We start from the raw sequence: 239,494 nt of genomic DNA, 5'->3' as shown, positions 1-239,494 counted from the left end.
TTTGTTTTAACTTTGTGATTATTTTAAACAAAAACACATCAATTTATAATTCAAAATGTTGTTATTTTTTTACATTATTAATTTAAACAAAAAAGTGCTGTTTACAGCTGTTCATAAAAATAGCAGTGAGTAATGGAAACAGTGGAATTAGTTGAAAAAAACATTGTTGAACTCCAAGAAACTATTTTAATTTGTTGGCTTGGGTTAGTACTTAGACGTGTACCCATTATTTTTTATTATGGCCTGGCAACTGCGAGGCATAGAATCCACCAAGTCCTTGCAGCGCTTGACAGGGATCCGCTCCCATGATTTTTGAACAACCTCCCAATGCTGTGATCGAGATGTTGGATTTGCATTTGCAACATATCGTTTAACATCTCCCCATAGGTTTTCAATTGGATTTAAATCCGGAGACTGCGCAGGCCATGACATAAGATCGATCCGCTTTTATGAAATCCAGCTTTTGACCAGTTTGCTTGTATGTTTGGGGTCGTTATCTTGTTAAAACGTCCATTTTAGTGGCATTTCCCAATTGGCATAAGGAAACATAACATTTTCTAATATGTTAACATATACAGATCGATCCATGATCCCATCAATCATGAATATAGGGCCCACTCCACTGTAAGAAAAACATGCCCATACCATAATACTCAATCCGCCGTGTTTAACTGTCTTCAAAGTGTACCTAGGATCGTACTCTGTGTTAGGTGGACGTCTGACATATTGTCTGGAGCCCTTTCCACCAAATAACACAATTTTACTTTCGTCACTCCATAAAATATTTCACCACTTTGTAATGGGCCAATTAAGGTGACTTATTGCGAACTCCAAACGTGCTTTGACATGTCTGGTATCTAACAGTGGAACTTTTCGTAGATGGCACGCTTTGAGATTTTGTTCTTTAAGACGTCGCCGAAAAGTAACGCCACTAACATTCAAGCTTAAGTCAATTTTTATCTTGCTGGACGATGCAAAAGGCTGCGCCCTGCTATATCGCACAATAGATCGGTCCTCATGAGGCGTGTTTTTACGTTGGATACCACGATTTCGGGCATTTCTTTAAAGTTTAAAGCATTATGAATCATTTTAGCAGAACATCCACATATTTCTTGGATGTCTTTATATATTTTTCCCAGGTTTCTTAGTTGCACTATAATATTTCTTTTTTCAGGAGTACAATGTTTGCCCCTGCCCACTAACTTAAAAAAATATAAATTTATTTTAGTGTTTTCTAATGTTAATAATAGTCACTAACACAAAAAAACTTACTTTTTATCAATTAAACGTCTTAACAAAATTTTTTTGGCTTATCATAATACGCACTGCTATTTTAATGAACAGCCAAAGACTGGTGCTTCTAGCAAAAAGAGTTGTTCATTTGCTTAAATCTTGCAAATCTAACGGGATTTTTTCGTTTCTTCCATATACACATTTCATTCTACAACAACAATGCGTAGACGTTGGAATAATCGTAACGGAACTTGAAAAAAAAATAACATTACTGGATTGCATTTCTTGCACTGCTATTTTTGTGAACACAGCTGTATATGCAATATGCAAACTGAGAAGTGGGTGCAGTCTTAAAGTACATCATATTTTTGGCAAAATTTTAATACAATACATTTATGCTATTTAATTGGTTGCGCCTAAAAGATTGCTATGTGTCATTGCACGACGAGACGGTAAATCAGAGTTTAAATTAAGTTTAACTCGCGGCATTCAATCGCCTAAAAGTAGGCAACCTTATACAATGATGAACTTATTGACATTTCATATGAATTAATATACATTTTTAAGTTATAAATAATTAAGAAAATACGACCGAAAACAAAACATATTATTATTATATTTTTTTTGAATTAAAGATACTTGCACATGCTAAAAATATTAAAGAAAACTCACTAAACTTAGAATTTGTATATACATATATTTGAAAATATTATTAAAATGTGCCCATTCATAAAATTTTAGAAACCATTAGTTTTCTATAATAATAAAAGATATACTTAGATAAGCGGGCTGTAAAATAAGTTTAGCAAGTAATTAGCAACTTGTAATGCGCATACTTGGGCGTGCCGAATTGTCCGACTAAAAGCATGCAGCAATTCAATTTGTACAACCAATTAAATACTGAAATTTTTTCATTAAAAGTTTCTTTAAAGTATGTATATAAAATCTGAAATTTTCTAGAGTAGTTATATAATTGGTGGAAAGCATTAAAATCTAAATAAATATCGGTGCAAGTGAACAACAAATAACGGTATTTACCAAACAAAAATTAAAAACATGTACATTTGAAAACTTTTCCAGTGCTAATTGGCTTTATGGAAATTGAATAAGCAGCGTGAAAAGTTTCGTTTATGCATTGAACGCATCAAAAGCTCTTAGCGCCAATCAGTTATCGTTTTCAATGACCGTTTTTATTACTAAAGTTCGTTGCTTAAGTCTTTATTGCAGTTGCATTGCTGCGCAGCAATTACCACCCAAATATGGGTTTGGGTAAAAAGTGCTATTACATAAAAGTGATAAAAATGCATAAGTGCATAATACAACTGGGGCGCAAATGCCTCGAATCGCTGCGCAGGTGCATAAGCATATTACGCCGAGTTGCAGACACTTCACGCTTTAGCACATACTTATTGAATTGCGGACAATTAACACAATTATCTTTATGGAAATTGGGAACTAGTGAAAAGGAAAGTTAAGCACGACGGTGAGCGTGACAAACCAATTTAATGTCCAAAGTCTGTGATGTGAAGACAAGTATGTACTTACATATTGATGTCAATAACTAACATACTTTTGTGTATGAAGAATTAGCATTTGTTATAAACAAACTTGCTATTGCCAAATTACGCAATTCAATGTTTGCCTTAAACAGCTAAGCTATCAAAAAAGCGGAAGGTGGAAATGTTATTGAAAGCGAATGTGTCAAGTTTTCTCCAAAGAGCTGCCATCAACGCTAATTTCTAAAGTAAAGTAAAGATGTATACTATTTTAGAGTTGCTTTAAAGCCTTACATATGTATTTACATATGTAATAGTCACCGAAAATAGGATCTGAAAATTTTAATTTTGGGAAGACGAAAACATGAAAAATTTTAAGGTAGAGGAAGCAAAATTAGCCAAGTGAGGAAAAGAAAGAATTTTAACTTAGTGGTTTGGAAATGCTGAAATCAGCAATATGTTAAATTACGAGATAAAAAATTATCAACATTTTGTACAACATTACATTTTTGAAGTTTCATCACTATCATAATATAAAAAAAAAATTTATTATGAAATATTAGCGGTCAAATACAAATGTATATGTGTGCTTGCATGTACTTAAATAGAAAAGGTGAAGCGCGCTTTGTCGCACGTTTCCCAATTAATTGGCACTAACAAGTGCGTTTATAGCACTCAAAAAAATCGAATTAACTGATCAGCTGAAAGGTGAATTTGCTTAAGCTCAGAGGTTTGCTATAATATTCGTCTTTAATTTTTACTTCATAATTTTAATGACACTTGCGGCACACATACAACTTCATATGTACTTCATGTAAACCAAATACTTTCATTGTAAGTAAGAGTTATGTTGCGAAAGCAAGCAAAAATAATTTCTATCGTAATATATGGCGGAGTACATAAGCTTTCCTTATAAGAGAGTGTTGCCTAAAAATTTTAGTGTGAGTGAAATATTTCTTCAAAAATAAAAATTTGGTTTATGAAACCAAAAAAAAAACAATCGCCAGCACGCGCGCAGACGTTTGCCTTTGTGACGTGTCGATTGTCATAGTAATACTGTTATAGATAGTGAATTGCAACCTTGTGAATTAAAGTGGAAAATTTGACTGTTTAAAAGGATTCTGTGAAAAAAAAGTAAAAAAAAATTTTATATTTAAAATAAGTAGCCATAGTTACTCTCTATTACATCAACCATCTTCCAAGCAGCTTCAATGATTACCCGGGGCAAAGAGACAGGCAGATGGACAAAAATAAAAAAAAGTTATTTTAGTATAAGTTATGTAGCGTGTACGCATCATTATTCTATATGTATATTAAGGTGGGTCAAAAGAAAATAGAGCTATTTTTTGCTTGTTATTATAACTTATTGCAAAAAAATCATTTCAAATTGCAAAGCTCATAGTCTTAAAAGAAATTTACTGCTCTACAAAGATTATATTTTTTTTGATCATTGACTATAAATTTCGTAACCGCTTATCTTAGTCGAAAAATTATATATTTTTCAGAGTACGAAACAAAAAAAAAAAAAAATCTGGCCCACCCACATTGTAGCACTAGGTGCTGAGATTCACTATTTCTACTAAGTTGGATTAAGATAACTGCTAGAGATTATGACATACACCTACTACTAGATGAAATTGGAATAACATAGTTCCACCTATGAGCTAAAATCAAATTACCAATCTTTAAAATTTTACTTGTAATGCACCTCTACTTAAACCTAAGCTACACTTTGATCTGATATACATTCTTATAAGAATTCTAGAAAATTATTATTCTAATAAAATATTCTGACAACGATGGTATATAAACTGAAAAACAAATTCAAGCGAGATTTATCGTGGATTATCAGTTAAAGGACAGGTTCCTCTGAATATACTAAAATACCGCCAAATTTTTTAAGTTTCAAGAAAATAACTACTACAACCTTAGTGTTAACAATTACATTTTAAATAATATGGTATCTAATCCTTGTTTATAACTAGAAATTACAAGCTTAAAATATTAATATAAAAAATTTGTCAAAAAATAAGAAGAAGAAATTATCCTATTACAAAAAATCTTAATGCTACAATTTATTAGTAAATTATTTCAATAAAGTTATAATTAAATAATAATAATATATAAAATATTAATAACTAAAAAAAAATATAAACAATAATTGAAATAATTATTATATAAAATAATAAAAATAATAAAATTAATTAACAGAATTGGTTTGGAACCCCAGGAAGAAAACATGGATACTCTGTAATGTATTGTATATATAGCTATAATTAAATATTGGATGAGATGAGTCAACTTAACCATGTCTGTCTGTTTCCATATACGCTTTTGTCAAAACCGACGATATCAGATCACTATAAGATCAAAATCCACGTCATACTAAATGTCCAATCCAAATCAAGTCGTTGTATGAAAAACAAGCTATAGAAATCATCAAGGCGACGTTATAATTTCCGAAAAAATATCGGAACGAACTACTATAGAATATAGCTTTAATCAATCAAGATCAAAATCAAGATAAAGATTTTTAATACAAAACTATTTTCTCTTTATCAGACACCTTACTTCAACTTGAAGGTTGTTCATATAAAACAACGTGACTAAAAGAAACCGGCAAAAAGTTTTCCATTTAATGCATTGAATTGGCCGATTACGTTTTCAGATTTAACTATAAATAGAGTTGCATTAAGAAATTCTCTAGTGCAGGATATTATAGTTTCGGTATAGCCGAAGATACAAGTTTTTCATATTTTATGGTATTCAAGTTATTGCTTGTATGAGCAACGGATTGATCGATGCGTGGAAAAATGGACATAGTAATATGGATATGTTTCATCCATATTGGACGTATAGACAAATAATAGCAATATTAAGTCGATCTTCGAGCCTATTAATAAGGCCGGAAGCCAAAATATGTCTACTTTAGGGTTGAATCTTGGAACTCCAAACTTCTCAGATTTTCATAACGATTTTAATGTTAAATTCCCATTAATCACTGGAAATCTTTTTTTTACAAAACTGAATCTGCTACTAGCTCCAATTTTTTTTTATAGTGGCACAGCTGTCGTGAGAACACGTGCTTAGTTACAAGTCATGCTCTCAATTAATTCTTTGTTGACAAGTTATTTAAAGTTGACGTGTCAGAGTATTTTTTTAATACCGTTGAATTTAGGGCTGGTGAATAAAAACGCTTAGACGACCCATGCTAAGGAGGACCAAAACTGCGTTTTTCGTCGAATGAAGAAGCTACTACAGCCGTAGATGGGTATTTTGCAGAGCTTCCGAAAAGTCATTATGGAAAAGAATGGCATACAATTATTGGAGGATCATTGGAATAAGTGTATTGAAGTTATGGGAGATTATATTGAATAAAAAAATATATTTCATACCAAAAAAAGTATATTTTCATTACGAGCACGAAGAAGTTTGACTGGACATTTTTAGCATGGGAAATAAATTTAACAATGAGTCTGCCTGGATTATTTTGTTTCCAATGGAATCACGGTTATTATACAAAATGTGCAGCAGTCTCTTTAGGAGTCTCCGTTATCACTAACATAAGTATTTGAGTGGCACAAGACATTCAGTAAAGGTCATGAAGTCATTGAAAACTTGCCACATGCGAGTCGTCGACCCACATATGTTAATGAAGAGAACTACGGAAAGTTAAAGAAGCAGTGCTTGAAGTTCATTATGTTGGCACCAGATCAACATCTCTTATGCACCGAATCCATCATTATGGTTAATGTTTTGGGTATGAACCATGTCAATGCTAGACTCGTACCATAAAAATTGAATAGTTTCGTCGAAACTGTCCAAAAGTATTACAAAGTGTATACAAAATTTAATATAGAGTGGAGAATGTTATATTGGCTTGAAGGGAGTATTGTGAAGGTAATAATACAGATTTGTATTAGAATACGTGAAAATGTAGTTTTCTTTGTCAGTTCGAGTTAGTATTTGGTATATAAGTATTAAGTAACGGTAGCCGCCTTTGATCCTTGCAAGTTGCACGAGTATAAAATGTTCGTTTACACCCAAACTTAGCCATTCCTTACTTGTTTTCTTATAGGTTTAAATAATTCGATTTATGAAAAAACCCACACCCACTTTTGTCTTCAATTCAGTATACGATATACCTATGCCACCCCGAAGCAACACTTTTGCAAAGATAAAAATACAAATAGCAACAGCGCCATATTGCTCTAAAGGCTTTCGTATGCCAATTTGCGCATGCAACAGATAATCGAAGCAAATAATTTCACCTTCTATAAACGAGCAAAACAGTTATGCGTGAGTACTTACACTAAATCGGTTTATATGTTTATTAATGAGGTGTGGCGCTTATCAGTTATTTATATAAACGCGGCGAAGAAACATGAAGTGTGCAATTAAAATTAATGGATGTACCCATAACGCTAAGAAATTACCAAATTAAACGTGGCGAATTACTTTAATGGATAATTTGCACACGATTCTATTACAACAACAATCAACATGCTGATGATTTTTGATGGAAAGTTGATCCATAGCTCAATGGCAAAGTGAAGATGATTACAAATGCCATGCAACTTTGTATGTGGCATTGTCGCGCATTTGCGATAAACAAAAACAACAAAAAGCACTTTGAGGCCAGCGATAGCGAGTGTGATGCAAAAGGTTTTGCGCTGCACACTGGTTATTGCGCACTTGCGTTGTTTGGCAAGTGCCATCGCTAAATATGCAACTCAATTAATGCGCCGATAACAGGTGTTTGACAACTGGTGTGATGCCACCGTGTATTTATAAATGTACTTTTGCGCCAGGTACTGCTATTGGTGTTGCTTGGTGGATGTGGCAAGTGAAATGCACAATACGTATTTCACTTTAAAAACGCAAGTGCCCAACAACAAAGTACACCGATGGCACAGTTGGCTTATAAGCCTTGTTTACAAATGATTTCTTAAGTGATTGGAAAAAAAGTGTGAACAAATAATAACAATAATACAAATTGTATGTCTGTGTGTATGTGAACTGGAAGTGTTCACAAAATTTCACTACTCCTTTGGTTGTTGAAACATATAAAATGCCTCATACAAATTTAGATAACTATGTTCAACCACATAATCACATTAGCCCACCACCGCTGGTGGCTGCTGACACAGCTCACTTCTCTCTCGCCACCGGCGCTTACACACACATATATGTACGTCCGGAAAATGCTGAGAATTGGCTGGCCTTTCGACAGCCGAGATATCATGCCTCTGCGACGACAGACAGCCAATGGCAACTGTTTTTCAAGCGTTGGGATAACCTGCCACCGAAAACACACTTTGTGGTCCATGGAGACGCTGTAATTGGGCGGCAGCTCGACAGCAAGATCGCAACATATCATTTTTATTACCATGACAACAACAACAATTGCTCGCTGCAACTGAAAGCGAGTGTCAGCAGCAACAATGAAATGAAAATCTATGAAAATTATTGTTTTTATGTGATTTTCACAATTTTGGTTTCATTTCCTTCTCTTTTTTGAGTTACCATCATGTTTTTATACCCCGATCAGGTTATACTTGTATTAAGTTTGCCGCGAAGTTTGTAACACCCAGAAAAAAACATTACCGAAAACCGTATAAAATATATACATAAATGGTCAGCAAGATGAGCTGAATCGATTTCGCCTTGTCGGTCTATCTGTCTGTCCGTCCGTCTGTCCGTATATCAGCGAACTAGCTCTTAGTTTTTAAGATCCCGATCTGAAATTTAGCACACTTCGTTTTCTCCTCAAGGAGCTGCTCATTTGTCGGAACGGCCGATATCGGACTACTGCAGCATATATTTGTCATTTGACGAGATATCTTTATTAAACTTGGCATGGGTTAATGTTCAAGGCAACGGTGCAATATCCGAAGAAATTGTTCAGATCGAATCACTATAGCGTCTATGTACATATGTAGCTGCCATATAAACGGACCAATCAAAGTTTAAGTAAAAATCTTTTATATATGTGAACGGTATTATAGCTTCGGTGCCACCAAAGTTAACGTTTATTTTTTTTTTGTTTTTTTTTTTTGTTTTGTTTCAGCAAAATTTTTGGGTTGCAACTGCGGTAGCGTTCCCCAATTAAACGAAGATGCGCAGCTAGTCAATCAAATTTATGGTTCCTCGCAGCGGATTACACACAAGTCAGCGGATGCGAGGCATAGAAATCCCATTTTTGTGTGTTTGTGTGCAACAAAGTGTGCTTCGGTGTGTTTGTTTTGTGGTGTTGAGTGAAAATTTTCTACACAATTATTTCGCATTTTCCCTAAAAGGTTGAAGATCAAACAAATTAATAGCAAATGCCATAAATTCCATGCGTGCTATTTTGCTTTAAATATTTGTATATGAAATAGGTGTACTGACATTGTTGTGGTAAGAAAAAACAGAAACAAAAATTTGGTTTGTTAATGAACAAAAGTCTAAATATTTATATTCGAAATATCTAGAAAGATGTTCAGCAGCAGAGAAAGTAAGGACAATCGAAAGTTGAAACTCAGAATCAGTTTAATCGCAGTCTTATTTGATATCCAACTTTAACTAGTGGCCATATAACCACGTCGTCCGACGCATTTACTAATATTATATTAGCGCTTGGGTCTTAGAACTATTTCATTCATATTCAGTTAGTTCTTAAGACAAAACCTAAATTTCATGAAGATATCACAAGTTGACCAAAATAAACTGCATAATATTTACTGGAAGATCGAAAATAGCTATATTAGGTATATTAGGCTAAGAGAAATACAGGTTGGTTGAAAAATTGGGTGGTCTCACTAAGAAATAGCACTACTAGCTCCAAACTTTTTTTTCTTAAGTTGGTACATCTATCGTGAGAACACATGCAAAGTAACAAGTCATTCTGTCAATTAATTTTTTGTTGACATGCCATTTGAAGTTGACGTGTCAGAGTATTTTTTTAATATGGAAAAGTTTAAATATCGCGCAGTAATTAGATTCTTTGTTTTGAAAGGTTTAAAAGCAAAGGAAATTTATGAAAAATTGTTGGAAGCATATAAGGAGTTCTCACCTTCAAAACTCACCGTTGAAATTTGGCTGGTGAATTTAAACGCGGTCGTACTAGGCTTAAAGGCGATCCAAACGAATGACGACCCAAAGCCGTAACCACACCAGAAATCATTGAGCAAGTTCATAATGTTGCTAGTGAAGATCCAAGTTTGACTAAGCGTGAAATTGCTAATGCCATAGCCATCTCAGACGAACGAGTACTTCATATTTTGCAAGGAGAATTACATATGATAAAGCTGTTTGGAGGTTAATGGTCGCACACGTTATCAATTCAACAAAAAACTGGATCGAAAACAAATTTCTCAGCATAGTTTGGAGAGCTTTAAGCAGAATAAAAGCGATTTCTTGAGATTCTTCAGATTTGGCTTCCAGTGACTACTACTTCTTCAAAAACCTGAAGCAATTCTTTCCTGAAAAGCGTTTATCGTCGAATATAGCTATTTCAGTCGTAGATGGGTATTTTGATCATTGGATTAAGTGTGCTGAAGTTAATAGAGATTATATTGAATAGAGAATATATTTCGCACCAAAAGAAGTTTTTTTTCAGAAGCTTTTCAACCAACCTGTATAAACCCCCTTTATAACAATTTTCAGACCAAGAACTGATAATTCTCATAGAAAGACGCTCACTGAATTTTGTTAAGATAAATCTTGTATTAACCGATTTATATAGTATACAGTCAACCAGAAGTTCGAAAATTTATATATTAGGTATTTGGGGGCCATGAGAACTACCCTATTTTACTCATTTCTGAATCAAAGGCAAATTATTTTTAGGAAAATATGCTGCCTGAATTTCATTAATATAGATTGACCAATAGTTTCGGTATAGTCAGACATAGGCACTGAGGCCCGTATCTGGGACCGGAATTCAACCCATCTCGCCATGGTGATTACTTATACATACAATATTTGTATAACCCTATACCTATATCGGTTAATTTTATGGGATACAAACAACCGTTAGGTGCGCAAAACTAGTATACTCTGTGCAATATGTTGCGAGAGTATGATAAACTATAAGGTTAGTTTAGAGTAAGTAGTACTTATAATAACCTGAGGTCAATGAGGAAAAAATCTGCCGAGAAGAAGCCTAGTCTTCCATTAAACAATATATACTCGTATTTCTAAGTGTTAACAGGTCTGTGTGGGTTATAGGCTTTTTAACGCTTGACATTGATCAGATGATCCTGTGAGAATATTTAAAGAAGTGACATCAAATTGTTTTATGTTTACTGGGCCGACTAAGTAAGTTATATACAGTCATGCTTGAGATTAGTTTCATATTCTCATTAGTGAAAGCGTTAAATGTCTGGAAGACAAGACGGCATAACATATTTTTTAAATCCAAAATTCTATATATTAACTTGTATAGCAGGTTTGACGGATATTTCTCATGCTATGTTATACATCTAAGAAAAACTAAGTCTATATACTTGTATACACATTGTATAAACTTCCAAGTACCAACTTGGCAAGATTTACGACTTGAAGCATAAACAGCAACAATACATTTTTAAATATTGCTCTTCATACTTCATTATCTTAAGGACTTTTTATTTTACTTTTAAAATGGAAAACTGTGAAAAGTAAAGCACATATTCGAGCTCGTTTAGCTTAAATGATTTATGGTAATTGCAGGTTTAAAGTTCTTGTTGAAAAAAAAGCAATAAACTAGCATTAACAGTCGTATAAATGTTAAAACTTAAAAACCTTAGCTATAATTAGAACTGTCTGTCAATAGAAGTTACTAATTTTGGTGAAAAAGGCGTATAAAGTAACCTTCCTGTCTGGACAAGCAATCCTTCCACTCGCCAACAATAACTACTGCTGCTTATAGGTATATGTACTTACAGTAACAGCACCATGTTACCAGCGATTAACGCTATCATCAACTACCGCATTCACAGTAATCATTAGAGCCAGCCAGATTATGGCATAAGAAAGTGCGAGACTCGAAATATGCTCACCACTAACATTGGTCGGTGCTTAGAGCAGTTTAATCGGCGCCGGTACCTTCTGTCTCTCCTTCTTTCTCTGTTTCTCTCTTTCTCTCACCTCTAGTAGTGCTCCGTCAGTCTCAACTCGGTTGCATGCAGAATTTCGCATACTCCATTATAAAGTTTTAACGCTCCCGCTCTACTCTCTTTTGCTGCTTGGCGCTTTTGAAACCACGCTGCATTTTTGTTTACTGGCCACAGAGGCTTTGGTATAAAGCTTCTTACGTATGCCAGTCATGGCTTAATCTTACCTTGAACTTGGGCGCGCTTGCAACGAATCTTTCTTTCCACCAGCTAACAAGCGCAGACACCAGCATTGCAGATGAGTTGCTGTTATTGTTTTTCGAAATAAAAAATTAATTGTTGAAAAGTAAAAAACGAGAAAAATCAAGTTAGTCATATGTGCCGGTGAAATTCAAATTGTTGTTTGATCGGTTTTACCGTTTTTTAATTTTTTATTCGAGCGCTACAGTTTTGTGCATAATTTATCAGTGGACATGTGTGCGCGAAAGCGCCTTGCACAACGCTTTGATGGCATAGTAGTTGTAAAGTGTCTTATATAAAAGAGTGTGTGTGTGTTTCGTGCGCGCCTGCGCATTAAGAATACCGACGAGTGTCAAACGAGTGTCACATGGAAGGCGGTCAAGACATTAAAACGCGTAGAACCGCCAAATTGACCTAAAACTTACATCAATAAAGTTGTTGTTTTTTTTTTCAATTTGCATAAAAGCCTACAAGTTCTAGCTCGTACAACATGCCGCATTTATCGGCATCTCTTTGTGTACTACCATAAATACAAACAAAACATTTGCTAGACAAAAAGAATAATTAAAAAATAATTTTATTTCCATGCTTATAATAAATAACGGTATCGTTGCGCATAATTTGTAAACGTTGAGAGCAACAAAGTGCGGCCCACCAATTACTGTAATCAAACGCCCAGGCGGAGACCTAATATTTCACAATAAATTGATTGCTGTGTCAATTGTCAACAAGCATTGACATTACAGCAGCAACAACAACCAGCCAGTGTCTGAAACCGTAGAAAATTATTAGCTTGGCAGCATAAATCCCCAATGGATTGGTCAGGGCCGAATTATGTGTTAGTGTTGCTTGCACTTATACACACACTAACACCGTTACCGTTCGCGCACAGCTGGAGTGCAACAACAACGAGCGGCACGCCAGTTGGCGTTGGTTCAGCAACTGATGGTGTTGGTGTCGGTGTAGGCGCAGCCAAAGCACGGAACATAAATGGTAAGTGTAAAACAGTTATAAATGGAGCTGTTAATAAGCGCGAAGAATAATGATAACCATTGGAAAGTGAAAATTATAGCGTGTGTACAGTTTGTTTGTGTTGTGCAAATAATCTAAATAACGGTATTTTGAGGCAATTTTTTATGTAGTGAATATTAAAACTTATGGCGACTTAGGACTTGTGGGACTTAAGGTTGTAGTAAGATATTTATTACTAAGGAAAAGTTAGAAATATATATGTATTGAGAGATGTACTCGTACATATAGTTGATGAAATCGTTCTACATAGGGGTAAGCCACAACGCTAATCACTTCTCTAGGGAGGTCGCCATTATTAAAGTGACTGAAATATTTGTCGGTTTATAATTAAATAGTAGTAGATATTTTTCAAGACAACATAATTTTCCGCTGTCTCGATTTATTATTTCAGACTAGAAAATGCTGAAGCCGATATTTACGCTCTCGAGCCTCTAAAACTATTCTCGAGTCAGCTGTATGTAACCCCTAAAATTTCGGGGCTATTTTTGACAATTGATTTAAAAAAACTATTGTACATACTTAACTACTTGAGTTGGATCTGACCGTTTTTATTGTAGCTATATGTTATAGAGTTCCGATTTGAACAACTTCTTCGGAGATTGAAGTTGTGCTTCAGATTATAATTTGTGCCGAATTTCGTGAAGATCTCTTACAATGACTTATTTCCGAACGTTCAATTGAGCAATTTTTTCTTAAATATTTCTCTAATATTTTTTGTTATATTTTTAAGGTTTTTAGAAAGCAGAAAAATTTGTGCAAATATCTACTTTTTTTAATATATTAATATGGATAACAAAAACAAAAAAAAAATTAATTGAGTTTTTCATTAATTGCCAAAAATAGGACGAAATTTGGGCTTCTAGAACAGTCTTTGAAATAAACTATAGCGTGGCTCACGAATCGTGCTATAAAAAACAAACCGTAATAACTTTTTTTTTGTCAGCAATATATTATTTTTTTTTTATAATATTGTATAGCAAATTTTATTTTATATAATTAATTATTTTAAAAAATTATGGACCGTAAATGATCTCCATGCTCAGCCACGCATATGCGACACCTAATTAGAAAATCATTAATTGCGCCCTGAAGGGTTGAAGTCGGGACTGCCTCCATTATCGATTTAATGGACTACTTCAGTTCAATCAGATTTCTGGGTTTTGTTTTGTACACCTCTTGCTTGACATGACCCCATAAAAATAGTCAGGTCAAGTGACCTTAAGAGCCAACGGAAACTGCAGTTTAGTTGGTTTCAAATTTTAGTCGGAGCTCCGCAATAACCGGTCTGGCTATGTATGCAGTGGTTCCATCTTGCTGGAACCAAACATTATTGAAAGGAAAACGTCTTCGGCGCAGATAAAGGTAAACAAATTCATTTAACATCTTTAAATAACGGTGTCCATTGACCGTTACTGTTACACCGTTTTCTCCAAAGAAGCCCGACAATACATCTTGATGAAACTGCGCACCACACAGTGACTCGTTCAGGGTAAAGTTCCATCTCGTGGACTACTTCGAAATTTGATTCACTTCATATACGTCAAATTGGCTTGCTTACATTTTCACTTAGATCGAAATAGGCCTCATCACTAACTTTATTTTCTTCGATAATTTTATTAATTCTTTGGCAAAAGAATTCCAGGCGAATAGGCAAATCTAGAGGGTTTTACCGGCTCGTTATTTGAACTTTGTACCAAAACAGGTTTAAGTCATCATGAATTATTCGTTGCAATGACTTCTTGAACACAAACATACGGATATCGAAGGTAGGGTCTTCTTGAGATACTTTCAGATTCGGCAGACATGTTTATAATGGTGCATCTACTCGGGTTAGTGACGCCAAAATCCCGTCTGAATTCCCTTTGGACGGAGATGACGGACTACAAAGCATGGTACCACTGCACTATACAAAGCCTGTCTTACGTATCCCAAGAATTCATTCTTAAAAAATGTATATAATAACCGGCCAAATATAGAAATAAAAATAAGTCGATTACTCACACAAAAAAAATTTATTACGATTTGTTTTGTAGCACGATTCGTGAGTCACCATGTACTTGTTATTTGTGAAGAGCTATTTCCTAAGGTAGCAATATATTCTCCTCAGAAATTGTTCAAATCATACAAATTGCACGATCAGATTCAAGTTATTGTAAGGAACCTTTGTATTAATGAAGGTTTTTATAACTTCGCTGCTGGAACCAATCGCAGTGTTGGTATAAAATAATAAATATAGAAAAGATAGAAAAACCTTTAACTCGCATGTATCGATTTTAAGAAAAAAATCAGACAAAATTCATACTTTGCAATCGAATTCTCCAATGGGGTTGCTGGCCAATTAGCAACGCCCTGCCAGAATGCAGCAATTTCAAAAACTTCACACGCAAACAAACTCCACTGCAGCATAAGATAATACATGTTGCACGTGCATAAAATGCAGGAAAACCTAAGTGTAACCACTGAAGCCGGCGTGTAGTTTATGTGCCATGAAAATTCTCACTGTCAAGTGCTTGCAACAAGCGCAATTGCCTCACTGCAGTAACCATTTAGTTTACAACAGCAATTGCGCTTCACGGCAGCTGATTAATGTGCCACAAAACTAAAATCGACGAAGCACAAACGAGCGGATTTCACGTTAATAAGAAAATTGCATGCGCATGTGCATACTTTGTAGAGGTGTAAATGCACATGAGTCGGTGTACAAGTGTGAACGTACGTTGTTAAATGCTTTGCGGTGGGTAACGGTATTTTACAGGTTAGACTACGGTTTCAAGTTTTTATTTTACCTTTGATTGGTTGTAAAAACAAATAATGTCACCACTATCACATTTCGCTAACTCATGACTACATTTGTACAATGTACATACTACGTACATATGTATGTGTGAATGTGTGTATACATGTTTGCAAGAGTGTTCTACTAGAGTCTGCCACTTTACGCATGCGAATAATGAGTGCACAACCACATTTAGTTCTGGCATCACACGTATGTCTAAGTCTGTGTGTATGTATGTTAATGTAGTATTAGCATATGTTTGTAATTATATGGGACGCATTATTGAAATAAACCTGTCGCTAAGTAGGTGCACCAAAGTTGTTCATATTTTATAATACAGACCGTAGACACTGTACAGAGTGCGGTGCGCTTGTTGAATGAAAGTAAGTGAAGAAGTGGCTAGTATTTTAGTTAATGCAGTAAAGCTTGAATTAAGTTCGACTACTGACATCTGTTAAGTCTACCTGCAAATTTTCTATAAACAATGGAAAAATTTTGGGTGAAATACAGGAAATTTAAATATTAAGACGAAAATTGGAACAAAACAAAAAAAAATTTTCCTAATGAACATTACAATCTCAGATGTACATTTAAATTTATTGTTAAATCAAATCTGTACAAAAAAAAAAAAAAAAACAAGAGCGTGTGGTTTTAAAAACTACGATGAAAGATAAACTATTTACGAATTGTACGAATTGAATTGAAAATTTTTGGAAAATATTTGACTGGGGTAGTTAAAATCGCGCCTTCATTTATTTCACTCTGCGTAAAATTTTACAAAATTTGTACCCAAGCTAAGAAATTGGAGAAAGTTCATCAAATACATTATATAATTTGCATTTTGATTTACATATTTTAGTATAAATTAAGCTCCTTATAAGAACTTGATTCCGATCGTTCAATTTGTATGGCAGCTATATGATATAGTAAACTGATCTGAACAATTTCTGCGGAGAATACATTGTTGCCTTAAACAATGAAATGCAAAAAAAAAATCTTTAACCAGGACTCGAATCTGAAAATCTTTTGTACTATAAGTATGTGTTTATAACTATGTTATATCGTATTAGGTAATTGCATATAGGAGTATACATGTGTAAATATAGAGAACTGTAATGCGGCATGCGACAAATGGACGAGAAAAGTTGTGACAATGAATAAAAAGTTTTACTTTACTTTTATCAATAAAATATTGAATTATAATTGAAAAAATTGTGCTTTCATTGCTCATTAAGCAACTCGGGCGGTCAAGTTTTACAAACAATACTATTTAACGAAGTTGGGGGCACTTAATTGTAGAGTTGTTGGTAGCCAGTCAATGAAAATATTTGCAAGTTCGGTTAGTTATAACTTTTGTGTAGTATAATATAACTTATATAAAAAAAATTCAGTTTAAAACTGAGCTTGAAAGCTTCACTCTATATTTATCTATCGTCAAAATGTTAAACGCAGCAGCCATATGAATTTTTTTGGTTCCAACAACACTCTCTCTGAGAGTTTCGATCAGTTCATTGGACCATATTGACTGTTGACGAAGTGTCTGTTGAAGATCTAACACTCTAATTTGTTTGCATCATTGATGGATTTCCTTGAGAAATTATTTAAATGCGAAGGTTTGAATGGCGATTTTCTATAACATTGTATAATTCACCTCAGCTGGGATGCGAAAGAATTTTGACGGCACATTCCACAGTTCTTTCATTTGTCACATGGGTGTTTAGTGTACTCTCACATATGTTCTCTAGTGAGTTTGGTTAAGGCGGTCACTGAAACTAGTTTTAAACTTCAACTAAAACACATTTGGGTTATTAATTTGACCGCAAAAATAGCAAAAAGACCATAGCGTATGCAATAACAAAGAAACACAGCAAATTACATTAGTGCAAGTACTAAGCGAGTGAGTAAGTCAGTAGGGGAATGTAATGAAATTAAACAAACAAGTGTGTAAACAAACTGAAAAAGCTCAGTTCAGTGGGTAAAAAGAAAAATCTCAACGCCCGGGAAAACTAGCAACGCAACATAATTAAACAACACACAATTGAGTGTGACGAAATCTTAGACGCCTATATGCAAACAGACGCCTATATTGTATATACCTACATGCGTAGATAGGAGGTAAGAAATATACAACCATATTCAAGTAGTGAAATTTTTCGGCGGAAATAAACCGGCTAAAAGCGAAAAAATGCGATGAAACGGCAAACAGCAGAGAAATGCATTTTATTATGCCAAGACATGTGTGTATATATGAGTGTGTAGGTATCGCTTTATTGAGGAATGGCTATGTAAAGAAGCACCAAAAACTTGTTTACACACTTTTTAAAGCGGTGATAGAGAGGAAAAAAAGTATTTGAATGAAATTATTACCAAACGGTCAGATTTGAGGTGGTTCATCGAGTTCTGCAGCTTTTAATTTTTGTTTTTGTCAATAATATTTTTTTGTAAAGATAAGCGTTGTATTTTTGACATTTATGTCTGTCTGCTGCATTCTACTACCACTACGATTCACCGGCATTCTCATTAATATTAAATGCTTTGTTTTAGCGCCTTTGTCACATACTTATTTTTCAACTAATTGATTTGGAAAATCGCGTCTATGTTAAGGCCAATTAATAGATCTTTCACATGGGGTCACACTCTTTGGCGCATTTGATTTCTTTTCTTTATATATTCCAATCATTACTTGCTTTGCGCCATACATTTTTAGTATTTACATTTCTTTTCGAAACTGCATACAGTAGTGCTGTTGAAGCGCATGCGCACGAAGCACCCGCTGATTCAATTGGCCAAGAAACGCGCAAGTGAAAGTTAATGTGTGCGCTCATCGTACGTGTTTGCGATTCGTATCAAAAGTCATGCGATCTAAATCGCAGCGATCGTTGATTGTTCGAGTGTAGTCGATTCGATTGACTTGGAGTGTGCTTTGTTTGTGTACGCGCAACCGTTTGAGTTGCGAGCTAATGGTAAAACTATATTAGGTTTGCTTTTTGCTTCTTCTTCTCTTAAGGTGAGGTAGTGTGTCTTCTGCTTGACATTTTCTCATGATTATTCAGCAGCTGAAGTGCTTCAAAGTCGAGACTTTTTGCTAATCTACAATTCCTTAAGTGGAATAAATACACCGCAAGGGAAAAGAAATTTGTAAGTACTTACATGTGTTCGCATATAAACACTACGTATATATCCTTATATATTTATTACGATTTCTTATTATATTAAGGGCACAATAGACCATAGGTCGCGGTGCATATATCAAAACTAATCTAATCTTATTATATTATAGCTAAAAAACAAATTAAAGGAACTGACTGTATGAATTGAAATTTTCTTCATGATTTTTATTACTTCTTACATAAATTATTCTACCTTTGAGAAAAATTCATTCAATAGCCCGGTAGATCGTTTGATATGAATCTTTATCTTCGAATTCAAGTTTCTTTAAAAATGTTAATTTTCTCCCATATACTTGAAATATACGTCGTCGAGGCACGCCTTCTATTGTAGTAAGAATTAATTTAGCGTCAATAATTTAAAAAAGCAGCTCGAGCTATAAAGAGTGTAGTCATAAACTATATTCGTGACAGTTCCACCTTTAAGAATAAAATATTCGCTTTCAAACTCGAGGGTTTTTCTCGAAAAAATAAATTTTTTTCAATTAAATTCTCACTTTCAGCGGACCCTGTATTCATATAATTAATATTTACATGCGTAAGGAGATTTTATTTTTATTTTTATAATTTTACATTTCAGATATTAGTGGCAACAACTGCCTCTTGTCTTCGGCAAAATTAGAAATGGTTTTAACTTAGCGACTTCGACAACTGCAAGCCTGCTGCCGTAAAATCCTGCTGTTGTCTAAAAAATAGATATCCCACTAATTACTAATTTTAATATATGCCATTGCCATATGTGTCAATTTGGGGTGATTGAATATGAATTTAGTGTTTGTTAATTGTGAGAGCGCCTCAAAGGTTGCATTTTTTATAACATTTTCCATTGTAGCCAGATCGGACAAAACAATAATTTTTGGGTTTTAAAATAAAAATACCAAACATTTACTAAGATTAAGTATTATTATACATGCATCTGTTAAACATATGGAAAAACTATTTAAATCCATTTGTGTGATTTTGTGATAAATTAAAACAGCTGATTTTTGAACTTTCAATACCTAAAAAGTGAAAAAAATGTATGCAATTAGTAAATGTTTTTTATATTTTTCAATTGAAAATGAATACTACGAGCCATGACATTACAAAAGATTTCATCACATACATTTCATTTTCGCATTTTCTTTCGTTTTCATTGTTTTCCAATTTTTGTAAGCGATCTTCAACAGCAGCAACAAATCACTCTCTTCATATATTTATCTGTAGGAATTTAATATGGCCGTCCCTCTTTTTCCAATTGTTAAACGATAGGCCTCCTGAACTTTGACAGTTGCCTAAGTTCAGGAGATTTCGACGTTGGGTATCTCTTTATCTCTGGTGACCTCTATGCTTTGATCAGCACACAAGCCGCGTCCAATACTACAAGTTGCTTAAAGTAGCTGAGAATTACACAGTAACAAGATATTAATAGAATAGCGGAACGAAAATTTTAGCGGTGATTCGAAACTTCTTGCTCTGTTGCGCTAAAAGCCATTGAAGGAAAGCGCTTGATCTAGGGTGATCCATATGATTCATAGACTGGCGCATTTTTGGCTCTTTTATACGTACGCCTTCCCCTTAAAGACCGACTGATTAAATAATCCCTCGCATAGTTAAAAAAAGAGAACTCTGTTCGGCACGGAAAAGTTGATTGTTTAATGGCATGTATGGGACCGCACAGCATATTGATTTCAACAAAGGTGATTTCCAACCTCGACCGATAAAAGTATGTTCCAACTTTTTCTTCTAGAAAAATTCCTATTACTGTAAAACAACATTTGATTAATGTAAAACTTTTTCTGTACCACCTTTTATATGTACTTATACTTGTTATATTTCTGAAAAAAAAATACATATGCAGGACACTAAAGTTTTCTTCAAACCTTGCAACATTGTTGACACCTGAGGCTGGGCTGTAGTGTAAGGAAAGTCATGACTTCAAATGTTGCAGCAAGATATATTTTTTGCCAAATTTATTGACATCATTTTTAAGTAGCTGCTGGCGTGGGTGGGTCCACAATTATTACTGGTACAAATTTTTATTGACATGCAGTCAATCATCGAACGTCAAAATTTGCCCTAAGTTACTATAATGCAGCACCCGTTTAATTAAACTTTCACAGCAACAACAACGAAAGTCCAAAAGTGCAAGTTGAGAGCATGAAAGAGGCACTCAAACACACACACCTCCCCCGCCGATTATCGCTGGACTATCGCCGCCCATCGCCCATTGTCCCTTACTCACGGGCAACTCCCACTTGTTGCTCCATTTCCGTCAATTGCGCACACAAACATATCGGCGTTATTGCTGCCGTTCGCTGCTTGACTTCATTTACATGCCACACGCGCACCGCACTTTGATTGGGCGGCATTTAATTCTGCAGATTATTTATTGTATTGACCATAATGGCTGTCAAGATAATGCTTCGCCAAGTAGCAATAATGCTGAAGTAGGCAATATTTGTTGTTGCTATTATTATAAAAAGAATTGTCTGCGCTATTATTGTCCGCCTCACTTGATTGCTGGTACACGCCGCAAGATTGTTTTCACTGTAAGACGTAACGGTAGTCCGGGTAAAAGCACTTCCAGTCAAAGGCGCAGGTGCATTGTGGCTCCAAGTGACGTCCAGTAGCCAAGTTTATGTATGTATATAATATATGTATGTGTTCTTGTATGTATGTATGGATGTGTAACTGTATATGCAAAACGCCTTGCAGTTGGGTGGGTGGTTGCGCTCTGTCCGCAACTGGGGTATCAAATGACACGTAAACAATTTTATGTCATTATTTGAGGCAACAACAACAAATGAAAGCACATTCACTTTATTCACTGACAGAACAGTATAATTTTCTATAGTAAATTTTTAAACATATATAATTTGAATTGGAAAGTAAATATATTATTTTATGGGTGGCCTTAACCGAAAGATATGAAAGTAGGAGCTCGTATTGTCTCATTAAGTCTATAATGATTGATATATAATGAGGGAGCCGTTTATTCTTGGATAAATTTTGAGTACAACCGATTCCATATTGTGACTGAAATTTATGCTTTTAAGTAGAATAAATTTCTGATTGAATATCATGGCCTTTAGTTAAGTCGCTATGTTTCTACAATTATATAAAGATCTAAAGAAAAATTAGCAGAACAAATTTTTACAATAGCTCAAAATGTATTCCAATTCATTCTCTAAGTTCAATATTGCAAATGGTACTTTCAATGTGTATTAAATATGGCGATAAAATAAGTAAGCCCAAGGCTTGGATCATTATCGTATATCATTATACTTTGTGTAAGCCTTTCAGCTCGTTGTGGTATATACCCCTCATGAAAGTATTATTAGCTCAATATATGAAATTTGTATCAGACTTAATGGTGAATCCTTACAGGAAATTTAGCTTTTCGTACTTTGTTTTGCTCTACGTTGGAATAGTTCATTTGCATATTGCCCTTAGATGTCTTATTGTAGATTACCAGTAAATAAAATATCGGTGTACGCTAGGAACATTGGTTTGGAAAACTGCCTGGAATATATTTTCACTTTCGTAAGTGTTTTTATCTTGATCCTGATTTTTTCGTACCGTTAAGTTGAACAAAAATAAGTTTTCTTGCTTGTACAAAAATTCCTGCTTTGAGAAGATTGCTTTATTTAGCAATCACGTTGGAAGCGACGATGTCTATTCTTTTCTTATTCTCCCTTAAATTCTTCCGCATTCTTCCTCAAAAAGCCTTAATTCTGGTTTCGTGTGAACTATAGAAAAAATAGTGATTCATGATTTAATGTATGTTATGTATATATAAATGATCAGGATGACGAGATGCTGTAACTTTAGTAAAAATTAAGGTATCTTGATGAAAATTTGACCTAACCCCTTTATAACTAATATTGGAATATTCGAACATCCGTCTGACTTTAATGCTGAATCAGAATGGAATTGGTCTAGACCTTCGTCTAAATTTCATATCCCAAATATAATGAATTCTGATCTTCTGGTCGACGCTTTCCCCATCAACACAATATATTAAATTTTGTTGATATAACATATGTAGTTAAAATATTTTGAATCAAATTTTAGCTGAAAAGAACTATAGGAATAAAACTAGGTCGAAGTTAATGACCTTCAATATAAGTCATGAAGATACCAAATTTGATTGTAATTTATTCACAATTTCTTAGAATAATGAATGTTTATTCCATTTTAATATTTTCTAATATAAAGTTTTACCAACACCTGAAGGAATTACCCGCGCTTTGCTTCGTGCAAGTTACAAGTATATAAAATACACCCGAACTTAGTCCTTCGTTACTTGTTGTTAATTGGGCTCAACTTTAATCCAATACGCTTTTAGCTCTAACTTTGTAAAAATAGTCACACAGAGAGAGCAAAAATAGCTGAAAAGCGTTTGAAAGTGTTTTGCGCCCGTTTATGTACCTTCCTTACTTGCAAAGCTTTTGTCACTTATTTTATAAAATTGGGTTTTGTTAAATAATACAATATTGAATACTCTATCTCCGTCAGGCATTTACAATAATAAAGATGCGCTACCTAACGTCAAGTAATGAGGTGAGCTCTTAATGGTTTTGTAAGTGAAAGTCTTTTAAGCCATTTCATATGAGATAGAAAATCAACTGCATTAATTTCATTTTTTTTTATGTAGCAAAATTTATAGACAATTTTGATAAATTTATTTCTATTTTTCTCATCATTAGCCATTACACCTATAAATGTGTAGCTTGTGAAATGTTGCTGCTCCCACGTAAAAATAGCAAAAGATCTGTTTTGTAGATTAACTTTAAACTGTGTAACTGATGTCGCCAAATTTCTGACTACCACATAGTTGCTTACATATTTGACGTGTCACCAAAACTGCTCGCTCACACTGCCGATCATCCTTTGTTTGTTGCTAATGCTGCAACGCCAATTTGAGGTCATCAGTTTCACGATGCGACTTTCCATTCAGCTGGGGTTGGAGAGGTGGCAGCATTTTCGTTAACTTTTTTATGCCTTGAGCAGTTGAAACCTTAAAGTTTGTATTTATGTATAGCCGTATACTTAAAAGCACCATATACATATATACGTTGATATATTAAAGTATCACACACAGCCCATTCAGGCGATAACTTATGTGGCACATTTAATAAATTTGTTAACATTGAGGCAGGCAATATCTTTTGCATTTGACAAATTTGGCAAGCTATCACCGGGCTTTAAAATAATGGTTTTGCCAATATATTTTGATTGAAGTTATAAATATAGCATTGTGAAAAGCAAAGATAATAGTAAGGTAGCGACACTTTGTGTATCAACCAGTATTGTCGAGCTTCTGCTTTTATTACTTAAGACATATTTATTACACCTTCTGAATGAAGTGGCGTATGCCCTCAACGCTTAACATATTCTATTAGAAATAATTTCATATCGAAAATATATTGAAAGACTGACGTTGACCACCAAAAAGCACCCTGTATAACAAAAAATTTATATGTTGTTCTTCACAAACCAGAACAGAACCATTATCTGTAAAATTTATTTTTCGGTTTTTTTCCAAAAGGAATCTAGCAAAAAAATATTCCCCAGGAAGTTAGGAGAGTGCTGCAGTTTCATACCAATTACTCAGATAGTTTAGGGAAACTGTTTTATCATGCCCATTTCTCACCTCTGTAATTTAAAACACTTTTTTGTTTTAAGAATATTAAACCGTTATTTAAATATAATATATATGGTATGTGTCTACAGAGGCAGATTTTGAATGTAACAGATCAATTTATTTTGACAAATGTCATCTCACAAAACGATAACTGAATCTCACCTCGTAAATTTAATAAGCATTGATTTGCTTTGCTGATGGCAAGAATATTAAATCATTATAAATCTACAGAGACAGCTTCTTAATATGACGAATCAATATGTTTTGACAAATTTATAGTACTACTCAAACTCACTAAAGCGATATCTTATTTTCAAAGCAAACATATTATTGTAAATATACTCATAAGTATATATGTATATAGATATAGTACGTATGTAAATGTGAATTGATTTATGCTGTTGCTTCCTAACAATCGTTTCCATACGCAAGCTTCTTTGTTTGAGCTATACAATTGCAAATAAAAATACAATGTGCAAACAAATCTTGCAATAGCAACAACAAACAGCATAAAAGTTGTTGCTCTCTTGTTTGCTTGATCAAAGTCAATATGTACATACACAAGCGGCTTTCACTCTCTGCATCTTCTATTTTTTGTTTATAGCAACAACTGCTTTTTTCCATGAACTCAGTGAAGTTTTCTATTATTTTGTGAAATTAGCACCTATTCATTTGTTTTTGGTTTTGTATTAGTTTATGTCTGGTTTACTCTTCACGCAGCTTTCAATGGTCAATGGCTTGGTGAGCACTTTGAGACCGATTAGGTTATAAGAATGGCAAATGCAACTTTGCATCGCACCTACGCACTTAAGTGATAAAACGCACCATGTAGGAAATTTTTGAAAGCGCTAAAAATATACATATGGTCCCAGTATGTTACATTCATCACTAATATTATTCACTTTACGTTTGACAGAACTGTGAACGTTTGCTGTGGTATTTTCCATTGAAAATATTATCGGTATAAATTCAACCCCACAACTCCGATTGATTTCCTAGTGGGTCACCTTAAATATATGTTGCTACATTTACAAAATTTTTATATAAGGCAAACAGTACATTATATGCAACAATTTGTGGCAACATACCACTCATAGTTGGCTACGCTTCCAGTCGCAATTGGTCAAACAAGTATCACAATTTTACGGTATGTGGCGAGTACCATAATAAGTATTGCGAATGCGTGTTGCTTATAGTGACATTTGCTTAATTCTTGTTTTAGTTGAGATGCTATGCATCACGGTTTTAGATAACAATTTCACTTGCTACTTTGTATTGTGTTTGCTGCAGGTGTAGCAACTCAATAATGAATTTATCAAGGCATTAATATCTATGTTATGAAATAAATTATGTAATTTCATATTCAACTAATTAGACGTACTTACTCAATATTTATGTTTTCCTTTTATATTTGCAGAAGTTTCGCCATATATAGATTTAGTGCTATGTCCGATGAGAGAACAGCCATGGAGTTGTGCGCGGCAACAATCTGGACGCATATTGGATTTGTGGGATGGTGAATTGCACATGCAGTGGCAGAAATTGAAAGGTATTTTTAGAAATTACAAACTCGTATATAGTTAGTTTTTTAATAGAAGAATATTTATGACAAATAATGAAAAAATTAAAGTTCTGTAACTTTTGACATTTTATTGTCATTTATCTGACTCGGAAATCTTAATACAGTCAAAACATGAAAGTCAGTCCGAAGTTTCACATGTTCCATAGTATATGATGTTCTTTCAAGAATAGACAAATATGATCTGCATACGCTGCTATGACGTCATAATACCCATATATAATGCTTAGAGATTGAAAATGTTGCTAAAGGATTTTGGACAGGTCTAATCCAACAAGCTCCTTAGGCATTTGGGGATGTTCGTGAATTGGTAGAATGTTTGATTCATTCGCTTTATCGATAATTTTCATTAACGATGATAACATAAAAGCAAAGAGTAACGAAACTTTACTCGGAAGCTGATGTGCAAAGGCAAGTTGCCCGTCTCGTGAACTTACCGGCAGTTGTCGCAAGATCCTTTTGACACGAAGGAAACCGATAAAAATCTAAGGAAGCCTTAGCCTTCAGCTAGATACGTCTTTTCCTAGTTGTTTCAATTTTAACTGCTTAACATTCGCTAATAGGTGAAAGAAAAAATTGTATTTTATAGACTAGGCAGCTTGTTTCGAAGACGCCACTAATGATTCATATTATGACTATTTAGGTCAAATTAGAAGTGATGGTACAACCGTGCATCGTCTTATGAATATTTTGTCCACAGTACAGACTGAAACTTATATATTTGAATTAAAAATTTGAAAAGCACACGAAAATGAACATATACTGGAGGCCGATAAGGTCTGAGTACATGAGGTCTCTGAAGTTGTCATTGAGGAATGTTATGCCAATACTAGGGAAATATATAAAAGTGATAATTTTCTTATTCATGGACTTCTGAATTAAAGGAAAATAATTAACAAAACACTACTGAATTACGAGTTTTCTATGCCAATAAAATGGGTCAATGAAAATTATTGATATAAGGCAACATTTTTTTTGTGCACATTACCAACTTTAGTCATATTTAAACCTTAAGTGGAGGTACCTGCATGTCTTTAATTGAAATTCAGCGGCACTTTTACCGCATAATCAGCCCAGAATGAAAGACGCACAAGTGTGTGTTTGAATATTGCAGATAAGCATGTGCATAAAAGCGTGCTCAAAGCAAGATACAGAATTCATGAACACAACATTGAAAGAAAAGCGCTAAATTGTTGTGAAGCAGCCCGAGTCTGCTCCGCACCTGTTGTCGGTTTCGGTTAGTTGGTGAATTTTTCATGCCTCTGTGGCCACAAACCGTAACTAATTCATAAGAAAATTAATAAAATAAACATAAAAATTTATTTAATTGGTTGCAATGTTTGATTTCGCGTGTAGACTTCGGTTTGAATCCATTTCAGTTATATTTAGCAATACAACCGGATGTAAAGAAAATGGAATAATATAAAATTAAATTAAATTAAATAAAATCAAATTAAATTAAATTGAATATTATAAAATTAAATAAAACAAAATAGAATAAAATTATATTATAAAATTTCATTAAATTAACTAAATTGAATGAAATAAAATGAAATTGAATTAAATTAAATAATCTTAAATTAAATTAAATTACATAAAATTAAATAAAAAAATAGAAAAAATTAAATTAAATTAAAATAAATTAAATTAAAAGAAATTAAATTAAATAAATTAAAAGAAATTTTAAAAAAAAACTAAACTAAATTAAATAAAATGAAATAAAATTGAATTAAATTAAATAAGATTAAAATAAATTTTATTAAGTTTTATTAAATAAATTTTTCTAAATTAAATGAAAAGAAATGAAATTTAATTAAATTAAATTAAATTATATTACATTACATTAGATTAAATTAAATTAAATATAATAAAATAAGATGAAATGAAAGTAAGTTAATATGAATTAAATTAAATAAAAAGCAAATAAAATATGTAATAAAATTAAAAACTAAAATAAAGTTGCTGTTCCTACCTTTTACTTTATTAAAAAATTAAAAAGACTTGAATTAATTAAATTAAGTTCAATTAAATTAAACGAATTAAAATAAAATGAAGGGAAATGAAAGGAAATTAAATTGAATTAAATTAAATTAAAAGCAAATAAAATAAGTAATTAAATTAAAAATTTAAATAAAACTGCTGTTCCTACCTTTTAATATTATATAATTAAACAAAATGAAATGAAATGAAATTGAACTAAATTAAATTAAATTAATACAATTCAAATGGAATAAAGTGAAATGAAAGGAAATTAAAAAAGCAAATAAAATAAAATAAGTAATTAAATTAAAATATTAAATAAAACTTTTGTTCCAAACTTTTAACTTTTACTCTCTTATGCAAATAGTTTTATAACTGTGTGAACATGCACTTGAGGTTATGCACATATTTTTAATTGCATCCTTAATTGGTTAAAACTAGTCGTTTGAAGTTTCTGTTTTTTCGTATGCTTAATTGGTCGACAAAACAAACCGGTGTACTTGTAGCAAGTTAGCTCGACCGGTGGCATACGAGTATGGACATAACCAAGTGCATGTGAGTCATTGCGTTACGACCGTGACAGTAAATCTTTAAGAGTGAAAAGTGTGAACTATTTAATTTACGCTTTGCTTTTATGACAAGCATGAGATATCGCCGCCTACATGTTGGTACTAGATTCGTGGAATGTCTGCTTAAATAGGTCTACAAGCAAATAAAACTGAAAGCGCCAGTAGCGTGGCATATACTTTTCGTGCATTTTAGTCAAATATTCAATTGAAATGACAGCCATTGCGCTTTGATTGCAACATTTAAAATATTTGACAATTTATCTTTATTATTAAAACTTTTATTTTCTGCCACATTTTATAGTGGAAGCAGACCGGCAATTAAATGCGACACTTGAAAAGCGTGGCTATAGTGCCAGTGAAGGCCCCACCAAAGAGAAGCCTTCCACGATATTAAAGAAGATCGAAATTGGTACTGGTTATATGAAGAAATATTTGGCCGAAACTATGGATGGGTGAGTGCATGAGAAATAACTGTAAAAATTTAATAAACAATTCGAGGGTCTTATCTAGCTTTCTGGGCCGCGAGTACGACTATGTGCAGCCGGATACCAAGCAGAACTTCGTCAATAATGATAACGAAACAGAAGATGACGAGGAAGAAGAAGATAGCGAGAATGGCGATGAAGATGAAGAAGAAGGAGAGGAGGACGATGATGGCGAAGCAGAGCCGTCGCAGAATGACGAAGATTACGTAGATCGCGATGGCAATGCTAACCAGCAACATACAGTCAACTTCTTCCAAGGTCGGCCAGTGGGCGTGCACAGCCAACTGGATCATATTGATGTAGCGCCACTAACTGACACAGCGCCCGGCGTGGCTAATCATGACTCCTCAGACGGCGTCGAATTTATAGAAATCGAAGATAGTGAAGACGCGCCACCGGGTCAACTAAAGGGCGGCGGCGGCGGTGGTAAAAAGAAACGCAAAAATAAGAGAAAAAAGAAACCAGAAACTCTCTTAGTCGTACAACCAGCCGAATTGCAATTGCATGGGCATGGTGGTCATCACGATGATGCCGTTGAATGGGTGCCAGTGTCACAAGGTCATAGCAAACCATCGAAGAAGCAAAAACGAAAGAAGAAGAAGAAGCATCAACATGCTGATGACAGCGTGTCGGTTGTGGTTGAGCAAGAGCCCTCGGATCATTTGGGCTTGGGTCTGCTGGAGGAATTGGTGGATGCCGTCGATGTTACAGATGTGGATGGTGGACACAAGCGCAAACACAAGAAACCGATAAAATATGGTAGAAGCGTTGGAGGTGTGTGTTTGCGTGTGATTTATTAACTTGATCGCACCCTTTTCGTACACAAAATTTTTACTCTCATCTTTGCTCCCTAATACTTAGTCACTATCCTGTAGTTAATATAATTGTATATAATATATTTTGTAAATATGTAGTTGGTGTTGGTTTTAGTAGTGCTGTATATATGAATTTAATAGTCTCCTAAAAATCTTTCATTGAATTTCCTTTCCTTTATAACTTCCGCATGGTGTTGGTTTGTCGAAGTACCCTACATCCAATCGCTTGACTAATGAAATAACCTGCATATCACCAAACAATTTATTCACTGCAATCAAAAAATTCGCGTGCAGGTGACATATCGATCCAACATTATTAACACAAAACCTGAGATTATTTCCCTGGAACCTCCCGTAATATAAAATTTATAAACTCTTTTTCAAGTCTTTATGGTCAGTAAAATATTCCTTTGTGAATGGTTTAATTATTTTCTTACCTTTGAACTAGTTTTAGAGGCAGTGTTTTCCTCATGTTTTTTCTGTATGTGGTTATTTTTTGTAACGCTTAAATACTCCGAAACCAAAAAAAAATCTGGAAATTTTCTAGCTTTTGCAAAAAACTCTCTGAAGCTGCCAAACTAAAAAGGAACCAATTCTTTATCAAATATCTCCCTTTTGCTTTTTTGCTCTTCATTCAATGCTTTATAAAAAGTGTTACAGTGATCGGTTTTAGTTAAAATATGCGCCGTTTTGTTCGATGATCTGTTTCCATCTAGACGGAAACTTCATAATACCCTCTTCGTAGAAGCCCCCCTCCTTATTTGCGAAGAATTCGGACAGCCACTTTTCACAAGCCTCTTTTGAGTTCAACTTCACACCACCAAGGGCATTCGCCATGGACAGGAACAGGTGGTAGTCACTTGGCGCTACGTCCGGGCTATATGGTGGATGCGATAAAACCTCCCATCCGAGCTCCCGTAGCTTCTGACGAGTCATCAACGAAGTGTGTGGTCTGGCGTTGTCCTGGTGGAACACTACACCCTTCCTGTTGGCCAATTCTGGACGCTTCTGGTCGATCGCCTGCTTCAAGCGGTCCAGTTGTTCGCAGTAGATGGTAGAATTAAGCGTCTGGCCATATGGGAGCAGCTCATAGTGGATGATTCCCTTCCAATCCCACCAAACACACGGCAAAACCTTCCTGGCCGTCAATCCCGGCTTGGCCACTGTTTGGGACGATTCACCGGTCTTCGACCACGACCGTTTTCGCTTGATATTGTCGTTCGTGATCCATTTTTCGTCGCCAGTCACCATTCGCTTCAAGAATGGGACGAGTTCGTTCCGTTTCAGCAGCATATCGCAGGCGTTGATTCGGTCCAGAAGGTTTTTTGCGTCAAATTATGCGGCACCCAAACATCAAACTTTTTTTTGTATCCAGCCTTCTGCAGATGGTTCAAAATGGTTTGGTGACTAACTCCCATCTCCTGGGCGATGTCACGAGATGCCATATGCCGGTCTAACTCGATGTATTCCATGATTTGATCGGTATTTGTCGTCACAGGTCTTCCGCAGGCTGGCTTATCCATGGTGTCGTTTTCACCGGCTCTGAATCGTCGAAACCATTCCTCCGCGGTTCGAAGTGATAGAGTACCATCCCCCAAATCACCATTAATCTCACGGAACGTTTCTCTAGCGGATTTGCTTTAACGAAGGAAAACTTTAAAATAGCGCGAATTTCGGCGTCAGTGAACTCCATGTTTACACGTCTATAACTGTTGAACGCAATATCCAAACTAATCATGCATAGCGTTGTTTTGTAGGGTATGTCAAGACCTTTCAAATTATGTATAGTGTCGCCAGATAGCGCTTTGTACATAGCCGCGAAATTCAAAAGACAAAAAAGCGGAAGGGAGATATTTGACAACCTTATACTATTTTATACTATTCTATCAAGACTTTAGATAATTTTTAAAAATGTAAAAGCTTTGAAATCTTAAAGGTTTTCAAACTCCAGTCCAAAAGTAATATTTTTAAGCTCATGAATAATTTTCGAATTAATATATAGAAAGCTCAATTTTGATGTCATTACTAAGAAAACTCTTCTATTATTTGTATTTTATATTCACGAGTCTGCAAATTGTACTCTGGGATCATCCCAACCTCACTCATAAAAAAAAAACATCCTAGTAGTTAACATATTTGACAGACATCCCATTTCACGATTTATATAAATTTTTTTTAATAAATCTCTCATAACTTAAACCTCCTACTCACTAATCTCGATATTTCTGAAATTACCTCACTGTGTAAAATAGTGTTTAGAAGAAACTCTTCAAATGTAATTTTTTATTGCCCAGTATAATTTGGAGTTATAAATACTCGCGGAGATGAATAATTCACTTCTAGGAATAAAAAGTAATGCAAAACTGGAAATAACCACAAAGTTGCAAATATAAAACAAATTTATATAAAATTGTAATTAAATCATATTAACACATTGCAGTAATTCCATGGAAGAGATACAAATATTAATATTGACAAAAAGTTTCTTAGAAAAAATATTATATCAGAAATAATTTGGTTGTAGGGTATTTCCACTACAAAGTAACTACTTCGCAATCGCTGAAGCGAGCGTTGCCACGTAAGTAAGTCATTAGTAAGTACACAAACCTAAAAGTGCAATCACACACCATCGTGTGAACTTTCTGGTTATTGAAACTGTGAAGCACGTCGGCAATGCAGTGCTTTCGGTTGTGGAGTTGGGCTAATGGTTTATGAGAATTTATTATATTATTTATTTATTATTACTAGTTTGTAAGCAAAAGCTGGTGTAAAATGCACGCAACAATTAAATTTCTTTAATTTTGAGAATTTTATAATTATCTAAATATTTAAAATTAAAATTTATTTATATTAAAAATTGATTTCCGAATTTGGAGTGATATATTTAAGAAAAAAATTTAGGTATAAAAAAAGTGGCTTGCGTGTACTTACATTGCCTGCATGATGTAAATATTCTGTGATTTAGTAAAAAAAATTATATTAACTAAGCAAGTAAGATTAAGTCGCTGTGAAATTGCAAAAGAGTCGGGTTCTTTAAAAATAAATATTGACTTTAGATTTATACGATAATAAAAATAAATTTATAGATGCAAAATCAAATTTTTTTTTGCGAAAATTTGGATTATACCCAAATTGCATTCAATATAAAAATATATGTCAGAAATTTCTAAATCGTGAAGAAAACGAGATTATCAAAACATGAAAATTCATTTTAAAATATATTTAATTGAATATAAGGTGTAATTTACCTCAATTGCCAAATATTTAACGCAAAACAAACTGCTTACTTATGTTCAGCAAAAATAACATTGTAGAATTCGAATACTTTCACTTCAAGCAAAAGACTTAAGCAACGAACTCGACTCCTTTGCATTCGCACATTAGCATTAAATCGGTTAATATTTATTTAATGTAAACATATATGTGCATGTTTCCGTTATATAGAACGCTTATGCTTCTCTCCAACTATCTAATGCACATCGAAACGCACTTCATACTAACAAACACCCACCCTCCCAACCGATTTTTTGATTGTACGTAATTGTTAACTAGTTTTAGGTCCAGCTCGTATAGATCGACCGAATCATACTAATGTACAGCATTGTGCCACAATGTTTTTTTCTCTCCTTTCCTCTCCACTATATAACAGTGACACGTGGCAAGAAGAAGAAGAAGAAGAAGGCGATCGCTAAACTAGTGTTGTTGGGCTCTTTTCTTAAGGCGAAGATTGAGTTGCTTTTGAAGATTTTGGGTGCTCATTTGCAAATTAAATTCTTTGCCATCGCTTTGATTGGTCTGCTGATAAATATTGCACGATTCTGGATCGACGTTAAACGTGGTGGGGCGCCACAAAAGGTTGGTATTTCTAGTCCTTTCTTGAGAGAAGGAAAAGGCTGAGGGAGTTTTATTGCGTGTTTGGTTTTGTTTGCTGCTCTATATGTTTGTCTTGATGTATTTGAGATGCACTGAAAATATATGAAAATAATTTTTTTTCTTTAATGAGCACATATTTTTACAATAGTTTATAATATTTTTTTTGTTTACGTTACATATTATTTAATGTAATATTAATATATTATTTTAGATGTAAATTAATTCACTTTAAAGCTGCATGTGCATGAGCATGAACCCAAAATACGCCTACACATATATATAGATATTAGATATACTTAATATTTTTAACATTTTCAATCGATTATTCTTAATAGCATCGAAAAGTGCTCTCTACATAGCATAAGGCATGTTACTTTTTCAGCTTTTTACATACTTTCTATTTCCATTCCCAGTCGCAGGAGCTTGCACTATTTTAGGAACTTTTATCGCTAAAATTTTATATGTTATGAAATTAATTAATGCCCAGATCTTTAGTGTAGGAAGATTATTAAGTACTTTACGGGACTAGGACAGTCTAAAGTGCTAATTTTTTCAATTTATTGTTTAAATAAGGAATTTAATTTTGGTTTAAGGCTAATTTAATATATATTGAATATGTATAAATTTTAAAATATATGCAAAAAATTTATACTGACGTTGTGATATACAATTCTGGTTATTAGCTTTACTTCGGAGACACCTTTTTCAAGAGAGATTATACTTGTACAAACGACAGTGATTCAGGAAGTTGCGATATCTGAAATAAAAAAATAAAAAATATGAGATCTATATAAGTTATGCTAGTAAAATCGTTAACTACACTAAAAAGTATTACTGTGAAACTACAGAACAATTTCAAGTGCATACATATATGTAATAGTCTCCGAGCACCATCGTCGGCCAATTTGAAAAATCAAGTTTCAGAAAAAACTCGTTTAAAGTTTAACTTGCTGACGCTGACTGACCCGAATTGTTTGACAGTACTGTAGATTGGATAAAGAAGATTTTTTCCACTATTCGAAATATTGATTAAGGGTTTGAGGACCCCAAAAGTGTATTTTAAGAGTACTAGACTGACCTAGCCCCTTATACCTTTTTCGTTCTAATCTTCAATGTTTACATATGTGTATGGTAAATATACTATATATATTTATAATATATATCAAGATCAAAGATAAAATTTCTATGAAAATGGATCTATACATTGCTTTCATAATATGGAGGTATGTGTATACTAGGGTGGAGCGAAAAGAAAAAATATTTTTTTTTGCTTAGCCTGGGGGTAAAATTTGTAGATTTTTTTTAATATCTTAGGGCCGGCTTTAAATATCGAGTTAAACTTTTTTTTGGACAAAAAATTTTTTTTTTGCTTTAAACTCTTCACATTTATATAAAAATTACCGAATTTGACGGGTTTTGACTCAAAATTTACTTTAACGCTTAAGGAAAGCATGTTGTTGTTAATGATTTAGTTTTTAAAACTCCAATAATGACCACAAACATTTTTTTTTTAAGTTGATAGCTTTTAATTGGCCAGAAAGAGGATTTTAACTCGAAACTTTACTTTAAAAGTGATTAGCGACCTCTAGATGTTAAAACAAATTTGCTCTACAAATTTAATCCTCAGGATAAGCAAAAAAAAACTTTTTTTTTCGCTGAACCCTAATGTATTCGAAAAGTGAGATGGATTTAAATTTGCTCAAAGAGCGAAAGCGTTAAGTTGCGTATGCTGAGAACATGGCTGGCAATATCATAACTGACACTAATTTTAATATACATAAATGATAACGAAATATCTTGAATTGCTTTAAACGAGATATTTTACTAAGTATATATTATAGTAAATGGCGCCTTTTAGAGTAAAGACGATCAAATGTCCTATAAACAATAACGCCTCCATGTTATGCTAAACATATAAATCTCACGTTTTTTTCCCTTAAGTCGCCTTAACATCAATTACTTTCTACTTGGACTATTAAATCTTATTAAATTTGAATATATACATCTTGATCTCTCATTAATTGATTTGAATGCAACAATAAAAGTTCAACAAATTAGAAAAAGAGTGCATAGAAGTTAGAGCTAACACTTACAATCTCTCTCGATTTTGATTAAGATCAATATAATATTAATTAATATATGAGGTGTGTTCAAAGAAAAAGGTAAATTTTGATTTTTTTTTTAAATATTTACTTGTATTTATTCATCAATATCTATTTTGTCATCATCAAAGTAATCCCCATCGTTTATAATACACTCGTGCAAACGCTTTTTCCAATCCTCGAAGCACTTCTGAAATGTCGGAATGGCCATCAGCTGTTTCATTGATTCTGACTTGATCTCATCAATTGTGGCAAAACGATTTCATTTCATTGGTTTCTGCAGTTTCGGAAATAGGAAAAAGTTGCAGGGAGCCAAATCTGGTGAATACGGTGATGGAGGCATGATTGCGGTTTTGTTTTTGGTCAAAAAATCACAAATAATGCGATATTGCTTCTGCTAAAAATCTAGCAATTTCGGAACAAACTTCGCTGCCACACGTTTCATGCCGAAAACGTTCGAGAAAATTGAATGGCATGAGCCGATTGATATGCTAACATCCTCTGCAATTCCCCTAATATGATTCGACGATTCTCAAGAGCAAGTTTTTTCACTGTTTAGATGTTTTCTTCGCTTGTTGACGATGTCGCACCTCCAGGATGCTCATCGTCATCAACATCTTATCGGTCTTCTGTAAAGAGCTCACCGAACGCACCATCAACATATCGAGTGCCTTGGAGTACTTTATTTCATTTTTAACGCAAACTTTAATACATCTTCTTTGATCTATTATATTTCTTTCAAAAGTAAAAAATCGAAGATCACACAAAAACGGGACTAACCTTTTCTGTGGTCAAAAACGAACTGTTAATCGAAATTGGCTCCTACTACAAGCACATTATAAACATATATGTCCGATTATAACAAAAACTAAATATCGATAATTGAATGTACACAGCCTGCGAAGAATCAAAATTCACCTTTTTCTTTGAACACACTTCGTATATGTGGTGCAAACGTGAGATGAATTTGTGGTTACATAAAATTTACTCTTTTTATAAAAAATATATGGTATATTAACAAGATTATTCAGTGTAAGTCTTTTAACATATTTAAATAATATTTTAATTAGCAATATATAAATATAATAATAATTTTTTTGTTAAAATAACCGCTCAACGTAGAAATAATTAAGAGTTATTCTTTTGGTGACTCACATTATTTATAATATCACTTTAATTAAGATATTAGTTTAAAAATCGCAGAAATACTAAAAGTAACGTCCTTTTATTAGTCATGAATTACTAAGAGTTTTTTAAATGATAAATCATCAAGGTACTTGATGACGCACACTGATATGAAAAATTTGGAAGAAGTTAGGAAAATTCTAATCAAATAGCAACCAGCAATATCAAGACATAAAAAAATCATTAAAAAAATTATTTGAAACTATTTTTGCCTCAAAACGAAGCTCCTGCATACACCAACATTACAAAAATCAAGCAAACAAAAACAAACAAAAGCCTCAAAAATGAACACATACACTTTCACGCATACACACTCATACATATACACACACACACAAGCGCACAGATACACGACAATCCTTTGGGTATCTTTGGTATTTCCTCGGTGTTTCTCACTTCAACGAACAAAATATCTTTCTAATACCAGGTTGTCTATGTTGAACATGCACACCATCAGCACCACTACGACGAGCATGGCGATGACTGGGGCGGCGAATCGGGCGGCAGCTACTGGAAGCGTTCTCTACAAACCGATCCCACACTGGAAGAAGCAGCGACCGACAGCTACCAGCCGGTGGGACAACACCAGGATCCGCACTATAAGGCATACCATGGGCAATGGCAGTGAGCGGTTCTTCGGTAGAGTAGCGAGAAGATTTAAGTCGTTGAGATTGTAAACGCAAATTCGATATTTTGTGTTCAAATATGCACTAGCATAATTTAATTTAATGTAATTTATTGTTGAGTAATGTTTTGTTGTACAAAATTTCACACAATTTGCAAGCACCTTTCGTTTAAGAATCGCTGTGGATGCGTGCAAATTGTTTTACCGGATGTTGTATTCACAGTTGTGTTTAAATAAAAAATAGAAATAGAAACGGAAATACATGAATGTTGCCAGAAACCGTAGATTTACGTTAAAATTAGTGGTTTAGATAAAATTTTAGAAAATAAATATTTGATCGGTTCAAAATTGTTAAGTTTGGCTTGTTTGAAGCGTAAAATTAATTTTAATTGTATTTATTTATTTTTTGTATTTTTACAGCTATGCAAATCGATATTTGAATACAGCAACTATGACTTAAAACATTTTTATTTTATTTATTATTTATTTTGTTGCAATTTTTGAAATGAATTTGCTTATATACCAATCTAAAAGTATAGTTTAAATCTTTTATGGTACAAGAGGCATTGCAGAAGCGTGTATAAGACACTTTATGTTCGTAGGCTACAATTATTTATTTCTTTTGTATTTATTTATTTGTACAATAAAATGTGTCGAATTTAAGTTTGTATAAAAATAAAATGTTCTACTCCAGTATTACTGCTTACTTTAATGAAAGCAGAGCAAACTAGTTCCAAGATATGTTTTTGTAGGTATGACACCTTTGTATCTTCATAAATCACAGGTCATCAGTGTAAGCGTGGTCGAAGTCAAGAGAATCTTTTTGAACATTGAGCTTAATAGTTTCTTTATCTGCTGATATAAAAGCATTTCTTCAACAAATAAATATGGGTTTTTAACTGCAAGTATATTCGTTCGGTTTGCCAGGAAACGGCTTAACTTGATTATTATTCCATCCTTCCAATATTCTGGATACAGTCAAAGGCAGGAAAACTGATTAATTACGACAATCGCAAATGTAAAAAATTCGTATGTAAAACCCCAAAGCTGAATATCCATAACGCGTGAAAACATTATTCCAGAATGGTACCGACAACAACTGAACAAATTGAAGGGATTGTTAAAAAAACGCGCGGAATATGTGACAGACACGAGGCAATAAATGGTTAAAAATGGCTATTTGGAAAACAACGACTGGGAAGTTTTGCCGCACCCGCCCTATAGCCTAGACCTTGGTCTTTCTGAATACCATTGTTCCGATCAATGCTGAACGCTTTCACGGTTCACATCTCAACAGGGTTCTTTCGGTATAAAATTCAAAAATTGCCAGAAAGATGAGCAAATGGTATAGCTTCAGATGGGCAATGCTGAGTAAAAACAAAAAAAAAAAACGTTAACTTCGGTTGCACTGAAGCTATAATACCCCTCACAAATACAAAAAGTTCCTTGGAAGAACTTGATTCTGACCATTCCGACAAATGAGCAGTTTCTTGGTGAGAAAAGGTTATATGCTAAATTTAAGATCGAAATCTTAAAAACTGACAGACTAGTTCGCACATATACACACGGACGGGCCAACAGACGGACGGACAGACAAACGGGCATGCCTAAAGCAACTCAGCTCATCATGCTGATCATTTATGTATATATTTTTTAGGGTTTGGGACGTTTTCTTATGGGTGTTACAAACTTCGCGGCAAACTTAATATATTTTGTTTGTTTATTTCCCCGTTCAGGGTATAAAAATAATAATATTTAGTATATAAACTGTTTGTGGTGTATGTATGAGTATGAAACCGTTTTTTATGTCAATATTTCATAATCGATTTACTAAACTTAAACGAAAAACAATTAAATATTGAAATGGTTCTGAAGCAGATCAACCCTTCAGTATACATACAAATGTATGTAGTACATAACCCATATGACAAAAAAAGCTGTTATTATATTTCAAAGCTTTATCGAAGCTTTAAGTCTTGTATTTAAAAATTATCGTTTCAAAAAGTATTTTAGTTTGTGTTTTGTTGGATTTATTGTATTGTAGTAGGAGTTATTCCTTTTCTGACCACCCCTTTTTTTCAACATTTGTGAACCTTAGCAAAAATTATTATAATACGTGATTCCAGATTCAGTCTTATATCGTCAAAAAAAATTAAAAGTATAGCCTAATGCTAGGATGTATTTCACTGAGCTCCTCATGAGATATGTTATTGACCGATTTCGATGATATTCGATATTGAAGAGGGCAAGAAAATAATTCCACAAAAATGTATCCGTTAGAATGCACTGAAGTGGACCCAACTTTCTCCATACTCAGAATATACTTAATATAAATCATAGTGGGAAAACGCGAAAAGTTTTTCTGACAGAGGGATGTCAGTGAAAACAATATTTTTGATCTAATCTCACCCATATTGGATCATAATTTGATAATACATATATAAGTGTTTTTTGAAAAGTTTGAGAAATTCACATAAAGTTACCAATTTTAGTCGTATTTTTCGAGTGGAAATAATGTTTGGATACGATTATATAATACCTTCAGTTGTTGACTATTCAAAAGTCATGATGCTTGTATTTAATAATATTGAGAGTGGAAAAAATATAGAAGTATTTACAAATACTTTGTTTTTTTCTTAAGAAATTATATCTATCTTACTGCTGCCTCATAGAAATTAAACAGTTTTATCCTTTAATATTATTTGTGGATTGCTGCGATCCCAAATGTTAAACATACATTTAAACTCGATTACTTTTCACTTCTTATTCGTATCGCCTATGAAATTTTATGATAGCCGCACACTTTACGATTAAATTTCTTTACATATTTACATTTATTCTAAGTCTGTAGGCAAATAATACAATTTTTGATGCATTTTTTTAATTCTAATTTTTGTTCCCGTTTTGCCATGTTTTATGTCTTTTATTTTTGTTCTGCTATTCCATATTCTATTAGCCCAATTTTAAGCATAGCACAATCATAAAATACCAAATAAGTGTGTACATCGGTCGGTGCACAACATTGGTTCCTGAAGTTCCGTTAGCACTCCAGCTAACACACTTCTCATCGTAAAAAGAAATTGACAAATTCTTTAATTTACGTACGCAAGCGGAAGCTCACAACTACAAATACACCAAATCATATGTATGTAGGTATCAGCATGTGTAAATGATATGAGTATGTGCGTATGTGTGCAAAATATGCGAGGTGAATACACTTTGTGTGCACAAAATTCACCTGCATGCAGCACCATCTCGGCCGCTCACCTCTCCAACAACTCCAGCTCCACGCCTATAAATCGCTGCTTGCTCCATGAATCGCCGTTGATTTTGATATTCTTGCGGTGTTTCGAAATTTGAACGTTATTCACTTGTATTCGCAATCAATTTTGTAGTAAACAGTATCCAAAAATATTTGACATCATTGTTGTTTATTGGTTGTTTCAGTACAATTTGTCATTAGCTCGTGTTGCTCGAGTAATTGTTGGGGCTTTTTTGGGGGAAAGCTACCAAAAAATGTGGCAGCGAAAAAAGCGACAATTGTAGAAAATAAGTCAATTTGTCAAAAGGTGTGTCGTAATTACACATAAACGCTATTAGTTGTTTATTTATAGATTAATCGTTTGTATACCCTGAACAGGGTATATTAAGTTTGCCACGATGTTTGTAACACACAAGAGGCAACGTCAGAGACCCGATAAAGTATATGTATAAATGAATAACGTGACGAGCTAAATTGATTTAGCCATGTCCGTCAGTCCGTCCATCTGTACATGTACGAACTAGTCTCTCAGTTTTTGTGCTATCGATAATATTTTGCACCCGTCCTATTCTTACCAAGACCGTTTGTCGGAACTGCCGATGTCGGAACACTATGGCATATAGCTGTCATACAAACTGAATGAGGAATCTTTCGTATTTGTGAAGGGTATTATAACTTTGGTGCAATGAAAGTTTACTTTTTTTCTTGTCTTAATTTTAGTTCAAATGTCGTTCAGGTGTGTCTACACGTATAGATAAGAGACAGATTTAAATTAATATTCGCTACAGTAAGAATTCAAAACGAATTGATAAATTTTTTTTTCCAGATTGGTGCAACTTTTTCTTTTATGTTGAAAAGTAAAGTTTGATCCAATGTCAATTAGTGTAAGCGTTGGCAGCTGTTTGCTTACGACACGGAATGTTTGCCTTTAAAATTTTACCATAATCTAACTGGACAAAGAGTTTGCTTGAAATTTTGTGTGTTCTACTTTGTCTGTCGCGCAATTAAGTTCTTGCTATTTTTTTAATGAAAATTCAATTTAATAGTAACACGCTAGTCTCAGCTTTTCGCCATCTTTCTATAAAAACTCTTCATTTTGTGATGCTATCCAACAATCAAGCCTTTTTCGACGTCACCTTGTGAGTGAAACTGCTTCTGAGCCAGGCCATGTGCCATCGAACGGAACAAATAATAATTGGACGGTGCAATATCTGGAGAATATGGCGGGTGGGGTAGAACCCATTTAAGCATTTCCAAGTAGGCTTCAACGGGCTTAGCAACGTGAGGCCAAGCGTTGTTATGCAGCAAATGTTTTCCCCAGCGCATGTAGTCGCTTTGAAATGTCTTGGTAGGAGTCTCCCAATGCTGAAGCAAGCTCTTCTTGCATTTGACACAGATTTTTATCGAGAAACGTCTCCAATTTACCGTCTTCAAAGGTCAAATCGTTAATATCGGAATCGCCGTCTTTGAAGCGATGAAAACAATCACGGCACGTTATTTCACTTGGGGCAGCGCCTCCGTAAACTTTTTGGAGTTCCCGATGTGCTTCAGCCGCCGATTTCTTTGACTGAAAGAAGAAAATCAACACTTCCGCAAATGACGACTATTTGGCAAAAAATCGGACATATTCGCACAACTAAACGTATGTCGTATACATAATCAATTCTTTTACAAATGTCTAGGTACTCAGTACGTGAAAATCGTCGTGTTGGCATCAGAGAAATAGCAGGGAATCTTAACGTTTCTTATTGATCGACTTAATAATTTTGGTTAATGTTTTGCTTATGAAGCGTGTCATTGCTATACGCATACCAACAGATCTGAAGATCGCAAAAGATATGCTTGATAACGTAGCTGAGCACCCTACATTCATCAAGTGAGTTTTTGAATATTACATCGAAACTGTCTCACAATATAGCGAATGGCGTTGCATAAATGACACGAAACCGAGAAACCCAAATGTATGGAAAATTAGATTAAGCCTTGGCATGCTTGTGTTAGCTTATAAACCTATTTCGAAGGCAATAATAAAGGCGATTTGTATTAAAATAGGTAAAAATTAAGTTTTTAAGTTATTGCATAGCTTCTATCGCGGGCTTTGAGCGATCAAAAAATTGCGTGACGGAAATAAACCTAACACTATCACAAAGTATGCGCAAAATGTTTGTATACTTTTAGGTGTATTTTCGCATATCTTAACCGGAACAAATCAATTGAAGAGCTGGGTGATTCAAAAATAATATACAATTACAATTTTTTGAATGGCAAATAAAAATATGGAATTTAATACAAAATTTATTAATAACAAATAATATTAGTAACATTATTATTATTTTGGTAAATAGCTACCCCACCTTTTGAAAATGAATAATGGTCCACAAGAATCCACAACAAAATATGGGACCACCCTTGACGCGGTATTTTCCAGATATTTAGAGGATATTAAATCTCAAGTTTATGATTCTACTTTCAGTTATCATAAACTTATAGTTTCAATCAGAGATAAAGAGATGCCCAACTCATCTCTCACTAAAAATGAGAGCGCAATTGCTAAACGTCAAAACCTTCTGAACTCAGCAATTGGAAAAAGAGGAATGGCCAGATTGAAGCACTACAGAAAAATATGTAAACATAGAGAGTTGTTGTTGCTGTTAAAGATCACTTACAAAATTTGGACCAGTGAGGAGAAAACGCAAAATTTAAATGTATGTGATGCCATACTTATTAGTGTTAATTTTCAATTGAAGATTATAAAATATATTACAAAATCAAAAAAATGGATTTAAATAATTTCTGCATGTGTTTAACGGATACGTGTGTAATAATATTTATTCTTAATAAATGTTGGGTACTTTAATTTAAATTCCCAAAAATTATTTTTGTTTTGTTTGCGGCTTCTTCTTCTCTTTAAAACCAGACGTTCTTTTCGGGTTGATTTCCTCCTTTGTTTGGCTACGTAACACTTTTTCTCTTGAAATTTGGTTGGACCGGAGTCCTTTATTTAGCTAGGTATTAAAATTAGACCTTTCCCATTAATAGAGAACAAAAAAAAATTCCATGCAACAATGTCGTTGATTATGACTTTGGTAAAAATCGTATATTCTTGGAAGTTCCCCGCGTAGGCAAATTGAAACATGCAAAAAACTGAAGAATAAATTGTTTCTGTTAACAGCATAGGCATTTACAAGCTCCCGGAATTACTTCAATTAAAATATATTATATGAAAATTGTGGTGTGTAAGAAAAGTATTCATTGGACAATTCATTCATTCGTACTTGTCAAAGACAAACCGAGTAAAAGCGAATTGTAGAAAAGTATTTAAAAAATTGCAGGAAGCTTTGTCGCATATTCGCAAAATACACGCGACATACATACATATATACAAATTAAGCAGCTCATTTGTACCGTACTTGTGAGAGTGCGCATCTGTGTGCGCGTACTGCCTTACTGTCTGGTTGGCATTCCTTATCTGCACGCCACTTGACAACAGTCACCACCTGCTGTACAGGGCCACAATGCACTTCGACCGACAGAAGATGGCCATGCAGCACAGACGGCAGATAGATAAGCGGTCCGACGTCAACGTGTTGAAGAATTTCTTCTGTTTCATTATGTATTTATGTTGGTACGTGTCGATGGGCCTGTAGGTTCGCTTGGTTGGTTGGCACCTGACTTGAATGCGTGAATTACGCTGGTTGCCGGTGAATGCGGTGTAAGTGAGTTAGGCGAAAATATTTATACTTTGTAAGCGTGTGTTTTTTTGTGTTTTATTAGGGGATAATTCTCTACTGGGGCTGTAATGCATAAACTGTGTTGAACAGACTCTATATTTATTTAAGTATTTTTATTCACTGGTGTCTCCAAATTTCGGCGGAGAGGATTTGCCACTTCGGGCAATTTTTTTGCGAAAGAACAAGTCAAAATGTGAGCCTTAAGCGGTACCATGGACACAGCTTGAGATATTTTCTCGAATTGCCCTAATACAGCTAGCTAGAGAGATAGCTTAATGATTGAATATCTCTAATGGATCGACTCAACACAGTTTTGTTAATGTTGGGGGCATGAAATGTGCTAGACCCCTATCAATTTTTGACAGAAACGACGGGTAGGGGTCGCAAGTGAGATGCTTGACAACGTAGCTGAAGATCCTACATTCATCAACCGCATCGTTACAGTTGTACAGAAACTATCCAAAAATCTAGCGAATCGCGCTCCAAAAATGAGCCGAAACTGAAAAAGCTAAAATTCCCTGATGGCACAGAAGGCCATCCCAGCTGAGGCTTATAACTATAATAAGTATTATACAACCCCCACAAGAGACACCACTGTTTTCTGAATAATTAAAAATGTGTAAGAATGCAATTTCTCGCAAATTTTTTTAAATATTTTCATCTTTGTGTATATTTAAATTAGTAGAAATGAAGAAAAAGAACAATAGGTATTGGTTTTCCAGATGGGCGTGGCTGTTTGGATGAACAAATTTTAAAATTGCAACGCAGGTACGGTAGCTTGAGGCTTTTTGCTATATATTATTTATACAATTATATAAAGGGTTCTTAAAAGGAAGCACACTGATAGGTTGTATTAGTGACGTCTATTTATTATTTTGTCAATAAATTTGTCAGCACAGCAAAGGAAATGTATTGCTTTCTGCGTTAAGCCGTGAAAATATATATCGAGCCGCAGACTAAAGCTACAATTTTTGCCAACTTCGAGATAATCGATGGAAATTATTCTATGATCTTCTTTATATATGGTCTTCTTGACTGTTGTGGCCTTCCACGAACTATATTCGGCCCTTCGCATGCAGTCTACTCACATAACTGTTGATTAGCGGTAGTATTCCTTCACTCTTGGTCACAAACCGTAGTTAAAATTTGGGTTCATTGCGATTGAGTGTCTCCAAATACTACTTTGAACCATAACTGCATGAACCAATGTAGGCGAATTTATACACATTTCTTTTACAAGTTAGATCTTAATACAAAATATATGTATTAAATTTCAGTCTGCTCACTAATCGATTTGCATGATAGTCGGATTATCGTAACCGCAACCCGGATTTATACACAATCATTAACTATCACTCTGCAGCAATATTCAAAACTTATAAGACATGTCAATAGTTTCAGAAGTTTATCGTGAGTGACAGAGTTCGGAACTTCTGGAACATAGCTCATATGAGTTCTCTGCTGGATATTGTCATATTGGCACTCAGGAGGTGTGGCTAAAGATTTTGAAAGGCACAACTAGCCAAAGGTGCATGGAGAAAGCTGAGTTGGAAACATCTAGACTAAGGTTGAAGCATCTCGGTTGCCATAACTTTTACGAACCAGGCGATACGGGTGGAATTGATATTAGCCGCCTAAATAAATTTTTGGCAAGCTGAAGACGCTTTCTCGATGTGCGACGGCCTTTTCGATCCATACCCAGGAGTTCTGGGCATCACAACGGAAAGGCGCAAGCAACAATTGCTTTTCAGTAGTAATTGTGTATCGTCTTGTCTTGTCGACTCACCAAATTACATTACAAATCTGATTTATTTATGTACTAAAAGCTAGATCGCTTTGCTCGATTGCTTCACATACGTCCTTATTGCGGCACCCTTTACACATAATATTAACATAAATCCTTATACTATTAAAAAACCAAACATTTCGGCATTTAGTACATTTTAAATGTTAGCATGTTTGTTGTGAAATTTCGAAGAATAAAATAAGAAATAAAAAACAAAAAGATTTAAAACTTTAAAAATTTTTTCGTAAAAAGCTATATATATTTTGCGCGTGAGAAACTCCAAAATAACTTACTTTTAATTGCATTTAACACCCACTAACAACACCTGCTTTTATTACCATATAAATCGGTTTAAATTAAAATGCAATTAATCGCCGCTAAGTAGTAGCTGCAAAAAACTTTCTACAAAAAAATGACACTCAAAAATATCGAGCAGGAAAAACACGCGCTACGCATATACGAATGCGCACACCACTATAGCAACACCGGCCAACACGACTACTCGACGTTCACTTTTCTTTATTACTGCAAATACATACATACAATTGTACACACAAACACACTTACTTATGTGGCTTGGCATAATATTGGAGCATTTAATAAACGACATCGCCTGCCTTTCGCTTTGGCTAATTAATTTCGTTTATTTTCGGGATTCGTGAAACTCCAATCGATACGTTGGGCCAAGAAGTACCCTTCTATTGAACGTATTACGTGCTTGGAATACATTTAACCCACTTTCTAATCTAACACCATGCTCTGATCACTATGGGCGATCCGTTGACGCGTTGACGGATTGCGGCTAGAGATAAAAACACCAAGAAAGAAATGGAAAAAACAAAAGTGGCTAGAATAGAAATTAGTGCAATTCCATTGTTGTTTATTCAAAGTCACACACTTTGCGAATATTTCGCAAAAATTATTTCCGATCTGCTTTCTTGCTAAGTTTTGCAATAGAAAGTTGGTGGTTGTCCAGGAAGGTATATATATTTTATAGTGATATAGAAGATGGTTGTGATAAAAGTTGTTTATATAATATATTGGAGAATATATGTACTTTTATATTGCTGAAATTATTGGACCTTATATTACATATGCGACGTGTTTTATATATCTCAGAGAACATTAAAAAAACTGACAAAATCATCTAAAAATGAGTAAATCGGCAATTTTGGTAGAACATTTTGAAAACCAAAATTAAATACGCAGGCTTGAGTGAATTCACGTTGGACTGATAATCGTTGAAGGACATATTGAAAATGTTTAGAATCTTCACTGCACAGGAACACAGGGATAAGTATCTATATGATAATCGAGTGGGAGGTGGTGTCTTTTCAGCAAAAATTAGATACCAGAATCGCCTTTCGACTACCAGCCCAATGCAGTGTCTTCCAAGCGAAAATCACAGCAATTAAAGAAAGCCTTCATGTTTTGATAAAGAGTGTGCTCACAAAAAGAAATATATTTAATATATATATAAATAGGTAGTTAAGCGACTTTGAAATCATTAAAGTCTCTTAGGGTTTCGTCCAATACAGTGAAAGGATTATTTGATATCTTAGTGGATCTAAAATCTTATTTCACAAATAATCTGCATTGGGTTAAAGGACACAGTGATATTCCTGTGAAGCCGATGAACTAGTCAGAGCAGGCACCACCTTATAATTAGACACCGATAAAGAGAGAATATATATGCCACCGGATACTTGTACATATAAAGTGTATGCATTAATTCATGCGGTTTTTTTTCAAAAATTAAGACTTTATTGTGAAAAAATTGTTATACATTTAATGTTCAAAGTATTGCCCATCGGAAGCTACGATGTTTGCCCATCTTTCTGGCAGTTTGTGGATCCCATCCCAAAAGAACTTCTCCGGCTTGGAGGTCAGGAAAGAATCGAGCCAATTTCTGATACCCTGTTCTGAAGAGAAGCGTACTCCGGTGAGGGCATTCTGCATTGATCTGAACAAGTGGTAATCGGAAGGTGTCTGGGCTATAAGGCGGGTGAGGTAGAACTTCCCACCCACTGTTTTGGCACCATGATATTCGGCTTTACCGTGGATGTCGATGGTTGGCCGGGCTTCAAATATGATCTCTTGCGCTTTGGGTTATCATAATGAATCCATTTTTCATAGCCAGTGACAATCCGATGCAAAAATGACTTCTTTTGGTGGCGTTGAAGCCGATTTCCGACATGCAGAATCGACGTTCGACGTCTCTTGGCTTTAATTTATAAGGCACCCAATTTCCAAGCTTCTGGATGAATCCTAATGATTTTAATCGTCTGGAAACGGTTGCTTGATCAACTCCTAATACTTTTGCAAGTTCTTCTTGCGTCTGGTATGCATCTGCGTCGAGCAATGTCTCCAATTCTTCGTCTTAAAATTTTTTTTACTGTCCGGGTCGTTCTCCGCCGTCTAAGTCGAAATTGCCACTTTTAAACCGTGCAATCCACTTTTGGCACGTTCGTTCGGCTAAAGCATGGTCACCACAAACGTCCAGTAAAATACGATGGCTTTCAGTAGCACTTTTCTTCATGTTTAAGTAATGAAGAAGAACTCCCCGAAAAAACATTTTATCTGGTACAAGTTTCGACATTTTCAAATGAATGAAACACATTGTTGTTAACGCTAAAATTAATGACATCTACTGAAAACGACGCGAAATGACAGTACCTTTGAAATGAATATAGCCAGAGATAACCACGACGCAAAATAATACTAGTAGTAGAACCCTCTCTTAGAAAACCTGACGAATTAATGCATACACCCTATATTTAATCAACAGCTAGAGTATTGGGGGAGACAATCTCTAACATGTTCAACAAGCAGACAACGTGGCATGTGAATACAAGGCTTTGTATAAAAAAAGTATCGGAACTATCGGTCGAGGGTTCCTTGGCGATGTCTCGGAAGTTGCACATATAAAAATTTTTGTATTGTTGCACTTCACCGCGAGCACAAGGTGATTCGGAGAGATCATAATGGAGTGGAGGGTTTTAGTTTCGGTGCCTTCACACTCGTCGTTAGTCATCCACCCTACCTACCTACCTAACTTTACACTTAATTCTGGCTTTAGAAATATTTACGAAGTTTTCGCTCCTATTTCACCTGGCAGGAAAGATATAATAAATTGGGGGTTGCACTGATTTCCGATAAAAAAATCCAAAAACCTTGTTCCTGTGTCTGCAGACTTCTGGGCAGTCTAGAATCAGGTGCTCGGGAGTTTCCAGCTCATTGCACTATCTAAAATAGATGTTTCTTAAGCCGGCAATGATTTAGCTGGACGGGTAGTACAAGTTGCCTGCACAAAAAATTCGCAAACTAATTAGATATTTAGTTAATGCTTACAAAACAGCTTTTGTTTTGGTATTGTGGCAAATTCTAAGAAAATTAAGTTAATATTGCATTATATTTTCTTTCCCTTAATTTGAAATCTAATCATATGAAGCTCGTGATCGGGAAAGATCTGGAAAATATTTTTCAATGTAATTAACAAAACGAAAAAGTCATCTCCCATATGAATAAGAAATGTAGTTTGACAAAAAAAAAAAAGAAATTAATCGTCGTAGATCAAAAGTGTCCTCCACTAAACTCTAATGCTTGGCATTGACTGTAGACGAATGTCCCAGCGCTCTACCTAATCACAACTTCATCAATATATATGATTTTTCAGATGAACCTGGTGCAATTATGAATAAATTTTATTTTTCTTTAATTTTTGCTGAATTAATAGTGGCCTGCGCCTATCCAACTGCGAACAGCTGTTGCGTATTTGCAATGAAGACATCACTTTCCTTTCAAACCACTGGCATTGCAATGGTGTAACAATGGCACTTGGCGGTGACAAGTTTGACACGCGGTGGTCAGTGCCATTGCATTCGTAGATGTAGACGCTTGGCGCGGAGTGGCGTGGCGTGTTGACACGTGTCACTCACTAATAGAAAAGTGACATTTTCGCCCATACTTACGTCCGACACGCCCAAAGCCTTCAAGTCTACCAAGCAATTGGCGATGGCAAAAGAGAAGACACCATTTGGTAAATGCGTTGACAGGTGGCGAATTGCTAACCCGAAAGACTTTCTTTCGCACGCACGTGTGTATGTATGTAAATAATGATTTTGACCAAAAATAAAATGGTAATTGTATGTATTTGTTGTTGTTTAACAAAAACAAGCTCAAATTTTTACACGTTCGGCGCATTGATATTGACCTTGTTTAAATGAGAAGTCATAAAATAAATCGAGAAAATTAAATATCCATTGCGCACGCCCAGCGCTTTCTGCTCCTCATGGCAACAACAAAGCTGTGCAATTGGAATCGACAGTGTACCGTTAAAACAAAAGAAATGAAAAGCGAATTTAATTAAATCGCAATTGTTACATGTGTGTGTGCGTGCATATGTGTAGATACCGATCCGGGGTTCAGTACTTAAGTGCCAGACAACAAGCAGCAGTCGTTGGCCACCGAACGCAGACGGAATTTCTGTGCATCATTATAGTGCGCCATGTGCGCTCACAGCGTTAAGCCTAATTAATTTTTCAATTCACGCCTCTGTGTATTAGTTTATCAATTAGGGCCCATCGTCTAACCGCCGACCGGCGACAAGGGCGGAAGGAAGGGTGCTCCTCATACACTTAACGCAGTGGAGCAGTAAATGTGAAGTGGTGACCTAAGGAAAGTTGGGAGTGATTCGAAAGTGGAAAATCCCCAATGTTTATGTAAATTTTAGAGGGACCAGAAATTACTTTATAATATTCAGTCACAACCCTTCAAATTTGATTAAAGAAAATTGATACTTATATCCAAACCAAAATAGCAGATCACTCTAATTGGATATTTTTTGTCTCCTCATTCTACTCAAACTGATTTGTTGGGTAAAGAATTGATAAAAAATGAAAACTTTGGGGTTAGATAGTAGTAAAAGCCCTTCATGGATCGCCAAAGCACTTTGAGGTTATCTCAAATCGGTTTAGGTAGCTTTAATCGATTCCAGGTGATTCTGCTACATCTAAAGTATGACATTTCAGATATAACTCAGTCTAACATAAGCTTTCCTCCTCACCATTCCCCAGACAACTTTTTTTTAATAGGCTTTCGTTAAGATTTTGGCATATAGCACAGTAGTATATACATACTGAAGTGATGGTATGCCCCGACCAAATCCAAAAACTAGGTTCCCATTACTGTTCGTATCAAGCGTTATCCAGATTGTATGGTGCTGAGGCGATTAGCTTTATATCCCTCAAACCCAGCATCTTAAGCCTTATAAGAGTCTATCCAAATATGTTGCGCCTGAGTACATAGCATAGGTTAGGTAAATAGGCTGATTTTTCGTGTATCCACAAATTGTCGCACTTAGACTGCTATAGACGCTTGTCCGTTGCAAGGCCCAGAACTTCCAGGTATGGATCAAAAAGACCGTTGTATATCGACAAAATGCCTGTACCTTTTACGATCTATTCTGAGTCAAAAAGCTTTCGCAACTCCATCGGTGCTGGTTGCTGACCAAGGCTTGCTAAGTTCGCGCGTAGCCCGTAGATCCAGCGCATGAGTGTACGAGACAGGAATCCCGCGCGTTCCCATCCTGATGGAATTGTGGTATGGGTGCTTTTCTTACAAGCTCATCGACTTTACCGTTTTCGACGATTCCGCAGTGGTCAGGCACCAAGACAAGTTTTATACGGAAGTAGCTTGATGCTACTACTAGTGAAGCCATGCACTTCTTGACTAGATTGGAGCTCACTGTCAGCGAGCTCAAGGACTGTATAGCAGTTCTGCCATCGGAGTGAATGAATGCCTCTCTAAAAGAAGCTGAGGTTTGTTTGCCCATGCTCTTTCAATATAAAATGACAAATATCATTAAATGTTTCCATACTTCCACGCCTTCGAATTAATCTAAGACCCATTCATCGTCTTCACTGTCGAAGAAGCTTTCATTTTAGTTTACTATTTATTTATGCTTATCATTTATTCTAACTTTCTTTTATTCTGAAAATAGATGTTTCTGCTCCACAAATTGACAACTCACGTACGCGCAAATAAATAAATCTTCGCACTGGGCTTCGGCTGGCCATGGTGCGTTTACAAGCTCTTTGATATGTGGCCGTTGTCCACCTCATTGTCAGCCACTGTGAATTCGCAAAATAAATATGTATGTGCAGTATGCAACAAACGGCTCTTGACATTGATTTTAAGTGATAAACTACCTGGCAATGGATGTTGGCGCCACCGATTTGCAGAAAAAAAATATTTGCGAATTATGTAAATAAATCTAAAGCCTACTATAGTCGTATGTGGGTGAATGAATACACCTACCGTTGTGTGAGTGGACTTTGACACGGTTGGTTAGGAAGTTACTGTTATGGCACTAGAAATAATTGGTTCAATTTTAGAAAAAATATGTTAGTGCTGTCGTGCCAGCTGCTGAGATGATACACTTTTTCATACACGCTTTGCGGTGAGCATAATAACCAGGCGATCGCTCATCTGCAATCAAATAAAACAACAGTGAATTTTTTAGTTATATCATAACACCTTACTTTTACGAAGCCTTTGGCGAAATACACATTTTTACAAAAATAGTGATGCTTTTACTGAATAGTTCGATTTCTGAAAGTCTCCAATTTCAGTTTTTTCATCCCAAAAAAAAACTTATATTTCAAATAGAGAATCCTTCGAGCAAGAACGAGATATTGCAGTTTTTAAGTAATCTGTAAAAAATTATATCATATTGATAGGTCCCGCAACGGGACTGTTTGAAAGGAACATGTGAGGAAGTTTAGAAAAATAAATTTCAAACGGATATCTTTGAGAAAATGCAATAAATTCGATTTTTTCGATCAACACAATTGTATATAACCCGTTAAGTATACTAATCTATAAACAAATGAGGAATAAATGTGTAGTGTTGTTTCATAAGAACAATTTCGAAGCTAATAAAACCGGCTTGTATTAAACCAGATGAACAACACTTTTATTAAAAATCAAGGAATGTTAAAAGAACATTCAAAACCCATCCATGCTGTCTTTAAAGGAGTTTAATGTTCTTTGTATTGCTAAAAGCTCTACAGAGTGTGTCTTTTTATTAATGTGTTACTACTCAAATGTTCACTTATTTTCTATACGAACTCGCTTACCATCTATTTTTTTCATTGATGGACTTCAGTGGCTATTTTCCTATATCTTTACTACTGCTAAGCAGGGTTGCAAATAATGCATTAAAAAACTAATTGAATTAACATTTGAGTTAATATTTTTTGTTTTTATTTTGTATTACCAAAAACGGAATTAAAATTTTTTTTTTTATTATAAATTAAAAATAAATTTTTATTTCGGATACCACATACCGGATTAAAAAATAAAAGAAATTATATAATAATATAATAAATAAAAATAATATAAATAATAAAAAAAATAAAACGAAAACATTTTTAATCTCAAAAACCGGAATAAAAATTTATTTTTAATTTATAATCCCAACTTCCGGTTTGAAAAATTAAAAAGAAACATTTTAATCTCAAGCATATTATTAAGAATTCACAAAATAGCAATGAGAGGAGCGCTGATAGTTCTGATCATGCCAGGCCTCTTTCGGAATTACGAAGGTTGGCTTGTCAGAAAATAGATTTGTAATTTTGTACCTGTGTTTGCGTTTCGATAATCCAGACGATCGCGCTGAAAGGCAAAACGATGATAAGTTGGCAGCTATATCCTTTATTTTTAACAAGTTTGTCAACAATTCTCAACAGCTATACGAATTGAGTGAATGTTTCACCATAGATGAGATGGAGGAGGTTTCGAGGAAAAGGTCACATGATTTCTTATATGCCGAAAAAACAGGTAAATATGAACTGGTCATTTGAGACTTATGTGAAGCAAAAAATGCTTATTTTTATAATGAATAGCGGCAAAGGCTCTGATGATATTGGTTTGACCAGAAAAGATCAAAAATTTCTCGTGCCTATTTAGTGTGTTCTACGGTTGATACAACCAATTGAAGGAAGCAATCGAAATGTGACTGCTGATAACTGGTTTTCTTCTATAGAACTGATTGATGAGCTGGCAAAATGTAAGCTTAAAAAAATAAATGCGAAATACCAAGCGAATTTCAGAGGCAAATAAATAGGGATGTTCAGTCAACTTTGTTTGGATTTACAAATCGAAAAACTATTTGCTCATATGTGCCTAAGAACAATAAAGCTGTGAGACTTGTGTCCTCAATGCATCATGGATAATTAGTTGATGAGGATACTAAAAGGCCGGAAATTATTCTGTATTATAACACCACCAAAGGAGGCGTTGATGAAGCAGATGAAAAATGCTCAATTTTTTCCAGCAGTCGCCGAACGAGAAGGTGGCCAATGGTGATATTCCAACGCATTATGGACTTGAGCGGCATAAATGCCTATATATAATATTAAAAAATATGTATCAGCCTAAGATTATATACAGAGGAGATTTTTAAAGTCGTTAGCCCGTTCGCTACTGCTACTGCAAAAACGTGTTGTGTGCAGTCAATTAACAAAGGAGCTCCGGCTTGTAAAGCGAGTGCTGGGTGAAGATATGGTTCAAGAAGTCCTTAAACTAGTCAGGGAAAGCGAAGGGCATATAGTATTTGTCCGCCCAAACTGCACAGAATGACAGTGTACATATGTGTCGGGTGTTGCAATGCCATATGTCTGCAATGTTCTCGCCCCTTGTGCAAAAATTGCCAATGATTTATACCAAATTGATTAGGTTTCAGAATTTTTATGTTTTGATTTTAGAAGAAGCTTTTGTTATTTTTTCATTCTTTCTTGACTAGATTTTAAGTATAAAATATTAGATTTGTCATATTATTTATATAAGGTCTATTGAAATACTAAATAAGGATATCATGTCAACCAAGGCTGAAAAATACCACAAACTGTTAATTAACATATTTAAAAAAAAAATTATTTAAATTTGTTTTTTTACAATCCAATAGTTAAATATTAACAAAATTTTAAAGCATTTAGATGCAATTTTATGACAAAATTTAACTTTGAAAATAGTAGCCTGTGAGACGTCATGTCCATTAAAGTGTTATAAATTTGTCATGTCACTTAAAGCTTAAAATATATTTAGTCAAAATTGCAATTTCTAAACTTTCTTTCATTTACCATATATAGTAATAATATACGTATATATATAAATAAAGTATAGAAATGCGTATGCGAAATGCTATGAGCAAACACATATGACAGGTCTCTGCTTTATTATTAATATTCAAAAGCGATTATGTTAAAAGTAAGCATCTGCGATTTTGTGTAAAAGATAGGCGGGCCTGTGAATTGTGCTTTGATTTGCCGCTGCACAATGCTATAAAATAAAAACTAAAATAAAACAGTTAAAACAAAAGTCAAATGCGAAGAGAATTATGAAGGATCCAGCAGGCACGTGCAGCGTCACTGCGGATTCTACAGTGCAGAGAGAAAAGATCACTTGGCCTATAGAGGCACCACTGCAGCACTTAAATAATATTTTCTTTTTGAAAATATATTTTGTGCTTGCATACAATATACATAAATATATATATATATATGTATATATGTGTGTATGTGTTAAACAATTATTATATAAAGATTTTTGGATTGCGAGAAACAATGGCAGCCACGAAAACAGTAAATTACTCATAAAAACAAAAACAAATACACAAGCAACAGGTGAAGCATGGTGAAGGGAGCTCGCTATTTAGCGCCATAATCACAATTAAACGCAGTTTTATTAAGTTATTTCGACTTGCATACAAAAGAAATGGTTATGTGGTAATATTTAAACCATATTTCTATACTAATTTCCGATGCCAATGACATTTAAGCTTTCGCTTTTGTCAACTACGTGATTTTTATAAAAACAAAATTAAAATGTAGGAAAATTTTCAATTAGTTTACAGCAAAAAATTTCAATAATCGAGCTGTGCACAAACGCTTTTACGTACATAAATGAATTAATAGTCGAAAAATTGGCGCAATTAACGATTTGCTTACTCAATTTAATCGCATTCGTAAAAAACGTCGCTGCACGAAAGAAATGAGGAAAGGTGATAAAAAGTTCGAAATTATGAATAGTCATACGCCTAGACGCCCGCAAACACTATTACTCGTAGTTGTGTATGTACGTACGTATGTACGTGCGTTACACTCGTTTATATTGGAACTTTACTGCGGTTGGCAATTCACCAACGAATTGCTGAAGTATATTATAAATAAATAATAACAAGCAAGTTAGGTTGCAACAACAATTGAATTTAAAACTTTTCAGCAGTTGTTAAAGAACTATAATGTACTCATATTTTTATTAGTTGAGCCCAGTGAGCAAAAAGATCAACATGTATTAAACTTTCCTATAAAAATTTGTCGATTTTTGAATGAAACATAAATATTTATAACAGAAATAATTGAATAGATACTTAAAACGGTGGTAACCTCAGTGCCTTGTTTGCTCCCTACAACAATCTACGCATGTTCCTCTTTTTATTACGATATGAATGCCTCAGGCACTTTTATGAAAAGTGTTTCTCAGTCGGTGATATTTTGGATGTGTGGTCTGTCTGACGTTAGAAGAAATCGTGTGATTTTAATTTTGATTTATTTGTCACATCCGAGATTCAAAACCCAACACTCAACTAGTCGTAGTCATGATCCCAACCTACATGTCTAAAGCCGCCCTCGGATAAATAGTTATGTTAGTTAGAACTCTTGCTGACGATATCAACATAGTCGGCGGCAGCAACAGGACCGTGTGTATATGCTAAAGCAAGAAAAAGAAGCGAAGCAGATGAGTCTGCTGGCGATTAAAAAATGATCTGTCATTGTTGATTGTTAAAACTTCGAGGTAGTAAAAGACTTCTATCTAGTCTATTTAGGATCCAGATTACTCAGATGGAAGAATCAAGTTGGTATAGACTCGCTAAAACTTGAAATCACTAACTGGTGCTGACGTGCGTAATAAAGACTACTGGCGAAGGCTTATCGACGCGGCCGAGACCGACACCCAGCTATAGTGCGTTCAGAAGAGATATCTATAAATCTTCTTTGAGAACCTGCTGAGTGAAAGCATGCGACGATTTCAAAATATTTTACCTTAAAAAATGTTTATAGTTGCCATTAATTATTAGAAAAAAAGAAATAAACTTACAATTAGTAAGAACATTACAAGAAACACTCCTCGCGTCATCCAAAATGTTTACTGGGTAGGCGCAATAAATGCAATTGAATTGACGAAACATATGTCTAACAACACCAGTCTGAGTCGTAACATTATAGTTAAGAATTACAAGCAAATTGACGCGCATGCGCAACCATTTTAGAAACCTCCTCACACACGCGAGCATACACACCACATTAAACTAGCCTAGAAGCTAGACTATGTATTTTGACAAATGGCTTGTTGAAAGCCTAAAAGAGTTTTAATTTATGAATTTAGGCTTTCCAATTCGGATAGACGCGTTCGAAATATAATCGCTGTGCGTGTGCACATTTACATACACACGCGAACGCACAAATTTGTCGAGTATGATTTTTCATTTGTCATCATATAATACTTCAGCATTGCATAATCCTTTTATGCTTGTGGCAATGAACTTTGGCTAACAATTAGAAAAATTGAAATGTTTTGATTCTCGTCCACTTAAACTTCCTCACTTGCCACACATTTATTTACTTAACTTTCTTTGATTGCCACTGAAGAGTTAACCGACATTAATAAGTATTGAGTGATGTTAGTGCGTGTGCATTTTAGTAGACATGTTTGAGTGTGTGTGATATTGCCAATTCATTTTTGCAGCTCACCTATTATGTAATTGTTCTTACTGTTATGATTTGATTGTTGATGTCTCACCGTTGATAATTGCAAAATCACGTTTTTACTTCTTTTTGCCTCTTCTTCTTCAGGGCATGCAGCCCAATAAGTTGATGGGTATCAGCGCGCGTACGACCTGCGAAATCTTTTAGTTGAGTCATCTTGAATTCACATACCTATATGTATGTAAGTATATATGTATAGATATTGTTGTGTGTGATATTTTTATATTTCCAACAACAAAAATATAATCTAATGCTTGTTACCAATATTTATGTTGTCATTTAAAATGCTTTGTAGTTGTTTTTATGTGTACTCGTTCACTTACTACTTTGTCGTCAAAAATCCCGTGAAAATCTACACTTGAAAAAGCACACTCGACTTGGTTTCTTCTTGATGAATAATAAGACAAATAAGACAAGTAGTTGCTTAAATGTTTTCGTAGTTCCAATGAACTTTGCAAATGCTCCCAACTACACGTAGAAGATTAATAAATAATAAATATATTGCTCATAATGTGAAGACACACATCTAATTTGTCAATACCTATGTTAGTAAGTAAGGTTTGGATGATGAGATTAAAGTAAGGTTCTTCATTCTTTCCCAGGTTCTATTACAATTAAGACTTGCCTATTCTTCTTCGAACGACAGGACAGGTTAGAGGTAATCGTTAAATTTCTTTCGTGATATAAAAGTCATAAAGCTCATTCAGGCCATGGTTATATCGCCCAAAATTTATATATACAAGTATGTAATAGAGGGATAACAACCGTCTATTAATCATTACGTTGTCATTGACTTTCGTACAACATAACTGCTCGTTCTGTTGTCTTTTTAACTAATATGGGAAAAGCAAAATTTAGAATGTGGCTTTTGAGATCTTCAATCTGTGTTTTACCCTAGAAACCGATAGATGTGTTGGAACATTATTGCCTAAAAGAGCCGATTTTTGGGAGTTGAAAAAAAAACTTAAAAAAATACACAGCAAAACTTTTGAAAAACTAAAACACTTTTCGAGTTACTTGCCATCTCCGACGGCGCTAAAAGCAAACGTCTTCTTGTGCATGAAACCTTAAACTAAATTCTCCATTAGAAGATATCGTCCGTGTATTGACTTAGCCTGAACAATAGCAGCACGCACAGTTTCTATTGGTATTAACGACGCGCGAACCAAAAACTTTTTTAAGCACTCTAAACTTCTGTAGGCTACTCGACAGGTCATGTTCTCCAACTCTAACCACAAACTGTAATACGATGTATTCAAATCTGGACTTCCAGACGGCCAATCATCTTCAACTATGAAACCAGGAATATTGTTTTTATTTGAGTCATTGCTGGGTGGTTTTTGTCTTGTGTGCTGGAGCAGAGTCTTCCTGAAAGATACAATGCTCTTCAATGAAGAGAGTATTGCTTAACTGCTTTATCACGCCCTTTAAAACATCCTGCTACATCCTACACATTTGCGCCAACTTTTTATTTGTGAAAGTTATTCTAGCTTCAGTGCAACCGAAGTTAACTTTTTTTCTTCTTCTGTAATCAACTGTATGTATTTAGGCAGCATTTGTGATGTAATGATCAAAATTATGCAGGACATGGGTACAATCTTGGTTTTTGATCAACTAAAAATTTTTTTTCTAGTCCGCCACAACTTCACCTTTGTTCCCTCTCTCTTTCTCTCTGTGTGTAAATGCCATGATAAGGTTTCCCAGTTGAACTTAAATAACTTTATAGCCATAAATGATACTTGTATTTATGGTTTTCAAGTATGCGACTTTTTTACATTTATAACACTTGTTGATCGATTCGCCATTGCTTCAGAGCAGGAATATGGATCTCTATCGTCTCTCTTAGTCAGGATATATGAAGTATTTTTATAATTTGGGATTTTTCTTACACATAGAACAACTGAATATCACTCTCTTTTTATGCTGAGCGCCGCAACTCTCACTCTCTTAACTGTATGTCACCCAGCTACGCATAAGCTCATTTACATACTTTCATAACCGAGCGCTCCACGCCACTGCTATCTGTAGTGCTACGCATGCAAAATCCATTCTTCGAGCGGCCGCACACTGGCTAATTGAAAAGCGCAGGCGCAATGCACAACAACAACAACAGCGAAACAATGAATGCAAAGCGAATATGCGCGCGCCAACCTAAACACCCGCAATGTAGCAAAATACTTCGTAGAAATTAATGAATTCATAATGCGCCGGTGTAGTGGTAGTAGCTGCTGTTGTTGTTGGTATTAGCTATGTTGACAATTGTAGTAGTTAGTGTACACAGCGCCTCACTGTCAATGCCATTGCCGCAGAGTTGGCAAGTCGGTGGCTTAACCGGTGTTGTGCTGCGGCTCAGCATAATGTCCAAACTCTAGCACACACACACACAATAACGTGCGCGCTTGCATACATATATGTGGGTGTTGTAGCTGCATGTGCTCGCGCCTATGTGTTTGCGCACTTCTTGGTGGTGTTGGTGTGGTCTCTTCATTGAATTCTTAATAAATCAAAGTGAAGAATATAAATGGCGAGTAACGCACCCGAAACAGTCGCAGTTAGTAACATTCAGCCAACGGAGCCTCACAGTGGAAGCGAGTGCGAGCTTTGGTCTGAAGCAACATTTTTTTTTAGAAAATTACAAACCACCAAGCCAACCAACAGACAGACATACGAAATAAATAGCCCAGCCAACAACAACAAAAAACAGAGTCGCAATAATACAGCGGATTAGCGGCAACTGTGCAAAAAACCAACAACAAAATTACCAAAAAGGATTAATGTGTATTTTCGGAAATTTTTTACGCGAATCTCAAACGAACTAGCTTTTGAAAGTAACAAAAATTAGCAAACGAAAACTGAAAGTGTGAAAAAGTGAACGTTTGATTTTCAGGAAATTTTTGTTTTTTAACAAATTCGTGGCATTTTTTTAGTGAAAAAAAAATTACAGCTGTCGCGAGCGTGAAGGAAATATGTGGAAGCACACTTTACTCTTAGTGTGCCTTAGTGGCTGCTGCCTGGCCGGACCGCTGCATGGAGTTAAGGTGCGTTGGAAAGAATTAAAAAAAAAAATTATTATTAAATTTGCAGGCTAAATGTCGTATGTGGATAGGAGTGCTTTAATTACACACACATACACATAGAAATATACTAATATGTGTGGTTCTTATCAAATTGGAAGTTGGAATTGTATTGAAGAGGAAACCGAACACATAAAAACTAGCAAACCACATACATGTATAATTATAAATATATATACAATATTAGTGTGTCTTACTGGCTCTCTACATACATGTAAGCACTTCCGTTAATCGTCGTGTGCCATTTGCGCGATGACAAACGGAAGTAATACGACCGTAGACCACAAAATGCGCAGGCGGTTGGTTGTTGCTCAAGGAGAAAGGTAGCGCCCAACATTTATAACCAGCAGCGCGGTTAAGACTCCGACTTACTTCATTCATTGAAATTCCAGACATTTAGTTATGCCGTCAAGAACTTAACAGACAAACATTTGAACACCGGTTTGATTCTGTATTATATACATGCAAACATTCTCTGCTTTCACGATGGCTCACTTCTTTTACCTCTTTCACTCTGACTCATTGGGTTGCCAGCTTTAGTCAATACCACGCCAAACCATATAAGCTAAGAATTTATAAAGCAAAGCAACAAAAACGTTTAAAAAATCGAACATAAATGCTGTAGAATAATTCTGAATTTTCAGCGCTTCCTATTCGGTCGTGTTGCAAAATGGTTATGCAGTCGCTGAAATGGTTTGCCGCTCCACTTTTGGGCTTCCTTTATGTAGTCTACGAATGGTCGGTATAGAACTTACATTTTAGGTACTTGAATATACACCCATTCTGCATAATGTCAAGAATTATGGATTAAAAAATAGGTGGAAATTAAAAAAAAGTTGTTTACGGCTACGTGGGTACCTAAGGAGCGATAGTGCAGTAAGAGACAATTTGTGAGCAAAAATTTCAACAATTTACTTATCAGCGATTCTGTTTCCATACGTCTTTCCATCATTTGTTATTTGCAAACCTTTTTAATTGATTTTTATATATTTATTTTATGTTTGGAAAAAGTCCATCAATCCTTTAAAATTATTAAAAAAGGCGGTGGTTTAGTTTTCTGTTTACGTCCTGCTCAACTCTCTGTGACAACTGGTTGTTTCTATATCCCGACTGCCGGATACACGCTTTTTAGTAGTATTCGTGGCAGTAGTCTTGAAAAATATTAAATAAGACCTCGTATGTATATATGGTTATTTCATTTTCATTCTATGCTATGACGTTTGTATCACCCAGAATAAATATCAGAGACCCTATTAAAATATATATTGTATATAAATGATCAACGTGACGAGGTAAGTCGATTTAGCCATGTCCTCTGTATCTGCCTGTCTGTCCGTCTGTACAGACAGTTTTTGAGATATCGATCTGAAATGTTGCACCCGTCCATTTTTCACCAAGAGACTGCTCATTTATCGGCACTGTCGATACCGGATCACTATAACAAATTGCTGCCATACAAACTGATCGCAATCAAATCCTTGTATGGCGAACTTATAAACTTGACAATGTATATCTTCACGATATTTGACAGCTATATAAACTGACCACTCAAAAATGATTTTATGAAATTCAATATTTTTTTAAGGATATTATAACTTCCGAGTAATCGAAATTAACATTTGTTCTTGTTTTCATATCACTTAATACTCTCCTATTATTGCCAGATTGGCTGGAATTCGATTAGCAACTTTTTTAGAAATATTACTTTAAGGCAATTTATTCTCAAAACTAGTTATAAATGTGAGAACCTTTTAAGAGTAGTTTGATTTCCGCATACAAATTCAAAAGAATTTAGACCATGAAGGGTTAGAATAAAATAATCAAATCAAAACTACAGGACAGATACTAACTTACAGATACAAACTTATTAAAAAAAAAAACTGGACACAGAGCGGTTTTATTAGCCTTTTGTTCATAATAACTCAAAATTCTCACGTAATATTCACTTTCTTAGTGCCTATATCATTTGTTGTCTCCTTCATCGATATCCATTATATTAAATAACGTCAATATAGATCTGAACTAACTTTCAGATTAACAATTATCGGCTATTTATATCGCCAAGAATATCAAAGTTTACCACAAAAGTGGAGAAACACCGAAAAAAAAACAATAAAGCAAGCGTAGTTCAAAAGATATTAGCAGCATACTCTAACTAATACAAAACAGATTGCAAAAAGATTTCGTTGCTTATATTTTTTATTATTTCGAGTTATGACGGGATCTTCTAGTAAACCTTCTGCGAGTAACTAAAAATTGAGCCAACCATTCTTGAAGAATTTCTTCAACTCAACATTATTGAACTGACGAACAAAGACTATAAACTGACGGCCACAGGTCATAAATCATTATAAATCACTGCGTCCACTGAATCATTGACGGCCTAAGTAATCAACTATTAAAGAGTCTCATTAAAATGCAACTAATCATGGTGACTTTTACGCAAATCGGAAAGTACGCAATAAAAAGAAATTAATATCAATAAAAAAACGATATTAAAATAAGCAACAAAGAAGCGAAGAGTCATTCGAAGCTACTAAGAAAAAATAAAGAAATATTAAAACTTCAAAAACAACTAAATAATTCGGCGATGTCGCAAGAAAATGCATCCGCTTAGCGTTCAGCAGGCGAACGAAAGTTTATTTACATACGCGCGCAGGTGCAACCGACTGCGGTTGAAGCGAAAAGTGTTAAAACAACGCAGTTCCGCGCAGACGCAATACTTACCAAAAATGTGCACTCTAATGGGAGACATTTCAACACACACACATAGATTATATATACTTGAATATATTTGTGCGTTTGTGGTTTCACTTCGCACCTAGCGTAGCCAAACTAGAACAGCAGGTGAAATTTTGTTTTGCAATTGCTTTTTGCCGCCCATAAGGCCAAGCGACCCATCGACGGTGCGGCCGCGCAACTGTTTGTTTCGATTACAGTTGCGCCATTTTGCAACCAAAATTGACGATTTGCTCGAACCGTTGATTGATTTCCAAATTCCACTACATTTCACCCAACAACAACACATCAGGCAGCGGTAAACGCCGCAGCACGCACGCCAAGCGACTGGCGCCCGCGGTCACGTGCGTATATGTGACAGTGGCGTAGCGTTTTTGGTAGCTACGATGCCTACTTGAAATGCAGCGCAGGGATTACATAAATTTCGTGCATGCATAATAGCAAAGTAATGAGGAGAAACTGATGGATAGATCTGGTCTAATGTGGGCGCTCTTTACACTGCCACAACCGTAGCTCTTTCTTCGCAAAAAATAAAAAATAAAAGGTTTGCAATTTGTCTACTTTCAGCGAAATGTACCCATTGTGCTGCGTGAAGAGGATGCCGAGCTTGAGCGTCCCGCACCAGAGCCACTGGCGCCTGAGTACCCCGAAATGCCGTCAACACTGACCTTGCCTAGCAATGCGACATCGATACGCGCCGACATCACCGATAGCTTCTCGTGCGATGATAAGGTTTATGGTTATTATGCGGACGTGGAGAATGACTGCCAGATATTCCACGTCTGTTTACCGGTAACGTATGCTGATGGCAAAGAGAATACATTCCGTTGGAGTTTCATCTGTCCTGAAGAGACTGTGTTCAGTCAGGTAAGTTGTTTCTTCGTAAATATACCAATGCATTATTCATTAACATCACTATTTTCTTTTCGTAGGAATCATTTACCTGTATGCGACGCGAAGATATTGCTTTCTCATGTGAAGACTCTGTTAACTACTATGAACTGAACCGCAATTTTGGTAATACAGAAGAACAGAACGTTAACTCCATTAATGTGCAAGCTAACGAAGAGCAAGCGGAAGCCCAACCAGCGGAGCCAGCTGAGCCCGTCGAACAAGAAGTGGAACAAGCTGTTGCCCAACAAGCAGCTGTTCCAGCACCAAAACCAGCCAAGCCAGTTAAGCCTGTGAAGGTGCAGAAACACAATCGTAGGAAGCCACAACCGAAACCACAACGAGACCAAGCAGTTTACCCCACCAATAAACTGCCATCAATTATGCCGTTACGCAAGATGCCCAATGTCGGTGCCATCGCACCTCTTTCTGTACCTGCTGAAGTAGTACCTGTACAATCAGCTAATGAAGATGAGGTAAAGGTAGTGCCATCCCGCTACAAGAAACGTCCCACTGTCTCATTCAATAGCGAGAAAGAAGTCGTTGAAGTGCCTGCCCAACCCTTCAAAATTGAGCTAGTGCACACTGTCAGTAACCCAGAATCATACAAACGTAGACGTCCCACATTGGCACACAAAAATAATATTGTGACTAAAGTGTCTGATGATGTGCCCGTTGCCGTCGAGACCGCCCCCGAAGCTGTAGAGGTTGTAGAACCTATTGTGTCAGCAGTTAAATTCGAATCCAACTTGGGTGCTAGTCCAGTACAAGCACAGAAGGAAATTGTAGCGGTTGAAGAACCTGTAGCGCAAGTTGGTGTAGAATTGCCAGTTGCTGACGCCGAAACTCCAATCATCGCAGATGCCGAACCACAAGCTTCTGAAACCGGTGAAGTTGCCGTGGACTCAGAGCAGACTTTGAAAACAATCGCCGTACAACCACTTGTTCCTCAAGCCGAAACTGAACAAGCGGATAATGCTTTTGTAGCGTCGAATGAGTTGGCGCAGCCAGTTGTAAGAGCTAAACCTGAAGATGTGTCGCAAATTGCAGAAGAAACAATTAAAATTGAAGAACCTATTGCTGAGGAAGTTTCAAAATCCGAAGAAGCCCCAACGGAAAAGGTGAAAAAAGTTGAGGAACCAATTGTGGCCGAGTTACTAGTACCATCTGAAGCAGAACCTGAAAAGGAAGCACAAGCCGTTGAAGCCATAGAATCTATCGAAGGTAAGCCAGCTGTGATTGTTGATGCTCTTTCAAAAGCGCCAACAGAAGAAAAACTAGAGGAAGTAGCCGCAGACCAACAAATCAATGTAGAAACTCCAACACAGTCTGAAGAACAAGCACAGCCTGAACAGTTTACTGAACATACCGAGGATCAATTAGCTGGCGCTTCTGAGCCACTTGCTCTTGAAGTCGAGCCCGAAGTGATTGCACCTATTGAAAATACAGAGGAATCTTTATCTGCTCTGCCCTCACTTGAAGAGTTAGAAGAACAGAAGCCAGCCAATGCTGTTGAAATTATGCCTGCTTCACCTGAAATGGAGCAACAAGATCCTATTGTACAACAAGCTTTTGAGGGCAATGAAGCTCACTTCCAGACTGTTGGCGGTTTCAAAGCAGTAGATCCCGAAGTGGCTGCGGAAGCGGAAGCACTTATCTCAGACTTCATCAATACTCTAAAGAGTGCTCATACTAATGAAAAACCCACTCTACCAGAACCAGCGGAAGAAGAAGCTTCTGTTGAAAGTGAAGATGCTAAAATTGAGATTGAAACACCACAGAGTGAAGAAAAAATTGTGGAAGCCGAACCCCAGCCCGAAGAAGTACCCATTGCAGCTGAATCCGAAATGAACTTACTGAAAACCGTAGCTCCTGAAGAAGCATTAGCAAGTGAAACAGAAAATGTCCCTGTTGTAGCAGACAACGAGCCGGTCACAGAAGAGAGTGTGAAAGTTTCACCTCTTCTTAAATTCCCAATCTCCAACAGTTTCCCTGCCAACATGTACCAAATTCCTGTAACAATCATTCAAACACCTTACGAAGAGGAAAAAAATGCCGAAACCGAAGTGCAAGAACCACAAGTGGAAATTAATGCGGAGGAAGTAAAATTTGAAGCACCAGAGAATGTAAAAGAATCAGCGCCAGCTGTAGCAGAAACTGAAGAACAATTGAAATTCCTGCCCGAAAAGACCGAAGCAGAAATTATCCCAGTTGCAGAAACCGAGCCAGAAGCTCAACCCGCTAATGTCGAGTTTGTTGAAACTGAACCCGAAACTGTGCAATCTGCTACCGCTGAAGGTGTGAAAACCGCACTAGAAGCTGTACAACCAGCTCTGACCGAAACTGTGGAGACTGTGCCAGAGGCTGAAAGAGAAGTAGCACAACTCGCCGCTCCTGTAGCTTTCAGACCCATCAGCATCGACGATATCGTTGAATTGGTTAAAGAGCGCTTAGATCAAGCACCCGCCGATGAGAAAGGTGCACCCATGGAACTTATTGTCGACTCAAGCAACGTCGACAGGCCTGTTGAGTTGAAATTTAGTTCGGAAAAAGGGTCAACGCCGCAAGAAGTATCAGCTGAACAAACACCTACCGAGGATATCATTTTTCCCATTTATCATCGAGTGTCCGAGCCTGAGGTCAGCGCTGTCCAAGTACCCGAATCTTTCATTGCAGAAGAGCCCAGCGCATTCGTGACGGAACTCAAAAAGTTACCAGTTGAAGCTGAGACCGTACAAAATGTAGTCGAACCGATAGTACAAACTGTAGAACAGGCTGTACAAACGAATGCCGATGACCGTGAAGCTAATGTAGCCGTCAAGTCGGCCATCAGCACTGAGACTGAGCGGGAAGCTGAAGTTGTGGCAGCGCCAGTCGCGAATATGCAAGAAACTGAGAGCGAAGCTGCTGTTGCGTCGGCTGATGCGCCCATTGAAACTGAAACCATCGAAGCTGAAAGTGCGAAGGCAAATCGTGCTTTAAGATCGCGCAGTTTGAGCAAAGCTAAAATTGATCCGCGTAAACGTCGTTTCCTCTTCAGATCGGATGCCAGTTAGATGCTGAAAACACCTAATTTATGCCCATTGTGAGCACACCCTGTATGCCACAGGGTGAGCGTGCGCGTAGAATGTACGCAACCCGCCCATAAAATTCCTACAGCTTAGGTTTCTAATTTTTCACTACATAATATACTCTGCTTTGCTCCACTACTACAACAACCACAAACATCGTTTGGGACTGAACGCGTCAGCGTCGAATTTTTATTGTGTGTTGGGTGTCACAGACAGGTGGACTTCAGCAGAACAGCAGAAAAAAAAATACTACTCAAACTTTATTTTCTTATTTAAGTTAAACTAATTTATGAATTTAGATCTACATACTACTTTTTTATATAAAAAATTATAAAAAATGAAAAAATGCAAAATTTAGAAAAGTGCGTGAAATTCACACAGTTTCGTTTGCCGAAGCCATATAAAAGAAGAAAATAATTTATTTTGTTGTTGGAAGCATTTTTGTTCAATGCTAAGAAATAGAAGCGATCTTAAGCACATTAAGGAGTGTAATTTTATATTTGCTGAATATATAGACACACATACCACATAAATATAGATAGATATCTTAAGAAAATGTTTTGGATGCTCCAATTTACTTAAGTTGAACAAAAGTGACAATTAAATAAAATTAAAAATGATAAAAAATATTTTAAAATCTTTAATTTATTTACGATAAATTAATATTTTCAAATGAAGAAACCAACAGTTTATAAAAAAAAAATTTCAGATTTCCGGCAACTACCACATATGTTAGCATGTAAGTAAACACTCCTACAAGAAATTAACAACAATTTGTATTTTCGATTTATCAGATGGAATTTAAGCTAAAAAATTAAAAAAAAAATTATGTTTTAAACAAATTTGGAACCACAAACCTCGTCACCTTGTTTGTTGGCAGCAGTCGTGCATAGGAATGGGTGCTTTAATTTTACTTATTGGCATTCATCCTTTGGACGATTGCTGTTGATGATTATTACCTGCTGAAACCCGCTGTGGGTTTTTCTTTTTTTGAGAAAAAAGAAACTAAAATGTTTATAATAAATTAAAACTTTCACTTTTCGGTGTCACAAAGTATATTGGCGTATATTGACGAAAGAACGAAATATTATAAACAAATTATTATAAACGAAACACTTTAAATTTAGTATTGAAATTAAACTATCTTTAATTTAGATAGCATTTTAATATTTCGCATCTTAAAAATTCCTTAAGTGAAAGCATTTTTATATACAGTACTAAAATTTTCTTTAAGCGGAAGACTAGAAATTTATTTTTATTTTTTAAAATAATTTAATTGAAAAAAAAGGTATAAATTTTAAAGTAAAATCGCACACATTAGGTTTGATCGCTTTGAACGCCCTAAAGGCTGTATTACTTTAGGATTTTATGAGAAACTTATTATAAGTTGTACTTAACATAAATAAAAACACTACTTTACAAAAAAAAATTATTTTATTGTTTTTAGTTTCGCAAGATATTTAATCGCATTAAGTTATTCCGGGCGCTGGGAATCTGTATTAACTTTTAACAATAAAAAAACTAATATTGCAACGGGTGTTTTTTTTCAACGTGGGGTTTTTAATTAGGCAATATTTTTTCGGTTTTTGGTTTGCGGGCTAACAAGATCCAACCTGTTCAAGTATTGAAGCCGGGCGACTATCAAGCGCATCGCATATTCGGTGAATGGGAACAAAATGAAATGGCCACCGATGCCGATTTTCACAAGAAATCTTTGTTCAGCGATGAAGCTCACTTTTGGTTGATTGGGTATGTAAGTAAACAAAATTGTCGCATTTGGAGTGATGATAGTTATCATAGCTATTGTTGAGACGCCATTACATCCTCAAAATGTCACTGTTTGATGTGCTCTATAGGCAGAGGGAATCATTGGATCATTGGATACACAGAAAAAATCGAGAGGATTGACGCCTTAGAAGAGAATATTCGACGCGTTATTGCTGACATAAAATTAATTCGAGCGAGCCGTGGCAATCTTTTGGCCGAAATAATTTTGAAAACATAACTCTTACCTCTGTAATAAAGTTAAATTCCTGGTTATAGCATTAAATTATATGCGTTTTATTTCTTACTGAAAATCACATGTCTAAAAAACACCCTTTATAAATACAATAACTTCATTTGATTAATGGAAAGGTTGGGAGATGAAAACCGTGTTTATATTATATAACCGTGTTTACATAAAACCACCACTTTGCATCAAAAGATGTCTGTAACATCTACACCTCAAATATATACTTACTCGAAGTATTTGGCTCTTCTTAGGGAGGACAGATTGAATTTCGCTATAAGTAGCTTGAATGGTATTAGCCATATCTAATAGGTCATTCGTCCGTATATATATACGTAAACTATTTGGCTCCCCAAAAACAGCCAATTGTAGCGTCATCAACTATACTGTCGCGTATGACTTATTTTTGTTACTTCGTATGGAGGATTTCAACATCAAAACAAGTGGCTTCTGCATTTAAAAGTTATGGAATTTCCTCAATCGAATTGGATTCTTCAAAACTTGGTTGAAAAGATGCAAAAATGTAGAAAAAAATGTTTAAAAACGAAAAATGGTTTACAACAGCCCAGCAAGTCACAGCTACCGAAAAGAGATGAGCAATCACATGTACACAAGAGTTTCGGTTAGAATTGTCAATTTGGGACTTAAAAACTCATAAAAACTTTAACAGAAATCTCTGGTAGCGCGGTGAGTAATTAACCATCGTTTTAATCGTTAATTGACTTGCAGAGGTTTATTAAAAACTATATGGAATATTGTACATTTGTAGAGTCTAGACATTTATTACATAGGTAAAGTATATTTATATATACACACATTTCATGAAATTAAGTACATCAATACTTTAATCTATATTTTGAAAGCCGTTTTAGGAGCTAGCACCAAATTATTCAACTACACTTCAAAAACCGTTCGCTGATATAATCAAGTACAAATACAATAAAAAATGTTACGATATTTAAAATAAAAAAGTAATTACTGTTGGCTTTCTTAAAATTTTTAAATGTTTTTTGTTAGTTTCAAGTTTTTGTTGTAATCGTTCAACTAAAGCGAACTTTGCTATGAGAATATAATGTTATGATTTGCTTTTCTCACCGGAAAATTTTGCATATCAATATAACTATACACTGATTTCACAATATTTTATCATAATTAATAAATTAACACTTATTCTTTTAATTTACAATTTTTCCATATAATTTATTTTATTATATATTTATAATTATACTTTTACATATACTAAGTTGTCTTATACTTTGGGTAACTAGCTGTATCAGGGAAAAATACAAGTAAATTCTGTACGAGTGGTTATGTATGTACAAATAAAGTTTCTTTGTAAAACAAGTCAAAATTTCTAAAACTAATTTAAATATAATATTTTTTTTTACAAACTATTTAATCTGACCGTTTGTAAATTTCTGCCGTTACAACATACATCTAACAACCCAAAAATAACCTTTAAATCACATTAAAAATACTTTGGTCTTTATAAAGCAGCTTCTATTTTATTACTCAATACTTATTCAACGAAAGCATTTTCAGTTTTTAAAATTTCAACGCGGATCCTTAATTTATGTAAACTGTTCCAAATATTTTAGGAGTTTACTTTTTGCAAATATTTTCAAAAATTAAGGTCCACAGGAAAAAATTGAGGTGAACAACTAGAATACTAACTCTCTAAAGATTTATTGTTGGTAACCAAATGACATGCACCATTAACCGGCAACTCAATGCTGAGGATCTTCAGCGACATCATTAGAAGTATTCTTTAATTAAAATTCATTCATTCAGAAAAATCTACTGTTTTATTTATAAGCATTTTTAAATTTTACTTAATTTATATTTCATAAGCAATTTTTTAAAATGTTCAAAAAAAAAGGTAAATAGAAATAGCCGCTGCCTGCAAACTAGGAAATTGTGCTCAGGAAAACTATTGCTGGTGACAAGCCATGCATTTTTATGGGCACATTAATTTAGACAACAGCACGACTTTACGGCAGTAGGCTTGCAGTTGTCGTTGTCGCTAAATTAAAACCATTTCTAATTCTTCCGACGACAATTGGTAGCTGTAGTGATGCCACTAATATGTTAAATACAAACCTAACGCTGTCTTACCAACAGAAGCATAAAATAGCTCTAATATGTCTTTAATTTTAATATCAACTGATGATTTAAGACATATAAATCGACCTATTTACTTATTTTTTGCACAAAATATTTCACTTTTAACAAAATATTTAAATTTTATGGAAGTGAAGGTTTTGGTACGGCAACAACGAAATTATATTCATGAAGCTGGCTTCAAGACGTTGTTTCGCTGTCGCTTCCTGTGTTGCTTAAAAGTTCAAACATATAATTTTTCACTAGGAACAAAGTTAGGTTACTAGCCTACTATTCATAGACTGCAGATTACTTTCGCTAATGCGACATTAAATTCTGCAACTCTTGTTTTTTGATTGTGTAGCACTCACTAGAAGAAAGAAAATATTCTCTCTATTTATGGTATATTAGACCATATACTTTTTTATTATAAAGTGCGACAAGTAGGTTATAAGAATATAGAGTGATTCATCATTTCTTTTAGTATTTATCAGTTATTACTATGATAGTGTTCTTACTCAAAAAATAATATGGAATGGGAATATTAGTTGAAGTCATTAAAATTATTGGTTTAAGCAGAAGCAACATTGCATTAAAAGCCAGGAATGGCTCGAAAAAAAATTTCTCGATCTCGGAGCGACCTCGGTTCTTTGGAGGGCTTTGGAAAAGTCCAAGCTTTTAGGTGGGATCACGTTAAAAATTGTCGCACGGATTTTTAAGAATAAATAAATATTAACGAATTAAGTCCCGTGAAAGCTGAAGAACTTAAGCGCACTCCTATAGAGTATGTGAAAGAGTAACTATAACTTAAATATAATTATTTTGGCTTAAAATATTATTATCTAACGAGTAAATTAATACTACATAGAAATAAAACCATAGTAAAAAGCTGTATCGCATAATTAATCGTGTGATGTATTTTTTAGACAAATGGATCAGCTATTGAGCGCGTAGGTATTCCTTCCAGAACTGTAAGAGAAAAGTTCAATAAAATTACTTTAATATATATTTTCACTTCGAAAAGCTACACTACCAGCAGGAACCATCTAAGCCTCCGTCTCTTCATTGGCACCCTCCTGCAGCTCTTCGGGTGTACGCAAATCGATGGCGAACTTCTGTCGATGTGGCGTAATGTTATCGGTAGCCGATGGTTCACCCGACTCTTTAACGCGTCGCGAGTAGTCTTGAAAAGCAGCCGCTAGAGCAAATGTTAGTTTCCGTGCCATAGCGCGACTATCGCACACGAAAGCGTGTACCTCGAACGGATGTGGATGTTGTTCATCTTTTACCACAATCATAGCGAATACTCGAGTGTAGACCAAATCTTGCACACCATACGAAATCGTATCTATCGGATATTTCCAATTATTCACATTCGCTTTTGGTGTTATGATTTCAATTCTAACACCATCGGTTGATACTGTGAGATCACATTGCGGTAAGACTTTCTTAGCGGGTAAATTCTTGGCAACACCCACCATGATATCGACCGGTCGGCGGGTGAATTTAATACCCCATAAGCCACGTGCCACCTCGGAGCCAATGTATTTGACCTGAATAATGAAAAACAGATATGTCATGAATGTTTAAAAAAATATGTTGGAAAATTATGTGAGGGAAAATGGGCGTGGTAGCGTACTGAACTGTAAATATTTCGAACCAGAGTTAATCTTCGAAAGCCTGCCAATACATAAATATTTTGACAATAAAAGTGGCGAGTAGGCTTCTTATTGCTACTATTTTGGAATCCCGGAATTTCGGGGTTTACCAAGTGATCTCTAATAGAATTCGAACGTCCAGGGACCATAAATATTTACATATCCATGTTTGTTTATGTTTGCAGTACTGTATAAGTATACATATGTATGAACATTTGCATACAGACCGTAACTGTTCAGAACATTGCGCATGCGCAGCTACCGGATGTAACGGAGCGCACTTCCACGAACGACTGCCAGACTAACACGAATATTTTTTTTTTTTCTTGTTTAAAGAACTAACAAAATAAAATATAATGAACGGAGTGTGAAAACGTAGCATATGGGTATGTACAATATATAAAGCGGCCGATATACTTACACTAGCTTTACATATGGCCCTTTCGAATTTCAGTAGTGCTCAACAGCCTAGAATAGTATTACAAGCTTGTGTAAATAATAAAATATAATAAATTGTAATCAATTGTATGCACAAGGTTTTGGTAGTGAGCATGGGCTCGTAATAGCTATCGACGAATGTGCAGCGATGTGTGTCGCTTGGCTCGCTTGCTAGATGAAAAAAAGTGTGCAACACGAGTCATTGAGTGGTTCGTTGCATGGGTACATACATACATACTTATGTACATAGTAAATTATATATAATTATATATTTAAATTTATTTACATTTAAAGTACAGCTTATAATTTCACAAGCTTTTCGCTTATATAAGTATTTGCATACATATGTATTTATGTGAGTAAATAAAAGTTTGTGTTTATATATGTACATATATATCATATATATGAGCTACATTGAGCTAGAATGGTAAATTTTCATCGATAAATACTTGTTGATATTTAAAAACCCAAGTATATTCAAAAACTGCTAAATATACACGTAATTTTGTGGCCATCAACGAACTTCCGGTCTGATTTTTTAGCTCGATTTACCAACACGCTTTGGCGATTTGGTTAATTTAAATGATTGCTTTATGTTATTTTATGATTTATGATGGTACATTAATATATAAAAAATATTTATGTACTTAATAATTTGAGTATCAAAATTGTTCCAACATCGAAAACAGTAATTATTGAAAGCTCTAAGCACTGACTAAATCCTTAAAAGCAACCTGAGAAGAGATCGGTGCTCAGGAAGAGAAACACTCCTTTATGCAGTTAAATGTTTTCCTAGTATATCTTCAGGAATGCAAGCTTTACTTATAATATAAAAGTTATTTCTAATCTCAAGTTTGTTTTTATCACGACTGTGGCACTTAAAACACACGTTAACAATTTTTTTTTGCTAGTAAATTCTGTTTAAAATAGTTTTAAATGTCAGCTTTCTTACCTAGTATTATGTTCATAATCCCAACCAGATAAAAATGATTTTATAATCATTATAAAAAAACAACACCTTCTGTACTATATCGATCGGAATTTGCCTAGCTTTCCCAAAAATACGTTCTGAAGTCCACATTATCCAACTGGGCAGCTTTACAATTTTTTAAACCCAGTTAACTTAGGCTTGTTTTACAACAAGTACATGAGAGTTCTAAAGATCTACAAAAATTAAACATAGTAGAATGAATAGAAGAGACCTTATAACGTAGAATCATTGATGCTAAAATGAGCTGCTTAGGAGCTGAGTCCGAGATTTTGACATCATTAAACCGCAAGTGATATGGGATAATACCATAGGTTTTTATTATGTAAGCGATAAAACTGTTTGGAATATCAGCAATCTTACGAAGTCATAACACAACTAGAAACATTTTATTTTAGGTCATCAAATTCGATAGCTTGAGAATCGTGCGGAATTAGCCGACAAAAATTTCAACAGCTAAGATTTATAGTTACGATATAATAAATTGTTACATTTTAATTTATTAAGAGAAAACAATAAAGTGAGTCAGATAAGTCAAATGTGCTGGAATGAGAATTAAAATCATGACATATACGGCGAAATGGTTCGTTTAGAATCCCATCGGAAATGCGCTAAGGCGAAATGTAAAAATTGTTTTTGAACAGACTCTAACTTGGCAGAATGGATTTGGTAGCTAAGGTTCCATACAACAGAGCCATATTCCAATATAGGTCTAACCAAAATATACGGATCTCTAAATTCTTTAGATCAACGTTTAACCAAACTGAGGACAGCTTTTGCTTTCAAGACCATGATATCAATATGAAGACTAAAATTAAGCTTAGGGTCCATATGAACTTCCAAATCAACATAGTTAAAAACTTGCTCCAGAATATGGTGTTTTATTATATAAGAAGAGGGGTGCACAGATCTACGAGAAAAGCACATCATCTTACAATTATTGAGATTCAATGGCAAATCATTTCTATCACACCATGCAACCAAATTATTTAAATCTGTTTGCAACAGACACCTTTCCTCAGTTTAAGTGTATGATTTAAAAAGCTTTACGTCGTCAGCGTATAATAAAATTTTCGAGAATTCTATTACTCTAGAGATATCGTTAATAAGAAACAAGAACAGAATCGGGCCAAGATGACTACCTTGCGGAACACCAGAAGAAACATTAATTGTATCTGAAGGTGTATCCTCAAATATTAAATTACTCGTTGTGTTATATTATAAAGATAGGAAGCTACCCATTAAAGAAATCTTGGCTGAAAGCCCAACAGACCAATTTTATGTATGAGAATCGAGAGATTTGCTTTATCGAAAGCTTTGCCAAAGTCTGTGTATATAACATCCGTATGCTTATGTTCCCTAAAACCCAATGATACGTGGTTTACAAATTTAAGTAAGTTTGATATAGTCGAGTTCCCTTTACGAAATCCGTGCTGAGATGAGGAAATTAACGGATAAATCGAAAAGGTTATATGGTCCGTGATGATAGCTTCAACAAATTGAGGTATAACTGATAGTTTTGCGATACCTCTATAGTTTTCAATGTTGGAACTAAATCCACTTTTATCCAAAGGAATTATAAATGACTGTTTCCATATTGAAGGAAATCGACCGTGTTTAAGAGAGGAATTAAATATCCTTGTCAAAAGCAAGTAGATATATTTGGCACTCTTTTTTATGAAGAATGAGGGTATCATGTCTGGGCCGTAACTAAAAGATAGTATTAACTTATTTAAATTAAGTAGGACGTCTTCTTCAGAAATAATTGGAGCGTTAATTAAAGTATTCGAACACAGCACGTGCTGCTAAGATAACGTTTTGGAAGAAGTTTCTTTATACCTTAAGTTGAAATAAAAAATGTGTACAAGATTACTTGAATTACCTTGAATGTTAATGGCAGATCCTCCACGTTGACTTGCGCTTCCAAATCAGTCGCAGGTGTAGACGTCATGTTGGTTATGTTTTATTATATAGTCAGTTAAATTATTGAATCACGAATTCTGATGTTGGTGTACAGTCTATTTGGAAGGTGATGCGTTATGCCAAGGATTTAACTGTAAATCAAAATTAAAGAAATTAATGAGTTTTAATGTAATAATTAAGCATACGTATAAATCAAGACAAAAGTCAAAAAGTTCTAAGGTTATTTTTTATATACATTTTTTATTTTTTGTTGTAATCAATCATTAAATTGTATGAGTTCACCTAAAATATAGTTTACCTAAAATATAAAATACTATTGCTATATTACTTAATTTGCCTAAAGTCTACACGATTTTTAAAAAACAAACGACCTCTACATTAAAACTTTGAATTACCATAAACACAACATATATTATATTATTTTATATAATATTAAATATGTAAATATAGAGTACAAACGTACTATAGATACCTATATATCAACTCCTTACAGTTTTCCACCGCAAAGAAGCATGAGATGAGGTTAGCAAAATTAATAAGAATTAATTCTTATCTTAACAGATAAAATGATTTAGAAATAATTTTAACATTACGGTACACGCAGTAAAAGTTGTTGTTATATAATACCATACTAAAAATAACTGTAAACACATGCTATAAACGCGATTAGACATATTAATGTAGCTGCATTTGAGAGAAATAAGATTATTTAAGAGTAAGTTCGAAGACATTAAAAATACTTTTCAATTCGCTTTCTTTATTATATACGATTCCGAATAATTTTGTGAGGTTATTGCAAATTCACGATAGTTAAAAAATCAAACATTCATGCATATTTATTGAGCATTAAGGATCTTTGTGTGAGATGATTATAATTATGATAAAGCTAAGTGGATACATAAAATATAAGTAAATTAATAAAATGCCTTATCGTCTTATTATTTTTTTCAGAAAAGTGGCCTGTCGACTACAAATATACATAGGTCTCCCCGAAAATTAGCTCTAGGTCATAAAAATTATATAATGGCGCCGAAAAGTATACAAAGCTTTTAAATCGGCTTATTATCAATTAATTGATTGGTAATCAAGCTATTTTATGGAACTTTTGAGCAAAACAGAAATAAAAATAATATGATTTACGTAACGTATGTTAAATTTGAATAATAATCAATTCTTAGTATAGGTAAATATTTGGTTATTCTTTTTAGCATTTCATAAAATAAATGCTTAATAAACGAAAATGCTATCGGTGAAATGAATGGATTTTCGAATTTCACTCGTAAAACATTTATTTATATTTCACATAATTGACATTAGGGTGGTCACATTCACTATGTGAAAAAGTTATTTATAGAGTCCTGGAATATATAGAATTTATGATTATTGCTAAAGGTTTAGTATCCAAGCATAAAGTTCTATGTTAAAATAAAGTTAACAGGTGTACCGGTATGAAGTGAGCGTTAAAATACAATACATAACCTTACAGTCATTGAACAAACCACAGCACATGTTTGAAAATGTCAAAGTTTGTACCGGAAAGTGATGATTTGCGGAAAACATTAATATTTTGTTTCCATTTGAAGTAAATTGCTGCAGAGTCACATCGAATGCTTATCGAGGCATATGGAGATCATGCTCTATCTGAGCAACATGCAAAAGATGATTTTAACGGTTCAGAGATAACGATTTTGATGAGAAATGAAGAACGTGAAAGACCACCAAATAAGCTTGAAGACGCTGAACTGCAAGCAATACAATAAATAATTTCAGACCGTTTAAAAGCTATGAAAAATATCCCAAAGTGTGGAAAATGGGTGTCAAATGAATTACATGAAAGACAAATAGAAAGCCGATAAAACACTTGTGATATTTTGTTTCAAAGACACAAAAGAAAATCAGTTTTGCGATGAAAAATGGATTTATTTTAAGAATCCTAAACGAAGAAAATCATGGGTTAGTCCGGGACAACCATCAACAGCGACTGCAAAATCAGATCGATTCGGTAAGAAGGCAATGCTGTTTGATGGGATCAGTAGGGTGTGGTATATCATGAGCTACTAAAAACATGCGAAACTGGTTATTCTAATCGCTACAAACACCAAATGATAAATTTAAACAATACATTCATCGCAAAACGACCAGAAATGGGCCAGAAGACACGGCAAATTAATTTTGTTACACGATAATGCATCTGCACACAAATCAAAATAGGTTCAGGATACAATCAAAGCAATTGGCTGATAGCTGCTACCCCACCCACCGTATTCACCGTACTTGGCACCTTCCGATTACTATTTGTTTTCATCAATGGTACACGCATTGGATAAGCAGCACTTCGATTCCAATGCAGAAATCGAAAATTGGGTGTCTGATTGATTTGCTTCAAAAGACGAACATTTCTGTTGCCATGGTATCCACAAAAAAAAACAAACTCATTTTGTACCGGTACACTGGTAAATTAAAATTTAATTATAAAAAACTAGACATGTTACGGTTACAATATTTCATGCATAAGTTGATGCTTTGTTTGGTATATAAGTAATTTGTATCAATAGTGTACAACAAAAGGCCAACTAGTTTGGTTGGGTTAGTCGGGTCAGGTTAAAAATAATTTTCTAAATTTTCTAAATTATTAAAAAAAATTCCTGGAAATCAAATACACAATCTTCATGCCTTGTAATAAATATTGCATCTTTTACTTTAACTTTAAATATTAAATATAACATTATATCTTGACATATATTCCGAGTCGATTATATGTGCTCAATTTAGTTTCATGTACGTGTCGTTTACACGTTATCACAAATGTTGTTGAATTTAATAATAACTTTGATTTGAGCAATGAATAACTTTAATGAATATTACTATTATTAATATAATTAATCCGAAGCTTTGCCATCTTAAAATATACTACTCCAACAAAAATAATATGTTTGTATTTGATTAATATTTGAACAACTTTATTTTATTATTTTTGTTTTTATGACAAACATTTTCTGTCTCTCCTGTTTGTCACTTACATATCAATATGGCAATATTAAACTTAGGTTAAATTTAAATTAGACTTCAAAAGTCATTATATGTTACCATTTACCTCCACTTATTTTATAAGTAATATTTTTTTTCAATATGAACTGTAAGATCGTCACGCAAACGGCAGCCAAATCGCAGTCTAATTAAACATATGTAGTATTCGCAATTATTTTAGTATTTTTTCACACAATTGTATCAGCAAGTATTTGCTTTATGTATTTTTAAACAACAATCCAATTGTTCCCATAGTTTCGTCTTTTTTTTTTAATTTGCGATCTTCAACTGTCTGAGAAATTCATAGTCACACTGAGCATTGAAATAAACACGACACGGCGAAACAGAGACACGGCTTAACAACTGTAGCGTACAACACGCCCGTTTGAATTGGTGTTCCGTCTTTGCTTCCGACTTTTTCGTTGCTTTTTGCCTAACATTAGACTGTAGGCACGCTCGGTCAGGTCACAGCGAAGCGCTGTAGCGAACTGCCAGCGCCTATGGTCGATCGCCCAGGTGAGCAAAGCGATCAGCGCCGGTAGCGACTGCCGGGACTGCCGCGAGTGCCGCGCACTCTTTGCTGCATCGACAGTGACGCTGACTGCGCATATTTCCCATGGCTGGCTTCGTTATTTTGAGAGTTATAACTAAATATTTACTACAAGTACAGTTAGTGGCATACTTGTTGCTTTGGTGGCGATCGCTTTTGCTGCGGTTACTGTTTCTCTGTCGACGCTGCTGTCTACAGCGCTGCTTACGCGCATTGTTGCCTGTACTCGGAACCGCGACACATCGGAAATAAGCAACTGTGGCGGCAACAACCATAAAATAACTAATGTTACATATACATGGTATTGTGTTGTTATTGTTGTACAGTGGCATCAGCGATCATGTAAAATGTATGAATGTAGCAGATAAGCAGATAAAATATGCGTGAAGCGGCTGGCATTTATTTATATGCAAATATGAATGTAGGCATGTGCGAGCGTGTTGCTTGTAAAACAATGAAAATAAAACTAAAATAACAAACTATATATTTCAACAACAAAAGCAATGTCAAATGTATATATATTTAAGTCTGCATTACGAGTTACGCGCATTCGGTGAGCTCGACTTGAGTCACCGATGTTAATGACCACTGGGAGGCGACAATAAAACGGTGAAATCAGCAAGTAAAAACGGGCTAACGTCTAAATGGAGCACAGAGATCTAAAACATTAACAGGCACACTCTGACGTCATTAGCACTTTAAGAACCCAATGAGAATTGTTTGTGTATTTTCGAAAAATGAATATTGAAAAACTCTAAGTATTTTACTGATCGAAAATTAACTTTAATTAATTTGTAAAATATTGTAACAATTTATTATAAAATCTATTATAAATTAAATTATTAAAATTTATTTAAAATTTTTATTACCGAAAGTAAATGAAAGCTTGAACCTTCCATAACAATATGCCAAAATCATTCTTTATACAATAGAGTTTTTTACATACATTTAAAGTTGGTGACCCAGTATACAGAAAAAATGTTGTAAAATTCGATCAGTAATGAAATATTTCCCTAAAGTTCCGATATGCTATTTATTTTGGTTCGGGGGATTTCACTAAAGTTGACGATAGGTGGCACTGATATACAAATTTTTACTTTATTCGGTTTTCGGTGAAAAACAAAAAATTCTTTACCACTTCTTAGCTGAATAATCCAGTTTTTATTGTAAATTTACAAAAGCCTGGATAAATATCGCCAGTATAGAAATTACTCATAGTTTTTCCTGATATTTGACTTTCGTGTAAGCGGTATGATTTGCAAAACTTTTGTGGTTACTTGCCCTCAGTAAACTCCATACATCTTTCTGTATATTGTAACGATAGTTATTATGATTATTTTAGAACTATGACTAAACTATACTGTATGTGTATATCAAGTAGTAGTAATAGTCATAACTTCATTGTAGTAAAATATTTGTAGAAAATCATTTAATATTGATCCTTTTAAGCCAAAAGAACACTGAGTTCAATTTCACAGTTGAATTTTATAAATAAATTTAAGATTTAATTTAATAATAGATAAATATAAGACCACTGCAAAAATTTGGTTTGCACTCATTACTACTAAGAAGATATTCAGATTATGACGAGAGAAATTAATTACATATAACAAACACTCAATTGTCAGTATCTGCTTCAACAACAATATTTATAAACGAGATAATATAGATCTGTTAATAAGTCTTCAAAAGCTATTACAAGACGGCCATTCATTATTATTTAGAAGATTTGTTTATGAATAATGTTTAAAGCTCGTAATAATAGATATGTAAGTGGGTTACGAGGTTAGGCAGGTTACATATCTATATATTGCGGAATTTGCTTAACCACTGGCATGTGAGAAATCTATAAAACTGAAGTGTAACAATGCCAAACGTAAATACTTTTCATTATTTTATCTCAAACTTTTGGAATAAAATAAAGTTGTGTAGACGCTTGGAAGGATAGGAATATCTTCTTGGGGAGAAAAGAACGTGTGAAAGAATATAGACCGATATGTCAAAAACTGAGGGTCTTAAAAAAAGTGTGGCAACCCTACTGGTAAGCAATTTTCAGACATTTGGCCACCCACCACGACTTTAAGATATATACTCATATAACATACATATGTATATATGTATGTATATAAACTGAAATATAAATTTAAAAAATTAAATTTTAAAGTTTTTAGTTAATCATAACTTAATGCAACAAATATTAAAACAACAAGGACTAATAAAGTTATTGTTTATTTGTTAAAATATATAGTTCAAAAACAATTATTTCAGAACTAGTTCAAATACGAGTATGCCAAATTAGTTCTGAAATTAAATTTCAAAAAAAAAAAAAAATTATAATAATTTAGTCCATATGCTCAACTCTTGCACAAGCATATGTTAATTACGTTGATATATAATATGTATGTTAAAATAAGTATATATGTACAAACATTCGTACAACTATTAAACATATTCAAGTAATAGCTTGTTTAACAACCAGGAAGTGCATATAATTTTGCCAATGCTCCAGTTAAATTATATTTCTTCCATTTAATCACATCCACATGCAAACATATGTACAGATATGTACATGAATATTATTGAACAAGCATACGTTTGTGCATGAAACACGCAATAAAATTGTTAAAGTCATTCAATTGTAAAGTTAAGTAACTTTTCGCCAAGCAAACGCCCAATTGGCAACAACAACCCATAATAAGTAATATTTAAGCGCATGTGTGTATGTATATATGTACATATAAAAGTATGTATGTGTATGCATAAGAAATATGATTTGCAACTCTAATGCATACAACTTTTATAATCATTCGAAAAGGTAGGTAAGGTACATGTATCAATTTTATTGAATCGCTGATTAGTAACACTATACAACATAATAATAAAATAATATTAATAAAAAGTTTACAAAAATTAATGCAAATATATTGATTTTCGAATATTGTGGATCAGTTTGTATGAGGCCACTAAAAGTTTCCTAGATACTGTTTTGCTAATTTTTTATAATTCTCACTTTCTGCCTACAAATTTTCTTTAATTTTCAAGCGCAAGTGTAAAAAATAAATGAAAATAAATATGTAAAGGTTGACATTTATTCATAAATGACAATATGTAAATATATAATGATGTGCTTTTCTGTTATTGTTGTTTTTTGCTACCGAATAACGAACTCAGCTAATCATTCGACATGCTTTGGAATTCACCTTACTTTCATTTTGGCAATAAAACCAATAGTTTAACGTATTTTCTTGACATTTTGCCAATTACCATTAAGTCAGTTCACTAATTACAGTTGTTTGAAAACGTATTTGTAGTTATGGTGGTTTGTTGCTCAGAAATTTTAAAGGCCTAAAGCGATTATGAAATGGATATAGAAGGGTTAAAGAAAAAGGTTAAGTAAATAATAGTATATAATATATAGACATATGTATATGTTTACACACAAATATAATGTATAACATGTGATCAAATTTGACACAGACTGAGAAAATAAAAAGATTTTTACGTATTTTTAATGAGGTCTTTATTATCGTCTTCAAAAAATGGCTCTGAGCCAATACAAGCTTGAAAACGCTTAATCCAATTTTTCATACAGATTTTATAAGCCTCGAATGTGATGGCCTTAGTGCCTTAAACGATAAACTCACGTCACCAGTAATGATGCGTTTGATGAATGGAAAGTCCTCAGCTACATTGTCAAGCATCTCTTTTGCGACCTCGTAGTTTTTGTAAAAGTTTCAGATATTTTGGTACTAGTCTATAATTGACGCGATTCATACTCACAACATTAACAAAAATGCGTTGAGTTGATCTATAAGAGATCTTATTATTCTCAGCTATCTATCTCTGTAGACATCACGCACATTTCCAAGTACTGTTATCATCATTAACAGAGGTAAATGGAAGAGTTGCATGAGCTAATTTTTCGATGACTTCACGATCTTCACTGAATGCTTTGTGCCACTCAAATAGTTGTGTTTGCAAGAAACTTGACTTCTCAAAACACTTCTGCAACATTTTCAACGATTTCTATAAGAATCTGTGGTTGAAATTGCCAGACAAACTTTTTGCGTCGAAAATAAACAGCTGTCAAAACACACTAATTGACATTTTGAGATCAAACTTCACCCGAATATAAAAAGGGTTGTACAGTTTTTATCGATTCGCTTTCGAACGTAGTTTAAATGGTTCAGTCCGAGTCAAATTTGATCAAATGATATTCTTACATAAAGATATGTAAATCCATAAATATATTTATAGAATGACTTTATATATAGAATTTTATATAAACCAAAGAAAAATGAAAGAAATAACCACTATTTTGGGTTTATTGCTTCGAAAATATTTTGGTATTTTGTGTTTAGCCAAAATTTTGAATTTGATATGTGGCCATCCCCTTTTACTTAAACAAAAATATACGTATGCACATAAACTGAAAACTTTATTTGAAGATTTATTGAGTATATGCTCAGGTTTCCACGAAAAAGCTGGCGATTTAGTGCACTTGAACAAACGGTGGTGTTTCATATAATTACCTATTACTTATCATAGCACATAATAACACTTGTGTGAATATAATAAAAAAGTATATACTATAGAGGTAAATGTGGCGCTGCAAATGACAACTCTCTCGAAATTGTGCGCTTTTTTGAAGCATCTGTTTTAACTGAGAGCTTTGCGTTGTTTGTTCTGAGTCAATGTGTAGGCCGATGTGGTTCATATGCAATAACGTATGCACGTTAGGGTGAGACAATTTTTGTGGAACACAATTTACAAAGCTGGCAAATGAAATATTGAGAATAAAACTTTATTTAATTAAGAAGTTTTTATGGAAATGCAAAGAATTCATAAATAAAAAAGCTAATTTCAATCAAGCTCGTTATGAATTTATACTAAACAATTTTTTCTTAAGAATTTTCATAACATAATTTTTGTTGTTCGCTTTGCTGAGGCACTTTTGCTTAGAAATCAAACAAGAATACTAATATATTTTCATAAAAATAAAATATTTTCCTAAAAAAAAAAAAATGTTGCACCCTAAAGTGTGTATATCAGCAAAGCGTAAGCGTAATTAGTTATTGCCGTATGGGCGCGCTCTCCATTGCTTAGCTGCTGAAATGCAAATTCCTATAATATTTTAGAATATCCACGTTGAACCCCGTCTCAGCGGTCATTATCTGTGAAATCCGCAATAGAAGTGCTACTGCAACAACAACTGACGAGATCAGCGTGTGATCCGTGCGCTTATAGGTATGTTTGTAGGTACGTTTATCAACAGCTTAATGGGCGTTTGTTGTTGTTGGTGGCTTGTAGCAATTAGTTGCACATGTTATTGCAGTTTTTCTTTATTATTTGCCTTTTCTCACGTTCTTCATTGTTATTGTTGTTGCTTTTTCACATTTGCATTAGCTGAACTTAACAGAAGCTCACCGCTTTACACCACAGTGTCAACTATTCCCTTAGGTGTGTGTGTGTATGAGTGTATGTGCTCCAGAAGTTATCTCTGCGCTTTAACGTGTTTTTCGCTTTTTGTTTTTACCCAGTTTTACCCAGTTTTAATGTGTTTTATTGCTTTTTTGAAGTTTTTATTTTATGTAATTTTTTTTTTTTGTTTAAAACGCGCTTCTAAGCTAAGGTTAACTTTGTTCTTGGCTAATTTTCTTTGTTGCGCGCTGCCATGTTATTAGTTATGCGACAGTTATGGGTGTTACATATATACATGGAATCGGTTTTTAATTTTTTCTTAAGTGAACAAGCTTTTTATATACAGATTTGTATTTTATAAGATTTTTGACATTTTAGTAGTGACTTACTAAATGTATATATTTATTATTTTGAAGAAATAATAATAATTAAAATTTTTATAAAGTATTTCTTCTTGGGAATTACTAGTTCTGATTTCACATTAAACACCAACTAACCCACCTATGTATGTATATCTGTATGTATGTTTATATATAAAAAGTTAAAGTACTCACTCGCCTTAGGTGTTTCGGTGGTTCTCTTCTTTACTAAAAAATTTCAGTAACAGTGGGTTATTTTTGTGCCCGTTATCTCCTTTTGTATGTGTAAATATGCACAGGTAGTATATATATGTATATGCAGATATAGATATGTTGAAAGTTTTATAAGCACTGCTCAATGTCTCCAATTACTTCATGCTTTAATTTTTGTTTTGTTTTTATTGTTTTCAACATTTATTTCTCGTTTTATGACCGTGTTATTTTATTCTCACAAATTTTTTTACCATTTTCTTTTATCTTATCTCTTATCACAGCCTCGCACGTTGATAACGTACTTGTCGTTTTGGCTTCGGCGCCAACTTTTTTATTTAAAAAACTTTTCACGCTCTTTAAAGCATCTTTCGTCAATTTACTCGTATGTTTATTATTCACTGCAACAAACTATATATTTATTAATTTTATTGTTGTGTTACTTAAATTTCGCTTAAATTACTTATATATTGTTTTATCTATTAAGTATATTTTTTGATTAGCCTCCACTAGTTTATACAGGTGCTCTTTCTTTTACCTACATATGGTTACTAAACGCCAACGAAAATGCCACTGCAGCACTTCAACCCTCGCGAGTCAACTGATCGTCGTCGAGCAGCGAAATTATGTATTGTATTCGCTCATTGGCGCTTGGTTTCATTATTGTTGGCAATAAAGTTGGTCAGTGATTCACAAACTTTGCTCGTGCGGTTGCTCAAAAAAATATATTGAGTGAGAGAGAGCGAAGGGAGAGAAAGGTAGAAAAATAGTTCAAGCATTCAAACTTCCTGCTTATTTATTGTTGGTTGAATATTTGCAAGTACGAAGAGAAAAAAAAGACCGGTTGTATAGTTTGATTCATATCGAGGTTCCTTATTTTTTTAATGAAAAAAAAATACAGCAAATTCAGATGTAATGGGGAAAGCTTATTATCGTTCAAAAGAACATTCTTTGGCATTTTTTCTTTAAGATTATCTGTTTTAAATGTTGGCCGTGGCTACGTCTCAGATGGTGCATCTGTTAGGTCCAATTTTCGATGACTCGTTCGATCATTTCGACTAGTAACGGGCGAATGATACGCGGGATGTTTTGCTCCAAAGTCTGAATCGAAGCAGGTTTGTCTGCATAGACTTAAGACTTTACATATCCCCACACTAAAAAGTTTAATGGTGTGATATCACATGAACTTGGTGGTCAATCGATTCTCTTATTAAATCCACAAATAAACATTGATGCGATGTGTGGGAAGAGCACCACGTCTTGTTGAAACTAAATGTCGCCGAGAATACGAGCTGCAATTTCAGGCACCAAGTAGTCGGTTATCATGTCGCGATAACGGTCGCCATTGACGGTTACGTTCCCAGCGGCATCATTTTTGAAGACATATGGACCGATGATTCCACCGGCCGACAAACCACACCAAACCGTTGTTTTTTATGGAGAAAATGGCAGCTATTGAATCTCTGCTCTTCGTCCTAAATGCGGCAATTTTGCTTGTTTACTTATACATTGAGCCAGAAATGGGCCTCATCGCTGAACAGAGCGAGGCGATGTCACTTAGGTAGATCGAGCGGCTTCAGTTTTTGCTCAAGCTGTATTTTGTACGCATTCACTTTAAGATCTCGATTCGCCAAGTCGTTCCATACGTCAGTCCGAGATGCTGCTACGGTCGAATATTATTCAATAATGAATGCTGGGCTCAAAGATGGGTGATGGTGTAGTACGCTCAGTAGGCCGATATGTTGACAATAAGTTGAGCGAAGTTTCGTAATAAAGTTGAAAGATTTGAAAACGTTGTTCAAGCTTAAGTATTTCCTTGATGAAATGCCAAGTAATATAGAAAAAAAAAATAATATGACAGTTTGACACGACTCACGCGTGATTTGTCAAAAAATAGCTATTGAAAAAGGTACCTCTACTTGGATCACTTTTTATATCATAACTGAAATATCAAGAGGATTGCCTCTCTGGCCAAACGGACAAGCTCGTCAGTTTTGGAGATATTTATTGTTTGAATATTTTATAAACAATTTATTAATCTTTTTACCAGGTAGGTTCGCTCAATTCATACAAAGGCAGTCAAAGTTGTGTACTTCTACTACAAACTTAGAAATTGAGAGATCTGTTTTTGGTTGTATAAATTTTGGAATTGCCTTAGAGACGAGAGCTTCTAAGACACCATATGCCCTGTAATTCACATTTGAATCGACTTCTTCATTAAGATATAGCTGGCCCACTTGATAATGTATGGTGTGAACTTTAGAGAATCAGATCTACCGATGTATAATTCGCACAAAATATTGGAGTTTCACTTTTTATAGATATGACAGATGGAAAGTGGAAATTGCATCTAACAGAGCTATTATGTAGTGGACAACGCCTTTAAACTCCAGTCCATTTTAAAGTAATACAAAACCGCTTATATTTTACAAATCCTTACCTATTTTTCTTATAAGAAATTTCTAAATTTTTTCAACTTCAGAATAGCACCTCAACTTGTGGGTAAAGCCCTGCAAATTTGTCGAATACATACATATGTTACTTAGATATCTGGTAATAGGTGATGGATAAAAGCACCTATATTATTGCTTTGAAGGTCACTCCTGGAATATTCTATTTCGGTTTGCTCAAATTATGTTTTGCGGATATAAACCGATTGAAATGTTTGCTTTGATTTTTAAAATAACTGAGGAAAATCGAAAGGTTCTACTTGTATATGTAATACATTCATACATATGAATGTCTGTATATAATGGGTACAGCTAATATTTCGTTTCAGCTGCAAAATATTGTGTCGCTATATTTGGTTATTTATAATGTCTCTTTCTGCAACTACGAAAGTGCACTTCGAAATCGATGACTAGATAACTTAACAGAATCGTATTTCCGCGTATTCTTTTTCGAAGGACTACTGTTAGAAATTTAAGTAATTAGTGAGGAGCGCGGCATCATTTCCAAAGCTGTTATCATTTTAGCGAAGTAACACACGGTAGCAATAAGTGCGCGCTCTATCAGTGAACCTTATGCGCTCTTTACCCTCTAATTTACTATTGACCGTTAGATGTCGCGAGACATGAAAAATTGGAGCAGCAGTCTGTTTCCGCCATTTATATGATATTTCCTTTTAGTTCTCGAATTTTGAGCGTCACGAAAGTTAGTTGTGATTATTTTGGGAAAGTTGCGTTTTTAAATAGTTTACTATGTTTAATTTTGGGTGTTATCAGTGTTAATAATTCGTGTTTAAATATTGATAAAGTGAAATGTAGTGGAAATAAGTGAAAATTTGCCAGAAAAGCCTCTGGTGCTAAACGAACGTTTGCTGAAGTTGCTTTGTCGTTGTAAGGGCACACATTTTTGTATATAAAATTATATATTTTTTTTAGTTTTATATAAATTTGAGTTGTATTTTGACGCTTGTATTAAAATATGTTATTGATTACTTTGTCAGAGTTATTAGCGGCTTAGCGAATTTCTGTCACCTGGCTCTCGGTTCGACTACAAAAAGTCAAGCGTAGACAGTACTTTTACAGCAATTTTTATTCACATATAGCGCTGGTAAAATTTTTTATTTAAAAATAAGTTTGTGGAAAAGCCTCTATCAGTTCAGTCACTTGGTTAGTTACCATAATTTTTGGTAAACGCTCAATGCCCTCTTCTGGTAGACTGAAACGTTTTATCGTTTCATACCATGTTTTGACCAAAAATTAGGTAACACATAATTTATCCACTAAACTGTCCTCACTGCCGTTAGAGATTTATAAAATCGCTGGTTTTTACATTAAAAAATTTGCATCGTTTAATATTTATTAAAAGGAAGCATTGTAATGTCGTATTTTGTTATAAAATTCGTCTTGTTTTAAATATTTTCCATTTAATGGACAATAACGCATTTTTTGATTTAGGAAGTCGATTGCCAAGTGAATTCAGATGAATTACTTTTAATTTATTTATTTGCTTACATTTTTTTTCTATTTGTATTGTCTAAATCAGCTGTGATAATGTGATAAATTTCTTTATTGACAAATATATGGCGCTAAATCAGAGTCGCACAGGGAGATTACAAGTAGATTAGCTTCAAATCGGTGATGAGATTAATAAGTATCATTTTTGTAAAAGAAAATCTTGCTAAATCTAATAGATTAGGGAGCTAATCTAATGCTCCTTAATCTCGTGATCAAGTTTCGGTCGGAACACATTAAATTGTATTTTATTTACTCAATATAGATTTCACCGAGGACTATTTACTGATAATAGCGATTTTCCTACTTTTCAATACCATTTTTGTAGCGCGATTGGCCTTCGAAACAATTGGTTGATGCATAAGACATTGCCGATCCAGTTTATGTAATGGTCGTCGTTTCCATTGATTTGATACAACGGGAATAGGTTGATTTTGAACTCACGATGCATCCATTTTGTGTTATTGTAACTTTTTCGATGTAATCGGCATTAATAGCGATTCGCATGACCTCACGACCTTCGCTGAATGCTTTGTTCGTGATATAGTATACTCTCCAAAACACTTCGGCAACATTTTCAACGTTGTCGTCATTTCATTGGAAACAAAAAAATTCGTGTAAACTCGTTGTTAAATTTTTTCCCAATAGTAAAAATCGCCAGCTGCCAAACACAACTAATTGACATATAGAGATTAATTTTAACATGAACACTCCCCGACGAGGTTCTTGTGAACCAAGGCTAATTGAAAAAACTATTGATATTGTCTTGACCTTCAACTGATGTTTGATATATTTTTGACATGGCTAAAATAAGCTTTATTTCTTTGAGACTAGTACAATTGGAGCGACTAGTGAAAGACATATCGTTTGAGCAAAAGACAAAGGTCCGCAAGCACAATTACCTCTACATTCTATATGCACTCCTTCAAATAGCTAAATAATTAACCATAAATTTGTTCTCGAATAAATTAAATACTGCCTATCTATCTATGTGGCACATACATAAATCTACAATTAGAAGGTTAAAATCAATTTGCCACAAGAATGCCCAAAAGTACCTCATTGTTGCCAACTACTGAACGCTGCTGAATGCTCATAAGCACGTACACACATTGACTTCGCCTCCGAGCACATCCATTCTTGAACCCCAACTGCTTTGCTGTTGTGGCGCTGCAATATGTTCGTCAAATCGATGTGTGTTTGTGTGCGTATAAATGTTTCACCAAGCATTGAATTCAATTGCAGCAAAAGTACACTTAAGAAAATTTATGCACGAGTGCTTCGGCAGCGACAAACTGCAGCAACACCGAGTAGACATGCCAATATTCTTGTTAAGTTGCTTGTAATTAGCCAAAAGAAAGAAATAAAACCCTAAACTACTGGAGAGGGGTGTGCACTTAAGTAGGGTTGGCTGGTTGCTTGCGCGCTCGGTGAGCCGGTTGCTGCTTCAATTTCTCCTAAATTTAAGTTCATGTATGAAAATGTTATTGTATTATTACCGCAAGCATCTGTGTGTGTGGGTGAGTGCATACAAGCAATTGCAGAAACCCCCGCACACATTTGTGGATTGAATTGCCATCAAGGGATTCATAATTTCTGTAAAACTCAAAGAAGAAGAAGTTGAAAGAGAAGCAACAGGCAAAGTCATTAGAGCACAGTTACCACAGACGGCAGTTGTGTATGTACATATGGTACATAGATTTGTTCTATATAAATTTCAGGCTTCGAGGTGCCGGTGTGTGTATTCAGCTTTCCTCCTACGTGTTGTGGATTGTAGGAGTTCAAGAAGAGAAATGGTTTGCAGCAGAATTGTGTTTAAATTACCGTTACTGTCCAGTGCATTGGCGCTATTACATATATACAAGTACTACATATGTGTGTGTACATGCTTAACATAATTATTTCAACATCAACTTGTGGCTGATTAATTGATGATGCGTTTATCTGAAGGGACGAAGCTTTTATAAAGCTGATTAATTTCCACTGCAAGAAAATTATAATTAATCACGAGTTTGAAGATCGTCAATACGAAGTCGAGCGATTAAACGCCAGCGAATTTGCGACAAATTTATTTACTTTGGCAAATTGTTTCTTTGCATATATACTGAACCCAAATATATTAATAATATATATAGTAATTAATAAGGCATAAATATGTATAATATATATGTTGATTCGGGTGTGTCAAAAAAACAAAAAAACTAATATTGCACCTGTAGATTGAAATGAACGAAATATTGCTACAAGGCAGGATTTTGGGCTTAATTTTAAAAAATATCAGTGAACATTCAAAATTGCCCGTTTAAATAACACGAAAAATGTTTTCATTCAAAATTCTATGACTTAATTTAAAATTCGCAGCTTCTCGTACAGCATAAAATTTCCTAAAAATCTTCCTAAGGGTTTTTTTCAATTACATTTTATTTTACTCAACCTAATGTTTATACCAGTTGTTTGCATACGTATATGTGTATATACTTTTTCTTACGTGGTTACTGTTTGCTTAACTTCCGATTTCGAATATTAGAGGTGCAATATTGTTCAATATGCTAGATCGACGTACAAGACTAAAGCAAAGTTCGAAGAATTAGATTTTTTTATGCGAAGAGTTTTAGAACCGAAATACGCTAGAAAGTTACTAATCGAGGTGCCATTGTTACTAGAAAATCAAATATTTGTTGCTGGTAAAAACTGGAAACAAGTCCTGCGTAGGGGAATGTACACCTTCAGACACTACAACAAAAATAATTTTTTTTGAACATCTTATAAGAAATTTGTGTTCTTTTATGCACTAATAAATTCGCCCAATTTATTTGAAAATAGTTTTTTGTGTGATGTGGGAAAATATTGCTGTCAGACGGAGCTTGAACACCATAGACGTTTATTATGAATGCCACACTCTCCGTATTTTCAGGAATCCTCGAGTGACAATAATCCAGGCCGAATTTCGTGAAGATATCTCGTCAATTACAAATGTTTTCCCTGCAAGGACTTGATTTGATCGTTCAGTTTGTATGGCAAAAACATGCTATATTGGTCCGATATCGGCAGTTCCGTTAAATGAGCAGTCTCTTGGTGAGAAAAGAACGTTTACACAATTTTCGATCGATATCTGAACTGAGGGACTAGTTCACGTATATGTATATAGACGGACGGACATGACTAAATCGATTCAGCTCATAATGCTGATCATTTATATAATATATGGGATCACCGACGTTTCCTTCCGGGTGTTACAAACAGTAAACAGAGTTTATTGAAGATGCTAAGAAGGTGCCTACTAGCCTCAGCGGGAAAGATCATATATTATAAGGGGTAACCAAGTAGATGTTTCTAGGCCTTGTGTTCACAGCTTTTACAAAATATGTACGTCCAGTATATTATCATGTTGCACATATGCATGCAATTTATTTTTGAAAAAATAATCTTTTAAATTTTTTAAATTCTAAACAATAAAGTCTTTAAAAGTTTGTGTCAAAAATCAGCTGGACTATCTTATATTTATTACATTCTCTACTTTTTCAGCCATTTCACCATTTTGTTTTCCCGGTTGCCCGCCTTCTAGTCTTCCCGCCGTCTTTTGACCAGCTGCAGCATCAGTAATGCCTCGGCGAAAGCCACTAAAGTGTTTGGAAATCCCGCACGTACTAAATGGAATTTAACTAATTGCACTCCATTCCTTCGCCGCCACGCAATGCCGCCGCTCCCGCTCCCGCTCCCACACCAAGCCAAAGCTCGGTGTGAAAACAAACGCCGCTAGCTGCTGCGCTCCTTTGCTATTTTTCTGCATACTTTCCCTTCTTAGCTGGCAAAGTCGGGCATTTTTTTGACGCCACTCACAGCGCTCAGTTACGCGCGGCATTTGTTTGCGAACACATCATTCCATTTGCACAACGCGCAACTATGCTGCTGCAGTACCGGCAGCAACAACAATTGTGTGGCAATATAGTGCCGCAAGAGTAGCGAGCATAAGCAGCGTCAACTTTGTTGCTAATACGGGCCACAAAATTTTGTGCATCGTTCACATCATACGCGCTGATTAGAGTTGTGGTCGACAGCAGGCATGTCAGCGGCAGCGCACATCGCTGCATTGCTGCTGTCAGCTGCTGGCGTTATGCTGAAAACAGCGCATTCATAAAACCATTCGTTAAACACTTTAAAATTTTGCATAATAATAAATTACTTGCAACCTTACACTCTTCGCGACACACACACACATATATACATATATATACCAGCGTGCATATCATTCCGCGATAAATTCTTCAATTCTGCTTTCATCAACCATGATTGGCATCAGCGCGCGCGCGCACTCCCCTCGTCACCAGCTGATTGAAAATTCCATTTGTAATTTTGAAAATCTCATTTATCAGCCATACTTGCCACATATTTTCTTAGTTTGCAGCTCTAACGCTCATATGCAAATTTTTGTTGCACCGAATGGCCACGTTGCAGCAACTATGGCTCTTCACTGTGTCTCCAACACTATGCCGCCCCTCCGGTTTGGTATCCCCGCTAAATTGTTTTTCTGTGATTTGTGAAAATACTTTCCCACGGATCGCTTAAATATGTGTTGCACGAAGTGAATTATGCTGTGATGGTCGGTCAATAGCACAAATACAACAATGACTCACCTTCCAGTAACATGGTGAAAGTCAAAAAATGTTGTATGAAACTAAAAATATTTTCAGGAAGAATCTTCAAGTTTTACGAATTTTCTCTAAGAATTTTACTATTACTATTTTTAATGGTTGATACAGTTTTTAAATAAAATCAATTACCAAATCTATAAATGCAAGGCCATGATAAGAAACTGGAGAGTTCAAAAGATGAAAATCATATGTTTAAATTTGGGGAGATGTAACCTATATTCAGAGTAATAGTTCTGAAGATACTTGAACATGAGAAGGTATGAAATTTCTGCGGCTTTCTCCCTAAAATATTTCAAAAACTAGTGGAGTCTTTCTTGCTTCCCGAACCTCCTGAAAACATCTTGTTCAGATGTTGTCTGTTTGATTTATTAGAAGGGGTATGTTAATAGTACTGGTTTTGTTCAACAAGAGAAGATTTTGCTCATCAATTATCAACTATATATATAAGAGTGTTTCTTTGTTAGATTTCAAGGTTGGTATTGATTTCACAATATGTGCTGTTTTAAGTTAGATTAATGGACGTCAACAAACCGAAACGCTGTGAGGTGTGTTTGTGTACGGTTTATTTCGAATATACCTCCTTACTTCTTAATCCAATTTACTGATAGCAGAGAATATGGTGTGTTGGTTTCGGCTAATAGTTCGTCTTTTCTAAAGCCTCGCAATCAAACGTTTTGGAGTGCTTTTTCTTCTTCGGTTTCTGAGAAATATATTCCGTTCCGCCTAGTAGTTTTTCTAAAACAATAGCCACCGTGGCTTGGCCAAACGCTAAGAGCGGTCTAACTATGATTTAAGTTCATTAACACAGACTCATATACTCTTGTCTAAATTGCTAATATGATTGTTTATCATATGTTTTCATGTTTTAGGTTTCTGAGTTGAACCACAAGATCAGATGTTAAAAAAGTTTTATAATGATATTTATCTACTTAATATAGGTTAAAAGAATATCTTCGATCTAACATTTCTTTAAAACACTTTGAAATGCTTTCTAAATTTCTATAAAGTTAGGTGGAAAGGAAAGACCTATTTGTGGGTAGTCATTAGTACAAAGATTGGTTAACTTTTCTAGTCATATTCATCAGATTTACTGTGCGTGAAATATTTATGTTACTAAGGACTAATTTTTTGGAGGGTTCTAACGTAAATATGGTCGATTTATGGCAGCAATTTAGTAGATCTCCATTGTAGATCGACCCAAATTTTTTATAAAAAGAAATCAAACCTTCCCGACCATTTTTGCTTTAAAAATTAATAAGAAACCAATTGTTGTTTTATTACTTTATTTATTAAATCTGCTATTGTTATAGCCTAACAATAAGTAATAAATCTTAAGTTCATTTAAAACTAAACAAGCTTAAGGTTGTGGTTGAGCCTTTTTACTAATCGTGACGCATAAAACTCTTTACCTGAACCATCAAGTCAAACTCACTGTTGCAATTTATTTGTAGTAATCTGTTCGTATGAACTTCGAGGGAGAAAGAACTTTGCCTTTTTATTTCCCACCTTTATGCACAATAAAACGTGTTTAATCTGAATGTCTGTAATTAAAAACATGTAAATTTATCTGCAACACTTCAAACCAAATAGTTACCCATACAAATACAACAATACACAAACAGTATTCAAGTGCAAACAAACACACGGTTGTGGCGTTAGAATTACAAACCAGGCTTGCACAGAAGAACACACACACATACTTACAAACACTCAAACCAAATCAATGCGTGTCCAACTGTGTTAGGTAATCGAATTAACATTGCACTTTTTGCGGGCCTTCCTCTGCGAGCTCAAATGTAAACATGTAATTGCAAATACGGGGCGCTACTTTGTGATCTTCGATTTTGTATAAATATTTGAAAGTTTGCTTTAATTTCACTTTACTTTTTGTGTAAATGTGGTTTGGACTCGGATAGATTGGTGTAATGGCCACCGTAAGTGACCCGATATCCAAACTTAAATCTGAAATTTTGATCTAGAGGCGGAGTGAAGTGAGAGGAAAGGGCATCGACGGTCTCTTTTCGTTAGGTGACTCTTCATTGATTATGGCGTGAGTTTACAAAGACGCTGCACCGCAAGCAAACATCTTTAATTTACGGTAATTTACTTTAAAAAAGTTTGGATTCTCTTGTGTGTAGTCGTTATTCAAGAGAACCTTCGAAAAAAGTGAGCTGATGATGAGAAAGATTTTACTGCTTAAAATTATTATACATCCTAAATTAAAAAAAAAACATTATTACACTAGATGAATACAGGTAAGAATCAGAGAACTAGTAAAAATTTAGATTTTTGTCAAATGGCGGCTTCTTAAAGAGACAGTCGTTTTTTGTGATAAAATTTTACACTTCAGAAAAATACACAGCTAAAAAATCGAAGAAGCTATCAAACATCGTACTCCTTCGTGTGAAAATATCAAGTCGATCGAACCAGTCCTTTCAGAGAAATTTTCCTCAATTACTCTGAATATCGCGTTCCGAGAAAAACGCGTTTAATGTTTTAGGTGTCGAAACTTCCCACAAATACGTTCACATGTCCGAAACTTTTTGCCGAATCAACTTCAAATTTTTGCTATTAAATTCTGTTATTTTACAAAAGTAGTAATATGTCATTATTATACAATGTTTTGACTTGAAGTCACGAAAATTTCAAAAAAAAAACAGTTTAATTTCCAAAGTTTAAGCTGTCTGTGTTGACCCAGTTCCAAAAAGGGTTCTTGCGGTAACAATCATAAGTTCTTGGAGATTCATCTAAAATCAATCGGATAGAAAAAATTGGTTTTATAAATAAATGATCCTGGGCCTGATCGAAGCCTTTTATTTTTTGTCAAAAAATAACAAAATGGCATCTCCAGGAAATTTTTGAAAAAAAAGTTCTTCGATCAGGCTCGAGCTTATTATGCATTCTAAAAGCTGTACAAATTTCATTAAAATCTACTGAGCGGTTTTCGAGTTACAGTTGTCACCAGTTCGAAAAACATATTTAGTTTTGAGAAAAATGCATTTAAAGTTTGTTGCAGCTGCCGCTAGCTACCTGCTCCGGAGCGCTTTGAACTGCCCGAGCGCTCTTTGTTATTTGTCGAATAACTCAAAAAGTAATTATCGCATCAACTTGAAATTTACAGAGAATATTTTCAAGATATTACACTTAACGAAAATGCAAAAAAAGCAAATGGAGTTTTTGAAAATTCTGACTACCCCTAACCCCTTAAGCTAGCTTAGCACTTTTGATGTTGAAGACATTTCGGGAGAAGCCTGCTGGGCCTTTCAATCGGTTGAAAAAAACTATAGGCATTATTGTGTAGTTGTATCCTCTTCATGTTTATCCGTTAGAGCTAATAGATTGTCTCATCAGTGATCACATCAGTATTGTTGCCTGTATTAAAATGCTAATTATTTTAATGAGACCGTTTTGCGAGGTGCCCTGCTGTCACCTACAACGACCATTATTATGTAAGTCAGTAAATTTTAATACATTGTATGTACAAAGAATAAATATTTGCATAAACAAACACACAAGTGCACAATCACACACACATATGTACATGTGCTGTATGTATGTGTGCTGTTTGTTTGCTTGCTCGTTTTGCGCATTTACATTGTCCCGGTGTGCAATGTTGCAAATTTTTCAAATATTTGTATATACACAGACATGGTTCATGCACACATATCCAACAACTACAAGTAAGTTCAATTGGATTCGATGATATACGAGTGTACGATTTAGATATCGGGTGATGTGCGCCGCGAAATCTAAGCCAAATAGCCAATTCGCTGAACAAACCGATGAAAATTGCTTGCAATACCAAAATCTATGGCAATAGTCATTGCTCTTGCTGGTATTGTTGTTGTTGCTGTTGTTGCTGTGGCTGCTACCATTGGTGTTGCCGGTGGTATTGGCCGCTTGTGTGGCGCTTTTGTGGTGGAAATTGGGGATTTGAGACTTGTCTTTTTTATTGAAAATGGGTGAGCTTACAATGAACGTGTGCTAAAACGCCATAAATACTTGTATGCGCAAATATCCACATACACTCACATACAGAAAGTTATTTGTGGCTGTGTGGGTGTGAGTGTGTGCTTCTGCTGTCGCTTTGTAGGTATTTGACAAGTATCAGCTCTATTCAGCTCAGCTGAGCTCATGTTGCAGCATAAGCACATGAGCAACTTTTATACACCAAACACATACACATACACACATACTTACACACATGTACACAGTAATATGCATGCAATTGCACTTGTATCCCAAACGGCGCGTTGTGTGTTCTGCTGCTGGATTTGGGTCAATTTGTGTGATTGAATTGAATGCACATTCGCACATGCACTTAAACACACATTTATAACGGCATATATGTTGGGTGTATGCATCACTAAATGACGCGACAAATGCAAACGAAATGAAAACGCCAACAACATCAAATAGATTTCCGTGCAACAAAATGCAAAAAGGCAACAAACGGTAAATAGAAGTGCAACGACGGCAAGCAATAAGTGAAAGCAACGTAAGCAAATGAAAATGTTTGACAAAGCGCTGCGCGAAAATAAATGAAAATTAAATTTTCTTTGACTGCGTAGGAGAGCTCGCTGTTGCATCACTCTGTTGGTGTATACCTATATATGTGTGTGTGTGTTTTTTGGTGTATTTGTTTTAAAACAACGCAATGACAAATAGTATTTGGAAAAGAAAGCAGAAAAGATTTTATAAAAAATGTGTAAACTGCTCTTTTCTTTTTATCTGTGGGTTCAACGTCTCTTTAACGGTTTCAGCAAAAAAACTGATATTTCAAAGAGCGATTATTAAAATAATAAATTATTTTTATATAAACATTTGTGTTACATACGCACATATTTATTTGAACAATTTTATCTCTTTAGGCAAGTACTGATTACTTTTCTCATAAAAGAAATTTCCTCAGTATTTGTTCGTTAAGAAAAGTAAGGGCTGTAGGCCCAACTTGCCCTGTATATGTTGATGAGCGTACATATATTCAAGGATATTCGGTGAGGAAAATTTCTCTGACACGACTTTCATATACAAAAATATTTGTGAGGTAATGAACGAAAGAATATTATTTTTGAAAGCAAAATCAATTTTTTTAGCCTCTCTGAAGTGTAATTATTTTCGCAAAAACTTACTTTTTTTTTAAAGTCGCCATTTTGTTCAAAAACAAAATTATTGACTAGTGCTTCTACCATTACCTCTTCTCATTATTAGTAATAATATTTTCTAAGATTTTTGGATGTGAGATAATTTTAAGTAGCAAAATTTTTCTCACCGCTAGCCCCGTTTTCAAGAAGGTCGTCCTGAAGATTGGCTACGGGATCAAAGGAGTTAAATAAGTCGCTAAATATTAATATACATCAAATTCTGTAAATTAATATTTTTTCGATTTCTAAAGGATGCATTTCCGAGTCGTATTATGCGCCAATTTATTCGAAGTGAGAGTCATGTATTTGTACGTGTTTTTGTTATAAATGGTCGATTCTTCAGCAGATTTTACAGTTCTTTTTACTTCTGACAATTTCATATATCACTTAAAGGGGTATTCTAGCTTAGAAACTATAAAAAAGTCCAATTTTTTTGTTTTGTACTTTCAAAGTTTAATTATTCAAGAATATATCTACAAGAGGATTTTTTAAAATTCGAATTATTTTCGGAGTTACAGGCCAAACTGGTTCGGCCAGAACTGAAACTTTAAATGCGTTTTTCCCGAAACTGTCTTGTTCAAAACGATACCCACGATTTCTCAGGTTCTACCGGATCGATTTACCTGAACATTTTAAAGAGTCTTTTTTAAAGACTTGTCTATGTTTGGAACTAGCCACATTCCCGAATTTAAATTTTTACTATTTTTAAAATATACGAAGCAGATAAAAAAGTGGTGTAAAATTTGTTGTATTTTCAAGCAGTCGCCATTTTGTGAAAAAAAATAATTTTCAAACTTTTTTGTAGTTCCGCAGGTATAGTCACGTGCGAAAAATTACCTAAAATTCATGTATCTGGACTAGAATACCTCCTTAAAGAAAAATAATTAAACGATTTTTAATTCAACCGCGCCAAAAAGTAGGCAACGCATTATTATTTTTTATTTTGTCAGTTGGTTTTCGTATGAAATATAAAATTCACAATGTTTCTAGAGAACGTATGATCAGAGAACGTTTATTACGTTCTCTGCTTAAAATACATATATTTCATTCAATTTTTGGGTTAGGGTTGTAAATATATCAGATTTTGTGGTAATTTAGGTAATAAAGTCGCCTACATTTCGGCGCATTGACATGAAATCGTCTCAAAATAAAGCAAAATGAATAAAAATTGTACTCACTTAAAAAATTTCACATTTTTTAAATTCCACTAAAAGTTAATCTCGTGAAACTTCCCTCCGTAAGAATAAAACCTAAGCTTCATTAATATTAACGCGATGCATGCAATTAATGGAGATGCAGTTAAGCGCCCACTGCGCTATTAAATGCACAGTGAAAATATACATAAATTAGCGCAATGCAACGGTACTTTATTGCTCTGCATCACATCTGGCATTGCAAGGCAGCGAGCAAGGCACACGCACTTTAGCCGAGTTCAAATCGCAAATTTTACGCATTCACGCATAATTAAACATTTCTGAGCTGATTATGCCGAAGATTAATGGAGGATAAAGCAGCTGCCGGAGTGTATTAATGCCGAAAACAAAAACAAAAACCCAAAAATAAAACGTTACAATCGAAAAAGGAAACAGAAAGAGAGAGCGAGTTCGAGCGGCAGAAAGAGGGGAAAAGAAACGAAAACAGCATAAGACCTGCCACATTAGCAATCCACGTAAACAAGATGTGCCTGTTGCACATGGAGCCTGTTGCACTGCGCCACAGTTGCACTATACGCTCGACCATTGCCAGTGCAAATGCGATGCAAATGTATTGTAATCGAATACAAGTGCAGCGTAGAGCATATGACAGGCATGCGGCCATACGAAGTAGGCATTTGGGAGGCAGTTTATTTTTTTGTGGCAAGCAGTGATTTCCTGCGGCTATCAGTGCTACTTAAAGCTGCACAAACAAGCAAGCAACTCGTTGGTAATAGAGAAGCTGCCGGCAAATAACGGCACAACTGTATATACATATATGTTCATATGCGTCGCCGCTATGCGTTGGTTGAGTGTACATATACGTTGCTGGCAGTTGCTGCATATGGCAACAGTAAGTCACTCAGTTATGCAGTCAGTCGGTTGGCAGTGCACTTACATGCGGTTGATTTGCCATAGTTTAGTGTGCAACTCCAGCCAGCACGCAGCCACTGCTTGCATCACAAATGTCAGCCAGTAGGCGCCCAGTGGCATGTTTATGTACACATGCACCCAAACATGTGCAAATATAAAATATACAAGTTCATATGGTTGCATGGCGCATATAGAGGCATCGGGTGCTGCACTTGGCTCGCTCGCTCATCAACGGTCGCTTTTCGCGCATCATCCGGCTGTCTGTACACTGTGTTAAGTGTGCTGGCGCTGTCTCCGCAGTTGTTAATGCTGCTACCCGGCACAGTTTCAGTCGACAAAATGGCAGCAGTAAAATAAATGACACATTGCCCCGTTAAATGAGTGTGTGTGCGCGAGTGGCGAGTGCATTACATTTGCATTCTCAGCGTGCAGCACGTAATTATTTGAAATTTGTGCGAACAATTGGCAGCAACGGACATACGCGAGCATAGAGCGTGAGATGGGCGCGGCTTTTTCATTTGAAATTTTTTTTTTTATTATTGTGTGGTATATGCCGGAAGTTGTTTCCATGCTTGATTTCAATGAGGAAGTGTTTTTTTTCTTCCAAAGTCTTTAAAGATATTTTGAGGATTTTTTGAAAGAAGAGGAGAGCTAAAACAAATTTGGCGAGATTTATATTCTAATGAAAAGATCAAATTTGATCTCAACTGACCAAAAAAAACAGCATTTACATCTATTTGAATAAAAATATTTATTATCGTCAATTGGAAAGTTTTCGATGGCTTCACGACTTTCACTGGTAAAAATCGTTAGACGAACTTTTCGACTCGTGCGCAAACAGCTGCCAGACACACACTAATAGACATATGTTTATCAAACTTCTCATGAACATAGGAAAAGTTGTACCAATCTTTAAAAACTATGTTTGTCGGTTCGGCTTGCATGCGCAGAGTTAATGGACTGGTCTGGGTCAAATTTGGATAGATAAGATATGTATATATGTACATTGTGAATACGAGTAAACACAATTTGTATATTAGTTCCATTTATTAAATTTTTTTCTTAAAAAAAAAATGTTTGTGCCCTTTGTTAACTATCAGTAAGTTGCTCATTATTTCCTACGTTAATTATAAAAGTTGGTTGAAAAGTTGATTGGTCTCACCAAGAAATACCACTATTAGCTCCAAATTTTTTTTCCTCCTCAATTTAGTACATCTGTCGTGAGAACACATGCAAAGTTACAAGTCATTCTGTCAATTAATTCTTTTTTTACCAGGCATTTGAAGTTGACGTGTCATAGCGATTTTTTATTATGGAAAAAATTTAATATCGCGTACTAATTAGACCCTTTGTTTTAAAAGGCTTCAAAGTATGATTTATGAACATTTGTTAGAATTGTGTAAGTAGTCCGTGGGCTGTGGAATTTTGACGTGGTCGTGCTAGGCTTAAATATGATCCACGCGAAGGACGACTAAAATCGCAACCACACCAGAAATCAGTGAGCAAGTTCATTATATTGTTAGTGAAGATCCAAGTTTGACTAAGCGTAAAATTTCTAATGCCATAGGCATCTCAGACGAAAGAGTACTTCATATTTTACATGGAGAATTATATAAGCAAAAGCTGTTTGGAAAGTTAGTGCTGCACACGTTAACAATTCAACAAAAACTGGATCGAAAACAAATTTCTCATCAAAATTTGGATCGTTTTAAGCAGAATAAACCCGCTTTCTTGCGTTGTTTTATAACCATGGAAGCGACTTGGATCTACCACCATGATCCTAAATTGAAACAAGAACGTTTACAGTCGACAGAAGCTGATTGCTCAGCTCGAAAACAAGTGAAGTCACAACGATCAGCAAAGAAGGTTATGGCAACAGTTTTTTGTGAAGCAAAAAGGAATTTTGTTGATTAATTATCTGCAGTAAGGTAAAGCAATCAACACTAAATATTATTGCAGCGTTTTGGATTAGCTGGATGTAAGAAATCGTTAAAAAAAACCTGGTTTTCAGCACAAGAAAATCATTTTTCATCGAGACAATGTACCTGCTCACAAAGGTTTTTTAACAATGGCGAAACTCAATGAGTTAAAGTACGAATTTCTTGAGCATCCACCGTATACACCAGGCTGGCTCCCAGCAACTACTATCTCTTCAGAAACCTGAAAGAATTCCTTCGTGGAAAGCGTTTTTCGTCGAATGAAGAAGAATTATATAGGCGTGGCATAAAATTATTGGATGATCATTTGAATAAGTGTATTGAAGTTAAGGGAGATTATATTGAATAAAAAATATATTTCGTAACAAAAATAGTATTTTTTTATTTTGAGTGCAGAAACTTTTTTCCTCTTATAGGATACATCTTGGAACAGCAAAACCTTGATAATTTCCTCATTCTTCATCAACAAATTTTATTAATTATTGTCTAATAATATGTAGGTAGATAATGAAGTCAAAGTAACAATTATTATATGTTTAAATTAAGAAACCATTGAGAAACACAAAAAGATTATTTTTAAATTGTTTATTTTTTTGTAAGGTGTTATTTTGAACACTTCACTGTTTCTATAGAAGTAAATGGTAATGCACGCTTTCTTTTCATTAAAAAATTCTTAAACAGAGAAAGGTGCTAAGAATGCAGATATATATATGAAAAAGCAATCCTATCTTATGATTAATCACCAAAATTGCAGAAATACAATATGCATCAAAGCTAATTTCCACTTGCGTCGTATAAATGCAGCCTGACCCTACTAGGGACGCACCTAGGTTATACCTTTAAAATTGCATACTTAAATTTTAAATAGATAGCTTATATAGTTTTGGAGTTACAGCCTTCTGAAGTGTAGTCTTTCAGTTCTATCAGCTCCATCAGTTTATCTCTAAACGCGTTTTTCTCTAAACAACATTTTTCGAATTTGATTGAGTGATTACTCGGAGACAAATTATTCGATCACTGACAAATTTTCTGCATGTTCTGTATACACTGACCTGTAAATTTTTTGCTCTGATCAAAAATCGAACTTTGGCAAACTAAAAACGACTAAAATTTTGGGTAAAACTCAACTTTTTGTAAATATACTTTTTCGACGGACGGTATTTTATTGTTCAGTCGTTTGTTTAAAAGCCGAATAAACCACTCGGTGTGGTTTTCAGCTCTGGTCTTTTCTGGATGATTATTTTTTTCAACTTTGACTTTACTTTTCTTGTACAACTATTAAAGCGGCGCTGATAGGTTCATTGCCTTTATAGGTTCCAACTTTTGCCTCGACCATAATCACTTTTTGCAGAATTCTTAGATGTGCGATAAAGCTAAATTTGTTTTCGAATTAAAATACTCTTGAATTATTTAGCATCATAAATGTACGCGCACCGAAATTTGTTAAACATTTGAAAGGGTTGGCAAAGATTACCACTATCTTCATTTTCATCATAAGGCTTCATAAGAATCCTATTTAAAATGTATATATTGGAAGCACCAGAGGGGACAATGTACCCATCAGCCAAATAATATATAGTCAAAGCTTGAATTGGCTTAGTTACGAACAAACTATCTTAATTTATATGTTTTCTTCCAACAGAAACTTTGCATAAGTCCTCCCTATTGCCTTATAACGCCTTTGTACATACATACAGGCATTTGCACAAAAATGTTTTATGAAAGCGCAGCGCTTATATACAGCGCAATACTAAACATTTTATTTACATTTCCCGCTCGTATTTTAAGTTCTTTCTTTCATTACTGTCTCAAAGCCTGCTACATGCGCTCCTTTTATTGCCTTCACTTTACTTGAGTTTATACGCTTTTCCCATAGCAAGCGAGTGCGCACACACCGCACACCGCCGCATACAAAACAAATACAACGGCAATCGGCTGTTGGCCTCAGTCAGCCTCCTTTGGCTGCTTGCTTGCTCGTTGCTTTCACGTTGTGGTGACTGGCGGTTTGTGTTGTTGGTGTTGCTGTTGCATGCTGTGCGCTAGATTTGGAGTTTAATGTGGCGCGCAAATAGGCATATAGGGGCCTGAATGCAAGACGAGCTACGTGCCGCTGCCCAAGCTCCGGCGGAGAATTCATTCCACAGTCTATTTGTATGCGCATTCGACAGGGCGCACCCTTTACACCCAAGCGTCAAGCGCAATTTGCTTTGCATTCCTAAAATCGCATTGAGCGCGCGTTCTGTGTCTAAAGCGCGGTGTGCAGTGGGCGTGAGTCGGCTATGAAGTGTAACGAGTGCAGAGCGTGCGCTCGACAGCGCTGGTTATTGAAAGGTGGGGGGGGGTGAGTGTGTGTATTGTGGGTGCGCGTATGGCGGCGGCTGTACAGCAACGGCCATTGGAGTGCGTTGTACTCGCGCGCATTTGTTTGCACGTTTTTATTTCATTTCTGAATTGTAACGGCAACGCGGCGCTTTGTGAGCGTTGTGTGTGTTTGCATAGACTGCATATATTTGTGATTTGCATGCACACACATATATACGCGCGTGCATATGTGTGCGGCTTGTTGCAATGCTCTTTTGTTTGCCTATCTGTCGGTGTAGTTTCCTGCTCGGCGGCGGTGTCTGTGTGTGTGTGTATGTGCGTGTGTTGAAAATAGGCCGCGTTCGTGCGCGAGCTTTTCGCTAACTGTTGCTTTACTTGGAGGAATTAGATTGCATTCAACTGCACTTTGCTCGCCATCTAACTGTACAATCCGTTTGTTTGTCAGCATGTCTGTCCGGAGCGATTGTAAACGATTGCTTAAAAGAGAATTTTCTCAATGTACACAACTGCACACACACACACACACACACATACATACCTATATATACATATATACGAATACAATCAGATTTGTGTAAATAATTCACTTTAGCTGGTTGATTGGATACGTGCAGTAAAGGATGAAATTTTTATGGATGCATTTTTGATAAGGGATTTTGTTGAGTTTTATTGATTGTGCAAACATCAATAGAAGCAGTTATAATCTGATTAATTTGAGCTTGTATTGTAAGTGGAGTGAAATGTACATAGGTATGTATTAGGGTGAGTCCAAATTGTCAGTTACTGTTTTTTCGTAAACCTAATGATTTAAAAGATATAAACAGTTGCGGTTTATTTATTATAAGGCAAATTTGTATTTTCTTGTGAGTTTTATAACTCAATGAAAAAACATAATTTTAAATTTTAAAGCTAATAGTCTTGTAGAAAAGTTGCTGCACTTCAGAAATGCTCTGTATAATTTTTCGATTAAGTTAAGTGTTCAGGAGATATTCATCGTCTAACATCAATGCCTATCAAAGGAAAACGCAAATAACAAAAAGAAAAAAAAAACAAGAAAAAAATTGGAAAAAATTAAGAAAAAAAGAGTCCATTTAAGAGTAGGAAATTGAATGCTATACAATTTAATTTCCTACGAAACGAGATATGAATCTGTTTAGATTAAATTAGATGACGGTAAAGCAGAGGACTGTCCGTTACAATTAGGAGCTGATACTTGGAGCGCGTTTCTTAAACGTGTCTACCAACTATTTTTCGCAGTGTCAAGCGAAAAAAAACATTACTTTTTTTGACACACCCTAGTATGTATGTATGAATTTCCCTAAAAACTCTCACAAATATTAAATGAAAAGATTTCGTCAAATGTAGTACAAACTTTGGGGCTCTGCCTAGCTGAAACCTGCCTTCCTAACATGGGAGAGTTTTATTCGTTGAGAAAGTGATACTCCATAAATTTTTGGTTGAATTTTTCAATAAATTTTCTTTTCTGGTGTATATCTGCTTGTTTTTTGGTACATTTGACAATCAAGGCTTAAAGTATTTAACATCGCCAAGACATTTAAATGACATTTTATTGGATTAAACAGTTCATAAAAATTTGTAACATTTCTATAATTCATTTATATTTGTTAATATACAAGTATCCCAGGTTTAAAAATGTTGATTGAAATATTGATTAATAGTCTAAATATTTTCAAAATTTATATATTGTACTTACAGACGTAAAAAGTTCTGTGAAGTATTTAAAAGTGAACGTAAACATGCCAAAAAACAAGTATTACCTTTTAATTAAATTTAGAAATTATTTTAATTTATAATATAAATGGCTTTGTGATTCAGCAGCTTGGGAGATATGGTATTATACTATATATGGTATATAACTCTTTATTTTAAAAAATTTGATCTCGTAACCGATCTTCATGAGTAAATCCGAAAACAGATGTGTGGCGTTAAGAAAGATTTATTTGCTTGAACGTATCATAAATCCACAAAATAAAATAAGAAATTATTAGTATTATAGATGAATACAGGTAATGGTCAAAGGATTATTCAAATTTTAGATTTTTCGCAAAACGGCGGCTTCCAAAAAAATTTTTTTTTTGTGAAATTAATTACACTGCAGATTAACTTAAAAATTTAAATTATTAACAGAAATCGTTTGAAGGTTTTGAAGCTGATTACACTAAATTAAATAAAAAAGTTCCAAGTTAAAAATAATTTTTTTTATAATATATATATATATTTTCCTTTTTAAACAACTTTTTTTTTTGTTAGCTTAAACCGCTGACAACTGAAGCCAAAACAAGATTCACGTCGTCATTCTACAAATAATTGACAATAAATACAAAGTACTCCTGTCAATCATCGTTGTATAGGGACAAGGGATTCAAACCAAAGTTATTAAGAAGTTTTTTGGGCGTCGTCTCTACCATGTCTGCAACCAGTGCACACAAAAAAAAAATGGGTATGTTCAAATTCAAAAATGGATATAACGCCTAATCCATGAAAAGGTAATAAGTAAAGGACTCAAAATTATATTTTTAATCTGTTCTTCTAATATAAATTTGCATGCGTTCTTTATTAAGACCGCATAACAATGTGGTAAAATGTGGTTGTTCAGGAGTTGCTTGGGATAAGCTTAGACTTTAGATTAGTTCTCCAATTAATTCTTTAAATGAAAAAAGTAATATTTGAACGGCGGTAGTGATATTGTAGAACAGTTATTTCATGCATGACCATCGTTGCCAAATTAAAAAATTTAACATTTCAGAAGGTAGTAACGGTTTTTTTTGGAAATATCCCACATTTTTATTCTAATTGCGAAATTTCATAAGCTTTACCGACTAACAGTGGAGAGCATTCGTTTTTAAAGCTGTTTCCCATTTTTATAATCGCAATGATTTATGCCGCTAATCACTTATTATTTTACTAAGAGAAAAAAGTAACATTTTAAGCTCATTATTGAATGTTTTCTCTATGATTTTCATTAATTTTTTACATTATACAATTTTTAAACATTTAATAAATTACTTTAAATTTATTGTAGAACTTATTTAAAAAACACCGAAGAAAATTATTTTAAATATTGATTATATTATGATAGTAGTTTCATTAACTGTTATAGACAATGAAAAAAGTATTAGCCAATTTCAAAACGATTTATTGAAAACTTTCGAAATTAGCGTACATCCAAAATAAGTCGTTTTGAGAAAAAAAATAAATAAATAAACTCTCGCTCGGTGCCTGTACCACAATAATAGTAAAAAATATTAATAAAAATATCCAGTATTTTCAATTGAAATTTTGGAAAAATATTTTTCTTAAACAATTTATTAAGTAAAAAATCAATTTATGAATCAGCTAACACTATTTCCTCCCTTAAAATAATATCTAAAATCAATTAAATAATTTTTTAATTATGTTTATTTAAGCTACTTCCCAGCCATATACGATCTACTTCGCATAATCGCGCAACGAAAAATAGCAAACAAATTACTTAGTAATTGCTTTATACCCTACAATCTGATAACTCGATGCTTAAATGTTGCACCTTCAGCGAAGTGTTGCTCACTGTTTGCATCGTAAATTCAAATGTGCATCATAAAGTTGTAGTAAAACGCTAAATTAACGTAAATCTCGAAGCAAAACAACAAGTTGCAACTGCCACATTAGAGCTGGCCACAGGCAAATCAGCAAATAAGCGCGCACGCCTGGCGTGCGGGCAAGTAAACAAGCTGAGGTGAGGCAGTAAAACTAAAAGTAGACAAAATACGTATAAAAATGGTAAGCAACTGAAATAGTAGTGTAACGCTATACGCACACCTAAACAGCTATGAGTACATAAAGCAGTTGCAAGTAGCGTGCCACTGGCCGCTGCTGTGAGTCAGCAAGAGCAGCAACAGCAATTTATTGTTATTGCCGCAATTTGTCGACGTTGACATTATATTTGTTGTCAGCTGGACTTTGTTGCTGTTGCAGCTGCTGTCATTGTGCTTTAGTTTACACCGACTGCCGGCACTAGACAAAAGCCTGCCACCAACGCCATTAACAGCGAAATTTGCCTGATAAACTGTTCACTACATACACGCACACTCACACACACAGACCATTCACCACGCTTACAACACGTCTACTCACTCTCTATGCTTGCCTTTTGTGTATAAAAGCAGCGAAATGCGCAAAAATGAAAATTATTTACAAATAACGCTCATTATAAATATATCAGCACAAATAATGTATGTGTGTTTGTGTGTGTGCGTGGTGTGCTTGTGTGTTGTATGCGTCATAAGAACAGCAACAACAATAGCTTCCCAAGCAGCAACAGCCGCTTTCCAATGTAACACTTTTGGCTTTACATGGACGCTGTGATTGACACAGTTTCAATCAGCTGCACCGAATACCTAAATGCTCTTAGTTAAGAGCGTTACTCTCTTCATTTTGTGAAACGAAACACGCAGCAGTACTTCGCTGTTATTAATTTTAACATTACTCATACGTAGTGGCGGTGCTCAGTTGCTTAGTACACTCTCTTTTCTTGATTTGTGCTGTTAAAGCGCCTACCTATATGCAGTATTTAATTTATACGAACAGTAAGTGGTCTGCACTTGTTGTTGTACTCGGTTTTGTTGCGTATTTGTGGTTCGTTGTCCTGATTTCGCACTTCGGTTCGGCTTGCTGTAGGTCGTGTGACAGCAAAGCCGTACCAACAGGCGCTCGTATGCGGCTACTCGTCGTTTATTAGCTGGCGCTGAAGTTTGCCGTTACTCTGGCACGCACTTCGTATGTGTTCCATGCCATTTTGTGCCATCGGCATTGCTCCTGTGCTCTCAGCGTGCCACTCTACTCCCGCTATATCAGCATGCGCTAGGCTACCGCGGCGCTATTCCCGATTATTAGCAGTACTTCGGCCGCACAATGCTTAATGCAGCTACAGCGCCTACATTGCGGCTCCCACACACACACTCGCATAAATGTACAAAGTCTCGTACTACAAATTTTATGTGTTCTACTGCCAGCACTTCTACATGCCACATTTTCGCTGTTGGCCAGCGTCACCTCGGCATCGTGCTTGCCATTTTTGTATGACGAATGGCGCGCCAACGCAACACATTGCTCTTAAGCAAGCATAAAAATATAAGGCACATAAAACTACTGCTGCGCTACATTGTGCCACCCGACCGCCCTCACACCTTTGCTGACAGCTCTTCTGCGCTGCCTAACTCCAATACGACTCGGTGTAAGCGCAGCGCTCGCCATTCGAATTCAACTGATTTGGCCCGAATCAGTCGTCAGTGTGTCTTAAGCGACTATAGTCGTTGAGCTCGTCATCTCTCGTCGTAGCGTTTTTGGTCGTTGCGTTAGTGCATTAGCTGATACAGTTAGTTTTCCATTTTAACGAACGAAATTACGAGTCCCCTGTTTTCTTGTTTTCTGGCGTGGTAGCATCTTGGCAGCTTCACGGAATTTAGGACAGTTAGTTCTATTGATGCCGCGCTGTAAAAGTGTTTGTGAGTGTATGTGTGTGCGCGCGGGTATACAATAAGTCAGCGCCAGCCAAATCTATTTCCGCTAGCGTTTGCATTGGCAAATTATATCATAAAATCAACATTGCGCGGTCGTTTTGCCATTGACATAGGTCACGTCGCCAACGTATGTATACGTGCGCTGCGTTCGAACTGCGAGCCGCCTCAGCGCTGTGTTCAGTGTGCGAATAGTAACGCCTTCACGCGCATACATCGCCGCCGCCTGTATGTATAAGTGGTATGTACTAACATCTAGTGTACTTTAACAGCTTAACTGCATAGCAGCAGCGCGTATACCAACGCACATACAAGCGCACATTTACACATACGTCGTGTACTTTTGGTGTTTGCACGCGTGTTGTGCGCGCAGCGTAGTAAGCACGCACCGGCAGTGCTGCCGCGAGGCGCCTACAAATATACAACGGCCATATAATCATACACAAACATAAGTATTCGGGCGCTCACATACACATACACAGGCGCCGCATTAAGCACTTTATGTGCGGTAATTCGAATATAAATTTGATGTTCCTGCGAATTGCAGCAACGAAGCAACAAAGAAAGCGAATGTGAAATTGCCAGCAACAATTTGTTGTTTGCGTGAGCGTAATACATATAATAAACGCAACAAGAACAACAGCAATAAAAATAAAAACAAAAAGAACAACATTAGTGAATACCAGCAATTGCGGCAATAAATAAATTCCGTGTATGCTGAATCAAGAATTGCACTAAATCGTGTGCGCGTGTGTGTCAAATTACTGAACGCTGTCGTTTATTCGGCGCGCTGATTCTTAAACACTTGCGTATTCTTCGAAAGTACAAATACTAAATTTACGTGCTGTGTGAGTTAAACGGAAGCAAATTACTAGAGTAAGGCGCGGTAGGCTATTATCATTTGCTCACTTTGTCGTTAACGGTGTGCTTTTCAAGCACTTACACAGACACACTCACCCATACATACATACCTAGATTTGTTTACTTACTTTTGAGCACATTGTTGCCGGTAGTGTTTTCGTGGCACTTGTGCGGTTCGTAAAAACAAAAGTTGTTGACATTAAAATTTCCGTAAATGCGCGCTTAATGCAGTTGCTCGTTTGAGTTGTGAGTGTTGCTCTTGCAAAGTATCGTTGCAGATGTGTTGTAAATAAAACGAAAATTTGTTTGTGTAAACACTTGTGAGACTCTGGAGTGCTGTTGTTGAAAGGCAATTTTGCAAACAATCAGGTATGTACACAGTTCGTTAATGAGCTCTTTTAATTTTGCAAGAAGCTTCTTGAATTTCATTTTTTTTTTTCTCAAAGTACATTTAAGCGTCTTTAAAGTATTAAGTTTGTAGAATGGTGAAAAAAATTATTATCTTTTCAAACTGCAGTAGTTTCAACAGATAAAATATTAAAAGAGTTTTTCTTAAAACCCCATTTCTCAAATCTCACAACAGTGGTATTCAATAAATATAATAAATTGCATATACGCACTTGAAATTTTTACTATACCTTCACTGTAGTATTATAGATAAAATCACTTACTTACGATTATTTGACAAGATATCTTCACGAAATTTTGTATGTTTATGTCAAACGTACTTCTACAATCTTCGAAAAAATCGTACAGATCGGTTTACTGGAGCATATAGCTGCCATACAAATTGACCAATCAAAATCCAATTCTGTATGGACTCTATTGTATTTGTGAAGGATATTATAGCTTCGGATTTATGTTCTTGTTTATAAAAATTTACTGCTAATTTTATGGTGAAAATGTTGACTCTTTTTAAAAGTCCTCCAGTTTGCGTAAAATTTATGTTAAGCTGAGCTAATCGCACTTTACTAGTATAAAGTATAAATACATATTTAATAAAGATCGAAGGAAAGACAGTCGATTGCTTTTCCATACTCTCAGAAGAAAATGTCAAAGTTAGGCCACTTTTAGAGCGCTGAAATGATTTCGATAGATCTATTTCTGAATGAAATAATGCTTCCTTACTGGAATTTGTTCTCTATGAGTGAAGGCTTCTGTTTTCAGCGAATCCAAAACTCTATACATTTTTTTATTTAACGAGGAGATCTCTCGCATACCAACATAATTTTCTTAGAACACCGAGTAAATTCGTCACACTAGCACTATTTAGCAACTTACATTTAAGTTATTCGATCTTGTTAATTAGCTTATTTTTTTTGTACGCAGCTCTGATTGCAAGATATTTTTTCCAAAAGTACAGTGATATGCAAACGGATATATAATTTAATTCTCATAATTAGTATATTTCTTTCATGGATTATATTTTTCCTCTCCTTTAAGCCAAAACTGGAAATAAATCACGCAAAACATATTCAGTCCATCTTTAATATGCTTTACGGAGAGAATACTAATATATTTAGCAGGTCAACCGATTTGATATCTAGAAAATATTTAAGCACTTGAATTGTAAGCAAACTAATATATTATAACTTTAGAAAAGTTTTTTTGTTAATTATGTTAAAATATTCTACAAAGTATTTTCGTGCTTTGAAATATAATTGCTAAATTCAGCTCAAAAAATAGTTTAATAATTCATTTACACATTAAGTCGATTTTTCTGAAAACTATGTAATATAAAAAGTCATATTTTTAAGATCACCAATTGCAATTTATTTATTATAATTGCGTTTAAATTATAAAAAAAAAATTAGATTCCATTTTATAATAAAGTGCAGTAATAAATTCGAGATTATTAAAAATAAGTAACGCAGCTGGAGCTCATCGGTGATGAACTGTGTTTGTCCTTTTAGTTCACTTTCCACGGAAAATAGAAAAATTTAATCTGTGGGTATGGGTTAACTGGCGAGGCATTTAATACACGAAATATCATTCAAAATGTCTTAACATGAGCCATAAAAGATAGTATGAGATTTTGCTATCTCCTTAAAGCTAAATTAATAAGCTTTTAGTATTAAATTCAAGCAACCATATTGCTTTGTAGCGTATATCGCAAATTCATAATATTTATCCGCATCTATTGTATATTGTTGGCAGAAATTCTCTTGGTTCTATATATAAAACATTCATTTATAGAAGACAAGATTTGACCTTTAATCTATTATTGCGATGCTTAATTCAACTATTTGGTCGACATTTTTATTAATAAACAATTTTTTATAATTAAAAAATAAATATATAATATCAATTATTTTTTCTACTATGGCAAATGCACAAATGCTGTGTAAATACATTTGGCCCATATTATGGTTGCCACGGCAAAAGCATCAGTGCCAGGCAGACAATAAATGGATGAATTCAGTTTAATTGGCGGTTAATATAGAGAGCAATAACAGCGCGCCATTGAAACGAGATACAACAAATTCGAAATAATAAATTAATAATGAATGCAAGCATTGAAACTCGTAGACGTTTTTTTCGGTATTTTAGATTATTATTGTAAATAATCGCACATACATTTTTTACAGTTTTTTATATCAAACATTTGGCGTACCACAAACAAAAAAAAATCCTCAAGTCGTGTACAAAATACTCAGGTGGAAGGAATTTATTTTATGAAACTCACTAAATATAGTTTTTTTTATTTCGCAAGCCAAATGAAAAGCTGGCTGTTAAACAATTTATTGGTTGTTGTGGTGTTTTTCAAAATTTTCAATTTATGCCACATTATTTTTATAAAATAAAATAAATAATAGAAAACAAATTAAAGTAATCAGTATTGATCGCAGAAATGCTTTCGGTTACCAAAAAAGTCGCAAAAAATCGTTAATTGCTTAATGTGGACATTTTTTGTGTGGAAATTGAAAACACATAAATATTACATATAAATACAGGCTTAAAAATATTTATCAAAATGAATATAGTAGCTGAATAAAAATATAAATATTAATATAAAAGTAAAAATTAAAAAAAAAAATGGTTAGACTCGAATCAACTTTTGCCTATACTTGTAGTAGTAATAAAATTCACATAGTATGTTATATTTATTTGGTTTGCTCTCTATTCTTACAGCTATTTATACATATTGTATATATAATATATATATTATATATAATAAGCCATGATGTTTGACGATTAATATCTCGTAAACTCTTAGCTTAATCGAGAAATTTTATAAGATTATTTTATAGAGCAGTAAATTTCCTACACAACTATGAGCTTTCCGATTTATAATGATTTTTCATTGTGTTATAAAATTCACTACAAAAAAAATCTTGTCGCAAAATAATCAAACTTGAACCATAATATTTTTTAAACGGTTAGGTTTACGAAAAAATTGTATAAAAGTTTTTGTTTGCAGAGTATTAAACTTCCTAAATCCACGAAACGAGATCTTCTTTCAAGTAGCTGGCAGCAAGATTTGAATCATTCTATCTGATAATAACAAAAATATAAAAAGTTGTAAGGTGGAAGAACTCCCGTTACAATTAAGAGCTTATATTTGAAAAAACTTTCTTAGAGGTGTCTAAGAACCTACTTTTAAGAGTAGCAAGCGAAATAAATAAATAAATATTCGTTTTTGACCCATCTTAAGGTACTCTGTATTTAGCGGTGACAATCATCTTTAAATGTAACATGGTGCTAAAAAAAATAAGTTTTTATAAAAATCTCAATCAAAAACGTTTATTATTTTTTCGGGAAAACTCTGTATTAGAATTATAGTTGTAACTACAAATAATATTTTTACAAATGTAAGGTCAAATACGACAACATCAACAACATCAGACGTTGCTCATAGTTAGCTATCAGTATTACAAGTTTGTACAAAAATCAGTCAGAGATCTTTTTCTTGGGTAAGAGCTATTTATAATTGGTACACCGTTGGACCTTTAGAAATGAAAGGAGCTGCTAGTATTTCGAGTATGGCAATTTTAAATTAATCATTAAAAGTACATTCTTGGTGTAATCTTGCTAGTAACGTTTACTAAGCCTGAGTAATATAATTTCTGCAATGTTTTCTAGAGATGTAATTATATTCTGAACAGGCTATATTAAGTTTGCCCTGAAACTGCGCTACTCCCAGAAGGAAAGATCTGAGACCCTATAAAAGATATGTATAAATGACCAGCGCGTCAAGTTAAGTCGATTAAGCCATCCTTTTCTCACCAATCAGCTACTCATTTGTCGGAACTGGTATCCGACCACTATAGCATATATCAGTCATATAAATTGAAGACTCAAAATCAAGATCTTGTATGGAAAACTTTTTTATTTGTCTCTTCACAAAATTAGGCATGATAATTGTCCGCGAGAACGGTAAAATCTTCAAAGCAATTGTTCAAAATGGAACCACTATAGCATATAGCTGTCATACAAACAGACCGATCAAACCCATGTTTGTGTAAGAAAGAGCTGAACATGAGAAAAGGTATTATTGCTTAGGCGCAGCCGCAGTTGATGGTTTTTCTTAATTAACTTAGTATTAACATAGTATTATACAAAAGTAAAGGTGATCTAATTCTTACTTAATCTGTTTCAAAATGTTATGAGTGATTTCGGTTTCGATCGGCGGAGAAACATCAACTAAGAATGATTTGGCAAGAAAATTTTGATTCGTTTAGCTTTGTGCTATTCTCGTTGTATTTCCACAACAATTTTATTTATAACCATCAACTTAAAGTAAGTACTAAGTTAAAATATACTGAAAAACCATTTTGTCTAATTTTGTTGAACATTTCTCTAAAAGCACACTTATATATTGTGTTTCAAAAGCCGTTTCCAGCAGACGTCTTAATTCTCTTTCAACTGCTTTTAACCTTAACGTCTTCTTTTTAACCAAAGCAAGTTTCAAGTTCACTGATTCTTCGCAGGCACCAAAAGCTGTTTATTTCACTTCAATGACGTTAGATGTAGGAAACATATGTATTAAGATTTAAGAAGAGTATTTATTACGCTGTACTTACCGTTTCCCTACAACCACATATGTATGTGTATAAATTGCCGACATATACGTGTGTGCGTATGTGTACATATTAAACTTACATGACTACCTGAAAATTTACACCAAAGTGTCGCTCAACAATTTCTTTATTGTATTTTACGCTTTTCTTAGACAAAAAAACAAAAAATACACGATATAAACAAAGAGGGACATATGGATGCGGAAGCAAGGACATAGATACTCCTGTAAAAGGAAATTAAATAAATACGGGCAAGATATTAAAAAGTACGCGGCGAGTCCGAGTAAAGTCCGAAAAGGAAACTAAAATCACGCACACACCAATGTCACATATCAGTTAACGCTTCGTTTACTCTACATATTTGTGTGCGTGTGTGTGTGTTGTCTTTTCCAAGCTTGTGCTGTCCTGTCAGCTTGTTTCTGTTTGCGGAGTCGACGGCGGCCATTAAATGGGTCCAGTGGTGTGTCTAACCAAATGTCTGCGTCTCAGTGCATGTAATATTCCACGTAGAGGCACATACATACACACAACATCCAACTGTTAATGCGCACGTAGAACACACATAAACATCAAAGCCTCATATATGTTTGTTGCAACAATTTATTTATTTATTTTTTATTTCTTGCCATTCCTTATGGGTATTTCGTTTTAGACGAAATATTTTTTTGATTTACAGTGGCTTGTCAAGCCAACGAATGCGGCGTGCTAAGCAAGATGAGAGCTGGCCATCCCGACGATGCGAGTATTAGCAGTCTCACAGGAAGCTCAGTCAAGCCGTTCAACTACACTTTAATGTCCGTTTAAAGGTTGTTATGTTTTTGGATTTGTTCGATTTCTAGTTGCTTTTGATTTTCGAGACGCGCAACGCAACGTCGTATAAATAAAAAATAAAATAAAATTGTAATAAAACAAAAAATAAACACAAACAGACTCACCGATTCAAAAGTGTGGAAGCGAGGCAAGAAAAGTTGTTTGTGCCTCAAGAATATATGTATATAACCGTTAGTCGCTTGCTATGCTGGACTGTGTGCATGTGTTCGGCATGAAAGATGTGAAGAAGTATTTGTAATCATTTGTAGATTTGTAGAATGTCTGCATTCACAGCTCGACGGCGTTTTGCACATGTCTTATTGCTTTTGGCGTGCGTGTGTATGTCTATTGGTGTAGGTGTTGTATGCGCCAGCAATAGCTTATGGTATGATATGTGATCGAATACGTGTTGGCATTTGAATCGATTTTACAGAATTTCATTACTTTCGATTTTGTTGTTTCTGTAATTTTTTTATTTATGCCACTCGTGCCCCAAATGCTGCTGGATGCATGGATGGCTTTGTGCTTCTGATATTGCTGTATGTTTTGAATGAGCGTACAGTGCTGTGCCTTGAATTATGATCACTTCGGTAGGTAGAAGAATGCAATGTTAGATTCGTACTATTTTTAATTTCTGTCAATCAAATATAAAATATTTTTCTCAAATCCTTAAACATTTCGAAAACAGAAATATGTTGGACTTTCATATTAAAAAAAATGTTTACTTTTATATTAAAAAAAGAAATTAAATTCTTTTATTTTTATTTTAAATGTTTTTTATATTTGTTTTCAATTTTTTTTTATATTTGTTCAAAATTTTTACGTTGATGTTGTTGTTGTAGTAGCAATAAAGAAGCCGCGATGGCTAGGGGAAGTGATCTAGTGGTAGGTGTGCCTAAAAGTTTGTTGACTTTAATGGCAATACTTCTTCTTGCTTACTTTGTTTTGGCCACTCCGCAATGTATGCTACCATCGGAAAGACTTTAGCATTGAAATGGCAATGGTTAGTGCTTGGAATTGCAACTTATCTCATATTTTGCTCTACTTGACTTTGTTTGGGAAAAATTTGACCTTTTGAAGTTGCCAGCTGGCTCTTATTTGAAAAAAAATAATAAATTGGAATTCTTCCGTAGGAAGTTTCTTGAGACTTAATTTTAAGTAAAAGTTAAAAAGAGTTGCCGTACTTTTTAAATTTATAGAAACAAGTATGCCACTTAATTTGAAATATAAAAAGTATGTTATTATTGAAAAGTTTTAATGAACAAACACTATAAAAAATTTATTTAAAAAGAGTTTTTGATTATTTAAAGCAAAAAATTGATTAAAAAAGTTTTTTTTATGGAGGTGGAAAGTAGTATTCAGTTTTTAGTAACAAAATACTGTACGAATTAAGTATATATACACATCAATTATGTTATTGAGTCTTTGAGGCTTCACCAAAAGTTATTTTATTTAACCTAATTATATATTTAGTAAAGTTTCCGCTGATGTCCTTTATGATTATAATAAAAATTTTACATGGCAACTCTGTTTTTACTTATTATTACTTTAAAAATTTATCCGATATTCTATTTCAAGAGATATTAAATTTTACTAAAAAATTTCTTGGAAAAAATTCTAATTTTTTTTAAAATAATTTTTTGTTTTTCAGAAAAAAAACTTAATAAGCTTGGAGTTTTGTTTACATTTTATTTGGTTATAGTACATATGTATTTTATTAATCACTATGTTACTATCAAATGTCTCCCCACATCAATGCACATCACTGTAAACATTTATTTATATTTGTATTTTACTTTATATTGTTTCTGCACGACGCTTGTGTGAACAAGTAAAATGTGTTGCCATTAGTTTTGTTGCATGTGAACACCCACACACGCACACATGCCAAAACGTTTTCATTTACACTTTCGCCAACTTTTTCCAAGTTCTCTCTTCGTTTCACTATTTATTCGCATCGCTCTGTTAGTCAGTTAGCCAGTCAGACGCAGGGCGATATAATCTTATTTATGTAAAAATTCCAAATGTGGGTTATATGTTGAAAAGGTGCGATTTAAACTTTAACCTATGAATATTTTAAACGCTGCCTCTGTGCATAAGTTTATTGGTTCAACTGCACATATGTGTGTGTGTGTGTAGGTTTGTGTGTGTGTCTTTAATGTCCGGTGCAAACAAAAATTGATTATCTTGAGGTTGGCACTACAGATTGCCATTTGTGCGGTTGTATTGGTGAATGGCTGGTCATTAATTGGGTGCCACCAAAATAAATATGTTTAAAGGGAGAAAGTATAAAAAGATTGGTAGCATTGGGAAAAAGGTGATTACTTCCATGCGATTCGATTTGTTGATGCTTAAAGATGTGCGAATGTGTGGCGTTGATGACTGTATCGGTGTAAGCACTTAACTTGATGAATGGTTCAATTTCTTTCAAGATACAAAACAACATGCCAATAACGAATAGTTTTACTATTAAAGCTTTCCGGTGGATTTATTATGCTGTAAAGTTGATATGGCATTCATGCTTTTATTGTGTCTTAGCTGGGTTCCTTAATCGATATTATTTCATTTAAATGAGTTTTAGAAAATATTCAGCAAATACTCTTGTTGTAGTTTTGAAACTATGGTACCAGCACCTACAAGCCCCTATTTGATGGGAATTACATACCGCACTTACTGCACTCCTGCCAACAATATGGTTATTGGAACCATTAAAGCAATGTCTGCGATGCTGTAAATAAAATTTCTGACCAGCTGACCTAAATAGAATGAATATGATGCCACATACACACCCACCCACATACACATGTACACACTTACACCAACCCAAACATATGCATATAGCAGAAGTTCACTGATAAATGCTTGAGATCATAACTATATTATTGCATGCAATTTGTGCGCTTGTTGCTATTGTTGGTATCGCTGACGTTGTTATTCCGCTTGCTTGCATATTTTTCTCGCATGTAATTAAACTTTAATGATGTTTGTTATATAACATATATATCTTAGTGTGGCAAAGGGCAAGTAATGCGATATGAATATGCTCATACATACATACCCACACACACAAACACATCTCCATAAATGCATGAATATTGACTCAATTAAGATGCTTTTTTCTTCTGGAAAAGGTGTAATAAAAGCAAAAACTCAATTAATAATGGAAATAAATGGAATAAAACTTTGAACATAGCATTGTACTCGCGTATATAGTATATAAATATGTATAAGAGTTAACACAAAAGGCGGTTCAAATAGCGCGAGCCGATGTTTAAAATTAATACGATTTGAAGTGTATGAGCAATATTGTTGTGCTTACAGTACAGTGCGTTCAAGAGGTGTGTAATTTACAGGCTCTTGCATTTCGATTCTATTGTATTTGAGGTGAAGCTTTAGTTATATCGGCCCTAAAGGCATGCAGATCGTAGAATTTAGGAAATCCAGCGTTATGAATATGCGAAAATTCTGTATTACATCGAGCAGCTTCAGTTCTTGCACAAGCTGTATTTTGTACGTTTTCAATTTGAGACCTCGACATAAAATGCACCAAGTCGTTCCATACGTAAGTCCGAGTTACTGCGAACGGCGCCGAATCGACTCTCCACGGTCTTCGTGTACACTCTCAGCTACGGTCGTTATATTTTCTTCGCTGAGTGCTGGACGTGGACTATTCGGTCGAATATTATTCAATAATGAATGCTGGGTTTCAAGATGGGTGACGGTGTTGCGAATAGTATGCTCAGTAGGCCGATTTTGTTGACCTTAAGTTGAGCGAAGCACGCGACACACTCTTTACAGAAAGTACAATTTTGTAATGAAGTTGAACGATTTGTAAACGTTGTTCAGGCATAAGTTTTTTCATGATTAAATGCCAAACAATAGTAAAAAAAAATAACATGACAGCTAGACACAACTCATACGTAATCTGTCACAAAAAGGCTATTAAAAAAGTATCTTTACTTAGATTACCCGTTAGTTGGATAATAAAATTTTTGGGAATTCAGATATTTTATTCTTTCTTTCAAATATCGTTTCTTGAGTCCTTTTTGTCTGTCTTTTGTGCTTGAACTTATTTATCCCATTTTACATTTTCTAAATAAACGTTTTGAAAAATTATTTTTTGCCAACTGTTTATAAATATTAGGTCAAGTAAAAAGACCGTTCGGTTTTCTTCTAAGAGATGGCGTTACTGTCTATAGTATTAGTGTTACGTGTCGCATCATGTCATACTATACGGCGCTGAAAACGTGTTTATTCGCACTAAAAGTTTGTCTTTGACAGTTTTTCGATTGATTGACTCAGTACGTTGTGAGCGCTCGTCAAAGATGGACACCAGCAAAGAGAAAATTCGCTATATTTTAAAATTTTTCTTAGATCAAAGCGAAAAAGCAGCCAAAGCGGCTGAAAACATTAATTTAGTTTATGGGCCCGATACTGTAAACGAACGTGTAGCACAAAAGTGATTTGCTAGGTTCCGTTTCGGTAATTTCGACGTCAAAGATGCACCACGCGTCGGGAGGCCTGTCGTCGAAATTTGCAATAAAATCAGGGAAATAGTGGAAACAGACCGTCACGTGAGCACTTATTTAATTGCTGAGGAACTAAAGATAAGCCAGAAAACCTTTTGGAACCATTTGCATAACCTTGGATTTAAAAAGGAGCTCGATGTTTTTGTGTCACACGAACTAACGCAAAAAACATGATGGACCGAATTTCCATCTGCAAATCACTGCAGAATCGCAACAAAATCGACCCTTTTCTGAAGCGGATTGTGACTGGCGATGAAAAATGGGTCACTTATGACAACATCGAGCGCAAACGGTCATGGTCAAAGCTTGGGGAAGCGGCCGAGATGGTGGCCAAGACCTGATTGACGGCCAGGAAGGTTTTTGCTGTGTGTTTGGTGGGATGGGCAAGGAATCATCTACTACGAGCTGCTTCCTTATGGCCAGACGCTCAATTCGGCCCTCTACTGCCAACAACTAGACCGCTTGAAGGCAGCACTCATCCAGAAGAGGCCATCTTTGATCAACAGAGGCCGAATTGTGTTCCATCAGGACAACGCCAGGTCACACACGTCTTTGGTGACGTATAAAAAATCTATATATTAATTTTGATCGGTCAGTTTGTATGGCAGCTGTATGCTTTTGAAGTCCCAACCTTCCAAAATTGTCCAATCTGAAAAATTTCTTCTGAGATTATACCGTTGCATTGGATAAAATCTGTGTTAAATTTCGTGAAGATAACTTTGCAAACAAAAAAGTCTTCCATACAAGGACATACATTTGATCGTTCGGTTTCGACAAGTGAGCAGCTTCTTGAAGAGAAAAGGGCGGGTGCAAAATTTCAGATCGGTATCTCAAAAACTGAGTGACTAGTTCGCGAATATACAGACAGATTGACGAACAGACGGACATAGATAAATTGATTCAGTAATTAAAGAAAATATATGAATAAGTGTGACAATATGCAATTTCTTACTTTCGTTGCGACTAGTTTAAAGCAACAGACTTCAATACAGTTTCGAAAACTACTCGAAAAATATACACTGCCGTTTTAAATACAGTGTGCTGTTCCTTACTGCGCTTTCCCTTCGACGCTGCTGTAGTTTGGAAGGAAATTTCGCATTTACTTTGATTGCATTCGCTTTGCATTGCTTCAGCGTATTTTTACTTTACTGTCAATTTTTAATTGAAATTCATGAGATTATTTTAAACCGCAGCTGCAACTCAAATGGAGGGTGCGGTGGTAGTGAGCGAGGGGTGATGGGGAGCAAAGTGTGCAGCACTGGCTACAATGTATGCTGTCGGCAGCTGAAATAAGTTTGTATAAATGTGTGTAAGTGGGTATATGAGTGGCGCTCTTATGCTGCAAAGTGGAGATATATACAACCGCATATACATGCATACCTACACACACATAAACATGTTCATGTTTAAAGTAGGTACCTGGTAATAGGGCACTCATTTACTGTATATACATACGTTTTTTCTTTAAATCATTTTTTTTTGTTGTTTTTGTTAATTTTTTTCGCTCGTAATGACATTCAATGTGAAGTGGAGTTATTTTAATTGCTTTTTTGCGGTGCGCATTTCTCTGCAAAGTCTCATACAGTTTTTGCTACACTGCTTTCGTTGCTTGTGTTGCTTTTTTTATTTTTGCCGTTTGTGGCTATCCACTCTCCGACTGGCCAGTTCACTTTGGCGAACATATTTTTATTACCAACAACAATTGCATTTGCCCACACTTCAATTACGGTGTCCTTTTTGCATTAGCTGTGTGAATGGAGAGCCATGAATACAGGATTTTTAGCACTCAAGCGAATAGTGTAACTGTTGCTGCTGCAACGCTGCAATATTGTCTGGATACCGTTTCCGGTAGCTCCCAGTTATTGAGGCTGACCAACACACTTCCTTTCTAACTCAACGCAGCGGCGCAAAACTCTGTTGCCCCCCGTAAAGGGACATAAGCGCGACAAAAGCGGTTACCCTCCATCATCACAATCACCGCTGGCGCTACACAAACATTGGCGTTCGGCCCCGCTTTTGCTCGGTCTGGCAACTAACCAAACAACTAAGCCTTTCTGATATGACCGCTGACCATTGACCGCCCGGAAGCGTGCCGCGCGACCCGACAGTTTCGGTGCAAAAGGCAATTCAGCCAAACTTACTCTACGCTATGCTGTACCATGCGCCGCCCTGCACTGTGCTGCGCTGATTGTGAGTGTGCATTTTTCTTTTCCATTTAATGTTTGCTTTGCCAGTGTGCTTTTATTTAAGTGAATCGCAAGCTTTTTATAAAGTTTTTTTTGCGTTTCATTTTTTAGTTTTATTAATTCTTTTCTAAGTTTTATTTGTCCAAGCCTCTCTGATCGCGTTAGCATTGCTGCAGCATTGCAGTTATTTTAAAAACGGCACGTACACTCTAGGGTTTAATTACGTTAGCCATTGTACGCCGCTATATATTCAACAGTGCATGTATATTTATGGGTATATATGTACAATATATACAAAAGCTTATATGTTATGTGTGTGTTTGCGCTACAAAATGCAACACAAGTGGCGTACTTAAATTACTACAAAAGTAACGGGTCAATGAGCGGCGAAAGAGTGATTGAGTGGTGAAGTGCCTGTAAGTCAGAAGACCACTAGTAGCGACATCTTTATATGTACTCAAATAATATGTTGCACAGAGTAAAATGGCATCGCTTTCATAACGGCAGTTTTTAAGACAATAAAGTAATGGATAATTATAGAGATAAATATAACATATCAAAGTGATCTGCTTTATGAGGCGTACATGCTCTACGTTAAGCTTCCTGGCTACGTCCCTTTTCCGAGGGTGCCCTCGGTTAACTCTTTCTTCAACTCTGCCACTTTTGAGCGAAATGCTCCTAAACGCTATTTGAAAACACTGGATCGGAGGCACTCCACCAGTTGCGTGTGGCGAAATGTTCCCAGTCCCACCTCTCTGGCCCAAGCCAACCATTTCATCTCCTCTTCCATTAGGTTGGACTTGCTCTCCAGCCGGTTACATACCTCGACCGCCGCCTTGTATCGCACTTTTGTCTTCAGCTTCTCCCATATTGGCTTCTTCCTTCGCCTTCTCTTGTTGTCAGAGTTGGAATCCTCGGTAACCTGCTGAGGAGAACAGAGAAAGATGCTTATTTTGCCGTATTTAAGCTAACAGGACTTTTTCGGTCCAGGTCTTCATGGACTGTAGCACCGTGAGCCGGTGTGGCAGTAGAACTACAAACACCGCAATCTGCTTGCGTTGCATTGGAGGTGTGGCCGCTGGTGATACAGCTTAACGAAACGCAGTGCCCACCTGACGTTTATACTGATATTCTAGCCCCTGGATTCCTGTGGTCTCTACCACTAGCATTTTATACCTACCACCAGATAATTCATTAGCAATGGCTGCTGTATTCCATTAACCGCCTACTGAGATTGCATATAAAGCAGTCTACCGTAAGGGGATGAATCACCACCCTGCAATGTCATGACCCAGCCAGCCCAGTCAACTCCCGCGCGGAGGATACAGCTGAAAGGCATCTTTGTACGTCCTTTTATCCAAGATACGAGATCAAATTTGACCTGGACTGATAAAAATAAGCATTTTCACGTATTTCAGATACGCTCCTTTTGAGGCCATGCAAGCAAGCTAATTTTTCGCTTTTTCGATGTTATTGTCATTATCAGAGGTGGTTGGACGACTCGTATGAGGTAAGATTTCGACAACTTCCCGACCTTTGTGCTACTCAAATAATTGTGTTCGTGATAAAGTAGTCTCACCAAACACACAACATTGGAAACACTAAATTTCGTTAAAATCCTTTTTATAATTTTTTTCCAATGTAAAAATCGACAAATTTTCGCTTAGTTTAAAAATAGCTGCCAAATCTACACGCATCATAGGCAGATGAGACACATAAAAACAAACAATGCTCGTATCAATCACGAAAAAAAGGTCGACTGGTTAGCGCGCGTAATCAGTCAAATTTTATCAGATGGTATTAAAATAATATGTCTCTCAAAACATCTGAAATTTTGCATACGTCCTTTTCTCCTCAAGAAGCTGCTCCTTTGTCATAACCGCCGATATCAGATCATTATAGCATATAGCTGCCATGCAAACTGAACGATCAGAAAGTAAAAAAATAAAGTTCTTGTATTAAATTTTTTTTTAAATTTTTCAAAGGTATTCTAGCTTCGGTATATGTTGAAAAATAAACATAGCTTGCACGAAACAATTTCCAGTATTTTCTTTATAGTACCTCTGCGATGCGCTTTGTTCTAAGCCTTAGGTTCAATTTACATATTTTATTATTACTTAAGGCTTTAGAAAAATTAATGTAAAGTCCTATTCAATTATTGAAGCAAATTTCTGCACTCTCCATTGAATAGCGCCAATTTCCAATAACACGATTCTCAACTATTATACAAATGGAAGCTGGCATATTGCAGCAAATTCAGTTTAAAATTTCTTCCATACGAAAAACATTGTTCATAGCAAATGCTTTGTTTTCCCATGCATATGAGATTTATCCTTCTAAGCTGAATCTGATTTTAATGCATGTGCATAAACAATTATTCATAGCATTACAATTCCATTATTTCATTATTTGGAAGAAGCTTATAATTCGTATTCATTAAAAAAGACCGTGTGCTCTACCCCCACACCAAAGGAGACACCGCTCAATTATACTATTGTATTTCGCCATAATTAAGGGCGCAGATTATCTTGAATTTTCATACTAAAGGATTTTCCGCAGTTAATACCAATTTAATAAAAATTCAAATGCTCAGAAATAAAAACTCAATTAAAATGAGCAAAATCAGAAATGCAAAGCAGGCAGGCGATGCATAACGAGAGCGCGCGTCGTTGGCGAAAAGCGGCGGCGGTGGCGAAGGGCATGCAGACGAGCGTAACAATGCGATGTAGCCGCCAAATGAGAAAAAGTGAGCGAAAAGTAAAAAACCAAGCGCCAAGACGCTTGAAGCTTATTAAAACGTCATTTGCATAAAACCGAAGGTGAAAAATCCTGTGAGAAAAATAAATACCTCATCATTAATGCGAAAATGCCACAAAGCGTAGCTGTCAGAGGTGGCAAGCTTGAGTGGGACTAAATATGGCGAACGTCAGCGGGGCATATCCATGGCAGTAAAATAATTAAGAGAACAAAGATTCTTGGCACAAACACATAGAAGCGCTTGAAGTCAAGCCACATTAAAGCTTTTTTTTACAATAAAATCGAGAAAGGTGACAACAACAGCAAAAAACAACTTATAGCAGAAAAAAAGCGAAATTAATTAGTGTGCGCTTAGCACTCACATTCGCCTTAAAATAAAAATATTCAAAGCGGAAAAAAGATGAAAATCCGAATATAAGAAAGCAAAAACATAAGAAAAAAAACAAAGAAACGTTGTGAAGACGGGCGTTGATTTTCACGTCAATAAAATGAAATGGCGAACTTAGACAGGCAGGCAGGCTGTCAGAGCTACAAGTATAACACGCCGCAGCTGAAGCTGGCGTTAAAGTAACGGGAAAGAGTATAACAATTATGCCAACAACAGGCACAAAAAAATCAACACTGTGAAGTGTATTGTCACTAAATGCTGCAAATACAATGAAAACAACAAGAAAACGACAAAGAAACAGAAAAAAGAACCCGGCACTCACACTCACAAACACACTAACACAAAGCGGGAGCTAATTCAATTAAAAGTCAAAACAACGGCGTAGCCATTCACTAGCTCATTTGCAAATTTGCGCTTTAACGGTTTAACAACAAGTGAAACAACAACAACAACCACTGTCTGAACAACTTACCTGAACATTTGAGGAAGCCAACTGCTCGAAATGAAATGCGAATAAGAAAAACGTAAGAACTTCACCGTTTGAAGGGCACAACAGCAACAACAATAATGCAAGAAAATGTTCGTAATCAGCGATTGTTTTAAATACCTGTGCATGGGAAGCAAGGCAAGATTGCTAACGAAGAGAATATAAAAGTGAAATAAGTGAAGAAAATTAGCACTTTTGCCTTTTAGATTTCTTTGAAAGCGGGTTTTGTACTGAAGGAAATTTCTGCCTATCCTACGTATGCCACTCTAAATGGCATTGAGGTGTAAGAAAATTTTCTTAGTTTCAATGTTTAAAGAAACGATGGCTTATGTACATGAGTTTTTCTCCCAAAATGGAAAAGGAAATAGTCTATAAAACTTTTGTTATTTTAGCAAAATGAAAATTACTTTTTTTTGTCAACTTTAGTGTTTGAAATTTTAGGTCGAAAATAAGCCTAATCTCACGAACTTCTGCTTGAGCTATCAGTCTCCTTTATTTTTCTTTTCGGGTCTTACTGAAATTACTTTGACAATGTTTAACTTCTCGGTACATTCAATAAAGGGGCTTCTTCTCTTTTTCATTATCCTAATTTGAATTTTTAGAAACACTGACCACCGTGGAAGATATTTTTCTTAATCGGCTCTAATCTGGAAATGTGCAGTGTTAATACTCGTTCAGTTGATTCTCTGTTCCCTAATTTTTACCATGAGAACTGAAAGTTGAACGTGTTATGATAATGGATATAACTAAGTTCTTTTCATACATATATTACTTGCTTATTGTTTAATACTCGACTGAGTTAGTTCAGTGGGAACCCTGTTTCAAGTTGCATATACATATACACAAAATTTCGAAATCATTCAAAGTCTCATGGCTAAACTATATTAACATCTGTCATTTAATTTTTTATTTTTAGAAATTTTAAATGAAAAATTAGGTGGCAACTATATAAAATATATTTTTTTTAAATCTTTTGTTTAGAGTAATGTTTAATGAAACACTGTTCTTAATTTTTTAAAATTTCAAATCTTCTAACATTTTGCAAAAAGCAAAAAATATTTTTCAAAGTATTTATCAACCGCTATAATGTATTAAAATAGTGCAGTTGTCTAAATTAAAAAGAAAAAAACAATTTTTGCTATTTTCAAATGAATACAATTTTTTATCAATTTATTTTCACACAGGTATTATTACAATAATTCTACAAGTGTAAGAACGCCTGAAAAAACGAAAATAATTTTTTTAAATAAAATCAAAATGTGTTGGCGTATGCGGTTATGCAAGGTCGTCAATTGTGCTTAGTGTAACAGCTAAATATGTTTCTACTATGAAGTGCGACACGGCGTATGAGTTACATTCACCGCGGTTGTACGGAGCTTGCTATAACCACTAGGCGTATGAGTAACATGTTACACATTAATTTCTTTGAATTGCATTATGCCGTAGATTGTAAAGAAAAACTTTGAAAAATATTATAAAAAATAATTTCTACAACGTTGCATGATATGCACACATTTATATACAAGCGGTTATTGTTACACTTATTCCTTTGAACATTTGTCTGCAGCTGCCTTATGTGCGCAGAAAGGCTTTTGTTGGCGGCTGAATGATTATATGAAATAATTGTAAAAAGATCTTGATTGAAATATATGTGAATGGCTACATATAAGTTTTATATATAAATAGAGTTGAAATATACTTTTTGAGTTATGTATATATTGATGCGGCGCAAAATAAAAAGATTAAACCTAAGCATGTTTCTTTCACAGTGGCAAATTTGTCGCTTTTTTTAAGTTCAGCAAGAAGATTTATTTGCTTGTAAAATAGACTTTTGTGCTATAAAAAGCGGAGTGAAGCAAAATTTTTGTATTAGAAAAGCTTTCATTCTAAATTTAGTGAAGAAACGCTGATTCCACTAATCTTCGCAATAGCGCAGCAGTAGTCGAGCGGCTAGAGTTTATAAAATTCATCTGCCTGATGATTTCAGTAGATACTTCAACTCATCAGTTCTACCACAATCAGTTTAAGTACTGTGGGTAACGATTTTTTTTCACTTTATATCATACTGACATAAACACTTTTCTTTCTCCTCCTCATTTGCATATACTCGTATGCACATGTGTCTGGCATGCGAATTAAATGTCGCCGATATGCGCGCGAACGCTTTTAATAAATGCCATTCAAAGTAGAAAATAAATTAAGCATTCGCTTGCGTGCGAATATCAGTGTAGCCCCCGCGATATATATGAGAGCATAGATGTAAATGCATATTTAATCACTACACATGATTATTGTATAATTGTGCAACAGACATTATTGTAGTTGCATATAAGTACAGTTATAGTACGAATTTCACATGTCGACACCCTGTTGCGTCACAAGGCAATTCACAGCACATTCCTAAGTTGATGGGAGAAACATCATTTCATTCATTAAAAGCAGGCAATAAACGGTGTGTGGAGTAGCAGTGGTTGCTTGCAGGAAACGCAATGCTAATGGAATTTACTATTATTGTGTGATAAAGAAACTATAGGAGATAGCATATAACAGTGGAACAATAATTCGGGATGTGTGGAAAAGTATTTTTTTGTGAAAATACGCCCCTAAAGATAGATTTATATATATATATTTTTTTCATTAAGTATTCTATGGAAAATATTTTTATACTACTTAAAAAGATTTCTATGGAAAATATTTTTATACTACTTAAAAAGATGTAGCGGGTGTTGCCATGCAACAAAAAAAATTATTTTCTTCAACTTTTCCTATGAGTATGTATGATTTGAATGAAAAAATATACAAAAAAAAAAATAATCAAATTTCATTTTTAGCTCCTTGTTAAAAGGCAATAGCTTGCCTTTTATAATTTCGCATTTACATATATGGTATTTTTTGACTTATCTTTCCTAAAGTCATATCGAAATGACAAACTCACATATATATACACAATTCAGCACATGCCAAACAAATAAGTCTAACTTTATATGAGCACATTCATACATCGAATTTCCACGGCACAGCTTTCAATCAATACATATGTATATAAAAGACATTTATATATAGGAGAAGATATATCATATATGGTATATGTGCATTAACCCAGTCACTTGTCTACTTAATGTCCAATCACCAAAGCGCAGCTCCGCCAGGTTTTTATTGTCCTTTCTGTTATGCTTTTTACCAGCTTGCAGTCGCGCCTTTGACAATCTGCCGCCTTTTGTCCCGTCGCTGATTGTCTGTTTATCTGTTCGTTGTCCATTGTCATCGGCTGTCTGCTGATATTTCAACGGCAAAATGTGGCATCTCGTAAAGCTGTGCCGCAGCTTGTCTTTAATACCTTTTTTTAATTGCCTGACAGTTGGAATTATTATTAATATTTTCTGTCGTCAGCAGGAAAGCTTTTCATATGGCAAATGCTGCACTTGAACATATTAAGCAATTGAAAATATAAATTCGGCGAAAAAAATAAAAATAGAAAACAAAGTTTTATAAGAATTATTTACGCTGTGGGCAACCCTATTAGGGCGTTATATCCAAACGACTTAATTTCTGAATTCTTTATGAAGAGGCATTTTCTGTAATAATCAAACAAAATAATGTATGTACATGTACAGAATTTAGTGTACTTTTATAATTGGCTACTTGAAAAATTTTGGACTCGAGGAAGATTTTTCTGCTTAAAATTATTTCTAATCCCAAAATCAAAAGAACGAAAAGGAAAAAGAACTTTTAAAAATTTTGACAATTTGTTGGCATCTAAAAAGAGGAAGTAATTTTTTATAAGAAATTCTTCGGTAATTACCTGGCAACATATGTTTATAACTAAGAAGGTCGTGTGAGAATTTAAAGACGATCGATCAACTCTTCACAGATTCTGAAAACAGCGTTTCGAAAAAAATGCAGTTCAAGTTTTGGCAGTCGATTACTCTAAGTTATATTTCCTTCTTTTTTTTGCATATTTCAAGACAAATGTATATATAATTTGAGGGTTCTCGAAACTCTATTTTTAGAGTCGGTAAGAAAATTTTCGCCGAAACGAACTTGAAATTCTTACAAGATTTTCTTAGGTACAGTTTTCAGATATTGGTTGAAGGAATAAGTTTTCTGATAATAATTTCGAGTTTTTAAGCCACAGCCTCAGTGAAAATAAAACTATCAAAATTTGAACACAATATGTAAATTCGAAGTTAGTATTTCATTAAAAAGTATCGTTAAGTCATTTAAAATCATTCAATTGTCTTCCGACACCATTTTTTGGCTTCTCTTCTTATTACAGGTCATAGCATTGCATATTGTATATAGCCTCAGGAAGTATTTATTGTATAGATGTGAGCAGCCGTATAGCAGCTCATATCAATATCTAAGGCAGGTTACATAATGAAGGAGAGTGTGATACAGAGAAATAGCGCGACTTGAACCAAATTTTTTCCAATATATAATACATTTTAAATTTTTTTCTTTTTGATTACATAAGTCTCATCAATTGAAATTTATTACCAAACACTTTTTGTTGCATACAAGTATAAAAATAAATTCCGCCGTGTGTTTTCATTAAATAAAATTAAGTCTGCACTTTCGTTCATTTTCCCTAAGCTTCCCCCCCATGTATTTAACGAAGGTAATTGAAAGCCAATACACGGGTCGACTGTGTAAGAACATGGTGACGCTTTCGAAAGTCCTGCCCCTGCATACCAATTCTTTGTAGCATTGCGCTTGTACTCACCTGGGAAGTGTAAGGGGCAAGGACTAAAGGAAAACACGGAAAATAGCTGCATTGCAAGCAAATCGTGGCTAGGTATTTGTATGCAATCGGCATATTTAATTAATGCTTGTTAAAAGCAGCAAAGCAAGGACCAACAACCCGCTCATACGCACACATACATATATATATACCGTCAGCAATCGGTGTTGAAAAGCGTTTTCGCATTACGCAGCCAAAAGAGGAATACGAAAAATCTGCAGCATGAAAGCTTAAAAGAGTACAACAGAGGCAACAAAGAAGCAACAACAGCAGCGTGTGTAACAGATATAAATTGTCGAGATGCGAACAGAAAAAATTGAAAAGTAATAAAAATGCAATGGGGCACGCGAAAATCCGACAACGTGCGGTTGCCACGCCAATACCAAGAAGCTGCCGGAAGAAAGCGCGAACATATAGAGAGCGGTAGTTGGAAAGCTTGCACTTTCTGGCAGAAACAAGCGGCAAGCAACGTTTGCGAGAGGTAAGTTTGTGTTGGGTGTGCGGTGCGCGGGGTTGTTGACGTTCGGAATGGCAGCTGCAATGTCGTAATTTCGCTGAGCATTGCAAACGGAACACGCGTGGCGCATGACACTCGTAAGCGCGCATGCTGCAATTTTGCGGCACATAAATACCCGAACACACATGTGCTGGACCATTCTTACAGATTGCTTATATATGTGTGTAGGTATTCGATCGACTTTGCAAGCACATCAGTAAAAGTGTAGTGGCAATGCAACGCTGCTAAAGTGGATACACGATCCAGCAAGAAATAAAATAAATTAAAGTGAAATAAAATAAACTAAAATAATATAAAATAAAATTAAATTAAATTATGTAAAATAAAAATTAATGAAATAAAATTAAATTTAATTTAAAAAATATACTAAAATATAGTAAAATAAAATAAATTAAAATAAATTTAAACAAAATAAAATAAAATCAAAAAAAAAAAAAAATAAAAAAATAAAATAAACTAAATTAAAATAAAATAAAATTAAATTAAAATAAATAAAATTAAATAATGAAGAAAGAATTAAATAAAAAAAACCACACTTCGGTTTTAACAAATAAAATTATCCCACATATTGTATTGAAAACTATCGGGATTAAAAAATGTGAAATTTTCAGAAATTTTGGAATAAAAAAAATCCAAGAAAAAAAAAATCTAGTCAAGTAATGATCGAAGGTATAAGATTTTTTATAATACTAATACATACAATTTTTTAGGCCACTCTGAAGCGTAAATTAGAAGTAAAATTCATCTTTTTTGTGAGAAATCGCTATTTTGTCAAAAATCAAAATTTTGACTAGTCCTTCGATCATTTCCTGTATTCGTCTACAGTAACAAAATACTGTTTTGGTGTTTGAATTTGAGATATATATAAGCAGGAAAATCTTCCAGACACCTCGTGAGATCGGCTCGGAATGAAGGGATTCCAAAATTTTTCGAAACAACTTGCCGATTATTAGTGTACAAGTATTATATATTAAATTCCGTAAACTCACAATTTTATTCATTTATACTTGCAAGTGGAAATAAGGCCTAAATCAACTTATTGAGGACGTTCACCGCAGCATCAGCCATTATAAGAGTAATTATTTCCTACAGGGCGTATTACACTACGCCCGAATTCAAACTTTTACTTCACACATATTATGTGCATGCACATAGCATTACAGCAGAGTTTAAGTATTTGCTTGCGAGTTGTCCTCTTTTATGTTTTGCCATGGCGGCGTTGCCATTTAACACCCAATAAATTGCAATTCGGCAGGCGACATGCCGTCGCAATACAACTGCAAATTTCTTACGTGCCAAAGACTTTACAAGCACACATGTATGCAGCAATGCAATTCCTCTTATGTTCATGTGTGTGTATGTGTACGCTGTACGTGTGCTGGCGTGTTGAACAAATTGAAAATTAATTTTGAAGCATTTCCCCAAAGTCAGCTGACTTCTTTTATTGGCCACTCCAAGCACTTAAGTGTAACATTTCACCAGTTTTTCGCTTTCTTTCATTTAACTGCTTTATTGTTTGAAAAGTGAAAAAAGAGCGAAGAACGACGAAAAAAAGCACTCGGCCTTAATTCATTTTCTTTAATTCTGTGCGCACTCAGCAGACATTGGTAACATGCCGCATTCTCAAGCACTTGCTTAAAAGTATTGTTGTTGTTTGCGGCAAGTGTTGCAAGCACACTCAGCACTCAGATGCTTTGTAAAATAGGGGCAAAAGTAAGGCAGATAATTGTTGAAAAATATTTGGTTTTTTCTTGTTAAAATTTCCTTGCTTCCCTCTTTTTGGGTTTCTTCGCTCTCCAAATATTTGTCACACTTTCCTTACCGCTTTACGTTCATTTATTGTGAGCGCAATGCATTACAGCAATGCCTTTGCCATCGGCGAAATAAACTCATTAAATGCCATTTCGCCTGCATCGATTGCGTTTGAACGTTTCGGGTCAGCGCGCGCGCTAAATTGATTTGTAATCAGCAAAGCGGCAAGTTTGCCACACGCCAATGGCGCTGAGCGCTGCAGGCGCCGCTAGCAGACTGCAAATATGTACGTAAATACACAAATACACTAATAAATATACAAACGTATATATATATATATATGTAGATGTACATTTCAACAGTTGTTGGCGTGCACTTTGCAACATTAAAGTTTCCTTTACATACTCAAGTGGGCAATGGCGGAAATTCCTTGCACGAAATTCTTTTGACTTGAGTATGACAATGTCAGCGCGCGCCGCGCAACAACTGCGGTTGCATGCTACAATGTTCAATGTTTTCGCTGTCAGCACTTCTTCGTCTGCTTCTGCTTGTTTTCCTTCGCCTCTGCGTTCGCTTGCTACAAGCACACCAATAAATATTTCCTTCGCCACTTCGCCCATTTGACCGACTGCTTTCACACTTGACTTCACACTTTGTGCAACACCTCGATTGTTTGACTGCCTTTTTGTTTTCTTGGGCGCTAACGTTGGGCGGCCCGCTCAAATAGGTCAAGAATTACAATAACAATAGTTGGTAAGAGCAAAAGAAATCATAAAAACTTACAAAAAAAAAAAAAAAAAATCGGAGCAGCAAGGAGGCTTACAAAAGACGAAGTTATAGCGCAACTCGCAAGCAAAATGCCACAGCGTCTATTTGCTTGCTACTCGAGTCGTTTACCATCCATTCTGATCTTTCTTAACTTTGTGTAATTCTTTACAGGGTGTCGCAGGGCATTTTTATGTAAAGAACGATCTCTTCTGAGGTTTAAACCCACATTTATTGATAAAAAAGCTAGTAGTAAAATCAGCCACTTTCGGTGCCCTCTGGTTGATATATAGTTTATGAAAATTTTGCCAGATCTCAGCAATAAACCGAATGTCACTCTCCAATTCATTCGATGACTTGGTAGCGGTAGAATGTCATTCTGTTAGGCTTAAATGACTATGTCTAATTCATACAGTGTTGCCAACTTCAAATGTTGTTTTTGTAAGAAAGTGGCAATAATAAATTTGAACAGCAGATTACACCAGTCCCCTAGACTTCATAAGGGTTGCTTCGGAAAACTCTTGTTGAACTTATTGTAGTCACGAGGTACATAGGGTTGCCACCTATCCAAATTTTTAAACCAATCAACTTAGAAAAGTGTATAAAGTTTATTTTAGAGACAGGAAAATTTAGATAAACGTACTAAAAACTTTTTGGAAAAAAAAAATCTTTTAATACAATATTTCTTGCATTGTTTGGAAAAACGTAAAAAATCTGGAATTACTTAAGGGGCTTTATCCACTTATACGTCAGAAGAAAAGAATTTTTCTAATACTTTTTTAAAAATTCAATGTACTTTAATTATCGGTGATACATTCTGAAAAATGTTGAATTTCTTTGATCCCTTGGCGGATCTCCGGGAGGACCTCCGAAAAAGTGCTTGGCGGCAAGGATGATTTTTCTGCGTAAAATTGTGTCAAACACAAAATATCAAAAAATTTATTATTACTATGTATGATTACAGCTTAGTCAAAATTTTGATTTTTAACAAAATGGCCGCTCACCAAAAATAAATCGTTTTGTAGGTATTTGAGACTAGCTTAAAAAATCGAAATAATTATTAAAAATCGTATCTCTTCGATCAAGCCCCCACAAGGTCAACGTGAGTCAAGAAGGTCGAGTGAAATTTCAGGTCTAGCGGCCCAACCGTTCCGTAGAAAATTATCTCACCAATTCTGCAAACAGCGTTTAGAGAAAAACGCGTTTAAAGTTTTGCAAGCCGATTACACTAAGCTAAAAAATTCTATACAAATACATTAATATCTTCCACAATATGATCGGTTTAACTTCTTAAATATATTACATTAGATACTTGTATATGTATTTGCAAAAAAGGAATCGATTTTTGAAAATCAAAAGTGAATATAACTTTTTAATATAATATAATAAGGAAAATATTTTATGTGGAATAAAAGACGAATTTTCTTTGGATGATTATAATTGGTCCAACTCAACAGAATATGATGAAGACCAATTTCAGTCGCATATTTGTAGCTGAAGAGTCATAATAAATGTGATGGTAGAGAGATTTAAGTTGCTTAAGTTGAATACGTTGTACATAAGATAACTAGAGATCTCTGAGAAAACTTACTGTTAAGGTCTTTGTTCTTGGTGGATCATAGAATGATAAACAGGTATTTTAGAGGAGCAATGCGGAAAGTGATAAAGCTAAGCATATAGTAGAGTGTGCAGAAAGTAATTATGGAAACAAATAGCTATAGCTTCAGTCTTATTTTCTTCTGTTTTTGATATGCGTTACCACATTTGGTCCCGAACATATTAATTTGGGGGAATAATAACAAAGAAATTATTGGATGAAATTCTGTAATAAACAATTTAACTTCGAAAAGTTGAGAGTACCCTTCATTAATGTTTCAAGACTGCATCGATTCAGTCATACTCTTATCATGGGCAAATCTAGGAATCGCTTAGTGAAACTGTTATATCTCAGAAAGCTTCTAACACGTTTCTAATGGTGTATTCAAAAATTCACTACAAATGATGAAACCGCTTCAGGACACCCATTATTCAACATATTGTGCATCCATTTCTCGCTAACTGTATTATAAAACTAGGTTACTCGGTTGCAAGTCTGTCAATTTTACCAGCGAAATTTCATGGTTTCCCGTATTTACACTTTCACAACCATGGTGTGACAGAGCTTGATTTTTAGACTGGCAATGCAAAGCAGTATGTACCATATTCAAATAAAGCGCTTATTGTTGGCGCTTGCAGCAGGGAGTGGCGCTGCTATCCCATTGAATTGCGCTCAACGGCACATACCGTTATTGAAAGTGACAAAATATATGCACTTGTTTGTGTGCGTAGATATTACAAGCACCTATATCTCTTACATAATTCCCGTTTTCATTTTCATTTACCAACTTATTTACATTTATTAAGCGCACAGCGGCAGCCCGCGAGTGCTCAAAGCGCTTTTGTCGCGTGCTATATATATTATATATTAAATATATGCAAGTTTACTGTTATAAGTATTTAAAATGCGGGTATATATCACCGTAAATTTATTATTCATAGCTACTACAACATTTACAGGCAACTTTTTATTCATATAAATACTATATACATGGCAACACTGCGCTGCCTGCCCACACACAATGCGCGTCATTAATGGCATGCCAGCAGCAAACAACAGCGTCAGTTTTCCACGAATATAAGTAAATTAGTTTTAACATTTTCCATTTTTATTTGCATTACATTTTATTTATGTCTATTATGTCAATTGCCAACCCATGCAATCATATTGGCTGAGCACTATTTCTTTTTTTCCCCTTTGCTTTCTGTATAATATTCTTTTTTTCGCTCATTACGTTGTTGCTTTTATTATTTGTTTTTTTGACATTTTGCCATTTCAATTGGCGGCTTCGTTTGGCAGTTTCGCTGGCTTGTTGTCGGCTTGTCGCTTGTTATTTACTTGTAAAAATTAGTCAGTCTCCTCTGCCTCTTCATTGCTTATGATTTTTGGCATTCAACTCTTCAATATTAACCCGTCAGTTGTGTCAGTCAAACATGCTCTCATTTATTGCGCGCACAAATTGTCGTGCTGTGCGCGCCCCACTTCCAGCCTTCCTTCCTTTCTTTCGGCACAAAAGCATAAAAAAGAAAACCGTCGAAAGCACAACTCTTTCTCCATTATTTATACGTATTTTCCGGCATAGCTCACCAACCTTCATTTTAACATATTCCGTCGAGAGTTGGGGTTTTACTTACATTTATTTGTTCTCTCGTGCCTTCACTTTCGTTTGGCGATAAATATCTATAAATATAATGTACAATGTGTCCTTGTGCTTCGTTATTACTTCTGGCATTGCTGCTTCTCCATTCCTCACTCAGTTACGCTTTCAATGCTTTGCCACTCTCTATCCTTTCGCCTGCCAATACTGAAAGTTGAGTAGCAATGTTATTACCATTTTTCCTATTTCCTCCCATTGACGATTTGTACGCAAATTTTATTCGTTTAATACCATTAAACAGTATTGCATATTCTCCATCTGTCTCTTCTGCCTTACTTTCTTTTGTCTATTTCTATATCTGGGCTAGCGTATATATTTTCGGTGTAGCGGTTTTCATATAAACTTGGCCAATTTATTTTGTTTACTGTCAGTTTAATGTTGTTGCTAACTTATGTTGTTAGAGTGAGCTTCGCTTTAAGTGTTTTGCCAGAAATCAAAATTCATTTCCTCTCGCTGGTGAAAACGGAAAGTTCAATTTCAATGGTTGCATGTCTTCTGGGATTGCTTGGTGGTGTAGTACAATGTCGCTTCACTCAGTTTGATATTTTAATTTCTGATTTCATTTTTCTTTTGTGCTTTCAGCCTTTACAGTTCCGTTTAGAGCTTGGTTAACTGTTAATTGAGTTTAAGTAGATTGTCGCTCAGGTTTTTCATTATCTCTTATTTTTTGCGTTTATATTATTGGTGTTTTTGGATAGAAAAGTTTTTATCGTTGAAATTTCAAAGTACTTAAAAAGTGGACCCTGTCTTAGAAGGTATCAACTCTTTATCCGAAAGTTTATTGAAATCTTCAGCCTTTAGCCAAATGCTATTGTAGATAAATGTGAATATCCAATTTATTATCTAATTAAGCAGTCTTTTCATTGAAGAAATGTATTTTTAGGCTAGAAATATTATAATTTCGGTTTGTAACTAAATTTAGACTGACGATTTTGGACAAAAATAACTTAATTCGAAAGGTTAAGTTAGTTTAGGTTCTACAGGCTGGATGTAACGCCATACATAAACCTACAGTCTCTTTGTAATACCAGTTGGAGGTTATGTTTAATACGAGAAAAAGTTAATGGCGCGCAAGACGGCAATGCTTTTTGCGAAGTTTAATAGAGATTTGATAACTAATTCTGATACTTCATTCAGCCCCTTGAACTGCAAAGCTCCTCGATAACAAAGCTGAGCTCTAAATAATGGTATAAGAAGCGGAGGAGATGTTCCAGCATCTCACTCGAGCCTACTCCGGTGCATTTTCTACTTATTTCATCGTTAATAATGCCCCCATACAGCTCGCATATAATGTAAGTAAGTTGAGACCTGTGACTAGGCGAACAACCGTCTTGCAGTCTTTACGAGACCGTGTGAATTGAAAGTTGCGTGTTTGTCTTCCGCTCCCTTGCACATGATCTTAGCGATCCTGCATGCCCTTAAGGCATTCCATCTCACCTTGATCCGTCCGTCCGTCTGCTTTTTCGGAAATTTTATTATGTGTCGTTTTAAGTGACTTGCGTATTTCTTGTACTCGTACTACTCTTTTGGCAATCTCGTCGGATATTTTGTTTCACGGAATGCTCTTGTACGCGGAACGCAGTATATATTGTATGCAGTCGCGTTCCCGCAGCCACCATATCAAACATACTGCTTTCCTTCTCAACGTTATTAGATTTCCTGACCGCAAACGGTCGCTATGTGATCTATATATTTTCCACCGATCCCCTGCTTATTGAGCTATGCCCGCAGGTTCTTGTGGTAAATTCACTTAGATGCTAAGATTTCTACCTCAATGCAAATTCGTAAAAGGTTGAGTAACTAGTGCTCCCTTTATGCATACAGCAGCAAGCCGATGTATTCGCTCCAACAGCTTTCTGAATGAGATTTTTCTGGCAGCGGTCCATCACACCAAGGCACCGTAATGCCGGTTTGACTACCGCTGTGTATCACAAATCTATGAGGACAGGTGGAAGACCCCACGTAGACTCTTACATCTTCTTATATGCGTAGAGAGCATTGGCCTTTTTACCCTCTCTTCCACATTGAGTTTTCAAGTCCAAAATTACTCCCAGGTACTTGGTAGTAATTTTAGCTGTTTAACCTTTGGGGTTTTCGATGACGTGATCTTGTACCTTGCCTTGTACTTCCATGTGTAGAGTACCGTATCCATATCATTCTGCATTAAACTTCTTGCTGCTCAGTGAGACTTTTATCCATATTATGATGGCGGGCTCTATCCGGGCTATTTCAAGAATATTAACAATTGCGCCATTATAAATATTATTATATGCTCCACTTGTGTCAAAGAAGACGCCCAATGTATATACCTAATGCTCCAGGGTTCTCGCCATATTTAAGGATAGCGTTGTAGGCGTGCAGTGTTTTTGATAAGTTAGCCGCTGTACCAAGAGAAGTAATTCAAGTGACAACAAGCTGCCAATTTCAACATAAAACTAACAGATTTGAAACCACTGTATTTAAGTGTATGTGATTCCATTAAAAAATGGAATTTCTGGCATTTCCCAAACGCAAAGTTGTTTCCACCTGTCAACACTAGTATGACTGCAAGAGTTAGCTGTTGACACTTCTCTATTGGAATGGTTTCCAAACTCATATTTATACCATACACCGTATTTCAAAAAACCGTGTATGAATTATTTGAGTTTCGAAAACAATTGTTCATAACTTTGATTAAAAATGCAGAGAGTCTAGGTATCCAAAAAAAGTATAGTCACATTCCCTTAAAATGGCCAGCAGTTTGAACGCCACCTAGAATATAAGTAGAAGAATATTAAAAAGAAAAACTATTTTGAAAATGTTATGAAAAGAAAATAGTTGAAAAGTTATACTCCGATTTCGACAATTGTTGGACGTTAGATTTAATACTTTGTTGAAAAGTACCACGCCCATTGATACATTTTTAAACTGGCCATCCTGGTTGTGAAATTTAATGTTTGTGGCTTTTTTATCCCGTGCGTTATCGCACTTTTCGTAATTTTCAACACAAGTGTTAAATAGGGAGTGGACGTGGTTATTATTTGATTTTCACCATTTTCACTGTATAAAGGAATGCTAAAAGACTTCTTCTTAGCGAGTTTGGGTGAGATAGCTTCAGTGGTTTCGGAGATATGTAAATTTAACTATTTAGAGGGCGGGCCTACGCCCACATTTTAAAAATGTTTAGCCCACAAGTGCGCCTTACCACTGCGATCCCATGCACCAAATTACAGTTTTGTATCTTAATTTAGGACTAAGTTATGACACTTTATAAGTTTTTAACGGCGTTTTGTGGGCGTGGCTGTGTTCCGATTACGCTCATCTGCAAAACCAAACCACCTTGGGTGCAAGAAAAAACGTGCACCAAGTTGCATCAAGATTTCGCAATTTTTACTCAAATTGTCGCTTGCATGAACAGATGGACTGACGGACAGACAGTCATCCGGATTTGAACTCGTCTCGTTACCCTGATCATTTGTATATACATCTATAACGCCATATCTATCTCGATTAGTTTTAAGTGATACAAACAACCGTTAGGTGAACAAAACTATGAATAGCTTAATAGCTATCAAATTATGTTTTGAAAAAATTTCAAAATAGAGTTTCCAGCTTACGAAAAAAAAATTATTAAAATTTTTTTCTCTTTTTAATATTTGTTATAATTTCAAAAATGCCATACAAGTTTCCACAATTTTTTTGTTTAATATAAGTTAACAGTTTATTTCTAATAAAACTAGTAATTAAAATACTATTATATGTAGAAGAGGTTACAAGAAAATTTTTCAAACACTTTTGCAAGAAATAAGTAAAAAATTTATTAAAACTTAATAATTACTATGCAGAGTTGCCAGATTTTTTGTATATAAAAATAAAACTAAATTTATTTGCAACAACATGTCTATGTGACTGATATTGCTACAAATAAATATTTACTTTTCTTCAATATTTTATATATTTTTTTTGGTAAAATCCTTCATATGACACTGTGCACACAAAGATTTCCTAAAAATAATTCGTAAATGGTATTTTCGAAATTCCGTTCGTTTTAGTGTTTAGTGCTTGGACTGCTGCTGCAGTTGACACTTAGTTTCCCTAGTTTTATTTTTGGAGCTAGTCTATCACTTCACGTCAACTTCATCAGCATTGTCGAGCGTCATAGTGCTTAAACGCCAGCTGGCCAGGAGTGTGGTGAACTACTTCAAACTACTTTGCTAACTACCACACTCGAAAAGATGCAAAACGAAAATGAGTGCGGTTGTGTGTGTGCTGAGGAGCTCAGCTGGACACATTGGTTGTGGAATTTCAGTCAGTTCATTCTCAATTTCCGTTACATGCGCAGGAAGCTTTCGAATTCGTTTCGTTTTTTATTTCGCATGAGATTTTTGCATTTTTTCGCATTATGCTGTCGCATTTCTTTTTTACCGCAGGTTAAGCACATATTTGTTTATCTGGTTGACGTTTATGTGTGTGTTTGTAAATGTAGCTGTGTGTGTCTAAGTACTTGAAGAACGCTGCCGTGTCCACCGGTGTGCGCGTGCAGGTGCTGGCAACACCATGCAATCGAAGCCAACTACAGATGCAACAGCTGTTGAAGAGTTCCCTTGGTTTGTTGTTGATGATGTTGTTGTTGTTGTTGAAATTGGCATGCTGTTGATGACCCTGCTACTTGATAGCCATTCTATTTATTAGCACTTGATGGTGGATGGACTCTTTTACAAAAGCTAGATTTCATATGAGTTTGAATGGTGAATTTTTGTATATGCGTGTGTATATGTTTACCTATATTGAGTATGTATGATATTTTCATTGCATTCCATATATAAAGATATGTACCGTTATATATGTATAGTGCAAACGCGCTCTCGCCACATCGTTTTCCCGTTGCCTGTGTGTTGGTGCAGTGCAAACAAGCCAAGTTTAAATTTGATTACAAAATGATTTATGATCAAGCAAAGCAACAACAACAACAGCAGCAGCCGCTATGCAACTGCAAAATGCAAAAGAAATATAATCAAATCGTTCGTTATGAAAAGGGGACCAAAACAACAATGCACACATATTTCAGTTTAACAACCGTACAAAAAATTCAATTACAGTTATGTTGTGTAGCGTAGAAATTTATACATACAAGTATATACATATGTAAGTATATAGATATATATGTATACTATACATATGTACATATATACGCGTAGTTGTTAATGCAGATTCGTTGTACGTTATGTATTGTAATATATATGATATTTATAAGTGTAGTATGTATGTATTTCAGCATAAAAATATAGCCATTTCCTTATAGTTATATACATATATTAGTTAGTTAGTTTCTTTTTAAATGACGCAGTCAGTCACCTGTTAGCGCCACGCTTAGTAACACGTTTGTGCCACAACATATACACGTATGTACGTATGTGTGTATGTATACAATAAATGTACGTAAATCGTTCACGCGCCGATAAAGTTTCCACATGTGCCACGCATTTTTGTGCTATGGATATGTAAATTGATATTTTCATATTTTTCACAGCTTCAAGCGACTTGATTTCATGCAATTTTTTTACCATACTCCAGTCAAGTACGTGGATATTTGCTTGTGATTTTAATGCTTTTCAACTATTGTTTTCCTTTATTTAAACTTTTGTATGCAAATAACTTTTTTATGTATATTAGTGGGCTCTCATTCGTTCACGATTAACGTTAGCGGATAAAGATTTTTTTTTGTTTTTTTTTTTTTTTAATTTATACGTTAAATCACTCTTGCCATTTTAATAACCTACAGGAACACGGTTGATTTAATTAAGCACATGTATATGTACATATGTAAAGAAAAGTGTGGGAAGTGACCGTAAAGTTAATTGAACAGTTTTTTTTATCCTTAACAGGGAAATAAACCAACAATATACATTAAGTGTGTTACGAAGTTTTCAACGTCCAGAAGCAAACGTCGGAGACTCTATAAAGTACCCTTGTGAAGGGTATTATAGCTTTGGTGTAACCATAGTTAGAGTTTTTCTTGTTTTTTGGTTTATAAATTAAACTTCATGTCACTGTGCTTAGTTGATGCTTCTGCACTCCCCGCTATTATTTTTATTTATTAAAATTTAATAATATTTTTAATCAATAATTTAGTTATATATAATACATATGTATTTTTTCAAATGCATTCCTATACAGAATATCACTTTTATTAGTCGATGTAGAAACTTAATTCGTATGGATGATTAGCTGCAGAGGTTAAGTGAACCATGGCTGTATCTGCTCTGTGGTTAAAAAGATGAGCTAATTACTAGACAATATAACCTCTGTTATATTTTTCTATTATAATAAAATGGAAAAATGCACGTAAAGAAACCTCTGGGCACAAGTACTTATCCATTTTTTTTGCTATGGTGGTTACTGTTAGAGACCACTATGGTGTACCTATGTATATTAAGTAATGTAATTGTGATATATATAAATATATATATCTGAAGGGTGGTCAGAGTAATGGTACTTTTTCAAAACCGTTTTTGACAGATCAGGCGTGAGTCGTGTCTAGCTGTCATGTCATTTTTGTTCAGTATTGTTCGGCATTTCATCATAGAAAGACCTGCGCCTGAACAGCGTAGACAAATCTTTCAACTATATTACGAAAATTCACGTTCTGTATAGAATGTATTTCGTGCGTTCCGCTGAACTTATGCTCAACATAATTAGTCTACTGAGCGTACTTCATCTTGATACCCAAAATTCATTATTGGATAATATTCGACCGAATATACCACGTCCAGCACGCAGTGAAGAAAATATAGCGGCAGTAGCACAGCGAAGACTGTGGAGAGACGATTCGCTTGGACTGACGTATGGACTGACTAGGCGTTTTTACGTCGAGATCCAAGACGTTCCAAGAAGATCCGACGTTTTCGAGCCAATTGTTCAGCGACAGGCCCATTTCTGAATCAATGGGTATGTAAACAAGCAAAAGTGCGACAGTTGGGACAAATATCAGCCTGAAGAGATATAAGAGCTGCCATTTCATCTAGAAAAATCAACGGTTTGGTGTGGTTTGTGGGCCGGTGGAATCGTTGTTGCATATTTCTTCAAAAATGATGCCGGTGAGAACGTAACCGTCAATGGCGACCGTTATCGCGCCATGATAACCGACTACTTGGTGCCTTAAATTGAAGCACGTGATCTCGACGACATTTTGTTTGAACAAGACTTTCCACACATCGCTCCCCCTACGGGTAGGGGTAAGAATTTACCTGCGGTAAGGCATACCTGTCGTAAAAGGCGACTAAAAGCCAAATGCACTATGACTGTTATTATGTACCTTGCTCAGTAATATCAGCATAGTATGTCAGAAATAGTGCTATAATACTCAGCTTGAACTTATATTATAGACTTTAAATGAAAAAGCAAATAAAGACATTTGAAGTTCAAGCGACAAATGTCACCAGTCATTGAGTAATGGGTTGCTCAACTGGCAGTAGTTTCGGCTACCCAGTCTTACCGAAGACTTTCTGGTACCACGGGGAGCAGAAAGCCCTTGGACTTCGGTCCAATCTGCTCACTGGGTTATGGCCCCTTTGGGGAGATTCGTGGTGGCTGTGGTTGAAACCTAAATGCAGGAAGAACTGAACATTCAGCCTAACTGTTTTTTCAGTTCTAAAAAGAAGTTGCTAAAAGCAACTGGGTTCCGTACCCGAAAACGGAAGAGGTTTTAGGTCGGCCTCGAATCTTACCAAGATGGTAGTGTGGGCCCAGACACACTGCCACTGGAAACCAAATTAATACTTGCAAATAGCTCGTATTATTTCGGGCGCTTATCAACGCATTGTATTGATACGTTGTGCTTTGGAGCACCGTGAGGTAGGGCCGTCGCTGGCAGGTACTCACGTAAATGAACAACGAAAGTTTTCCACACATCGCATCAATCAATAGATTTATTGAGACTTCGGTGATTGAAGTGATTGGCCACCAAGATCGTGTGATATCACACCGTTAGACTTTTTCCTGTGGGAATATGTAAAGTCTAAAGTCTTTGCGGACAATCTTGCTTCGATTCAGGTTTTGGAGCAAAACATCACGCGTGTCATTCGCCAGTGTCCAGTCGAAATGCTCGAACGAGTCATCGAAAATTGGAATTAAGAGATAGACCATTTGAGACGTAACCGCGGCCATTTGTCGCAACGACCGATATCGGTTCACTATATCACATAGCTGCCATACAAGTTAAATGATCGGGATCAAGTTCTTGTAAGGAGTTTTTGTTTTTGTGAATGGTATTATAGCATCGGTGAAGGGTATTAATAGATACTGAGATATCAATTTTTCTTTCAAATATTATGGAAAAAATAAGTAACTGAAAAGCGGACGACCTTAAATTAATATTAAGTGGTTGAGGTATCTACCAACTTATCCTTAAGAGTATAAAGTGAAAAATATATTCGATTGTTTGACCCACACTAGTTTATACGTAGATACAATCTCCAACCTTATATCACTTTAAACGCGGTATTTATAAAACAACCTTACACCCCATATATACTTACATACAGAGATCCGCCCAACTCACTCATTTAATTTCCTAGCTTAAAATAACTGTAACCATTCTGTGAACTGACCTTACCTAACTGCTTTTGGCTTTGCCGTTACTTAGCATTTAATGCAACGCAATGCAAGGAAAAAAAAAGTTATTTATGCGCCTTATGCTCGACATGTCCAGGTTAAGTGTTTAGTACTAAACATTTCCAAAGACATAATAAATTTCACAGCTGACATTGCTGCAGCATTAAAAATTCGCCAACAACTGCTGGCATCACTTTTGGCTTGTCTTCCTGAGGAGAGCGAAGACAACATTTACCATAGGATCAGTGGAAAAAAAATTATTCATAAGTCTAAGTATAGAAAATAAGTAGAAAAGTTGCGAATAAAGCTTTGCACTAAAACAAACAACTAATTGCCAAAGGTTTTTTGTGCCAGAACTCGCAGTACCTACCACACAACCACTTCGCCTGCTGCTGGCAATGTCGCTTGTAAATTTAGTATGATGTGGACTCGCAGCGCAGTCTACGTGCTACTAAGCAGCTTCTACTTTCAGTTTCTGCTTCTGCAGTTAATGCGCTGCATTTGTTTATTTATTTGTCTAGCATTTTTTGACCGCTTTGCATCTGCAACTGACTGCCGCATCCGAATGACCCCCTACATTCCACTCCTTTCCTCCATTCACATGCAGGCTAGCGCCACTTGTGCGACTGTCTGTTGATGTCGACATGTTTTACCTTGCCGTCTTTTGATGTGCTTCTGTTATTTGTTGCTTTTACAGTTGTTGTTGTTGTTGTTTGCAATTTTCATGAGTACTACTTTGCCAAATACACTATTTATTTTCGACTACCACTCGACAGCACACACACAAATATTTGTAGCAAGTTGTTGTTGTAGCGTTAGAAACAACAAAACTCTTTGCTGAAAACCTTTGACTACAGTTGGCACTAATAGCCGTATGCCATGTCCTTTTCCCTTACATACTACATAGAATTATACTTGTATGTTCGTCCGTACTCGTAACGTAGCCGCTCATACAAATGCATATGTAGGTACAAGTATGTGTATGCGTGTGCTCCTTCTTGCTTGTGTAATTGCCGTGTTGGTGTCTGTGGCTCTGACAGCCTTTTACCTTACAAGTGTGCTCGTCACCTTCATTGCCCGCCCGTTGGTGTTTGTGCAGTTCCGTTTTGCATTAACCGTTATATGACCATACACACACATTTCCACTTATGTTTGTATGTGTGCAGGTATACTCGTATAAATAAAAATGTCTCCAACCTCGTGAAGTGCGCTTGTTTTAAGTTCCTTTGCTCTAACCGTCCTGTTTGTGTTTGCTTGCCACTCATTCGTTTGGTTATAAATATCAGCGTTGTTATGTAATTGCATGTATTTTTTGTTTTATGTGGAAGTTTGTAAATACCCTCTAAGGAAAACTTCTACAAATTGTTATGATTATTTTAATTAACTTTATATTGCTAAGAAGAAGAATTAACGTTGGTATGATATTATTTTAGAAGGATCTACCACTCTTCTTTAGATGTTAGATAAATTCGAGGACTAGGTTTGCAATATGGCAACTCACCTGACAAGGTCGATTCTAACCCTGACCTATAGTAATCGAATCCAAAATATTAGTATCGTCTATGTTCTCCTTACTGAAATGCTTTGATATAGATTCAGCTACTTTAGTTAGTGGTTTCCAACTTTATAATTCCATTACAAGTATTCGAGTTTACGTCTTGAAAAATGGAGCAACTAAGTAGAAAGACGTGAAATACACCACTTTGTAGAATTTTTAAGGCAGCCATATTAGAGATATGAAGTATTTTGAACTTAGGCGGTGGTATCACACTTCTGATATATACAGTCCCTTGCGAAGCTGTAGTTGTATATCAGCTATCGACAAAGCGTTTTGTACCTATCGAAAAATCTTCTTAGCTGTTCAATTTCCATTTCAACTATTTCACCTGGATGTCTAAAGGTATGAGATCCGAGGTACTTTTGCCTTGACATGGCAAAGGCGGTTTTCGATTTTCGATATTGATGGAACTGCAAATTTTTTAATCTTATCGCATGAATCCTGATCGGACAGTGTTCAGTTGCAACGCCTACAACCATTAAAAGATGGAATTTGCTGAGAGTGATGAACTTCCTAGACATCTCACGATTTACTCTGGGACAAAAGGATCTTGCGACTGCAGAGCTGTCAGTAACTATTCAGTAGTGTGCCGCAAGAAGCTAAGGGAAACTGTTCCCATTCAGCGGTTAGTAGAACTGAAGTACCTGTTCAGCTTAACCTAACTTAAGTCCCAGTAGCCTTTAGTTCAAAGATCAGAAAAGAGAACTCTGAGTCATAAAGCCGAAAGCTTCGCAGCCACTTCCAAAGTAGGTTTATTTAAATTCCCAAAGCAGTAAGTAAGCTTCCAAAACCTCTATGTTTGGCTGTATTCTTGATTACTTGACAATTTTTTATGAAGCCTGTTGTCTACAACATCTGAAATGGCTTTACATAAATTATTATACAAATGTCTGTAATCTGTTCCGCTATAACCTAAAATGGATTGCTATTTCCCTCACGGCTTCTCAGGCTACGGATACAGTCGACCTCTCATCGTAAATACTACTGTACATATGTATATTTGTGTAAAAAGTATATAAGTATAAACTCATTCATCCATATGTTCACCATATGTGAAAATCCTTCTGCTCTTGAATGGGTTTTCTAGCGAATTAAAGTGCAAGCTCGCGCAGTTGCACTTGTGCAGCCTAGTCACTTGTCATAAACTTGGCGTAGTCGCTTGGTCTCAACGCTCACCTGTCAACGTGTGTCTACATCATCACTCTTATGTGGTTGCAATGTCATTCGTATGATTATGTTTATCACGAACACATGGCGATTATCACTGTTACCGTTGGTCGTATTATAAATAGCAAAGCTTTTGAAAGCTTTTCTACTTTCAGCTATTTTTCCTTATTTTTATGTTGCTACCAACAGCATTATCAGTTTATCTGGGGAATTATTATTCTATACGCATATGACCGTACTTAGTATGTGGCAGAAACAAGCAGTGGTAGTTTCTAAATAATTTTGGTGGGGCTTAGCAACTGTGATAGCAAGGGACTTGCGGTTATGCCAAAGCATTAAACAAATATTGCGTAAGTTCTTTATTTAAAATGAACAGATGTTCGCAAAAAAAAGGAATACAAATCTAGGGTCTAAGGTTCGAGAAATAAATCTATAACCTTAGATAAAACCTCGAAGCCACTAGCTACCAAGAAAATTTTCTACTTACTACCACTTGCATATGCTCCTTCATTCAGGTTGCATTTTCTTGTATTTGCACACCCTTACTCACACAGATATAGAACTCGTGCTAACTCTTCTGTAAAAGGAAGCGTAAAAACGTTTCGGTTACGAAGAGCTCTTTTGAAAGTACTGAGATGTATAAAGAGAACAACTGTGAAGAATGGACCTCTGTGTTGAACTAAACTTAACGAACATGTAAACACAATGGCTTCTACAACTAAATATATTTAAATACAGACTATACCATACATATGTGGTTGCAAGGCAAAAAGGGATGTCTTCAGCACAAGGGACATCTAGGCGAGCGCATACTTTTTAAAAATACGTAGAACTACCGCTATTCATAATATAAAGACACGTGAAAGCAGGTGTGTTGAAAACTCTACTGACATTAGGATATGTCAATTTGAAGCAAAATGCATGCTTTTTAGAATCGCTAAGAATTCTAAATATGCTTCTACATCGCACAGGGCAATAGAGTAGTGTTGTCTAATAGGCTATAAGCATTGCTGTATTTAGTTCAATTAATAAATTTATTTTGAGAGATTTTCAGTAAATTCGAGTTAAATAATTGTCAAGTGTACAGACTGCAGTGTTTGAGAAACTCTGAGCTAAATTTGACAGTTAATTGAATCATAAAATTTAGGAAACATAAACTCGAGTTTAACATTGCCAATTGTGCAATGTGCTGTTTAAGAAACTCTGAGTATAGATTCACAACTTATTGCGAAATATGATTGATGGGGTTCAACTTCAAAAGTGGTGTCTAAGGCGAGTTTTGTGTTTACTGTTAAACATCAAAAATAAACTCGAGTATTAGAAAATCGAAATTTTATTATTTGCTCAAAATCACCGTTGAAAGGTTGTCAAAACAAAATTTTGAACATATTTCGTCCACCCTAATGCACATGTTAAAAGTGGGTTACTTAGTAGTTACTTTTGTGCGCATGTGTGTGGGTCGTATGAGTAACTTTTATAAACTCTAGTGCGTCGTTTATTTGTTCTTTAAATCACTGCTTTACTGCAGCAATGTCATAACTAAAGATTTTTGGTTCTTTATTAATTACGCAGGTGCATATGATCAGCAGTGGTTTGCACTACCTTTTAACATTTTGCTTGCTATTATTTAGTATTTGCCATTGTGTATATGCCACACATGGCGCTTGAAAATTTCCCAGATATGGTTCGCCAGCATTTTCATATTTTCATAACTTAACTTATTGCGGTTTTGTGTGAAGCAAGCAAAATGCCACTGTGCGTCAAGAAATGCAGAATGTAAAGGTGTGTGCGTGTGTGTGTATGGAAAACTTTGCGTGCATTGCACCGGTTGCGCTCACCTTGTCTGTCAGTTGCCTTCACTATCTTTCACCTAACGTTTCTTTCACTTATGCCCAACGCTATTCAGCGCACACTAACCAGCGTTTTCCATACACCACACACAAGTGTACATATATATGAATCCACTTTTTGCTCCCGCTTTTTTTGATTTTAATGAATTGTAAATATTTGCAAGCTTTTTATGCACGTTTTATTTAGTTTTAGTTCTATTAGAGTCATAACCATACGCACGCCATCTTTCGTCTGTATGTGTGTGTGTGTGTCAGCATTTGAATACAGTGAATACTTGTGCGCTGGTGTGCCCACTGACACACGCACACACATACGTATTGATGTATGAAGCAATGAACGCACTTCTCTGCTTGTTGTATAAATATGATATAATGATGGGTTTGTATGGGTCCACACTCGCTTTCAAATAGTTAAACAAATAGAATTACATATGTACACAAATAATATAAAAGCTGCTTGCAGAAAACTTATTTTCTTTAGTATATGCTGAAAGTACTTTTTTCTAATGTCTATATTATTTTTCATATCATTAGTTGTGCAATGGTTTTTCATTTGATTAACGCTAAGTAAAGAAATCGCACTTTATAACTATTTCTTACTTTTGTTTTTAGAAAAAAATAAAAAAAAAACTATACATAATGAGTGCTTTAGGTTCGAATACCTTTCAAGAGCGTTCGTGATTTGTAGTCGGCTCTTTGAGTCTTTCAAAAATTTTATATTTCTGTCATTAAAATATATATGCATAAAGCGCGTGTGAGATAAGCACTGAAAGGGCTTTGTTCTTTGCAATTTTTTCTTTTGAAATAATTATTTTCTAGTTTCAATTGTTCTATAATACCCTTCCCCACAGCCTTGTATTTTCTTATACTAAGCGCTTTCTTACTACTCGTGTGCCAATGAGAGGCTGTTCTTTATTTCCAAAGTTTTATGAAACATGTTTTCTTATTGCAAATTTGCTTTTATGTTTATTTGTAAGTATATAGTGTTCTTTAATGAGATGAAATAATAAATAAGAGTATATGAAAAGCGCACAAATATCTGCTTATGAAACTCTGAATCTCGTGGTGGTCATTAGAATCAAAGATAGTTTCTTTTTCCAATTATAATTTTCATTACTACAGTGTTGGTAGGAAAGAAAAATATTTTAATTTTTCCAAGAACCATTGTTTTTTTAATATTTACACTTAGAAAGTAAGTTTCAGTGTCTCTTGCAAAAAAAAAAAAAATTAAAGCAACCGCTCCCCAGTAAAATTTCAACTTTTCGTTTAAACATTCAACTGCAGTCATTCACTTAAGTCATTTGCTTTTTCATTACTTTTAAATAGCAGCAATATAAATTATTCAGACTTTACTGCCTTTTCCCATTTCAAATTACTAAATAAATTCTTTACACCAAATATCTAAACGAAAATATGAAACAAAGAACGCATAATCCCAACAGCGACCTTCTGGCCACGGGTATTCGTATATTCATGGACCATTTGCTGGTTGTACGAGTGCTACTTTCCAATTACTATTTCAACACAGATATCCTTTATTCATTCATTCTATATATGTTTTGTATACATAGGCACCGATTGTTGCAATTGTAGCTGTATTTATGAATTCATGTGATACCTACAAAAATTGAAAACTAAACAGGGTGGCGCAAAGTGTGCCTAAACAAGAAAAAAAGTTTGCAGTTATCTGTTCGATCAGTTTGTGTGGCAGCTATACGCTATCCGATTCTTATATCTTTGTTTTGGACAATAACTTATGCCAAATGACGTGAAGATACCTCCTGAAATAAAAAGCTTTTATATACAAGACTTTGATTCTGATCGTTCAGTTTGGCAGCTTCTTAAGGAGGAAAGGTGATGAAATTTAGTTCGATATTTTGAAAAGAGAGGGACTAGTTCGCGTATATAGAGATGAACGTGGCTAAATTAAGTCAGCCCGTCACACTGATCATTTAAATATATATTTAATAGGGTCTCCGTCCTTCAGAGTGTTACAAGCTTCGTGGCAACCTTAAAATAACCTTTAAGATATAAAAAGTTTTCATTATGTTGCAATTGTCTGTGCATCAATTAAGTCTACATATATCTATAATCTATAATATAAAAACTATAATCTACAATTTATAATCTACAATCTATAATCTTTAATCTATAATCTATAATCTATAATCTATAATCTATAATCTATAATCTATAATCTATAATCTATAATCTATAATCTATAATCTATAATCTATAATCTATAATCTATAATCTATAATCTATAATCTATAATCTATAATCTATAATCTATAATCTATACTCTATACTCTATAATCTATAATCTATAATCTATAATCTATAATCTATAATCTATAATCTATAATCTATAATCTATAATCTATAATCTATAATCTATAATCTATAATCTATAATCTATAATCTATAATCTATAATCTATAATCTATAATCTATAATCTATAATCTATAATCTATAATCTATAATCTATAATCTATAATCTATAATCTATAATCTATAATCTATAATCTATAATCTATTAGCTATATTTGTTAGTGAATCATTTGCCTTCTTCTGTCTATGAAATCAAAATTCACGTATACAAATTTGATAGTGCCTTGTCCCAACACCTTTTGAAGCACCCTATATAAGCGAGTACACCTATTTGTGCAAATAAACATTTACAGCTATGCTTTATTGAAAAATTTTACGACAAACAACGAGCAAACCCTACACTTTAATACAAACTCGTACCCATATCCATGCTCTTACACACACACATTCACAGTGCGAGAGCGCAAACCATAGCACGCGCAGCACTACTAAATAGAAAATTTCTCTTTTCGGACATAAAATTGTTTTATGACTATGAAGAATTTTTATTACGCTTTGCATTCGTTAAGAACTCCATCTCTGTCAGGAAGGAGTTCCAGTAACGGAAAGGCTTATTGCTTGCAGCGTCGGCACTGATACCACAGCCACTGTTGCGTCTGTGAGTCGGAAAATGGAAAAGAAAGAAAAGGCAAGGCAGTGAAATCTTCTTGTAGTTGGAGGCTGCACGCCACAGGTGCAACGACTAATAAACCGGACCATAAAGGATACTTGATCGAATTGAGCTTACAACGGAGTCAAGCACCTGCACATAAATATTTATAGCCTAGAGCATGAGAGCTCAGCTCATGAATATATGTGTGTGTGTGTGAGATCGTTGCAGCAATTTAAAGAAAACAATATTCATGTTTGTTTGTGCGCGTGTGCGTGCGAAAGGGTGTCAGTGCGTGCATGCTGATGAATTTTTATGTTGATCTTAAGGATAAGAGTATTATGTGTGAGTGTGCTCACATGCTCGCATATGTACTTGTATATGCTTGTATATGTGCTTGTAAGTACGCAATAATAAATTTTACAAGCTATTATTCGGGTCAAGTAAAGTGCAGCAGACTTAATGGTAGCTTTAATTTTTAGCAAAATATTCCTTGTGTGATTGATTTCTACTCAATTCTTAATGATCATTTCGTTTGAACACGGTTAAATGGTTAAATGCTCGCCATTTCAACGCTCACTTGCAGTAAAAGTAAATTTAGCGTAAACGTAATTTTATAGCAAAAGTGAAAATAAATGGGTTTAGTACAACTCTGCTCCTTTTCAACAGTTTTTGTTTTATTGTGTAGCAAGTTAATGGAGGAAAAAGTGGTTATAAAACAGTTTGAGATTTGTTTTGTATGAATTTCTAATATTATGTAATTCAAAATTTATTTTATTATTTTATTAATATTCAAATTGTTTTTTTTTTGGAAAATATTTCGTAATTAACGAAAGTTAGTATGGTAAAGTGAAGTTAAATAAAGTTTCTGGTAAAATTTTCTTCGGAAGCTGTAAAACTGAGTTCAATTCACAATATTGAGGCATAAAATATGGGATGACCAGACTAAGCCACCATTCAAAATTATACTAATTAAAAAATTTGCTTAATCGTCATCAACTTTGGACTGATTTAACAAAAAAAAAAACATTTTCAAAATTTTTCGGTGCCTTCGGCTTTTTTGGCTTTAATGCTCTGCGACGCATTCATTGAAGCGGTTTTTTCGAAAACAGAAAAAAGTCATTGGAAACAAATACGGTGGCTGAGCGATGAGTCTCGTTTCGTATTTGGCTGAAAAGTCAGACATCATGCCTGCTTGTGACAGCGCATACATGTGCTTTAAAATGAGTCTAGCAGTCACACCTTTCATACCCAAAACTTTAATCAAAATGATTAAGTCGAACCATAAGTTATATTGAGATCCTCTGCATTGTTCTTAGACAAGAGGACGCTTTTCAAGTACGGTTCCTTTAACTTTTTCGATGTTGTTGTCCTTAAGAGAGGTGAATAGACGATTCGCATGAGGCAAGTTTTCGATGACTTCACGATCTTCAATTCCCAAAAGCACTTCGGCAACATTTCCAGCGATTCCATAGCCGTGATTCCATTGGATTGGGCTAGGTTACGTCGTAGGGTGGGTCTAAAATCTATGGGTCTGACTTGAACAGCTATTCGTCCTATGTTTTACCTATAAACTCCTAAAATTGGCTCATCATATTCTCATAGTTCAACGAAGCGTTTTGAGCTTACCAAAAATTTATTGAGGCTGTAAATATCAATTCCAACTACTTCGCTAGGCTCGCAGAAGGTGTGTCTTCCGAGTTACTTCAATTTTAGCCTCACAAAAGCCGGACAATAGAGGACAAAGTGACTAGATGATTCTACCTCGCTTTCTGTTGACCAGCCCTTGTCGTGCTCACTGGAGGTCCATCGTTCCAGCGCTAGAACGCAAGAGAACCGACTCGATTCCGTTGGAAACAAAAAATTGAAAGCAAACTCGTAGATATACACCTGTACCAGTGCGATTCAAATTTGATCAGATAGTACTGATTGATCTAACATGCAACACTTGCTTTAAGTACTGTTTGGATTGATTGCAACCCTAAAAATTTTGCTTGCCCAGAAATTGACTTACATTTGAACTCTAATTGAGGAATTAGATTGTTTATTGTTTAAGAGGTTTTTCGTAGTTTATAATCTTCATTTATATGAGGATTTCAACCACAACGAAAAAATTTCTTAAATTTTAAATTTTCAGTTTAACTAATTTTAAGATCGAAAGTGCAATCACATAAGATAATTAACTAAATAATATGATAACAACATTTATGCATCCTTTGAGGTCATCCAACTGCTACTAAAATTAAGTGCACAATCATAAATACATACGCATATACAAGTATGCAAATTCATTTTTGCCACACGGCTGTGCATTAAAACCAACAAATTTCATGCTTTTATTATTACTCACGGTGAGTTGAATGGCAAAAATATCAAAAATTTTCGACACGTTTCCAATTTGTCGAGACATTAGCATTGAGCGGCTAAAGCGCCCGAAAGCATGCTTCAGGCTACCTTAATAAAACTAATAACTAGATATTCATAAGTCAACAGCAGAAGTTATATGCTTTTCAGTTATGACAGACGCTTTGGAAGACTTTTGGCGAATAATGGTAAAAAAAAACACAAGCAAAATAATAAAATTAAAACCACACAAAAGTCAACCGAAAAACAAAAGCAACAACTAAGCAATATTTGAAATGTTTTGTCATTTAATCTTGCTCTTGTTGCCAAGCTGAGATTACACGCTAAGGGGGAAATGCGGTAAATCGCCGAAAAAGCATATCAAAATGTTAGTGGGTACAGTTTTAGTAAAAGGGCGCAAGCTGGGTTGGGGGCTAACTTGCAAAAATGAAATGATAACGGTTGAAAATTTGCGCTACCACATATTTACCGCCATCTCATTCGCTTGTAAGTCACGTTGCAGGTTACGCTAGCGTGTCGCATGCCAACAACTATTTTTTCTCTGCTTTTTGTCTGCCTCGACTTTATTAGAGAAAAAGTTTTCCAACTGTAGGATTGGTATGTAAAGCGTGTACTTTGTTGGTTGAGAAAAATATATAAGTTCGAAGACAAGCCTTTGTTCCAACTGAAAAATACCTGAGGGACTAGTTGGGCAAATTAGTATCTATAATAACTATAAAAATACTTATATTTAGTTATTCCGCAATTATATTTATGGTATATAAAAATTGTTTCAATAGAGTTCGGACTATTCGCTATAAAAGTTTTAATATGAACTAGTTACATACTAGTTATTTTCGGACCACACGTTGGTTTATTCATTATGAACTAGTTGCACTCTCTTTTAACTACATCGCTATACTTGCATGCTGATAACAAACCATCGAAGCGCACTTTATTCACTCACCAGCGGCAGATTCAAGCAGACATAAATATTATCAGCACAATATGTGAATGATGAATGTGTTTATATACGTATGTATGCGTATATCACATATATGTATTCTTATGTTGTTGCATGGGTATGCTTGCAGGATTCTGCTTGTTTATTTATTATACTTTATGTATATCCATCTGTGGTTTATGACATTTCATGTTGTTATCCTTTAATGTGCACAGACAGCCACACACGTGTTTCCTCTTATGTGTGGGTGCGTGTGTGGGTTCGTGTTTGTTTCAGCACATTTCGTCGCTTTCGTGTAAAAAGTTGACAAATGAGCTTCCTATGATAAGTAAGCTTACTCACTTGCCACTTCCGAAAGTATGAGCGAGTACATGTGTGAGCGTGTGAGTGTACGAATGTGTGGGTGTGGTTGGGAATTTAAACTTTTTTTTGGAGATATAGAGAAAAATTGCTACAAATTTGCCACTTACTGATATTATTTATTTATCTATGAAAAATAATTATTTCTTATAAAATAAAACAAAATAATTATTTATTGAACATAATATAATAATATCTTTTCTTCTTTCAGCTGTGGCATTTTTTAAAGTGAGTGAAAGTTTGAAATTTAGACTAAAAAGTGCTTGCAAGTCCGAATTGTGAAACTCTTTAAATATTCGGTCCATTGTCATATAAAGAAACGGTAAGTGTGTATATTTTATTGGAAATAATTTATTATATAAACAAATAGTTATTCACCTCGTAAACAGTTAATGGTAAAGGGGAGAGATTGGGGGCGATTCCTCCCGGGAATCAATAAGCTGCTAGTCTTAGTGTGTATTTTTTCATAATTGTTCGATATATTCTCTTTAATGAACGATATTTTATAATATGACACGTATATAGAATTCCGTCTCCCCAGATCGTCACTTATGTTTTGAAATGAAGTACATTAAGTCTACTTATACGAGCATATAGTATGTATCGACCGATATATATATACATATGTATATGAGATTAATGGAAATCATCGTTTTTTGGTCGATGAGGTATAGAATGAATTGTTCCCAGTTCAACTTTTCTTTTACCAGGTAAAATTTTGTTAAAGGAGCGTCTTCCGCTATACTGGTGACTCAGTTAACTGTAGGGTCGAAAATAATTAAATTCAGATTTTGGGTTACATCTTTGGAAGAGTTGTTACAGATCAATGGTGCAATATGATCTGAGTTTTGTTTCGATATCGTTGTGACTTATTAGCTCAAAGCTATCTTACAAATTAAAAAAGTGTCACTACAACTAAATTTGTTTCAGCACTGTCGCTAACCACGTGACAATTTCAGTGCAAACTATGCAACTGAGTTCACAAAAAAGTAACCAACTTAACTATATTGTCAACACTATGAAAATTAACCACCCATAGCGTTAATAGTGTTACCACATGGCACCAAGCAACTGCACAGCTTTAACTTGCCAAAAACATGCATACGCACGCATACATACATATATGCCAGCGCAGTCCAACTCGAGTTGTCAATGTTGCTGATGATGTGGAGATAGTTTTTGTGTGTGTATGTAGATTGACTTGAAATTAAAGTGTCTGCTGTTGTCAATTCTGTTGGACAACGCTGCATTTTGTTAACACTTATTCAGGCTCATACATATGTACATTCGTAAGTGTGTGAGTGCGTTGTTTATACTCACTTTTCTAGGAATTCTTTGGTTGTTGTTTGCAAGTTTTGTAACCAAACTGTGTGTTTACAAGTATGTGCATTTCTTATGTGTCTTCGTTGCAATTTCGATTTAGCAAGTAACTGTTAAATTGTAATATTTGTTGCATTTGTCATTTGTTGGACATGTGGCTGTCAGTATGACAAGATATTTTTGTTTCATTACAGGAAATTGCAAAAAAGTGAGTTTGTTGTATTTGTTATCTCTCGTGTTGCATTTAGATTAAGCTGTCATCGAAATGTCATAAAAGCAAAATTTTGACGAAAGACCAGAAAAGATTTTATCTTCGGCTACACTGAAGCGCTATAATACCTTTCACAGGTGCATTTATTATAATCTTATATCATATTTGGGTATAAAAAGATCTTTATCATGATTTTGATCGATCAGTCTGTAAGGCAGCTTTATGCTATAGTTCTCCGAACTTAATAATATATTCCTAGATTGTAGCGTTATCCTTGAGAATAGTCTATATCAAATTTCGTGAAGATATCTTATTATATAAAAAAGTTTTCCATACAAGCACTTCATTTTGACCGAATAGTTTGTGCGGCAGCTATATGCTATAGTGGTCCGATATAGGTGCTTCCGACGAATGAGTAGCGTCTTGGCGAGAAAAAAATTTTTAAACAAGTAAGGAAGGGATGTAACCGAACATTTTATACTCTGGCAAAGTCAAATGGTATACTCGTTTTAGATATCTTTGTGGATCTTGCCGCCTTGTTCTATGTTGACCGATATTTTCGGTAAAAAGTCAACCACAGGCACTGAGGTCCACATATTTAGTACCTAGGGCCTTGAACAGTTTTTGAATATTATGTACCGAAATCGGTTAAGCAGATCCCAAGATATGGGGTTTACCTAAAAGTGCCACGATCACTATCTAATTTTGAACGTGGTTCCTATAAAATCATCTTATGCAATCCCAAAGATAAAATTTATTGTCTCTGGCTTGTTTAGTGCTTGATTTATCGCGCTTTTAACAGTACCGTTATATGGGGAGTGGGCGGGGTTGTCAGCAGATTTCACCATTTTCACACTGTAGGTAGAGCTGCTAAAAACATTTGCTCCCAGTAAGTTATATCTTTAGTAGTTTAGGAGATATGCACATTAAACTTATTAGGGGCGGAACCACGCCCATTTAAAAAAAAAATTTAACTGCAGATGCCCCTCCCTAATTTGATCCTGTGTACCAAATAACAGTCTTGTATCTTATTGCGGAGCTTAGTTATGGCAAGTTATTTGTTTTTGATTAATGGCGTTTTGTGGGCGTGGCAGTTGTCCGATTACGCCCATCTGCAATACCAACCGTCTCACGGTACCAAGAAACATGTCTACCAAGTTTCATAAAGATATCTAAATTTTTACTCAAGTTAGAGTTTGCACGGACGGACAGACGGACGGACGGACAGACAGTCACCCGGATTTCAACTCGTCTCTTCATCCTGATCATTTATATATATATATATAACCCTATATCTAACTCGATTAGTTATAGGTGATACAAACAACCGTTAGGTGAACAAAACTATTATACTCTGTAGCAGCAAGTTGCTAGATTATAAAAAAACTGAGGGACTAATTGATGTATATACAGACAGATGGACAGACAGACGGATATGACCAAATAAACTTGTCCGCTATTCTTGTATATACATATATATTATATGGTCTCCTTTATAAACCTACTTTAACAGAAAGTTTAGCCGAGTTGGTGTTTTTTTCCAACTCGCTTATGAATAACACACCTTATGTAGTAGTAGTATGTACTTCATTAAAAATCCTTTAAAGTTTCAACCATTTTAAGGTAATTGCTGGATATTTTATTCAAGTTGAGCGTTCTTTTGCGACTCGCTTATAAAAGCAGAACCCTACGTTGCAATATACCGTGCTTCATTAAATTAATTACATACACAAACATTAAAAACCATTACGCAAGCAATGTTAGAACTTCACGTTTTAAAGCCAATACCTTTACTATAGCTCTGAAGGGGACTAAAAATTGAGACATTACATAATCACTAGTGAAAACGCTGCAACCGCAAATTGCGTACCGGAATTATCACCCACATATTTCTTCTGCGCTGATATCACTTGACATATCTATTTTTTCTCTCGTGAGTTTTACGAAATAAGTTACAAAACCGTTACGCGCTTTTCTTTAGTCTGGTACTTGCTATGGTTGCGACGATGGCTATCGGTTTTTGGGGTTAACAACATTTTCTGCTTTTCTCTTTTGCTTTGCCACGCCACAGTCTATGGTATGTCATTGATCTATGCCGTGGGAAAAGCATGTTGTTGTGTAGTTTGTTAGTGTTATTGTTGTTGTGGCAAGTTGCCGTTACTTCAGTGCCAAATCGGTGCTATAAATAACTGCTAATGTTGTGCCGAGAACATACGCACCCGCAGTGTTCGAAAAGGGTAAGTCAAGGTTGGCCAATAGGAAATTATATTGCTTTGAAATTTTTTGATCTTGAAGACATTTTTTGAATTTATCTTCCGGGGCTTTGTGAGTTATAGTTTCAAGATTGGCTTCAGTCAATCTAAATACCACAGAGCCAATGCGTTAAGCTTGGGACATTTGGATTACGAAGTCAAAAAACGCTAACATATGTATTCTAAAAATATTTCTTCTTTTTAATCAGAGAAGTGTCTGTATAGACTGTTTTTAGAAACTTGAAACCACTTCGCCCAGAATTGTTAGGCGAACTCGACAGATTTTCCTACAGGGACTCACTCCAGACACACACAAAGTCACAAGCTTGTCTAAATGTATTGGCAGTGTCTGCATTTTGGCTGAGTGTCAAACGTAAACTGTGTTGCATACATTTTTGCTGTTATGCCCGCTTTTTTCTGCCATTTCAACAGCGGCTGCCACTGCTTTGTCGTTGTTTTTGCGCCGGTTTTTCTACACTTCACCGTGTGTGTGACTGCAACTTGTGTTGTGCACTTCGTCGACAAGTCGTTGGTGGTTTGCGCAAAGTTACAAAAAGAAAAACACAACAACAAAAAGAGCAGGATAAAAAGCAAAACAACAACACATATGGCTTTTCTTGCCACTTTTTCAGGCTTTTTGCAACTACTTGTGGTGGCTTGATTTTAGGTTATTCAACTGAGTGCACACTTATGCACAATTTCAAGCACAAGTTTAAAGCTGTGTGCGCATGGCACACATATACCATACATATAAACATATTTGTCTGTATATGTGTGCGCATGTTGATGCGTTTGTTTGTATTTATGGCTGTTTTTGGCAACATTAACTACGCCAAAACTTGTCACACATGCCTCTTCGGCGCTAACTCACGAGCGCTCCACAAAAAAAGACTAGCCTGCAACAACAACTACACACCTAAAACTGTCTTTCTTGTTGAGTTCACATACTTGCGTATTGAGTTTGCTTATGTGGGTGTCATTGTGTTATGTGTTTACGTATGTGCCTGTTTAGCGCTGGCATACTCTACTCTTCACTAAGCGTTGATCTTAATCAGCGATAAATTTCTTTTGTTTTGCCATTTTTCGGCATAGCTGCCACAAAAGTATAATATTTTTTCTTAATAGCTGGCGGCCCAAACACCAAGTGAACGATACAAATTAATATTTCAGTTTTTGTGATGCTTAGACAGTGGGCCAGTGGCACAATGCGTCATAAAACTTGAGTAATGTTTTGCTGAATTATGTGTATGTGTATGTAGCCAGTGTGCTTTATTGAAAAATTAATTTTGTCGATCGATAAGTAAATCTGCTGATGCAGAAATATGACTGAAGGCTGAAACACAGAGATATATGAATTATTTGCGGTGCTATTGTTCTAGTACATTTCATTCCAATATACAGGTATATTCCAAACCAATACCTGTTCACTTGTAATCCAAACAAACTCTTGTCCACAAATAAATATGTCGCAGTAAATGGAAATCAATCAGACACACGTTGCGCAAGTCCCAAAACGACATCAAAAGAACAGCATTGCACTGGAATCCTAGAGCCAGCCGCAGACGAGGGAGAACAGCCAATACGTTGAGGTCAAAAGTTAAAGCAGAGTTGCACGAAACAGGCCGTCCATGGGGACAAATCAAATTCCTAGCATTTAATAAACGGAACTATAGTTTTTTTATTGAGGCCCTGTATTCCACATAGGAACTTGGTGATATATATATGTATATATGGTTTACCGGTATGAAATGTTGGTTTTGTGAAAATGAAATAATTTTGAAAATATTTTGAATGGGAAAGTAAGTTCTGATAATTTGTTGCAAACCAATCAAACATCCGATTTCCGACTTCTGTGTAGGAATTCTGTCCTGAACCGATTTTGATTTGTGTGCAGGTGCATTGTCGTGTAACAAAATTACTTTGCCGTGTTTTCTGGCCCATTCTGGTCGTTTTCCAATCAATGCATAATTAAAATTGAGTAGCAATTAGTATTAACAGTTTGACCAGGTTTTAGAAGCTGACGATATACCATACCCTTCTGAGCCCACCAAACATTGCAAAGCATTGCCTGCTTGCCGAATCGATCTGTTTTTGCACCATTAAGTTGTCCGGGGTTAACCCATGATTTTATCCATTTAGGATTCTTACAATAAATCCATTTTTTATCGCAGTTGGCAATCCGATGCAAAACTGATTTTATTTCGTGTCTTTGAAAAAAAATATCACAAGTGTTTTATCGGTTTTCTATTTGTCTTTCATGTAATTCATTTGACACACATTTTTCGCACTTTCGGATCTTTCCCATAGCTTTCAAACTGTCTGAAATTGTTTGTTGTGCAACATTTACTATGGCTGACATATGGTTTTTACTCAAAGTATCATCTTCATCCAATATTGCCTGCAGTTCGGCGTCTTAAAACTTTTTTGGTGATCTTCCACGTTCATCATTGCTCTCATCAAAATCTTATCTCTGAACCGTTAAAACCATTTTTTGCATGTTGCTTCTGATTAAGCATGATTTCCATATGCCTCGACAAGCATTTAATGTGACTCTGCAGCACTTTACTTCAAATGGAAACAAAAAATTATTGCTTTCCGCAAATCATCACTTTCCGGTACAAAATTTTACATTTTCAACACAAAGAAAAAACGTTAACTTCGGTTGCACCGAAGCTATAATACCCTTCCCAGATACAAAGGTTCCTTACAATGACTTGATTCAGATCTAATTTAGTGAATCGGCAATAAAAAATAAAAAAAATTTCCATGCAGGCACTTTACTCCGATCTTTCAGTTTATATGATAGCTGTATGACATAGCGATCCGATTTAAACAATTTTTTCGGAGATTATATTCTTGCCTTACGGACGGATAGACGGAAATGGCTTAATCAACTCATCTCATGGTGCTGATCATTTATGTATATATTTTATAGGGTCTCCGACGTTTCCTTCTGGGTGTTACAAACTTCGTGGCAAACTTAATGTACCCTGTTTAGGGTATAAATATGATGTTGTTTGTTCAATGACTGTAAAGTTATTGAATATTTTTGACAGATGTCATGCTATCCAAACGGAAAAAAATTAAGGTTCGTTCACAAAAAATGTTCCCTACTAACGCATTTGTATCTTAACGCTCACTTAATAACGGTACACCGATACGCTAAAATAATATGACATGGCGTATGAGTAACATATGTTTAACTAAATTTTATTGAAGTATTTAGTGGAAATAAAGTATGTTAAAATATAAAAACAAGTTAAAGGAAACTTAAGAGAATTCATCTAATTTTAATAATGTCCCTTACGAGCCTTAACAACAGTTGAATCTCTCATCATTATAAGAATTAATAGAGGTACTACTATATGCGTTGGTATTTCAATTGAATCTAAGCATATTATTTTCTGTATCCACATTTATTTCAGAAGTTTGCTTATTCGCATGTTAGTTGAGAAAAACACTATAATTTTCTATAAAAATGTAAAATCTGAGGTAATTACGCGGCTTCTTATATTTTTCCTGAAATACAAAAAAATATTGGTATTCTTATTATTATTAGTTAATTGGTAAAAAAATAGTTTAATTAAAAAATCACAGTCAAAATCAGTTCTTAAAATCTTCGTTGACATAGACATCTGCGTAGGTTTCCGACTTTAGCCATACTGTTATCACCTTACTCTTTACTTTTATCTTATTTTGGTACTCGATCGGTTTATTGTTTGGTAGTTCATTGCTTATTATCAAATATATTTTTACTTCCAAATTATATTTAGCGTCTTTAATCATCATGTGAAAGGGCTTTTCTCAACACTTGCTCTATAATTTTAGTTGTTTAAAATGCAAAACAATGTATTATCAAAAAATTCGAAATTTTTTTGTTAATAACGATTCCCAACATCTGATCATATATGACCCGATTTTACAAAAAATTTTAATGCAAATCCTTATTACCGTCTTCAAAATATTTCTCTAAGCCAATACAATTTTGCCAAGCCTTTATCCAATTTTCCGTACACTTGTTATAAACTTCGGCTGAGATAGCCTTCAGTGCCTTCAGCGAATTTTGTTTTTTGGTTTTTTCGATTTCTGCTCATTTTCAGCCGTTTGCTGAGTTGTTGGACAGCTTGGACGTCATATTCGTAAGACTATTTCTCGCCTTTAGCATTGATACGCTTCATACCCAAAACATTCACCAAAATGTGTTGAGATCTTTCACATTTCAAGGAAAATTTTTAACTTCTTTATTAACCGAGGTCGATGAACAACTCGCAAGAGGAGAGTTTTCGATGACTTCTTGACCTTCACCTTATAGTTGGTCAAGTACCCAAAAGTTCAAGTTAACTCATTATTGAAAATTTTTATTTATGATAGAAATCACCAGACACACACTGATTGACATAGTGATCAAATTTTATACAAACATAGAGAAAAGTTGTAACAATCAGGGAAAAAATTTTAATGAATTCAGTTTGTGCGCTAAGTTAAATGAACCAGTCCGGTTCAAATTTGATCAAAACGGATTTAAAGCCTCTGCTTTCAGATGTAACCAAAATATATACACCTTTTGTTTCAATGTGACTAGCGTCTAGTAGTGTTACTATCGTGTCACTATCGTGTTTTCCTTCGTCTTTAAATGTATAAAAAAGTGATGTTATATGATTTTGAATTTTGGGTGACGCTATCGATATACATATGTATGTATTATATAAAGACGAAGAAGTTTGATTTTGATTTGTACTGTGCTGTGCAAAATGCTGATTTGTTTGCATTTTTTCCTCATTTTCGGATACTAATTTGGTGAATATTGCATTTCAAATATTTTTCGTTTATGTTAGAAGTTTGAGTTTATAATTCGTTTATACTACTTACACATACCCAAATCTGGCAGTGATCCTTGTACAACGCAATTCAATTGTGTTTACTTTTAAACCTCGCTTTGGTAACTTAAACACTTGCTTCGGAAGCGCACCCTTTTGTTATACAATGCGCTTTATCCTTCAAGAAATTACGTGTACAAAGCGTTGCTCCTTGAACATGCGCTCCAAAAATTTTCACAAATTATTAAACTTTACACTTCAAGCTGGCCACTTTTAGCCAAAAACTGATTATGTTTAGCAGTACTTTTTCTTTGCTGTCGAAATTGGTGAAAAAATAAATATTGATCGAGTTTTGCGTTAATACAAAATGCACTTAAACTTTCCCTTCAAAATGAAAATTTTTCAAGGAATAGAAAAAATCAAAAAAAAAAAAATCGTACCCAACCAAAAATAATATTAAACGTAAGTATTAAAAACTTTTTCGCCCCTCTTAGCTGCCACTACACTTCTGCATACAAGCTTTATTTTGGCGCTCTTTGCCAATCTCCGACGTCGCGCCTCAGTTGCGCGCATCAAACGTCGAATTCGAGCACATTTTGCCATTATGAACAATCAAGCTTTAAATAGCCCTCAGGGCCTAGTCCACCACCAACGCTCGCCACACCCGCAACACACTAATGCACTACTAACGAAAACAATGCGACCGGCGCGAAGCGAATGCACTAAGTGAGTTTGCAAAAACTTGTGAAATTTTACGCTTCAACAAATTGATGAGATTCGCACTTTCGTACAAAATAAATTGGTGAATTATGAAATGCGAACCACCAAAAATCGCACAGTTGCGTTGAAATTCACTGCTCTAGTTATTACGCTATTTGTTGTTGTTGTTGTTGTTGGTGTTAAGTGTTCTGTTGCCGGCAAACAAAGTTGTTTGAGTTGATTGCTTAGCTGTGATTAGCTGCTCGGGCAACATGCCACCGACTACGCTACGCGCAATTATCGTGGCGCCATTATTGACCTATTTGTGCAAAAATATTTCACCATTAATGTCTGATTGTTTGTTTTCTACTGAGAATAAAATTGTTATAAAATGTTGTATTTAAAATAAAATAACTGGAAAAGTTGCTTGTTGCTCGCGGAAAATAGTTTTTACAACTTTCAATTATCACGCAAATATTTTTAATTTTGCATAATATGGCAGTCATTACTTTTTTTTAAGCCGTTAGAAAGTAAAAATTTCTAACTCTAATTTTGCCATCGAACTATATATTCGTGTATTTAGTACATACAAGTAGGCATTAGAGCATATGCAGAGCACTCATACGCCCTGTACTCCCATGCACTGCCAATAATTTCGAGCAGCAATATTGCGCTGATCTGTGATAATCGACGCTTAATTAAGTAAATTTTGGCAACTAAATTTGTGGAAATAAAGTTAATGGCTGTTGCCACCTTTTTAATTTAAAAAATGCTTGATTTAGCTTTTAATGAGTTAAATTTTTGGAATCTAATAAATGGATACAATATGGATTAAGTCATTATAACTCACTGTATTATTTATAATAATTAGTTTACGGTTTTGATATTGATATTTGATAAAATTTGAAATTCTACCTTGCAGCTGTACTATCATATTCTATATTATATAGTGGAAGGTATACTTATACTAATTAAATAGATTACAGTTAATATATTTTAAATTAGAACCAAAAATGGAAAACGCTCAAAAGAAAAAAATATGTGTGACGATTATGTTGACTTTTGTTTATTCCATTTTTACACATTTCATCAAAGATGAAGGAGTTCACAGGAGAAAATTAAGCACAGTTTATATTGGTTTGATTTTGAATGCACAAAGAATAAGATATGAAAGAAATATTTTCAAACATTATTTATGGATCTAGCGTTTTCGACTAGCTGCTTCTCTGCTTGCTCTAACTGAACTCTACATATATTTTTTTCTAAACCAAATTATTCATGAAAGTGGCCAAAAAGCAGTCTGTGGATACCTAACTAAAATGGTATAACCACTTATTAAGCCACCAATGTTTGATTATACTAGTATTTTTGGTTTATACGAGTTGCTTGTTCGATTGTACAATTTTCAAGTTTTGGGGAATTCAAATCAGCTTCAGCTACTTGTTATACTTTTATATAGTGTGTGACATATCTTCTTAAACTAAGTCAAATAGTAGCGATATAGTGGATGCGGTTGTTGTTTTGTTCTACCACGTTTTGGTTATAGTCTAAGTACTACTAATCATGGTATTGAAAAACTTAAATGTTTATAAATCTTACTTAGTCGACGAAAACACTATATTATATTATATTTTTAAAGTGACAAATTGTAGACAGTAAGCATTTTGTATAAGAAGTATAACTTTGTAGGATGATGATGCTGCATCCTTTTTCAGAAGTTTGTATTACGTAAGCACTTCATTAAGAAAGTCATTATGCCATTCTATTATATAATAGCATAGTGTTTATTCATAAAGCACTATTTGGTGGTATGATAAGTCAGAATTTGAACTGGAGGGCTTTAATCTTCGTGACTTAAATGAAATCTTACTAATCGTACTGACACATTATGGCGTTAATCTGCATTATCGAAGGTCGGGTCCATAAATTATACCAGCTCTACTTATTATATGAAATTTCAAAAGGTGTCAGCAAAACTTGTAAAAATTTAGTCAAACATTTCATTTGTTACTAGGCAAAGTAGATGGAACTATTGTATAATCAGAATAAACAGTTGATGTTAAATTGTATATTTAAATACGTAGAAATTAGTTACTTTGATGTTATTTGATATTTCTTTAATATAATAATTATAATTTTTCGTAAACATTTAATAGCATTGTGGCAAATATTCATTAGTAAATATATTTTCACTCCTTTTCCTTTCGAGCTTCAGCTAAATGAGCTGTTATATGCAACTCAATATTTTGGCTTTGAAAAGTTCTATATTTTCGTGGAAATATTGCAAGAATTGTCTTTCTAATTATGTAATTATGGGACAAATTTCGAATACAACTATGAGTGCTGCCTTAAAATTACAACTTAATTACCTCATTAAATAGGAAAATATTATATTTTGATGTTACTAAGACCACTAGTTTCACTTGCAACACAGTTATAATTACTGGTAGCGAGATAAAATCTCAAGCAAATACTACATATACTCCTGTAGTTTAGTGTTGACGCATAATAGAGTATATAGGAGCATAATAAATGTCAGTGAAAAAGAGAGAAACTCACAAAAGTTTGCCAAAATATAAAAAATTTAATTTTTCACAACGACTAATGGCAATTCTACAAAATTAACACAAATAAGAACCTTAGCGACAACACTGAAGGCGACGACAACAGCAATAACAACAAACCAAGCAAAAATGGCGTCTATGCTGAATCAAAATTTGCTAACAACACCTTGGTGACAAAGTAGAGCAGCTGGACGGGTGTTCTCCTATTTTTTTTTGGTTGGCTGTCGCTGACACTCTTTCTTCTGGCTTGTTCGGAGTTTGAAATTTGTGTTACCTGTGCCAACGCATCTGCTGCTATGAGCCAAAAAGCAGCAACATTAACTCACCGCTACTAGGTAAATAGGGTATGATGTTGACAGTATGCTATATGCACATAGCTATATATGGTAGATATATGGATATAGGAACCGTGTGCTTGCTGTCATAACAAATGGTGAGGGAAAAGGTAAGGGATGATGGTTTATTTCATCATAGTTGATATTTTGGTGAAATTAGGTGACAGTTTTTTGTTGATTTTGTTGTTGTTGTTATTTATGTCACTTCTTGGCAATATATGTATTGTAGTTGGTTGGGTGTAGCGAAATTTCAGTGCAGTAAGTATACTCGTATAGTTTTAATTAAGTGCCATAATGTCGGTAAATCGGATAAGTTTTGCTTAAAGGTGTTTGGTAGTGACAAAAAGGATACATTTATTTTGACATAAATGAGTTAAGCAAAAATTAATTAAAATTTTGAAGAGGGTTACCAAGTGCTTTTTGTATGATAATGATATTTTAAATTAAAATTTTTTTCGTGGACAATTTGAGCAGAAGAATATCTATTTCGAGTTCGACAATTTAGTATATTTGAACGAAAATATATAGTCAAGGAGATTTCGAAAACTATTTACCAAATTCGTTGATTTTTTAACGGCATTTTTTGTAAAAATATTTGGAAAATTTTTTTCGAGGTCACGTCTTTGATTTAAATTCATGTATTGATAGGTGGAAATTTGATATTTATGTTATTATCGATAATTGTTTAATAAAGTTATTGATTTAAAATAATATTGCTATATTATCTTTATTTCAGAGTACTAATTTGACCTATTCGATTTCGATTGAGCTAAAGGCACGTGAAAATTAATATATAAATATTTACCTACATTTACCCAATTTATCGAAATTGTAATATAATAGATATAGATGGCAATGCGTTAAAATCAATATTTAAGGATTGGTCGGTATTTACCTAAAAAGATTATCGGAATTATAATATAATAGATATAGATTACATGGTTGAAAATATATATTTTAGGTGTTATCGATATTTATCTAAAGGTATTATCGAAATTTTGTATGACAATTTCTGACTTAGTTTTCTTATTTTAATTCAAGTATTATTCGATTATGATTTTAATGTGTACTTTTTGTGCCTCTAATGGCAATCGAAGAGTTTGGCACTTGTAGCGCTTAAGATATAAGTATTGACTGTTTAAATTAACTGATTCGATATAAATTTTAATCGATAACTATGTCATTCTATTCTTTCGATATTTGCTAATATCCTAACTTAAATTTTAGTTGGATAATAACATTTTCGATATTGACAATGCTTGAAAAATCGATAAAATTATACAAGTATACTGTACTATATACTGATACTTTTTTAAAATATGTCAGTACTCAATTAAGATCGATGAACAATATTTATTCAAGTGCGTTAATTCAATAATATTCTGTGGGTGTGATGTAAAACTAATATCAGAAATATATTTATTCTGAGCAAATGCAAAAAATCGTTCATGTCTCTTAGAGTTTGTATACCATATAAATACATTTCCTAGAGTGAACTGTATATATTTTGGATGTCACTACTTTTTACGCCTATACTCTCCATATTAATGAACTTGTGAAGGTTAGGTTTTGGAGTTCAGTGGAAAACTTATTAGACAAAAACTACTCTCGCCACAATGAAAGGTTCTTTAGTCAGCGTTTTTCGTTGATTCCAATGGTCTTACGTCCAGCCAGTACCTGACCATGACAGGTAAATAAGTCAAGTAAAGTATTTTTAAGCTTCTGACGCTTTTGAAATTTACCTGTAATCTACATAAATATAACCAATGTCTACTATATTCAGTCACGAAGGTTAAACAAAAGTACCGAAAGTAGTTGCCAAAACACAGTGTGCAATGTCTGGAAAAATGCAGACATCGAAAAAATGTGCAATCGTGCAAATGGCACGAGTGCAACAAAATTAAAGGGTAGAAGATGCGTTTAACAAAAAAGCGCTTCTTCAAAAAATGGAAGCAACGAAGGCGACAACAACCTTAAAGGCATCCATAGACGCGCCATAAGGCGAACTGTATGGTAGAGATAGAAAATCGAAGAAATTCGAAAACAAACAGAAAGTAAGAAAGCAAAATATGAAAAAGAATACTAAATTCGTAGCGTCAGCAGGTGACACGAGCGTAAATAGTAAAAGCCCCAAACTCTATTCGGAAAAAAGTCAAAATAAGCGCTGCGAATGGCAAGTATAAATATTATGCCAGCTGCCGCTGACAAAAAAATTAAAAAATAACCGCAAATGTGTAGCGCTACTGCAGTTGATCAACGGCGTAGCGCCCTGCAGACAGACGGCTAAGAATTCGCTAGCGAGAATTGTTAAATCACCGAGCAAAAGATGAACGGCGCTAAGTAGGTTGGAAAATACGAGCGAACGTTTGTGCGGCATACCGAAAGAATGCAAATACACATACAGACGCGAGTGCTGATGCAAAAGCGGAGAAGCAAAAAGAGAATGTGCAAGCATAGACAACATTGCGAGTGTATTGGTGCATGCTGCAATGTCAGTGTTGTTGCAACTTTACCGCCAGGTAAAAACGTTTCGCTTTTGTGGCTTATTTAAAACGCGTTAAAATGCTTGTCGGCGTGTTGATTTTAAAAAGTTTTGTGAAAATATTTCGCTTTGCATTTCTTCGACGTGCTCCAATGGCTGCCAAGCGAAATTAACTGAAAGTTATTTTATCTGTTTATATAACCGTATATGCTTTATTATTTTTTCATTTCACCATTTCACTATTGCTGCCCATTTTTCGCTTTCGTTAGATTCCGATTTTTTGTACTTTTATTTGAATTGCGGTTTTGTGCCAAAAATTGGGCGGGTTGAGAGAGAAGAAACTCAATGACAACAAGTGACCGCTGCCGGGCCATGCTAAGACTGTCAAGAAGTGGCTTTTAATGTGTGCGATCCTCGTTTAAATTTTTAGAGGTATTTAAGATTTCAGTGTGTTTTTTTATTTATCGGATTTCAAGTTTTTTTACTGGGTGGAGGAGATTTATTAGATGTCATCTTCTTATTGTGGAGAACAGTAAAGTTTTGGGGGAACCATTGTTAGATGCCATCTTCTTAGTAACTTTTTCGTCTTCTTTCCATAGTAACTTTTTCGTTTAAAATTTTTCGATATTCTGAGAGAAGGATCTGAAACCTGCATCAGAACCCCTCTCCCATCGTCAAAAATTGTATTGTCGGATGTTGTATCCGGTAATGCTTCCTTAAGCTTTGGAACTAGGTCTGAGTTTTAATCGATTAGGAACTGTGGCGAAGGATAGTTATTGTCATAGTAGAAGATTTGAAAATCCATAATAAAATTTCCCAGGAGTAGGATCCAGGATTACGGAACGTGGTGCTTTTGAAAATTTGCAGCAGCTGTAAAAGTATGGAATATTCATATTATTTTTATGATATATAGGAATGCTTTCTTCTCTAGATAAAACAGATGTCGAATTTTGCTTTCCTCGGCCAACAAGGGGTTCAAACTCGAACCCCTCTTGTATATGTCTCTGAAAATTATAATAAGGATCTATCTTTGCTGAATTTTGTAATATACAATAAATATTAATTTGAGACAATGAGGATTTTCATAGAGCCACAGTGTTTTATTTGAAGAACTCTCTTCTCTCTGAAAGATTGCACAGTGCAAAAAGTTGCCGCAGACCCCTTAGCTAACTTCGTAAGTTTTCTTAGTATAGCAAAAAATAATAATACCTAGAAAACTTTTAACAAATTGCTTAATTATTTCTTTAATCAATTCGTAAACAATGAAATCGATATATGCCTACTTAGAATATAATATATAGAAGAATAAAAAAAATTTCATTCTTAGCTATACTTTGCTGGGTTCGACTTGTGTATATACACTATACTTTTTTTCAAAAATAAAGTCTCCAAGCGTCAATAAATTCCTAGATTTATGAGTTTTATATTGTCATGTTTGTTTAAGTATTGAAAAATCAACCATACCCAGTGCGCTACTAGAGAATATAATAAAGCTAATGATGATTTTGGCTCTGTTTGCCAAGACCAGCCACAGTCAGCCTCTCAACCACTCCGTTGCAGTCAATCGCAGCGGTGGCCCGTGGGAGTAATCTACTGCAGCCAACTTCGCTTTGATCCCCAGACACTTGACTCTTTGTTGCGCTTCGTCGTCATCTTTCAACCATTTTATGTGGCCTCCCCTTATTAGCTGTATGCGCTTGCTGTTTCCATTGCGGTTGCTCTGAGGTTCAAGCTGCTGCTGCTGCTGCTCTTGGTGGCTTAGTCAGCGCTTTGTGACTGTGGCATTGCTGCTCGTTGGCTTTCGACTTGACTGTTTAATAATTTTGAGCCAGCAGTCAAGCATGTAATTCGCTTTGCTCAGCGCAAAACGAAAAAATTATGAACAAGTCTTCAGCGCAAATTATGTTGAAGAGAGCTAATTATATGCAAAATGGGAGGACGTTCTGCTTGTCTCCAGGCGCTAGTGGCGCACGGCAAAACATTTTCATAAATTTTGTTAAAAAAATATATAATTTTTATTATTATATCACTCGCGATTGATTGAGCTTTCGGTTTTCTATTAGAAATTATTCACTTTTATGATTTCTCATTTTTTAAGTCAGCTACAAAATCTATCAACAGCTTACGAAATATTTTACGCTCTTGCGACTTCAGTGCATTTTCCACTTCACTTTGTTCACTTTCCATTTAAACGCTTCGCTTCACACCATCTCGTTGTTGTTGTTATATATCACTTTTTGCATGTCAGCGAAATATCGTTCTTACAAAGTGACCCACTTCAAAGAGCATTTGTCACTTGCTTCAAGTACACTTACCCCACACAAACGCACACCAACATATATACCTACAAAGACTTGATTTTGTGCTTCACTTGCACCATCTTCAGCGTTCCACCTTCCACTTGACACCCTCATTGGCTTCGATTATGCTATATATGCGAAAAGTTCTTGAACCATTTCGCTTGATTAAATATCTCTTCGCTTTAAATAATTAGCAAATTTTGCATGTGTGTGTGAACGCGATTATGCACCTGCTCTTAATCGAAAATCTCCGCTTTAATTGCGGTTGTACAGCATTAATTTGCGTTAAATTATTTGCGGCTTTATTTATACTCCATTTAATTAAATAATTAGTAACTGGTCCGTCGCTGCGGATAACTGTAATATTTCTCCGCTATTTGCAACCACTTATGAACTCAGCGCCACAAGCTATTGATGTAAGTAGGAAATTTTTTCGATAAACCCAAATCGATCTAAAGAATAAAAACTTTACGTGTGATTTATGCGAAAACCTTGAACAAAATAGAGTACAATTAACTATAGTGAACACAACAATGCGGAGCGTTCTCTAGATGACAAAGCAAACACCCAAAATCTCTCAGCAAAAGAGGCATTCAGATTCTTATTTATTACCTATTCAACAGCAGGGAGATACGCTAGAAGTATAAAAACAAAAACATAACGTAAACTAAGCTATAATACCCTACACAAATACCAAAAATTCCTTACAAGAACTTGATTTTAATCGCTCAGTTGGTATGACAGCTATAAGTTAAAGTGACTCGATCTGAGCAGTTTTTTCGAAGATTGCACCGTTGCCTTGAGCAATAACCCAAGACAAATTTGATAAAGATACCTAGCTAAATGAAACAGTTTTCCATACAAGCACTTTCCGGTCGTTCAGTGTGTATGGCAGCTATAAATGTCCGATCTCGGCGGGTTTGACAAATAAGCAGCTTCTTGTGGAAAATAAAACGTGTAAAAAATTTCAAAGCGATATCTCAAAAACTGAGGGACTAGTTTTGCGTATATACAGACAGATGGACATTGCTAAATCGACTCAGCTTGTCATGCTTCTTCACAGTAGCCAGCTAATAGACAACTGGTAGTAATGGCAACATATGGATATGCTACTTAGAAGCAGCGCAGCTTGGCTAACGGTTGTTTTATTATTGTCATAGCTGTTGGCATTAACCCACGCTGTTGTTGGCCAAAATACTGATGGCAATACACCATAAGTGGCGAAATCGCGTACAACCAGCACAACAACAAAAACAGCAGCACGTTTTCATGCACTCGAAAGAAATCGGCGTGCTCAGTATCAGCTTCCCCGCACCCTCCCCCCTAAAAAAGCTTAACTTGATTGTTGTTGTTTTGTTTGTTTGTTGTTGATTTATTGTTGTCGCTCTTGTGTTGTTCTCCTGCTGCTGAATTGTTGTGCGCGCGAGGTTGTGTAGAAGTGCGTCTAAGTGTGTGTGTGTGAGTGCTTGAGGAGTTTTGTAAAGTTTTACACAAAAATGATTTGTAACAGTCATTAGTGAAATTGGCTAATTGATGAATAGCAAAATCCCAGCTAAACTGTTTATGATGGTGTAAAAAGTTTTTGACGTTTAACACACAACACAACAACAACAGCAGACACACAAAAGTGGGGAATGGCGACAGCAACCGTGCAGTACTTATTGCCAACTGTTAACTAGAATCTGGGATTTTTGTTGTTGTTGTTGTTGCGGTGGCAACTTTTGTGGCAGCTAGATTTGTGTAGTGGTTTATACAATTAACCAAAGTCATTTATTTAGACGCTTGCGTAGTTGTGAAGGATCTGGAAGTTGTAAGCGCTGTTGTTCAATATACTTTAAGTTTGGTAGTAGACTTTATAGTAATTGTTTTTGACGCATTACTGTAAGATACCGCTACTTTATAGTCTTCTGAGAGTATACTAGTAAAATATTAGGCGAAGCTTTACACAATACTTGGTGAAGTAAAAGCTTTTTTAGACCAATGTACTCCGTGCCGGCATTTTTAAAAGCGACCTTAGCTTGTTTATTTTAGTATTTGCAAATACATTGAAATAACTGTGGAGGCTACAGAAGATGTTATAAAGCTAGTCGTGTATGAGTAATCAGATCGAAACCATATACATATAATCACGGACTCTAGTCATGGCATTATTTAGTAGTATACATTTCATTTAACTCAAATTCCCAACACTTACCCAACCTGCGACTTTTTATTTACCACAAATTAATCAACGAACTTATCGGAAGACCGCTCATATGGTCAGTGTGTTTGAACATACCTCTTCGAGTAGCGAATCAATGAAAATTTAGATGCATCGGTGCGAAGTTTTTAATCGAGTGAACGAACCGCCGCTTGATAAGTTTTTAAAAATGCTCTACAATGTACATACAAGACTGTTATGGCAGATCTTTTTATATATAGTAAGGAAGTCAATGGCTTCAGTACAACATTAAGTTGTATTTGGTTAGGGAATCTTTTCACCATTAATGTCTCTGTTTGTTATACACACAATTTAACTATTATCGTCCAAAGAAATATTTGTCAAGTTTCACTTCAAGTTTACCATATATATATATATATATATATAGGGACCACCTTGGAGCAGTATGAGCTTTATCTAAAGTTTTTCAATCAAAGTCTACAAATTCCTTGGGAAAAAAGACTGGCTCGAGTAGAGGGGCGGTGAGCATTTTTTCGAATAGATCAAGGCATGCGGGGAAGGTTGGTGAAGGTGTACAGTGTCGGGAACTTCATATCTCCTCCAGTTTCGGGCTTCCTGACCACTTAGGCGTCTTTCACGAGGAGGTGGCTGTCATAAAGGTAACAGTAGATCTACTGCTTCGAAGTGCAGCCTCCTTCAGAGTGTTAAATATCCATTCCGATAGTAGCGTAGCGATATTAGTCTTGAGTTCGCTGACTGCGCGCTAGAGGCTAATGAAATGGTGTGTAGACTCCTTATCTCTAGCATCGAGTAATTTTGTGATTGGACTAGTTTGGATGCCTGACCACAGCGGTTTTACAGGAAACTTTAAGGCGGATGAGCTTGATAGGACAGGTACTAAATAACTGCAGAATGCGAACGAGTTGAAGCTCCGTTTGCTTCTTGTGATTCACTTCTCAACTGTTGGGTCTCAGAGCAACAGCTGTGCAGTAGCAATTCCATGCTGAGTGATGAGTACTTAAAAATAACACTTGCTCCAGGAAATTTAGTTATCAAATCGATAAATAGGTAGAAAACAGGGTTTCTAACTCAAGCTGCACTTATCCATTTATTATTTTGCCAACTATTTGATCGATCCCTCACTGATCACAAAAAATTAAAGTAGTTTTCTAAATGATTTGTGATTGTTTGCGAGGATCTTCAATTTAGAGACATTTGGCTTGTCCTGGCGAGGGGTAATGAGAGGAAATTACTTGTTGCTAGAAACTGGAAATTGTTGTTATTAGAGTGAATCATTGGGGGTTCTGCTGCTGATGACATGCTGATATACCAAATATATATGTGTTTGAAAATTTATCTATCTGTTCCAAACCTAATGTTTAGTTTACTGACTTATATATATTGCCGATAGTATAAGTATATGCGAATTTGTATGCATGTATTTGGTTAAAAAAATAACAAATTTTTAGACATATTGTACATTTTTTTACTCAACAGGCACTAATGAGTTTTATAGTGCATTCGCACAAACAACTCCAAATCTTTGGTCAAATGCCAATAAGTCGGCACTAAACTCATTTACACTAAACTACACTTCTCAAAAGCCCATTTCATTTGCAAAAACTTTGAAAATTTTTTCCAATTCAGACAAAAGTTTGTGATCTCATTCTGTGCGTGTGTTTTGATGCAGCTCGGCATTTTTGTTTTCATATATTTTATGTTTTTTTTTTTGTGTAATTTTCATTTTGTTAGCAAAATCGTGTATTTTTCCCAACTGTATTTTTCCCAACTTTAAACAACTTTAAGCAACTTTATGCGCTTGTTTGCTGCTCACTCATCGTATCTGCTGATAATAGTAAAGTTTTGCTTGCTTTTAATTGTTTCAATGTAATTTGAAAACTTGAGATAGTCAATGAGCAACTCTATGCCTGAAAGAGAATGTCCGGTGAAGCAAAAGCGACAACAAAAATCTCAAACACGCACACATACACGAGTGCTGGAACTGCCACAAGATACTTTAGCGCTTGGATAATGCACGCAGATGGATTTGAGAAAATTAGTTTTTGTGTAGGAACATTTTGAAAGTGATATTAGAAGATAGGAGTAAAGTGATTAACATAGAAGTATTTTTAATTACAAGCGACTAAAACAACGTTGGCTAGTAAACAGAAAATCGAAAATTGAAAAGCACATACACACTGTAATAAACTAAAAGTAAAGTATATTGTCCTTTAAAGGTTTTCTTGCCTTCGGTGCAATGTAGTATGAGGGTTTTAACTGTGGTAACTAAAAATATTAAATAAGACATTACAATAATATAAAAAAAGTTGTTCAAAATTTTAAATAATATAATAAAAATATAATTTCAGAATTGCCACATGTTTTTTGCCAATAAATCTGGTACAGTAAACAGAAGTCCATTATTTTTCCAACAGATGCCTTCAGTAGTCTGTATCTTGCGTTGTATAAGAGCAATGGTATTATGCTATATGTCATTGGGAATATACGGTTTAGTACTTAAACTCCTTCTCACACAGTTTTGTGATTCCTGGACGCAGCATTGTTTTATGACGTGTCAAAAATGGACACCGGCAAAGATAAAATATGCCATGTTTTACACTTTTTCTTCGACTAAAACGAAAACGCAAGCCAAGCAGCTGAAAAGGTGAATAGTGTTTATGGTCGTAATACTGTTAGAGACAATCATGTGCAAGTGTGGTTTCGTCGATTCCATTCCGGTAATTGTCTGGTCATAGATGCATCACGCTCTGGAGGGCCAAATGTCGAAAATATATATATCGTGTTAGCCTTGTTTTGATTGCCCAGATGACCGGGTGCCACACGTGTTAACACAAAAAATCTGATGGACCGAGTTTCCTTAATCGCATCGCAACAAAATTGAATCAAATCAAAAGCGATCCGTTTCTGACTTAACTTTCGACAAGCGAAGAAGGACGTTGCCGAAACGCGGTGAGTCGGTGCAAACGGTTTCCAAGGCAGTTCCAAGGATTGATGATCGGAAAAGGTTTTCTATGTTTTTGGTGGGATATGTAATGAATCATCTACTATGAGCTGCTCATTGGCGGCCCTTAACTCTGTCATTACTTTCTACAATTGGACCGACAGAATGAAGCAATCGCCTAAAAGCGATTAAATTATGCGAATAAGAGAGGAATTCTGTCTGAACAACGCCAGGCCACACACATCGATAGTAACTCACCTGAAGAGATGTATATATGAGTAAATAAGTTTATGAAGAATTTGTATTAAAAATTTATCTTTTATTTAAAACGTACCTGATTAGCAGCATTTTAATATTTTAGAATACTTTTAATTAATTTGATAAAGTGGTTATACAAAACAAATACAGAATATATAATGAAGATCTTAGAGTTGCCAAGCATTTCCAATTGAGTTCTGTGAATTATATAGATTAAACGAAAATACCGTTATGTGTATTCTAAAATCGTTCTGAGTTAAATAGTGTTTAAAAGTATATACATATACCGAGTTGTCAACAAATAATGCAATTGGTTTATTTTCGAATAAAATGTTAGGTTCGATGGCTGATCCAAAGAGCGCACTTGAACCTCTATATGCAGTCCTCCGTGAAGCCAAAAAAATAAAACTCCTGTATCCGATCTTTTTAGTCGGCAAAGCGCCCTGTGACCAATAAAACTTTTGCGTTTAATTTCTATTTCCACCTGCTCAGTGGACTATCTGAAAGAGTGAGCTCCTAAGTGCTTAAGCCTTGATCTCGCAAACGATCTTTAAACGTTACAGAGTGGACGTCGATAGGAGCAGGGAGATGCTAGCCTTGCTGAAAGCAAAAAGCTCACTTTATCTTTTACGATAGATCTTTTGCTAAAAGGATTCTATGACAACGCATGAACCAATGGTCGCCCAGCGCTGGTCAAGCTTCGCGAAGCCCAGCTATCGATCAATACTTTTGACAATTTGATTTTAACTAAAAATATAATTTGTGAGTATCTAAATTAATATGAGATAGATAGTACGCAAAGCTGAGCATAAATCTATTTTTTATATTGAGAAAAACTAACAAATGTCAAATAAAATTATATTAATATATATTATTTATCAAAATGGGTATTAATGGTTTTTGATTTACTTAGAGTTCACAAAGTAGACTTACAGACTTTTCATGACTGGTCTTCCCCTAAACAATTCCGTATTTGTATTCAAAACAAATCGAGATTTTCTACAACAACAATTTTTTGCAGGTCAACTTGTTTTCTATGTTCTAGTAAAAACACTTGCGCCGAAATAGACCACAAGCTCAAAACGCAAATCTCAGATTCAAAGACGATGACAGCCCGCAAAAAAGCAGTCGAAATACCCGACCAAATCTGGAATAGCGAAGAAAAACTACAAAGCTTTTTCTACCCACATACCGATGTATGCCGCAGTGTATGTGTGTTTTACAGCTACACATTTATATAATATTAATATGAGTATATTTGCTTCGAAGCTATGTAAATGTGTGTGTGCATAAGTGTTACATCAAAGTGTTGTAGAACCTGCAACTGTTTTTCGAAATAAAACCGACAACCCGCACAGTTACTCACTTGCCAATTAGGGTCAGACAAATGGACACACACACAAATGCACGCGCACATGAAGCCTTTGTAAACGAGCTGGCTAAAAAAGCAGTCGGAGTCGAATAAAAACGCTCAAAAAATCAAGAAAAAAAAGAAAGAAAAGTTGTAGCAAACAAATTCGGAAAATAGGCTGCAGCAAAGGCTCTGCGGTTGGTGAGCTGGAGGGCGAAAGGGTTTGGCACGGCGGCAGGCAGCCATGCTGCCTGTGTATGCGTGTTCATTCTGACCAAAATTAACTTTAATTGTTTAACTTTTTTGACTACGTTTGCACCACAATTATGCGCACAGAGTTGTATATGTATGTGTGCGTGTGTGAATTAATGTGCGTTTGCCTGTGCGCATGAGTATATGAACCCATGCACCACTGCCGCAACTGCAGCAAAATGTTTGCCACAATTTTTGATGGTACTTCTTTTTTCCACAGTTTTGCGGCTGAACTTTATGAAAATCTACGACTGTTCTGCTAACCGATAGCACGGCAAACTGCAGCCGACCTGGCTTTGTGAGGTTATGTGAGTATATCATAAAACACACTTTTTGGCATTTATGGGTGCTGGTACTGCCAGTGGAATAGCTGTGCAGCTACAAGTCTATAGTTACTTGAAAGTGATTTCAAAGTTCATATGCGTTGACCGCTCACTTTGAACTTGTGTTGCATGACTTGGCTCATAAATGAAGTGAACATTTGCCATCGAGCTTTTTGATAAATGGGGGCTTTAAACAGGAAATAATGCTCTATATTTTTTTGTTCATTGAACAATAACAACAATATCAATATGAACTTGCAGTAACATATATGTTGTAATATTTTGGTCCAGCTTCTACTGCAATTCGAAAGTCAATTTATTAACGGAGAGTCCTGTGGGAGAGAGAGAGACAATATGCGAAATTTTGTGATTTCGGTGAAAACCGCAATTAAAACGGTGTTTTCAGGTATGAGAGTCTTGAGGTTGATATAATTTCCCTGTAGGGTTCACCATTTATAATAACTTTCAATGTTATTAGGATAGGAGAGTTGTTTCAGGATCGTTTGCGTTCTAGATAAGGAACTTTTGTATATTCATAAGCCAAAATATACTTCATCGCTAGCAAATGCTGTAAGTTCAAAAATTTTAGTGAGAAATGTTCACGCTTTTTGAACCTTATTTCGGAGGAAGTCTCACTATTTTATAAACGCCCTGATTTTGAGGCTTTCCTAATGGTTTTTAAAAGCTTTGAGAGTTCTTTACTTTACCATGCCTTTTTGAATCAGAACACATTTTGAACAATTTTTAAATTATTTTTTTCTAAATATCTGAGTACTTTTCCTGCGCAATTGAACTTAACTTTTCTTGGAAGATTTGAAAACTGGTCAATGGGCACTGAAAATTGCAAATTCAGATTGATATCTCTAAAACAGAGGAACTTGCTTGCATATATACAGACAGACGGACGTGACCAAATCGAATCAGGCCAGCGTGCTGATCACATTCATATACATAGGTATATATAATTTATATATTTCCGATGTTTCCTTTTGGGTGTTGCTGGTACAATGAGATATCAGAATATTTATATGTAACTTATTAATCTAATTACCTTGTCGAAACTAAGTGTTTTGATTCTTTCACCTAAAGTAATTTAATTACTTTACAATTCTTGTGAATACTAAAACTATTCAATATAATTGAAATAACTCGGTCAGTAATGGAAGCATCTGCAATTTATACAAGTCTGTATGATTAAATCGATTATAAAACATTTAATTCTGTTTACAAAATAGCATCCAAGTTTACATGTGGTTATTAATTTTTCTAAGCATTCCAAAAAAGAAATTTTACATGTTAAATATTTTTAGTGCACAAAGCCTCTAACTCTGGAGCTTTAACCACTCCATAGGCTACTCGACATATTTCCATGCAATCGCATTTTTCACCCGGCCTGCCCGCATATAGAGTCATAATCAAGTTACCAGCAGCAAAATTCCAAATTGTGGCTAATTTCACAGAGAAACTACTCAGACCAGCACCGGCGCTGCGGTGTGAGTTGGAGCGCAGTGTGCCTTTATGGTGTTTCTATTTGGGTTGTTCATCTCATTGATGTTTTTGCCAAAGCCATTTGCTGTTGCGGCTACTTTCGACTTTCTCGGTTGTTCGGCTGCTCTGCCAGTGTTGATAACCTACTCGACACAGACGCCACAAATCACATAAATTCCAATTGAGTGCATATTTTATACTTAATATGACTTTGAGAATAGCTTGTGGTTATGCCTACAAGTAGACGATGTATATGGATGCTTGCATGTGTGTATGTGTGTGTGTAGATTTGTTTTGTGCTTGACTCCACATGTGATTAAGTGAATTTTCGGCACACCCATACACTTCTGCACACACTTTCACACACATATGCCTTCAAACAATTTAGCTTGCACACAATATAAAATTCATGAGTTTGCCGGTTGTATAGAGGTGGCTTTATTTGTTACCAATATGGTTGTAAATATTTGTAGGTGTGTGCTTTTATGTGGGATTTGTTGTTCAAAGTGTATTTACACTGGCGAGAAATCAACCGAGTGCACATTATTTTAGTTAAATGAACACCCTATATTAATACTAACATATCATCTTTTAGTTTGTAGCTCGTTACGAGCGAGTAAAGTTCGGATTACACATAATTTATTGCAAGTCCTTTTATTTGGAGTTTTGGGTATAACTGCAGGCAATTAATACAATATATTTAAATATTCCGATTGTTTCTTTTGATTAGTCATTGTAGATATTAATTTTGGAATATTATTAAGCATTTAGATATCTTTGTAATATCTCCAGAATCGTAACAGCCTGCTGACAGCCTTGGTAGAACTGCTAATGCTTCATCAAATTTGGCTCTCACTCCAAAACAAAACAAATTTAAAATAAAATATTTTATCCGTTTTCTGAATAGAAATTTTTATTATTTTTATTATGAAAAACTGGCTTCTTTTGAATCTGTGATCCAATATAGTTGTTTTAGTGTAGATAATTTTATAAATCTGTGGTTCTCACTCGCAGTCACGAGGAGTCAAATTTGGTAAATGAAGATGTATTTAACCTGTCTCTGGCTTACTTCTCAATCTTTTTTACATTATATGTACGCAAAATCAAATTAGACTCGGGAAATCGATACATTTTCTTTTATAGATTGGTAGAACCTTGTTTTGTTTGGGTTTGTAGTGAAAGTTTGGCAGTTGTTGGTTTACGACGCCAAAAGTTTGTCTGGAGATTTATATATGTTGAGTCGATGGACTCATATAGCGAGTTCACCGAAGCGGATTTTACAGAGAAAAGGGAGACAAATTTAGTGCATTTAGTGCCTGAGCGATGGCTCACCTTTTATGTTTGGCCAAAAAGTCAGTCACAATCATGCTAGAATGTCACAGTATGGCATTTGTGTCGGATTTTGGTATTTTTGTATATGTCTAGCAATTGCAGGATTCATACCCAAATCAGTAACCACAAAGTGTTGAGTCGATGCATTAGGATGTTAACATGCCCTGCAAACTTTCTGCTACCTCTCATCAAAAAAGGCGAACGGACGACGCGCATGAGACAAGTTTTCGATGACTTCACTATCTACACTGGACCCTTTTGTGCTACTCGAATATTCAAAGTAGACTCCCCAAAATACTTCTCCAACATATTAAAGGATTCCGCAGTGATATGAGTGTTTTGAATTATTTCATAGCCGCTCTTTGGAACTTCAGGATATTTTAGAGTCAAATGTGAAAAAAGTGCATCACAACGTGCTGAAGGTACTTTAGGCCGCGCGGAGCTTATTTTTTATCTACCATATCGGATCTATACTAGAATATCAGTAGATGAGCTAAGCTGTTAGAAGCTTAAGCACCAGAACGAATGGCTTTCTTTTCAAATAAAATATTGAACTTACTACTTACTTTGTCGAAATATATTTTAATAAACTGAGTTGACAAATGCCACTCGTTGTATTTAAATCTGAATTCTTGCCATCAGGAGATGCATTTAAAGAAAAGCTATTTCTAGTTTATCATAGCTTGCATAAAAATCGGTCGATTATTAAAGACACTTACAAAACAAAGGTAAAGAACCACGCTGAAGCATTTAGCTGATAGACTCATAGTTCTAGGTTTGAGTCATGGGTAAGTGCATTCAAATATTATATGTTCACACAAAACAGATGTCTGACTATGGTGATGACTATAAATTTAATTTGTATAAAATATTCGTGCATAAAATGTCAAAAAAAGCTGAGTATATTATTTTCCGACAATTAATTATAATTAATTTTAAGCAAACAATGATATTCATGGAAAAGTGGATGATCAAACGCAAAATGTTTTAATTATTTATGTTTTTCTTGTAGACTTTGTGTTTATACATTTCTATAGAATTCAATTAACGTTAAAGAGCTCAACTGTGATAAGCTTAAACAAACTACGCTGGGTGTTTAATTTTAAAGATAAGTTTAAAATTAAAGCGCAGAGAACACAATTTGGGGGAGAATTAACAATTTCAATTTCGTTTCTGCCGTCGCAGCCAATTGTGAACTTTGCCTACCTTGAGGCGCCACAACTTTAGTTAGATTTGCTCTCATTACAATTGTGCCGACGCGCACCTGCACTTACACATGTTCATATGAGTGTGCGTGTGTGTGTGTGAATGTGAACGCTTATCAAGGGTTGACAGACTTGCAGACAGACAGACACATTTGAACTAATTACTCTCGTATGAGCCCACATGTTGGCACTATTTCAAATGCATTTAGGTTACACAGCCGCATGGGTATTTATGTGTGTGAATCGGTGTGTTTGTTTGCGTGCGCGCATGGCTTTTGTACGGAAGTGTCTGCTGTGCTTTGTTATATAAGTGCTGCGAGCGATCTGATCTTTATTTTAGTGTGGGTTAACGATTACTTGTACGTGTGAGTGTGTGTGTGCTTATAGATTAAATGTCGTCAGTCGTATTTGACCTATATTGCTATGACAATATATGTAGAATAGCATGTCTGAAGCGAGTAGGTACGATTTCCTGCTGTCGAATACTTACATACTTGCAGTTAAGTTTGTACAAATATGTTTGATGATGATGCTTTTCTATGCTAGGAGTTTAAGTTTGATAATTAGCTTGCTATCGTATGCACTTAGCGTCGCAATGACTTTTCTGCTTATCGTAACTTACTTTGTGAGACAATCTGTCGCAGCAACTACCCAATCATAATATTGTTGTGTAGGTATGTCATGTAAGTGCTAAAAAGTTTTAAGTTGGCACAAGTTTTAGGAACTCACAGACTCAGAAAGACTATCAATTCATAAGCGTGAAACAATTTATTCAGAAAAATACTTTTTAAGAGAACTTGGTACTTAATCTCAAACTATAAATTAATCTGCAAACCCAAAATAATTTGTATTCAATATTCTAAGTTACTTCCAAAGGAGTAACTCAAGTCCTCAATGTGAACACTAATAATCAAGGAAAGAACTCAAATCTCTATTTAGTCTATGCTTTTGGAGATAATTGAGTTCGTAAGACAAGCTGGGAGTCTAGTATTTTTATATACCAAAGCCTTAATGAACTAAGTTGGAGTAACTTTTACTTTAAGAGAAAAATAAGAAAATACTCTAAGGTTTTCATATACGAACATAATTTCGATCGGCCTGTTTGTATGGCAGTTATATGCTATAGTGGTTCGATATTGCCAGTTCTGACAAACGAGCAGCCTCTTGCGGAGAAAAGGACGTATGCTAAATTTCAGATCGATATCGCGAAAGAAAAGGGACTAGTTTGTGCTATAGAGACAGACGGACATGACGAAACTGAGGCAGCGTATCACCGTGATAATTTTACCCTGCACAGAGGATATTGTGTTTGCCACGGAGCTTGTAACATCCAGAAGAAAATCTCGGGACCTTATAAAATATATACAGAAATTATGAGCATGATGAGCTTAGTTGATTTAGCCAGGTCCAGGTCGTTTGTCCGTTTGTCTGTATACATACGAATTAGTCCCTCATTTTTTCAACTATCGCACTACTATAACATATAGATGCCATATAAACTGAACAATCGGAATCAAGTGCTTGTATGGCAAATTTTTTATTTGACGAAATATCTTCATGAAATTCGGCATGGATTATCATTTAAGGTAACATTGTAATTTCCGTAGAAATTGTTCAGATCAGATCACAACATCACATATATGCTTGTAAGAAACCTTTTGTATCTGTGAAGGGTATTATGGATTCGGTGCAGCCGAAGTTAACGTTTTTTCTTGTTTTTATATATATTTAAAAGGGTCTCCGATGTTTTTATAGAGATTTGTAACTTCGTGACGAACTTAATTTACCCTGTTCAGGTAATAAGAAAATTTAAAAAATTAATCTTTAGGCGCACTTTTAAAAAATGTAATTAATATCAGCGAAACGCCAAAATAAATTTGATATTTGTTATACGGTTAATGCAATTGTCAAATAATTTAAAAAACCATTGCCTACAATTAGGCGCAATATTATTCAACGGGACAGCGAAGTCACAAACCCAGAGTAGTAAAAACTATGCCTGCTTATAGACGACGGCTGCTTTCATCATATGATTTGAAACTCGCTCTCACTTTTTGTTGCTTGAATTAAAAATATGGCTTAATGACACAAATACTAGAGCTTCAAACACATACTGGCTTCCATAAAGTCACATTTTACTTAACACCAACAGCCATCGACTTGACAGACCCCAACGCCACCACACTTATCAGCGGCATCAACTTTGTCGTCGTGCTCGTCATCGTTGCGGCCGACGCGGGCTGTCGTTGTCATAACTTCAGCCCGTTGGCGATTAACTCTTAGCACTTTGCTGCTATTTCATATAGTTTTAACATAAATAATGTGGGTGTATGTATGTGTTCGAAATAGTGTTGGCATATGAGTTACTTTTCGAACTGGCAAAGTAATAAATAAGTTAAATGCCAAGCGCAAGAATATGTTTTTGTGTGACTATGAACCAGTGCTATCCACACATTTTGTGTATATGTGTCTGTTTGTATGTGTTTATGCTCGCGCAGTGATTTAATTAATTGCTGTAACGTTGAAAATATAATTTTTAATTGTGTGCTTATGCAAAGGAGGCGCGCTCAGTTGGCCGTTTACGTATACTGTTTACATACATACACATATAATATACATATGTAAGTATATATCCTCTTGCTACCAATCGCATTTTCCTTCAACGCCCACTTAGCTAGCAGCTTGACGGCGACCTTTCGAGGTGCTGCCACCTGCAGACGCGCTGTTTATCTCCTTTAATATATCATTATGACACATAGTGTAAAGCCCAAGGCAGTCCTTACACGCACCACACGCACATACACATGCACATGCACATATATGAGTACACACTCATCGTCGGCTCTCTGCTTGGCTTAAAAACGATTTAATCACAGCATTTTTATAAAACATTATCTCGTTTGTGTGTGTTTATTGGCATATATGCATATATCAACACACATATAGCCCCCTTGTATGTATGTGTATGTGTATTTACGGCAGCATGTGTTTGTATTTGTATCATAATAATAACCCTTTTGCGGTGGCTCTTGCCAGCTGCTCATAAATTATGATTGTGTAAAGTTATTTAGACGCCGACGCAAATCTACACGCTGCTAGCCAAGCTGCTGCAACCGTTTGCCCCCGCATAAACACACATACACATAAATATTTGCGTTCTTGCGCATACTTTATAAATGAATTTACGGCACTTACACACATATTTGCTTGTGGTTGTGCCAATAAAGTCGCTTGCATTCATCGCTTGGATGCCAAAGAGTGAAATTAAGTAGACAAAGTCAACAGAAGAATTATTGAGTTTGTGGTTAGGGTTCAAGAAGAAATGCGACCTACTTGGCTTGCGGTTGCTGCAATGTGGTGGCGAGTGTATGCTATATCTTTGAGAGATAGCACGAGATGGAACTACATACATATCTTTGATAAGTCAAGAACTGTAGATTTTGTGGCCTTTGAAGCTAATTGGAAACTCTCTTACTGCTTAGTTGAGAAAACAAGTCATTCAAATACGCACTTCTCGCTACAGAGACGAAACATAGTAGCGCTTATTACTGTGTTTGAAGAGTTTTACTGTATTCTAAATACAGAACAATAATTTTTTTTTTACCTGAAATAGAGTAAGCTTTAATCAAACAAAGACTTGATTTTGATCGATCAGTTTGTATGGCAGCTATATCCTATAGTATCCGATTTGAAAAATCTGTTCATTGATTATACCGTGGCCTTGGATAGTAATTCATACCAAATTTGGAAAAGATATCTAGTCAAATAAATTACAGCCATATCCTATAGTGGTCCGCTATCGGCGTTTCCGACAAATGAGCATCTTCCTGCGTGTGCAATGTATTTCAAAAACTGAGGGACTAGTACGCTTGTATACAGACGGGCTGTGCAAAATTTACTCCTTTCGGCACATATATTTTGCAAGGTCTCCGTCGTTTTCTTCTCGGTGTTACAAACTTTGTGACAAGCTTAATATACCCTGTTCAAGGTATAAATATTGACGTTATCAGGCAATTCCCTTTTGAATTCTTATCTCTAGTACGATTATCCCATTTTGATCGCTTAAATATACTGAGAATTCAGCGGCTATCATAAGTAGAATCTTCCGTCATTTCGAAGTAGTCACGCTAGCAGAAAGAATTGATGTGCTTGTTTCGTGACAGCACATACAGCACTTGAAATCATTATGGATCGAAAACTCTACAAATTTTGTTAAACTGAGAGTTGTTTAAAGAAACCATATTATTAAATCTGTGCTTACAAAAAATGAATTATCAAGTAGGTAAAATACAAGTATGAGAAAGTGCTACCCAACAAATATTTGTTGAAGAACTCTGCATTCAATCCATGCGCATAATAAATCTTGCATGCATGAGCGGCATACAGTTCACCAGACACACCGGCTGCAAGCACAGGTCTACACAGCAGCGCAATCGTTTTCGGGCGAACAAGAAGCCGAGTTTGAATGTCTATTATACTGTGAAGTGCACACATGACGCCGTTGTAATGCTGCGCTGAAACACTTCCGCCGCCATAATGCTGTGGCAATAACAAACCTTTGTGTCGCGTTGGCGTTGTTGTTTTGATCCTATTGCCGCCATGACACTCCGCAACACCGTCAGCCACCCGAACAACAATTTTGTCGTCATTAATGACGGCGCTTTGCAGCATTTGTTGTTTAATACACGACGATGCATGTATGATGTAAAATACTATCGAACCTGCGACGGTGACTGCGCTGTGGATAGCGAGTTTATGTTCGCAGCCGATGGAGTCACCAGGCTGGCCCGCTTCGCTATCTCTGCGGTGGCTGTAGCTGCTGTTTTGTAAGGGCCGCGGTCCATGGTCCACTTTAGCCGGCTGTCAAGCACAACAGGCGTTACTCGCTAGTCATTGGAGTGCATGTGGTTGTTTGGGCGCGTGCTGATCTCTGGTCGCTGATATTCCTTGTGGTTGGCTTGAAATGCCTCCGAACGGGTTTCGGTGTAGTCGGCGTATGTTGTGGGTTCCTTTAAGCCGCTTGCTATTGGAGCCTGCCGCCTACGCTTTGTTGGTACTGTTGTTGCTCCACTATTGTGCTCCACTATTGGCGTCTGCTCATGTGCACCGTTGATATGGTTATTAGATTTATGCTCGACTGCGGAGCAAGAGTCGCTCGTCTGCCTATTTCCTTGGGCTCCGGTATTCTTACATTCAAGTTATACGTTTTGACTTTGGCATGAAACCATAATTTATTTAAGCATATTTTATACGCAGTTAAAGAGTTATTGACGTGTGGGAAATTGAGATTGCCTGCTTGATTACGTTGAGCCACATGCACGAGTGGTGGTGGCTGGGAAACATAAAACACGGGCATAAGTCAAACGAAGTCAATGGCGAGAATTCGATTAAAGTGTCGAAGACATTTATGGTAGTGAGATTGTGATGCAGATATGTGAACTATGAACAATATAAGAAATAATTCATTAAAACGTAGAGATCCCGTAATGATAAATAATAATTGTAACCAGTTGAAGAAGCCGTTATATATTTTCTTTCTTTAACAGCTATATTTTCTTTCTTTAACAGCTTTATTTCTACCATCTGAAACAGAAGCTTTAGCTTTCACTGTCGTATTTAAAACCCCGCTTTTTAATACAAAATTCTCTCAATATCTGTATTCTCATAATCTTCTGAACTCCAATCAAAACAACTTCTACTGTTCGAATTTTTTATTTATTCTCATTCAGTATCGGTAATATTTTTATTGTAACTCGTTGAAGTAAACTCACGGTATTTCACTTTTATTAAAGTTCCGACTGTCTGACCTTTCTAATCGTTGCTATATCTTTAAGACAACTGAGTAGAGTATTTAAAATATTTTGGCCAACAGATGGAGGATGCGAAGGTATCATTAAATATTTCGGAAAGAAGTTAGATATTTATATTTTCTAGGCCATGATAAGATAACTCACCGGATTTGGCGTACACAAATAGAGATAATCTCTTGGAACTCTAAGACCGTAGTGGACAACCTAGTTATATACCAGGCTCTTATCCATCTTTAACTTATTTTTTTATAATTCCAGCGATTTTGATTAACGGGCCAATGTTCCACCAAGTGAAGCACCCTCATTCCATGACACTGCCGCCACCATATGTTACAGTCTGTCGCACATAATGTCATTGAAGGTTTTCGTGTAGGCGACGCCATCAATACTGTTTGCCATCCAATTGGAACCGGTTTATTTTCGTTTAGTTCGACCAGTCAACCTTTTTCCAGTCTTCCACGGACCAATTTTTATATTACAAAACTTTAGACGCGCCTTAATGTTTTTATTAGATAGAGCAGGTTTCTTCTGTTTAACGGCGTTAACAAAACCAATCCGTTGAAGAGCTCCCCGAGTGGTCCATTCGCTGATAGTTTTACTTCTGGCGAGTGCAGGATCCTTCGGTTTTCTATTATCCGTTTTAGTGAGTCTTTTCACTATTTGCCTAGAGACAGCGTTTGTTAACAATCGTGGGAATACTCCCACGTTCGGGATACCAACTACATTGGATCGTTTTCTTATAACCACAACAGTGCTCAAAACTAACTTTAACTGACTAGCAGTTTTACCGATCCAAATACCTCTTTTTGTCAAAGAAATAACCTTTGCTTTAATGGCGAATGAAAATTTTCGCATTCTGTATGAAAATACTGATTATCTTTTTTAATAGCCTTTTTTTAACAGATCACGCATGAGTCGTGTCAAGCTGTCATGCTCTTTTTGGTAAGTATTGCTTGGCATTTCATGGAAAGATCCACGAATGAACAACTTTTACAAATTGTTTAACTTTATTACGAAAATTCACGTTCTGTAAAGAATGTGTTTTGCACGCTTCGCTCAACTTATGGTCAACACATCAGTCTACTGAGCGTACTATTCGCAACACTGTCACCCATCTCGAGCCCCAGCATTCATTATTGGATAATATTCGACCAAATAGACCACATCCAGCACTCAGTGAAGAAAATATAGCAGCCGTAGCTAAGAGTGTACACGCAGACCGTGGAGAGTCGATTCGGCACCGTTCGCAGCAACTCGGACTGACGTATGGAATGACTTGACGCAATTTGCGTCGAGTTCTTAAATTGACTGCGTACAAAATACAGCTTTTGCACGAACTGAAGCCGCTCAACCTTCTCGGAAGATCTGAGGTTTTCGAGTCAAATTTTGTTCAGGGATGAAGCGCCTTTTCTGGCTCAATGGGTATGTAAACAAGCAAAAATTCCGCCGAAGAGCAACCTGAAGAGATTCAGGACCTGCCATTTCATCTAGAAAAAACGACGGTTGGTGTGGTTGGTGGAATCATCCGTCCATATTTCTTCAAAAATTATGCCGGTGAGAACGTAACCCTCAGTGACGACCGTTATCGCGCCATGATAATCGAGTACTTGGTGCCTGAAATTGAAGCTCGTGATCTCGGCGACATTTAGTTTCACTGAGACGGCGCCACTTTCCACACATCGCATCAATCAATGGACTTATTGAGAGCAGAAAATTTCACGTTTTGGGCCGGTCGATTGGATGTTCTTATAATAATAAAAATTCCCCATTAAATTTAAATTTTCTGTAGTGTTTTTCTTTAAAAAAGTAGTTATCCGTCTGCCTGTATATACGAGAGCTCGTCCCTCATTTTTTTGATGTCAATATGAAATTTTAAACACGTCCTTCTTTGTCCAAGAAGCTCCTTATTGGTTGAAATTTCCGATATCAGACCTGGATTAAAACCAAGTCCTTGTAGACGACTATAGCATGTAGCTGCCGCATAAACTGACCTATCAAAATCAAAATAAATATCTTTATAAAAGATCTGTTTTTCTAATTAGAAATAACTATCAAAACTGTTTTTCATAGTTGAAAACCGTTTTCAGGTACATACTTGTACGTTGCTAAAGGAAATATACCGGTCAAAATTTTGTTCTTGTTTTTATGCAACGGTCGTTTCTAGGTTGTTATATTTTAATTCTTGCTTTTAAAATACCTTGAGGTACCAACATCAGCAAATTTTTGTAGGGACAGAATATGTTTACAAAAATTGGACAGATGCACCTTTGAAATATGTTCTATATTTGTAGCGTGGACCCTAACTCAGAATGTGTTTATAGTTAAACATTTTTATAAGATAAAGTTTAAAGCTTTGAAGATGCAGCATATCACTTCAACCCCAACAATTTGCTTGTAATTGAAAATATACAATTCCTTCCCATTACCGCAAATGCTGTGTCGTTTACCATTTCCTTTGATGAATATACTGCTCTATTTATACAATGCCTGAAAGTTCCTACACTTAACTGTATATGTTGGTATATATATAGTTACAAATTACATGCTCACGAGTCATTTCCAGCTCACCACCTTGGCTTATCATTTATTTCTTCCACACAATTCGCATTGCATTAAATCAGAGATTTCAATGCTTCGATAATTCCCATAGAGCAATCGCTCAGCTCAATGAATCGCCTTTAACCGCTTCAGCTGCTTAATTTGTTGTAAGAACTATATGTTATTGCTGTAGTTGTGCACGTTACTTTTGTTTTCGCCCGCCGATGATGCCTTTAATCACAGTGAACATTTGTAATGAGATACCGTAAAGCCAGCGATAAACGACGAAAACACCTGAGGCGTTGCAGCTGCTCTATTAACGCGATTAGTTGCACAAATACATAGGCAAACATGAACATGTATGTGTGTGTGTATTTCTGCTTATATGTGAAAATATTGTGACAATAGCTAAGCACTTACACACACACGCACACACATGCAAAGACACAATTACTTAGTTACACTTTGATAGAAGCAAAGCATGAAGACTAGGAGACATGTTGGGTCAAGGGATAATGATTACCGGTAAGGTGCTGCTAGATGAGCGTGCTGTACTTCAATCACTGCGACCAATAAATAGTTTGTTGTAGGTATGGCCACAGTAAATGATACCTTTGATATTACACATCTAACCGTGTTGCAATAGTTGAAGGGAGGGTGGTAGTTGGAGGGTGCTCTACTGGTTGGTAAGCGGCTTTTAGTGCTCAGTTACCCACCGGAAGGCAGCCTAACCCACTACTTAGCAAATAAACATTGATTAATTTGTTGACAGAGGCTAACATGGTCATTCAGATCGTTTATCACATAGCTTGGATTTGTAATCGACACTCCGAAGCCGGCAACAACTAAAGCTGTGCAATGGGCAACAAGATTTAGAGTGCTAACAGTGGAGAGTGTAACGGTATGTACATTAAAGCGTATTAACGGTTAGATTGCGGTTAGCTTGCCAATATGGCTGGAATTGTATGGTTGAGAGCTTGCTGTGGATAATTGTTTTATTTAAACAAAATTAAAAAAATAGTATATCTTCTCGTAACGGAAATTTATTAGTAACGTTTTTTACAGAATTAACAGCGGTTAACAAACTTAAACAAACTCAGTTTCGATGTAGTTAATTAGATTAGTCGAGACTCACATCCTAGTGTTTATCTAGGCCACCTACCACATGACTATTTCAATTTTCAGGTAGAAACCCGCAGATGGAATATCAGTACGGTACATACAATTCTCACTCAAATCGCGATATGGAGCTTTAAATATACTACGTTGCGATGTCTGATAAAAGTTGTAATGAACACGACTACAGAGATATATGAATTTACATGAAAAATGGGCATGTTTTTGAAAACTGCCGATATTTCAATGAAACAGTTTACTTTGGAAATTCTTCAATAACTTTGAGCAAATAGTAGAGGTTCGTTGTGCCAGACATAAGAGCTCAGCTTTGCATCGCCTTAGAAGCTGCTGTCGAATCTCTAGATTTTGGCATTACATTTTTGTATCTCGAAGATCTCTTTTTGTTACTACAAGTATTGATAGAATTGATATCGTCAGCATTTTTTTTCCTTAAATTAAAGATCATAAACTGAGTGCGTGTTTTCTTTATACATTTTTCCAAGTAGGAGCAGTCCAAGGTCAGTAAAGTGAAGGTATGCTTTATCGCCGGAAAATGTTAGGGCATTAACCACCTCCTCTGCAGCCGCAGCAAAAACTATCAAACCACATCCCACACTAATAGTGCGATTCGCTCCGACAATTTAAGTATTTCTGCGTGAAACCATTTCGACTTTTGTATTGGACCATTAAATGACACGAGGAAATGGCATAAATCTTTTTAACGACTTTGACAAGTCAACGCTCTTTAGATTGTGCAAGGCTGCAAGACGAAGAAAAAACTGTACGCAATGTCGAGACAGTTAGTGAAGTTAGGCTGACGTATACTACCAATAAAAATGAAAGAGCAATTCAGTGGCCTTAAACCGCACTACAAGCGAGCAAATATGTGTTAGATTATGTATATGTATCGTTTGTGTGAAACAAAAAAATGTACAGCAATAATAAAACTTGTAGTTGTTGGATGTGGAAAAAAAAGGAATTGCCCTTAAAGTTATAGCAAATTTGCGACTATTATGAGAAGAGAGAAGTAGCGAACTGAAAGATGATGAAAATGAAGTGCAAGAGTTTTGCAATTTTGTGTTTTATGGTTCAGGATGAATTTGGGGTGGTGTGGAGTCTTTACCTTGATTAATTTTCAAACTTAGAAAATCTTTTCGAAAAACTTCAGGTCTTTAATACCAGGAATTAATTAGTTATTTGATTTAATGACCCCGCCTCTTGAAAGCATTGTGTCTTCTTTCAAGCTGACACTTTGGTATGAAAATTAGAAATTTGCAACCACTCATTTACCATCTTAAATTACATTAAACTTTATCGCTTTTGGGTGGGTTTTCAGATCTTAGAATTCCTAAATAAACATTAGCGGAAAAAATTGGTTTTAGTATTGACGACCTTAAGGTTTAAGATCAATTTATTATTTCTTGATACCTTAAAATAAACCGTCTAACTTAGTGCCAATAACTCGTGGCGCCTTAAGTGTAAGCAAATTACTGTATTTGTATCTAAAACAGAACATTCAAATCTCCTTTTGCAGCATCACAAACGTTTCAATTTAAAAAGACTTTGACCGTATAAATTGGACACCCAGTATACTTCTTTTTTTGAGCGCAGATAAATGGGTATCACATGGCTTGCCATTGTATTCACAGCAATTTCAATAAATTGACACTATTGTTGTTGTAAGAGTGAACTGTAAAAGTGAATATATGCAAATATTGTCATGCAGGCTATAAACTCATGCTCAAAAAGGGTGTTTCAAGTGGTGTGGAAAGTGAATGTTGTATACTTGATTTTATAAAAACGTTTGAAAATACTCGAAGTTACCGATGTTGTAATATAAAGACTATGCTGGCTTAAAAAACCTTGCAAGATTGAGCTTCATAGTATGCTACGTAAAAGAAAATGCTTCGACGTTTAATGGTAACAGTGAGTTAGGATTGCTCTCTGGGAGCTCTTTTTATACTCCCGCAACATCTTGTACGATTTGCATTACGGTTTTCCTCCGGCTCGTATATTGCTCCGACCGTCTTTTTGTTACGAGGTATCTTAATGAATCTTGGTACAGTTATTCTTTTGCACCACAAAGAAGTTGGTACTACAGATAGGCGAAATCGGACCATTGCCATTTTGACGAAAAGCCTTTAAGGGAAAAAGTATAAAATGCATATATATACTACATACATACATACACTTTTCTTCCAAGCGCCCAGATACTGAATATGTTGATCCGTGGTGCAAATATCGAAACCAATATAGTGGTTTCATTTGTCCCTATACCTTATATCAGAATTTTAAAATTTCGTTTATATCTCAGTATGGGAGATATCTAAGCGAAATTAAGTGAACGTTTATCTTAAATATACAGTAGCTTTAAGCTAAAATTGGTTGAAATCGGTCAATAAATGCCTCTAGCCCTTTTATAGTATAGGTATATAATGGTTTTCGTTCTTCCATAAAGACTTTAATCATAATATGTTGATAATTTTATGGATTGTTTAAAAAAAAAAAACGCGCAAAAATATCTGTCTGTCTGAATGTACAGGAACTAGTCCCTGAGTTTTTGAGATATCGATCTGAAATTTTGCACACGTTCTTTCCTTACCAATAAGCTGCTCATTTGTCGGAATCGCCGATATCGAACGACTGTAGCATATAGCTGCCATACAAATTAAACGAACGAAATCTTATCCTTGTATGGAAAACGTTTTTGATTGAATAATTTTCGTAACGAAATTAGCCACGAATCATTGTTTAAGGCAACGGTGCAATCTCCGAAGAAATCTTTCATATCGCATGGCTATAGCATATAGCCGCCATACAAACTAACCTATCAGAATCAGGTGCTTGTATGGAAAACTTTCTTCTTGATGTAGCATGAACAAGTCACCCTCTGTCTTCAATTGTAACAATCACTGCCATAATTCTAGCTTTGCTGGGAACTACTGCCCTTGCCATGCGTGGGCTTGTTGGTACACATCGCTGACACATGACTACATACCTATATATGGTACATATGTATATTTATGACAGTGGATTTGCACTTTTTGCTCGACATAGTTGCATTAGGTGCATGTCGTGCATTTCCGGATGAGTACCCACTTTGAAAATCTAAATCTGCTGCCTTGTCAAGGATACCCAGCGACACAACAAAAACAAGACGAGAGTACACCACGCAATGCGCGAACGTCAGCTTTAGTTTGCGCTACAACAACTGTGTAACAAGAATGTAACTAATGCATGCGCAAGCTGGCAGCAGCTGTTCGCTGTGGCCTCGGCATTGTTGCAATATTATTAATATTGTTGCCGCTAGAATGGTGGCTATTGCCACATGCAAACTAGTGTGGACTTGCGTACGTGTGTGTGTGTATTTGAGTGTTAGTGTGCTTATGTTACCGCTACTATTATTACAATTGCACTGGCTGGCGGATCTGCTGTCTTTTTGCTGTTATTGTGGCATGCATTTTTGTTGTTATTGTTGTGGGCAGTGCAGATGTGCACCACCATACGCTTTATATATATGTGTACGCTCGGTAATTGGAGTCATGTTTAGAAAATAATATGGCAACAGTGGCGCATTTAACAAGCTTACGCACACATATGCATAAGCGGCGGTGCACGCGTGCGTAATTGAACACCAGTGAAGGCATAAACAGAGAAAATTGTCGGCATAAGCGTGCAAACGGGCGCAGAGTTGTATACACGTACTCACACAGAGATACGAGTATTATTGTGTATGCATGTTAAAACATGTTCACTTGCATGTGCTGGAATTGCATACTGTTAGGCGCTGCAACTGGTTGCTACATTTGAGCTATCAACACACTTGTACTCTGCGGTTGTCAATGTTTATGCATGGCATATAAAAATAACAAACAAAAAAAAAACAAAATTGGAGAGTAGAAATAAAGTGAAAATAAAGCTTTGCAAAAAAAAGTTGTTGGCAGTCTGCAATTTATTGCCACATAAAAATATGAGAACTTTTATGTCGTTAGTATATGGCTTGTGTGTATGTATGTATGTGTGTGTATGGAATATATGCCTTTGCCACTCGGCCGCTGCTGCTGTTGCTGCAACCGCAATTACACACTCATTGTTTATGCGTTTTTATGGTTGCTTGTGCTAAGTGCTTCTATGCTGTGCATCTGCTGCTGTGTTTTTCTGCAGGCCGACGGTAAATATGAGTGAACAGTTGTAAATTTATTTGCTTGTGGGCGCATGATAAACTATCTGCCAGAGCGACTCTATTTCTGGGTAATCTTTTGTATGCCCTACTTGCTCGGTGACTGCGACTGAGTTGCTAGGAAGAGCTTGGCAGCTAAATCGAGTCGCTTGTGACTGCTTGGCAAACACGCTTGTACACACATAAAGCAGATGGTTGTATTTAATCATAATTATAGCAGCATACACACACAAATAAATTACGTAAATCACCGCAATTAGATAATTTCATTGCCTCGAGCGTAATAATTGTGTAGTAAATAATAAATTAATATTTAATTAATGCATTTAAAGTACAATTTGCTTTCTAATTGAATATGCATTTGCAGTAATTGCAAGCAGACAAACCTACTAATTGCCATGAGCGCACTTTTTCCATAAATTTAGTTGCGTCCCTGCAGGGGTTAGCGATTTATGGCAACATCGAAATATATGTGATATATGCATATCATGAATTTTATGGTGGTTGCAATTAATTCGGTTCCATTTATTATTCACAAGCATCGATTTGATCTAACTGCATGGAAACAGTGTCGTAGGGTATTGTAGAGGTTCAACAGAGCGTATGAGTGATTTCATATAGAGTGAAGCTTTTTCAGAGAAAAAACTATTTTATTGCATTATTTGCTGCAACTTATATTTACAGTTATGAAATCGGACAATTTTCACGCCCACATAATGCCGTTAATCGAAACCCTATAAATTGTTAGAATAGGCCACATATAACGGAAGAAGCATGCCCAGTGAAAAATTAAAAAAAAAAAAAAAAATTTATGTGTTTCATATTTTAATAGGTTGCTTCTTTAAAAATAAATAAATTTTTAGACGATATGTCAAATAGTTTCTGAGTAACAGCCTTCTAAAATGTATGCGCTCAGATCATTTGGCTTTATAAGTTTATCTCTAATCCGAATTCGCTGCAGTGATTACCCGGAGACAAATTATCTTTTCACTACCAAATCTTTTCCGCATATTCTGTTTATAGTTATCTATACAATAATTTACCAGTTTTTTGATTGTATTTGGCGGGCCAGCATTTTTGCAAATTTTTAAACCCTAGGACACGTACTAAAATTGTATTAAAATCTCCTTTAAATGAGATAAACTGAAGAAGCTAAATTTAAAACATAATGAGTTGATGTGAAAACGTAAAGCGGGGGATCACAATTCATTATTTTAGAGATATAAGGTTTGGACCAATGTCTAGACCAATTTCATTATTCCACACATTTTTTAGGAAAACTTTTTCAAATAATTTTTTTTAAGTATTACACATTTTGTCAGTTGGAAAATTAGAATCTAATATGTAGGCTTTATTGGAGACAGAGAAGTGGATGGGCTAATTAAGTTAATTTTTACATTGATGAGGTATACTTGAGATCATATTTTCAAGCATATAGATCATGCATTAAGCGACATTTTCGTCATAATCTTTGATAATATAACAAAAATCAGTTTAGTATAGGGAGTTGGGGTAATTCGTGGACTAAATTCACATATTTTCGGCATTAAGCTATATTATATCAAATCTCATACGTTAAACTATATATATACTATACCAATATTAATCGGTTCAGTTAAATTTTCTAAGATATCTTACATATTGACTAACCGAAAGTTTGAAAATCTTATATTAGGTATATGATGATAAGGGTAGAATTGGACCGATTTTATCTATTTTAGGCAATACTATTATACTGTTAACAGAATAAAATGCCCCCTGAGTTTCATTAAAGTACCTCATATACCATCACCAACATATATGTATGTATTCTCTTCGAATTTCAATTATACCATATATCTCACACATTGACCAATATTTTCGGTAAAAAGTCAACTTTAAGCACTGAGGTCCACATTTAACGGTACCTAGGAGCTTGTACAATTTTGTTTTAATTTAGACAATTGTTGGTCACAAGGTGGCACACTTTAGAAAAATTATTCGCGCAAAGTTTTATCTCGATATTGCTTTATTTATGAAATGGAATCTAAAATTGTGTAATATGGGATATAGGCGTGGTTGTGATCCGATTTCTTCCATTTTCGCACTGTAACATGGGAATACTTGTATTGTGAGAATGTTATGTGATTAATTTTGTCGAAATCAATCGAGCAGGTCTTGAGATTTGTCTTCACCTAAAAGTAGGCGGTGCCACACCCACTGTCCAATTTTGATACCGGCTCCTACAAAGCAATCTTGTGCCATCCTGGTTGTAAAATTTAATGTCTCTGGCGTAGTTATTTATAGATTGATCGCGCTTTTAGTCGTTTTTAACAGTACCGTTATATGGGGAGTGGGTTATCATTCGAGTTCATTCAATTCGTCTGGTCCTCCCAATCATTCATACTACCGTTGCAACATTTACATTTTACGAGAGTATAAAAAAACATATATACATACATATATGTTATTATAATCAATAAATACAGTAAAGATCGAAGTAGTAGACTAAATTTAAATTTTTGACAAAATGGCGACAAGAAAGTATTGCTTTTGTGACAAAATTTTAACTAGGTAGTGTATATTAAAAAAAATATATAGATATCTCCGAAACTATTTGCGGGATCAACTATCAATTTTTGGCGGATATTCTCAAATGTATGTTAATTCGAAATACATGCAAAACAAACAGAAGTGATTTTTTGAAATTCACAAGTCAATCACTTACGCTTCCAAATTTGATGTAAAGAATCATAGTGTTTTGACCAAAATTTCCTTCTGATATTATCCTGATGTAGTTTTTGCACGGCAACTAATTTTCAGCCAAATGTGCTGCACAAAATTATATGCGGTTGGAAAATGAGCGAATTCGGACAACAATTACTTTCCGTATTACACAATTTTCAACTTTAGTCTCATGTTAATGACTTTAAGAACCAGAATCACTATCATGAAGCGAAAAGTTTTACTTCTACTAATCAAATTATGATTTAATAAGATTGAACTAAAGAAATTGACTTAAATCCAGTTTTAACTGAGATTTTGCTTGTTTTTCCGCGACATAAGTACATACAACAATGTTTTTCACGAAATAGCTCGTTATAAACTAGAAAAGAGCTCGCGCAAATTAAAAATTCGTTGACCCCATATACTCCAAGTAAAAAGCTGCGTAACCCACGCTTAGCTTGAAATATAACCAAGTTATATACTTACACATACTCTGACAGTTTTGGCAGCTTTACTCGCTCACATAATTACATAAACCCAAGTAGCCAAGTAAATGCGGAAAATATTGTAACTTTTTACGAAATTTGTATGTTTAAACTTTTCCAAGAGTATTACGTGTGGCACTCAGGCGTATCATAGCGGTTGCGGTTAGTCACAGTGACTGTCAGTGCAACAGCGGCAAGCACAACAGATGGAATAGGGGTAACGGCCACATACCTAAAGTCAAAATAGAACAGAGGGTTGCCACTTGCCAGAACTGCCACACTAACTTTCTATAAAACTTGACATTCGCGCTGATGAAATTAGTAGACTAAACAGACAGCAGCAAATGCAATATGCACATACCCCCCAAAAACAAGCACACATACACACCCACACACACACATATGCCAGCATATGTATAAACATGTAAATCCATGCTAGAATTTTAAGCACAGAAAGCTGAGAAGTATAACAGTGCACACACCCATACCCAAGCGCACACACGCCACCGCCCCCGCGCAGGAAAGTTAACGAAATAATATCAAATGCAATCGGAACGAAAAATACCGACCTCACCACATGCTACACTTCAGCCGCGATGTTGTTTTTGCAAAGCAACTGTGGCACAGCACTTGCTTTCAAGTTGCATGCAACACAGACAAACTTGCTACACTCATCTGTTTTGTTTGCGAATTTTCCCACACACACTAAACAATGTACCGTTGTCCAATATGTTTTGGTAACGGAATATTGTGCATATATTTCGCTGTGGCGCACATGTGGCATGTGGCAGAATTGCAGTATAGCGGAAAAATAACATATCCACTCTGTTCATCTTATTTGCACTGCTCTTTATTTATGGCTCGCAGCTGCTGCGGTGGCTATGCCACAACAACTTCCACAACCACTTCCCTCGCGCTGGACACTCCTTTGTTGAGGCTGCGGACGCAAGTAGAAATGGGGGCGGTGCGAGTAGAGGGAGTGCGCGCTTGCTCGCGATTTTCTGACACTTAGAAATCGCGTTGAAATGAAAATGAAATGTGAGAAGCGCATACTACATACATCTATATACATATATATTTTTTTTAAAGTGCTTGAAATTCTATGAGTTTACTTACTATCTCTTTAAAAATTTAATTTATTTTAAAAAAGTGAAAATCTAAACAGAATTTTTTATATATAAACTACGAGTATATTAAATTAATAAAATATTTTGAAAAAGTAAGTTTGTAGAACTAATATATCATTTCTGTGTCCAAGGTGCCAATTCTTTCAATTATCCGAAATTACCTATACAATTTTACATATTATTAAAATCACTTTGCTATCCGAGTGTACGTCGTAGAGATTTGAATATTTTTATATATATTTTATATTTATACCCTTTGCTATTCACTAAATTTTCAATGTAGTTTTTTTTCAATACATGAGTCTGGTTTCGCAACTCATTCGATACTTATTTGGTGCAGTTCCACAAATTATTTATATAAAATACATACTAACTAATCAAATTTGACTTGGACTGGTCCATTTAAACAACACGTGCAGACCTGAACAATATAAAATGTTTCATCGGAAAATTTAAAGCAACAGTGCTTGAAATTCGTCGTGTTGGCAACAGAGAGATAATAGAGGAACTCAACATCCCTTATGAATTGTCTCAACACATATTGGTTTTGAGTAATATTTTGGGTAGGAAGCATGAAAGACCTGAATCTTTTGCAAAAGAGATCGCAAAAGTGATACTTGACTACGTAGCTAAGGACCCTACATCCATCAAATAGATCATTACTGATGACGAGAAGCAGGTCTGTGAATATGACGTCGAAACTGTTCAACAATCTAGCAAATGGCGCTACAAAAATAAACAGAAACCGAAAAAACCAAAATTAACTGAAGGCCGTGAGGTGTACGGAGATTGGTTGAAAAGGAAGCTATTTTGAAGACGATAATAAAGATTTGTGTTAAAATACGTGTTTTTTTGGCAGTAGGGGTTAAGTTGTAGTCATAGAGGCTAAATAGTTATACGAAGCTAGTCGATTTGTACGAAAAATGCGGATATTCTAAAAGGCTTTCCTATTATTTTAATATTGACTACAAAACACCGAAAATGTCTACTTCTTGTTAAAGCGTCAAACCTTTGAAAGATCAAAGCTGAATTAGTACTTCCTATGTTTTAACTGCAGGTATTGATGCTCCTACACTACAACAAATTTGACTTGCCACACATGTAGTAGATTGCTATTTTAGTTTCTTCATCATCCACACTACCGCAAAGTTCCACGTCTTTTGATTTCAATAACTCCTTTACGCTTTAGTTGTCCTTTTCACCTATAAAACATCGAGCCAGAGTGATGTTTATCATTTTAAATGATATGATTGATGGACAAAATAACTTGATTTAACTTGGCCATCTACTGTAAAAGTAATAAAAACGTGAGCTTAACTGACGACTAACAGCGACGATTTCTGGCTGAAAATTTTTTTGGGTCATAAAATATCTATATAGTTAGCTTCTATATAGAGTATGACCATAAAAACTTTTCTTGAGTTGATTAATTTTAATTGGCCAGAAAGAGGACTCTCCGCAGCTTCTAGAACACTTATCAAAAGATTTTACGAAATTAAAATTGTAACTCGAAAATTTACTTAAAAACTGATGTCTAGATGTTAAACACTTTTTTTTTTGGTTTTGTCCAAAAATTTGATTTTTTTATAATCTACAGATTTAATATAGAGTGTGCAGAAAGGTCTATGCATCATCATCACTACTATTGGTCATCATCTTGTCCATTAATCTGTATATAAATGTATACATTAATCTGTATGTAAAACGCTTTAGAAATCACATTTTCTCTGCCACCTTGCTAATAAAGCCCGCTTGCTATAATGAATCCTTCTTACTCATTTGGCAGTCATATAAACAAGTAATATTTATTTATGTAGTTTTAGGAAAATAACTCATAAATATATTATATTATAAAACAATGTGTTTCGTACTTTTTTTTAATAAAAATTTCTCAAAATATTTTTCTGGAAGCACCCACATAACACACGTGCGTGGTTTTGTATGCCACACAATTAAACATTTTTATTGTAAGTTCTTATTCACACTTACTAAATATAATATGTATAAATATGAATATTAGTTTTTTTCATTCGCAACTTTTTGTAAAATGAACTAAACATCCTTCGCGTGAGGTGGGTGTAATGGTTTACATGTACACATACAAGTACATACCGGTTGCATGTGAAAATTAGGAATGAAATTTTTCTGGTGTCGGACAAATTACGATTTTCAAATTGCATTCGCGCTGCAGTGCAGCAGTGTCCATTTCATGCGGAAAACACGCCACAGCGTGTTCATTTTTATTTTTTATTTTGTTTTTTCTTGGGTTGTGGCAAAACAACGTCAATTAAAGCACACATATGCGCTCAACTACAGTTGGTTGCAGTATTCAGCGCGAAAGTGAAATGTGAGTTGCACCGAATTACAAACATGCACATAGTATTGCCGGTATATTGGTTACATCTCAAAAAAGTTTCGACTCGACGAAAAAATCTTACCAATTATTTATACTTCAATTATTCGAAAATATTTAACTTTTTCTGAATAGCAATTAATGTTATCAAACTGCAAATTTTGGCATAAAAGATCAACAACAACAAGCAACTATAAATAATTAACAATTGCCTGCGCCAGTTTGCACCGAACGTGACCACAATGGCCGATCAGCTGTCAGTTGCCGCATTGTGTTACAGTTACAATTAGGCGACAATTAGTCAGTGATTGTTTTGGTTCAACGCCAGCAAATGGCAGCTGTGGCAGCAGCAGTAAGTGTGATTGGCAATTGCAAACAAAAGCAACAACACCAATTGTCCGTGTGTGTGTGTGTGTGTGAAACAATAAGGAAAAGCGTTCGCATTAGACGCCACAAAAGACATTTCACAATTGCATTTAGGCGCTTATCAGTCCACCTGTGCATATGTGTATACGTGTCTGTGCTCAGACAGGCCGGCTCGCAACTAGCGTTTGACAAGTCAACAAAAGCCGACAATAGTCCACACCGTCGCAGACCTTGTTTATCGACGACCAACACTGTCAATTGTCAGACTTGGCCACATGCAATCACAATACAAAACGCTCTCACACACCTATATACGCACACCTACATATAATTGTGGGCGTTGAAATCAGTTACGATTCTATTTTAATTATACTTAATTAAGACGTAAATGCTTTAAAAAATCAAGCTGCAACGCCTAAGTATGCCTGTAGAGTAATAAGGTGTTTTTGTACTAAATGAGGCTAGATTAAATAAGAGAGATTAATATATAGATGAATTAACAATCAGTTACATAGAGTCAAATAGTATTCTTTACCTAACGGTTGTTTTTAATAGTGGAAAACAATTCAGATAGAGCGATTAAACGATTGACCGTCCATTCAGCTGTCTGCCTGTCACTCTCAATGAGAGATTATTTCCGTAGTAGCTCAGTAGTTACATTAAAAGGTCGTTCCAAAAACGGTTGCCACTTAGACAGCTGAGAACGTTGGATTATTGTGATACCTAAATACTCCTAAGTATTGATCGAAAATCAGCAAAGAGCGTTGAGCCAACAGATATCCACCTTTTTCCTTAAGTTCACCGATGATATGACAGGACAGTCGAAATGTTTCAACCTCAGTCTTGCAAAGTTGGGCAATGAAGGATAAAGTGCATGGATATTACCACGTAAACTTTCTACATACAAATTTGACAGTTAGAGTCCGACAAAATTTTCAGCCATACTGAATGCACGCCTATTGAGCAACGATCAATAAGAACTCCTACGATTACGGTAAAAGGAACCACACTGAGATCAAGTAGTTCAGCGGATCTTCTGCGTTCTGCAATATACCAGAAATATCTTGCAGCCGTTCAGGAGCTAGTTGTTGACCAGCGCTTGCTAAGCTTACGCGATCTAGAGGTTCAGCGTTAGAGTGCAAAAGGACAACGGAGGTCCAGCTTGTTGAAGTCCCGATTTTATCGTGAAAATGGTGAACTCTCTTACGCACTCATCGGCTTTGCATTTTCCAATGATTTCGGTATGACCAGACACCCATATGAGTCTGATAATAAATTAGCTTGATGCTATCGATAGTGAAGACAGACACTTCTTAACTAACTTTGCACTCACAGTGAACGGGCTCAAAGTTGGTATTCCCGCTTTGTTGTCAGAGTCAAAGCTCTCCTCGCTGAAAGAGGCTTCACGTCGGGGCCATACATCTACTGCTACCTTAATGACATCCAGCTCTGCTTGAAAATCTAAATTAAGTCAGGTTGTCTACTCTTAACTCTAGCTCTTTCTTAATTTATTTAAGTTATTTTCATATTTTCCGCCATATACACTGATATGACTATCGAACTCTAAGAATCAAATAAATTTATGCATTTTACAAACTATTGAAAGATTTTGAAAAATAAAAGTACCATAACAATGTTTACTAAGAATTGTTATCCTTTGACTAAGCTGTACGCTCGAATATGGATAATGGAGGCTGAGAAGTTTTGAGATGTTACAAAATTATTCCACCATAATGCAAATTTTTTGCCTGCTATTCAGATTCTAAAGGATCTTGTCTCATACTTTTCAATTTCTTGTATTAGAATTGAGTATTCTCGATCAATTTTTCAAAAGTATATTATACTCCGAAAATAAGTTATCTATGTATACTTATATTTCTTCAAAGCCATTACGTAAACTATTATCGCTTGAGCAGTTAATTTAACAGCTTGATGAAATGAAAAAAAATGTACACCGTTATATTTTAGAGCTCTTACTCTTAACATATTTGTTTTGCACTTGCATCATTTACATGCATAATTCTCCCGCTCACTTATGTAAATAAGCCAACACTTAGAGTTCTTTTCAAATGTGAAACTACGCCGAAAAATAGTGAGAAACTACAATTTGCACAAAATTAAAAAAGAAAACTTATTAACCTTAATTTATTTGGACTAAATTACATTAAGAGTAAAATTGTACAGATGAGCACCTTCTGACGATGGCAAGCGCAGATAACCCCCACCGACATTAAGCACGCTACCATGTATTCGTTATAACAAAACGTAACAATTTGCAATAAAATTTAGCAGAAAATGGCGTTTTGAAAGCGGGTTAAACCACTCGCAGCTAAGCGAGTGAGAAATGGGGTCCGGGTACCGAATGCGCTTTGAGTGCAGTAACGAGGGGACGCTGGCACCGGGCAAAGCGCTGCTTGCAAGCGCAATGAAAAATTTGCATCACTTACGTGTAAGCTTGCTGTCCTGCTGTCCTGCTGCCGCCTGGCGAGGGGCACCAACAGCAACCAGAGCATTAGGGGCGGCGTGGGCAAGTGAGCATGAGCATGCCACTTCAGCATTTGAGTACTTTTAGCTCTGCTTGACTAGCTCACTGATATTCCACCTGACACCCGGACGAACTGACAGAGAGATATTCTGTTATTCCATTACACACACACATACATACATACTCACTACTTACTTTATGTAGCTGTTGCGGTTTGCCAGCGCGCTTGGCAGTTGTTTGCCGTATTTCTGACGAGTTGGCAGTTGGCATTTTACGTTGTTATTGTTCTTCATAGCACAGCTGCCTGCCTGCCTGTTCGTCCATTCGTTAGATTGTCTGTCTGTCGTAGCTTGTATGCTCTCACTTTTGTTATGAAGGTTGCAATTTTGCTTGCCTTGCTTACCTCATTCTCAGCGCCTTTTTTGTGAGTTGTTGTTGTTGTTACTGTTGCTGCTGCTGCTCGTTCTCAAGTCGCAATTTGCATGACAAAGGTTTTGGGGTACATTGTGCATTTCATTGGCGTGAGCCTGGAAAAAATACAATTTTTTGCAAATTTTGTGGGAGTGTTGCGTGTGTTTGTGTGTGTGTGTGTTTCTATGCGCTTCAGTGACATGAGTGACTTGTTGTTTACTTGGCTTTTCACTTGACTTTCAATGAAATTCAAATGAAGTTCTTAATATAAAAGGCGCACAGGTACATAAACATATATACATATATCTATATACACATATTTAATGCAAACATATATATGTATGGTATGTGTATGCCCAGGTACGGCTATGTGGGTGTGTATTTTCTGCACTTTGGCAGAAATACTGCCGTTAGAGGCGCAAATCTATTAAATATTGAGTTTGCTGAAGATTGCAGCCGACTTTCTTTGATCATCAAAAGCGTGTGGCAGAAGCCGCCTCACTTATGTGTCAATCATGTGTCAAACGATTTTTTTTTATTTTGGAGCTAAATCAGATTTTAACCCTTTGAATTATTCAAACGCTTTTCCATAATCGTTAAAACCAATGGAGAGGGCCCTTTCTCCAATTGTTGAAAATAACCTGGGAAAGGTGGAATTTTTTTTTAAAGGAATACTATTTGTGCTGGAATTGGTGCTTGAATGATGAACTATTAGAGGCAACCGTAGAGTACCTTCGAGTTATGTGTGAGACTGTTAATGAAAAAACTAAAAACTTGAGTGAAATGGATCTGTTTACCATTTAAACTCCTTTAGGTTCATAGTGATAAGATGAAAAATGTTACTTACTGAGATATGATGTAGGATTATGTCGCGAATTAACGTTGTTTATAAATCCTGAGTTGAGTTAAGTAAGGTTTGAGAGATTTAAGCGCTCACGAAAGCACTTTGCCAAACCAAAAATATTAGAAGATAGAGTTTAATCCTCATGTAATGACAATGCGTTCTCAACCCTTCCCGAATTGGCTTTGACGATTTATTTAGATCGTTGTAGGTTCGTCTGGATGGCTAAAGACTTGAGATTCATGGTCGAGCAGAAAATGCTTAAATGATTCTATATAGTCTTGTTTCAAACAACTTCGACAATTGGAATCAGAAAGACGGTTTTGAATATGACCGCATGTACACCTTATGGCTAATGACATACCTTCTACTTAGGAAACGCGAAGCTTACTGAAGATCTCACTGGGTCGTATGCGACTTTCACCAGAAGCATTTTGATTTACTCTTCAACTAAGCTCGATAGTTGACAGGGAAATTTCCACTGGCCTGCCTTTAACATTGGCTTTCTGAGGGCTTGTCATACAAAACCGCAGAAATCTATTCCTTACTGAATGTCAATCAGCGTTCCCAATTTTTGCAATAAACGGCAGTTTTTGTAGATACTGCTGCTTGTGAAGCCATTTAAATAATAACCCTCAATAATCGGGCTAAGTATTAATGATTCAACACTACATAAAAGCTTTGAATTACAAAATTGGTAATTGTAGTCTAATACACATGTGTCTAAAAATAGAGAGATGGCTGCAACGATTTTGTTTATCGGAATGAAATGATTTGACTTGACTTATGTTCAATGTTTATTATCTTTTCCAGACCAGGGAATTATTAATTAATTGTAGCTTTAACTTTTTCCCACAGTAGAGGAGTTATAATTTTTGTTGTGGTTTTACAATAGTTATATAAGAATGTCTGAGATTTTTGAGTAGCCCGGAACAGGCGAGTTTTCATAGATGGTTCCAAGCGCAAAAACCTTTCACTGCTGTGATGCCTTAAAATTATAGCTATTAGAGGTACTTCGTTCAGTTTTTGCGTTATGATATAGTTGACGAACATTTCTTTGACGCTCGTTCTTATTTTGTATTCTTCCTGATTGTTTACCCATTTTTTCTCGAAATAAACAAAAAACTTGCCTGTGAACAAGCGCAGAGCTTCGATATATTATTTTGACTCAACTTCACCTCAATGAGACACTAACCAAGGATCGTTTAAGTAGATGACCGTGTGTGAAGTAGATTAATAATTTTAATTTTGCCAACTATAAATGAAAGTTATTAAGAATTGTGTTAAAACTAATGAAATGTAAAAATTAAATCTTCTATTTATTTAAAGGAATTTCCAAAAATATTCTCTTCACTTATTAAATATGCCTACCAATCCACAGAAATAGTAATTAAATTTTTTCTGTTTGTATAGAAATATTCAATCTATGCAGAAGAATGCTTCAAAGGCAATTCTTAGCAGACAAAAATAACGTAAAATTCAAGTATACTATAAACTTTTGTATGTTGAATATTCTCACATGAAGAATATAAAGAATGTGACAAAAGAATATTGACAACCTTTCATTTATTCGAGCTTGACCAAGGCTTTATTTCACAAAGTGCACAGCAGGGCAAGTGTATGAACTTCGATTGTCATGCATATATACTCACATCGTGTAAATATGTACGTTTCTGTGCATGTGGCAATAATACAAATATGCTTTTCTTTAAACGAAAAAATGCATATGCAATTCAAAAAGAAGAAACGCAGTAGAAGCAAAAAATACGAAATGAAACTGTCATGTTGAGAACACACCCACTGAATACATACATTATTTATGTGTGTATGTATGTGAATGTACCTATGCATGAGCTTATTTGAACGACACTGATGCATGCTGCGCATAAACTCCCAAAGCATACCTGTGTGTGTTGACTAATAATAGTATGTTTTCCTAGGAAAATCCTTTGTTAAGTGCAAACAAAATTATGCATGCCAACACGACCTTACTAACGGCATACGAATACATATCTATATGGGTATGTATAGGCATACAAACACAGGCGTGCTCTGTGCGAAACTCATTACTAAGGTTTCCGATGAAAATATTAAACTGTGGAGAGTTTTGAAAATTATAAGGGTTATATAGATTAGATCATTTGATAACATCTGTATTCAGTTAGTTAACCAGTGAGATAAAACAGAAACATTTTTTGGACAGCCATGTGTATAATTCATAATTATTTGGGCATCTACATCATAAAGGGATCTATATGAAGAGTTATAAGTATATTTTTCTAGTCGAAAGCTTATTTTTCAAAGCACTTTTAATAAACTTCAGTTGTACTCTAGTTCCTCGTATATTGGAAAAGTACAAAGCTTTTAGAAGCTAGAGTACGGATCGATGTTCTTAGGCAGTGTTCTACTTTGTTCTTAATGCGTTCTATAAAATATGTTATTTAACTATTTGAAACAATTGCTGTTCATTTTATACAATACTATAAATTTTCGGTTCGAGAAATATTTCCGCCAACTGCAAGAGTTCGCTTTGATAAGAATATAGAGAGAGCGTTGACAAATAACATAAAGCTTCACTTGTGTAATTGGATTATTTCAAGTCAAAATAATGTTTCGAAAATGTTCATGGTATCACAAACACAGAGCAAACTTGAAAGTCGCCAGTTCACGTAACGCCAAAATATTGACGGTTTTTAATTTCGTTAGTAATGCATTTAACTTATTTTTGCTCTTACTGCCTTTACAACCTCAAGAAATATTGTTCTATTCGTCTGCTGAGTTTTTCAAATCTGCGGACATCGATGCTTACAATTCCTACAGGGTTTTAAGAATATATATATATCATATTATATGCATACGGTTATATAGGTATAATATTGTAGTTCTGTCCAGTGTTCACCGCTTTATAAATTGGATTATTTGTGTAGAAAAGGTATACTTTTCATACCCGTTCGAGGTTGAGCTGCTGACAGCTAAGGTAATACCTTGCAATGAGATTATATGAGTATGGATTTGCTTTGATGATGACGACAGAATTTAGCAATCATAGTGCACTAACCATAGAGGGAATATTTAAAATTATTCCTTCTAAGATTTTTCTAAACTATGTTTATTTTTTAATAGTTGGATTATTTGACAAGGATGTTAAGGCATGAAAATGTGCATATGTGTTAGAAACTATGTGTAAACATAACCACCATCAAACCAATGAAGCCTAAACACATTATAAATTAGATATAGGATAGCATATATTATAATCCAAGGTATGGCTATACTCCCCGGCATAAGGGTATATGTATATCAAGGCCTGGGGTAAAATAACTACATACTTCATTGTGTTTATGCAAGCTACTAATATATGGCTTTAAGTTATGGTTCATGAGTATAAGCAGATTATATGATTTACATAGTTATGGGTGACATTTTAATTTGTCACTTTTTGTATACACATGATTTCAAAAGGTAACGGTCTTCGTGAATTTATGTAATCTTCCTGTTCGTTACATTATATTGTATTTGAAGCATGTTCAGTAATTTCTAAAAATTGAGTAAGTTTGTTGGGCTTTTAATGATATGATTCCATGTAACAAAATTCTATTTCAACAAAATTATTTCTATGCGTTGACTTGATGATAGAATGACTGTATAAGCAACGTTTTTCAGGAAACTTATGTAATGAATTAAGCATGAACTTGATTTGATTTCTGATAGCAACATGAAGTTTTTTATGTCAAAATGCAATACGCAGATTTATTATTTTCAATTCATTTGTCAATCTGCATTTCCGAAATAAAAATATTCAATGCATCATGACTTGGGCGAGGTTTCAAAATATAAATGTGCCAAAATTATTTCAAGAATATTCTATGAATATTTTGTTTTCTATAACAGCCGATTCAAATGGAATGAAATATATTGCAAACTCTTACCCAAAGGCAGAATACGAGCTGATCAAGTTTGAACCAAGAAAATAAGCTAAATTTTCAAGCATTTTAATACAAATCTTTATTGTCGATTTCAAAATAGGCTTATCTTGAGCCAACTTAAGCATTCTAAGACTTAATCCAATTTTCTAAATCCTGGTTATAAGCTTCGATGGCTTTGTCAAATTTTGGTTTTTTCGGTTTCGGCTCATTTTATTAAACGTCAACATTTTTGGACAGTTAAGCCCACGTCTCGTCACCAATAATGATGTGTTTGATGAATGTAGAGTGCAGTTTTTGCAATTTAAGCCTTTTGTTACGAGTCTAGCATTGACACGCTTCATACCCAAAACGTTAACCAAAAAGTGTTGACTCCTTCCATAAGAGATTTGAAGATAATCTACTATCTCTGTGATACCAATAAAATAATTGTCCAGCACTGTTTGAATTACTCTTTCGATGTTATCGTCTTTAACGAAGGCGGATGAAGGACTCAACTCAGGCAAGTCTTCGATAACTCTACGACCCTCACTGAATGCTTGGTGCCACTCAAACACTTGTGTTTCTTACTTCTGCAACATTTTCAAAGATTCTGTAGCATATTTCAATCGATACAGATAACTTCTCGTTGATCTTTTATTTCTATTGTAAAAATCGCGTCGTAAACAAACAGGTGGCAAACACACATTAACTGACATATCGAGATCCAACTGCACACAAGCAGGAAAAAAGGTTGTGTCTGCAAAAAAAAAAAAGAGTTTTCAGTATTGGGATGACCTCTGCTCTTTTCTAAATGACATCGAAACAGTCGAGGTTTATATTTGGATAAGTTATGATATAATAAATGAAAATTTATAATTTTGAGTAAATATTTAAGTAGTGATTTATATTTTGGAAAATTTGCCACATATTTTATTTACTTTTTCTGCATTAAGCTAATAATAATCAATTTATTTTTCTCTTTGCAGAGCTTTTTGAAGAGCATATTTTGACTTGATATTAAAAGATTAGAAAGAGGTAAGTGGAATTGTACTTACTCTTGTTTAACAAAACTGTTAAATGTGGAATATATTTTACTAAACCGATAACTGCAATAGCGATTTTAATCATGAAATTTATTTCTGCTTTAGGTCCTACATTATTCTCTCTGCTCTTGCAATAATATCCCTGTTTTGTGAATATAAGCTCTTAGCATCGATATACATATGTAGTACTTGTATATGTATATGAAATTCATTTATATTCAGCCCAATGTAGTGTGTATTTGTTAGCAAGCATATGTCTATGTTTATATTGTACTACTACTACTACTACTGCCAAATGTTTGCTTAAATACATTCATATGCTTTTATATTTAATATATTCAATTACCATATTAGCTCTTTAGATTCCATAGACCACAAAAACAATATTGAGTCTAACGAGTAACTTACGCAGGCGTTTCTTCAATTGTCTAGACTATAGACTAATATTTTTGCACTCAGACAAAAATATATGCTTCACAAATTATGTTACTTTAGTGCTGCATATGTACACTAACACACACCCATATATAGATGTATAATATTCGATTGTGTGTGTATAAGTGCTTTATGCATTGCTATTGAGTATGCCCGTTAGCATCGCCACTTAGCTATAGACAAATAAATACAAACTCCTGTATTGTTATATATATGTACATGTATGTATAACACCTCAACAATACACACACATAACGCATGTGTATGTGTGTATGTATGTCCTGAGTGTGCCAATTTGCTTTTGTTTCCATTTAATGAATATCTTTTTCGGTTAGTTAGCCTGTCGAAAACGCTCGAATAAAATCTTACAATATTAACATCGTAAATTGTTTCAGCATTTAGAAACTATTTAAGTAGAGTCTGCTGAAAGCTCAATTGTGGTTTGAAGGGAAGAATATTTGGCATTCTTCAAAAAAAATGCAGAATTAATACAAATCTCGGCATTGCCTTTTAATTCACAAAGTAGCCGTTTTCTCTATTAATTTTGTTAAAATCTAAACAAAAACACAACGTTTGTGTAATTTTTTAGAAAAATTTTTCAGTATTAAGTGTTAATTTCCTATTTAAGTGACAACAATCATGATTAAAGTTGTAAGTAAAAAATGTTGATTCAAATATATGGATATAAAGCGTATAAGCTACAAAAGAAAATACTAAATGAGTATAAAAAATTACTGGGCTTCGCCAACGGTTGTTCTATGATTTCTGAATTTCAACAGAATTTCAAAGTTCATCTGATCAAATCGACCCGGACTGTACCATATTAACGGTATGCGTTAGATGAATAGAGAAACAATAATATTTTATTTGTGTTTTAGTGTGAATTTAGCAGATATTTGTTTTATTATTAGGAAAAAAAAATTAACAACGAATTTGTTTGAAATTTTATGTTTTTAATTGAATAACTGCTACGGAATCGTTAAAATGTTAGTGAAATGTATTTTATCACAAACACAAGTATTTGAGTGGTACAAAGCATACAGTAAGGTAGCGAAGTCATCGAAGCCTTGCCTCTTATGACTCGTCCATCCACTTCTCTAAATTACGATAGCGAAAAAGTTAAAAAAAAAAAACTTGAAAAGCGTCGTATTGACATCACATATATATCGAATTATCTCAACACATTTTGGTTATTTTTTACATATAAAGCTTGTCTGTGGTAGACTCTTAACAAAAAACCTGAAAGTTTTGCGAAATCGACGTCGAGTAGAACAAATGATTGATAACGTAGCGGAGTATCCTACCGTTGTCAAACCCGTCGCTAATGGTGACGAGACATGAGTTTATGAGAATGACGTCAAAACTCTCCAATAGTGTAGTGTAGTGCAGTGGAAAATTTAAGTAAGTATGCTTGTGCTGTCTAAAGAGATATCTATTTTCAAGACAATAATAAAGATTTGTGTTAAAATACTTGAAAAACAATTATTTTATTTGTCCGGGTCATTTTTGACCGAATGGTATGTGTATATTTTCGTATTTCCTCATCAAAAATTAATAATATATATATTATCTAATATTTTATAGATTTTTCTTTTTAAACCTATACATATATTATAAAAGTCTATAAACATTAGTCTTAGTTTTTCTTACTCCTATGTACAAAAAAGATATTCTTAATCTATAAATATCAAGATGCTCTGATATAAAATAAGTTCCATATTCCATATTATTTTATATTTTCGAATTGTGTTGGCAATGCGGGCAAGAACAGCTGATATTCAATTTATTTCAAAATGTCTGAAAAGAAGTGAATATTAGTTTGAATTTTTAAATTTCTAAATGGATTATTAAAATACCTTTCATTTTTTTTTATTATTTGAGATCAAGAATACAAAAAACTGAAAACCAAAGTTTAATTTAGTTATTTAATTTCAACCCAAATTTCAACTACAAGAATCTGTAAGTTTACATTTTCATCTATCAAATTAAGGTTTTATGGTATTGCCAACGACTTTGTTTTTGTAAAATCCCAACTATTGTGAATGAAAAAAAAATGAATTGGCAATACCTCTAGTTCAATATACAAGCTAAGATAACCATATAATTATTTTAGCTAAGGCTTCCATACAAAATAAGCTAATAGCTTAACGTGCTGGTGCAATAAAACACACCTATTATAGCAAAGCCGCAAACTTTTTTTGCTTAAGGTGTCAGAATAAGCTAAATAGCATATAAATGGTGTTGCCTACATTTAGGGTGCTGATAGATTTGGTTAAAAGTTTACTTTGTTTAAATACATATTATAATTAAATGCAGCCTTTAATATTTTTGATTCAAAAAATGTAAATAAAATAAAACTTAAATAAGCTATCATCTACAATTAATTATCTGTGACCTATTATTGATGTGCAAAATTATTCAGTATTAATTAACACTATCCAGCATATCAAACAACACGTAGGCATGCATGTAAAAGAGCCGCAACATTGAAGGTGCTGCTAACGGAAAAATTCAATTGTGTTGCGAGCGTTTGTAATTACTTAATAGGGTTATGAAAACAATTAAACTGTGTAAACAAAAACAACGAAATTCAATTAAGGTGCTTTTGTGCAAAATGTAATATTTTTTTCATGTAATGGCGTAGATCCATTTCGAACAGCGTGAAAGTGTGCATATGAACATATATATATATATATATATATATATATATATATTTATATGCGGCTTTAGATATTAGTGAAATTTGGAGCACCAATTTAATTTTGAGAAAAATGTCGAATAAAAGTTCAATATAATAAATTATGATGGACTTACGTGTTAGAAAAACACTTTTGTCTAAAGTTGCTGTATGTATTTTTTCAATTAATTCAATTTCCCTTGACTATTTTTTTTTGCTTCCTATTTTATGCTTGCCAACTAAAGAAATAACTAATACTTGTCTTCCCCAAAGTACATCAAAACACAAAATTTAATAATAAATGCCAACAAATGCTCCCACTTACAATTCTTGCATACCTATGTATATAACATACACATATATATATATTATATATATGGATAGACTTGCATTAGTATGCACACGCATAGGCAAATATGTAGACAATTGAATTTCTTTGTCTGTTGTTATGACAATGTTACGCTATAATTGCACTTGTCGCTGCCGCATTACACTGGTTGGCATTGTGGTTGCCATTGTTTCTCGTGCAGTCATTGTTTTGCCATCATCACCACCGCCACAATCTCCACTACCATGGCCGCCGCCAGCCCGTCTCATCCTTGTATTTGCCATTCTTATTATAATATTAAAGGCAATTGTTGTTATTGTGGCTGCCTGTTGGTGGGTACAATGCAATTTCATTAATTGATTGTGTACCGCCTATTGAAATAAAAACAAAACATAAAAACAGTAAAAAAAAAACAACAACAAAATATAATGTGGCTGAGAAACAAAACTATAGTCAACATAGTTGCAGTCAACCCGAGCTCTTAGCTATGTTTTGCATTGTCGTGCGTTGCGTATACGCCACTGCGTACAATAACTATGCAGTGTAAGCGCTATGTATGCACTAGAATACTCAAACTACATTGGAACAATGCGCTCATACCGAAGCATGAATGTTGAATACATAAAAATGCACTTAAAATTTAATGAATTGTACAACATGCATGAAGTGAATAAAATCTCGAGGATGCACACTGTCGGTTTTTATAACAATTTAATTGTTGAAATTTCGCATTATGCGTACAAATGTTCATTTTCAATTAATAAGTGATATGAGAAAACAAGCAAAAACGTTAACTTCGGTTGCACCGAAGCTATAATACCCCTCACAAATACAAAGGCTCCTTGCAAGAACTTAAATCCGATTGTTCAGTTTGTATGGCAGCTATATGGTATAGTGATCTGTTCTGAACAATTTATGCGGAAATTACATTGGTGCTTTAAATAATAATCCATGCTGAATTTCGTGAAGATATTTCGTCAAATAAAAAAGTTTCCCATACAAGCAATTGATTTTGATTGCTCAGTTTGTATGGCAGCTATATGTTATAGCGGTGCGATATCGGCTGTTCCAACAAGCCCTCGTGGCAAACTTAATATATCCTGTTCAGGGTATAAGAGCGCACTTAATATATACACTAAAAATTCATTTTCTATTCATTTAATTATTTACTTTTATACCCTTGCAACATATTGCTACAGAGAATAATAGCTTAAGACACCTTAAACCAATCGAGTTAGATATAGGGTTATGGATGCCTGTCCGTGCAAGCTGTAACTATAATAAAGATTGAGATATTGTAATGAAACTTTGTACACATGTTCTTTGGCAAAAAACTAAGGACGAGTTCTGGATGGGCGTAATCGGACCGCTGCCACGTTCACAAAACGCCATTATAAAAAGCCATAACTAAGCACTTATTTAAAATATGTATTAAACTGTAATTCGGCACAGTTGATTGCTGTACCAAGGCACATTGTGGGATAAAAATATAAAAAACATTGGCGTGGCGCCACCCACTAAGAGTTTTAAGATATGTATCTCCCATTTAAGCTTCAGTAAGCAAATTTGCTCAGAACAAATTCCTTAGGCACCATTACCGATACTGTAAAAATGAAATCGGAAGATAACTAAGATAATGGGCGTGGCACCGTCTACATTTAGTATGAAACCTATATCTCAAGACCTTCTTATTCGATATAGACCAAATTTGATATGTATTATTACCTTGACATTCGTCTACTTCAGTGCGAAAATGGGCGTAATCGGACCGCAACCACGCGTAATATAAACAATTTTAAATTCCATGTAATTATTTCACTTTCCAGTATGCAAATCAAGCAACAATGATCGTATCGGGATGAAGCTTTGCCTGAATAGTGCGCTAGATCTTATGACCCTATGACCAAAAATTGTCTAAATTTAATCAAAACAGTTAAAGCCTCTAGGTACCAAATATGGGGAGCACAGGGCCTATAGTTGACTTTTTACCGAAAACAACGGTCAATGTGTGAGATATATAATTAAAATTAGGCCGCCATATAACTAATATCAGGATTTTTCGACATGCGACTGTCTTTACTCTATATCGTTAGTTATAGTATATGAAGTATACTTGAGCAATGTCCAAATTAACGCAAGCTCGTCCTTTTCTCTGTCCCAAATATAGCATATATAATGATTTCCGACTTTCCACCTGACATCAAACCGTTGCGGTTGGTCAAAATGTAATTTTTATACTCTCGCAACCTGTTGCTACAGAGTATAATAGTTTTGTTCACCTAACGGTTGTTTGTATCACCTAAAACTAATCGAGTTAGATATAGGGTTATATATATATAAATGATCAGGATGAAGAGACGAGTTGAAATCCGGGTGACTGTCTGTCCGTCCGTCCGTCCGTCCGTCCGTCCGTCCGTCCGTCCGTCCGTCCGTGCAAGCTCTAACTTGAGTAAAAATTGAGATATCTTTATGAAACTTGGTAGACATGTTTCTTGGTACGGTAAGATGGTTGGTATTGCAGATGGGCGTAATCGGACCACTGCCACGCCCACAAAACGCCATTAATCAAAAACAAATAAATTGCCATAACTAAGCTCCGGAATAAGATATAAGACTGTTATTTGGTACACAGGATCATATTAGGGAGGGGCATCTGCAGTTAAATTTTTTTTAAGTGGGCGTGGTCCCGCCTCTAATAGGTTTAATGTGCATATCTCCTAAACCTTGCTTAACCGATTTCAACCAAATTTGGTGCATGATGTTCTTTTCATATTTCTATGTTATAGCGAAAATGGGCGAAATCGGACTACAACCACGCCTATTTCCCATATAACACCATTTTAAATTCCATCTGATTCTTTCACTTTCCACTATGCAAATCAAGCAACAATGATTGTATCGGAGTTTGCGTGAATAATGCGTTTAAAGTATGCCACCTTGTGACCAAAACTTGTCTAAATCGAACCAAAACTGTTCAAGCCCCTAAGTACTAAATATGTGGACCCTAGTGCCTATAGTTGATCTTCTACCGAAAATATCAGTCAATCCACAAAGAAATCTCAAACGAGTATACCATTTGACTTTGCGAGAGTATAAAATGTTCGGTTACATCCGAACTTAGCCCTTCCTTACTTGTTTAATGTAATATAATGGACAAGTTTTCTTAAAAATTAAATGGTTTAGCGTTGAATTAGAATGGATCTGGTCTAGATCTTAATCTAAACTTTATTTCCCTAATATATTGAATTTTGATCCTCTGATTACCGTTTCCCACATCAACTCAATATATATTAAATTTTGCTCTACGGTTGAGTTGATATCACATGTACATATCTCATTTAAAGATGTTTTTAAAATAATTTTGGCTGACGCGAACTAAAATATAACAACAAACTTGGGCATTAGTTAATGATCTTCAATATATGGTAAGGCAAGAAGATATTAAATTTCAATGTTATTTATTCACGATTTCTTAGAATAATGAATGATACATTCTTTAGCAACATGTTTTAATATAAACTTTTACCTACATTTAAAAGAAAATGTTACAACCGACCTTAGCTTACCTTATTTCTTTTTTCTTATTTTTATTCACATTAACGATGAATAAATAAAATATTTTGACGTCTTTAATAATATGAACTTTTTTAAATATTTTATTTATGCTTACGTTAAATTATAATCATCATAAGAGAGTATCTTAGTTGAATTATTACAAAAACATTGCGAGGGTTTTGGTCATAAGCGAGATATACATATTGATATAGGTACGGTTTTCCGATGGACCAATATAGCCTACTGTTGGTGTTGTAGCGGTCTTTGACCGAATAAAATCCGAGTCCGTTACAGTTAATTAGACCCGATAGTAGTGGGCATATATACCATTATTAAATATGACACAGACTGGTCCATTTAAAGTACGCGAGAAAAGATAATACAATTTTTTTTTTATCAATAGTACAACCGCTTTTCTGTTCATGAGAAAGCCTCATGCGATTCGTTCATTCATCTCTGTTTATGACGATAACATCGAAAAGCTAAAGAATTTTGTTTGCTCGTCATATTGGCATCAGAGGGATAGATAAGGATCTCAACATCCCTTATATATTGACCCAAAACATTTTGATTAATATTTTATATTTTATTTAATAATTAAATATTTTATCAAACGCATACTCACTAATGACAAGACGTGGGTTTATACATATTATATAATATGACATCGAAACAGTTTAACAATCTGGCGATTGACGCTCCAAATATGTACCGAAGCTGCAAAAAAGTCAAAGTTGGCTTAATATGAAGATGATGCTCTTAATTTTCTTTGATTATCGTGATGTGGTTCACTACGAATTTGTTCCAAAGGTTTAAACGGTCAACAAGGAATATTACCGAATTTGTGGGCAGAAAATTGACAATGCGCCGCCACATTCTAGCAAGATTGTGATTGACTTTTTAACCAAACACTTAGCCATTGTATTCGTTATTTGGCTTACCGTGATTTTTTTCTGTTTCTTAACTGAAAATTCATTCGCAGAAGACACTAAAAGCCAGGGCTTATAACAAGTGTATGGAAAATGTTATTAAACGTTGGCAGGCTTGTATTGGCTCAAAAGGAGGAGGCTCAAACAATAAGGATTTGTACTAAAATACGTGAAGAGATTGTTTTTTATAAGCAGTCCCATATAACTTTTGCTAGCTTTAGGAATTTTTTCTAAATCTGATTCTGAACATAAAAACCTTGTATGTTATCAAATTCAAATACTTCATATGCCATTAATAAATTACTAATTAAGTATTCTGTCAATACCATCTTATACTATACTGGTTGCTACGCTGAAACATGCACTCGCAAGCTTTTTATAAGGTCTAATGAAATCATTTCATTACTCCAAATAAATTAAGTGATATTGAAAGGCATTACACAAAATCGAATTGGCAGCCAGCGTACTTCCTTGTCAAACGTGCTTCGAGTTTAGGCAGACTTAACCTCAAAAAACGAAATTTCACAAAAATCGGAAGTAATTTGTTAGTTCTACATCGCTTTTCAACACTCGTGACCAAATCAAATAAATCCTAATGCTTATTAGCCGAAATTTAGTGACTAACATGAAAATATTTATGTTTACTGTAGCAGCTGACAGGTTTCAATGTCAGCGTCGCGTGGTGTGGCGTGCCGGCGCATGCAATATTGCCATATGCTTCATGCCGCCACATTTCACCTCATGCTGTTTGCAGCAGTTCTAATGAAATATTACAATTTTATGCTGTGTTAAAGAACAATATATGTTAATGTACGAGTATACAAGGCATTTAAAAGTAAATTGGTTAGGGGAATGCTTATATACTGCACATTTATGTAGATACATATGTAAGGAGTATGCAGAAATATTCAAATTGAATGTAGCACTACGGCAGCAGAGTGGAAAGAACTGAAAGAATTAATCAGAATATGGCAAGAGTAAGCATGGAAACAAACATATATATGTACATATGTATGATCTGACTGACTTTTGGTAGTAAATATTAACTGGCAGGTGGGACGTGGCATTTCTGCTTACTTGTACAGACGCGTGTGCTTATGTGGCACGTAGCATGCTATTATTTTGTCTTCACTTTGCACCTTCCAAGCTCAATATGTGTGTCTGCTGTCAAAATCAGCGTCACATTTTTCTTTGTTTGTTTATTTACTTTGAGTGCTGCTATACCATTGACAATTTCATTTGCGAGGGACTGACTGTACATGCATACATATGTGGTATACAAAATGTCTGTCTTCATGGTATGTTGTCATATTTTCTTTTATTCCCTACATGTACATGTACATTTGTAGAAATATCTAAGTATGTATGTAAATATAAATTTATCAATTTTATACTTTTATACAATACTTTGCTCATTCCTACACTCACAGCTTGCTTATTGCCCTGTAGGAAAAATATAGTACATATTAATTTGTTCAAGTGCTTAACCAATTTCCTAGAATCCAATCGCTATCACTATCACTATCACTATCACTATCACTATCACTATCACTATCACTATCACTATCACTATCACTGTCACTATCACTATCACTATCACTATCATCGTTTGCGATTTACATTTTAATATTTATCATTTGTCATTTAACATCTGCCGTCTGAATTTTAACTGTATCTATATTGCTCTCGTTTAAGTCCTTGAATTCAATTTACCTCGATTTTCTAATTACAATAATCTAAACATTTCTTTATCTTTCCATTTTTCTCCCTTTCTCTACGAGAGTTTTATATGACTCCCGCTAATATTGCATGCTCTAACGGTATACATTGTACAGCAGCAGTTTCCAATGTACTATAAGCATATCACTTTGAATCACTCATTTTCATGGAGAGCATATACTTGTATGTAACATTGATATTGCCTCTATACTTACAAATACCTATATACATATTTATACTCGTATATACATATGTAACTTTCGTAAACTGTCTGTTGATTTATGGAAATCATACTTTTATGGCATTCTTGTAATGAAATGATTTTGTTTACCATCTTATTTACTATGCGTCTGTGTTTGAGTTTTCATACACAATTTTTTGTGTCGCATAAGTCGGTTTAGGAAGACAATTTTTTGTTTACGGCTCTATCTATCAACACACACGTCATTATTACTTTACCCTCATATTTGCATGTGCTTAGTTTGTCAATTAAAAGTTAAATTGTTTATGTTTCATTTCATTTCATGGAATTATGCTTTGACATGCAATTGTAATGTTGAACAGTAGCGTTCTCAGCAAACGCGAAGTCACAACCAAGCTGATTGCTAAAGCTTTCCTTTTCTTATTTTTATCTTAACGTACGTACATGCTATAAAAAATATATCAATAAAACAGAAAACAGGAGAAGCCTAGCGAAAGGCCGTGATTGTTTTTTTCAGCGACAATACTTCAAGGGTAGATTTTACTCCGATTATTTTCTCTTGGAGAGTCAGCAAGCAAAAGGTGAAATGAAGAGATGCCTTTGGCAAGGATCTGAAACGCGCTAGGTTTGTTTTTTATTGAGGATATTTACTGTTTGAATTCTCGGAGATTTTGTTATATGGTTATGCTTAGAGGACGCTTAAAATCTTTTAAAGTCGTCTGTAGCACTTATCTATATATTTTATAGGGTATCGTATACCCTGTTCAAGATATTATCATAGATAATAGATATGATCGGTCCACAATTTTTCAAAATCACGTTTTCTCATATGACACTGCAGGTAAAACAATTAATTTTGGACTATTAGGCCTTAAATAAGGAAAAGGACGTAAAGGAGTGAGAAATGTAGAAGACTCAAATTTTATAGATTTCAGGTAGCTACTTCGCTCCCAACCATAGTTGCTACAGATGTGTCCAATACAACTTAGACATGGAGATTACCCTTTCGAATGTTATTGTGAAACATTCATCGTATGTAAAACTCAACACACAACAAACGAAGATACTATAATTACTTTAATTTCTAATTGTTATTCTTCGGCTAAAAAACGGCATTTCTTGAGCAATATCCAAAGCTTGCTATCTCAACTGCTGTAAGTTGCTCTTTATGTTATTCTTTGTTTAGAGTTAACTATTAAGACTTCAGTCTTTTACAAGCTTGTTCACTTTTCGTTGAAGTGAGACGGAGGGCCATAGAATACAAAAAAAAACTTCAAATCTTATCTGCCGAATCATAAGATACTTATGCACTTGAGCCTTAAATTTAAAATGAAATTCATTGAGATTACCAATTCAAATTTTTATCTACAAATGTAAGCTTGTCGTAGTGTTTCCTTACAACAATAAAAATGCATTTAACTTTTCAATCATTTATTTGTTCTTATTATGAGTGCTCATACCTGACAGCGTCATGCCAGGCTTGATTATACGTATAATCACAGCTACCTAGACTTGCTTATTTTGCTTCTGATTGGTCTTTTCTACAAAAATGTATATCCTAATCAGCGCCTAAGTTATACCTTTGTTAATCTTTTTCTTGGTCGCTACCGATTTAATTTCCTTTTGCTAACTGCCGCGCATTTTTCTTTATTCACAAATATTATTCTTTTTTAATATATTTGTTTGGTCTCTTTATTACATTTCATAGCTGTCATTCTTTTGCGTTACAGAAATTCACTTTGATTTATATTAGCAATAATAAACTTAATGAAATATCATCCAGCTGCGGATACCGGAAATTAAGTTAATAGGCGCGTGATAAGCAAATTTTTCACATTTAACTCGCTTACTCTCGCACGGAGCTCATTTTATGTGCGCGCGTGTGTTCGCAAGCACTCACTTATTGCGTGCGCGACGCTAACCCTTAACTCGTAACCGGGTGCGTGGGTGCGCTGACGTATATTTGATGACCAATTTCACGCCAGTGAATGGGCTATTTGGTTGATTTTTGATTACTCACTCGTAGATCGGTATACCGCAATTTGCTTTTCTAATGTGTAACGGTTATGAAAATCTCTACTGTGACTCGCAACTGATTTACGATTGCAGCTGAACTGTGGAAACGGTAAACGAATGAGGCAAACAAAATTGTGGAATTTTAATGTCATAATAAAAATTGTAAATAAAAAGGTGAGAAGTGCTTAAAAGGATATGAATTTGAGTAAATGTGTGCAATAAAAAGGTATAATGAGTGAGAATGAGTTGACATGAAAAGTTATCAAAATGCTAGCCGTTTATTTTTATTATCTTATAAGTGGTAGGCGATATTTAAAGCTAAATGGCTTAGCTTTAAATATTTGCCTTATGTGGAGAGTGATAGGGGTTTTTCCATTATCACGGCTTATCTTTGTAGAGGTTTCTTTTATTTATATAATTTCGCTAAAATCGTGCGACAACAAGCTTTAGGCTTTCGGAATTCCATATCAGTACTTATTTCGCCTCACCGTGAGTCGAAATGTCCAGGCTTTTAACATTCCATACCATTGAAGAGGCTTTCGTTAAGTCTATTGAAAATACCAATTAATCTATCAGCAAGCTGTGTTAGAATCAAGCTTAGCTTAACAAGATTTCAGACAAAACCTAAAATAATTTTCAAGTAGAGAATATATCAGCTGTTTATATCCTACTTGTACCAGCTTAAAGGTTGTAAGAAGACCTTTTTCAAATAACACGGAAAATAGAGACTTAATCAAAAAATGTTCCGATGTTCATGTTCATGGTTTGACGGCAGACCTAACCTATTAAGCGGAATATCTTTAATAGTTTCGACGTATATTTAAGGCAAAAAGTGTGGTCCAAATTTTTGAAAATCAGTGTGAAATCCGATACCGCCAAAAAAATTTACGTGAAACCACTTTAATATTAGTATTTTTGGCATCTTCATATATGAACGTTTTGATATACAAGGTTCTTGTTGAATGAAGTTGACATAAAACTGATAGACACAGAAAGGAGTTCTATTTTGGTTTATTAAAGAGCTGCTTATATGTTCCCCTAAGGTTGCATTTAACAGAACTTCCTCGTTGCCGATTTTACCCTAAAAATTTCCTTTAAAAATTTTAAAACGAACTGGGTAAACTTCTTACCCGAAAAGTGTTATGAAAATCTTCTACCTTTACCCCAAAACTATGACTCAGTGCAACAAAGAGGTCAATGTGTAGCTTCCACTTACAACACATATTAGAACACTGTCGTCATGTGGTCTATACGCCAACCTTACGCCACCATTCACCTTCGGCTGGCTTATTACTTGCATTCAACTCTGTTTTGGTGTCTGTCCATTTGGCAATGGCGACAAATCCACCTGAATTTATTTTGACAGCAGACAAATGCGGCGCACAAATTTCCGCACTGCAGCAGCTACACGGTCGGCCTATGAATGGTGGCCAATAACGCCTAGTTTAATAAAGGAGCATTCTGCAAATACATATCTGGGCAAACATAAAAACATTTCTTTTCCTTTATTGGGGTTTGTGGGTGTCGGTCGAATTATGAACGTAAAATTACAGGGTAGTTCACATGTTGTTTTTTATAAAATTTCTTTAATAAGTACTGCTAATTCGAAAGTATAAATGTTCTCGTTAATAACGACATGACATCTCGTACTCTGTCGGCGTTTAACTCTAGTTACGCATTATTTAACTTATTTTGTCGCGACACTTCATCAATCGATTACCAACTTGGGGCACAGAAAGATGAGCTGTGTTTTAAAGTCGAAGATTTTCATCCTATTTTGGATCTCAAATAGCTTCAAATAACATGATTTTATAAAGCTAAACAGTACCCATAACTAACATAAGGACCGATAACAAATTTAAAAAGCAAATACCACTACGAATTACCATTTTTCGAATGCAAACGAAGCCTGAAGGGCGTCTTTAGGATCGTTCGCTGATGTGTACGAAGTATTCGGGAAATTTGTCATGCTAGTTTAAATGTTAAACGCATGTCTTCACTGTGTCATTTACATAGTTTGACAGCCCTCGCGCTTTTAAAAAAAAGCACCCTTTATATAAGAATAAGTGACATGGTCCCCCTTTTATGTGTGTGTACATAATTTTATTGTTTTTAGCTTGTCTATAGGCACTACACGCAGAATATCTTACTCACATAAGTGGTGCAGTGGCTCTAACATGGTAAAAACCGCACGAAAGTTAATGTGACCGCGACCTAATTACACTGAAAACAAAGAAAATACTTACAGGGTGAAATTTATTCAGCACTATTCGGAGGTGTTTTGGATGTAAGAAGGGCATTAACGAGGAAAGATTTATTTTTGAAGTCAGTGAGTGTCTATCTCTATATGTGGTATATATTTATTCTGAACAGCTGTTGGAGTTAATGAGGAATATTTTTATATAAGAAATATACAGGAAGACTTCATCTTACGTAACATTTTCGGCAAGAAGCCGATACCTATGTATGAACGTATAGACAGTATTGCCTTGAAAAAAATCTATGTCAAATTACGTAACGATATCTTAAGTCAAATCAATCAAAAGTTTTTCATACAAGAACTTGATTGCGATCGTCGGCAGGTATGTATGTACTATAGTGGTCCGACATCAGCGGTTCCAACAGCTAAGCAGCTTCTTATTGAGAATAAGACGTCAGATCGTTATCTCAAAAACGGACTACTGCGCTTATATGGTATACTGGCGGACAGACGGACAAACAGATGGACTTAGCCTAAACGAGCCAGCTTGTCGGGCTGATAAATTATATTTATATGTGTACTTTATAGGGTCTCCAAGGTTTTTTGTTTTTTGGTGGTATAAACTTCGTGGCAAACTTGATATGTCCAGTTCAGGGCATACAAATTTGAAGACAAAAGGGAAAACTTTTATTAAAAGAAGTTAAATATCGCAAATTATTGTTGAACTTTTAAAAGAGACTTAAGTTTTGCGAAATTCTGATACATTTGCAAAATACAAGAATACTTTTTCAGGTGTATGCATTTGTAATAATGCCGAACTTCTGCAAATATTTTTGGTCACGTTTGAATTTATTTGATTGCCGAACAGAGCATTTTTAGTACTTTTGCTGACATTTCACTTTTTACAGCTACAAGCGCATACACATGCACACAGACGGCGCTGCATGGCAAATGCCACACTGCGACCTGCCAACGTTATGAAGTATAACAAGAACAACAATGGCAACAACATATGCCAAATTACCCTAACAACATGTGGAGATATGAATGTGTGCGAACTGTTTAATGGTAATAAGAAGGCGAAGTCTCCCGCTCGACTGGCAAGCGCTGAAGTGGCAAGCAGTGTCGTTGCCAATATTTTTACATGGAAATTGCCAGGAAGCGTTCGTTGTACACGTACAATTTATTTTTACTACCACTTTAGTTATTGGCATGTCTGCAGAATTTCTGCTGTTCACTTGCATAAGCCAAGACCAAGTAAAGGAGTGAGCAGATTGAGAAGGTCTTTGCTGTCGATTGTTTGGTACCGCTAAGTTTAGTGGGTTGGGCGGACCGAAAGCTAGAAAACTAGCAATCTAGTAGCGGTTTGTGGAGCCGGAAATGTCAATGTATTATTTTGGGCCATTGCATTGTCTCGCCAAAACACTGCTTTTGCACGTACACATGCAAACATATTTACTTCCTTTTTGAAAGAGTTTTAGTTTTTTGATTATACGGAGCAATTTTGGTTTTCATATGCATACACTGTGTGTGTGTTTGTAGTAGATTCAATAAAATAATTTCGTAGCGAATTGTTTGGCAAATTTTGCGGTTATTACTCGTAAGCATATACATTTGAATATGTGTGTGCGTGTACATGTCTGATTGAAGTCGAACAATTTTCTAGTACTTTTCCAATTATTGCCACAAGTGATTCGGTTATAAATTGTGGTTTTGCAGAGAAATATAAAAGACGATTTGGTAAAATATTGTAGTAATTTTCTAATATTATTAAAAGTTTATGTTGTTTGGCAGTAAAAGTGCTCTAATTTGCTGGGGAAATCAAAAACACAGCTTGACGTTGCTTAATTTTTTTTTTTTAATATTTGTGTATCAATTGAGGGCGGTAATATTTTGGTTTTTCAAAGTAAGAAAAATTATATAACCAAAAATTGTTTCTCTGTAAGATATATTTTAGAAAGTTTGAGTTACTATGTCTTCGCTATTCCAAGAAGCAAATTACAGTAGCGATTTCAAAAAAGCTCATACTTGTGAATGTGAATGTTAGTTAGTTCACCTTTTATTAAAATGAATTGGAACTAAAATTTATATATGCTTTTCCGGGCTGTAGATGTAACAATGTTGATAAGCAATAACTTTTACGAAAAAAAAAGTTCAATCGAAATTTTTTGGTATCCCTAAGGGATTATTGCTGTTTGCAAGTCAGAAAAAATGCGTTCTTTGTTTTTTCTTTGTTTTTTTTTTGAAGATACATTTTAATTAAAATATATATAATGAAACAAGTAAGGAAGGTATAGGTTCGGTTGTAGTCGAACATTTTTTGCTCGCAAGGTAAAGTGATATACTGGATTGCGTCTATTATTTAGAACAACAGACAAGAAGATAGATTTTTTCGAAATTTCATTCAGATTTTTAACATATTGACCGACAGATGCGATATGAAGTCAACCGGGAGTTCGAAGATATTAACATCAGGTATATGGAATCTAAGGGAGGTATTGAGACGGCACAAGGGCACAAAAATATTCTCGCCAAGTTTCAATGCTAGAACTCATAGACTAACCGTTATGTTTGGTAAGAAGTTAGAGATATGCACTGGTGCCGAAATATTTGGAGTCTGGGTCTTTGAAAAGTTATAGTTCGATTTCGTCAATTTGTGGGCGATAGATTAAATACTTTGAGGGCACTGTTTATAGAAAGTTGTACCCTAATAACTACACTGATATTTGATATGTATACTGTAAAGTGAAACACTCAGATAGAGTCCCCATAAAGCCCTTCCCTGCCATCCTGGCTGTGTAATTTAATGTTTGTGTCTTTTATAGTCAGTGAGTTAAAGCACTTTTAGTAATTTTCAACATAACCGTTATATGGGGAATGGTTATTATTTGATTTTCACAGTTTATAATGAAATGCTAAAAAGACTTCTTCTTAGCGAGATTGGTTGAGATCGCTTCAGTGGTTTGGGCGATATGTAAATTTATCCATTTAGAGGGCGGCGCCGCGACTACTTTTCAAAAATGTTTAGTCCACAAGTGCCTCTTACCACTGCGATCCCTTGCAACAAATTACAATTTTGTATCTCAATTTAGGTCTTAGTTATGACAATTTATTGGTTTTCGTTTACCGGCGTTTTGTGGGAGCGACAGTGTTCTGCTTAAGCTCATCTGCAACACCAAACCACATTGGTTGCCAGGGAACATGTGTACCATTAAAATATCTCAATATTTATTCAAGTTATCGCTTGCACGGACAGACGGACGGACGTACAGACAGACAATCACCGGGATTTCAACTCGTCTCGTTACCCTGATCATATATACATATATAGTTTTAGGTGATACAAAAAACCGTTAGGTGAATAAAACTGTTATACTCTGTAAAAAGTGGCGAGAGTATAAAAATGTACATAGAATTAAATGTATGTACTTCAGTTGGCGCAATTTTAAACATTTTTGATTCCCTTGACCTCATCACCAATATCCAGGCGGGGATCCGAAAAAATATGTTTGTGGATGGGGGCGAATCTCTTGCTTAAAATTTTCCCGAATCCAAAAAGCAGAAAACTCTATAACAATAGATGAATACAGGTAAGGATCGAAGGACTAACTAAATTTTAATTATAAACAATATGACGTTATCCCAAAAAAAAGTCCTATTTTGTGAAAATAATTACACTTCAAAGAGGCTCGAAAAATCGAAATTATATTTACCCACCTTTTCGCTGACTCTGAACACTAAAAAAAGTCTCACAAATGCGCTCATATCTACAAGCTATTTGCCGTATAAGCATCAAAGTTTTGAAGATTATTTTCAAATAAATGACTAGGAACAAATAGGTACTGAGCTTAAAGAAAACAAAAAAAAAACCTTTAATTTCGGTTGCACCGAAGCTATAATATCCTTCACAAATGCAAACAATTCCTAACAAGCACTTGATTCCGATCATTCAGTTTGTATAGTAGCTATATGCTAAAGTGGTCTGATATCGGTGGTTGCAACAAATAAACAGATTATTGGAGAGAAAAGGACGTGTGTAATACTTTCGAGCATCTCAGTTTTATATTCGAAGCCAATGTCTGTAGCTCATATATGGTCCGAGAACTGCTGGCATACACTTCGGGGTCAAATATCACTACGAAATGAAACTAAGTGATTCTTCTGGAACGTTCGGAGACGTTCTAGAAATTTGATTGATATTTGGCTTAAAATAAATTTGTTTGATAGAAACTTCAAGCTTTGGGTCTAATCAATCGACTTAATCCGCAAATGTCGAACTTATGCAGTACTTTCGCACTCACATGCATGGTGGCACACCCTGTATTATATTGAGTATAATTATATATTATTTTTATAATCGCATAAATAACCGTTAAATAAGCGACAATATGTTAAAAATTGTAATACCGTTTTTAATGTTTGATCGCTGCGAAAATCAGCGATGGAGAAAAAAACAATATTTGCTTTTTGTTTTTGTTGGTGTGTTGCCATAATGTCATGTTTATTTTCGTGCGCAATATTATACGCGCCTTAGAGTGTAATTTTCGCATTTTCATTTTATTTTTACGTCATTAATTTTTGCTTTTGTTTACAAATTACACATTGCTTAAATTACATGCGTATCGAATGTGTATAACGGTGAAATAAAAGCCGCTTTATATTAAAAGTTTTAAATTATTTTATAATTAGCAATCATCAATTTTTTACGCATTTATAGCAGTTGAGCATTTGTTGTTGCTATTTTTGTTGTTCAATTGGTTTAATGAAATTTGTTTTATATATATTTAGTGCGCCATTCCGTGTAATTCCATGAGACACTTAAATACATATTAAATAAAATCGAATTAAGCGGTCAATGCTTCAATGAATAACGGTAAAATATAATATTTACAAAAAAAAAGTTTTTTTTTTGTGTTGAAAGGTGCAAGGCGCATTAATTTATGCATATGTCGAAAGCTGAAATGTTGTAAATGTTTTAAGCCACTACGGGACACTTGATTTACGGCACAACAACAACAGCAACAAACAACCTTAAAGAACTTCTGCAACTCACACAGAAATGCACCAAAAATAATTAAGCAGGAAGCCAGCTTTAACGTAATTAGTTAACTCCACACAGCACCAAAGCCACCGACCTAAAATTAAACACACACTCCACACACCGGTGTTTGTGTGCGTGCGCTGTTCTTTTTAATTAACCATTTATTAGCCGGACCAACGAAGCAAATACAATTTAGTGGCTACGCATGTATTTGTGTACTAACGCGATTTGAATGCTTCACTGCGTTTGAGGTACGCCACATGCGCCGTTTGGCCATATCGCCACCACAGCGGCTGCTTGTAGTCGTTGTGACAAACAAAAGCCAGCGACCAGCGGCCGGCCGTCGGCCAATCTGGTCAGCACACTCCACACCTACACCTGCGCTCGCAATTGCCGCTTGCCAAAAAAGTGAATTGTTTAATATTTTCGCTACTCAACTGTACCTGCTGCGCTGGCTAATAACCATTAGCTATTGCTGTTTTGCCACTGGCTATTATGTGTGTGATTTCGTGGGTGTTACAGCAACTGTTGCTACCACAATTATAGCCGCGCTTAATGGTTGTTAAATTTTGGTTGTAGTTTGTTCTAATCAGTTTAGTTGTTTGACAGCTGATCGCAGTTGTTGTATGGCTGACACTTTCTGGCAGTACGAATTTGTTACATAACTATAGGTATATGTACAATCGGTCCTCTGCCATTCACTAAAACTGATTGTAATGGCTTCACTGCTGATAAGTTCAAATTGAATTGAGTTGAGTTCAACTAAAATTTTAATTGAATCATTGTGTGGGCTTGCTTTTACAGTGGAGATAGAGAAGGGAGCAGTATAAATAATCGCTGTCAAGTATTAGGTGTTTAACAACGGACTAGACTTTCGTGGTTCCAATTTCAACAATATCAGAGTCCAGCTAAAAATACCAGTAACTTATCTGCTAGATAAATGGCTCAAGAAAAAGCTTTGTTTGTATAAGAATTTTTCGCATGGGTGTGAAAACTAAAAAAAAAATAATTCTTTCAAGATTCAAATATTTAAATTTTTCGAACTCTGGTGTCATGCATTAGAAAGCTTCATTTGAAAATAAAAACAAAATTTTTTTTAATAAAAAGTTTTCCACGCAAGAACTTTAGTTGTATCGATTAATTGCAGCTATGTCCTATAATTGTCCGATCTCAGCAATATATTCGGAGATTGAAGCTTTAGTTGTATCGATCAATTGCAGCTATGTCCTATAATTGTCCGATCTCAGCAATATATTCGGAGATTGAAGCCATGTCTTGCACAAAAATCTATGCAAAATTGCGTGAAGATAATAGAAAAGAGTTTTCCATGGAGTAACATACCTCCTTTATTTTGATCGTTCAGTTTGTTTAGCAGCTATATTCCATAGTCATTCGATATCGACGGTTTCGACAAATGAGCACATTTTTGGGAAGAAAAAGACGTGTGCAAAATTTTAGATCTATGTCTCAAAACCTGAGAGACTTGCTCGTGTGCATACATACAGACAGGCGGACATGGCCAAATCGACTCTCCTCGTCACTTTTCCTTGTGGGTGTTACCAACTTGGTATATACTATATGCTAAAATTATGCAAATTTTATGTATTCGATAAGTTTGAGCATAAGAATTTGAGGTTTTATAGTTTTCAAATTCAATGAAAAATGTAAAAATTATATAATATTAAGAGCAGTCTTTAACTTTAGTTAGCTTTAAGCTTTCGAACTTTAACGTACGTTAGACCTTGTTTCTTATTTTTAGTATAACAACAATGTACTCAATAATGATGGCAGTTAAAATTTTTCATCTTTCTCCATCATAAATGATCTCATCTACAGTGAAAACATGAGAATTTCACTTGCAACACAGCACTAAATATTCCTTTAGTCATTTGTCTAAAAAATAACAACACAATTCAAATGCTTCTGAATTCAATTTTAATTAAATTACAGTTGTAATTCAGAATTCACTAGAAAATTTAAATATATTTAGAAAATTCACACAAAACATACGAAAACTTCAACAGTCAATTAAGTAAAACGTTTCCGACAATTATTTTATCTCTTAAAATTATTAAAATATTTTCTCAATTTACTGAAAACATATTGTTTACGAGCCACCTCTAAAGCTTAGAATAGCATTTAACCATAATCCGCTGTACAAGTGAGCGCACAAGTCGAGCAGCAAGCGATGCTGACGAAAAATTACGCTTGCAACATCACAAGTGCTTAAGTACATTTTAATCCTTTTATTACTACTTTATGAAAATCTTTGCTTGTTTTTACAATAAATTATTGTAAGCAATTC

At 35.0% G+C, this 239,494-nt stretch overlaps 3 protein-coding genes and 1 long non-coding RNA gene across 7 annotated transcripts; 3 read left to right on the top strand and 1 right to left on the bottom strand.

Moving 5' to 3' along the window:
• The first annotated feature begins 12,024 nt into the window (after positions 1 to 12,024).
• On the top strand, positions 12,025 to 38,559 carry LOC106621006 (uncharacterized). 2 transcript variants are annotated; one of them, XM_036372433.2, is made up of 6 exons: positions 12,025 to 13,039; positions 26,068 to 26,199; positions 29,080 to 29,230; positions 29,289 to 30,037; positions 33,728 to 33,933; positions 37,696 to 38,559. In XM_036372433.2, exons 1-6 carry the CDS (start codon positions 12,859 to 12,861, stop codon positions 37,864 to 37,866), a joined length of 1,590 nt encoding a protein of 529 aa, XP_036228326.2. In that variant the 5' UTR covers positions 12,025 to 12,858; the 3' UTR covers positions 37,867 to 38,559. The 2 variants fall into 2 exon arrangements, with proteins under 2 accessions (XP_036228326.2, XP_014095170.2); XM_014239695.3 differs by having other exon boundaries at positions 12,026 to 13,039; positions 37,666 to 38,559.
• A 22,476-nt stretch (positions 38,560 to 61,035) lies between these two features.
• Positions 61,036 to 69,346, top strand: LOC106621068 (calphotin). The gene is made up of 3 exons (XM_014239769.3): positions 61,036 to 61,508; positions 64,851 to 65,150; positions 65,216 to 69,346. Exons 1-3 carry the CDS (start codon positions 61,437 to 61,439, stop codon positions 68,228 to 68,230), a joined length of 3,387 nt encoding a protein of 1,128 aa, XP_014095244.3. The 5' UTR covers positions 61,036 to 61,436; the 3' UTR covers positions 68,231 to 69,346.
• A 1,615-nt stretch (positions 69,347 to 70,961) lies between these two features.
• On the bottom strand, positions 70,962 to 87,543 carry LOC106620444 (low density lipoprotein receptor adapter protein 1). 3 transcript variants are annotated; one of them, XM_036372434.2, is made up of 5 exons: positions 87,473 to 87,490; positions 86,916 to 87,341; positions 77,323 to 77,494; positions 73,390 to 73,909; positions 70,962 to 73,325 (listed from the first exon to the last, which is right to left on the bottom strand). In XM_036372434.2, the coding sequence occupies exons 3-4, from the start codon at positions 77,389 to 77,391 to the stop codon at positions 73,403 to 73,405; spliced, it is 576 nt and encodes a 191-aa protein (XP_036228327.2). In that variant the 5' UTR covers positions 77,392 to 77,494; positions 86,916 to 87,341; positions 87,473 to 87,490; the 3' UTR covers positions 70,962 to 73,325; positions 73,390 to 73,402. The 3 variants fall into 3 exon arrangements, with proteins under 3 accessions (XP_036228327.2, XP_014094427.3, XP_014094435.3); XM_014238952.3 differs by having other exon boundaries at positions 86,916 to 87,543; XM_014238960.3 differs by lacking the exons at positions 86,916 to 87,341; positions 87,473 to 87,490 and adding an exon at positions 80,458 to 80,862.
• Positions 87,544 to 112,304: 24,761 nt separating this feature from the next.
• Positions 112,305 to 218,082, top strand: LOC118682756 (uncharacterized). The gene is made up of 3 exons (XR_011396946.1): positions 112,305 to 113,756; positions 160,621 to 160,731; positions 218,031 to 218,082. It is a non-coding gene; the product is annotated as an uncharacterized lncRNA (long non-coding RNA).
• Positions 218,083 to 239,494: the final 21,412 nt, after the last annotated feature.

Source organism: Bactrocera oleae, chromosome 6 (assembly GCF_042242935.1).
Source record: "Bactrocera oleae isolate idBacOlea1 chromosome 6, idBacOlea1, whole genome shotgun sequence".
Taxonomy (NCBI): Eukaryota; Metazoa; Arthropoda; class Insecta; order Diptera; family Tephritidae; genus Bactrocera; species Bactrocera oleae.
The sequence above is the reverse complement of the archived record's forward strand: the minus strand, read 5'-3'. Positions and strand labels throughout refer to the sequence as shown.

Coding starts and splice junctions, on each gene's coding strand:
- LOC106621006 (XM_014239695.3), top strand. CDS start 12,859: ATGGATTGGTCAGGGCCGAATTATGTGTTAGTGTTGCTTGCACTTATA. Junction 13,040..26,067: donor CAAAGCACGGAACATAAATG/GTAAGTGTAAAA, acceptor TTATATTTGCAG/AAGTTTCGCCATATATAGAT. Junction 29,231..29,288: donor TTGGCCGAAACTATGGATGG/GTGAGTGCATGA, acceptor GGTCTTATCTAG/CTTTCTGGGCCGCGAGTACG.
- LOC106621068 (XM_014239769.3), top strand. CDS start 61,437: ATGTGGAAGCACACTTTACTCTTAGTGTGCCTTAGTGGCTGCTGCCTG. Junction 61,509..64,850: donor GACCGCTGCATGGAGTTAAG/GTGCGTTGGAAA, acceptor GTCTACTTTCAG/CGAAATGTACCCATTGTGCT. Junction 65,151..65,215: donor AAGAGACTGTGTTCAGTCAG/GTAAGTTGTTTC, acceptor TTCTTTTCGTAG/GAATCATTTACCTGTATGCG.
- LOC106620444 (XM_014238952.3), bottom strand. CDS start 77,391: ATGACGTCTACACCTGCGACTGATTTGGAAGCGCAAGTCAACGTGGAG. Junction 73,910..77,322: donor ATCTGCCATTAACATTCAAG/GTAATTCAAGTA, acceptor TTCATTATTCAG/GTCAAATACATTGGCTCCGA.